This window comes from Carassius carassius, chromosome 11 (genome assembly GCF_963082965.1).
Source record: "Carassius carassius chromosome 11, fCarCar2.1, whole genome shotgun sequence".
Lineage (NCBI taxonomy): Eukaryota > Metazoa > Chordata > Actinopteri > Cypriniformes > Cyprinidae > Carassius > Carassius carassius.
This window is the reverse complement of record NC_081765.1, coordinates 19,206,904-19,495,184: the sequence shown is the minus strand read 5'-3', so window position 1 is coordinate 19,495,184 and position 288,281 is coordinate 19,206,904. Positions and strand designations below refer to the sequence as shown.

General features: G+C 37.6%; 10 protein-coding genes and 1 long non-coding RNA gene across 27 annotated transcripts; 6 read left to right on the top strand and 5 right to left on the bottom strand.

Moving 5' to 3' along the window:
- Window positions 1-8,454: 8,454 nt before the first annotated feature.
- Window positions 8,455-27,035, bottom strand: LOC132152959 (armadillo repeat-containing protein 8). Of its 3 annotated transcripts, none has more exons than XM_059561995.1 (22): window positions 26,920-27,035; window positions 25,270-25,346; window positions 19,988-20,059; window positions 19,521-19,663; window positions 19,269-19,366; window positions 19,095-19,187; window positions 18,772-18,852; window positions 18,600-18,675; window positions 17,750-17,840; window positions 17,602-17,662; window positions 17,311-17,511; window positions 17,036-17,131; window positions 16,854-16,936; window positions 16,432-16,513; window positions 16,265-16,351; window positions 15,906-15,998; window positions 15,670-15,819; window positions 13,190-13,285; window positions 12,520-12,615; window positions 12,171-12,276; window positions 9,464-9,557; window positions 8,455-9,365 (listed from the first exon to the last, which is right to left on the bottom strand). In XM_059561995.1, exons 1-22 carry the CDS (start codon window positions 26,965-26,967, stop codon window positions 9,332-9,334), a joined length of 2,058 nt encoding a protein of 685 aa, XP_059417978.1. In that variant the 5' UTR covers window positions 26,968-27,035; the 3' UTR covers window positions 8,455-9,331. The 3 variants fall into 3 exon arrangements, with proteins under 3 accessions (XP_059417978.1, XP_059417979.1, XP_059417980.1); XM_059561996.1 differs by having other exon boundaries at window positions 12,186-12,276; XM_059561997.1 differs by having other exon boundaries at window positions 12,204-12,276; window positions 26,920-27,034.
- Window positions 27,036-29,226: 2,191 nt separating this feature from the next.
- LOC132152957 (lariat debranching enzyme) lies at window positions 29,227-35,745 on the top strand. Its single transcript, XM_059561993.1, has 8 exons — window positions 29,227-29,570; window positions 29,771-29,895; window positions 32,843-32,923; window positions 33,003-33,088; window positions 33,248-33,472; window positions 33,634-33,711; window positions 33,816-33,961; window positions 34,520-35,745. The coding sequence occupies exons 1-8, from the start codon at window positions 29,374-29,376 to the stop codon at window positions 35,292-35,294; spliced, it is 1,713 nt and encodes a 570-aa protein (XP_059417976.1). The 5' UTR covers window positions 29,227-29,373; the 3' UTR covers window positions 35,295-35,745.
- A 1,790-nt stretch (window positions 35,746-37,535) lies between these two features.
- On the bottom strand, window positions 37,536-44,168 carry LOC132152956 (ras-related protein Rab-5B-like). The gene is made up of 6 exons (XM_059561992.1): window positions 44,045-44,168; window positions 41,602-41,890; window positions 39,795-39,946; window positions 39,575-39,697; window positions 38,731-38,824; window positions 37,536-38,122 (listed from the first exon to the last, which is right to left on the bottom strand). The coding sequence occupies exons 2-6, from the start codon at window positions 41,753-41,755 to the stop codon at window positions 38,010-38,012; spliced, it is 636 nt and encodes a 211-aa protein (XP_059417975.1). The 5' UTR covers window positions 41,756-41,890; window positions 44,045-44,168; the 3' UTR covers window positions 37,536-38,009.
- A 1,766-nt stretch (window positions 44,169-45,934) lies between these two features.
- LOC132152452 (TBCC domain-containing protein 1-like) lies at window positions 45,935-52,789 on the top strand. Its single transcript, XM_059561210.1, has 6 exons — window positions 45,935-46,266; window positions 46,351-46,512; window positions 48,493-48,859; window positions 50,000-50,186; window positions 50,329-50,838; window positions 51,578-52,789. The coding sequence occupies exons 1-6, from the start codon at window positions 45,937-45,939 to the stop codon at window positions 51,798-51,800; spliced, it is 1,779 nt and encodes a 592-aa protein (XP_059417193.1). The 5' UTR covers window positions 45,935-45,936; the 3' UTR covers window positions 51,801-52,789.
- Window positions 52,790-53,658: 869 nt separating this feature from the next.
- Window positions 53,659-55,833, top strand: LOC132152955 (gamma-crystallin S-like). Its single transcript, XM_059561991.1, has 3 exons — window positions 53,659-53,811; window positions 54,558-54,800; window positions 55,476-55,833. The coding sequence occupies exons 1-3, from the start codon at window positions 53,803-53,805 to the stop codon at window positions 55,746-55,748; spliced, it is 525 nt and encodes a 174-aa protein (XP_059417974.1). The 5' UTR covers window positions 53,659-53,802; the 3' UTR covers window positions 55,749-55,833.
- A 3,422-nt stretch (window positions 55,834-59,255) lies between these two features.
- On the top strand, window positions 59,256-74,409 carry LOC132152954 (general transcription factor IIE subunit 1-like). Its single transcript, XM_059561989.1, has 5 exons — window positions 59,256-59,396; window positions 60,317-60,949; window positions 70,758-70,959; window positions 71,432-71,670; window positions 73,609-74,409. Exons 2-5 carry the CDS (start codon window positions 60,502-60,504, stop codon window positions 74,070-74,072), a joined length of 1,353 nt encoding a protein of 450 aa, XP_059417972.1. The 5' UTR covers window positions 59,256-59,396; window positions 60,317-60,501; the 3' UTR covers window positions 74,073-74,409.
- A 33,697-nt stretch (window positions 74,410-108,106) lies between these two features.
- Window positions 108,107-255,176, top strand: LOC132152952 (syntaxin-binding protein 5-like). Of its 15 annotated transcripts, none has more exons than XM_059561974.1 (30): window positions 108,107-108,966; window positions 128,536-128,633; window positions 177,638-177,719; window positions 180,901-181,001; window positions 187,502-187,636; window positions 199,925-199,988; window positions 200,984-201,067; window positions 203,817-203,940; window positions 204,469-204,544; window positions 213,379-213,533; window positions 214,704-214,776; window positions 216,093-216,240; window positions 216,388-216,455; window positions 216,956-216,996; window positions 217,702-217,919; window positions 218,743-218,909; window positions 219,073-219,198; window positions 221,326-221,477; window positions 225,307-225,375; window positions 226,531-226,596; window positions 231,562-231,666; window positions 237,383-237,436; window positions 240,866-241,048; window positions 248,277-248,375; window positions 249,454-249,693; window positions 249,791-250,154; window positions 252,308-252,473; window positions 253,775-253,886; window positions 254,322-254,542; window positions 254,643-255,176. In XM_059561974.1, the coding sequence occupies exons 1-30, from the start codon at window positions 108,799-108,801 to the stop codon at window positions 254,682-254,684; spliced, it is 3,801 nt and encodes a 1,266-aa protein (XP_059417957.1). In that variant the 5' UTR covers window positions 108,107-108,798; the 3' UTR covers window positions 254,685-255,176. The 15 variants fall into 15 exon arrangements, with proteins under 15 accessions (XP_059417957.1, XP_059417956.1, XP_059417961.1 ...); XM_059561973.1 differs by having other exon boundaries at window positions 108,108-108,966; window positions 213,376-213,533; XM_059561978.1 differs by lacking the exon at window positions 225,307-225,375 and having other exon boundaries at window positions 108,108-108,966.
- Window positions 255,177-255,260: 84 nt separating this feature from the next.
- LOC132152953 (uncharacterized) lies at window positions 255,261-257,180 on the top strand. The gene is made up of 2 exons (XR_009436602.1): window positions 255,261-255,430; window positions 255,493-257,180. It is a non-coding gene; the product is annotated as an uncharacterized LOC132152953 (long non-coding RNA).
- Window positions 257,181-274,170: 16,990 nt separating this feature from the next.
- LOC132152451 (toll-like receptor 13) lies at window positions 274,171-277,244 on the bottom strand. The gene has a single exon (XM_059561209.1). It carries the CDS (start codon window positions 277,058-277,060, stop codon window positions 274,220-274,222), a length of 2,841 nt encoding a protein of 946 aa, XP_059417192.1. The 5' UTR covers window positions 277,061-277,244; the 3' UTR covers window positions 274,171-274,219.
- Window positions 277,245-277,870: 626 nt separating this feature from the next.
- On the bottom strand, window positions 277,871-281,045 carry LOC132152948 (ileal sodium/bile acid cotransporter-like). Its single transcript, XM_059561971.1, has 6 exons — window positions 280,295-281,045; window positions 279,608-279,726; window positions 279,069-279,157; window positions 278,809-278,984; window positions 278,531-278,688; window positions 277,871-278,399 (listed from the first exon to the last, which is right to left on the bottom strand). Exons 1-6 carry the CDS (start codon window positions 280,672-280,674, stop codon window positions 278,227-278,229), a joined length of 1,095 nt encoding a protein of 364 aa, XP_059417954.1. The 5' UTR covers window positions 280,675-281,045; the 3' UTR covers window positions 277,871-278,226.
- Window positions 281,046-282,184: 1,139 nt separating this feature from the next.
- On the bottom strand, window positions 282,185-287,351 carry gtpbp8 (GTP binding protein 8 (putative)). The gene is made up of 6 exons (XM_059561972.1): window positions 286,469-287,351; window positions 286,162-286,260; window positions 285,955-286,085; window positions 285,273-285,372; window positions 284,242-284,360; window positions 282,185-282,591 (listed from the first exon to the last, which is right to left on the bottom strand). Exons 1-6 carry the CDS (start codon window positions 286,793-286,795, stop codon window positions 282,504-282,506), a joined length of 864 nt encoding a protein of 287 aa, XP_059417955.1. The 5' UTR covers window positions 286,796-287,351; the 3' UTR covers window positions 282,185-282,503.
- Between the last annotated feature and the right edge of the window lie 930 nt (window positions 287,352-288,281).

The following is a 288,281-nucleotide window of genomic DNA, read 5'->3' as shown; positions in this document are numbered from 1 at the left end:
TCATGGAGCTGCTGGATGTTAGACACATGGTGCTTCTCCACCTTCTGCTCAATAGGGTTTAGGTCTGGAGACATGGCTACCCCATCACCTTCATCTTCAGCTTCCTCAGCAAGGCAGTTGTCATCTTGGCGGTGTTTGGGATCATTATCATGTTGGAAAACTGCCATTCTGCCCAGTTTTTAAAGGGGGGCATCATGTTCTGCTTCAGAATGTCACAGTACATGTTGGAATCCATGTTTCCCTCAATGAAGCACAGCTCCAAAGCACCAACTGCACTCATGCAGCCCCTAACCATGATACTACCACCACCATGTTTGACTGTAGGCAAGACAAAATTTTCTTGGTACTCCTAACCAGGATGTCGCCACACATGCTGGACACCATCTGAGCCAAACAAGTTTATCTTGGTCTCATCAGACCACAGGACACGGTTCCAGTAATTCTTTCTCTTGGACAGGTTGTCTTCAGCAAACTGTTTGCTGGCTTTCTTGTGAGCCAGCTTCAGAAGAGGCTTCCTCCTGGGATGACGGCCATGCAAACTGACTTGTTGCAGTGTGTGGCCTATGGTCAGAGCACTGACAAGCTGACCTTACACTTCCGCAACCTTTAAAGCAAAGCTAGTAGCACTCATGCATCTGTTTTTTCAAGACAGCTTCTGAACCTGATGCACAGAATGAGGACTCGACTTCTTTGACCAACCCTTGCATGGTCTGTTCCAAGTGGAACCCCTCTTGGAAAAACTCTGTATGACCCTGGACACTGTACTGTAACTTAGTTTCAGTGTGTTACCGATCAACAAGTCTAATTCTTAAATCCTCAGAGAGTTCTTTTCCATGAGGTGCCATGTTAAGCATCCAGTGGTCCGTATGAGAGAAATGCACTCAAAGCACCAAATATTAACTGCTCTAATACAAGATACACAAATTTGTATGGTCCTATTAAGCAGACAAAAACATGAAATTGATGAATAGGGCATGTGGCTTTGTTGTCATTTAGGGTGTACTCACTTTTGTTGCCAGGTTTATTGACAGTAATGGCTGTATGTTAAGTTATTTTCAGAGGATAGAAAATCTATCTAGTAAAACAAGCAGCATATCTAAAATATATCCAAGTTTCATTTCTATAGTATTGTCCCTTGAGAAGATATACTAAAATGGTTGCTGAAATGTGAGGGGTGAACTCACTCTTGTGAGATACTATATGTATATACACATACACACACACACACACACACACACACACACACACAGACACGCACACGCACACGCACACACACACACACACACACACACACACACACACACACACACACACACACACACACACACACACACACACACAACCAGGGTCCAGATAGATAGATAGTGGAGATCAAAATCGGAGAACCATCTGCAAATACTTTTTATTTTCTGAAATACTTTTGGCTGTTAGCTGTGGGTATACCACTGTTCCACTAATATGTTTGACAACATGCTCCTCAGTAAAGTTAGTCTAGACTTTTGATTCTGCTGATGAGAGGCTTGGTCACTGCAGATTGCACTTTCAGTACCACTAAATGTGGCATTATCCTGTCTTCTAGTGCATTTGTCTTACATGGACATCCAGCCTTTTTGGGGGACTTGAATCAATAAGTGTCATTATAAAGATGCAATATTCGAGAAAGTACAGATTTGGAATGACAAACTTCTTGTGCAGTGGCTGAAAGGGTCATCGCGTTGGCCTACATCTGGACAACATCCTGTCACAGGATTTCAGTCACCTTAAAGCAGCCCGTCATCTTGAAAATTAGAGGAATGCTGCCAGCTATATAGGGTTTGTCATATAATTAAGGAAATTAGCACCAAGTGCCAGATTTACACCAATAACTTGGAGGTATCTGTTAGTGTTCTCTAATTTTGATCAGAATTATTTTTCAAATATTTCATTTAAGTTTTTATACTGTGCTTTACAATACAGTTTATGAAATGCGCTTAAAAAACCTCCCCTTCTACGGTGACCTTGAATTTTAGGAAATTGTAGGTTGTTCTCTCATTTTGATCCCTATTGTGTGTGTGTGTGTACATAAACACATATATATACATTTATATATATATATATTCCCAATCACAAATGATTTATTTAGCACTTTGTCCATTGTCCATTGTATAGTTGCAGCAAGTAGCGCAGGACATTGTCGCTCACAGTATCACAGTTAAGCCACCCATCATAAAACAAAACTCATCTTGATTTTCTTTATAATTTGGTTTCATTTCAGTGGTTTAAATGTCACAAATGTGCCGCCACATTTCCGGAGCTATGACAATAAATGAAAACAAATGTTTTGATGTTATATTTCCCATTAAGTTAAAAGTTTAAATGTTCACTTGCATTGCTTAAAATGGATTTGTTCTAGTTGAAGAGCAGGCAAAACTATTGTTCAAACAGTGTAAAAAAAAGAAAAATGGAAAACCTAATATGCTGAAATCACTAAAACCATTACCAGCCATCTGGCTGTTTCATTTACTTGCCAAAGCCAATTTACTCACATTTGCAATACAACCCGAATTCCGGAAAAGTTGGGACGTTTTTTAAATTTGAATAAAATGAAAACTAAAAGACTTTCAAATCACATGAGCCAATATTTTATTCACAATAGAACATAGATAACATAGCAAATGTTTAAATTGAGAAAGTTTACAATTTTATGCACAAAATGAGCTCATTTCAATTTTGATTTCTGCTACAGGTCTCAAAATAGTTGGGACGGGGCATGTTTACCATGGTGTAGCATCTCCTTTTCTTTTCAAAACAGTTTGAAGACGTCTGGGCATTGAGGCTATGAGTTGCTGGAGTTTTGCTGTTGGAATTTGGTCCCATTCTTGCCTTATATAGATTTCCAGCTGCTGTAGAGTTCGTGGTCGTCTTTGACGTATTTTTAATGATGCGCCAAATGTTCTCTATAGGTGAAAGATCTGGACTGCAGGCAGGCCAGGTTAGCACCCGGACTCTTCTACGACGAAGCCATGCTGTTGTTATAGCTGCAGTATGTGGTTTTGCATTGTCCTGCTGAAATAAACAAGGCCTTCCCTGAAATAGACGTTGTTTGGAGGGAAGCATATGTTGCTCTAAAACCTTTATATACCTTTCAGCATTCACAGAGCCTTCCAAAACATGCAAGCTGCACATACCGTATGCACTTATGCACCCCCATACCATCAGAGATGCTGGCTTTTGAACTGAACGCTGATAACATGCTGGAAGGTCTCCCTCCTCTTTAGCCCAGAGGACACGGCGTCCGTGATTTCCAACAAGAATGTCAAATTTGGACTCGTCTGACCATAAAACACTATTCCACTTTGAAATAGTCCATTTTAAATGAGCCTTGGCCCACAGGACACGACGGGGCTTCTGGACCATGTTCACATATGGCTTCCTTTTTGCATGATAGAGCTTTAGTTGGCATCAGCTGATGGCACGGCGGATTGTGTTTACCGACAGTGGTTTCTGAAAGTATTCCTGGGCCCATTTAGTAATGTCATTGACACAATCATGCCGATGAGTGATGCAGTGTCGTCTGAGAGCCCGAAGACCACGAGCATCCAATAAAGGTCTCCGGCCTTGTCCCTTATGCACAGAGATTTCTCCAGTTTCTCTGAATCTTTTGATGATGTTATGCACTGTAGATGATGAGATTTGCAAAGCCTTTGCAATTTGACGTTGAGGAACATTGTTTTTAAAGTTTTCCACAATTTTTTTTACGCAGTCTTTCACAGATTGGAGAGCCTCTGTCCATCTTTACTTCTGAGAGACTCTGCTTCTCTAAGACAAAGCTTTTATAGCTAATCATGTTACAGACCTGATATCAATTAACTTAATTAATCACTAGATGTTCTCCCAGCTGAATCTTTTCAAAACTGCTTGCTTTTTTAGCCCGTGCCAACTTTTTTGAGACCTGTAGCAGGCATTAAATTTTAAATGAGCTAATTAAGTGGATAAAAGTGTAAAATTTCTCAGTTTAAACATTTGCTAGGTTATCTATGTTCTATTGTGAATAAAATATTGGCTCATGTGATTTGAAATTCCTTTAGTTTTCATTTTATTAAAATTTAAAAAACGTCCCAACTTTTCCGGAATTCGGGTTGTAGACAAATGCTCATTTTTGACCCTGCACACACCATGCATGGTATGCCAAGCACTCTTGCATATAGTAGCCTAATAAGTAATGTTCTGTTGCCCAAGTTAATTCTATCTCCTTTAAAAGAAGTCATAAAAGGCATACTTAAGACAATTATCAGACTACCGTACTTGGATCAAAATGGTCAAACTACTATCATTGTAACATGTTAAACAGTAATCATTTAGCAGTCAGACTGTGAAGAGGTCGGCATGTCTAATACTGGGCAGCCCATGCAGGGTTCTGAGAGCTTGACATGACACCTAATAAACAGCCAGAGAAGTCAGCATAACTACAACTGAAATAAACACATATACACAGCTTTAGCCATCCTGCCAGCGTGCCTTCTCATTAAATATATACAAAATATTCTATAGCGCTCCCCATTTTTCAGCGTTCACAATACTTATCAAAAGCTGTTGGTCAAATCACAGTAGAGAGCACTGACTGCACTTTTATCCCACTGTTCTGTTTATTTAAATGATTTTATGTGTGTATTTATCTGCTGTCATTATAAGAGGAGTTTCCCTTGAGGAACCTCACAAATGATTCTTGCAGCTGGTGCCCACGGAATCAAAAACACCTCAAACTGAATTAGTTTCTCACCACCGTGGAATTATGGATTTCAGTAATAAAGATCAACTCAGCATTACTGATGTCTGATCACCAGCAAGAGACTGGCTAAAACTGAGCAGCCAGTGTCACCTCATTCTCTAGCTGCCTTATCATTTGGCACATCTCTTGCAACCATGCTGATATCATCTCGTTTTATTAGTTTGCTGAGGACGCATGGCACGTGAGGACGCAAGCAACGTGTACTTGCTTGAATAGGGAAGGGTCACATTGTTTAGGACACAATAGAATACTTTGGTTTCTATTTTCTTTGCCTAGGTCAGGGGGTATGAATATGGATAGTAGGAACTTTGATGGACTTTGGGGTTTCCTGCATGTCCATTTAATTTGCATGAGGAATGTGCCTGCATATATGGGGGGAGGGGTTGGGCTGCACGACCCAAGGCAAACAGGGGTCCAGATGTATTTTATTAACTGTAATGAGCTTTATGAGAGACAGTTACCAAGACAATAAAACAAAAAGTGATGTTTTATAAGAATAAAGACTTCTGTGTTCCTTTTAAAACTTCACACAGAATTCACACACACACACACACACACAAATTATATATAGGGCGGATAATTTAACACATTAATTAGATTAATTAACTATGGAGAAAAATAACGCGTTAAAATTATTTACGCACTTGCCCCGCCCCAGAACCATGTGGATCATCTGCCATTTCATACAGTCAATTGATGACTAATATGAGGCAGAGCAACAACTTACTGCGTGATTGAGCTTAGAAAATGTCCCTAAAATTCAAGATATGGGGTAAAACGCCCATTTGAGATTGTGTCTCATATTTACATCAGATAGTTAAGAAATATCACACGAGCTGTAGGCTAGTTGCAATATCACATGAGTGTAAATGTGATACTCATCTTAACTTAAGAAGTTAATACTGTGTTATTTTAGACACAAAGTTGTCTGTTTTGCTCAATTTTGCCAACCAAAATATAAAGACAAATCAGAACTGGTCATTCCAGAGCAATCCACAGCAGCATTTCATTTCTTAATACACATTTTGAACGAATTGGGTGAACCATTTGGCGTTGAACCATTGGCCATAGTCGTGTTGGCTTTGAAGCGGCGCTGCACAGACCGATCGGTGTATGACAACAAAGTACCGCGAGAGCGATTCAAAAGCACAAGGAGTCGTCTGCTCTCTAAGCTCTTGCGGTACTTTGTTGTCATACACCGATCAGTCTGATGGTGATGACCCACTTCAAGTCGAACAACCCTAATGATTCAATGAACCATTCATAAAGAACCATTTACTTCACTCCTGAATGAATCAGCCATTTGAACGAATCAAACGAATGAATAAATGACTCGATGACTTAATCATTAAAGGTCCAATGACATGGATTATTTCCTTTTCTTTAAATGCTTTTTAATGTTTCCTTAGGTGTACTTATATTGTTAGTATGATTTTTACATTTAAAATTTAGAAATAAAAAGCATTTTTTATATCCTGATATTAGCCCTCTGGCTTGAATGCTCTGTTTGAAGGGGCGTGTCTGCTGTGAGACTCCGAGGAAACGACAACTGTTGTGATTGGCTGACATCTTTGCATTTGAAATGCGTATTACATTATACAGTCTATGGTGGACCCCTCTCAAATATATATATATATATATATGCTATATATATGCTATATATACTACAGCTGTCGAGATTAACGAATCGTGGATTTGTTGATTATATAATTATTTTTTTGATCTTTTCCCATCACATGAAAGGCTGCAGTGATGAACAGCATTGAGTAGACAGAGTCTTATCGCGTGAATGCAGTCATCTCGTCATTATTGCAACACGTTTTCTCTCACATAATGCTTTCACCACAACTAACAGCAAACACATGAATACAGTAAGAGCTTTGTTGTGCAGCATAACAGCGTCATTCATTGTAACGGCAGTTTAGGCAAGTGTGCAGATATACTCGCGATGTGTGACAGCTCCAAAAAAAAGGGAGCGTTCTTTGATTGCTCTCTGTAGTTAAATCACAATTTAAATAACAGATTTGTTTCATGCTACTAAGAGAAACAACGTGAAGTTGATCGTTTAGTCACTGGCTTGATTCACTGATGCATAAACAGTATTAAACGATTTAGAAAGAAAGTCTGTGTGAACTTCAATGATTAACTACACATCAGAAATCACTGATCACAGATCAGGCATTAATAAACACTGTTACTCACTGTTTGTGCCAGTGCTGTCGAATCCATATCATAAAAGTCTGTTTGTAACGCCTGTGCTGACATAGCGACTGAATTATATGTAAATATTTGGGCGGGCAAAGCAGAGAAAGGGGAGGTAACATTTCACTTTACAACGTCACAAAGAGGAGATTCCAGATCAGACCATTTGAGCTTCCATTTTTTCAAAGGCAGAGAAAGATAGTAAAATCTCGATTTACACAGATTAAAATTTTTAGAAACTTGGGGACCACATACATGCTAGGGGAAGTCATATTAATGTTAAAAAACCTCAGAAAGTGAAATTATCATGTCATGGGACCTTTAAGACATTTACCAACACCTACTGGCAGTTTTAGTTTATTATTTAGATTATCATTTCATTAAAGAAATAATTTAATATTATCATGATAATAATAATAAAATTTAGAAAATAAATTATTATAGTTCACCCAACCAAAAATGACAATTCTGTCATCATTTACTCACATGGTCCAAAAGAGTATATGTAATAAATTTTATCAAACTAAATATTTCTTGCTGAACCTACTTTTTGTAATCTCTGTTTGATGCTTTGCACAACAATGACTTTAAATGATCTTTTCAGAGTAATTTCTCCAAATTTAATGTGCGATTAATTAGATTAACAGTTTTTTTCAAAACAACCAAATACTCACTTAAGTTTGTTACTTTTTTGTTCTTTTTTAATTTTTAAATTTAAATTATTTTTTTAAATTTTTTTTACATAAGATAGTTGTTGATATCATAAGATACACAACATTGTTTGGATTCAACCCATAGACTGTAAAAAAAAAAAAAAAAAGACAGACTACGCAATTCCACTTCAGAAATATTGAAACCAGAATATCCCAGTATTGCCAATGATGTATTTTGGACCCTGTGCAGAAGTGATTGTGAGGTAGAGCCGCAGTCTCAAAGTCCCGCCCAAAAGACCCAATTGCAAGCTCCCAGATGCAAGCTCTGGCTCCCCTCACAATGATTGCGCACCCTGTTTTTATAGCATCAAATAACTAATTAAAAGCAAACTTATTAGAGAAACAGGTACTTGAACATACATCAGTGTGATACGAATGATTTGATTCTTTTTTTAGTTTAGCTTACGTCTCATTTGTTTACTTCGAGAGGGCGGGGTTTATGACCTGACCAATCAGCCACCAGATAGTGATCAAAATGTTTTGGCTTCGCTTTTCAGGATGTGTACTATTCTTGATTCAAATATGTTTTTTCCTATAGGATGCCGAGGCGCAACATGTCTGAAGCATGTGAGAACTGATAGACTTAGAAGATATATTATTTGGGGAAAAACGGGTCACAGGCAGGATTCATACCTGTTTTTCCTACATGAGTACCAAGATGTGACATTTCTGAAGCATGTGCCTCTTCTCCAAGCTCTTTTGTGCTGGAAAGCCCTTCTCGACTTCGACCCCCCCCACAACCCCCCCCCCACAAAATACACAAAGCAGTGGGCTGCTCCATGGCAGAGGCCTGCATATATTTGAGTGAAAACATTCACTATAGAGCTTCAAAAAATGGGAGTTATGAGACGACTGATTCATGTGAAGATAAAGGGAGTGAAATTGAAAAAACAAAGAACCTGTGTAAAGAGCAAACAAACTTTCACCTTCTGCTTGGGGTTGGATGGTTTCTATGAAATGTCTTTGTATATGACCCAACATGCTGTCTCTCCAGATATACCCTCATCAGCCTACATTACAGAGAGGAAAATACAAAGGGGAAAAACAACCTGAAAGGAAATTAAAAATCCAAAAAATATATTTATATATTTATATATATTTACGAGGTATGTATCCACAAAAAAAAGAACAAAAACAAGCAGTCTTTTTCAAACCTTGTGTCAGATTCTTAATTAAAATAATAATAGTTATAATAATAATAATAATAATAATATCAATAGTAAATCAGCAAACCAAAACAAGGAGACTAAGCTCCTAGAAGCGTAGCACTGAGATTTCAGTCAGCTTTCTCCAAAGGAAGTCCAAAGCATCAAAGCCTCAATCCACCAGGTGGCGCTGCAACACACTTTGAGGAACTTTTTTTTCTCCTTCATATTAAGTCCAAAAAACAAACAAAAAATAACAATAGTTCCAAGAGTTCAGCAGAAAATGTATTAAGCCAACGTAGCTAAAAGCCCAAAAGGTGCTGTGGCCCCCTGGCAACCGTGTCTCTGATTTCCGATGTTGTTCACGGTCTTCACAACAAAAGGTGTCTTGTGCAACAAAACAAAAGGAAGAGCAAAACTAAACTCGAATCTAAAACAAAAACACAGGAGATGTGATCCTCCTAGAGTTTGTTAGTGAGGCTGTATCCCACCTTCCTTCAAGGTCATGCCAAATACTGCTGCATCGCTGTTTTTGCCCTTAGAGAAGGAGGGAGATGTGAACGGTTAAATCTTTACTAAGGCAACAAACCAAGATGAAGCAACTACCAACAGATCAATGCCAGTCTGTCGATCACCTGTCACAGAGGTTGGGATCTGATGCCTGGGTGAGTTTGTGTAAGATATCAACAAAGCCCATCTCCCTTAGCTTGTCCTGTCTCTCTTGTGAGCCTGGAAGAAGTGAAAAAACACACTTACACAGTACGCAAAGAGTCTTATTTAGCCAGAGGACTGGTCTTACTATCAGATACAAATAAACAACACTAAGAAAATCTTCACAAAATGTATTTCCAATACTACACTGTTGTTATTTTATGGAACAGCATTGTATGCCTGAACAAACTCTTTAGAGGAATAATAATAAATACATATTAATAATAATAAGAGCCTCCAAATGAAATATTTAGGACAAAATTAAGATGTTAATATTTCATAAATATTTTCCCTTGCCATTTCATTAATAACACCATTAAATTTAACATAATAAATTATTGGTTGTTAGGATTTTATTGTGTATTCTTTCTTTAGGACATTAGCCGCGTTTCCACTATCGAGCTTAAACCGGGCGTGCTAGTGCGTGCCAGGGCCAGTCGTGTTTCCACTGTCACTTCCGGGGCTTGATCGTGCCTCACCGGGGCTTCCTCGGGGCCAACTGCCAGGGTTTTTTGGCCCGATGAAAACCTTTGGCCAAAGCGGGCCAGCTAGGGCTAGAGGAGGGGTTATGAAAAAAGGCGGAGTTTCTCAGCATCTGGAGAGCGTCAGCGATCCGGATCATTACAGAAAGATAACAGCTTTAACACCAGTATTAAAGACTTTTTAAAATAATTTGAGATCAAAACTCACTCTTAGTCAGCAGCGAGTGTTTGAAATAACTCGATCCAATGTGGATTATAATCACTAAACAAGGCAGAAATATTTATAAGCGATATAAAAGACTATGCACGATAAACATTCCCATAGTAAACATGGTAAATGCAACCACTTTTACTTTTATTTATCACTTTTATTTAGTAACATATTTATCTGTCGTCTTGTCTCGAGAGTTTAGCTCCACGTAGCATAGCCTATCATCAAAATATTATAATTATTTTTGTTCGGGAGCTTTTATAAAAAAAATACAGTCTGCGCTGCGGATCATTTCTATAACACCAGCCTTAAACACTTTTTTAAATAAGTCGAGCTCAAAACTCACTTTCAGTCAGCAGGAGTGTTTGCAATAACTTGATCCGATTTGAATTACAATCATAGCCTATCATCAAAATATTATGATTTTTGTTCGGGAGCTTTTATAAAAATAACTTGATCCGATGTGAATTACAATCACCATACAAGGCAGAAATATTTATAAACGATGCAAAAGACTATGCACGCTGGGCATTAACATTACCATAGTAAACATGGTAAATATGAACCGTTTGAGGAAATCAGATGTCAGCTTCTTATTCTCTATCACAATCGTGTAATTATTTAGTAACTTATATTATCTGTCATAAGTCTCGCCTCAAGAGTTTAGCTCCACGTAGCCTATCATAAAAATATAATAATGTTTCATGTTCGGGAGCTTTTATAAAAATAGAGATATTATCATTCATTCTAAATTTGACATAGGCCACTTTGGCTACAAATAAATAGAAACAGACTCGACTGAATAAGCAGGCTATTTTCATAAGCGTTAGAAAATAAATAAATAAAATAGAAATAAATGTATTTCTGTGTGATTAATTCTGAGTCCTGATAAATTAATTCATTACGATCAATGTATCACTTATTCTACTATAGTAAAACATCCATGCCTTTGAATTTGAATATTTACCAAAGCATGCAAACAAACGGCCGCTTTTATCATGTTCGTGTGTGATCGCGCATGTTCCAGTGACTTATTTCTTAGTTTTCTGATAACTTCTCTTTGTTGGTGAAATGAAGGCGTTTCGTTGAGTGACGTTGTTCCGGAGAGGCATGTAAAGGGCGTGTTTTAGTGACGTGCAGCAGAGCTTCTGGCTCGACTGTGGAAACCCTGCGCTATTCTGGCCTCGTGCTACTGGCCCGAGGCTATTAGCAAAGTCCTTTCAGGCAAGTCGTGCCACTCGGCCGCCATCTTGGCAAAGCCTCCAGGCAGCTATTTCAGAATAACAAGACCAGCTCCTATCTAAATGAATGGGCAGAGAGTCAGAACTACACTTTCACTGGTCACCGGGACATAAAAACAGCATGTATAGAAACAGCAGTGAAATATGATAAAAATCGCTGAAAAATGTTGATGACTTTGCCCTAAAATAAGGTTTAAAACGCCTTTTTCCCCACAGGTTATACCTTTACTACGCATAGGCAAGGGTTTCTCAACTGTGTGCATACGTCAGTGGAACCAGACGATAGGCTTAAATGTTTCCCGGCTTGACTGTTAAAAGCAGATGATTGGCTTTACAGCGGGAGGGGCGGGACATGTGCACACAACCGCCATCTTTGCCGTTACAGGTCTTACTTATATAGTTGTATTGAGGATTGAGGAAGTGGCATGTCTCCTATAAACTGTCTCTGTTATTAGCCCCGCCCAGCCCGTTTTAAGCCCTGGCTCGCACTGGCCCGACAGTGGAAATGCGGCTATTGAATGCCTTAAATCAAACAGAAAACTTAAATAGATAGACATTTTAAACATATGTAATAAAACACAAATGATTCATGATTAATATTTTAATACTGATTTGACAAGACTAATGACGCTTTTACTGTAAATGCTTTTGTGCATGTTTGGACAAACTGAGAGCACAACAAACTGTCCCACTACACCTCCACAGAACCCACGTGTCCTGAGCTCCTCACCGTCCTCCTCATTCCAGATTAGGTTAGAGATGCAGAAGGTGGCAGCCAGCTGCAGCTTCACATTGGAGTGACCCTGAAATATAGACAACAGAAGAAATTACACAAAAGAAAAAAAAGAACTATCCCGCAGGAGAAAGACAAGAAGAGCCAAGAGCAAGGGACAGTGATAAGGGGGAAACAAGCAGAAGCACAAGGACACTATGGTACAGACAACAACATCTTAAACAAATTCTATGTATTGAAAATTAATGTATTGAATTAATGTATTGAAAAAAGCCCACAAATGAGAAAACAGATGAAAAGACAATGCACTGACCATGTAATATTTAATTTTTTGGAGCATGTCGTCATTGGTCATAATGAGTTCCTTGGCAGTGTTTCCGTCAGCAATGTTGGCCAATATGCATAATGTCTGCAAAAGATGACAAAGCCAAAGTTAAACATCAGCTCTGGGAACTATTCAAATCAATGCTCCTAAACGAATGTTCCGGGTTCCACAGCAGTTATCAGCATTTTTGAGGAAATATAAAGATGTTTCATATATATTTTGAAACTTAATATAGAACACAATTTAAGATACATTTTATAACACAATATTACTGGTTGTAATGTATTCTAAACAAATAATTGCAGCCTTGATGGGAATAACATTAAACGTGTGAACAAAAACACACACAGTTTAATGCACCACAAATGTATCACACTCAAAACCTGATAACTGATTTAGAAAGAAATAAAAAAGAAGAAAAGAAAAGGGGAGCAACCAACTGATAACAAGACAGAAGAGGTAAAGACTTTTTCTATGGCATTTAAGATATGATCAGTTTTACATTCTAAAAAGTAATTTTAAGACCTTGATACTTTTCAAGGACTTTTACAGACACAAAATGCCTGTGGAATATAATAGCTGCTTGAGATGTCTTGCTAGTCTGATTCTGTAAGACCTAGTGAGCACAATGCCATCTTAGTGTGTTTGAGCAGCTCACCTGCTCTTTGACCTCTATGCTGTGTTCTCCCTCCAGGATAAGCGTGACCGCTTGCATGATCTGCTTCCCATGTGAGCTCATGACCTGGTCTATATGCTGCCAAAGACAGGGAAAGACAATTAGTGTGTGTGTTTTACAGAAAGGCCATAAGTTTGACTTGTTAGACAGTGGAAGGGAATATATATGTATATATATGTGTGTGTGTGTGTGTGTGTGTGTGTGTGTGTGTACACATATACATACATACACATACAGTGGGTATAGAAAATAATCCCCCTCCCCCCTTTAAAATCATCACATTTTGTTGATTTACAGCCTGAAATGAATGAATGCTTCATCCAGCTGTATTTACTCAGTGCAATATAAACCATCCAAGATATAACACCAAGATGTCAGAAAACAAAACAAAAAACAAACAGGATCACTGAGTTGGAAAAGGATCACCCCCTTGTGTCAGTATTTTGTTGAACCACCTTTTTTTTTAATTACAGCTTTTAGTCTGTTGGGATTTGCCTCTGTCTCTACTAACTTTGCACATCTAGACTTTGCAATATTTTCCCACTCTTCTTTGCAGAACTGCTGAAGTTCAGTTAATTTTTTTTAAGGTAGAGCGTTTGTGGACTGCAGTCTTCAATTCATTCCACAGATTTTCAGTGGGGTTTAAGTCTTGGCTCTGACTAGGACGTGCAAACACATTCACCGTTTTCTCATTCAACCACTGTGTGCTCAGTTTTGCTGTGTGTTTGGGTCATTGTCATCTTGGAAGACAAACCTTCTTCCCATTGAAATCTTTCTGACAGAGGGCAGCAGACTTTCCTCAAGAATTTGACTGTATTTTGCCCCATACATGTTTCGTTGTATCCTGACAAGTGCCCCAGTCCCTGCTGCAGAGAAACAACAAGAACAGGACATCACCACCTTCATGCTTTACTGAAGGAATGCTGTTATTTTGATCATAAGCTGTAATGGATTTCTGTCAGATATATCTTTTGGGGTAGAAGAAAAAAAATACAATTTTAGTCTAATCTGACTATAACACAATTTTCCATGTGGCCTCAGAATCTTCAAGATGCGTTTTGGCAAAACTCATTCGTGACTGCATGTGGCCTTTCTTGAGGAGTCACATGCACACAATATTACTGCAACTGCTTCAGATTTGCTGTTGGCCTCTTTGTAGCAAGTTTCCTTCTGGCTCTTTCATTTTGTTTATAATCACGTCCTGATGCAGGTTGGCTCTGTGTTGTATCAAATATCTTCCACTTGTTAATAATAGACTTCACTGTGCTTCTAGGCGTTGATAAAGCCTTTAGGAAGATCAAAGTTGGCACACCACAGCTCCAAAAATAGAAAATATTTATTTCTGTTCTCACCACAGGTGACATTTTGAGCCAAAAAGCTCTTCATCAGTTCTTCATCGATAAGGCCTTTGAAATTTTTTTGTATCCATCTCCTGACTTGTGCCTGTCCACAACTTTATCCCGGAGATCATTTGATGGGTACTCATAGTTGATTGTTTGCTTCAGTTGCCCTACCAAGGACTGAAATGCTTCAGGAAAGCTCTTCTCATGCTGAGCTAATCACAATGACCACAGATGATCAAGTTGAACATCAAATGGCTTGGTGTGCATTGAGAAGGTGATTAGCTACACATGACTGAATTTTTAGGAGGGGGGTAATCCTTTTTCCAAATGAGTGATTCTGTTTTTTTATTTAATTTTTTTCTGGCATATTGGTGTTATGTCTTTCACTTTGATGTTATAAGTTGTAAATACAGCTGGATAAAACAAAAACTGTCTTAATTTCAGGGGCTGGGGATGTTCTTTTCTATACCCACTGCGCATATATATATCCTCCGGACAACCAGTTATGGAGTTTTGTCCTCTGTAGACACTGGGACTAAAAGCTTGTTTATTACAAATTTGGCAATAATTACTCCCATTACTAGATTTCTTTTTTCATTACGTTGCCCCAAAAATGAATTAATATGCAAATTATATGCAGTGTATAGAGATACATTGTACATAATGGGACAACCTGTTTATGCCAACCTGCATTAAACAAAATGGTATAACAATTCATTGTTATACCATGGGTTTGGGTTTGAGTCTCGGGCCGGCAATACGACGACTGAGGTGCCCTTGAGCAAGGCACTGAACCCCCAACTGCTCCCCGGGGGCCAAAGCATAAATGATGCCCACTGCTCCAGGTGTGTGTTCACGGTGTGTGTGTTCACTGCTGTGTGTGTGCACTTTGGATGGGTTAAATGCAGAGCACGAATTCTGAGTATGTCACCATACTTGGCTGAACGTCACGTCACTCACTCACTCACTCACTCACTCACTCACACTCACTCTCACTCACTCACACACTCACTCACTCACTCACTCACTCACTCACTCGTCACTTAAATTAAAAAAAAAATTTATTTTGGTAGTCAGGAGGTTAAATATATACACATATATAAACATAATGTGCGTTACCGGCCGGGTGGAGAGCAGGTTTCGAAGTAGCCCCAATGTTTTCATGAGCACATTGGTATCAGGATCAGACAGGAGTCTAAAAAGCTGTTCTGTACCCAGAGCTCGAACTATCTCCACCTTCACCTTCTGATCTGCCTGGAAGGCCATGTTCTGCACAAACACACATTACAGATTCTGATGACATAGAGTGTTTTCATTCTGAAACTCTATTGTGGACCAAAGTCTGTTGGTCTTACCATTAGAGCCCAGATGCCATTGACCCTTAGAGCTGGACTGTCACTTTGTGTGAGGCTGCATAGTAACTCGATGACCCCAGACTCTAAGATAGGCTGTGGACACACACATCCACAGTCACTTTTTAAAGCCCAGTGGTACTGGGAATATCCCTCATACTTATTCCTCTGTCTTCTGTTAATAATATTGCTATATTGCCTGACCAGAAATTCTGAAGCCGTTTTAAAAGCTTTAAGTTTGAATGTTTTCAGTTTGACGTAGTTCAATAATAATTATAATATTACTTTTACCGAACAACTGTAAGAAATTGAAAATCTTGGCTGTATAATGCTTTTAAACCAACAAAGTGTGTGTACTTTACCTCTTTGCTGGGTGAAAACTCCAGCAGTAGGTTGCATAGTGTTGAAGAGGCCATGACCAGGACCTCATCTGGTGCGTTCTGTAACAGCTACCCACAAAAACAAATGTGCATTCAAATAGGGTTTGATTAGCGTACAGATTTAAATCAACATCATCTGAATATCATACCTTCATTAGTGGCTTCCATACTGCATGATCATGGAAACTTGTCCTTAGCTGTTGTACAGACCGTGATAAACTGTGCAGACATCTAGAGGAAATTTGAAAGAAAGAAATTAAAACGAGCAAACCAAAACCTTTTATTCTCTCAATTCTTTCAAAATCCAACTGCTGTGCATTTTCAACAAACACATTTCACTTTGAGACAACTATTCAAAAGTTTGAAGTCTGTAAGATTTTGTAAAATATTTTTAAGGCTTCATTAGAAATGTATTTGTCACTTTTGATTAATTGAATGCATCATTGCTGAATAAAAATACTGATAAAAATACAGAAAAAAAAGAAATTAAACATTATTTTACAGACCCCAAACCTTTTTGATTCTCTTAATTTTTTTGGGACAGTCAATTAAGAGAAAAGGTGCATCATACCTGACTGCTGCTAACCGTACTTTGATACTAGATTCTGATAGGCCACTAACAATCCTGTCCATCATGTTTTCCGTCTCTGTAATCTGTAGTAGGTATCAATGCAGTGAGCATATCAGGCACTCTTTGGACTTTTTTTTTTTTTTTTTTTTTAAACAGAGCAATTGCAATATAATATAAATCACCTTTTTCCTGATGTCCTCGTCATTGGAGCCCAGCGAGGCATAGAGTTTAAAGGCTGCTTGCCGCAGTTCATGCGCATGTTTCAAGTCATGGTCCAACTGCAGGAAGACAAATGATCAGATAAACTGAGTGTACATTATATCAGAAAAGCAAAAGGTACCTGATTACCCCTACTACTGAAATCCACATACTTAGTTTTATACAAAAACAACAGAAGTCTCTGGTATTTCCTCATTTAGAAAGCTAAATACATGCATGCATGTGAACGTGAAGTTACCCTCTTAATATCAGTGATGGCGCTGACAGAGCTCGGGTATTTAAAGTAGTCAGCCAACATGGACACGAGGTGATCGGTGACGCTTGCAATCCGCTGTAGTTCTATGTCCGGCTCCATCAGGAAGGCTAGCGTCTCAGCTCCCTCCACCCTCTCCTCCAGTAACCGCTCTTTACTGCACATCCGCACCAGGCATGGTAAAGTCTGTCCACACACACAGAACTAGTTCCCACACACTTTCAATGGTGACACTTTTGCATTCATCACATATATGTAGATGTTTTCTGGAGGTACCTTTAGTACAATAGAGTTGTCGTCTGTCCTGATGGCTCCTGCTCGACACATGTATGTTAAACTGAGAGAAAAAGAATGTGAGTTTGTAAAAGCTAAAGCGATTAATCATGTATTTTCACAAATAACCTGCAAGATGAGATTTGCTCACCATTTGGCGGCTGTAAGCTGCATTTCGATGGGTTTGTCCCTCTGCAGCATTCTAACAAAAACCTGAGAGAGCTGCTCACCATCTACAAGCACTGAGAAACACATACATACAAACAAAATAATATGAGTTTCAGCAGGCTTAAGCATTATTTTATTAATTGTCTCCATAGATATACAGAAAACCTAAATAAATGTTTTAAGCTTTGAACCAAACCACCAGTTCTTACATAATCACAACATCTGATTCAAAGAACAAAGGAGCATTGCAAAAAATGTTGAATCAGACTTTATGTGATGTGCTATGAGAAAACTCTGCTAAAACTTTTAGGCTCTAATACTACACCATGAACTAATCAAATCAAATGTTTGCTGTCAGTAGGATTTCTAATTCTCGCAGGCTGCATTTATTTGATCAAAAATACAGTAATATTGTAAAATACTGTTACAATTTAAAACAACTGTTTTCTATTCTAATATATTTTCAAATATAATATTCCTGTGATGGCAAAGCTGTATTTTCAACAGCCATTACTCCAGTCCTTAGTGTCACATTATCATTCAAATCATTGTAATATGCTGATTTGGTGCTGAATAAACACTTATTATTATCAATGTTGAACACTGTTATGCTGCTTAATATATTTGCTCTGAATATTATGTTTTACCTCAAGAAACCTACTGTTGTTCTCTATTCTTTTATTTCACTGAACAGTGTTTCAGACATTACCAAAGAAAATGAAAAACTGCAACACAAAAGAGAAGTCAAAGATCATCTCTGATGAACGTAAGCCAGGAGGACAAAACAAGTGGTGATCAAATGATGGTAGATAGAGGATGAGAGTCGTGCTCACCATTAACCAGTGTCATAGAGACCTGAGCATTCTCATAGGCCAAAACTGAGAAACACTTCAAGGCCTGCATCCGTAACTACAGAGAGAGTTCACAAACCATAATTACTCAGAATACACTGACATGCATCAAAAATACCATAATAAAAGGAAGAGTCACTCATCCTTTTTGTACTTTATAGGAGGGAGAGATGAGCAGGGGAGCGATGTTCTGGATGGCACCGTGGTTGAACAACACCGTCTGATGTTCTGGAGTCTGGACACACACATTAAGTCAATAGAGACAAAAGAATAGATTACTTTGCCAAGAAGCCTAAACTGTAATACTGCAACCATTTTTAAGTTTGCCATGTGGCCACAGGTGCATGTGGGCTAATCACTAATAAGGCTTGGAATAAAGCTTGTTTGTGGCTAATCTACTCAGAATTTAGAGCTGGAACCATTTGCTTTATAATTCTGAATAAATGCATATTTACTGTGTGATGTGTTGTGTGTTACCTTGCAGCAGTGGGCGAAGATTTGCGTTATGTATTCCTGTGTGTGCTGTGACCGACTCAGCAGGGACATGAGGTGAGGGATAACAGTGGGGTCCTGGTGCAAATTAAAACATGTTGATCATGCTTCTGTTTATGCACGTGCATACGTCATTTCAGAATGTGCAAGTTGTCTTACTGTGTACAACAGCTGCACTGGTGTGACTGGACTGATGAAGACGGTTCTTAAACAGCGTAGACATGCCTCGATGAAAATCAGATCAGAACACAAGAGACCTGCAGAAACACAAAACACTGCTCAAAAGATTGGAATCATGAAGATATCTTACTTTTTTTTGAAGAATTTATGCTCTTCAAGGATGCATTTATTTGATAAAAAATATAATAACACAGTAGTATCAAGGATAGACTGAGAAGATGGAGCGAGAACCTTCAAGCAGGGCTGGGATGATGTGACAGTCTACCAGGGACTTGATGTTGTTCTCTGTGCCCATTGCCAGACTTCCTAACACGACCGCACATTCAGTCCTCAGCTCCAGACTAGAAGAGCTCTGCTGGAGAAGATACAGAAGTCTACAACACACACACACACACACACACACACACACCAAGTACATCCTCATCAGCAGGGATTTGCATGTAAAACAGAGAACAGATAAAAGTGATTTTGCCGTCTTTAGGTTGGAGAGTGTCTTGTTTATTTCCAGCTTTAAATATGATTTTGAATCCCAGATATTTAATATAATTTCAGACTTTTGGACTTCCATGTAGTTTTCCAGCTATATTGGCCCAGCTCAGACAACTGGATAGATTAGCTATGATTTTTCAACCTTACTTCCTGTGTCAAAACTCATTGCAGTTCTATTGGTGGAAAAAGGTTAAAGTGGTTGGACATACCTTGGCACGGCTCCCAGCACAATCAGGTTGGCCTTCTGTCTGTTGTTTCCAATGACAGCATTCTTCATGTCACTATCAATAAAGGTGCAATCACTTATAATACTTATAACTTGTGCATAACACACATCTTCTATGGCATAGAAACAGATCAACAGAAAAAAATTAAGAAATAATTTTGAGGGTGCTATTGGTCAGATAAACAACAAGCTGGGTGAAAAAAAAGCTGTTTATTGGTTGCTGAACTTTTTGTTAAAAAACTAAAAAAAAATTAAACTACCGATCAAACGTTTGGGGTCAGTAAATTTTATTTTTAAGAAGTTTTATTCTGCAAAGACACATTAAAATAATCAAATGTGACAGTAAAATTGTTCACACAATTACAAAGGAATTGTATCTGAAATAAATACTGTTCTATTGAACTTTGTATTCTTTAAAAATGCTGAAAACCTTTTAAACTGTTTAAACATTTATAACAATTAGAAATGTTTCTTTAGCACCAAATCAGCATATAATAATTATTTTGAAGGTTTATGTGACCTGAAGCCTGGAGTAATGGCTGCTGAAAATTCTGCTTTTTCATTACAGAAACTATTTTAAACTGTAACAATGCTTCACTAATGCTTTTACTCCAATAAAATGCATTTTTTGGTGAGCATAAGAAAGTTCTTTAAAATCTTAAAAAAACTCTTTAAAACAAATGCTAATTTATTTTCCAGTCTAAATAGCCCTTCAGTGTGAGATAAACAATTTGAATAAAAAAAAAATTACAATTAGTATTTCAATTAATTTGAAACCTACATGTACAATAATTAAATAATTTACAATATGTTATTTAAAACAGACACTGGTGATCTTGCAAGTGTAAATTTGAATGAGCAGAGGATTTCAGAGGCTGATAATGAGAGCAAAGAGTAACACCCTCCTAGCAGACTCTCATCTCATGACATAGGTAGCACAAAGGTAATGTAGCGAGATTCTGCTCTGAACAAAATGGACGTGGAAATTTTGTATTGCTTTTTCTCTTCTATAAGGCTTTTTGCACTTAAATGACAGACAATGCATGTGCAATTGTAACTGATGCTTTATCTGTGCTCTTCTTCATCAACAGTACCCAAAATATTTGCAAATCTTTCCATGAGCACAATGTACTCATGCAACGTTCAAGTCAAATCAGAATGATGTTAAGAGTTGAGTGCACATGACACACAGAGAATCAATTACAAACATCATTTGCTCTATTTTTTTGCATTATCACTAAAAAGCTTTCGGTCTTTATCAGGAAATGAAAAAAGGAGACAGAAATATGAAACTGTCCAGTGTTGTTATTGTTAACAGGAAAATAAACTAAAACTATTAAAATATTGAAATAACTGAATGTGTAATACCCTGTAATAGCCTAACAGTGGGAATTAAAGCGTAACTTACATTGTTTTATTAAATTATGATCACATTAAATACAAAATCAGAAGTATTAAAGATATTTCATTTTAAATATTTAATATTAAATATGTGTTAAATATATTTTTTCCTTCTTGTGCAGGCGCAACATGCCACTCCCGGCAAGATGCCGCCCTAGGCGTATGCCACCCATACCTAAATCTTCCACGGTTCAAAACCACAACTATTTTATAAGTAATACTGTTTTGTGTCAAAAAATGGAGGTTTAATGGAGGTTTTTTTTAGGTGAGAATGTAGATGTTTAGACTTCCAATATGCAGTTTGTTAATTAAGATAATGGATATTTGAACATTTGCTTTGACGTTTTCAGAGTTGTGAGCTCCAGGGTGTCAGCCCGCCTAGAGCAGCCTCACCTCAACCAGTTCTTCTGGAATTTGCCACTGGCTTCGATGTCTCTATAGTGGTTAAACATGAGATATAATTCGTTTTGGGTTAATTTTTGGGTTAATCTAAAAGGTAATCTTTGGTCTCATTAATCTATTATTTGTTCCAGAACTAATAGTTTTGACTGAGGGCAAAATACCATAACGTTATATTTTATGTAACTTCAATGCTGTATAATAGAGTGCTGCCTTTGTACTTTTGACTGGACTGCTTAGCAACTTTTATGATGGCTGTTGTGGTTTTGTTTATTAAATATTATTATTCAATAAATAATATTTTATAGTGATCAGGGGCGAATTTAGTGAATTGGGGGCCCCAGGCAAAATATAGAAATGGGGCCCTAAACATTTGCACACATTTACCCAGATCAGCCTTGAAGTTTACAATGGTCCCCCATAGTGGTGTCCAACATTTGTACATTTTCCTGTACATGTTAAAATGGCTTTCTTTCATGTTGTAGACCACAAAATAGCAATTGATTTACAGTTGAGATACAAGTTTTCACAAAACAAAATAAATAAAATGATAAACCTCACAATTTAGCCTTTATTTATCTTGTTTTTTTTTAAGAAATAGGATGAGTCTGAAGTATAAATTATTAAATTAATTTAAAACGGGGTTATGTGTGTGGATCTTTGCATTGGTCTGAGCAAAAACTGCGGATTGGATTATATCAGCTTCAGATGCATAATATTTTCATTTGATAGAGGTAGGATACACAAGATGGTTGTCGTGGGAATTAACACTGTAAACAGCAACCGTTCGCGTGACCACACCTAATGCACATCTTATATATGAAAAGTATTTTAGGGGGCCTTTTGGCTTTTGGGCCCCCAAAACAGTCACCTTGTGCGCCCCTGGTAGAGTTAAACTATATTTGGTATTGAGAAACGGTGTCTGAATGTTCTTGACATGATTAAAGTTACAATGTTTCACCATTACATGCCAACAAAAGAGTGAATCAGCATTAAAGACTTTTATATTGAAAGAGACTAAAACAGGTCTATAAACAAAATGCAAATTTCATTATTTTTACTTTCAACAACAGCTTGTAAGACACGGCCAACAAACACATTGAGCAGCGCTGGCATTAGAAATCAACCTTAACAGATGAAAGGACAGTACGACAAAGATATTGCTTTCCTCAGCGGACATTCAAACTAATGTTTTATTGTGAATATAAGACTGAGCTGAAGAATGAATGTTGTATGAGATGCAGGTAATCACACTTGCTCAGTCCATCTTTCTTTCATAATACTCTACTCTACACAATACAGTAATACAATAAGCCTTCAATTAAGAAACTCAACGTTTCTTAGTTAAAGTGACGTTTTCGAATTAGTAACGTAGGCTTGGGCTCAGCTGTTAAACTGTCAAACTGAGATTTGAATCCGTTCCGGAAGGAAGTAGTTCTGTGTACAAAATGTGTGTGTGTTTTGATTTAAGACACTCTGTTGTTGTTTCTTATTTATTTACACACTTGTACCGATATGGATTTGGATACATCAATAATGATGGCAGAAGCAAATTGGTATTCGTCATCATTCTTAAAGCCCCCAACTTGGAAAGAAACCAGCATTTCCTACTGATTATAACAACAGTATCATTGTTGCATCTCTGTGAGTTCATCTTGCCGAAATTATTTTGACATGACTTTAAATCAGGATAAATACTTAATGTGTTAGTTCAGTGGTTCCCAAACTTTTCCATTCCACGACCCACCTAGACAAGTGTAATCTATTTCACGACCCACAAAAATATCTGAGAAAAAAAAACAAAAACGGTTGAAATTACTTTAAGCCTAATCTTACTTAAAAGTTTGATGACAGAAATTAAGTATTTAAGAAAAATAACCATTTTATTTTAGAGTACACTTGAAAATTTTCACTATTAATATTTAAGTTAAAATTTTTGGTTAAAAACGTTAAAATATGTAGTGTCCATAAAAACATGAAACAGGCTCACTGTAATCTGCGCTGCTTTGTTTTGTTGCAGAAAATGCATTCATGATCCTTCCGTGTGTGTCAGCAAGAATAGAGCACAATCCAACACTTTTTTAGAAAAGTATAAGAAGCAAAGCAAAACTATCTAAAATAGTTTGGATATTAAAATAATTGTGAAAAGGTAAAAAATCATAATGCAGAGATGTGTCTCATTTTAAATAAACAACAACAAAAAAAACTGGATAACATTTATTTTTGCAATGGTTAAATAAATGTTCAGCAATGTCTCCAAAGATTTCTGAACTTTTTTCTCTAAACAGAGATGATACGTCAAGGAAATATTGTGAACTTTTGTACATTTTGTTATGTGGAAATGTTTAAATCTTGTACTGTTACAATTAACCCTGCGTTTGTGCCCTGCTCACATGTGAAATGCTTTTTACAAACTGTTTCCCAAACGAAAACAGTGCAGAGTTCAAACAGACAGATAGAAAATATTTCTAACAGATAGAAATATTTCAGGCCTACCTGAAACCGTTTTTGTAACATTTCGAATTTTCTGGTGTATGCAATCTCATACAGAATATAGTGTATTGAAGTGGGCAAGTTTTTTCTTTTTTAATAATGCGAACCGATTGAACCTTTTAATGACATTGCTGAAACCTTAACTGTTATTACAACTCGTGCGAGCCCGCGCTTCAAAACAGGCAACGCGCGCAGACTTAATTGCAATTCGAAAATCACACTAAGGATATTGCAGTTCGTTATTAATGTTGGTGGGCTATATCTTTGTGACGAGTGGGTTCCCGGTTCCCGCCTTCTTCTTCCCGTGATTGTGAAGTTTTTAATGTGTTACACTGGTGCCGAAGCCCGGGAGGAAGGAGGGGACACGCTGCTGAAGATCTGGGGTGAATCCGCAGTGCCATCGAGCTCACTCCAGCCCACCGCCTCGATGACTCCTTCAGGAAGGAGGTGGGAACCGGCAGACAATCAAACGAAGTTTTAATAACCAAATAAACACAAAACAGCGCGACAGCCCCACGCAGACGACTGCCGCGCACAAACAAAAACCAAACACCAAATAAAATCCAGGCCTGGTCCTCTCTCGTCCTTCACTGTCATCGCTCCTCTTTTGTATCGTTCCGATCTTTTCCGTGGTTCTCGCTCTGTTCCCATGGCTCTCGGCACCGCCCCACTCGTCACATTCATGCAGCCCTAGACTGAACTGTGTGAGGTTGTGTGTGTGTGTGTGTGTGTCATTGAAACGCAAATTTATCTGCAGCCAAGTGACTTTGTGCGCCCCACCTTGTTCCATTCTGTGACCCACAAGTGGGTCGCAACCCACAGTTTGAAAACCCCTGTGTTAGTTAATGCCTGCTATGATGGAGGATATAGATTTGTGGAAAAATATGGCTGTGGCAGTTGGGAACATCAAGCTAACAGTAACCAGAGCTGAAGTGCTGAGTTAAAAGGAAGGACACATAGTTGTTTACTCACATGACTCCCTGCAGCACATTCTGTGGGTCAGGGTCGAAAAGCCGGTCAACATAGTGGCGACTCGTGGCTGTGACTTCCTGCATAGTGACAAATGACAGCACAAAAATGATTCAGCAAACTCAACACATCAGAGGCATCAAAACACCCTCAGTTTCGTTGTACCAACCTAAGCTGTTCTGGCACAAATGAGTTTCTAACAGACTTCAACAAGGCATTTGAATGATTTGGGATAATTATTAAATTACAGTATTCCATCTCTCTATGATTTCCCAGCCCCTAAAGACGTATTGAGCTGTCTGTTTAGACATCATTACATGGATAAAGAATCAAGTTAAAATTCTTGCAACATGACTAATTAACATTTATTTGACATACTGAAATAAGATATACTTGGAATCCAGTGATAAACTCATCTTATTTCACTGGTTATTCTCACTATGATGCAATTAATATAATAACAGATACAAGCTTATAGACAAGCCTATGTAGTATATATTATACATTTAAAAAAAGAAATTAAATTAAATTAGAAAAACACAGTCACAACATCCTTACATCTTAATCCTCACGTTATGTTTGGGATCTAAAAGACTTTCAAGACCCATGATGGCTCATGATACACGGGGCAATTTTTTAGAAATTTTGCTGGGCAACTTATTTTGAACAATGTTGCTTGGGCACTTTCCCATTGAGAATGGGTAACAAATTTCTGTCTGGATACTTTAGATCGGTCATGGGCCCTGTGCCATACCTGGCTGCCTGTTAACGGCAACATTGCTCAAAAAGTTGCCCCGTGTATCATCAGCCTTGCAGTTCAAAACCCATACTTAATATTTAATTCATTTTAAGACAGCACATAATGATCTTACAACCAATGATGTTTAACAAAATATCGTATTGATTAAAAATGACTTGGAGTCTCAGAAACCTCTTTAAAATATATGTGATGATCCAACTGACTTTAGACAGAAACAGTGTTAATATATGGGATATCCATTAACTTTTCTAAAAAGAGCATATCATACAACAAACGGTTAAAGCTTTAACAATATCACTCTCCTGGGTCGAATGGATCAGAGGAATAACCTCACATTTAAAGTTTTTTAGGGGGAGACCATTAACAGAACATGAAGGCTAAATTATGAATGATGTCCCTAATTTTTTTTTTTTTTACTAGACTACAATTTAAAGTACTAAGTGAAAACTGGGAGAGATGAGATTATACCCTCAGAGTACACACCATCACCTGACCCCACCAGTGCACCTGTGCTGCACCACAGTGAGGGCAGATCAGCATGTGTCAAAACAAACAGGACAGAACTACAGAGCTGTCAAAAGGGGGGCGTTACCACCACATCAGCCCATCAGATCATCATTTAACCACTTCATCAGAGAATATCAAGCAGGTTTGATTTTGTTTTTGGAGCCCCAGGTCTAAATATGGAATGGAAACTAAATATAACTTTGATTTGACAGCTCTGAGCACTTCCAGATCTAATGTTAACCACATAAACACACAGCCAGCCATCAAAAACCACATCGCTTGGTTTAAGATCAATCGCTAAAGTCCATCTAATGTGTCTAGTGTATATCTGAGTGATCCTGAAGTGAAAATGTGAGGTTTTAATGGGTATAATCAAAGAGACTCACGGATAACACGCTGATGCGTAAAGGGGCCTCCAGCAGGCACGCCATCATTCACTCAGCGGAACATTCACAGCGGCACTTTCCACACAAACACAGCTCAGTCAGCGGGTTATTTACATCAGCACTTTCTCCGCAAGCTATATCCAGCTGAACATGCAGAGCAGCACTTTCCACACCACCTAATCCCCATTTAATTATTATTATTAGCTTGTGTGTGTTTTTTAACTAATTAATTAAATTAAATTTAAATTGAAAAAGCAATGTATAATTTAAATAATAATAAAATCAATTAAATTAAATTATCTCAAGAATCGGATAAAAAAAACACATATTTTCCATCTTTTTTTTGACAAACTCCAGCACTCTCTATTCTAATTCTTTTTGCATTCTACTTATCTGTTTTCTTTTTATTTATTTTATTATAATAAAAACGTGGCTATATGTACTGCATTACGCTAACTGAAACTTGCATGTCATTGTCCTTTTGTTGCTTTTGATTGCTTCCATTTTCCTCATTTGTAAGTTGCTTTGGATAAAAGTATCTGCTAAATGTCTAAATGTAAATGTAATAAATATTGCTGATTACTCACCTATTATTTATTATATATTCTAAATGTAAAAAAAAAATTGAGGGGGAAAAATACCATCCTTTCAGCTATATTTAAATCTTTCTTACAGCTGATTTTATGCGGCGCTGGCAGACATCAAAGTTTTTTTATTTTATTTCCAGAATTATACATCAAGTAATACAGTGAATACAAATATTTAACAGATAATATTCTAAATGATTACAAAGCATCATAAGACAAAAACAAAAAAACAAAAAAGAATACATACACACACAAAAACATAACGGAAAGGGGTATACATTATTAAAATAAAGAAGAGAAATTTAATTCTTTGATAATGTCCATAGTTCTTATTGCTTTGCGGTTTGAAAGTCCTTTCAGTGTTTCAAAGTAAATCTTCATGTCAGCCTTAAAATGGTAGATGTTGGGTATCCTTTCAGACCATTTACATTTATGTATGTAAACCTTACCAAGTAATAAAATAAGATTTAACACAAAACTGTGACTTTTATCTATCTCTTTTTTTGTCATAATAAAAAAACATCCTTTTTCTCTATGCAAATTTTAATTCCACTCAACATATATTAAAAAAATATTCCACATCAATCCAAAAAAACTTCACATACAAGCATTCAAAGAAAAGATGTAAGACAAATGTACAGATTTCAGACAAATTTTACAAAATGTACAGAATTCAGAAAGGTCACTTTTATATCGTTTTAGGAACTCATTTGTTGGGTAAATTTTATGTATCATTTTAAAGTATATTTCAAAAACTTTGTTATTAATACAGTATTTATAAGTATTTAAGTCCAAATCAATCTCCAATTAATATTTCCAAAATGTTCATTCCAAAAATATTTATTTCGGGGCATAGCAGGGCAGTGAACCAAGCATCTAAATAACTTATTATAACATTTACTATCTTTTATATCAACTCCGTTTAACAAGACCTGTTTTTTATTCATTGATTGCTTATGAGGTTCACTACTACCTCTCAAGAGTCTCAATAAACCATCTGGAATTGCATCAAAGACAATATACTATTCTCCCTTGGAGTTATTGGAATCCTAAATATGTTAAAAAAATCAGTATATGTTAGTAAGTAACCCTCATTATTCATCAGTTGTGAGACCATTAGAATATCGTTTTTAATCCAATTGTCATAGAAGATTGGCAGACATCAAAGTACTGTGAGTGTGATTAGACAGCAGACATCATGCTTTCGAATCGATCACGCTGTACTTTCATGTCAGACACCGATCGGTCTGCGCAGCGCCACTTCAAGTCGAACACACCTACTGGCTGCAATTTCATCACTGGTATTTCAGTTTCAAATTCAGAGATGTTTGATTCTTCTTCATTATTTGCCAAACTACATACAACAAAAATGCATTGGTATGAATAATAGTACAAAAAAATGAAAAAATAAAAACGAGGGTCTGAACAGTAGAAAATTGTATTGCATAAATAATAATAATAATAATTACATTTTAAAAAAGTTCTTCTGAAAAGTTCTTTCAGTTCATTTTTAGAAAAAACTAAATCCTGCCAAATTTGGCATATACACATTATATACATTCCATATACTATTAACGTACACACCAAAGATTCTAATAATAATAATAATTATTATTATTATTATTGTTATTATTATTATTATAAAATGAAAAACGAATATAAATTACGGAAAGTGCGGGTGAAAAATAAAATTAGATTCCGTGCCCTGGTCACATGACAGTTCTGCGCATGTGCAGAGGAGCTTGTGAGTGCAGAGGCAAAACGGCTGCTGAAAGAATTGTCAAAGAGGTAAAGGTTTGACCCTCTGTGCGATGGGTAACGCGATTTGTCGTCTTTGAACGTAAGTCTGTGGATTAGAGATACAACGATGAAGGTGGCAGTAGAAGGTTGTTGTCACGGAGAGCTGGATAAGATATATGAGAGCATCAGTTACCTGGAGAATAAAGAAGATGTGAAGGTGGATCTGCTGCTGTGCTGCGGAGACTTCCAGGCTGTCAGAAATGAAGGAGACATGAAGTGCATGGCGGTTCCTGCCAAATACAGACACATGCAAACTTTCTACAAGTAAGGAAACACCTGGAATTATTAATTAGACAGATATCTAATTGAATAATGAGAGTAATTTACTGCACTAGTGATATAGAATATACACCGTGATTGCATATTTATTTGTAAATTATTTGAAGCCAAATATTTTTGAGTGAATTTTAAGTAAACATTGCTTTGTCCAAACATCGTTTCTCATGTCATCCGGTTTTCCCAAGGTACTACTCTGGAGAGAAAAAGGCTCCTGTCCTCACTATTTTCATTGGCGGTAACCATGAGGCGTCAAACCATCTGCAAGAGCTTCCATACGGAGGCTGGGTGGCCCCCAACATCTATTACCTGGGTGAGATCTTTGGCTCATACTCACAACTTTATTAATTTAAAGGGGACATCAGATAGAAAATTCACTTGTACAATTTGTTTGCATATAATATGCCTTAGCAGTGTGTGGACACAACCACCTACAATGTTTCAAATCCGTAAAAAAAAATTATTCCCCCAAATAAATAAAACTAAAGAATTTCAATTATCAAGCTGTTTTGATTTTCTGAACAATATGTCATAATAAGAGTCTTAATTTTCTCCCGACATCAGAGACAACGAAGACAGTGGATTAACGTTAGTTTTGTTTTTAATGGTAAATGCACCAAAAATACACCTAATTTCATTTATGTCTGCACAAATAATTTTAATCCACACTGCTTTCCTAACAATGCCTTGACAATTCAAGGCAGGTTACATTTACAACTCTGTGTGTTTGCTGTGTAAAAACATCAATCAATTTTCACATTGGTCTGAACGAAAACAGCAGACAGGCTGATTAATAAGTCATTAGGCATTTCTCAATGTCAAGGATACTTCCTTGGCAGGACTGGTCCTTCCAAGTCACTTCCTTCAGAGGCTAGGTGAGACTCCTCTTAAGCATTCGGAGAACACGTAAATGGAACAGGCTAGCAAGTGCACGTAATTGCGTCATTACGTCAGTGAAAAGGTCCGTTTGAATAACGCTGTGAATGGTATCGTTAAATTACTATGGACAACTTAACTAGTTATTTATAAAAGAAATGCCGTTGACGCAACCAATTGTTAAATGACAGGTCCGGTTCAGTTACCCATTTGTATTTGTATAATTTACAATATCAATATGGTAGTAATTTGTACTGGCATTTAAACGTTAAACTTTACTTATATTTACTACAGTTATAACAATTGTTTGGTAATGTAAATAAAAACCGTTAACGCTCCGACTCCGCTAACGTTCGACATTTTTGAATTTTTGAACAAGATAGCAAAGCTGCGTGCATAGGATTGTGGGTGATTTGAGAGCGATTTTTTAATTATTTTTTTTATTCCAAAAATCATTAGGATATTACCGTATTTTTCGGACTATAAATCGCACCTTAGTATAAGTCGCATCAGTCCAAAAATACGTCATGACAAAGAAAAAAACATATATAAGTCGCACTGGACTACAAGTCGCATTTATTTAGAACCTAGAGAAAACATTATCATAGTGTAGGCTAGGGCTGCACGATATTGGGAAAAAATGACATTGCGATATTTTATTTTTCTGCGATATATATTGCGATATTTTTTCTTACATACAAAAAAGGGGTGAGCACACTTACATTCTCATTTTAAATGATTTAAACATCGACACCATCGTGTCAATAATATGCGCGAGGGAGAAAGAGCAAGACAGCGCTCGTGTTGTTTGAAAACGGCTCGCTCTCTCTTGGTCTCTCTTTCTCTCTCAATTCAATTCATATTGCTTTATTGGCATGACATACAAAGGTACATATTGCCAAAGCATTGTACATAGCAGAATAGAAACAAACAAAACAAAAATACATATATATTCATAAGAAAATAAAAATTACATGCAAAATAAATCCATATACATTTCTATAAACATTGATGGTACTTCTAATGTACTCTCTGTCTGTCTCTCTCGTGCGCGCTTTCTCTCTCTGTCTCTCTCACGCGCACTCTCTCTCTCTCTGTCTCTCTCACGCGCGCTCTCTCTCTCTGTCTCTCTCGTGCGCGTTTTATCAAATTAATTTTGATAAATAAGCCGCACCTGACTAGAAGTCGCAGGACCAGCCAAACTATGAAAAAAGTGCGACTTATAGTCCGGAAAATACCGTAAGTAAAGATCATGTTCCATGAAGATATTTTGTAAATTTCCTACCGTAAATATTTCAACTTAATTTTTTATTAGTAATAAGCATTGCTAAGAATTCATTTGGACAACAGGTGATTTTCTCAGTATCTTGATTTTTTTGCATCATCAGATTCCAGAATTTCAAAAAGTTCTAGCTAGGCCAAATATTGTCCTATCCTAATAAACCATACATCAATGGAAAGCTTGTTTATGCCGCCTTCAGATGGTGTATAAATCTAAATTTCGAAAAAAAAAAAAATGCTAAAATTACTTTACCAGACATAGGAAAGATGTAATGAAAATTACATGAAAACTTTTCTGAAGACAGTCGGTTTCTGAAGACATGCTCTGAAACCTTTTTTTTTTTAATAGACACAAAACTCAAGTACAAACCTGTGTTTATGTCCATCATATAATGAAGAGACTTCACACATATCTTCAGTTCATTCTCCCATCAGCAGAAATAGGGTTTAACTTGTAAAAACTTACATTTATGAATAAAGTCTTAAGTTTTTATCTTTCAGCAATATTCCAACTTTAATTGAGACCACAGTCAAAGGGTGTATTGATATAATAAAGCCAATTTTGAAATTCAAATCAAAAATCCTTTACAAGTTCACATTGGAAAAACATGTTTTACAGTGTCAATTTCTTTCTCACAGAACCAGCATGAATTGTTCTCCCAATTAAATCTTTCATATTGGAAGTTATTAGATGGATAGGTGTTATTTAGCCCTTAGGAAGGATCAGATAAGCTAAATATCGCTTCATTATTTTCTTTGCCTCTTCTTGAAGAACATATTTTCTTTTCAGTTGACTGGGGAAATACATGCTCCCAAACGGGTCGCTGTGAACAGAGCTGTTTTAGACCAGATAAAAAGGGTGTTGTTTTACACAACCACTGAGGAATTTTGACCAAAGTATGTTGCAGACATTTCATGTAGACGTTAAAGAATCATACCAACTTGTAGAAAATGGGCATCCGATGTCCCCTTTAATATGTAATAAGATTAATGAAAGTAGTACTAAGTTTGTGTTCTCATGTTGCATGCTCTTTTTTTTTTTTCTTAATAGCACTTGGCTTTAATAGCAGTTCCTAATGGATTTGTTGTTCCTCATTCCACAGGTTATGCTGGTGTTGTACGTTTTAAAGGTGTACGGATTGGCGGTCTTTCAGGAATATTCAAATCCCACGATTACAAGAAAGGTAAATTTGAACAATTCCAAATCAGTTGTGTTAAAAAACCGAAATATGACATTTCTGAACTTTTGTTATGCAATTTCAGGACACTTTGAGTTCCCGCCATACAGCCCAGAAACCTTGCGCAGCGTATACCACATAAGAAACATTGATGTCTTCAAACTTAAACAGGTAAATCTTTGTGACATCCTTAAATTTAGATAAAAAAAATATACATTTTAAATGCTTATAGAGAAAACAGGAATCAAAATATAAACAACAGTTTAATTAATAAAAAGATATAAATAATATTTTGCTGTTCATGTATAATTTCTAACCTAACTCTTCTAGATCAAGATGCCCATAGACATCTTCATGACACACGATTGGCCACGAGGCATTTATCACTATGGCAACACATACCAGCTTCTCCGCCAGAAGAAGTTCCTCAGACAGGAAGTGGAGAACGGTACCTTGGGCAGCCCTGCTGCTGCAGATCTTCTAGACCACCTGCAGCCCACCTACTGGTTTTCAGCTCACTTGCATGTGAAGTTTGCTGCAATGATGCAGCACGAGGTGGGTCCTCATGGATATATGAAAATATGTAGAGATATAAATGTATTTACAATACCAACATAATGATTTGAAATATTTGTAAAATAAGTGTATGCATTTAATATCTTTTTATTAAGAGTTTATTATTCATTATGAAGTAAATAAGCTATTTTTCATAACAGGCTAAGAATAATGCTGCCCCAAAGATCACCAAGTTTCTCTCACTTGACAAGTGTCTTCCACATAGAGACTTTCTTCAGGTAAGGATTCTGTTGTTTCCATCAACAAGCATGTTTAAAGCTCTTCCAGTAGTGACCAGTTTAGATCTAGTCTTTGTGAGTGAATGAATGTTTTGATATTGCAGATTGTGGAGGTAGCAGACAGACCGGGCTCCTCTGAGCACCTTGAGTATGATCCAGAATGGCTGGCCATCTTGAAAGCGACAGACAACCTTCAGAAACCATCCTGCAATTTCTGGAACCCCCCACAAGACAATGGACTACACACCCGGTATAGACCACATTATAATGAGTGCATTTTCATGAGCATCATTTTCTGATTGCTTGCTAACACTTCGTGTATTCCCAATAAATTCTGTTTTATTACTGCGGGAATCCTGGGACCAGTTGGATAAACATAGCTACTATGTTAAGAATGAGTTTTAAAAATCTTCAATTCTTTAAGGAATAGAAAGTTCAAGTGAAGAGTATTGATTTGAAATATTAATATTTTATGACAACTTTTGATCAATTAAATGCATCTTGCTGAATAAAAGTTTTTTTTTCTTCCTTTGACAAAAAAAAACAAAAAACAAATCTACTGCCCACAAACGTTTGAACAGTAGAGTAATATCAGACTTAACATAGGCATACATAATATTAAGAAAATGGCTTATCTGTTTTATAACAGTCAGGTTAAAACATTTCAATTACATGCAAACATAACCGTAATAAGACCAAATTCTAGTATTTATCGGAATATCGTGCACATAAATGCAGTCAATGTCTTGCACACAAACTAATTTCTATGTCTTAATATTTAGCCATCCTGTTCCTCTGCTTCTTTCAGGTGGGATTTCACTGCATCAGAGGAAGCTATGATGGAAGTCATGAGTGATTTGAGCGGTGACCTTTGCATCCCTGAAAATTTCAGCCTGACTGTGCCCGCCTATGACCCCAGCCGCCCTAAACCCAATGCCCACCCGACCTACTCCACCAACCCCCAAACCACAGAGTTGTGTGCCACCCTCAGCTTGACAGACATCTACATCCTGGCTGGGCAGAGTGGGCAGGCTTATGGAAAGGAGGGTGCCACAGGTGCGACTGAAGAAGAGGAGGACGAAGACAGCACAGGGAGTGTAGACGAACCCAGCGAGTACCCCACCGACACCTCCGGCCTCTCCAGCTCCTACAACCCTGATGAAATCACCATCGAGGATGAATGGGAGGAGGTAGAGGATGAGGATGAGGGAGTAGAATGTGCCGAGGGGAAAGAGACAGACGCAGTGGTTCCAGAAGGGCAGGTGGGGAACCAGGACAGCGATAGAGACAGCAGTCCCCAGCGTGAACCGACTAATAGACTGATCTTACCGCCCCCGTGTACTTCACCAGAATCAGAGGCTCCACTACGATCCTTGCGGCCTCTTTCTCTTCCCCCTCCTTCAGCATCCCTCTCCCAGGGCAGCTCAGAAGAGGAGGAGGGCTTCACATCAGCCAGGGTCCCCAAACGCACCAGTGGGGAGACGACACAGGGGTTAGCAAGTCACACGGGCGGCACACCTCAGATCAAACGGAGAAACCAGAGTATCTACACAGCAGCAGAGGATGAGGAGAGTGAGGGCTAGATAAATGCAATTATGTTTTTTGATCAGCTAATTACTACCAAGTATGATCTACAGAATAGTTTACAGTCTCTTTGCTAGTCTGAAGAGTTGAACGGGTTACTAGACCGATTTAATGTAAATCGTCATCTGCTTGGTAACTACTGTTTTAAAAAACAGTATTTTGTCCTTTATGAGTGTGATGAGTTAAAGGAAAAACTATTTTCAGAAAAGTCAAGGTTTGGAACTTCCTTTTTTGTTTTGTGTGTGTATAAAGTAACAACACAACCGTGAATTTTTTATCTTGCGTTTGTCATTTATTTTCCTTTGTGATGAGTTTTAATGATCTGTTCCTTTCTATATTTTTAGCCAGATATATCACAATCAACAGTCTTGGCTGTTGTTTCATTAGCTTTGTGGCGATTGAATTGGCTTTACCATTTTATTGTAAATACATTAAAGTCTAAATAATTTATGATCTCCAATGTCTTTTTTTGTTGTTGTTGTATATTCTATCTGTCTTTCATAAAAAGGGAATAACTTGCTTCATGCCTACAGCAACTTTCCTTTTTGGCTAACGACCAGAGCTGTTGGGATTTTCCTGGTTACCTCAACAAAAAGAATATTTTTCTATTGCGCTTTGAATAATTGCAGAAAATAAGCACTGTGACCAACAAAAGTTTGATACACATTTATCGTCTGTAGTCCCATTTAACCACTTTTAGTAGCACCCACCCCTGTCAAAACATGAAGAAATCACAAGTAGGAGTAGAAATTACACAACTTAATGACTTTTCAAGTTGGATGTTTGACCTGGAATGCCCTTCCGGATATATATATATTAGTAGATGGAGGGGAAATTCCAAAGTTCTGAGTGTGTAATGCAGCACTGTATACCTAGAGAGCTACATGTATCTATTAGCATTAAGCACTAGGAGTGTTTGGGAAACTTGTCAGGTCATTATGTTTGCTATGTCATTTGGTGCTGTTACTGGCATGTAGTTTAGACACTTTAAGAGTAAATATTACAGTGACATGTCACATGGGAGCATGTGACATTGTTGAATGCTTGTTCCTCATAAATGACTGTTAGCAGAAATTTTGTCAATTTAGTCAAAAAGCTATGGAAGATAAAGTCACATTTCACAGCAGAACAGCACAGCTTTATTTAACATTTCAGTTCACAAAGGTGTTAACAGTTAACATCAGATCTATTCCACAAAAAAGGTGGACCCGAAGACACATGACAAATGACTTCTAGCTGTGTGACACCATATTATGATACCTAATTCATTCCCTAAATGACCACAAAAATGTATTGGTAACCCATTAAATTACTGACTAAAATCAATTTTAAATAAAACTCATTTGTATACGCATCAACAAACACCATCTATAAAACAAAACTTCATAAATGACTCTGTTACTAACACGCTCAACTAATTATTCTTACAGGTTATTGCCTGTACACTTCGGGCCACCGTCTCGAAATGCTACTTTTCGGTGGTCAGACGACCTCAAAAAAAGCCCAAAACAAAGAACACGGAAAAAACGGAGTAGGCACTTCTGTTTTTTTCCACTTTTTCAGGGGCTTTGTGGACCAAAATGTCTCTTGCTGCTTTTTGCCGTCCTGGCATATCGCACAACAATGGTTGCTAAATCATTCATGTTGTTGATTTGTGGGTTCTTGAATATTTTTGTTGCTTTTTTAATATCACATACTGAGACTGCGTAAGTATTGCATGACTTGCTAGTACAGAAGAATCAATGTGCGTTATTCTGCGATTACTCAAGAAGCGAAATGGTTTACGATCATCTACAGTCATCTGGTTTGTGCCAATATGTTGTCAATGATTTGTCGATTGTTTCTTAAACAGTAGTTTACACAAAGCGACGAGAACGTAGAGAAGGCATCGTAGAGCTTGCTGTTGGTTCGTGAACTTCAACACTGAACTTCAAGATCAATGTGGTCGGGAGAAGGAAATTGGAAAGGGAAGACAACATTGGTGTTCTTCAATACTTTTTGGGTCTAAATTGAATGACGAGCTACGTAAGGGAGACCAGCTCGAACAATGGTAATAAATAAAGCTGGAGGCTGAAAAAAACAAGTTCAGGGTGAATGAATAACTTCTGCTTCAGTGTTCCTTTTGTAGTTTAAAAATTTAGTAGATGTGGCTCATGCTTGGAGAATTGCAAGGGGTAGCTTAGGTTAAGGTGCTGACTTCCTTCCAGTGTCAGAGTTGGGATCAGAATAGGAGATACTCAGTGTAGATTTTGCTTGAAAACTTCCAGCTATTTTAATGGGGCTTAATGGACCATCTCGGTTCATTCTAGGACTGAGAATGGGATTCGTCGATTAAATAGTTATTCTATTCATCGTGATTCTTCTGCATTCCTGTATCTCTTTGTCAATCTCTTTTCTCTTTGGGTGAAACCCTGGTGCTTGCATAATAAAAATGAACAGAGAATGAAATTATTGTTGAAATAATACAGAATCCGTATTTACTGCCAGATATGACAGTGTCCATCGTCCGTTCGCTCTCTGCCCTGTCCATCAGAAGCCTTCCTTGAAAAATCTCTGTAAGGCATCACTGAGGGATTTTCCCTCAATCTCTTTCTGTTATTCCTCTATCCTTCTATTTCTTTCTGTATCCGTCTTAGGAGGTCAAAGGGTAAAGGGTGGGATTTTGGGAAGGAGAAGGTGACGGTGGTCTCCCGTGGTGGAGTGTTGACAAGCATTTAGTTCCCACAGCAGCTTCGAGTGGACTGTGCATCTGGGTCCTGAAGGTTTACCCCCCTGTGTCGAGCAGCATGCGTAGGGTTTTGGGTGTCTGTTTTTGGCATCTTTTTTGCTATTGATAAAAAAAAATAAAAAAGGAGTTGAATGAAAAATAAAGAGCCTGAATGCTGTTCATAATGTCAATATTCTGTTTAGAGGTTGGCATGAATTGAAAATTCATTCTATTTCTTAAATTATGTTATTTGAATTTACTGCGGAAAGTTTCATCCATGCATGTTTCTTTTTTTCTTTTTTACTTGTAATTTTTAATCAAAATGTCACAAACTCAATCTGCCAGTAAAACAGACCTCTCTTTGGTGACATATGCCAGACATCTTCAATCATGTCGTCTGTTTGAACGCATTTCTTTTCTTACATTTGACTGCAAGCATGTGTTCAGATCTGCCCCCAATCAACAACTGACTAAAATAAACATCTTTGCTGTTTCGATCGGATATACGTCACAATTGAAAAGAAAAGATCTTTCGCTTCTTCTGTTTCATCACAACTTCACAAATAAAGAATAATGCAACATAATTTTGAAATGACAAGCAATCTGAAAAATTTGGTACTGGGGGAGTATGCAGTAAACAAAAGTCAAACAATTATCTAAAGCCTACGGTTTACAATAACTAGGTGCAGAAGAGAATATACTAGTAAGAAGACGACTTTAAGGCTCACCAATGGCCAGGAACAACTCGTTTACATTCATTGCAGTCTTGGCAGATGTTTCCATGAAAAGCAAGCCTGTGTCTTCTGCATATGTCTGGGCTTCCTGTACAGAAATGTTAAATTAATGTTTGGGTTATGGCTCACAAGACATTAGAGCAAAAGTCAACAGTTTTAGCTGCAAAATTAGAATTTTTAAATATAAATTGTACCACCATTATGCTTTATATTCAGCAAAGATGCATTAAATTGATCGAACAGTAAAAGTAAAGACATTGTGTTCAGTGTTATCAGTGTTACAAAGGATTTCCATTTCACATAAATGCTCTCTGTTCTTCTGAACTGAACTTCCCTATTCATCAAAAATCCTAAAAATCATGGTTTCCACAAAACACTGATAATAATAAGAGATATTTCCTAACCACCAAATCAGCATACTAGAATGGTTTCTGAAGGATCATATGACACTGAAGACTGGAGTAATGGCTGTTGAAAATTCAGCTTTGACATCAACATTATAATATATATATATAAAAAAAAATTATATTTCACATTTTACTGTATTTATGATCAAATAAAAGCAGTCTTCGTGTGCACAAGAGGCTTCTTTCAAAACCATTAAAAGTCTTTTACGAACCACAAACTTTTGAATGGTACCGCATTTTGACATGGAAACATTTTAATTCTGTTCTGTCTTTTTTTAAAGTTTGAAATACAAACAGCACTACACTATACACACAACAATCCCAGAGCTATTTATAAATCAAACCATGATGTGAGTCTTTTTGTCATTTAACTGACAGAAAAAACCCTAAAAAAACCATATGAACTATGATTAAAGAAAGAAAGGTATGACCTCATACTCCACGAGTCTCTTTTCTGCTAGGTCAGCCTTGTTTCCTGCGAGAGCAATGACAATGTTGGGACTGGCCTGCCGCTGCAGCTCTTTCACCCAAGCCTTTGCTCGCTCGAATGTTTCCTACAAACACATGGCTAAAGACTAAGCAACAAATATAATATTTTACCAAATGAAAGTTTGTAGCCTTTATATAACGTGTGTACCATTGTAAACTTACAGGCTTGGTGATGTCAAAAACTACAATAGCTGCCTGGGCTCCGCGGTAGTACATAGGGGCCAAGCTGTGGTAGCGCTCTTGTCCAGCCGTGTCCCAAATCTCAAACTTCACTGTAGTGTCATCCAGACAAACAGACTGTGCCAAGAACGCAGCTGATGGTGAGCAACAGATAAAAAAAGATGAGTAATCTAAGCTAGAGATTCAAAGATGAATAATACTGAGGATTGACATTCTTTGTGATTGGAATCAGAGTTATAAAAATGACAAAATCACATAAAATACTAAAATTTTCACTTTATTAGTTAGTAAAAAAAAAACTATAAAAAATTAATTGGAAAAGTACTTATAATAGTATATAAATAATGCTAATAAAACAGTTTTGAAAAGAATAAAATGGAATACTAAAACTTAGTTTTTTAATGTACAAACAAAACATTATGGTCTAAATACAGCAGGAGTTAAGCAAGTGTAAACTTACATTAAAGCTAATGAACAATTTACTTAGCAGTAGAATAATTTATTACGATTACTATTATTGTTTTTTTATATATAATTTTAATTCATTTGAATTAATTATTCATTAAACATATGCATATTTTATCATACTGCTGTTGCTGCAGTTCTATAAAAGCAAAAAGCCACTCAAGATAGTGTTTTAATGTGACTTTATCTTCAGTTCATGTTTTTAAATACCCCTTAACCATGGTAAAATCACTGCAATCCATGCCCTCAAGTGCTTTATTGCTTTAGCAAGAACTCCAGTCTAATATCAGTGTTGCAATAAGTCCATTTATATGGTATATGTCTGATTCTATTTTATGGGAGCCAAAGTCTAAAAATGTTTGCAAATACTAGTGTGAAGATTAAACTCAGAGAACCTGGTTTGTCATCATACTCACACGTGATGGCATCTACTGCTATGACTAAGTACAAGATCAGCTCAGTTTAAAGTCAAGTTAATACAATGTTACAGATCAATATAAAGAATCTACAAGTGTGTTCTCACTTCTCAGCACTGTGGAATATACTGCTCACACCCAATTAGGCTCTTGAAGTGTTTATTTGCAAAACATGTAATAGGCGAAAATCTACGTGTGCAATTGTGTTTTTTTATATATATAAAACTAGTGTTCTAGTAGCCCAACTGGTTGTATATGGTAAAAGGATCTACCAAATTATGTACAATACAACTCAAAATTTCAGGGTCAGTAATATTTGTAATGTTTTTGAAAGAATTGTCTTATACGTACTACTCGCTACTCACCAAGATTGCATTTATTTGACAAAAAATAAAGAGTAAAAACTGTGGAATTGTGAAATATTAATACAATGTGTTCTATTTTAATATGTAATTAATTAATTACTCTGGTAGCAAAGCTGAATTTTTTGCAGCCACTACTCCAGTCATCAGTGTCACATGATCTAACAGAACCCATTGTAATATGCTGATTTGGTGCTTAAGAAATATTTATTATTATCAATGGAGGATTGGAAATGGAGAGAATTTTTTTAAGGATTCTTTGATGAATAGAAATAACAAAAGAACAGCATTCATTGGAAGTTAATTGTTTTGTTTTTTTTGGAACAATGCAATAATCTTAACTGTCACTTCAAATCCTTTTTAATGTGTCCTTGCTGAATAAAATTATTCATTTATTTCAAAAACCAAACTTACTGACCCCAAACTTTTAATCTGTACTGTATGTAGGAATGTAAATGCAATAAACGGTTCAAAACAACCAAAATCTACCTAAATATCAACACCCATATTTAAGAACTCAATTCAAATTCATCCCCTATGCCTCACCTCCAATGGTGGTCTCCTGAAACTCATCAAACTGGCCCTTAACAAAGCGCAGCACCAGGCTGGACTTGCCTACGGCCATGTCTCCCAGCAGCACCAATTTGAACTGGCAGATCTTGGTCTGCGGTAGGCTTCCATTGACCCTGCGAGAGCTCATGATGTAGGAAGGGTGGCCGTCCTCCCCGACACCGTCTTTAAAAGCAGCAATTTAAAACAGTCGACAAGTTGTTGTTGGCTTTTTTTAAGTGCTGGAGACTTCTTAAGTTGTGAGGACAGCTGTCAGACTATGATGCTAAAAAACAAACAACAATAAGAGTAGAATGTAAGTGAAACAGGTAGTGGAAGAGGAAGTAACTTACAACTAAAACAAAGGAGAGTTAACATACTGAAAAACTGTTTTTTGTCATTACACGCGATTAAAAACATACTGAGACTTTTTTTTTTATATTTTCTTTTATGTTTCACATAAGACAGCTAGTCATACCTGTTTGCAACAACACAAGGGTGAGTAAATGATGCCAAAATGGTCATTTCTGGGTAATCTATCCCTTCAACTATGCTCTAGTAACAACCGCTATGGCTATTGCAAAACTAAACTAAAACGAATCAAATGACAGCCAAAAACAGTTCTCGTCTCCCTCTCTACACAGCCAAATTACAACTTTCAAGTCGGCAGTCATAACCACAGATGCTCTAATCAGTGAATCAGTTCTGATCAGAAGATGATGAGTAAAGCAACAAATTAACATTTCTTAGGTAAGAGTTCATTGCTAAACATCCTCATGACTGTTTAAATATGTGTGTCAAACTTGCGTAAGTAAATTTTTGATTCAACTGCTTATAAATGTCTCAAGAAAACAAGGTGGCAAGTATCTCAGCTCAAGTGAACTTTTGAGATTGATTTGATGGGCATAGCATGAAAAATCTACACTTTACTCTGCATCTCAATGAAAATATCTGGATATTGAAAGTACAGCCTCCCTCATACATTCCAAATCCACAGTTCCTCCCCAGGAATTAATTTTATTGTTTAAAATTCCTCTTGTGATGGATGTCAACATCCATCAACATCAATATCTTAGTTATTGTGCACCAGGTTGTCCACCAGTTTTGCGAAACTGTCACCTCTTTGTGGTTTCTCGGTCGTGTACTGTTCTGCTCTCTGAGTTTGCATCAGTATCGTTTTACAGTGCAAATATTTTAGCTTAACTGCTTAAGTGCATAGGTCAAAATCGGCTGGCCATCTCATACAGCAACATGAAGGCATTAAATAAAGTGTTAAATAAAAAATATAATCAATGTGCACTTAATATGTAACACCTTTGTTGAGCTGATTGTAATTATACAGTTATATTGATATAATGTTGTTTTAATGAATTGTACTTACACATACTGCTTGACATTTCCATTGTAAAATTAAGAGTTACCATGATTTGCACTCACATTTTCTCACATAGTGAAGCTATAGGGTGGCCACTGCACAATACAGAATTTGAATGCTGTGTTTCACCCTGAATATTCATAACATTTAACTATCCATTAGACCTTCCAGTTTTACATAACATCTTTAATCCATAATTGTTACCCGTATGTATGCATGCGAATTAACGCATAAATCCAATGAACAGATGCCAGTCTAATAATCGGGTGTATGACTGTTGATCTGATTAATCAATCTAATAATCACGTGAAAGCCTATTGATGTGATTGATAACTCTAATAATCAGGCACGTTTACTGAACTGAATAATAACTCAGTTATTATATATCAGTATAATAACACCAAAATAATTTGGTGTATGTATATTGATCTGATTAATAACTCTATTAATAAAGCATTTCTTTACTGATCCGATTAATCACTCTTATAATCAAGTGTATGTATATTGATCTGATTAATTACTCTAAATATAAGGTGTTTGTTTATTAATCTGATTCATCACTCTATCAATATGGCATATCTATTGATCTGAAAAAAAAAAAACCTGCAATATTAAGGATATGTCTATTGATCAGAATAATAACTATAAAAATCAGGTGTAATTTATCTGAATAATAATTCCAGTAATCTGGTGTGTGTATACTGATCTGGATAATAACTCTATAAAAATCAGATGTATGTTTATTGGTCCTGATAAATAAATTCGATAATCAGGAGTATGTCGACTGATCTGATTAGTTACTTAAATAATCAAGGATATGTCTGCTGATCTAATGCATAACTGTAATAATCAGGTGTATGTGTACGTGATCTAGTCCATATCTCGGACAGTCAGGTGATTATGTCTTTTGGGATGCATTAGAGACGCTCTGACCATTAACGTGACTCGTCTCGATCCAGGCGAAGCGGGCCGAGCGGTACCGTGAACATCGATTTCTAAAATAATAACACCTCTTTTACATAAAAAAAAGAGTCATATACAACTATCTGCATTATTGATATCTACCTGTTGTTGCCAGTCGCGGCTGTTTTGGTGGTGGCTGTTCGGCTGTTGATCTATCAGCTGGATATCGGTCTGCGAGCACTTCCGCACATCCGCGCATGCGCACATTGCGCAGTGAGCAATAAAAGTCAACACATTTGGAAAGATTTCTTTGTTTTATTTACTGATTCGTGTATAAATAATACTTTATGGTCTTAAAATAAGGTTGATATCGTTTCCCTTTTGTAAGGACTAAGCTTAAAATTGTATACAATGCTGTCTTGTATAGTTTAATTTGAAAGAATATTAAAATATTTAGAAAAAAACATAAAAATAGGCTATATTTATTAAAACTATTATAAAAATAAGACAACTAAATAGCTTTAAATATCTTCTATTAGACTAAATTAACTAACTTTTATTTTGAAATCGAGAAAGGAGCTTCTAAAAGAAGGATATCAGTTTATATTATCAACAAATACTCCGAGATTTATAAATAACACCAAATATTGCTTTTTATCATCGTCAATAAAAGGCAATATATATATATATATATATATATATATATATATATATATATATATATATATATATATATATATATATATATATGTGTGTGTGTGTGTGTGTGTGTGTGTGTGTGTGTGTGTGTGTGTGTGTGTGTGTGTGTGTGTGTGTGTGTATTTATTTATTTATTTATTTTGGGATGACTTTTACGTTGAAATGAAGTCGGGCTACAAAGGGAACTATTTGTGTTACGTCACATTGTGACGCAGATATGGCAACTGCTCATGAACAGTTGTGCTATTTTATCGTTGTTTGTTTTCTTAGAGATAATATTGCTTTACAGATCTTACATTTATAATTTATTATTCTAAGGTGACGGTTTGGTTATTGTGTAGACCTCTAGTAATGGTGGAGTGAATGAAGAAGTTTTGAGCGGCATAGCAGCGCGCGTTCGCGAGGCGTCTCTGTTTGGGTCGTGCGCGCGTCAGTGTGAACAGCATCGGAAAGAATTTCAGTTAAAAATATATTTTATACATGTATATTATATTTTAACCTATGGAACAAAGATGACCGCCTCTTGAAGCCCTAAACTCTCAAGGATCAGGTATGGAGAACAAAAACTAAGCCCATTAATTATCACAGTGTTATTGTAACGTTATTATTTCTAGAAAGTATGTTTCTAAACTTGTTATAAAGTTGGCTGGCTGATCCAAATCTGGTTTACATCGACAATTTTACGTTATTGTTATTGGTAATATAAAAATTTTGCGGAAAAGTGAGATCCTCCACATCGTTTTTCTTGTTTCATCAGTTGAATTGGCGTAAAGGAAGCCATTTATTTTCCATTCTATAAGTTACATACAAAAACTTTCTGGATTGATGTCGAACATAAAAAAAGGTTATTTATATATATTATATATATATATATATATATATATATATATATATATATATATATATTGCTTTTTACTTTGTCACTGGCTTATATTCTTTGTTTTCTTTTATCACTTTTGAAATAATATTTCTAATTGTATTTCTTGTATATGTTATTAATTGAAAAATGCACCGATTAGCATCTAGATACTTAACTGGGATGATGTGGTTGTCATGGACACATTGATTGTTTCTTTTAACAAGGCTATCAAGTGGTTACTTGCTTGACTCATAAATCTGGCTCAGATTGGTTTGATATGATAAAATTCTTACTTTGACTTTCCAGTTTTATTGTAAAATCTCTATCCAGTCTTTCTATTGTTACCATTACTTACCACTCCTATTATTATTGTCTACAACATATTATGCAATTTGCCAGTGCATTATCACTTCCTCATACACAGCCATGTTAATGGTGATTTTATACTATCTTCTGACTCCGCTTTGTTTGAAAAAATCTTTTATCTTCAGTAGAAATGGACAAATACACCGCATGTGTATGGCCACGTCTGGAGCCCTTCCTGATCGGTGTGCTTCCTGCCACACCCCCAAGCAAATTCAGCATGCATTATCTGCGCAAGATGGCCTGTTATGTCCGGACCCGGGATGGTTGCTTCCCCAGGCTTGGCTGGCACATGTGGCGACACATCGCTTGTGGCAAACTGCAGCTGGCAGAGGAGCTTGCCTGGCTGTATTTTGAAACTTTTGATCTGTTGATGCCTCGTTCTGCAGAGCAGAGATTAGAGTGGGCTGAATCTCTATCTCAGTGCCACACTCCTAAGGAACTTGACAGGCAGCGCTGTAAGGTAAGAACAAAAATGGTGTAGTGCTTTTAGATAGTATTATTGCTGTTCTGCTGTGCTAATCTTTTTCTCTATGCCTTCTTTTAGCTGTCAGTGGACACTCTGCAGTTTCTACTCTTCTTGTATCTACAGCAACTAAACCGAATTTCTCTTCGCACTTCACTGATTGGGGAAGAGTGGCCAAGTCCCAGATCACGATCTCTCTCTTCTTCCTCTGAGAGAGACAACAAAATAAGCTCCCAAAATAAGGTGTGTGGGTGAATTTTATGAAAACATCAATCATGTTTCATTATCTGAAAAATGTAAAGAGAATTTCATAACATACAATGATTTGTGGGGTAGGGTGGGGGTATACGCTACCATTCAAAAGTTTAAGGTCATCAAAGGAGTTATATGATGTTGCAAAAAATATTTTCTTGTGTGTTTTTGGTGTAATGAAATGTGTTTATGCAGTTTAAGGTTCAAAAAACACATTATTTTCCACATAATGTACATTATTGTTGCTCCTCTATGCCCCACCTTTCTGAAACAGGTTGATTTTTACAAAGCTCATCGGTCTGAAAATCAAGGTGTACACTGATTGGCCAGCTATTCAGTGCATTGTGATTGGCCGAATAAGTCCCGGCACGATGAGACAAAAACAATAAAACCCATTGAAAACTAGGTATTTTTTGCATCCAGTGGGGATATAATTGCTGATTATAATGAAACCATTGTAGGCTAATCTCAGCAAACAGTAAAATGTGTTGCACACATCTGAATAATTGGGTTGAACTGTTCTGGAACAGTATTATAAATACAACTTAACCACTGATTTCTAGTTGTGTCCTCTTTTGGAAGGACAAACAAAGTAGTTTTGCTTTCACAACAAAGCACACAGCATCTCCACAACATGACAGCGGCGGCAACAACAATACTACAGCGAGAATCAAAGTTACGCCTTCTTTCTTTGTGTTAACATTTGGGTGGCGTTATGCAAATCTTACCTAAAGCTGACATAGACATGAGGGGGCGTGTTTAAAGGAGGCATTTTGGGGGGCGTAGACAAGTCTTAACTTTTTTTATAAAAAATATCTCTTTGGGTTTGAATGTCTCTTTACTGTCATAAATGCATTCAGTATAAATTTGAAACATATTTCCAAAAGAAAACAAATGAGAGCTTTATCAAAAAGTTGTAACATTACATGTCTCTAGAACACAAGTTAAAATAATAAGTAAAGATGCCAAACAAAATGTCTAGACATATGGCCAATGCGCTCATGCGCTAGATATTCATTCTTTTTGCACCTTTCTATTTCTAACCTTTTCTGTTCACATCTTATACCGTGTGCAGTGTGAACGCTCTGATTCATTAACATGGGCTCGAAAAAAATCCGCATCACAGACAGAGTGTGAGAACCTGGAGTTAGGCATATGCCCAGTCTGTTCTGTTCTCGCGCTCCACTTAGGCGTGCTGCAACCTGGCTGGTTCAGATAGCATAGTGCAGAAGGTTGGGGCCGCGGAAAACCATGCTATAAAGCGATTTCGAAATCGCGCACGCTCAAATCGTGATTTTATTACGATTTAGATTAATCGCACAGCCCTAGTTTGAGGCTTTAGTCTTTGAAACTTTAGGGATCTTATTGATTTACTAACAGCTTGTAACACTCAAAAGAAAAAGGAAAACTTGAAATCGCATTATATGACCCCTTTAAGACCTTTTTTTAAATTAATACCTTTACTCTGCAATGATGGATTACATTTTAAATATATGTTGTTGTGTGTTTTTTTTTTTTTTGCAGTGTTAATGTGTACATACAAATAGTTAACAATTATATATAATAGGAATGTATGTATTTGTTTTGTTCTATTTTATACTTTATTTAATTTATGAAAAGGAAAATTGGGTATGTGTTTCACTGTCATGAAAATAATAAAAAATAATTTAAATATAAAAAAAAAGTAAAATCTTTACAAATACTTAAAAATTGTCCTTATGCAAAATACAATCTCTTATTTTTTCTTATAGGGGTGAAATGTATCCTCAGACATCATCAGATTCACTTTTGTATGTCCCCTGAATGTACTTTCACTTGTCACTCACACAGTCAGGTGTACATTACATTTGTGCCTGTATCCTGTTTATATCCTTTTTTTTGTTTGTTTATAAAGACTTATGTATAAAGAGAGTTCCATTTTGTTTATTTTTTTTTGCATAATAATTTGTTTTTTTCCTTCTGTTTGACCAGAACTGGGACGACCAGGCTCATCTTACTTTCATCCAGACACACCTGGCTGAGCTTTTGGAGCTACTAGTGGAGCCAGGCCAGCTGAGCAATTCAGGGCAGCTTCTGCGTGACAGCCAGCTCACTTCAGAGGCCTTGGAAAGCCTCAGTTTGTTGCTGGAAGGATCTGTGAGCCATAGCCTTACCGTGTACCCAATCCACAAGCTCCTCAGCCACATGCCACTGCAGTCTCAGGCAGGATTCTCCAAACTCAGCCACTCCTACTCTCTGCAGCAGTTCCAGGGGTTTCTGCATCAGGCCCTTTGCCTCAACCCCTTCGGCATCTCCACCTGCTCACAATCGGGAAAGAAACTGGCTTGGGCCCTGCAAGGTAAACTGGAAGTTCTCGTCAAAGGAATAAAGTTGGGTGTTTAAAGTTTTACAAATCAAATGTCCTTTACGAATATTTGAGGTATAGTTTCATTTAAAGGGGTAAGGAATTTAGAAATCAACTTTTACTTGAGCTTTTGATCATTGTACTAAAAGAATGTCCTGTAAGTTTTTAGAACTGAAAACGTCCTTGTGTTAGTGAAATAAAAGCTTTCATTGACACCAGGCCCAGCGAACACCAGATCCTGGAATGTGCCTACATATGACATAATAGATAGGTTAAACACCTCCTCCACAGAAAAATATCAACACCCAATTCTGTAGCCCCCTCACTGATTAGCACATGACACGGAAATAACACAAGTGGCGCTAAACCAAGCATTAAACATGCCGTTAAAGATCGCAAAATATTGTGCAGTGCCTGGTTGTGAATGAACACATACGCTGCATAACCTTCCTTCAGATTCAAACGTTAGGAATAAACTTTATTTTTAATGAAGTTTCAGCTCACGCAAGTAAAACATAGAGGGTTTGTTCACTTCATTTCACGGCAGATTCCTTTTGTAAACAAGACACAGGTCCACGCTTGATTTGCAGAGAGATTGAGATTAAAAGTCAATATGATTAAAAAGATATGACAGGAATGGTACAGCACACCTGTGTGAGTAAAAATATTTGTACTGTGTCACTACTGCTTTGTTAAAGATAACTTGATATGTCCTGATTATGTGTCTAAAGTCACAGAAGGCTCCAACTAGGAACTATGACTACTTCAGGTCTTCAATCTGTCACACCCATAAAAACCAAGCGTTTCTCGAGCCAGCCTCAAAACCAGGGTGGAAAATAGTCTGTTACTTATTGATTTTAATGTTTTTGAATGTAAAAACTACGCAAATGTCATAAGTGAACAACAGTATCAAATTATTAAAAAGCCAGTTCATGACCCCTTTAAATTGTGTGTGAGTGGAAACAAAAACTTTTCATATACAAAGACATAATTTACATAGAAATCATAAGGGAACAGTACCAAAAGCCATACTTTTAAATAATTAAAATGGTTTGAATGTGTCTAGTTTAGCTTAAAATGATTGATATTTAACCAGATTATAGAATTGCTAACTCTTCTTATTTTGTTTTGTAGTAGAGGGCACCCTAAAGAAAGCCAAAATATTCAGAAATACTCACATGGCTCCTCCAGGAAGTCGACTGCTGCTCATGTCGCAGGTTTGCAAACAGACGTTGGCCAAAGACTCTGAAAAGCTGAATAATGCCAACATCAAACTCCACCGCTGCAGTGAAGCTTTCATCTATCTTCTCTCTCCTCTGCGGTGAGGAATCACCTTATTAGATTAAAATAAATGCACTTATTGTTTATAAAGTGCACTTCAGCAGAAACCTACAGAGGTAGGATTTGTCCATTTGTTTTTTGTTTAGTCTACATCTATGTAAAACTATGTCCTTATCTTGCAGGTCCGTGACCTTGGACAAGTGCAGGAACTGTACAGTGGTTCTTGGCCCGGTGGGGACCAGCATCCACATTCAGAGTTGTGAGAATGTCCGTGTGGTGTGTGTGGCTGGCCGTCTGACCATAAGTGGCTCATCTCACTGCACAATCCATGCCCTTACCCCTACTCGACCCCTTCTCCTTCCTGGGAATGTGTCACTAACACTGGGCCCCTTCCACACACATTATCCCACTCTAGAGGACCACATGGCTAGTGTGGGCCTAGCAGTGGTTCCCAATTCATGGGACCTACCTCTGCTGTTTGGTACCTCTGCCGAGGGTTCCATTACAGACACTAGCTGCTACCGCATCCAGCCCCCCTCTGAGTTTTATCCGCTGGTGATACCCTTCAAAATGGAGGGGGATAACTGTGAGATCCCTTGGGGCCTGCCGACAGACTACCAAAAGGCCGTGGAGAGCCGAGAGAAGGCGATAGAAGACTGGCAAAAGACTGTGAAGGAAGCACACCTAAACAAGTGAGCCCACTTTTCTGTTCCTTTCAAAGCTGTTGTACTGTACATAGTTAAGTTAAAATATAGGCATAGATTTAGTGCTACACCAAAATTTGGCTCAGAAAGACACTGCAATATGTGCAACGTTAACCACTCTGTTGATTTGAATCCATTGTAGATCTTTCGCATCATGCTAGTAGTTTTTATTTTTATATATTATATATATATATAGATATATATAGATATATAGATATATATATTGTATTATATTTTTAGAATAAAATCAGTTTTTATAAGGTTTTTTTTTGTTGTTGTTGATTTTAATGAATTCTAGGTCTGTCGTATCGCACAATCGCTTTTATCATTTTATGTATTATTTTAGGTTTTAATTTTTTATTTAAATTTTTTTTTTTTGGTGCATTCCCTGACGAGATTAATTTGGTTTAATTTAACAAATAATACATTTATTATTAAGATTATTGTCAAATTATTTTTAGAATGAAATCATTATTTTCTTTTTTGTTGGTTTGTATGTAAAATATGTATTCATTATATCAATATATTTGGGTTTTGGGCTTTTGAATATAGCTTTAAACACATTCTTTGTTTTTCTTTTTTTTTAAACAAAGATTAAATCCAGTTTAAGATAAGTCTAGCATTATTATTAAATCAGATGTAAAAGTGCAATGCACCTCCTTAATAATCACCTGGGGAAATGTTTTTTTCTTTTAAGACATGATGCATTGTCGTTGTTGTTTTAAAGGGTTCAGAGACGGCAGTTTCAGGCCTTAGTGGAGCAGAAGTTTCATGAGTGGTTGCTTGAGACAGGACAAAGACAAGAGCTTGACAGTCTCCACCCTCCTGTCCTCACCCCCTCCACCTCTGTAGACCACTGGCCTGCCAGCCACACCTCCATCTCTCGACAGAATGTACTCCAAGATCAACCACCAGAACCAGCAATGGGACGGGCACCAACTGTTTGCTAAGAGAACAGCTAAACAACCAAAAGCTGCTTTTGCCCTCTTTCCACCAAAAAAAAAAAAAACTGATCTTCAAACATTAGTGTTCCTCTGGTATGAAGACTGTCAGTGCTGTATCAGGTTTTGACAGGGACTTTGTGTCCTGTCACATTATGGACATGTAGAGAAATCTATGCTGGATTAGTTTGTAGAGATGCAGGGTTATTGCTGCAGGTGTCTTGATAGTTTTAGCATTATGCTACTTTCTGTTATAAGACATCAGTGATTCCAGAGGTTGATGTGCAAGAGAATATCACCACTAGAGAGTCATTATTTAATTAAAACAGCAATGCTCCCTTCATATGAATTTAGAGGAAACGAGGATGAGAAATGTGCAGGTGTGTACTGTAATTATTGACAAATATGTCTCAGACTCAATTGGTACGTGGCATAACACATATGCTCACTAAAGAGTTTGCAGCTATTGCCTCCTGAAATCTCATGGGCTAGTATAAATGTTTATATTTCTCCTTTGCTGTATGTTTGTTCACAATGCCTTGCACTGTATTTGCACTATAACTGTATCTGCACAATTCTGATTCCATCAACGCTTTTTTAACAACACTCATTTAAAAAGTCTCTTAAATGTATTCATTCCTTAAGGGAACATTTAAAATATGTTTGACTCAGCATTTTATAGGTTAGTGTACATATTCTATAGGTAGCTCTGTGACTTGAATATTGACTATTAAATTGGGTTTCTTAAAAGTGAAATGGTTTGGGTGTTTAATAAACCATAACTATTTTCATATTCGGTTTGAGGAAAATTTTAGCTATTCAGACTTTTGACTTCATTAAAAACTGAACACACCCCTGAATCTTTCCCTTGATCTTTAATTGCCATATTGAATAAATAGAACTTAGCTTTGGCTTGCTGAATGGAGTATATGTGTGTAATACATGTCAAATTAAACACGTGACATTCAGTTGTCATTGCAAAAAAATATATATTTTTAATTTTTCCTCCAATTCTGGTAGTATAACTGAATTTGTTGAAGAGCTACAATTACTCATAAAGTACTGATAAACTAAAGTACCTGTTATTTTAGTATTTATATATATATATATATATAGTTCTGTTTTTTTTTTTTTTTTACAATTCTACATAGCTTTATTTTTTATTTCAGTTTTAGAAAATTAGTCGGTAATTTTAGTATTTAAACTTAATTGGAAAGACAAAAATGTTAATTTTCATTAAAGAGTTTGAGTTTAATTTCAATCACTGAAAAATTTATTTTTAATATGATATATATTTTAGGTAAAAATAACAACACTTGTATGTAATAAATTAGTTTAAATGCACATTACTCCCACCATGTTGGTACTGTACAATTTAACCACTTTTTTTTTTTTTGTGCGTTTTCAGCACTGACGCATTTCAAAAGATCCGCCCTGATCACAGTGTTCAAACCTTCCAAAATATTGGAAGATACTGTAGATTTGTCAATTTAAAACCTAAATTATCACTGCCTGTTCAATGGTCAATATGCAAACCACTCACATTTTCTCCAGATTTGGTTTAGTTAGCCAGTTCATTTTCCAGTGTCTATGCTGTTGAAAAGAGCTGAGCCAGGGTAATGGGTGCCATTCAGCATGTCATGACACAATCCAATGAGTCCGGGCTCTTTTTTTGGCAGAGCTCTTGGCATCAGGTGCTAGCCAGTGTGCTGTTTGTTGTGGTTCAGATTGGTCCAGTTGTAGGGTGCAGTGGTGTTTCAGGGTGAATGAATGCCCATGCCAGGCTAGTCATTATCCTTTAATCCCCATTTGCTTTTCTGGAAAAAAAAAACTGAATAGTGCTAGAATCACTGACTCGTTTTTTGGATCTCATTTTCATGACAAAGTGAATATCTGGTCCTCCCCTCCTCGTCATTTTGACATTGGGAGCTGCATATTTAAACAGCCCCATAAACATTGACTCTAGACACTTAGACCTCCTCCCCAGTCAAGACCGAAAATAGTATTCAAGATGGGCAGGGTGAGTAGGAAATCACTTTACAGAAAAAGAGAAAACAAAATTACAAAACAAAAAATACATATGTATAATCAAGGTTTCTTAAATGGCAGATTATTGTGTAGCATCTTTGTGTTTTTATTTCAGCAAATTAGTTTGCCAGTGCGCATGTATGGATGTGTTAGGGGGATTTGGGAAATGTAAAAAATCTACCTAGCAAATAGTGCTGCTATATTTTTTTCATGACATTATCAAATATTCAAATGTTTAGATTTTTTTTGTATGCTTTCATGAAATGCCTAAATGATGACACTGATTTTTAAAACTATTTTCTAAATGTCTTAGCCTGCATTCAGATCAGTACTGTAGGACTGAGTTGGATTAGATTATGTTTGTGAAACTACGTTTTTAATCACAGATCAGACTATTTTGGACCCAAGATGGTCATCTGTGATTTTAGATGTGCAATATTGGTTGGTTGCTGGCATAACAAACTGGCTTATATCACTGGTAGATTGTTATTAATGTTGCAGGTATACCAGCTGATCAATACTATATTTTAATATATCTTGAGAATTGTTCATAGCAAATCAGTGGATGCCAATTAATGTCAAACTCACATTGGTCAGACAAGATAAAATGTACATTGCTTGCTGGCCAACCAGCCCAAATCAGCATGAACATGGCCAAAAATATTGTTTAAGCATTTTTAAAAGATGTTGTCATTAAAGTATACAAATGCTCTTCAACATTATCTTGATGTGTTTCAGATTGTGTTTTTTGAGGACAAAAACTTCCAGGGCCGGCGTTATGAATGTGACAGTGACTGCTCTGACTTCCATACCTACCTGAGCAGCTGCAATTCTATTCGTGTGGAAAGTGGTGCCTGGGTGGTTTACGAGCGGCCCAATTACACAGGTAACCGGTATCTGCTAACCAGGGGAGAGTATCCTGAATACCAGGGCTGGATGGGCCACAATGACTCTCTCAGTTCCTGCAAGCTCATCCGCTTCGTAAGTTCAGCTAATACATTCAACATTGTGCATTAGTGAGCTTTTTTCTAAGACTTTAACAGGGTATAGAGCAGAACAAATTTAATTTGCTATGTTTTTAGACCAGGCATAATGATCAAGCTGTTTCACAATGCTGTGCTAAAACTAAATTCAATCTACTGGGTTAAAACTTAATAAAAGCCTAGGAAAATATGAGTAGTGCAGACCTTTTCTAACCAGTTAACCTAATTAGGCCACAAGGCCTTTGCCAATAAAACAGTGTCCATATGATCTGCAGTATTTGATTCAGTCTTGTTGAAAGACCAAACTTATGTGTAATGTAAGCAAACATTTAAAAATGTGTTAAATTCATAAAATGTCAGACCATTTTCTGCCTAAAAGCCTGTAGGAATAAAGCATGAATACTATAATTTAAAGTATATCTTTAAAATGGTCCAAAAATTTTAAGTTTAAACTAGTCAAACAAGATAAAAATGTACATTAATTAACAAATTCTGCTTATAAAGGTCTTCAAGTATTATAGCCTATTGTTAAATGACTTCCACCAAACTAGAGCCATCTTATTCCATGTCATCTTTTTGTCATTTTGTCCCATTTATCTTAACTCTAACATTCATGCACAAATATTTCCTCCCCTTTTCCCTTCCCAAACCCAAATAAACCCAACCCATGCAGACAAGTGGAATGCAATACAAGGTTCAGTTGTACGACAAGCCCGACTTCACAGGCCAGGCTATAGAGTCCATCGAAGACTGTCCATCTGTGCTGGGGAGGTTCCGTCTGAGAGAGGTCCATTCCTGCAAAGTTCTGGATGGTTACTGGATCTTCTACGAGCATCCCAACTACCGTGGCCACCAGTACTTCCTGGAGAAGGGCAACTACCGCAAACCAGTGGACTGGGGTGCGGTCTGTCCCACCGTGCAGTCTTTCAGGCGCTTCACTGAGTGATGTCCCTGTGTCACAATACTACTTGCCTGTGACTCACTGAAGTTCCAGCTGAAATAAAGTTTGGCTGGAGATCCACTCAACAGCACATTTGTTGCTTGTTTGTAGTTTGTACTTCGACTAATATCAATAGCAAAGCATAGGTCTTAGATCTACAGTTACAGGGTAGAGATTGAAGATTGAGTTCCAATTTAGAAAAATAAATAGATAAAGATAAATCAATTTAAAGTGTTACATTACTTTGCATTGCTGAAAATGTTTTTGAAATTAATTAGTCAGCAGCAAAAATTACAACAATAGACTATTTATTTAGGTCGATTATTGTTTTTATAAACTGTGGTCCCACATCTTTCAACCAATGACTTTTCCAGTCATTCACGATTAACTTTATAAGAATTTTCAATACAATTTTTAAAATCATAGCGATTTCTTGCCAATAAAATATTTTCAAGCTGAGTGTTACTAAACAAATTACATTCAAGATTTAATTTCCATTACTACATTTTATTAATTTCCCTGACTTTCCCAGTTCTGGAAATCCCACATTTAAAATTCCCTCATATTTTCAGGTTTTTCAAAAGAGACCGTTCAGTACTTCAAACAATTCCTTCATCAAGTAAAAATGTGCATAAGTCTTAAGTTCTGTTCATACCAAGAATGAAAACTATAACCATAATGTTTTAAAAAAAAATCTCAAAGGGAATACACCCCAAATATAAAAATAACAAAAAAGAGAGGACAACACTTCTGGGATCACTTTCAGAGCAAATTTTTTCCTGTCAATGAATGATAGAAATGGAGTCATCCAAATTTAGAATGATCCCACTAATATGTGATCCTGGACCACAAACCCAGTCTTAAGTCGCTGAGGTATATTTGTAGCAATAGCCAAAAACAAAAAAGCATTGTATGGGTCAAAATTATAGATTTTTCTTTTATGCCAAAAATTATAAGGCTATTAAGTAAAGATCATGTTCCATGGAGATATTTTATAAATTTCCTACTGTAAATATATCAAAACTTAATTTTTGATTAGTAATATGTACGCTAAGGACTTCATTTGGACAACTTCAAAGGCAGTTTTCTCAGTATTTAGATTTTTTGCACCCACAAATTCAAGATTTTCAAATAGTTCTTTCTCGGCCAAATATTGTCTTATCCTAACAAACCATACATCAATGGAAAGTTTATTTATTCACCTTTCAGATGATGGTTAAATCTCAATTTAGAAAAATTGAAAATTAAGACTGGTTTTGTGGTCCAGGATCACATAAAGTTAAATTGACTGTAGGCTGTTCATGGTCAGTAAACAACATAACTTTCTACATCATTACAAATGCATATTGTACAACGGCAGAGAACATCAGAATTTAGAGTCAGAAATGTCTGTTTTATTATGCCTATCCAATGAGATTTTAGAGCCAAAATTTTCCATTTTATGATAAACTATTAACTACTACTTGAGTCCATGAGCAGAGTAACTTACGGCATCCAGCTGGATCTCCACACAGCTTCCAGTGTTCAGATTTATTATAGCAACTCCTGGTACTCCATCAGCCTGAAGCCAAACTCCACCAACCAACTAACTTCTCATTTATTATATGGGCTGAGTGAGAATACCTGAAAATAGAAGCCAAGACTGTGATTTTGATTACTGAGAGGTGGCACATTTTCATAACACATTCTTTTCACATCCAAATAAGTGAGTGGATTTGAACCTGGGTACTGGGGGTGGATGTAAATTCTTTGTCTCCCAGCAGAAACCTGATGATGAGGGTCTCGGGTAGAAAGCATCACAGGAGTTTTGAACAATCGATGTACAAAAAAATGTAGTTGAATATACATACATACATATATATATATATATATAGGTATTATATGTATTATGTACAGACAGTTATTATCATAAAATACACCAGACACTGTAACCGGGTCAGGTCAGATATGAATCTGAAGATGTTTATGTTGAATAATAAACATGTACTTTATCCCACTTATTACATGGCTACAAACTATAAAAAAAAAAAAAAACGAATGAGTATGAAACCTTAATATGAGGCATACCTTCTGTATAAATCTCTGTGTCTGAGTGACAGTGTCTAGATACTGTTTGAGAGCATGTATGGTAGATTTGAGCTTCAGGAAGTGGTTCTGCATGATCATGCCAAACGGGTCATCTGGGTTGATCTGTTCATACATCACAAACATAGATTGTGGGAGCAACTTGGCAGCCCAGCCAATCACAGCATCTGACCTTGAAAAAAAATCACCAAAACACGTTAAAAAAATGAGCTATCCTGTTTGCTCAAAGGTTAATATGCCCTCTTTTTATTAAACAAACAGTTATAGTAGAAAGTAAAAGGAAACTATTGGAAAGACAGAATGGCATTGAGATCGGGATACATTGCAGGTAATATACAAACCTGCATCTGTGGAATGGGCACCGAGGCTCAGTGGTTCTCAGGATCACATATATTTATTGTTGCACAATGGCTCCAACTAATTCAAGGTAAAACCACTGATCTGTTCATGTTCTCACCATTGTGTTTCCAATAAAAGTCAGCACAACCTCTGACAAGATGAGTGTGGGAGCATCCCACTGCAGTCCAGCTCTGCTCAGAGTTGCCTCCACCTCCTGCTCCTTCCTGTCATCCACACCAATTAGATTATAATGACCACTTCTGATGAACACAGAAACATATTGCAGATGTTCTAACATCACATTTTAGTGATGAAAGACAGGGTTGGACAAAGATTTTCTGGCAAGATATGCAAATATCTGTATGAATAATAAAGTTTATATACAGTATTATACAAGGTTAAACACTGAAAGCAATTTTTGACTTTTGAATAATTTTCTTTAAGAAAAAAAATTTATGCCCATCAAAGATAAAACATAAGAATTATAGTCAACCAGAAAAATGGACAGAACTGGGTTCCTACCCAAAAATGTAAATTTATGAATAATAAAAAAAGGTATAATAAAAAGATTAACAATACAATGAGTCCAAAAGTTAGAGTTATAATAAAAGAAAATAATATTAAAAGTGTTATTATTGTTCACACAATGGCCTCTTTCATATCACAGAAAGTACTCTTTTTTTCAATATTTTGCATATACTTATTAAGTACACTATTACAAGGGGTAGCATCTATGTAATATTTTAAATGTGACTTCTTTTATTTTGTTTGTTAATAAATATTTGTGTGGAAGAGACCAAGCGACACTCCAATTACCATTGCACAATGCCATCCAAGAGAAGACGCTGGAATATATTGAATTTGTCCTCAACAATCAAAATCCCTTCTACTGAGATTGAATTGTTAGGCCTATAAACAGAAAAAGGATGAATGATTTGCTCTCCTTTCAGTAGAGTTTCTACAGTGTTATTTATTTGGGTTATTTAGTGAAGATTATGGTCCTAATCGGTAGGTGGCGGTAATGCATCTAAAAGTATGCCATCCGCCATTAAACGCCACGAAGAAGAAGAAGCCCTTCTAATATGAAGATCATTGAATATCCAGCAGGTGGCGGTAATGCAACCTATTAACTGGTTTGCCAACCGCCAAAAACGTTTAAGGAGAAGAAGAACGTTAGCATGATGCTGAACTAGGAAACTTGTTCAGATCTAAACAGGAGGAGAATTAAAGGTTTGAGCCGCTTTTTTCTATCATTCATGGTTTTATGTTGTTTATTTTGATGAAGGTATTACTCTTACTGTATCTTTCAGTATACTTAATTTCGAGAGTAATATTAAACTCCCCAATGGGATGAATGAAGCTTGATTGGGTAATCAGTTGTACTGTCACATTGTTTTGGTTCATGTAACGTTAATCCATAAATTATGCGTTTGTAGCCGGAGTCAATGACAAATAAATGTTACTTAAATATATGAATAAATATGACTAATAAATACTACTAAGAAGATTGTCTTCTTTCTTCATTTACAGTGATTGAAACTGGGTTAACACATGACTCCTAAAAAGACACCCCTCACATTTGTTAAGCAGTCTGTTAACATGAATAACTGCTGATGACGTTAAAACCACCTTATGATATTTTTTATGCTTTCTAGCTGGTCATTTATGGTTCTTATCTTTCCTTATGGTTGGTCAGAGGATCATCATGGTCCAGTATGTTATGTTGGACCAGCAACAAACCTTCCAGACAGCCTTTCTGTAGTAAATCGAACGTTATTGTTGTTGTAAATTGTGTTAATTTGAATGTCTTTAAAGTAACATTATCTAGCTGGTTAACATGGATCAAACTCAATTCCTGGAGCCCTGCAGAGCTTTGTATCCGCACACATACCTTTTAGTCCTCAAATAAGCCCGAAGGACTTTATTAGTTGGTTATTATTGGTTATAGTTATTTTTCTGACAAATATATTTTGCTAAAAATAGCTATTTATTATGTTTATAGCAGGATAAGTTAAAATATGTAAAGTGTTTTTTGCTACCATTTTCTCAAAAAAAAAAAAAAATAGAACTGACATTTGGATGCACATTATAGACAGTTATTGGATCATATGTGTAACCGATCTCTTTTTCTGTTCTTCCATGCTTCACAGACCTCTGTCCTACAGTCCCAAAGTCATCCTGATCATCTTCTTGTATACCAAGCGAGCTGATCCTTCTTGTTACATTCCACTCCTGCTTTTCCTAAAAACTTATCATTCTTGGTTTTGAAAATACTTCCACCTCCTGCTTTTGCTCTCTTCCTTTGTTTAGTTCTATTCCTTCCCTCCCCTTCATCATGACTGAACCAGAGCTGCTCACAGAGGTCCCTGCCTCTCTGAAACGGCTGGCGAAGCAGGTTGTGCGAGGTTTCTATGGCATCGAGCATGCTCTCGCTCTAGATGTGCTGATCCGGAACCCCTGCGTACGTGAAGAGGACATGCTGGAGCTGCTCAAGTTCGACCGCAAGCAGCTACGTTCGGTTTTGAACACACTTAAGGCTGACAAGTTTGTCAAATGCCGTATGCGTGTGGAGACTGCACCCGACGGCAAGACGACACGACACAATTACTATTTCATTAACTACCGGCTGCTGGTTAATGTGGTGAAGTACAAGCTGGACCACATGCGCAGACGCATTGAGACGGACGAACGGGACTCAACTAACAGAGCTTCCTTCCGCTGCCCCTGCTGCATGAACACGTTCACTGACCTTGAGGCCAACCAGCTGTTTGACCCCATGACTGGTGAGTATAAAAGTGGGAGATGATCCTTTTAAACTGTTTGTCTGAATGTTATGAAAACATAACATTCAGATAAAGCTCAAGATAATCAAGATAAAGCTCTCCTTCAAAAAGGGTTTCGTTATGATGGTATTTACATGTGGCATTAGCAATGAATCTGCTGTTAGAGTTTCTTCTATACCGTATGAGTATTAGTGGGCAGAACTGTGTTATGTGCACATATACTAATGTTTAACATTTGTTAGAATTCTTTTTTTTTTTTTTTTTAATAAATTAATGCTTTTATCGCACAAGGATGAATTAAATTAATCACAAATGACAGTAAAGACACTTATCATTTTTAAAACAAATTCTGTTTAATTTTCTGTCTAAGAATACCTTTTTCAACAATTTTCAGCCAACTTTTGGTAGGTGTGTTGTAATCTCCCTAAGTGAGTGATTTATTTGGCAGAGCTGTATCATGACACATGATGGCAGCAGATGACAAAAGTTGCAATGTTTTCAACACGCTTGAGTGAACCTCACTTGGAAACTGTTGCTGAATTGCGTCAGTTTGCAGACTGTAATCACAGACAGGAGTGGAAATGAATCTTTATTTTAAAAAGTTTAAAAATAAACAGGCTGTGATCTCGTAGAGCCGGCTGTAGGGATTAGCACACCACATTGACATCATCATCTTTGCTTCTGTGCCTACTGTTTTACACTTCTGACTTCAATAGCTGCTGATTTGTGTGCTTAGTGAAGTACACGGACACACACACACACAAGTGCAGTTCTTGACGTGACTTGTGTTATAATGGTTTCAGAGCTTTGCACACTACTGGCCGTCCCTATTTAAGCTTTTATTATGGACTGATCCCAGCTAAACCTAAAGTCTGCATAGTGTGTGTGTGTGTGAGCCCATTCCAGTACTCCTGAATCATGTATAATTGATCTAACCTGTGTCTGCGTTCAGAAGGAAAATATATGAGAAGTCTTAAGAGAGTTTGAATGCTGAATAACACTGACGCATTGGGACTTGCCTTAATTCTCTTCAAACACATATTGAAGTACATTCATAAGACCTTTAAAAGTTATGAAAAGAGATTTGAACAGTGTTTTTAGGGAACCGACGAAATGTATAGGCCTGATGAAAGACATTAATGTAGTTTCATCAGTTAAAGGAATAATCTGGGTTATTTTCAAACCTCAGTATAAACGAACAGGAAATGATCGCAGTAATGGACTTACAATAAAAGCCTGGCAGACAAGAAATCAAAGTGCTTTAGCAGAAATGCACAGCTCATATTTTTATTAAAGCAATTCTTCATTCATAAAATTTGTGTAATGAGTTGTAAAATGGTCAATTGTTTTTTAAACCTCTAGTTCATTACCGCATTACCAACGTGTGTTGAGTTGCTCTATTTATACGGTGTTTTGGGGATAGTGTTTTTCTGGTATCTGAAGTTGTCAAGCTAATGTGACCATTAGGTTTACTTTTTTAGCTGGACATCACCAGTTTAATGTGTACTGTAAAAATATATTTCCGTACTGCTTGTGAGTCACAGTGAGAACACAGTGACAGTGGCTGCGTCTGATATCTCAGATTAGGTACTTCTTTCGATTACTTAGCTTGCAACCGTTGTCGTCTTTATCATATAAATGTGTGTATTTGGAAAGTAACTAACTAACTACTACATTCATTGTTGTCATATCCTCTCCCATGGCCTCATGGGATAATAAAACATCCATTATCATTAGATGCACACTTCAGAATCTTGCCAGAAGTAGTTGGTTACATTTTGTATGCTGTTTTATGAATATAGGAGGAACTCCTCTGTACAGAAAGCATACGCTTAAGAGAGTGTTGGACACATAAGAGGAACAGGAAAAAGAGTGAGAGTGTTAGAGGACTGAGAGCGGAGTCAGAGGTGTGTGATGAGTGTTTGAGGAAAATAAAGGCAGGTAAAGACCAGGTGGCACGTGTTCCCCCTCACCTCTGCTGATAGCAAACTGGAAGACAGGGAGGTAAAGCTGTTGCTAGGATACACAACAGGAGGATTGGCAAAGATGGAGCAGAAGAACGGAACAGCCAACGATAAAGCACCTAACCCTGTGTAGACCCTGCCATTAAACGCATACTTATTTCCCATGTTCTTTCCGGGACTAGTATCCCAGAAAGGATTTTATAAACATGAGTTTCCTCCGAGTGGGCTCAAATGTGGATATTTTGCTATTGGCTGTTTTAACCCTGCGCTTCCTTTTGTGCTTAGGTGGCTTAGTTGTGTCTTAGAACAGGAGAGTGTATTGATCTGATTGGTCAAGCACATCCAGGTCCCCCTTCGTTGAGCAAAAGAAGAAAAAAAATTGATTTATGAAAATCTGTTTGATTGGTGAGGTGTTAGGGGAGATAAGGAGATATGACCGATCAGGCCTGCACGGTAATAAGTCACTTGCTGATCCTATCTTGGCATGCCTTCACGCTGCCTCATGTCTCATCTGTTTCTAGTCTTCCTTTGTTCTGAGTCGCAAGTGTGCATATGTGACCCTGGACCTCAAAAGCAGTCGCTGAGGTATATTTGTAGAAATGGCCAAAAAACATAGTATGGGTCAAAATGATCAATTTTTCTTTCACGTCAAAAATCATTATTATATTAAGTTACAATCATGTTCCATGAAGATATTTTGGACATTTTCTACTGTAAATATCAAAACTTATTTTTTTTAAACTAATATGCATTGCTGAGAACTTCATTTGGAAAACTTTAAAGGTAATTGTCTCAGTATTGAGATTTTTTTTTTTTGCACCCTCAGAATCCAGATTTTCAAATAGTTGTATCTCAGCCAAATATTGTCTTATCCTTACAAACCATACATCAACCAAAAGCTTATTTATTTTGGTTGCAGATGATTTATAAATCTCAATTTAAAAAAATTGACACTTAAGTCACATATAGCGAAGTCTGTAACTAACCAATATGTAGATAAAAAAACAGCTTTTTTTTTTTGCTAACAAACATGTTTACGACATGTGAACCAATTGTCTATGTTTTTAAACCAATAGTGCAATATATAGGAGTACTGGCTTGCTAATGTCACCAATTTTATTGTAGTTTTTTTTATACACATGATTGTACATCTGTTTTTGTACAAGAAATTGTTTCCTGCATTAAATTGATAGTGATATTTCTATTTCAAATAATTGCTGTTTTAAGCTATCGATTCATCAAAAATCCTGAAAATGTATAATGAAATCCACAAGAATATTAAGCAACGCAATTGCTTTCAACATTTGTTGCTCAAGAAATGTTTCTTGAATACCAAATCAGCATATTAAAATGATTTCTGAAGGATCAACTGACACTGAAGACTTGAGTAATGATGCTAAAAATTCAGCTTTGCCATCACGGAAATAAATTATGCTTTAAAATGTAATAATAATATAGAAAGCAGTTGTATTGTAATTATATTTAACAAATATTACAGTTTTTACTTTAATTATAATAAATGCAGCCTCTGTGAGCATAAGTGACTTCTTTCAAAAAAATCCTACTCAAGAAGTCTAAACTCGAAACTTTTGAACAGTAGTGCAATATAGACTGCACCATACTAAACTTTTGTGTTTGGTCAGTAATTTCCAAAGGCTTCGCATAAATTTAGTAGATTTGGGCATTTACTACAGACATTGCTAATCCAGTGCGAATTGTTACATTTCAGATGTTCTGTCCTGGAAACTAATCCTTTTTGTATAGAGATTTAAATGCAGTCTATAGCTTAACTTGTATTGAATCCAGAATAGTTATTTGAATTCATCTATATACAGTCGTTCAATGCAGAACAGTTAAACTTTTTAACTGTATTTGTATTGCAATTGTTATTGCATTAGCTCTGCTCCAGTTGCAATCAGTGGTGCATTTGTCACAGTTGCTCAGACCTCCTCATGAAAAAACTTTGTCCTCTCTCAAATGCTGAAATGATGCTGGATTCATCTTTTAATGGCTGATTACAAAAGTCTTTTTGTTCTTTGGCGTAGACTACGGAACAAAGCACCGTTCTGTTTTCAAAAGAGCTATGAATCACTGGAGTGAGAGCTATGCAATTTAAACCAGACCTATTCATATCTCATAGATAATACAAAAACTATAAAAACAAAGGCCGTTCTTCTCCGACAGCAGCCTTAATGTATGCCTACTCGCTAACAGCACCATGCCATGTTCCTTTAGATCATTGCAACAATGTGTACGCACATGTACCCAATGCACATTTTGACTAAAAACAACAATGACAACCAGAGTGTGAATGTGCCATATTGCTAATTGTCCAGGGCTTTGGAATTGATATCTCTACAGAATTATTATTTGGTGTGTAAATAAATAATAATAATAATAAAATAAAATGGTAAAACATTTATTTATTACCATAACATCCTGTTATGGTAATAAATACCATAACATTTTTGGAGACAAAATCAGTGCCTGCTTTTGTCTCCCTCAGTTTAGTGTAAGGTTACCTTTCTGTGCTAGTAAACTTACTTTCTTTTGTCACTTTAGAGTTGGTTCACATAGGTTTTATTTTATTTTTTTATGTAAATATTTGATCACTGAGGTGCATCTTGTTACTTCTGTAACACAAATGAGCAATGCCCTTTTTAGACTCTGTTAAAGTTGATATAGAATGCAATCTTGTGTTAAACTGCAGATGTACACAAGATATGTTGACATTTTATTTTAAAATACAGCGCTCATACACAATGTTATAAAAGCTAAATCTGGCAAGTGGCAACAGATGAAAATTAGCCATTGGGGTCTAACTTTGGCTTATTTACAGTATTTTACTGTCGATTAATGAGCACTGTCCCTATTAAATAAGTAATAATATATATTAAAAAATAATGTCTATCCAGCATGTGTATATTGAAAAATGTTTCTGTTTAAATGCGAGACCGTGTACGGAGTTCTGTAGTGTAACAAAAAAAATACAAGGACTAAAAATTATTTTTTACTTCAGAGCTGCATTTTTATAGCTGTAGTTTGAGATCTGAGCAGAATGGTCAAATACATCAGTTTAGTGCATGTTTGCATTGAAAAACAATGAAAAGAGTGCTGTGGAATGCAAAAACACATTCTGCTTTAACAGCTACTTATAAGAATGCATCTGCTTTGAATCCCTTACCTCTACAATACATGATGTTTGCATGTGTTTGAAAATGTCTTTGTTTTCTTTTGGTTTTCTTTCTTTTGTGTGTGTGTGAGAGGGAGAGAGGACAGGACCAGGAGGGTTGCAGTAAAATTGTTCTCTGTGCTCCGGGCTTGTCGATATTTCCCCTGGAGCTGTGTCAAATGTGATAAAGTTATTTTTATTTATTTACTTTTTTTTTTTATCTTCCCTTTACCTGAATGTTTTGTTTTTTTTAAGCCTCTCTCTCACCTCCTCTCCCTCTCTCTCTCTGTCTCTCTGTCTTTGCGCTTGTCAAATAGTTTTCTTTTATGCCCTCCACTCCTGTATTGGCAGAGAAGACATCTGTAGAAAAAGGGCCTAGCTGGAGGTGATTGTTTTTCAGGAGCGACTTCACATATTTTGTTGTCAACTTTCCAGCAAAGCTTTTAAAATGGAAATTGCGGTGAATCGTTTACTCGTTTGATTCCCCTCAAGGCCAGAAACTCGGAAGCGGTTTCACCATGCACTCAGCACAACCACATGGGAGTGTTTCCACATAAAAAAAGATGGTGTTTGTTCATGATAACAAAATATGAACCTGAATAGATTGATATTCTATATAAAAGACTACTATTAAAGGAACACTCCACCGTTTTTTGAAATAGGGCTTATTCACATGATTTCCTACATTTAGATAGGTGGGCAAATGCATTTTTGTGTCAGTGCATGCATTGTTTTAGTTTTACTGGGTCGGCGTTAGCTTAGCTTAGCACAATGAATGGAATCCTTTGTTGCCAGCTAGCATGGCCTGAGTAAAAGTGATCAAAAAAATTTAAAAAACCCACCTAATTACTTCTTGTGGCCTGCGTATTCACAACGAGTACAAATAGCGATCCAGATTAACACTAGGCGATTTTCAAGGCAGATATTGACTTGGGACTATATTATGGGGAAGCACAGGCGAAGCACTGCTGCTTAGGTGAAGCACTGCTACTTCGGCGCAGAGATTTCACGCAACACATGAAATCCCACGAATTCCGTCAACATAGCGGCGTGCAACGCGTCAAAAAAACAGAAGAAGAAGAACATACCGGCGTGACCTGCACCGAGTGTCTTCGCTTTTGGATGATTTATTTTGAGAAGTTACAGCAAACATGGTTATTACCTGCATAGCAAAAGGTTGTGAGAACAAGCAAAGGACATACACGAATGTAATGTTTCACAGAATTCCATCTAATGTGGAACTGAGAAATAAATGGCTAGTAGCTCTGGAGATCTGTAGTTCAACGCCTCTCAACAAAATAAAGCAGTATCGTGTTTGCGAAGAACATTTTGCACCAGAGGACTACTTTGAAAAAATGGAATATGGGTCCAGAAAGACGGTACTACGTCTGAAAGATACGGCCGTCCCATCTATTTTCAAAGCACAGGAAGAACAAAGTGCACATGTAAGTTGTCTTTTATTTCTCTTCCTATATAACCTATATTGCCTGTGAAAACATCAACTCTATGTGAATACAGGTATAATATGGGTCGATCTATACATGCGTCATGATTAAAATAATCACTTACTCTGTGGACAGCTGTCCATTTGGTCCATTCGGCGTGGGGCGTTTTTTCCAGTTCACTTTGTCACACCGGAAAAAAAATCGAGTACTGCAGAATGGATCAGCGCCGTGAAATCCTCTGTAGATGTGACACAACTTCGGGCACGCTCATCTTGATCTGACGTGTTGAGCCTGGTCATCAATGGCAAAAACATGTCCCACTCTCTACAGCACAGACGCTCTATTTCCGTCGGTATAGATTGGCATATTCCCCCACATTCACAACACCAGTTCATGTTGGCTCTCATCCTTACGTCCTCAGGCTGTTGAGCGATCGCAACCTCCTCCTCCTGTCGTTCTATTTCCAAAGCATGCAGCTCGTCTTCTGTAAACTCTGGTTCAAATAGGTATGGTTCTGGTTCTTGACTGTCTAAGAAGTCATCCTCTTCTTCTCTCTCAAAATCAGCCATATTCATCGCCATTCGTGTACTGTAAGGAAAATAGCCAGGCAGCTACTATTCACGCCGGTATGTTGACGGAAGTCGTGGGATTTCATGTGTTGCGTGATATCTCTGCGCCGAAGTAGCAGTGCTTCGCCTAAGCAGCAGTGCTTCGCCTGTGCTTCCCCATAATATAGTCCCAAGTCAATATCTGCCTTGGAAATCGCCTAGTGTTAATCTGGATCGCTATTTGTACTCGTTGTGAATACGCAGGCCACAAGAAGTAATTAGGTGGGTTTTTTTATTTTTTTTGATCACTTTTACTCAGGCCATGCTAGCTGGCAACAAAGGATTCCATTCATTGTGCTAAGCTAAGCTAACGCCGACCCAGTCAAACTAAAACAATGCATGCACTGACACAAAAATGCATTTGCCCACCTATCTAAATGTAGGAAATCATGTGAATAAGCCCTATTTCAAAAAACGGTGGAGTGTTCCTTTAAAGGAAGGTTACAATATCAGTACACACCTATGCACAATATGTCAAGGCATGTATTTTGTATTCAGCTAGTAGCTGGCGTGCATCACATACTCGTACAGAGGGCCCTGCTATGTGTGTTGTTGTCAGAAGGCTGTAAATAACTTCAGCAGCAGATGGCAAACCAGACCAGCTTTGCTTGGAATGGAACCACCACTGAATTCTGGGTCTGAGAGTGTGTTTGTCCTTGTGTCTGTGACTGTTCTTCCTCTTTCCTTTTTCAATATTAGAATGTCAGCAGTGGATCTTCTAGATCGGTGGTTCCCAGCCCTGGCCCTGGAGGCACCTATCACTGCTCATTTTGCATCTCTCCTTTCTCTGACACCAATTTCAGGTTTTGGAGTCTCTACTTAATGAGCTGATGACCTGAATCAGGTGTGTTTGATGGAGACATGCAAAACGTGCAGTGTTGGGGTGCCTCCAGGATTGGGAACAATTTTATTTTAATAATAATAAAACCAAAAACGTTTTTGATTATAACAGCCTTAAGTGAAAATTAATTATTCTATTCAACTGGTCAAAAGTGACAGTAAAGACATTTATAATGTTACAAAAAAAAAATAAAAATAATTCAAGAAAGTGCAAGTGAAAGTCTTTTGAACGTTCTGTTCATCAAAGAAACCTGAAAAAATATATCATGATTTCCACAAAAATATTAAGCAGCACATAGGGCTGTCACTTTTGTGAAAAAAATCATTTTCGATTTTTTTAAGACATAAGTGTTCATTGAATCGATTGTAAAATCAATTTTCCATGTCTAAAAAAAATTTTTCCTTTTTCAACGTCAAATAACGGACGAACGTAAAGAGAGCGCTGGAAACGCACAAGTCCGCAATATTTCTTATTTATTGGCATGAAGTTTAGTACAGAATAACAAACAGCAACAGGAGTGCAACATTCTCGAAAAAATATATATATGCAGAGGGGACGGCTGCCATAACAAAAGAAAAACATCACTGCAGGCTTCAACCCGGCTGCATTTATGATTTAGGCAATTCAAAAATCTCCCAAGATTATTTTAAATAATGATTCAATCCATTTTTTCAAACAACTGTTCAAAAATTGAACTTTAAATGGACTTGTGAACAAGCCATGTGTGTTTTTTTTTATTGAACGTAACCGACACTTAGGCTAGGCGGCACTAGGCAGGCATAATGAAATGCGCAAAAATGCTAGGGCCATTACAAATTTGTTGGACAGGAAAACAAGTCGATTAACATTTTCGGGGTCCAGAGCAGAGCGTTTTTTATTCACTATATGTCCAGCTGTTGAGAAGACGCACTCCGACCGCACTGATGTCCCAGGGACACTCAGGTACAGCTGCGCAAGGTGGGGGTATTACTGGCAATTTTCCACCACAAAAGCCGGTCGCTGTCACCTTGCAATGGTCCTTTTCATAACTCAGAATCTCCTGTAACTAGATGTGCGAATGAGGCGAATTCGCGTCTACAACGCCGCGAGACCCACAGACGCGCGTAAACGTGTCGTTACATTGACTTAACATTGAAATCATTCGCGCCAGACGCTTTATTCGCGTTTGGTGTGAACGCAGCATAACAGGTCGCTTTCGACGTCACTGGGTCTTATAGGCGCGTAAAATTGCCGTTATTTTCTGACTAGCTTTTGCAACGCATACTGCACTTTCGGAATTGTTTATTTTCTTTTTCAGCTTGTTTGTGTTTTGTTACATCTATATATTTTTATTGTTTAATTCATTTAAAATTAATAGTGTACATATTTAGTTAAAATCAATTCCCTATTTTCATTTTCGAAACTTTTTTTGGTTGGTCCGATTGAGTATGCAATCGATTTTCGAACTAAAAGTGACAGCCCTAGCAGCACAACATTTTATTGTGGTAGCAAAGAATGGGGTGCCAGATTGGGCACTGGCTCCAGCTCTTCAACGGACACCAAATCTGAGGGAAAAGGGGACATGAAATCCCAGCATTTAGAGCCTCTGGAACCAGAGATATGGAGCCCTCTGACAAAGTTTTTCTAGGCTCTAACTTTCAAATCGAATGACTTCGAGGTGCCAGACAAGATGGATGGATGGGGTTGGTGGGTTGAAGTGGTTGAGAATGAGGGCTGATGACGGTTACGGTTTCAACACTTGATATTTTGTGCTTAACACCTTCTTTTCTCAAACGCAGGAACGTTCCGCTGTACCTTCTGTCAAACAGAAGTAGAGGAGGACGAATCGGCCGTGCCAAAGAAAGATGCCCGCACTCTGGTAGCTCGATTCAATGAGCAGATCGAGCCCATCTATGTATTGCTACGAGAGACAGAGGACATCAACTTGTCCCATGATCTGCTGGAGCCCGAACCCTCAGAAATCCCAGCCCTAAAACAGAGGTCAGCATCTCTCACCTGTTCAGTTAAAGTTCAGTTCTGTTCAGTCAAAAACTAAAATTTAGGTAACACTTAAGAATAGGTAACACTTGTTAACTATTAACTACAACGTTTTTCTCAATGAATTCTTAATTTACTGCTTATTAATAGTCAGTAAGGTAGTTGTTAGGTTTAGGAATTGGGTAAGATTAGGGATGTAGAATAAGGCATTAATATGTTCTTAATTAGCACTAATACATGGCTAATATTCTAGTAATATGCATGCTAATAAGCAACTAATAGGTGTTACCTATTCTAAACTGTTACCAAAATTGATAATAAAATAGACCATTTATTTTGAACCGATTAGCAAAACTTAACATTGTCATCTGCTTTAAATATTTTTCCTCCCACTTTTAACAGCTAAAGGATGGCCAATTAAAGTCATGTATATGTTGTCAACAAATTAGTAATCCAACTTTGCTGTTTCCCTCAGTCGGGAGCGGGCCGCCCTAGCGGCAGCAGGAGCTGGTGCAGGGGCACCTGGTCGGGAAGTATGGAAAAACAAAGGCTCATCGTATGACCTCTACTCGCAGGATGTGGTCATCAGCATGGAAGACCAGGAGCCTCAACCTGGCCAGACTAGTGAGGGAAAAGCCCCCAAAGAGAGGCCCGTGTGGCTGACGGAAAGCACAGTGCATGGGGCGTACAGTGAGACAGATGCTGGGAAGCCACGTGAGTCACATCGACTATTTTGAAAGTAGTTTTTGTGCTGATGGCTGCATATTAACGCTATGCTATTTTTTTTTTTTTGATATCATGATTTGCCTGCTGCTACTTGTTTATACACCTCATGGGTCTGAATGCACAATCTAACTAGGTATAAGGGTGAAGGCACTGATTGGTTGAAAGAGATATTTTACCCTATTATCACTCCAATATTTTGTTTGAAACACAAAAAGAGATATTAAGCAGAATATCCAAGTTGCTATTGCTATCCATGCTTTTTATTTTTTTACCTACAAAGACGAAAGAGTACAATTAAAAAAGTTACCCATTTGAATTATTATTTTGCTATATTTCAGGTTTAGAGTCTTCAAAAGCCATAAAATTGTTTTGCATGAGAAATAGACAAATTTACAGTCCTTTTTCAATGAAAAACTTTGCTTTCACCTCTCTCTCTCTCTCTCTCTCTCTCTCTCTCTATATATATATATCTATATATAAATATATATATATATATATATATATATATATATCTCCCCGGGAACACATGATAGGTAAAAATTGATAGCCTGGATACACTGTAAGTCGCTTTGGATAAAAGCGTCTGCTAAATGCATAATTTTAATTTAAATATATATATATATATATAAGTGGTGGGCCGTTATCGGCGTTAACGTGCTGCGTTAACGTGCTGCGTTAACGTGAGACTCTTATCAGGAGATTAAAAAAAAAAATATCGCCGTTAATCTATTCTCAAAGTTGGGTTTGGAGCTGGGTCTATACTAAGCAAGCTATGATGACTTTCACCTTGATATTTTATATAACCGACTGGCTGAGGTTAGCCTAAAAAGATGCTCACAACAGTTGACGGGCCACTGCTGTGCATCGTCACGAAAGCTTATCTTTTTCACATGTTTTTAAGCTTTACCGCTTGTCGATTTAAACATTAAAGCATCCAAAAACAATACACGGAAAAGCTGAACAGAGTAGCTGGTTTCTCGTGCGCTGTGTTCGGTGCGCAAGAGAGAGACCGAGAGCCGCGTATCATGGACAGCGACACTGAACCGAGCTCTCTTCTGCGAAGTTCTCCTCGAAGTCCCTCCTGCACCTGAACGAACAAATACCAATCGCAGTTTGAATAAAAAGATGTCAAAGAGCCCAATTCAGTACTTGCGGTGTTCTGGTGTTCAGGGCTCACGCAGAGAAAGGCGTCTCAAAACACTTGAACATCGAATTTGCTTATTTTTGCTCTTGTGCCGTCAAATACATACAAAATATGTTAAAATATCCGCCTTAAGAAATAACTCACAGTTTTTTTGAGCATAATTTCTAAGTGAAAGTAAACAGTTGAGGAAAAAAATGGGATGTGTATTATATTGGATTTGTTCATTGTCTCTTAAAGTGACTGCGTCTAATTTAGCTACTGGCTGCTGTAATGTTAATCCAAGAAAATGAAAATGAAAATCACTCACTGCTCTTGACTGAATTACTTTGTAGTTTTAACAGTCAAACCAAAAATTATTCAGACACAAGATATCATTTTTGATATATATAGCAAAACTGTAATAATGTGAGAAATGTTGAAGGTGTCTGAATAAATGTTGGTTTGATTGTATATTTCATTTTTACATTGACACAATAAAATATGATAAATAAATAAATAAATAAATATTATTTATTTTTCGGCATATTCAGCATTATTGAAGAAGGATAAGAAACCAAATGTAGATTTAATTTTTTAGTTTATGGATTTGAAAGTGTAGAAGTGTGGGTAAATAGAAGTACTTGAATGGACGTCAACTTAAATTATGCTTTTTTCCTTTAAAGCGGTCATTGGCTTCAGAAAGGACTTGCATTTAGAATATATAGTGCATTTATGGTTAAGAAATGTGCATCTAAATTGGGCATTTTTTTATTTATTTTCTTCTTCCAATTTTTACACACCAGCTGTCGAGGACTCTATAGTAACCCAGGAGGGGATGACTGGACAAGGAGCCGCACAGGATGAGAATGAGGAGGTGATGCTGGCTCTCCTCATTCATGAGAAGAGGACTGGAGTTGGTCCAGGAGGTGCTGTCGTCTCCAGACCGACCGTTCCAGCAGCTAATGCCAGCGACTCTGACAGCGATACCAGTGAATCGGATGAGGACACGCCACCCAAGGCTCCAGCGCACACTTTGCACAATGCTACAGCCCTGCGGCCAGGAAAACCACATGAGGAGGACGACGAAGATGATGATGATGATGAGTTTGAGGAGGTTGGGGATGACCCTGTGGTTATGGTAGGGGGAAGACCCTTCTCTTACAGGGAAGTGAGCCAGAGACCTGAGCTGGTGGAACAGATGAGCGCTCAGGAGAAAGAGGCGTACATTGAGATGGGCCAGAACCTCTTCCAGGACATGTACTTCTGAGTTCATCTTGTCTGCCGGCATCACATGCGGTTTGTCTTTCTCACTTTTGGCTGTCGTTGTTTTTTTTTTTGTTTTTTTTGTCACAAAATAGTTTCAATCAGTCTTCTTTGCACACTCTTAAACAGTGTTGTGCGGCGTGCCAGAGCTGAGAAATGTAGTGTTACAGTATATCTGTTAACCATTCTCCTTTTTTCTCACCCCTCTGCCATATTCACATACTCTGGTGCCAATGATATCGAAGTATCACAGTTGTAAACTGGAGTATCATACATTGGCAAACACGTGGCGCTACTTTTCTGGTTTGTTTGCGGTCTTGCCACATTCAAAGACTTCCAAATGAATAGCAGTGTTGCTGCATTGACCTCTGGGATGGTTTTACTTGAAAGAAAACCCCTCCAACCGCAGTATTTAGCAGGACTTACAGTTTGAAAGGAAAGATAAACAAGTTTTATTTTTAGTTTTTTTCTCTTGGATGACTGCCATGACATGATATTAAATGGAGTTTTGAGGAGATTTTTGTTTAGAGTGAGATTGCTTTCCTTTCACAGCAGAAATGAGCACTTTCTTCTCTGATCTCTGCCTCAATGGTTTTTCTTTTTTTCAGTTTGTTAGATGTTTAACAGTAATAAAAAACTGAATGTAAAAACTTCAGCCTGTGTATTCATGAACAACAACCTCAATGAAAGATGAATATGAATAGATGAGCTTCATAAACAAGAATCCTGCTGTTATTTCACATAAATGTATTCACAGAATGGTCTTAGCAAATTGTGCCACTCCAATATTAGTTTTTTTTGTCTAGAAAGTAAAACGGGTTGTATTTGCATTGGCTGTTTAACTGACCAGTCTCCAGGGATGTGCTTTGGGGCAGCTGCGATGTGGGAGATGAAATTTCTCCCAAAAAGAGAGAAAAAAGAGAAAACCGGCAGCCCTGCGGTCACATCACATTACAGGTGCAGCACTGAGGAGTCAAGTATGGGTATCTGTGGCTCAGAGCAGAGGGTCTGTCTAAATGTAGGTGGTGTTTCTAAAGGTTTCTGAACCAGAAGTTATGGGTTTTGTCATTTAATTTAATCCTTAAAATTTTAAAAAGGAAATAAGTTTTTGTAAACAAAGGCAGGTTTTTATTTTTTTCATTTCTTTCCAAAGTCCCCCTTTTTTCCGGTGGGCAAATTGTGAAAAATTCTTTAAGAAATGAATTAAGCTTTGATCCATGTAACTCTGTGAATTGAGGATTTTAAATTCTGTGTAAAGAAAATATTTTCAAGAAAAATTTTTATCTGAATTCAGTTTCCATGCCTAAAACTCTGTTTAACATATAAATGGGTCTAAAATATAAAGGCTTTTATTGGATTTTACATATTAACTTCGTATGTTAGCTGACCTTGTTGTTGTTATGAATGATTTTAGGATGATTTTGTGAAAATTTAACTACTATACTGAAAGACATAGCATAGACTTCATGGCTAGTGTTTGCACTTTACATTTAATTCTCCAACCTACAGATCAGCCTACCAGTGTTAAATGCTACCATTTTGATAACTTTCTAACAGATAATCTCAGGATTTTTTTACATTTTTTATTATTTTATTTATTGGCGTTTGTCTTAGTAGTATGGTCTTTTTTATTTTTATTATTACTGTCAGTTAAAGTGCCGGCGATCACGGTTGCCCGATATTACAATGAAAACGAATAAAAACCGTAAAATAAAAATTAACCAAAATAATTGAACATATTTAGCAAATAAGATAAATATATTGCTAACCCTAAGCTGCAACTTCCCTCTTTGTTAACTTTCTAAAGTGTTGAAGTAAGTGAAAAACACCAATCCAAAGATGTTTATAATAGCTGGATCTGACAACACTGACGAGGCTGCGCTCGCGCCCTCAATCACAACTCTCTCAAGCCTCGTCGTTCACTCCGCCAGCATCTGGCAGCAATAATTTTTTCATACCACAGGCGCTAAACATTCTTGCAAACTGTCTTAACATACAGACACATATGAGGAGTTCTAAATAGCAAATTTGTCATTAAGAGAACACATATTTCTGAACATTAACAATTTACAGAGGTCGCTGTTGATTCCGTTCCCTTCTGGAATTGCGGTTCCCCCTCGACGAACCGTGTCTGCTGAGCAGGGCCGTATTAAGACAGTGTGGTGCCCCTGGGCACTTTACCTCAAAAGGTTTATTAACTTGTCCAACTACCGTATTTTTCTGACTATAAGTCATATTTATTTATAATTTATTATTATTATTATTGTTGTTAAGTTAGTGTTCATAAACGAGTTATGTATGGTCTTTCAAGAATTTCAAGTTAATAATAAAACATGTGGTGGCCCCCTAGTTGTTGTGAATGGTTGGTGCCCCTGGGCACTAGCCCAAGTGCCCTTATGGATAATCCGGCTCTGCTGCTGAGCAAGTTGCCAGGTCTCTGTAACAAAACCTGACCAACTGATACTCAAACATCTCTACAAAGTCGCTGAGTTCCTCTGATGACTGTGGGCAATGGTTCCACATGGGCAATCCATCCACAGAGGAATACTACAAGTGCTTTTCTTGTAATAAATCGCACTGTATTATATTATGAAGCCTTTGTTTCTGGAGTTTTCCCCCTTTAATTTTTACTGTGAGAAATTTATTACACTTTTTTTTTTAGAAAATCAAGCTTTGTCTTTCATAGCATAAACATGTTTATTGTGTTTACAAAATGGTATTTTTAAGCTTCCAGTGTGCACATGTACACAGGTGCTTTTCAATAAATTGGAATGTTGTGGAAAATATAATTTGTTTCAGTAATTCAACTCAAATTGTGGAACTTGTGTATTAAATCAATTCAGTGCACACAGACTGAAGTAGTTTAAGTCTTTGGTTCTTTAAATTGTGATGATTTTGGCTCACATTTAACAAAAACCCACCAATTCACTATCTCAGCAAATTTGATTATGGTGCCAATAACATGCTAATCAGCTAACCAACTTAAAACACCTGCAAAGGTTTCCTGAGCCTTCAAAATGATCTCTCAGTTTGGTTCACTAGGCTACACAATGAAGGGGAAGACTGCTGATCTGACAGTTGTCCAGAAGACAATCGTTAACACCCTTTAGAAGGAGGGTAAGCCACAAACATTCATTGCTAAAGAAGCTGGCTGTTCATAGAGTGCTGTATCCAATCATGTTAACAGAGATTTGAGTGGAAGGAAAAAGTGTGGAAGAAAAAGATGTACAACCAACAGAGAGAACCGCAGCATTAAGAGAATTGTCAAGCAAAATTAATTCAAGAATTTGAGTGAACTTCACAAGGAATGGACTGAGGCTGGGGTCAAGGCATCAAGAGCCACCACACACAGACGTGTCAAGGAATTTGACTACAGTTGTCGTATTCGTCTTGTTAAGCCACTCCTGAACCACAGACAATGTCAGAGGCATCTTACCCGGGCTAAGGAGAAGAACTGGACTGTTGTCCAGTGGTCCAAAGTCCTCTTTTCAGATGAGAGCAAGTTTTGTATTTCATTTGAAAACAAATGTCCTAGAGTCTGGAGGGAGGGTGGAGAAGCTCATAGCCCAAGTTGCTTGAAGTCCAGTGTTCAGTTTCCACAGTCTGTGATGATTGGGGTTGCAATGTCATCTGCTGGTGTTGGTCAATTGTGTTTTTTGAAAACCAAAGTCACTGCACCCGTTTACCAAGAAATTTTGGAGCACTTCATGCTTCCTTCTGCTCACCAGCTTTTTGAAGATTCTGATTTCTTTTTCCAGCAGGATTTGGCACCTGCCCACACTGCCAAAAGCACCAAAAGTTGGTTAAATGGTGTTGGTGTGCTTGACTGGCCAGCAAACTCCCCAGACCTGAACCCCATAGAGAATCTATGGGGTATTGTCAAGAGGAAAATGAGAAACAAGAGACCAAAAAATGCAGATGAGCTGAAGACCACTGTCAAAGAATACCACCTGGGCTTCCATACCAACTCAGCAGTGCCACAAACTGATCACCTCCATGCCACGTTGAATTGAGTCAGTTATTAAAGCAAAAGGAGATCCTACCAAGTATTGAGTACATGTACATGAACATACTTTCCAGAAGGCCAACAATTCACTTAAAATGTTTTTTTTTCATTGGTCTTATGAAGTATTCTAATTTGTTGAGAGAGTGAATTGGTGGGTTTTTGTTAAATGTGAGCCAAAATCATAATTAAAAGAACCAAAGACTTCCTTCAGTCTGTGTGCACTGAATTCATTTAATACACAAGTTTCACAATTTGAGTTGAACTACTGATATAAATGAACTTTTCCACGACATTCTAATTCATTGAGAAGCACCTGTAAATGCCCTTTATGCTTTGGGAAGCTGCTTTTCAATAAATTGGAATGTTGTGGAAAATATAATTTGTTTCAGTAATTCAACTCAAATTGTGGAACTTGTGTATTAAATCAATTCAGTGCACACAGACTGAAGTAGTTTAAGTCTTTGGTTCTTTAAATTGTGATGATTTTGGCTCACATTCAACAAAAACCCACCAATTCACTATCTCAGCAAATTTGATTATGGTGCCAATAACATGCCAATAAGCTAACCAACTTAAAACACCTCCAAAGGTTTCCTGAGCCTTCAAAATGATCTCTCAGTTTGGTTCACTAGGCTACACAATGATGGGGAAGACTGCTGATCTGACAGTTGTCCAGAAGACAATCATTAACACCCTTTAGAAGGAGGGTAAGCCACAAACATTCATTGCTAAAGAAGCTGGCTGTTCATAGAGTGCTGTATCCAATCATGTTAACAGAGATTTGAGTGGAAGGAAAAAGTGTGGAAGAAAAAACTTTTCCACGACATTCTAATTCATTGAGAAGCACCTGTAAATGCCCTTTATGCTTTGGGAAGCTGAACAAGGTTATCCTTCTCTCACAACCAAAAACACACTTCTTTGGTGAAACACTGATTTTGTGATCGTAAAACAAAATTAGAAATTCTTGTTGAGCAAGTCCTGTGAAGCGGGAAGTACTTTGGCCTGCTCTTGTTCTTGCTCTGGTCAACAAAGTGCCCATACAAGGAATTCCGTCCTATGACTTCATACAGGGCCGTACTCGAAAAAAGCTTTCGAAACCATGAACCCCAATGGGCTGTATTTGGGACAGAAATACTCCATCATATGTCCAGATAGTTTTGTGAAACTTGCCTTTTTTAGCATGAGAATCCAACTCTTTAACAGTGTAAGTCAGAATGCATGAAATAACATAAGACCTCCCCTTTAAATTTTTCTGACCCTTTAAAGGGGTGGTTAATTGCCATTTCACTTTTTTAATGTTAGTCAGTGTGTAATGTTACGGTTTGAGCATTAACAATATCTGCAAAGTTGCAGTTCTGAAAGTTAAATGCAAACGGAGATATCAATTTTTAAAATTCTGGCAGTTTAATGAATACAAAAAAAAAAACTGCTGGTAAGGGACTACAACGAGCTTCTTCCCAGGTCTGTTACGTCACAAACCCAGATAAAACCCACCCCCGGAAACACACAACAAAGGGTTTAACGCCATGCTGTGCTGCTTAGAGAAAAGGGAGAGAAAACTAGGGGTGCACCGAGCAGCAACCTCCCGCTCATTCTCGTGAAGCCCATACGGAAGTGACTAAAACTGCAATTCATCGACTGGCCGCTTGAGGCTGGCTGAAAAGGGAGTCAATCCCATAGACTCCTCATTTTAAAATGCCCAACTTTACAGCAGAAAAAAACATGTTTACAGCCTGGTGCAAAAAAATTATTTTGGTCTATATAGCTAATTTTGCCCTTCATGACAACTGTGAGGGGGGTGATTTTTTTTTTTTATAACTCATCCGTTTAAATTATATTTAGCCTTAAAGTTTTGCATAATTAAGCAAAAAATGTATTTCCATTATAACAGGAAATAAATGTAGGCGTCTGTGAGAGAAGGGAAAAATCAGTGTGGAATAAACGTAAATTATGTGAAAAAAATTTTTTTTTTTTAAATGAAGCATGAACACATGTTAAACTGCACCCCATAAACACAATCAAGCCCAGAAAAAACCCAGTCAACCATCACTTTAAGTAAGATTGCTCACTGTTGTTTTGTTTGCGTTCGGCAGAAATGGCATATGGAAAGTGGAAGTATATTTATATTTCTTTGCGTGTTAAAAATTTGCACACCATTTACAGCATACTATATTTTGGTGGAGAGTCTTGAGGAATGTAGATCTAATAACCAACTTTTCATTGTATCAATATTTATTACTGGTTGCTTCATAAATTAATTATATTCTTATTACTCTTTTGTCCTTTACATCTTTTTAATGAACAATGCATAAAGGAGAGATTAATTGATGAAGGTTATTTTTGGATCCGATGGCCTTCTCTATTAAATTAGGAAAACGCACACACTGTCATCTGTCAGTCATTTAAAAGCCATTAGCTGTCTCCTACACTGCTTCTGCTGTGTCCAATCTAAACATGATGCTCTTTGACTCATGGCCACTCCATCATTAGTTATGGAGTATTGTTTACCTCTCTCTCTGTTTACTTCCAAACACACCAATTAATGTCTTTTTACATTGAAAGCTGTGGGTGAGCTGAAAATGGGGTTGTTAAAGGAATAGTTCACCCAAAAATTAAAATGTGATGTTTATCTGCTTACCCCCAGGGCATCCAGGATGCATGTCGTTAGCCTCATAGCATAATTGCCTAAGTCATTTTTTGGCCAAATTGAGATATCTGCCTAACTTTACTGTCCTACCACTGCTGCATCATCCTGCCTTTCTGCCTATGTCCTTAGCCAATCACAACACTTATTAGAATCCAAAAAACTATCTGCCTAAGTCATCTCTTTGACTTAGGCAGTTTTGATACAAACAAAATGGCAGAAAACATGGGAAGACAGACTACTGACTGAAGAGCATAGAACAGATATCTTCAACAATTTCTGGTCCATGCCTTTCTGGGAGACACGCAAGCTGTATATCCAGACTCTAGTCCAAAATGTGCCCATAAAACAGAAGAAAGGTGGTGTTGCATCAAGGAGAACAACGTCCCTATTATACCACCTGCAACTGGCAGATAGACGTAAACTACCTGTGTGTAAGAATCTTTTCTGTTCAACACTTGGCATCACCCCCAGAACCATTGGATCATGGTTAAAATCCCAAACTGATCCATGTAAACCCAAGATCAACAAGACTGGCCCATGTGTGCCGATATCAGATGTTGACCAGACCTTCCTGAAATAATGGCTCTCTGGACTGCCTACAGTCCCATCCCATATACTGCCGTCAGGTTCCCTCCTATCAGGAAAAGAAGTTCCTGGAGCCGGGAACAGTTCTAAGTGGAGTGCGTGCTGTGAGTGAGACATATTTTCGAAATGTGTTCTGTGAGCAGAATTACTCCATGTTCATACCAAAAAATGACCAGTGTGATGTATGTGTCACCGCCAAGGTAGGAAATACAGATCAGGATACCCTTACTACTCACTTGAAATTAAAGGCTCAGACTCAAGCTGAAAAAGCTAAGGATAAAAAGGAATCCAGTTACAAACTTTCAGTTTGGACAATGGACCTTCAATGCGTTCTTCTGTGCCCCAAGACGAAAGCAAGTACAATGTATTACAAAACTAAATTACAGATGCACAACTTTACTTGCTTCAACATGAACAAAAAAGATGGATATTGTTACGCTTGGGAAGAGCATGAAGGCTCCCTCAGCAGTGAGGTTTTTGCCTATCTGCAGTCCAAACACTTCACATCAATCCTAGAGGCCAACGGAAACATTGAGAAAGTCATTGTCTGGAGTGATGGCTGTGGATATCAAAATCGGTGTGGTGCCATCAGCAACACCTACCTTCATCTGGCCATGTAGCATGGTGTCACCATAAAGCAAAAGTTTCTGGTTGCTGGCCACACACAAATGGAGTGTGACTCCATGCATTGCCTCATTGAGCGGCGCATCGTCAAAAATATTCACACTCCATGTGATTACATTGTAATCTTTGAGACTGCACGAATACATCCATCCCCATACAAGGTGGCCCAGCTATACCGTCACCAATATTCGACCAGGTAAAAAAGTTGGTGACCCCACAGTCCATGGCCTCCGGGCTCTCCAGTACTTGGCTGATGGTCGAATCCGGTACAAGGTGGATTTTGAGTCTGAATGGGAGGACCTGCCTCAGCGAATCAACATCCCCAAAGAACCATTCCCCTGGGTCCCACTCTTTCCTGTCCAACTGCCAATTACTCTCAGGAAATTCAATGACTTGCAGGCAATGAAACCAGTACTACCAAGAGTAGCCCACCAGTACTATGACAACCTCCCTCATCAATAGACAGTGTAAAAATGAGTGTGCACAACACCTGAGTGGAACTTGGTGGGAAAGAAAAACAGTGGTTAAGGTTAAACATTAAGAAACAACTTGGTTAGGGTTGACAAGTTACACATCTTGGTTATATTTAGGAGGATAAAAAAAACTTTGGTTATGTTATGTTTGCACAGCACCTAAGTGGAACTTCGATTAAGGGTGGAAAAGGAAAACAGTGGTTAAGGTTAGACATTAATAAGAAACAACTTGGTTAGGGTTCACAAGTTACACATCTTGGTTATATTTAGGAGAGTAAAACAACTTTTGTTATGTTATGTTTGCATTTTTTATGTAAGAGAAAAAATGCCTAAGTCATGGCATATTCTGCCTAAGTCACTTTTATTGGTTAGACAATTGATGATGGATCTTTTTCTTTTTGCATACTTGTTCACACATCTGGTTGAATGTACTGTTATAATATCAGTAAAAAATAACAATGTGATTTCTAAAAAATGTGTTTTTTCTTGTTTACCAAAAACATTGAAATATGACTTAGGCAATTATGCTATGAGGCTAACGATGTGACTTTGTTTCTTCAGTAGAACACAAACAAAGATTTTTAACACAAACCGTTGCAGTCTGTCAGACTTATAATGGAAGTGGACGGCTAAAATGACACTCTATCTACAATCTCAATTAGGAGTGTAAATGGTCCTTTGGAAAGACGGGTGGTGGTAATGCACTTATACATCTGCGATCTGTCATAAAGTAAGAAGAAGAAGAAGAAGAAGACACCTTGCATCTTTTGTTGATCCTGGATCAACATTACTGTCTAGAAATATAGACTTAACCCAGTCCCTACCCCTAAACCTAACCCTACCCATAATTTATTCCTAAAATCAGAGGGAAATGATAAGCAAATAACAAGGGGGTAGAAGCATCTAACCCTGACTGTAAGCCTAAAATTGACATTTCTTGAAAACCTATCCCTCGATTCTGATTGGTTGATTGCTATGTTGTTCCAGGATTAACAAGGATGTTGGTCCAGGAACATGTTGTACTTGTTGAAATCACGTTCACCTTGCGTGAATCAAAGGTTAAAAAAACAAAAAACAAAAAAAAACAAACATTATAAATACTGTGCAGTTTCTTGCTGTACTGTTTCAGTCTGTACTGATCATTTTGTGTCTTTACTAGGGTTGGGCAAGTTAACGCGTTATTATCGTGTTAACGCATTAATTGATTAATGCCAGTAATTATTTTAGCGTGCATTAACGTAGTTTTTTTATTATTATAAAAAAGTCAGTTGCTTACTGGCTCTAAATACACATACAGACAAATCATGGATCACAGGAGGAAGAAGCTCCCGATCAAATTATGCACGATGAGACAAAAACATAAAACCGATTAGAAACGTGATATAAACATGATTTCTAGTCGTGTTTTCTTTTGGAAGGCCAAACAAAGTAGTTTCTCTTTCACTGTGAAACACACAGTGTCTATACGACATGGCGACGGCGGCAAAAACAAAACTACAACAAGAATAGAAGGTACACCTTCTTTGTTTGCGTAAACATCTGGGCGGCGCTGCAAAGCTTCCCACATACTTTCCGCATACGTCTTAGAATGAGCTGTTTCAGGGGGGTGTGGATGAGTCTCAGCTTTTATAAAGAATATCTCTTTGGATTTGAGACTTTAGTCTTTGCAACTTCTCAGATCTTCTTTATTCACCAAGAGCTTGTAACACTCCAAAGTGAAAGGAAAATTTGAAATCGCATCATATGACGCCTTTAACAGAAAAGAATGCAGCGAGCTCGTAATCACAACTTCATAAATGGGAAATATGAAGTTTCTGATAATATGTGAAGACTTCAGAGAAGAGCTTGCTCAGCACAGTGGAGTGCATTGTTTTGTTAACTTATTTTGAGTCGTATGGGATGCTGTAACACACGGCCCTCTCACAATATATTGCTTTACATATCTATTGCTTTTGCCGCTCAGAAATATTCACACAATCAAGCACCACGTATCAGAAGATCTGCGCTCCGGCGCGGTTAGCACTCACACTCACTGATCTATATATAACTGAACTGCGCTCCGGCCCACCTCTTCCAACCGAGCCAGGGACTGCTAAACAGAGCGATCACACTAGTCAAACGAACCATGCCTTTGAGGGTTTAAGACTGCCTAATTTGAGCATTCCCTAATTATTTTCCCACATCCCGCACACACACTAGTCTTTACACATCAATATATTGTCATGAGTCGCAGGGTTTAATTTGGTTTTGTTTGTTCATGTTTTTTTTTTGTTTTATTGTATGTTTTAGCCATGATTCCTATTCACCTCCATTATAAGACTGAAAGACTGCAACGGTTTGTGTTAAAAATCATCGTTTGTGTTCTACTGAAGAAACAAAGTCACCTACATAACAAAATAATTATATCCCCACAAGCATGTTTCAAATATTTATGTCCACCTTATTTAAGTACAGTACAAACAAGGGCATAATTGTACAGATATATATATATATATAAAACAGAGTTTAAATAATGTTAATTAAATTCATGCATAAATTGTGAAAACTCACCATTGTTTTTTGCACTGCTTGCAATCACTTTGAATATATTAGGGGACATTGCTATGTCTTATTAACTGAGTTTGGATTGTTTTCGAATACAAAGCTGAAGTTTTATGCTACATAAAAGATTATTTTTGTCTGTCAGCTCCTATTCATGCTGGTAGAGTCAAATATGTGTTATTATGACAATAAAACAAAGTGTGTGTATATTAGCCTGCTTGTAAATACTGAAACTCTGTTTATTTCATTTAAGACTGTCATGCATCATCATTGAGCTGCAATTTAACCAACCTATGGTCCTGTTATGTCCAGGTATGTGTTTTATTCGGGCTTTTGTCATGTTCTGTGTGTAAATCGTTAGCCGCTAGCATTAGCACACATGCTTTACATTTGCACGTGCCGAACTGTGTTGCATCATTTGATAGTTGCATTTCCCTGTTCTGTTCTTTTATACTAAAATATGTAAAATTCTGGTCACTTGAGTTTACAGTTTCACTGCATTAAGTTGATTTAATGAGAATTGAGAAGAAAAGGTACAGTTTTATATTTTATTTATTTATCTATGTTTTATTCAGATTAATGTCAAAAGTTCATGTTCATTCAGAGAAAATGTAATCGGCAGGAAATGATGCTAGTGGCTGCAGTCATTTAGCCTTCTTGTTCGTGCGTCCGCCTCCCATGCTGGAGACCTGGGTTTGAGGGTCACTCGGATCAAGGATGAGGTGTGGCGGTGAGGACCTGGGAGAGAGGGGTTATATATATCTGATAAGATTTTTTGAAAGAAATCTCTTATTCTCATGCAGGCTGCATTTATTTGAAATATTATTTCACTTTAAAATAACTATTTCAAAATGTATTTTATTCCTCTGAAGTGAAAGCAGAATTTTCTGCAGCCTTTACTTCAGTCTTGAGTGTCACATGAACCTTCTGATATGATGATTTGCTGCTCAAGAAACATTTATCAGTGTTGAAAATAGTTGTGCTGTCTAATATATTTTTGAAAACCATAAGACTTTTTTTCTTTGATGAATAAAAGAGTTCAAAAGAACAGTATTTATTTGAAATAAAACAATATAACATTAGGAATTATTTTATTTTATTTTTTTACTTTTGAATGGTACTTTGTTAGAGAACTTGCATGAAATATGCAGGGTCTTCTTTAGAAATGTATGCAATTATTCAACATCTTCACTCAAACAGTATTTTAGATCATTTCATACATACAGAAGGTGTGTCTGTAAGGTTATGATATTTGCACTTTTAGATTTGAAAACAAAGTTAAAGGCTTTCAGAAGCATTAAAAATGCAAGTGTCATGACAATCATAATATTTGCATACTGAATTGAAACTGGTCTTTCTTCTGACTTTTTTAATTTATTTTTTACTTTTTCTTACATATCTTGAATATTATAATCCTTTTCTCACTTTGTATCTCCATGTACATGTAGATTTATTTATTTTGCCTTACAGGGACTGATCTTTTCTTTCATGAAATGCAAATCTAGTTTTACATATGCAATCAACAATATTAAATATTCAAGAATTACCTCCAGAAACTGGCTGCAAATAATGCCCTTAAATCACATTCACACCGTATGCACACACTTGAACTTATCGTTTGCACTCTCTCCATTTTTATGAAATGTTAAATACTGTACATTGTTCTTGTTGTGGTAGTATGTTGTAGTTACTCTTTAGAATAAGGTATAGAAAAGACTGTAATGGAGTTTTTGAGAGACTATTTTATTTCCGTTTATTTAGGACAGGTGAGTATGTTTAGGGCTGGCTGATTGTTCCGATTTTCCGCAGTAGAATAGGATAAAATGCAGGAAGATGGGAGTTGAACTTCTTTTACCTTGAGCGCCGTTTTCTTAGATAGCTGTTTCATGAATGAGTCTCTGCAAGAGACTCCAGTGCAACAGTCAAACATGTCCATGTTTACATAAAAAAGTGGAAAAGCAGCGCAATCGAATAAAAAAACCTGTACAGAACTTTTACTCTGAAATTTCATGTTTACATCATGGTGACATCAGGCTGAAAGCTGCTGTTAATTGTTTTTACTGAACATTTATAGTAAATAATAGTCTACCTGTAATTTTGAATTATCTTCATTATTTCGACTTTTTTAAGCATTTTCCTTGTATTGGTTATGTATTCTTTTTTTTAAGACAAGTACAATATGTAGTTGTAGTTCATGCATCTTTTCTGCAAAGATATTTAGCAAGTGATTTGTTTAACATTTACATCATGTTGTTACATTCATCAACTTCATTTGTGGTGCACTTGGAATAGAATTTTCATTAACTGGAGGGTTAATAAAGAAAAAGTTACTTGAATCATGTTGTAGTTACATTTTCGTGTTGACTAGTTAAAAATTGAAAATCTCTCAAACGTTCTGAAAAAAATTAGATTTATTTTTTTTTTTTTGCCATATCACCCAGCCCTATTTAGAATTAAAGGCACTCTAAACATAATGTTTATTTGTGTCCCTTGACAGTCATTTAAATTGTGTTTGAGGCTGTGTGTGTGTTATTGCTTTCTCCCAGGAGTCTGTGTGCCTTTTAGAGTGTCACAACATGTCAGACTGTCCCTGGTAACACACCTGCCTGGCAGCAGCAGCGTGTGTGTGTGCTGTGTGATTTACACAGCCTGAGGGAAGAAGTCTCTGCAATATCCCATACATACACACAAACAGACTCAGTTTCTCTCCTCTTTGAATCTGAACTCCCTCTTAAATGGATCGGGTCTGGTTTTGAGGCATGCAGTGGGCCCCGAAAATCCACACAGAAATGTCAGAATGTCACTGGATTAGATAACAAAATATCCACGCAAGCGACATTTGTTTTAAAGAAAGAGATAAAGTAAAATAATAATAATAATAATAAAGTTTTATAGATTTTAAATGATAACAAAATTAGACTTAAAATATTATATTTTATGGTTGTGAACATTAGAGAATCATTTTCCTAGTTAATGTGATGAACTACACTTGTGTGAGCTTGAATAGATCGGATTTACATCCACTAAAAGTCACCTTAGGTAGCCTAAAAAGTAATTGCAAAAGTAGGGACCCTAATTTGAATACTAGAAATGTAGTTATATGTAATTTTAGGACAAACTAAATCGCATGTGGCAATTTTGGAATTTGGCAGAACATCTAAGGCAACTTGCAGCACTTTTTGCAGGATTTTTATCAAAGGGACAGTCTTCCTGGAGGTTAAAGGAAAGATATGTAATTGCTTGCATGTGAAAAATGCTTCATCCTATCAATGCAAGAAACAGGTAACTTGGAACAAACTGCACTTGGAACAAACCTAAATTTGTGTGAGCTTTTTTGAAAAGTGAAATTTTAAGGGTATGTTAGTAACCATGGCAAATTATGTCATTAACATAACCTGCTACAGGGCAGGTTTTTCTTCATGTTTCTGTGTTCACTGAGGGCACATAAACTACACATCTAGGGTTGACTAAACTAAGTCCAAATTGGTTTTCTAGAACAATAACTCTGAGCGGTGAAGTCATTGTGTGGCCTCCTGGGAGCTGTATTCTGCTCTGGGGGAAGTGTTTTTCTATCATAAGTGTGCAGTTCCTGCTATTGGATCCTGATGAGGGAAGAAAACACCTTCTGCACAGGAAGCTGTATATCTAATAATGCTGGTTACCCATTCCCTCCATACCAAACACAACAACTGTATGATCAATGAAAGCTTCAGAATGGAATACTAGCATACTGCGCAATATACACTTACTTCCTAGTAGTTTATATTACAATAAAATGTACTAAGGTATGGCATAAAGATAAACATTTCGAATAGTAATGTGCTATAGTTGTCAAATGTCCATATTATATCACATGCTAATTCAGTGAAGGTTTCCATCTTATTCTATGTTTCTAGTTCATTTTTCTAATTCTAACCTGTGGCAGACCAATCAAATAATCAAGAAAGAGTCAAGAAAAAGATGTTATGGTTTGAAAATTGCAATTGATATTACAGGAATATAAGGCCATGTGGAGCACATCACATTTGTGTGATAAGTAAACTCTGTTTTCATTTTCATTGTATTTAGTTCCTGTTTTGTCTCCCTTAGCACCTAATCCAGGTATTCCATTCATACAAAGGTTTTGCATAATTTCCATGTCCGCACTATAAATACGTAAGAAATAGTACAATTAGTAGGCTACTACTAGTATTAGTAGCTAGCATGTTAGTCTGAGTACGGCCATACAGATTAGAAACAACAGCAATAATCTGTTCAGATCTTAGTACTAAACATTGTGATACATAAGATGCTGACAGCATTTAAGATGAAGGAGTCCAAATTGCCTCTAATTTCCTAAAATGTAAATATTATGGCCACAAAACCCAGCCTGGGCTAGCGTCCAATCTATTTCAACCAGTGTTATCAGTCTATGAAAGGTCATATTTCATATTTTCTCTGTTTGGATCTAATCTGGGTGCCCTCATTAAGGTCTAATTGATGTCAGTATGCAATTATCTGTGGAACGGTGCTCATGTCAAGAGGAAGCACTAGACTCACGCTTTTGATGTCAAAGCAGATCTCGCCACCGAATCTCTCTGAAAGCAGCAGCTGAGCGATACAAATTGTTCTGATACCTCCTGTCAGCTCGTACTTGCTGTGTCCCAAAGATAGAAAGAGTAAAAGAGAAGATGAAAAGGATATTTGGGATTTACAAAACAGTGAATTCTGGAGTAATGTGTCCAGTCTTATCTTTCACATGAGACTGTTAAAAATGTAATGGGTTTATTTATGAGTTCTGCAGGTTGGATTGCAATATCTAAAAGGCCTACTTATATTTCATGTGAGTTCTTTTTAAACATTTTTCTATAGGAGGTCACCATTGGAAAAAAAAAAGAAAAGAAAAGAAAAAGAATGAGAATGAATGAGATGAAATGGTTGAAAGTAATTAATTGTTCCGTCCTCCATGGGCTAGAAACTCAATAGCGAATAGTATAATTATTTTTCAGTTATTTAGATATTTGAAAATAGAATAACTGATTGTCTTCCACAAGATTTAATTTATAGACAAAGGCTTTCAAAAGCTTTACTTTGATTGAGGTATCATAAAATCATAAATTAAACTTGCTGTTCATTTACATACTGTATATGGATGTTTACATAATCTTTTCTGTCCAACACCCCTGCAAAGAAAATGTATATCCTTTTATTATCAATCAATATATTCGAAGTATTTTGAAAATATCTGAATAACATATTGCATTAATATATTACAATATATCAATATATTAGATGGTGGATCAGCACCAGACAGGACCTCTACAGCCCTGAATGTCAGCCCCAGAGACAGAACCACAGTCAAGACCTTGTCTCCTATACAGCCATCGGGACAAGACAACAAGAAACAGATGATTCTTCTGCACAATCTGACTCTGCTGCAGCCTGGAATTGAACTGCTGGTTTCGTCTGGCCCTCTGACTGAGCCTGGTTTCTCCGAAGGTTTTTTCTCCATTCTGTCACCGATGGAGTTTTGGTTCCTTGCCGCTGACTTGATCACACAGATACTATTTAAAATGAACTGAGCGGGATGATGACATCATTGAATTCAATGGTGAACTGTCCTTTTGCTTTATTGACACACTATTTTTCTATTTAATGCTGTTCAGTTGCTTTGTTAGAATCTATATTGTCAAAAGTGCTATATAAATAAAGGTGACTTGACTTGACTACAAAATATTGAATAACATATAGGCTAAGGAATTGCAATGTTTTACATGTAAAAATGTATAACAACATATTTACTTATATTTTGTAATGTTTGTAATTTTAGATTCATTAATACCTTCATAATATATAGATGTAAAATGGCACTGTGTGCATAAGAACATATAGTACAAAGTTATAAATCTCATTTTCCACCCACCATGTTGCTATGTCTTTAACAAGTCATCCAAAAGTAAAATCCAGTAAACTAATAAAGTCGGTCAATTAATCAATTGATTCATTGTTCAAGCATTTGAATGTCCTGCCCATTGATCAATATAATAATCAGTCAGACCTTTGCACATCAGGGTAAAGAACCACTAAATAAGGAACTTCATTACGCATCAGTGGCAGACTGGCCATGTGGAGCAGCGGGAGTATTCCCGGTGGGCCGGTGTTCTGACGATTTGTGCTACCCACTCAGATTGTGTTACCTCCCATTAAAAAGATAGGTAGCACAAATCGATAGTGAAAAATGCTACCTATCGGATTGATGCAAATATATTTTTGGAAGCACAATGGGATAGGTACTGTAGTTTCATCGGTACACAGGTCCATTGAGTGAATATATATAAAGAATAAATTATAGTTAGCGTAAGTAGACTATATTCCTCCATCGGCCCAGACGAATGGCCCGTGAGGCCCATTTATGTAAAAATATATATATTTATATATATATATAATAATTACATGTAATGCATCACATTTTCCATAAAAGTATGAAACATTGATACAAATCTGAAATATTTATTGAGCAGAAAATGAGCATATCAGAATGATTTCTAAAGGACCAATAGAAAGGCACCATAAAAACAGTCTTTTAAGTAGAACATTGTATCACATGGATTGATATTTTGGTAGGTATTTAACCCTGGTGATATTAAACTGTCCCTCTAAAAGAGATGTGTAAAAATTCTTCTAAATTATTTACTATTTGTCATATAAACCAGAAATGACTAATTATAATGTAAAAAATGCCAGTCATTCAATAATGTTAATTATAATAATTTCAATAATAATAATAACAAAATATATATCATTTGTATTTCTGAATTGTGTTATATGTTAGCTGGTGGGTTTATGGTGTGGTGTGTTGTTACGTTGTTACGCATCCACATCATAAATGAAACGAAAGAAGTTGATCTGTAAGGGAATGTGAGACCCAAAGGCACATGTCCTTGTTTTACATTTTCATTTATGAACCTGCAGCATTAAATCACATATATAACATGTGCATGCAGACTTGCATGGCTGGTGGCACTTGCATACGTGACCCCCTGATTTATGGCTGGCAAGTTGAAGGTGGCGCTGTGTTTAATGTGATTTATATGTTCCTCTAGCCATACCTCTTCTTGTTAGAGGTTAGCCATGAGGAAAGGCCGTTTAGGATCATTGTCTGTTTAACCATGACCTCTAAAATGGTGATGCAGGCACCAGGGTTACGGTGAAACCAGGAGGAATGCAACGCTGAACATTACTTGATCATTCATTCACATTTATTATTTTATTTTATTTATTTATTTTTAAATGATAAAATATATAAATACACTAAAAATATATACAAATTTATAAATTTACTTACTCTCATATGACTTTCTTTTTTTCCCGTGGATCAAAAAAATATTATTTCTTTTTTCAGTACAATGAAACTGAATAAATCCTGGGCCTGTCAAACTCCAAAAAAAAAAAAAAAAAAAAAAAAAAATATATATATATATATATATATATATATATATATATATATATATATATATATATATTTTTTTTTTTTTTTTCCTTTGACTAGAATCATTTCAATCTTTTTCAATTTCACTTAATTTACGGTACTGGTCTAAATTTGAACCTTTTTGTTATGGGTCAAATTTGGGCCAACTTGGATCACAGGTTTTGTTTCTTAGGAAAAGAGTAGAGTTAAAAGTGAAATTTGTCATAAAATTGATGGATTAGCTTTTAGATGATGTTAAACAATATACTTTTGGCTTCTCTTTTCATACTGAGCTGAAATATAGTTCAGTTTTTATTTAATGTGTGACAGAGTAATGAGATTATCATGTTTTATATATGCTAAAATCCAGTAAATGCACATCTACTCCGAGAGGGGAAAAAATATATAAACTTCACATATGGGTAATGGATTTCAAGGCATTCAACAGAGACACCTAAAGAGAGAAAAACTGACAAAGCAAAGCAAGTGTTACAGTTATATACATATATATATATATATATATATATATATATATATATATATATATATAGAGAGAGAGAGAGAGAGAGAGAGAGAGAGAGAGAGAACTATATGTCTTTTCAAAACATTTCCAGTGGACTAAATAAATAAATACACATACATATATAAATACACACATACATAAAGTACCTTTGCCAAAAGTATTGTTAAGTAGCATCAGGTTTCTTATGTGTGCTTCTGTGTCAGTACTACTGTCAACCTAATTTACACTGTGTAATGCACTTAATCCCTCTCTGTAGACTTGTAGACTTCCCTGTAGCAAGAAAAAAACAAAATTGAAAGAGGGAGGGCATGGGGGGATCTGGTGTCGCTCCGTTCCACTGTCACGTTGATTCCTCTTCAGTAATTCAATTCAGAAACCAAATGTACCAAAGATATAATAATAACAGATGTCCTAATTTTCCTTCATATCCATATAATCTTCTCATAACATCTATCTCACTGCGACAGAGAGAATTTATAATTATCATGATTATGTTAATGATCATAATGTTAATAATGACATGGATGAAGATAATAATGTTGTCTTGGATGATGATATGAGCATTACGATCTGTACGCTGCCTATCATTTTCATATCATGTGAGTACAGACCTTGGAAAGGATAGCACCTTGCAAAGCTATGCTACTGGGATGATTTGCTATCGGTGTGTTTGAATGAAAAGCTGTGCATGCTTGTCTCCTCTCATTGCCTTCAGTGTGTCTAAGGAGATTTCACTCGTGAAACACTGAGGTGTTCAGACAGTTCATATGCTAATTATAGAGCATCTTCACTGATTCACCTATGCGGATTTGTGAGGGGAAGAATGAAGCATAGACAAAGTACACAGGATATGTGGGAATGGCATACTACCATGAACTGGACGTGAACAAATACAGTAGAAATACCAAGACAAGTACACTCACATTATTATGAATGGAAGAAAGTGAAACATGCAATATTGTAAAAGAAGCTGAGCCTTCTAAATAAGAGAGCCAATCAGCAGTTGGTAAAGTCATCGGGTCACTGCAAGCTGAAGTTCGAATCAGAGCTATTCAATGGCTCTAGAAGCTCCAGTCCGTGCTCTGAGACATGCACATAGGACTGCACATGCACGCTATCGTTCAGCCTGTAATATGCGCTTTTTGAACAGAAGATAAAAACATTTATGGGACAGTCCAAGACAGATTTTGTTACTCATTTGAAATATGTTATTTAAATGGGAGTGAAATTTCAGGATTTCCCTATTCAAGTACATAGGACTTGGACTTTGGTTGCCAAGAGAACAAACTTGAAAGGGGTTTTGACATATTATCTTCTTAACTCATTATGTAATCTTAATGCCAAAGGTTAAGCCATTGTTGAACAAAATTAAATAGGTACTTGCCATATTTCTTTATGAAATGATGACTGGACATATGTAACCACTCCAGTTCTACTTGACTCGCTCCAAGCGGGATTCAAACTGCAGCTTCTGGCATGAGAGGTGGGTGCACTAACAAGGGCATTAAAGACTGTAGCCTCTAGCATCAGATGCTTGTGCACCTCTTAAGATCAGGGGTGTGAGATTTACCTGCACTTATTAACTGTCTCGTCTACACTCAACCCCCTAATCCTCACTCCAGTCTCATTCACAGCACCTCCACTTCAACTCAATCCACTCAGTGCAGGATTCAAACCGGTGTTTCTGGCATAGGAGTCAGCTGTGCTAACAAATACTATAGGCACCATAAAAAAAAGACCATAAAGAAAACATTTCTTACCAGGCGGTGTTACACTCACCCCACTAGACCTCACTCCCATCTGGGTCATGGCACCAATGTAACCCCTCTAGTTCTATTCAACCCCCAGGATTCAAACTAGTGTTTCTAGCATCAGTTGAGATCAGGGGATTGAGTTTGCATACTCTATGAATAGTTACTTTTAAATAAGGGTGCACGATAAAGATCGGCCGATCGTTATGCGCATCTCGTCAGTAAAGCCGGTTCTCTGATCAGCGGTAAATTCCATCAGGTGCGTGATTTCACATAGAGCAACTGTTACTACACAGAGCCGTTGTTAACTGAATAGCTGCGCAAATCCACGTTCATTATCATCGTTTATTTGCGCAGCTTGTCTGTTAACAACGGCTCTGTGTAGTAACAGCTGCTCTATGTGAAATCACGCACCTGATGGAATTTACCGCTGATTAAAGAACCTGGTTACAAAAATACCAGTAGTTGGATTCCTGAATGAATCACTAATGAGTCAGTACTTTTTTAATGAATCATAATCATTACAATGTTAACAGTGTATTCTGATTCCTGAACGAATAACTCTAATGAGTCAGTTTAAATCGAACACATAAAGCTTTTAACTAACTGACTTATAGTTACTGACTGCTATATAACTGATGTAGTTACTGGCTGGCTGTTTATATGACAGCATGTATTTGGATACAAATTGTTTTTTTTTGTGTTTTCTCTGTTTTACCAAATTTTTCTCTTTCTTTGTTTAATATTGATGAATATTGTTTAAAATAGCCAAGGCCGATTATTGGATTACATTTATGCCACCTCTAAAAGTACAAAATACGAGTCTTAGTTTAAACATACCTTCCGCAATAATTGTTTTAAATTGATTTACTAAAGAACCAGAATCAGAATTTTCTTCTTTTCTTTTTTATATATAAATATATATATAATTTTTATAATGGTCTATTCCAAACATAGTCAAGGAGAATTATCCTAGACATAAATTTATTCTGAACAGTAAGGTTTGTAGGCCATTTTACTCAAAGACAGTGAAAGCAAGGTGCTGGACATGAATGTAAGTAATCATGTGAGAGAGTTGGGGAGCACATTCTAGTCACTTCCTACAAAGAATTGTCCTCAGTTAGCTATGATTATCTCAGGTCCGCTCACCGTGTCTGTTTGGTTGCGGTCGCCCAGGCTGACACTAACTTAAAAAGCCACTTTATGTTTATTTAGATGAGCTAATTCAGTTGCAGCAAACGTAGGTCTGTAGACTGAATAAATAAAATGCACTCACACACTGACCAAACAGACTGCCACGGGCCATCACATTCTGCATAAAGCAGAAGTAAATTTCATATACTGAGAGCTATGTAATGACTTTATAAGGCTATGAGTCATAGGCACCAAATGACAGTAACATAAAGAGCAACCGCCTTGGAATAGCTTGTCTAAAATAAGCCATTTCTTCCCACTTGGCCCTCTAGCTTTTGGAATTACAGATCTGTGCATGATTTTCCAGTAAAAAAGCGGGTGCTTAATCTGAAATAAATGTCTCCTCCACCAGGCCTAGCTTTTCTGTTTAATGCATAAACACAAACATTAAGGTACATAATCTGGATCATGATTAGCAGTCTTGGTTTCTCTGCAGCTTCACAGGCAATTTGACATTAACAAAATGTCGTCGCAGACAATTACTCTTAGTTTTTGTGTCGTTGGTCTTTTGGGTGTGTTTTTGACTTTGTTTATCATGTATTCCCTCTGAGTGAGAGAAATGTTTTCTTTTCCACCTGTTCACATGTATGTCTTTGCACTGAAATGGAATGCTTGCTCTTATGCTAATTGATAAGGGGCAGGCACTCATTACCCTCTCTCCTTTCAGCCAGTCAGGTGGGCTGATAATGGCAGGCATGCGTTTACACAACCATTTATATGCAAATCAAAGAAATCCCTCAAGGGATAAGTCTGTTCTTTCTCTCAAAGTCTCTGGCACCATTGTTACTCAATTACTGTTGCGACCTATGTAAATTCTAAGTCGATTACAAGTGCCCTGTACCTTTATGTGGGCTGTACCTGGGGGATTTCTCTTTACTGGATAAATGGGAACTTCATCAGTTGTCATAAATGATGATTACGTCTTGGGGGCAATGTTCTTAATGGAACTTAGGTCAAAAACATTGGAGGGATGATTTACCAAATTAGTTATTGTCTGTGGACAACAGAAAGTTTGAGCTAATTATTAAAAGGGATAATTCAGTCTCACAGTACTGTTTGTTATTCAAATGTGAAAAAGGATGGATTGCGTTAACTGGATCATTTCCTCCTAACCTCCAAATAAACTCAACAATGGCTCAGACTAACTCATTTCATAATGGTCTTAAAGTAGTTCAGTAGTCAGAGCACTGATCATGGAGTCAGGGTTGTCTCAGTTTACTTCCAGTGCACTGAAACATTCGCTCCCTGAAAAATCCCTCTATGGTCCCTTACTGGAAACATTTCTGAAGCATAAAACATAAACCACATGAGCCCACTCAATAAATATAACACCTGATTGGAAAAGACAAACCATGTTTCTTCAGTGTATTTCAGCATAAACACACATCACTAGACAGGTAGTGAACACATCTAGTTAACATTTAAAATTAATATTCAGCTGACATGTTTTAAGGGCATGTAACAGAACAATGTGTTTAAAGAGAAAAAAAAATAATATCAAAAATAAATCCTTCCTGTTGTTAATGAATACCAGTGGTGATGTTCTACACCGATGTACATTGGTGTTGTATGTTGTCATGTTGCCGGAAATTGAGTAATCACTGTCCCAATATGTAGTGAGCCAGGGTCCGACTCCTTACCAGTGACCAGATTTGTGTGCACAATATAATGATTCACGAGTTCAGAAGCTGATTGAGACACACATCATGTCTATTAATTTAGAATCCATGTGTATGCTAGCTGACAAAATTATTTTTTTGCCAGGGCCAGTGACAAATTGCTGCTCATGTGGTCAGAAAGCATACCACCCCCCCCCCCCCCCCCCAAACCAGTGCAGCCAAACCCTGCTCTCATATGATTCTAAAGATATCATAGGTCTTGCCAATTACAGTGCTGATTGCATAATACTAAAACAAAAAAACCTAACCCTAACGTAGTGTTACAAGTATGGTGTGTATGCTAACGTAGAATAAAGAGCTTGAGAAAGATCTGGAACAAATGAGGAGTCTACTGGATATGGAAGGCGAACAACAGATACTATACAAAACATTAACACTACATCAGGTACAGCATCTACAGTTTTGACATCACAATAACTTACAAATAATCACGAAGAAGAACTAAACAGACAGGGTATTTAAGCACACAGAAGGTAATGAGGGAACTGGAGACAGGTGGGGATAAATCAATTAACAAAACTAGAACAAGAAGAAGACCAAATAAGGAAACAGAAAGTTCATAAACGTAACACATAGATAGCATTACTGTTTCTCTTGATTAAATCTATTCATTATATTTCTGAACTCTGAATTGAATCCATCGGGTATGTACTTTTTTGACAGATGATTATGCTGACTCACGAAAAACATAAGCTAATTAAACATTGTATCAAAATAAAATAAAATATAAAATAAAATAATAAAATGTTTCACCTGGACAACCGAATTGTTCACGACAGGTGTCAACTCCTTTCAAATCACAGGTGGTCACCTCATTCGGACAGTTCAAGGTCCTACACTTTCCATGGTCCTACACCTTCCACCATTGCTTTCAGGAAGACTTTCAACTAGCATAACAAAATGTTTTTGAATCAAATCACCTACCCAGTAAAGCAACATTTTATAGTAGACAGAGTACAAAAAGAGCACTAAATAAAGTGGATATGTACCTACAATCGTCTAAAAAACATCCCTGCAAACGCATCCTATCTTTTTTCATCGATGTAGAGAATCTTAATTTAGGTCAACACCTACACGTGCAGTTTAAGACTACAGGTAAATATGTATTCCCAAATAAAAGTATTTTAAAAATATTAACAGTGCAAGAAACACTAAACTGTACACAAAATTATTTTTAAATGGATACTGCCGGTACCCTATAGGCTACACCCTTATGAAAATTAACCATGGGTAATATGGACTTTATTTGATGTGTGTGTGTATTTCATTTTTGTTAAGTCTAATATAGGTTTTTCTGGATATATGTATGCATATATGTGTGTTTGTATAAAATGTATTATTTATTCATTCATTTTTACAGTGTTTTGTCATAACAGACTTCTTTGTTAATTGTTTTAATTTTTTGTTTTGTGTTGTTTAGTTCAGTTTAAAGGGATCAGCTCTTTGATGTGTTTTGCCCAAACTTTCTTTTTAAAAAGGGAATGTATGAATGTAATAAAAAAATGCAAGGCAGATGTTTTGAGTCACTGATACATTCTGTGTGCACACAGGTATCTTAGGCTCTGGTGACTCACCCTTGTGACAGTGGGATAGTGACACATTTTGGCCTAGTGCTTTTTTTTCTTTTCAGTTTTTTGGAAGACCTGACACACATCTTTTTCACAGACCTGAAGTGCAGGAGGGGTGGGGTGGGGTAAGGGGACAGGGGGGTTACTGGAGGTGTTAATAGATCTGTGGAGAGAAGGTCAGAATGGGTGTGGGGGTGTGAGACAGGGTTTTTCAAACATGCAATAAATCTCATTCAAATTGTTGCCAGTTGTTGATTCTCGACAGTGCTGGGGGATGGTGTCTTGTAGTTGGTAATGTCTTTCAGTCCTTTCCACATTGATGCAGCGTCATTGACTGACAAAAAACTGTTTTCCAATCTTTTCAGAGTATTTCCCCTTAGCCACTTTGATCACCTTTGTCAGTGTGTCTTTGGCCTGTTTACACAAGACTCTGTCCCCATTCCTGTAAGCATCTTCTTTGGTTGTCTGAGCTTTACAGTGATCCACGGTTTGTCTTTGACATAAGTTAGATGAGTCCTGGAAGGGATGCACATATCCTCACAGAAACTGATGTATGATGAATAGAATCTGTGAGCTCATCCAGATTGGTAGCAGCAGCTTCAAAACACTTGAATCAGTGCAGTCGAAGCAGGCTTGTAAATCCTGCTCTCTTTCATTAGTGCATCTTTCTGCAGTCCTTATTACATATTTAGCTGATTTCAGTTTCTGCCTGTAGGTTGGTATGAGATGTACTAGACAGTGATCAGAGAGCCCCAGAGTTGCCTGTGGGTCTCTGGTAGGACATGGAACATGCTGTCTGTATTTTGGCAGTTCACGTGTGAGGTCTGCTTTATTAAAGTCCCTGAGAATTAAAGTATTTTGGACAGATGCAACACGTTTTCCGGAATGGCTTCATTCAGTCAGGTTTCTATGAAACACCGAGCAGCAGAGTTTGAAAAGTCCTTATTCGAAGTTCATCCATTTTGTTGGGGTGGAGGTTTGCCAGATGGATGCTAGGCAGTGCCGTTTTAAAGCCATGCTGTTAGAGCTTCACAATCGCGCCGGATCCCTTCACAACTTTTGACTTCAAAGAGCAAGGTTTTGAATTTCATACAGTTAGTGTCTCTGTGTAAACTATCATTTGACAACATTGAACAATTCAGTTTGAAACAAAGAGAGTGTGTATTGAACATCATCCTCACAGGGGAATATTCAAACCCTGTCACATGGTACATGGTCACATTAGCATCAAAGTGTGAGAGTAATTAAAAGTTTTAGTCAAGTCATATTTTTGCCCTAATTGAAAAACAGCAGCGTCATCTTGAGTGACTGGCCTTTGTAAATGCCTTGATCGTAAACAACGGGTCTGATGGTTATTACGAGTGCCAAGCAGTAAAGGACAGTTACACAATGCATGCTGTCTAAGACCTGACAATTATATTTTAATATTCATATTCCTCACGGTAGACCGTGAGTTGATTTATGACCTTGGAAGGCACATGTGGATGTGCTTGTGGAGCTCATTTATTCTAATTGTTGGGGACAGGAAACTGAGCAGTTTGGCATTTCTAACTGTGTGAAACATTGGTTTCTGAATGCTAAATTATTCATTTGAATATCTACAATAGAGTATGTTGGAACAAAGAAATATGCAAAACCACCTGCTTTACCTCAGGCTACATTTGTGTACAATCATAAACTTGATCTCCATGAGTTGCTTTGGCATCTCTCTCTCTCTCAGATCCTAGTGGGGATGATCTATTAAGAGCACACTGATAAGCTGGATTGACAAGATTTTTACATTTCTACGGCTGTTTTAATACTGCTGACGTTTCTGATCATTCTCAGTTTGGCTTGTCCAACACACCCTCATGGCACTTCGTAACTATTTTGGCAAACTGGTGGGTAATTCGTATGAATTTGTTTAATCACATTTGTGCGACCTGCTTAGGCCCTGCTGAAGAAAGGGGTTAGGGTTTGATTTAAATGCTTACGTTTTTTTGTTGTTGTTTTTTTTAGTTTTTTTAATCATACATTTCCATACCAAAAACATTCTAATAATTCATATGAAATCACCACCTTGAAAATAGTTCATGAAATTGGGTTGATTTGTCATCACTGCCAGTTGTTGTTTAAGATATACTTTTTTATTATTATTATTTTTATATTTCTTTTTATGAATACAAATTAACTACTGTCACTAAAATGAAAATGTAATTAAGATATTATAAGGCTGAGGGAAAAGACCACTGGCAGAAATTGTTATGCTCAGCAAATTGTTATGCTTATGGCAGCTGCAAAAATAATGGTATTACATTTAACACGAAGAGCCAGTCTGTTTTTTAGAGATTGACTGATAATCGGTTTTACTACTGATCAATAACAGATAACTGGATTGCTCGTGACGTCATAAAAAGTGAAGCCACTGTGTCACCGTACTGATTTTCCGTAGTATTCCGATACATCCTTTTGAATTAATAGGAAAGAAAATGATTTTATTGACAAAACATTACCTAACAAATCACAGGTTTTTTTTTTTTTCTTTTTCTGAGGACTCCCTGCACATTCTTAGAATGCAAAAGTCAATATACAGCTCTCATGGTGATGATGGCCTGCAAGGTAACATTTAAGCTGGTGGAGGCTTCACAAAAGAAGCAAAAACATACAATTTTCATCCAGAATAGGAAGAAGAATTTATTTTTAGCTTTGGTGAAAGATAAGTGTGTATGTATGTTGTGCCACCTAAAACAAAAGTGTAAAAGATGAAAATCTGGAGGGGCACCACAACACCAACCACCTGAAATTTGAAGACAGATACCCACTAAAGAGTGCAGTCTCTGCTAGGAAAGTTGATGAGCTGTAATCTGATCTGAAAGCCCAGCAATCAATTTTTAAATAATCTGCTGCTTAAAACAGGGCTGTTTCTGAAGCATCATTTCCCGTGTTGGTTAAAAAACAAAAGTGTTTTACAGGTGGTGATTTATTCATGCAATGATTATAACTGCAGAAACAATTTTAAAGGATTTCCAAAAAAAAAAAAACGAGATAAATACCGCAATCCATGGTTAACCACTCAGTCCTGCATCAGTGACACGGAGGGTCGAATCACTGTCAGAGGATATGGATCGACAAGTATTAAACGACTTGTCCCTCAGTGAATATTTGTTTTTTGAACCTCTAAGATGTAATGGACACAGCTCAGCTTATTGGTTTTGTCAGAATGGCTTTCCAGGATTCTATAACAAAAGATGAATTTTTCACTCTCTTGCACTTAATGATGTTTCATTAACAAGGTTCGGGAGGAGCGCGTCAGATACTTAGGCTAATTAATCACCGGTGGAGCACAATTAAGTTATTCAACACAATAGTATAAATACAGCTGACTTACTTCTATCCATTGAAGGTTTATCAGCATCCCTCCTCCACCCCATCTCCTCACTTCGAGTTCATTTTACATATACATGGGGGAGGGGGGTACTCTAGTTTCGGGCCATTCAATGAAAATGATATTCCTATTCATAATTTGACAACAATTAATATAGATGGAACGCCAGCAATGCATGATGTGTGCTTTGGTTTTATAAAACTGTGCAGTAACAGCCTTGATTTTCCTGACTTCATGAATTATCACTGTGTGATTCATCATCAGCCTGTGGCTTGGAAAGTCAAGGACTTTTCTTAAGAAAGACACTGGTGGTCAAACTTGATATGAGCAAAAGCACTTCAGCATCATTTATTCAAGGAATTACTAGATGAGATTGATGCTCCGTACAAAGATCTACTACTTCATGCTGATGTCTTTTGGTTGAGTCGTGTGGGAAAGTGCTACACTACTTAATTGACTTGCTGAGATAAATACTTTTTTGTCTGCAAGGAACGAGGAACACAAGGAACTGCTAGATGATGTGTGGCTGCTGGACATGGGATTTCTGACAGACTTCAAAACTGAATACAATCAATAATGAGCTCCAGGGAAAAGACTTTCACCTGCCCCACAAGATAAGCACAGTAAATGCACTTCAGTTTAAGCTTGGTGTTTTGGATCACACATCTAATGAATGGGAGGCTAAAACGTTCCCAACCTGGAAAATAAGTCCCAGAGTATTGAAGACAAGGATGTTTTTCAAAGTGGTGACAGATTTCACTAGGCGATTTGGTGAGTTTGGTGAGAACAGGTTGCAGCCAAATTCCAGCAAGTATTTGCTTCGTCAAGTGGAGCTGACATGCAGATAGTTGATTTGAAAAAAATAAATTGACACCGAGCTGAAAGCCAAATCAAAGACAGTGATTTTTGAGGACCTGTCAACAGATAGAATTTTCCTTTCCTCATTGCATGTGAACTGAAAATGAGTGCCTACTTTTAAAACCACTTACCTGTGTGTGAAAAGGCATTTTCACAGATGAAAATAAATAAATCAAATTACAGGAGCCACCTTACTAATAGACACCTCGCAGACTGCCTCAGACTACCCAGCACTCACAGTATTCAACCACAGCTATCAGACTGGCTTGAGTGAGTAACATCACTGCAGCAGTTTTGCCTTCTGATGGCATTGTGAAAAGTGATGCTGCATAGAACTGCACTTAGCTTAATTGAGAATGTTGTTAGAATTTTGTTATTACTTTGCATTTATAAAATGCTGATGGTAGTTCCAGAAGCTAGTTTTCAGAAGCTTCTGTGAATAAGCATTTTACTGTTAACAATGGCACTTTTAACATATAACAATAGCAGTTCATATGATCTTCTCTTGGGGTTAAAAAGATTGTTGGCCACTGGTTTAGACTGTGTCAAACACATACAGACACATACAGTTTTGTTATAAACTAGCTGTTACACTGATTTTTGCTTGCTTGTAATTTAAATGTTTTATCTAGAACAGCTTGCAGTACAATAATTTTATGTACAATCTTCCCTAGAGACATATGGTGTAAAGTGCCTTTCTCAAGGGCACGGTCATGACAAGTATCCCATATGACACTTCTAGTCGGGATCAAATCCTTAACATTTATTTTAACAAAGTGTAAACTGAATCCTTCACTTTTTTAGTTTTATTTCATACATAATTTTTAATTATTTAATAAATTATCCACCACCTGCATCGCTAATGGTTTTCCCACATCATATTTTAATAAGTGTAATGCCCAGTTAAAACTCTCCAACTGCATTGCACTATGGGATACCTGATGTGTTCATGTTCCCTAATCCATGTCTGCAGGTTCGAGCAGGAAGATAAATGCAGCGGCCCCGTTGTGCAGCACGCCCCATGGCGTTGTCTTGGCAGCTGTGTTATCTTGGATGCTGTTTACCCTGAGGGAGCCATGAAGAGGATTATTTTGCTTTTTCTCACTCCTAAATCCTCTCAACAAAGGGATTTATTCTGTAATACATCCGCCAAGCAGCAGAGGGAGAAGGCCCCTACTGAGTTCCTTTAGCAACACTGCCTTGCGTGCATCAGTGGTGATAGGCCAAATAATAATACAGCTAAGATAAACAAGTCCATGTGGGGATGTTTGTCAAGTGACGAGCTACATTAGCACAAGAAACCAATTTTTTTAATTAAAAACCTTACTGCATTTACAAAATTTCGTAGAATTGAAAAACTTTTTGGTTACAAATGTTTTGTTTGCATCTCTCACTATTAAAGTTCAGACTCTGATTCTGTTCTTTATAAAGTCATCGAAAATGTTGTTTGGAGTATGTGACAATAAAGAGGCCTTGACATTCATGATGAAAAGTATATTTAATGAAGATATTTTAAAAAGCAATTACATGTGGCAGCCTACTGAGCTTCTAGTCAGTTAATTGGGGGAGCTGGAGTCTGATCTATAATTTTATAACCAATAAACAAATCAAAGCAACTGATAACTGAAAATGTCAGGATAAAAATACTTGAAAGCATAATGTTTCTACTCTCTAATCATGGTAATTATGAACTCCCCTCTAGTCTTGTTAAAGAGGATGGAGTGAAAGAGAATGCAGAGTGTTTGATTCCAAAAGCACCTCTAAGAACCCAGATCTCTATGAAACTTACAAAATAATCTGCAAGATCTCTTAAGACTGTCAGCAGTTTTGAGGCACCTATAAATTGTTTAATAGTGTGTTAAATAGTGTGTGTGTGTGTGTTTATAGATGCTTAGAATAACCTGCCTGCATTATATTATATTATATTATATTATATTATATTATATTATATTATATTATATTATATTATATTATATTATATTATATATAATTAACTAAATAAAATAATTAATTTAATATTTTAATTATAATTAACTAAATTAAACCAACTTTTAAAGGTAGTTTGCAGGTAAGTTGTTCCAAGCATCTTTTAGAAGTTGTAATTTTAAGTAGTTAAAGTTATAGTTAAAAGTTTAGTTGGAATGAAGTTTGAAATGCAAATGAAGAACAATTAATAGAACATATAAAAGATTAAGACATAATATATGTTGTTTAAAACTGAAATGTGGTTATTAACACCAAACAAATCCTTGCAGAGCTGATGACTGCTTGTCTTAATCTTTATTTGATACTGTACTTTTGGATAATCTATAATATTTGTATAGTCTAAACAGATTTAAAAGTAGACTATAATACATTTGGCTTAATTAGAAAAAAAAAATAGAAAAAAATTAGAAGCTATTAGATTTATCATAGCTTCATTTGTGTAAATGATGTTCCATCTAATCAGAAGATTCCGAATGAAATTCACAGAAGCATCATCAGCATCAAAATCTCTGGAGCTGGTATCAACAACATGAGCCGATTTCAACGGAAAAGTCTCAATGGAATAAGACGTGCCAAGGGGAGAGATGATGTAAGCGCTTATGTAATCTGCATCTGCTAGATGCACATCACAGCGCCCCCTGGAGGCCACTGCTGCCTGTCAGAGGAGTCACATTACGGACTGGATGAGATGTAAAGAGAGTGACTATAACTAGGTTACCACAATTCAGCCACTGCTCCAACGTATCTCCTTAAGTTTGGTATAACATTTTATTTATTTGTGTCCTTATTAAGCGAATATGAATCTTTTTCAGTAGTTTTGAGAGTAGTCATTTACAACCCGAATTCCGGAAAAGTTGGGACGTTTTTTAAATTTTAATAAAATGAAAACTAAAAGACCTTTAAATCACATGAGCCAATATTTTATTCACAATAGAACATAGATAACATAGCAAATGTTTAAACTGAGAAAATTTACAATTTTATGAACAAAATGAGCTAATTTCAATTTTGATTTCTGCTACAGGTCTCAAAATAGTTGGGACGGGGCATGTTTACCATGGTGTAGCATCTGCTTTTCTTTTCAAAACAGTTTGAAGACGTCTGGGCATTGAGGCTATGAGTTGCTGGAGTTTTGCTGTTGGAATTTGGTCCCATTCTTGCCTTATATAGATTTCCAGCTGCTGAAGAGTTCGTGGTCATCTTTGACGTATTTTTCGTTTAATGATGCGCCAAATGTTCTCTATAGGTGAAAGATCTGGACTGCAGGCAGGCCAGGTTAGCACCCGGACTCTTCTACGACGAAGCCATGCTGTTGTTATAGCTGCAGTATGTGGTTTTGCATTGTCCTGCTGAAATAAACAAGGCCTTCCCTGAAATAGACGTTGTTTGGAGGGAAGCATATGTTGCTCTAAAACCTTTATATACCTTTCAGCATTCACAGAGCCTTCCAAAACATGCAAGCTGCCCATACCGTATGCACTTATGCACCCCCATATCATCAGAGATGCTGGCTTTTGAACTGAACGCTGATAACATGCTGGAAGGTCTCCCTCCTCTTTAGCCCGGAGGACACGGCGTCCGTGATTTCCAACAAGAATGTCAAATTTGGACTCGTCTGACCATAAAACACTATTCCACTTTGAAATAGTCCATTTTAAATGAGCCTTGGCCCACAGGACACGACGGTGCTTCTGGACCATGTTCACATATGGCTTCCTTTTTGCATGATAGAGCTTTAGTTGGCATCTGCTGATGGCACGGCGGATTGTGTTTACCGACAGTGGTTTCTGAAAGTATTCCTGGGCCCATTTAGTAATGTCATTGACACAATTATGCCGATGAGTGATGCAGTGTCGTCTGAGAGCCCGAAGACCACGGGCATCCAATAAAGGTCTCCAGCCTTGTCCCTTACGCAGAGAGATTTCTCCATTTTCTCTGAATCTTTTGATGATGTTATGCACTGTAGATGATGAGATTTGCAAAGCCTTTGCAATTTGACGTTGAGGAACATTGTTTTTAAAGTTTTCCAAAATTTTTTTACGCAGTCTTTCACAGATTGGAGAGCCTCTGCCCATCTTTACTTCTGAGAGACTCTGCTTCTCTAAGACAAAGCTTTTATAGCTAATCATGTTACAGACCTGATATCAATTAACTTAATTAATCACTAGATGTTCTCCCAGCTGAATCTTTTCAAAACTGCTTGCTTTTTTAGCCATTTGTTGCCCCCGTGCCAACTTTTTTGAGACCTGTAGCAGGCATTAAATTTTAAATGAGCTAATTAAGTGGATAAAAGTGTAAAATTTCTCAGTTTAAACATTTGCTACGTTATCTATGTTCTATTGTGAATAAAATATTGGCTCATGTGATTTGAAATTCCTTTAGTTTTCATTTTATTAAAATTTACAAAACGTCCCAACTTTTCCGGAATTCGGGTTGTAACAGTGAAAGCCTAAACTATACCTCTACGAGCCACAGCCAGCAGCTCTGCAAGACGTTATACGGATGTCAAACTGGATACCAACATAATGTTAGGAACGTTTGTGGTCCTCTGTGTTTTAAATATCTAAAAGATTTGAATTTAAGTTGTAGGCATGAAAATACTGTATATTTGAGTTTGGTGCAATATAGATAACATTAAGTTTAAGAAAAAATCTGCAAATAATGAAATCACTATTTCATTGTTTGTGGTTTCTGAAGCACATGGTCCAATCGCAGCAGCTGGAAGGCGGGTATTACAGTAGGGCCGTAGCACATGGTCCAACCAGGACAAAGATAGGTGTGGCTGTCTTTCACTCAATCTTTCAGCACCTTGGACAGCAGCTTGCACTCGACTGCGGGAGAGATTCTGGGTGCTGGTCAAGGGTGCTCGCCTCCTCTTCTCCCAAATTATTCAGAAGAAAGAAATAGAGAATGGGATTTCACAGAAATCTTTCAGGTCTTGAAATTTAATGTCCTTTCGCGGCGATTTCTGGTCCATTTTTGACGTTGGCACGTCGCTATACGCTGCTTCTCTGCCGCGTGTGTCCTCTGCGTCCGGGATCCCAAACAACAAGCGTTCAGCGTGAGTTTTGCCGTGTACAGCGATTGAACCTCGATAAAATACGGAAAGTAACATTAATTTTACCAAAGTACATTGTACTTTACTATGTTTATGACATGCCTCCTTAAAACGTTTACTAGTTGGATGCGATACCGTCCTGCGTAAGTGCCATGAAGTTTCTTGGTTCTTCTCCAGCCTGGTTCAGGCTTTAACTCGCCTTTTCCCCAAATCCATCATCTTCTTTTTGTGATCATCAGCCTTATCTCGGAAGATGAGCGTTTTTTTGCGACTTTTCGTGCACATAAAATTCTGAAAGAAAGAAGAAACGAGGAGTCTGAATTCATGCTGTGAAGCCGCATCATCTCCTATGCCGTATTAATCGTCTCGACGGCACGTTTTAAGATTGTTCAAGAGAAACGTTGAAGTAAAAACACAAGGATAAAGATGAAGAAGTTCCGGAAAGTTTTGGACGGGTTGACCACTTCTTCACCTGTCAATCCAAGTGGATCACCCGCGTGCGGCAGTGCGGCTGGGACCCCCAGTACGGCACCGACACCTCGGGAGCTGGAAATACAGGAGACACTTATGTCTGAGCACTTCCAAATCTGCAAGGTGGGTGCCCCTTTCTAGCTTGTCGCAAAGGATTCGTCTGACATTGCAATAGACATGAGCAGCTAGTTTTGGCCAAGAGGCCTGTGCTAATCAATGCAGCTGTTGGGGGAACTGTTGTCGATAGAACCACAATAGAAATTGCAATGCACCAGCAGCGGATACAATACACACAGACACATACTGTAGTGCAAAGACTTTGTGAACCACAAATATGTTCCCCTGCAAAAATATGAGATAGTTCACTTAAGAAATGTAAATTCTGTTGTATCCTCCCAGTGTCATTCCAAACCTATATGACTTTCTTTCTTCTGAAGGACACAAAAGAAGATATTTTAAAGAATTTTGGTAACAAAACAATTTTGTTGACCATTGACTTCCATTGTAGAGACAAAAAACACAGACAGACATTTCTTAAATTATAATTTTGTGTTCCACAGAAGAAAGAAAGACATACAGTTTTGGAATTATATGAATCATGACAATTCTTTGTGTCAGCTATCCTTTAAAGTTCCCGGCAGTCAGTTCTGACTCTCTCTTTTAAAGGGCTCAGCCACTGACACTGTTTCTTAGTCTAAGTGTTTAAGCATCAGTGTGACCATACTGAAGTGTTAAATGGATAGTTTACACACAAATTAAAATTCTTCAGTGTTTCTCAGTCCCGCCTTTCACATAACTAAGACCATACTGAAATGTTAAAATAATAGTTCACACGAAAATAACAGTTCTCTCATAATGTAGGCTACTGACCCTCATGTTGATTCAAACCTGCATTATGTTTTTTCTTCAGTAGAACACAAAAAAAGCAGTTGTTAAAGACTGACAACCTCCATTCACCAATTCATTTTTCATCTCCTTTAGTAGAAGAAAGTTATCTGTCTGTCTGTCGTTAAATCGTCATATCTTTCTATATATAGTTCTACAGTAGGATATTAAATGCATTGGTAGTGAGATGCTCAGGATTAGGCATTCTTGGGACACAATCCTTTCCGCAGTGAAGTTAAGTTATAGGGAGTCGATGACATAACCGAGGCGTCTGTCGTAGTCTCCGGGTTTGTGTCAATGTTCCTGAAGCTATTTTTAGGGCCTATTGGAGCCGGTCGTTGTGGCGGAAGCTGACTGCAGCGCTTCTGCCTCCCCGGTTCGGCTCGAGCTTGAAATTTGGAGTAAACAATTCACTGTAGAGCGATCGAGGACGGACTCGTGTTGTTTTCCACCATATAGTTAATTAGCGGAAAAGCGGTAAGAGAGAACGAACGATACGTGCACAAATCATAGTTTATGAAGCTGTTTGTGAATATTCCCAGCATGGCACATTCATTCACTACTGGCTGGCACACGCCTCGTTCTTACCATGTACAGTGTGTGCTCTCCCCGATAATATATAGGATACAGTCGCGCAGATACAGACCCAACAGCCCCGACTTACGTTTTGTTTTCATTGATATGACTTGCAAACGATTCACAATCATAACATGTAGAAGCTTACAGGATTGGTTAAAGAATTCATCGGCAGCTAAACAAATGGTATAACACCACATGTTGTCAGGATACATTTCTATCTGAGGTAGTACCTAGGCTATATGTGACTTTGTTATTGCTATATACAAGACCGTTTTTCTAACTTATGAATGTACCTGTATTAATTTAAAGGAACTGTTCACCCCAAAATTTGCTCACCTTAAATCAATTAAAAATGTAGATTAGTTTGTTTCTTCATCTGAACAGAATTTGAGAAAGTTAACATTACATCACTTTGCTTAAGTGGCTCCTCTGCAGTGAATGGGTGCCGTTAGAATGCTGTCCAACCAGCTGATAAAAACAACTAGAGTCCTGTGGATTACTTGTGGATTATTGTGATTTTATCAGCTGGTTGGACAGCGTTCTGACGGCACCCATTCCCTGCAGAGGATCCATTGGTGAGCATATGCAATTTTTTTTCTAAATCTGTTTAAATGAAGAAATGAACTCATCTACACTGCTCTTTTTTTTCTCAAAGAGGTCATGAAATACAAGTGTTTTTTTTCTCTCTCTTTAAATGTCCATTCTTTTAAAATAGATTGCTATTTATTATATCAGTTTGATGATGTAAAACATTGATTTTAAAAGTAACTGAATTCAAAGTGGTTTGCTTACTAAGGTGGGTTTAGTCTAGGCCACACAAGTTGAACATATACTAGAAGGAACCCTGTGGCTCATGAATATGAGATTGTAATGCTGTATTTATACATATCAGAAAAGGGACTGTCTGAGATCCTCATTAAGAATTGAAAATTGTCTGAAATGTCTTACATTTTCATGATACAACACCTTCAATGTAAATGAAACATGATCTATAAAAGAAAACCACACAAGCAATGGTGAATTGTATGAGTTTTTATTCTAGAGACAAGTATAAAGGATCTGCCTTGTGGTCTGTCGAGGGATGTGTTCTGTGGGATGTTGACAAAGAGAGTGCTCTGGAGACGCACATCTGAAATAGACTGCCGAATACCCTCTCATGTGCTCAAGAACACTCGGTGACACTCATTTCTGGTAATGATCACTCAACTGAATCATGAGCTTTGACAACAGCTCCAGTCATGGGCTGTCATGTTTCATGTGTGGTAGAATTTAGATTTTTCTCCCCCAGTCTCACTTCTGTATATTCCCGAATGGATCTGTCATGCACACAGGAATACTAGTCAAAGGCATAGAGCAAAAATAGAAAAACATGTAAATGTGTATGTAACATTATAATGGAAGGTAAAAACAGCAGGGATCTTGTTTTTTTTAAGCCAATCAGCAAGATTTTCCTCTGGCAAATGACAAAAAACAAGGTAGATACTGAGGTATAATTCTACTAGTCCTCTGTCAACAATGTTGGCTTCCTCTCCAGTGCTCTGAGACCGCAGTGGTGGCACAGCCTGTGCTCTAGAGCAGCCCGCTCTGTCTGCATGTATCCTCATCTCTCAACAGGTAAGCTGTGCTCACTCGACCAAAGGGAAAAAAGGATGAATTGTACTGTATAGTCTCTATTGCTGATAGATTTTTTTTTCATCATCAACACTGTTTATAGGTTCAACCGAGTAGTAGGGCCAGATAGATGCAATGGGACTGATAGTAGCAAAGATCTAAAAATAAGGCATACAAATTATGAGTGAGCTTATGCCTCCTTTTTCTGAGTATCTCCACCACTATGAAAGATCTGTGTTAAAATCCTTCCCATTAATAGCTTTATTTATATTTTATGTAAAATAAATAAACAAATAAATACAGAGAAAAGAATCACCCCTCTTTTAAAACAATCACACACAAAGTTGACAGTTTTTTTTGCTTTATCCAGCTGTATTTACTCAGTGCTACCTGTAACATCTAAATGAAAGATATAACACCAACATCTCAGAAAAAAAAAAGAATCACAGAGTTGGAAAAAGAGTCACCCTGCCCTAAAAATGTGAAGGTAAACACGCCTTCTCAATGGTACACAATGCCATTTGACTTTCCATTGTGATCATCTGTGGTCATTTTGATTAGCTCAGCATGAGAAGAGCTTTCCCGGAGCATTTCAGTCCTTGGTAGTGCAATTGAAGCAAACAATCAACTAGTACCCATCAAAAGATCTCCGTGATAAAGTTGTGGACAGGTACAAGTCAGGAGATGGATACAAAATCAATGCCTAGAAGCACAGTGAAGTCTGTTATTAAGTGTATTATCTGTTATTATTTTAGTATTTGGTACAAAACAGACCTTTCCTGAATCAGGACGTCACTCCAAACTGGATGAAAGAGTCAGGAGGAAACTGGTATAGAGGCTACCAAGAGGCCTACAGCAACTCTGAAGCAGTTGCAGGAATTTATGACAAAGAGTGGTCTTTGTGTGCATGTAAAGACAATATCACGAATTCTCCACAAATGTGACTTGTATGGGAGGGTTGCAAGAAAAAAGCCATTCCTCTAGAAAGACCACATGCAGTCACGACTGAGCTTTGCCAATACACACCTTAAAGATTCTGATGCAGATGATTTGGCCTTGACATCAAACGATATGTCTGGCAGAAATCCAGTACAGCTCAATATCCAAATAACAGCATTCCTCCATTAAAACATGGGGGTAGTAAGATCCTGTTATGGGGTGTTTCTCTGCAGCAGGGACTGGATTACTTGTCAGGATAGAAGGAAAAATGTATGGGGCAAAGTACCAACAAATTCTTGGGAAAATCTGCTGCCCTCTGCAAGAAAGATGTCAATGGGAAGAAGGTTTACCTTCCAACATAACAATGACCCAAAGCACACAACAAAACTGAGCACACAGTGGTTGAAGGAAAAGCTTTATTCTAAGAATACTATATATAAAATATATTGTAATCTTTTAGAAAAACAAAATATAATCACCAATACACAATTATTATAATTTGTTTTAAATATTATTACTTTTTCAGAAAGAATGCATTAAAATGTATGAATTGTATTCAAATCAATTCAATTCTGGAAAAAATAAAATAAAATTAGTTTTATGAAGCAACAACTGTTGCAAAGAAATATCTCTTTCTGAAGGTTCATGTCACACTGAAGCCTTGAATAATGGCTGCAAAACAAACAAACAAACAAAAATCTTTGCCATCATAGTATTAAATTACATTTTACATTTTTTTACAATAGAAAACTGCCATTAAACTGCATTTAAAATCGGAGATAACATTTCACTATATTACTTCTTGTACACTATTTTTGATTAAATAAATGCAGAATTAGAAACTTCTTTCATTGTATCTCGAAGATCCTCACAGTAGATTTTACCACTGAAGGGTCTGAGCATCCAGAACAGTTTTATCGCTCTCTCTATTCGAGAGAGGAATGACATCTAAAGATGTGTGTAGTAGTGACATGTAGCAGTGACTCATATAGAGTTTCCTGTCAGTGCTGTTTGAAACCATTTATTTCTCTTACTCTCCCTCACATTTTGTCTTTATCTCCTTATTTTTACATCTGCTGAATTGAAAGATTTCATTCGGTGGCACTTGTTTGAACCTAATTGTTATTTCTTTCCATCATTCATACTCTGTGCTGTCTCTCCAGTTACTGAGCAGGGCTAAGATAGTTAATACTCCAAACAGCTCCGTGCTTGTAATCACCCATAAATGAATAGCCCCATTCAGTCAATCTATATCCTTCATACCTTTTTCCACTCCACTTCTCTGATCCCCATTCATTTTCTCTTGTTGTTTAGTGTCTCGCACAGAGGATTTTGTGTATTTTTGTGCTTGTTTTGATGTTAAGAACTAAAAAAAAAACCTTGCTAGCTGCTGTTACATAAAATGATAGATTTATGTGATGTATTTAACATTATGCATTTAAATTGCTACGTTTTCAGATGTAAAAAAAAAAAAATAATTAAAGTAAGCCTATTGCCACATCAAAGTAAAACCTAAAAAAGTTATTTTTTTAAATTAATCAAATATGGCAGTATTTAAAAGCTTATTAAAATCAATATTTTGTTATTTATAGTTATTATTGTTATTTTAACAACAACAACAACAATAACTATACAGTGTATAGTAAATAATAAAAAATTATATATATTTTTATATAATAAATTATCAAAATTACAAGAAATACAAGAAATTATGATATATAAAGTCACAAATGGGAGATAAAAAGTCACAAAACATAAAGTCAGATTGTGAGATGTAATGTTGCGATTATGAGAAATAATGTTGCAAGTGGGAGATATAAAGTAGTAGGAGCATAAACAGATTTCCTAGATTTCTGACAGCCTTCTGTTAAGCAACTGTGAACTATAATTGTCACTCTCTTCAGGCTCGATAACCGTAACATGTATATTGACAGTGAAAGTGAAAGAGACAAATGTAACGTCTGGCTAGAATTGTGCAATTGCCTCAAACACCATCCAGTGCTCAATTAAGAAGTTGTTGCATCACCTCCATGTCAACCTCACTGACAACATTCATCAATATTTGTTTCAAGTCAGTGATGATATCACACCCAACAGATGCGTTCATTTGTGAGTGGCGTCCTTCCACAGCTTCCCTTTCTGATTCAGCATTGAACAGTTTGTCTCTCTCTGGATAGGTGAGGGATAGCTGATATGTCTGTAGAAGTAAATCCAGTTAGGCACATGCACATGCACGCTCAAGTACACAATGGCTTGTAAGCTCAGTAATTGCATTTTAACTCTCGCTCTTAGCGCAGCTTGAAGGGCTCAAACAAACTGCACCTACACATTCTGTTCAAGTGATATTTAGATATATATTATATGTATACAGCAGCTCTGACAGACTAGAAAGAAAGACTAGATGGATAGATGGACGAATTACCAGTCTTGTTGCCATTCAAAGAACAAATACTCTCAATTAACCTTCATGTTGTGCTGTGTTTGTTTTTAATCTCTTGGTATTTTTGACTGGATTTTGTCTGATTGTTTTAGTTTCTTTCATATTCTATTGTGTGTGTGCAGGATGGTGGTCTGGTCTGTAATTGATTGGTGACAGAACTGCTGTTAAAGTGGGTTGTTTGCCCTCATGTGGCTTCACCGGGGTGATGGCACACTTACTGACCCAAGATAAAAGAGCTTCATTTCTCTTATCTGGTATCAGCCCTCCTCCCTCCTACCCAGCCACGTACCACTCAGTTATCTCTGTCTTTTTCCTGTTCACTCAATTGTTTTAACATTATTTGTTGGATTTGAGGCTTAATGTCATTTCAGGCTGACTGAACCAGATTCCTGATAGACAGTGGTTAGACAGTGAATCCTGCTCTGTTTGTTTTATTCTTTCCTTATTTTGTAGACATCTTCCTTATTTCAAAGGAAATTTCTTTTCAAAATGATATAACCGTATGTCTTGGGGTTACAGCTTATAAATGTGAGTCAGGTTTTCCCTACATTATGGAGATTAGATGAATAATTAAATAATTATGGGTATGGGCGGATGAGAAAAAATACATTATAAACATGCTTAGTAATGTTTTCGTGCAAATGTAAAAATACCAAAAAATTGTAAGCTGAACAAAATGTTACTTTGAAATTAATTTACTTTTCTCAGAAATTGCCAATAAATGTTTCAAATAATTACAAAGAAACTGCAAATAACACATTGAATTAAACATGGCATTTTCAAGAAATAAGCTTCAAAAATGTTTTACATATATTTAGTTTGAAATAAATATATTTCCTTAAGCCACAAATATTTAAGTATGTATTTATTTATTTGCTTGCTTGCTAGAAATCTTTTTTCCCCCCTCTTATCACTTTTCCTTGTCTCTTTCTAACCCTATGGATGCATTCTAAGTCAGATTGCATTTGTAGTTACAGTCTAAAGAGATTTTGTTATTTATGATTTTTTTTGTCAAAGCAACTTACAGTAGACTTATTACAGGCATGCTCCTGCTTGAGCAACCTGGGGTTAAGTGATTTGTTGAAGACAATCCCCAGTACTGTACCTCTCTCAGTCACCAAATAACACATCTTTGAAAGAGCAACCTCTGAGCAATAAAACTATCCTCTGGGATTGCAGGGATTATACCTTAGACCCTAAAATGAAGCAACAAAGTGGCCTACACCCTGCCCTACTCTCATTCTCAGACAGACCACCCACAGACCTGTTTCACAAAAAGAACTTGAATGAAAACAAAATTGGCAATCTGAATATGACTCTCTGGCATCTATGTAATTTTGACTAAGGATTTGTTGAAGTGGGAGTTAATGTATGTCACTGAGTACTTGAAAGATAACGATTTTGTTTGAGGCAGTTAGTAGTGAATGTTTCAAAATAGTTTGAGTAATTTACATTGATAAATTTAGCAGATGCTTTTAATCAAAGTGACTTGCAAATGAGGAGTGCAACATAAGCAATTCATTACCAATTCAGTACCAAAATTATTTATTTGATTTGATTTGATTTTTTGTTGAATATTTGTTACATTTAGTCTGTAACAATGTTCCAGTAATAAGATGCTTTAGGAAAAAGTGCCTACTTCAGAAAGTGCTAATGTAACTTTATTTAACACTAGACCTGCCCCTTTTCCTATCAGACACATCAACACATCACAAGAGCTAGTATGGCATTTGTTGCTGATCATAAGTTTGAAACTGAGATTTTAAGATTGAATATGACTTTCAATTTGGGCAAAAATCTCAGGCATTAAAAGTTCAAAAGTTTCCTTTCTGGCTGAAGGATTGAGAGGATGTAGCTCTAGCTTCATGAACATGAATATACACCACAAAGTGCCAATCTGGAAGCATCTCTTCCTGAACCGTGTTCGGATAAATTGTGGGATATTAAAGGCATAGAGCTTATTAGGGAACAGCAGTCTGAGTGTCTCCACTATATGTACCAGGCAACCCTCTGAGAGATTTGATACATATGACCGAAGAAGTTTACTAGAGCAGTGGTTCTCAAACCTGCCCTGGAGTACCCCCTGCATTGCACATTTTGTATGTCTCCCTAAATTATCACATATAATTCAACTATTCAGCTCATTAGTGGAGACTGCAAGACCTGAAGTATATATATATATATATGCTCTGACATAAACACATGATATTACAAATTATCAGTTTTTGAGTGCAAAAGACATCTACTATGTGTGTGGCATTAATAGTTCCCTCAATACATTCTTAATTCATGCTGCATTAGTAATGATTTCAACAGACATTTATATAGAGCATTTTTGCTTACACTGTGTTATATTGCATTGCAGCAATAGAACAATGCTGTGTCGTATAAAGTGCGTGAAAGAGAAGGGATTATATGAATGGATCTAATGTTGACAGTCCATCCAAGAATATTTGTAAGAATGTATAAGAATACCTGTTGTATCGCTAAAACGATAATGATAATGTGTGAGCATGCTTGTGAGAGACACAGCACAAGAGTGAGAGCGAGATCTGCAGTCTTATGCACAGAGCGGTGCATGAGAGCGCTGGATGTGTGGTCTATTTTTAGATTGGGGTCTAGACTCGCCCACCCTTCCCTCTGAAAGAAGAAGCTGAGTGAATGAGCGAGAAAGAGAGTTCATTGTTGTGTGTTGGAATATTTGTAGCAATGGAGAAAGAGTGGTATAAAATTTAATTAGATAGAGATAGATAAAGCTTGAGTGAGTGAGAGAAACCCTTGCTCAGTGTTCTGGAGAGTTCTATGACATCAGTGCCGGCCGGGTCTCTTTACCTTTCCAATGCAGAATTAAAAATGTTGTCTACTATGAACCGAAAAACCAAAATTGAAAACGAAGGCCAGAGATATAGAAAGGGTGAGATAAAGAGCAAAACATGGATCTTCTGGCCATGAAATATGGATGAGGCTTTAAAGATTGGGGCCAGTAGATGTATTTTTCATCCTCTCTCTGTAGTATGTATATTTAATGTTAAATGACTCTCTTGTATGGGGCCTGTTTGCATTAATAAGGGGAGGTTCCAGGGGTTTCGCGTCTCCTTCCTGCCACAGGTCGCATCACCCTGCTGGGACAGACAGGAGGTCAGCGCCCACTTGTGTGTCAACCTCTTCCCCAGCCCATGATTAAAGGCTGCAGAACTGCCAAACCCAGACCACCCACCCCGACTCCAGCTGCGGGAGACGGGTGTGTGTGTGTGTGTGTGTATGTGTGTGTGAGGAATATTCTGCGCTGTTTTCAAGCTAATGTCTGCGTACCACATCTGTATCATGCTGTCGATTACCACAGATAATGTGTACTTTAAATTAGTATATACTGTAGAAGGCATATGATGAATTTTTATTAAGGCTCCATTCATATGCAATAAATTGATGTAACAATAAATTGATACCACATATGCTCCATATATCCATATGTACAGACTACTTAATAGTTATAATCATACTTTCGTGAGGGTTTATTGTATAGTGAAAAAAAAAACTTTTTGGGTGAATAAATGAAGACAGAATTTTCATATTTTGGGTAAGCTGTCCCTTTATGGCATTTATGGTAAAAACAGTGTGTTTCCTAAGTGTATTTCCTATAAACACATTTCCTATTTGTTTTTATACAGAGTGGAAGGGAATTGAAATTATTATTCTGTGTGGTCATTGATAGTCTGCCACAGAACCAGTTCTTAATGATTACTCTGTCTTTCTTTACTAGCATGAGCTGATGCAGAAAACCCATAAAAGCATTCAGTCACATAGCTCCTATTAAAACATTTACACAGAACAAAATGCCACAAAACCACAGTTCAAAAACCATATGAGGCATTATTAATGTAGAGATTTGTATTTCTATCATATAATCACATCAGTTACTAACAGAAGTATGGGTTGAAAGAAGACCAGCAGCATTACTGGAAATATTTAATTCCTTTCTGCATTATATTGCAAACTGAGAGATAGACAGATACGCCCAGCATGTAGAAGCTGAAATAGCCGTATGAATGACTTGGAGAAATGGAGAGCAGGGGTGTGGAGGATCATTTCAGGTTTGCTCCTTGGTTGGCACGAAAGCATACGTGTACGTGGTTGTGGCCTGACAGCCCTTTTCAGGTTTATAAATCTTAGACATGTGGTGTGAACACATCATTTGATTCTGTGACAGGAAATTAACAAGAATGTGCTGTTTTAGTTGGATTTTTGTGGCTGAAAGATATTTAATCACGGGAAGAAAATTAGATAAAAACAATTCAAAAGTTTGGGTTTTAAATTTAGATTTTTATGTTTTTGAACTCTTGTGCTAAGCAGAGCTGAATTTATTTGATCAAAAATAGTAAAAACTATATTGTGAAAAAATATAACAATTTAAAATAATATATAGTTTATAGTATAGTATATAGTTTATATTTGAATATATTTTAAAATGTCATTTGTTTGCTGTGATGGCAAATCTGATTTTTTTTAGCAGTCATTACTCTAGTCTTCAGAAATCATTCCAACATGTTGATTTTGGTTCTCGAGAAATATTTATTACTATCAATGTTAACAGGGCTGGACTGGGACAAAAAATCGGCCCGGGCATTTTTGCCCAGACCGGCCCACTATATGATCATAAACACCACCCATCTTTGCACGCCCTTAATTATATGTATACCAACTTCTATTCATTAAAACCACTAATGCCATGTAATGAGTGAGTATAGGAACGAGTGAGAGTTAACAGATGAAATGTCAAAATTTTATATTTATTAATACAGTTGAACTATACTCCACAGCGGTGAATCCTAAAACAAGCTATAAGCGGCTCTGGCATAGCAATACCAGTGTTTCTTACAGGATTTTTGTTAAAACTATGGTGGTGTGTCCTCGGTCCTTCTAGGGGGGTTCGGGGGCATGCCCCCCCCATGAGAAAATTTTGTGCATTTTAATGTTAAATTCATTAATCTGGTACAGTGTCTATTTACATTACACCTATACATAGTAATTGTTATAATATTAATCCAATGACAGTAATAGCCATATTTTGTAAAACAAATGCACAAAAAAATAAAGGAAACTTTCTTAATTAGTTGTAGCAATTTCTATACTTGAAAGAGATAAGCACATGATCTTTTATTTTGACGCAAACTGCATCAAGCTTTTATTTTGGCGGAAAACATGGTTTACAAACGCTTTTATTGAATTTCTGTTAATTGCGGTAACCGTCAACTATGCAGATGTGGAAATAATCTACACTCATGACATGGCCTAAGTGTTTTGAAAGTAGTTATGCTTACCGCAGGCTCTACACTTTCTCATCTCTCCCCTGATCCTCCTCCTGCCACAGGAGCTGATGAAGGTCAGAAAACATATATTTTGACACAGTTTACAGTGTCTGCTTTAAGGGCCTGGTTCTATTTTTTTCACGCTCTTTATCTGCACATTCCTTGCGTTTCTTCTCCATCTTTTTTTACAGATACACACTGACACTGCTGCCGTTCGCTCACTAGTTTAAAGTTGAGATTGGGCCAGCCCAGTGTCAATCAAGAAAAGAGCCAATGGGCCGCTGATCTACGTGTTTCATGGGCTGGTCTGTCAGAAAAAAAACTAACACTGACTTTGACTAATGCATTACACCGGCACAAACCCAGCGCCGCCAATTAAGCAAAACAAAACAAAACGAATGGGCCGCCGATGTACAAATTTTATGGGCCGTTAAAAAAAAAAAAAAAAAAAGTATGAGTATGAGATATCGGCCCAAAAAGCACGTCGGCCCACCGGGCATTTGCCCGGTATGCCCAATGGCCAGTCCAGCCATGAATGTTAAAAAGAGCTCCTTATTTTTGTGGAAACCTTGGAAAAATTAAATGTAAAAGTATTATCTGTCGTTTCTGATCAATATAATGCCATTAATGCCCTTTTGCTGAACAAAAGTGTCTAATTTCTTAAAAAAATATTTTTTTTTTTTAAATTTCTACACAATAGTGTAAATAGTGGGCGATATGTCAAAAACAAATTATCACAATACAATTATTTTTTTTCTGACTGTATAATTAACCATTAGTCTTCCATATAGCATACATTTAGATTATGATAAACATAGTTAAACATGTAGGCTAGCATTATGTAACATTTATGTTATAAATGTATGTACTCTCACTTTTGAGTTTAATTAATCTTTGAGTAAAGGTTTAATAAAAAATAAAAAAATCTGACTGACCCCAAACTTTTGAAAAAAAAAAAAAAAGTGTTTTGCTTCATGCAAACACTTAGAGGTACAGTTTGACCAAAAATGAATATTCTGTCATCATTTACTCACCCTCATGTCGTTCCAAACCTGTGTGACTTTCTATTGTCTGTGCAATACAAGATAACATTTCTTTGTACAATGAAATTCATTGGTTTCCAGTGTTGTTCAGTATACCTTGTGTGTGTGTGTGCGTGTGTGTGTGTGTGTGTTCCACGTAAGAAAGATATTTATACATCTTGACAGAATTTTCCATTTTGGTGAACTGTCCCTTTAAGAGGAATAGAATAGCATGGAATAGTAGAAATAGGGTGGAGAAATTGAATAGCTAAACAGAGTGAGAGGATAGGAGAGAAACTGAGAGATGAAGAGGGAATGGGAGGGGGACGCTTAAATAGTCTGCAATAAAGCAGAGCACTGAATGAAAATCTAAATGCAGAGGCATTCATTAGCACTCATTTGATTAATAGAGACGATAAGACAACACGCACATACACACTGAAACATTGAACACAGCCACTCCTATGAAGACGCAGACCAATGATTCCAGATGTTTGTATAAGCAGACAATAAATCTGCAAAACATAGTCGCAAGTCAAGCGAATTTGGACATGACAACGGTTTCATCACAGCTCTATTCCTGCTTTATATCCACGGATGGAACATCGCACTCACTCCATCCAGTCTCTTTCTCTCTGAGTCTTTCACTTGCTTTGTGATCACTCTATCCTGCTCATTCATCTAGTACTTGCTTGCATCAGTCCAGAGCTATGCAGCTGAATTATTGATGATCGTACCTTCATAAGGGAGCCAAACAATTGGGAAACTGTGTGAGAGAAAATGCATGAAAGGTGATTTTTGCAGTCAAATACAAAAAATTGGTCTAATTTTTCAAATTACAAAGTTAAATTATCTCCTTGAATTTATTACACTCTCTTATAGTTTTAACACTAATCTGCAGAATTGTTTCTAAAATATTTTTGGACAGTGTCATAATTTGCGTCACAGCTCTGGAGCCGCATGTGTGATGGATTTCAGCACCATCTGTGGTGGCCATCGCCAGCACCAGAGCACTAGCACAGACCCGCAGGCTGTGGATGGCTCTTGTTGCATGCTTCCAGCACCGATGGCTGTGGACACAGCACCTGCTCTTACATTTCAGAGCACACATTCTGGACAGCTTCTGTACAGTTCTGTGCACCAAATAAAAGACACTCAGAGTGGCACAATTTGACGCTGACCCCTGACCACCTCAATTGATTACTGTATTTGCAGGCAGTTTGCTGCAAGTGTAACAAGGTAAATGTTTAAAATGGCACATGACTCGTGTCGGAACTTTAAAAAACTTTAATTGTTTTGTTGGCTATTTAGAGAGTGATGTGATGCCAGTTGAAACAAGTGGACAGGTGTGTGGAGCAGAAATGCAAATTAGCAGCTAATACAGGTATTAGGAAAGGTTTCAGGTTTCATGTGTTTCGATGTGTTTTTATTGGCTGTATGTCCAAAATAAAAAGATACTGTATGAATCGATTTGCTATGGAACAAATAATAGATTAATAAGACCAAAGATTGCCCGTTTAATATAACCAAAATGAATAAAACTTTGTGTAACACCATCTACATAAGAGCCAGAGGGAAATTCCTGAAGGACTGCCCGAGATAAAGCTTTTGTCGGCGGGTACATGAGTGCTGAATGGATGCTGTTGGCCTGGAGCTTCAAAAACATAAACATCTAATTCTTGCAATGTTATAACATAGTTGAGATAATTGAGTTCTGATCTCCTCTACCAAGGACATAGCATAACTTATGAATGAAATATATATAATGATTTGAAAAAAAAAATAAATAATAATAATTGCTAAAATGTTTTGCCGGGTCTCAAGAGGTTAAAGTTTTTAAATATACTTTTATATTGCAGTTATTTCACAATCTCCAAACTAATGTAAAAACAACATAAAGACAATATATTTTAAATATTTGCTTAATGGGATTTATTCATTTGTTTATTTTTTTACGACTGAAGGCGAGTAAAAAAAAAAAAAAAAAAGAGACAGAAGCAGCAGTTGTGAGTGGGGTGGCCAACCCTATCTCTGCCCCTGCTTTAATTGCGCTAAATATTTTATACGTGTTAAACTGAAAACAAAAATAATAATTACATGCGTTTCCACATTAATTTTGACAGCACTGTATATATATATTGTGACGAGTCGGCTGCCTTGCTTCATTTTACCAGTGTTCATTTACTTTCAAAAACTGAAACAGGTCAATTCCTGATATTATTGACAGTATAAGTTTGTATAAGTTTGTATAAGACAGTATAATTGAAATTTTTGCATTTTTAAATTGCCATCATGATGCACATTTTTGCCTTTGTTATTACTGATTGAACTCATCAGTGACAATAATTTTCGAATTTGAAAAGTAACAGTAACAAGTAATGTTATTGATAATGTAAGTGTGGTTTCCCTACAGTGGTTCAGGCTGTAAGATTGCTGAATGGCTAAATAAATTTTGTCAGCACAACGGTATAAAACTGTACATTTCTAGTCTATTACCACCCACTGCCAACTCCATACCATTCGCACGATTTAGCAAATCGAGGGAACGCAATAGTAAATCGAGGGAACACAATAGTAATCATGTGCACGTTTTAGTACATTGAGGGAACGAATTAGTAAATCGTGTCTACAATTTTTTTTTTTTTTCTTGCATGTCATGTGCGGGGCTCCGTAGAATCAAGACTATTTAGAACATAATTTATAATCAAAGTGGTTTAAGAACAGTATTTTGTTATAATTACACTTGAATTGGTTACAAAACAGATGAAGGATGGTAAAACATAGTTAATTATACCCAACATGTATGTAAAAGGAGACCATAAGTCTAAGTGGACGTCCATGACATGTGGAGTCCCACAAGGCTCAATTCTTGGACCGCTCTTGTTTAGCCTGTATATGCTTCCACTAAGTCAAATAATGAGAAAGAACCAAATTGCCTATCACAGCTATGGTGATGATACCCAGATTTACCTAGCCTTATCTCCAAATGACTACAGCCCCATTGACTCCTTCTACCAATGCATTGATGAAATTAATAGTTGGATGTGCCAGAACTATCTTCAGTTAAATAAGGAAAAAACTGAAGTCATTGCTTTTGGAAACAAAGATGACGTTTTCAAGATGAATGCATACCTTGACTCTAGGGGTCAAACAACTAAAAATCAAGTCAGAAATCTTGGTGTGATTCTGGAGAAAGACCTTAGTTTCAGTAGTCATGTCAAAGCAATAACTAAATCAGCATACTATCATCTAAAAAAACATTGCGAGAATTAGATGTTTTGTTTCCAGTCAAGACTTGGAGAAACTTGTTCATGCCTTTATCACCAGCAGGGTGGACTATTGTAATGGGCTCCTCACCGGCCTTCCCAAAAAGACCATTAGACAGCTGCAGCTCATCCAGAACGCTGCTGCCAGGATTCTGACTAGAACCAGAAAATCTGAGCATATCACACCAGTCCTCAGGTCCTTTCACTGGCTTCCAGTTACATTTAGGATTGATTTTAAAGTACTTTTACTCGTATATAAGTCACTAAATGACCTAGGAACAAAATATATTGCAGATATGTTCACTGAATATAAACCGGATCGAGTCAGTTAGAAATACCAAGGGTTCACAAAAAACAAGGGGAGTACGCCTTTAGTTACTATGCCGCCCGCAGTTGGAATCAGCTTCCAGAAGAGAACAGATGTGCTTAAACACTAGTCACATTTAAATCTAGACTCAAAACCCATCTGTTTAGCTGTGCATTTATTGAATGAGCACTGTGCAATGTCCGAACTGATTGCACTATATTTTCACTGGTTTTTTATTTTACTTTATTTTTTTTATGTAAAATCATTTTCTAACGGTTTTTAAATTCATTTTAAGTAAATGTTTTAATAATTTTAAAAGTTTTAAAATTGCTTGTTTTATTTTTGTTATTATTTTTCTTCACGATTATTTTACTTTCTTTTATGTAAAGCACTTTGAATTACCATAGTGTACGAAATGTGCTATATAAATAAACTTGCCTTGCCTAAAATATTACATGAGAGAGAAAGAGAAAGGGCAGAGCCCTGAGAAGAGAGCTCCAGCAAAGAAAAGAGTCAGCAAAGAGAAAGAGACAGATTAACAGTTACAATCTTCTTTTATCACTTCCTTGACCATTTGAATATAAACCGAATGTGAGACATTCAAACGGACCAATCAGAAGATTACAGCTTCAACAACTGCACAAAAGGTGTGACAATTATCAGACCCCCGATGTATACACATGTTGGCCTATAGGCCTTGATCGATCTCAGCACTTCTGTGCCTCCAGGAATGCCTAATGGCCCTTGTGTTACTCAAGATAGGTTTGGGACAGGAAATCAGAAGTCTTTGATCATTTTTGACCCTACAAAAAATGAGATTAACACAGTTTGCAGGTGGATTAGCAGGAATAGTTTAACTAATCTGAACCCATGAACTAAAGAGTTACTGTGTTCACATGCCATTTTTGTGTCCATGAGCAAAGCACTTAATTCAGTGATGCTCCACAGGGACCATCCTTACAGTTAGCTGTCTGCTAATGGCAGATAACAGCATCTTAAATTTAATTTGTGCAAATGTGTAATGTGTGAGAAATTATAGAGATTAAATGGTGTGTGATTTACAGAATAAAACTCAGGGCTCTTAACCAGAAGGTTGCTGGTTCAAGACCCACATGCAGCAAGCCATCACCATCAGGTCCCCGAGTTAGGCACTTAACAGTTTAAAATCTTGCTAAGTGTAAATTTAATTTAATTTAATTTAATTTAATTTAATTTAATTTAATTTAATTTAATTTAATTTAATTTAATTTAATTTAATTTAATTTTCATAACTGACAACTTATTTCAGTTTTATTTTTTAAATTATACTTTATTTTAGATTATTTATTACTTTGGTTGTGTGTATTGATGTTGTGGCAATGTGAGCAATAAAGTACTTTAAAATTAAATTAAATTTTAATTGAGATGAGAAGCAATATTTTGAATATGTTTAAGGGATCATGTAGCAGATGCAGGAAAGGCCAGTGAGAAGTGAGTAATGTTAAATAAGCAGATACTAAACAAAGAAGTGCAGAAAAAGATTTTGCCATAACGAAGTGGCTGGTTTAAAAAGAGACAGTGGAAGTGACGTGACATACAGCCAAGTGTGGTGACCCATACTCAGAATTTGTGCTCTGCATTTAACCCATCCAAAGTGCACACACACAGCATTGAACACACACACACTGTGAACACACACCCGGAGCAGTGGGCAGCCATGTAGGCTGTGGGGAAGTAGTTGGGAGTTCGGTGCCTTGCTCAAGGGCACCTCAGTCGTGGTATTGCCAGCCCGAAACCCACAACCTTAGAGTTAGGAATCACACTCTATAACCACTAGGCCACAACTTTTAGGTGGTTGTTTCAATTTTGTACATGGATTTGATGGTTGGTCTTGAGAGGTACCATAGTTTTTGCACAGAAAGCATTGACAGCTGTGTGACCTTCAGCTGAGATGATGATAGACTGAGTGGGGGGGGGGGGGGGGGGGGTGTTGGCTGGGGGGTAGGGGAGCTTGGTTTTGATGAAGTTGATCTTGAGTGGTCAGCGAGGTGCCAGAAAGGCATGCTGAGATCTTTGCTGTGACTGGAGACATGGAGACATTGAAAAGGAAAGTGGATTGTTGTCAGCATGGCGGCAGCATGAAGTGCCATATGATTTAGTGGCTCAATCAAATGATCTGGTGTGATCATCTTTGTTGATTTATGATTGTGTAATTGAAAGGTACTCGGGTTTAAATCCTAAGTGATTTAATTTTTCAGTAAACTACGTAGCAGGCCATATATATTTTGTTCTTTTACTGACTTGGGTAATTTGACCTGTGCTGTGTAAACAACATAATGTCAAACATTACCAGGTGAAGATATGGAAGGTATAGCAAAGGAAGCTGATTGGAAAAGTGTAACTTCTAAGTCAAAATTGTTTTGAATGAGGGGGACAGTTGCAACAGAATGTGGAAACGCGTATGAGCTGTGGGAGGCTTTCAGTACTGTTGTTTATTTATCCTATGCCAGAATCCGTTAATGTAGCCAGACTGATAAAGTTTGAACTTTTGCACTTTAATTTGGTAAAGCAAATTTGGTAACAATTAGATTTTGGTAAGAAATTTAGACATTTATGAAGAGTAAAATAGGATGCATAAGGTTTCCCCCCTCACCTTACATGGTAACTTTCAGCTTGTATATTAGCATCTTGTATATTATGTGAGTTTTTGAGCATTAGTTTTACATAAAAGTATGTCTTAAGTTTGAGAAGAATAAATAATGTATAGTTTTTTGTCTTATATTATTCTGTACATCAGTTATCTATTCTAGCTCTGTAATAAACAGACTCTTTCTTGAGCAGAAAAGCAGCATAATAAAATGATTTCTGAAGGAGCATGTGACACTAAAGACTGGAGTAATGGCTGCTGAAAATTCAGCTTTGTCATCACAGGAATAATTAACATTTTAAAATATACTAAAATAGACAACCATAATAATAATAATAATAAAAAAATAATATCACACTATGACTTATTCACTGTATTTCTAGATTAAACAAATGCAGGCTTGGTGAGCATGAGAGGCTTTTTAAAAACTTTAAAATCTTACAGTCTTCAAACTTTTGAACAGTAGTGTATGCCAAACCAGTAAAATATTGCAGAATATATCTTGAAACAGAGGGGAAGGAGCGGATGGCTGCACATTGAGCAGCAGCTGAAGTATTGTTTCATGAGCTGATCTCAGGAGAGTAGCAGGGGTTGCAGGCAGGCTGTAGGCTGTGTCACTATAATGTTGGAATGTATGAAGTTGCCTACAGTACTTTGTTCTTAACGTAGCACACTCTTTTTCATGGTTTCTCTGTTTTAATTTCTCTGCAGACAGTGCGTCATGGAGTTCCCTATCAGCCCACAGCTCTGGCATTTGACCCGGTGCAGAAGATCCTTGCCATTGGCTCTCGTTCCGGAGGAGTACGGCTGTATCCTTTATTTTCCCCCTCAGTGATGCAATGCTGTTTGCCCCACAGTGTAATTTCAAGACTTTAGAAGGACTTTTGGGCTTTGGGATAGTTACCGTCGAAAGGTAACGTATGATGCTGTCATGTTTCCTCACTTTAAAGACCTCCCCATGGCATAGAGGGGTGTAAGACCATTTCACTGACTCCCAGAGGAATCACCCACAATGTTACTAATGCATTAATACTGAGAATGACTGACAGAAAAAAAGAGAGAGAAAGACAGAGAGAATGAGACACCCAGTTCCAACATAGCTGAATAAATAATGCATAAACCTGAGTACTGGCCACTAATAGAAACCCATATTAGCATTACCTTAGCATTTTTTTTCTGTAATTTCTATGGCAGCACTATTTAACAGGCCCACATGGAATCGGTGTCTGCAAAACTCCACAGCAAATCAATTGAGTCAAATTAGTATTCTTGCCCTACCAGTAAGCCTACAATAATGTTTATTTTTAGAGATGTCTGATTCGATTTGCTGGGAAAGTTCCCTGCTTCAGTCATTCATGCTCATGTGTTTACATCATGTTTGTTAACAATAAAAGGTCCAGCTACTTTGCGAATAACAGTACTGAAGCACATTTAAAGTTAAAATGCTTTAAGTGGCTAATAAAAGTCACTATTGTTACATTTTTCCACATTTAAATCCATTCCACAAAATTTCGCAGATTGACCCCAAACATAGAAAATGCAAAGTCAGCAGATTCTATGTTGGTCTTAATAAAACTAATAATTCCAATACAGATGCAATGGATATACATTCACGAGAGAGAGAATGATCTCAGAAGAGAATTTAGAAGCAAATATGTGATTTGATTTATTTCTTAGCCGCATTAATAAATTAATCATGGTCCTTTAACTTGATGCCAGCACTTGTACAGCTTGAGTGTCTGGAGTGTTTTATGATTTGGAAACATTTTGTGCAAAAAAAAAAATATATATATATTCGGTTCGTCTTTAATGATCATGCTATTTATTTATTTTTATCACAAGAGATATCTTTGTAATATTGAGGAAACAAAGTCTGTGCGCAGAGAGTCAGACAAAGCAGGAAGCAGAGGGAAGAAATGACAAAAAAATCATGTGGCAGATGAAATGATGAAAGGAGGGAGGAAAAGAGAGATAGTAGGCCATATTTGCATCACAGAGACTTAGCTTTGGGCTAATTATGGACCTGTCATTACCGTAGATAACTATGGACTGTGTTACTTAACTGTGAAAAGCATGACTCTCCCTGTCTCTCTCTTTCTTCAAGATACTTTTCCCCCCTTTGCTCTTACTGTCTGTCTATCCTTCCTTCCATATGTATTACATGCTAATGAGGCATGAAAAGAAGGGGCTTGGACTCTGTTGGGAGTCATTTCTGTGTCAACTGACAGTTTTGGCATGGACTATTGTGAAGAACTCACTACGTGCAAAAATTTTAGATCATCATTGCATTTCATTGCATTACATACACTGCAAGGAGTACTGGGCCCAATAATGCCCATAGTTTTAAAATAAAAAAAGGCTTAACAAGCACATATGGGTGCTTCATATATTGGTTATTCTTCAATATTAGAGATATTTTATATATACTGTAATATACACACTACCGTTTAAATGCATATATATATATATATATATATATATATATGTTTTAACAATGCACTATTGATTATCAAACTTTCTGTGCACTCATTTCTTACACTGTCTGCAAATCATATTTAAAGGAGAATACTCAGCATCTCTGTGTTTGTATGAGTTAACATTTGTGTTCATTTTAGAAAGATTTGTAAATATATCTTAAATTAGTGTCTCTCTTTATAGTCTAGGAAAAAAAGACAGCTGACAGTTGTAAAAGATACGCTTGCATAATGTACTATGTGTTAAAATAGGCACAATGCTGAAGTAAGCAAGGAATGCATCATACTAACCAGATTTGTTGATGTCATCTATGCATGTGTGTGTAGATGTGTGTATGTGTGTGTGTGTGTGTGTGTGTTGATGCAGATCTTGGCAGGGTTGCAGAATGCCGGGCTGAGATTTGTGTGGCATTCACTTCACTGCAGTCAGCTAACTGCACAAGCTCCATGAATGAAGACAAATCATCAATCTCATACTAATCCTATAAAGTCATTCTGAGCTTGTGGAAAGGAAGCAATGTTACCAAATCAAACATGGGCAAAAAACAGTCTTGAGATTTTGTTTGGAGAAAATACATGAAAAATGTAGCTCAGTGCATGTGTAAATTAATTTGATCCCTGACCTACAGCAAGTAGGGTCAAAATGTAATTGTCATGTTGATGTAACAAAGTCTTAACTGATTATGCTGGCTGCCTGTGTGTGCGTTAGTGTATGTTTTTAAAAGTAGTCTCTTATTCTTAACAAGGCTGAATTTATTTGATCAGAAATAATGAAAACTTTAATATTGTGAAATATTGTTAAATTTTAAAATGTTTTCTATTTTAATATACTTAGAATATAATTTATTATTGTGATGACTCCATTCTAATATGCCGATTAAAATATGTTGATTTGATGTTCAAGAAACATTTCCTGTTATTATTATAAAAAAACTGTATTTATTTGAAATTTATTCAAAATTACATATTTCTTTTTATATATTTTTTTCTCAAATCATACCCCCCATATTTTACAGAGAAATAAGTGCTGTTATAATTAAAAAGAATAATATAAAAAAATGCCATTAATAATTTTTATAGTTAGTTTATCTTTAATTTACATTCAACACTAAATAAAAAAGTTAGGTAGTAATTGCCTGAGATGCAGGTTGTTTCACTTTCACTACATACGTTTCTGCATTCCACACCACTTATGGAAGTATGGAAGCCAATTTCCACCACTAAATAAAAAATAAAACAGGCTAATTGCGACTTCTTATCTCACAATTCTTTTTGAGTTATAAAGTCAGAATTGCGAAATATAAACTTGCAATTCTGACTTTTTTTCTCAGAATTGCGAGTTATAAAGTCAGAATTGGAAGATATGAACTCGCAATTCTGAGAAAAAAAGTGAGAATTGCAAGTTTATATTAAGCAATTCTGACTTTAGAACTATAACGTTTCGCGACCAGTGAAAACACAGGGAGACGAGAGATCCAATCGCAGGTATGCTTTAATAGGATAATCCAAATTCGTTGTCAGACATGCCAGGGTCAAAACCAGAAATGCAGTCCAAACAAACAAAATAACAAAAAAAGGAAGGAAACAGGAAAAGGGAATGGAACGGAAACTCAGAATATGAGGAATGGAGAATCTCGTGAAACGAGAAGACTGGACATACGAAGGGTAAGGACTCCATACAAACAACAGGGAAAGACTGGTACTTATAAGGAGGCTAATGACAAATAGATTGCCTGCACCTGGTGCAATTAACTGGAGTGCAATTACTGTGAAGACAGGACCAGACTAGAGGAATTCTAGTGCCTATGGTGAAGTGTCTAAGGGGAAGTGAGCTCACTAGTGGACACCCAGGGAAACAGAGACTGACAGTGTGACAATAACTCGCAATTTTGACTATATATTGTAACTCACAATTGCATGTTATAAAGTCAGTATTGAAAGATATGAAAAAAAAGTCAGAATTGTGAGATAAAATGCAATTACCTTGTTTTATTTTTTATTCAGTTGCGGAAACGGGCTTCCATAGAAAAGTATACCAAGACCTGAGAAAATAAATAAATAAATAATAATTCCACCTAGCATAGTTGATATGCTTGTAACATGACCTTTGATTTCCTGAGTGTTTGTTAGTATTCAAAGTGGATTTATATACTGATATATTTAGTCTGGTGTGTATTTACCTGCTGTGATGTAATGTAGATATTTGAGTGGCTCAGTTCTCAGTTATTTATATTATTGCAGTTCTTCAGTATTAATCCTTCGATAACACCACTAAGATCACACAGTTCAGCATCACCTGCATGACTCATGTGTTCTCTAATAGCAATCCTGTAGCGGCCAATTCACTGGCATCGCATGCCAAATTATTTTCAGTTGTGCATTGGTGCATGATTGGTGCATGATTGAGGGCGACAGCTGACTCCCTTCCAAACATGGGCCTCTCACCTTTGAGCATATGTGTCATTCATCTCCAGTGTTTTTGTAAGGATCTTCTTTGTGACACGGGTCCACTATGGGCTGCTTTTTGTGTGAAGTAGTCCTTATCGTAGCAAGGAAGAGGATTACTGTCCAATAGGGGGCTGGTAATAGAATTCTCTACCCTTGTGTGTGTGCGCATGTATGTGTTCAAAGACATAATTCAATTCAATGTTTTTTTCAGAGAGTTTGTAAGTTTGTATGTGTGCCAGTGATTTTAAGTTCGTACTGTAGCTGCAAACAGGTAATAGAATTCTCCTCTCTGAGAAGCTGTCGATTCTCATCAAAGTGGACTAGCGGAAAGAGAGAGAGAGGAATTGATATTGAAGTGATGAAGAATTTTGGTGAGATGGCAAAAGCAGAGGTGGGCGGAGTCATGCAACCTTCTGCACCCCCCCCCCTACCCCTTTCTGTTACATTTTTATTGGAACGGGGAGAGAGAGAGAGTGTCAAAGAGCAGGAACTATTTTCATTATCAGGCAGGGCACGTTTAGAGTTCACTGCAGCCTCTGTCTAGTTAATGTCGGAATGATGGGCGAAACACACACACACGCACTCAGACGCTCATCCAAACAGATCTAACACAGCCACACAGTAACATGCACAAACACCAATGCAATGACAGATGTCTTGTGCGTGTGGTCAGAGTGACAGTGAATAATGCTGAGATTTTTGCACTAATGCTAATAGTTAACACGCTGCTGTCATCTTTCCTGCTGGCAATATGCCACCCTTCTTTACAGCCTCACGCAATATTTATAAAATCTTTGCACCAGTTTAAAAACAGCTACACTTTGATATATTTGATTTTAACATTAATTTCGTTCTTTCCAATTAATCTCATATTTTGTCATGACCACATACATATAGTATACAAAATTTCCTTTCAAATATGATTGCTAAGACTTATGTGGAAGTTTTTTGTGAAAGAAATGTATACTTTTATTCAGCACTTTTATTCATTTGATTTAAATGCTGTTCTTTTGAACTTTCTTCATCAAAGAATCTTAAAAAATTATGTATCACAGTTTCCAGAAAAAATACTAAGCATCACAACATTGATAATAATAAGAAATGTTTCTTAAAAACCAAATCAGCATGTTAGAATGATTTCTGAAGGATCATTTGACACTGAAGAATGAAGTTATTATTGTCTTCACAGGAATGAATAACATTTTTTAATATTCAAGTTACATCGTAATACTTTTTTACAATACTGTATTTTTAATCAGACAAATGCAGCCTTGGTGAGCATGAGAGACTTGAATGGTACAGACTTTTTTGAATGGTAGTGTATTTGATTTTAGATTTACCTTGTTCTGAATGTCACAAAAAGTAAACTGCTTGCTCGATTTACAGTATCTTCATGAAATCTAGCCAGAATAAGCTGTAATGTGTACTAGACTTCATGCTTATGCATGAAACCCTTAAACACAATGGCCCTGTCCCAAATGGGGCACTTGATGTTGCAGTCTTCCAGTGGCTTAAGGGTCTGATTCCCCATTATGGCTTCTATGTACCCTCAATACACACATTTGCTGAGCCTGCACTGATGCAGACTGCTACCCGACAGTCTGTGCAGCATTACTTCACCAAAGTGTGGACTCGAAGGAGAGATACAGGGGCAACATTGGACTGGATGGATACAGCTTCAGTGATTGTCATTTTGTCACCACTGACAGGGATCTATGATTGTCATGTAAAGCTGAGCCATTTGAAATGTCTTTTTGAGATTTATACACTATTTCCTTAAGGAAATATCATTGCAGTATTAGAATAATGTTAATGCTTTAGGTAAGTCTCGGTTTTTGGCTTTGGTTCTGCATATCAGACATTTATCAACACATGCTGCTTTCTGTCACCTGTGCACAAGAGTCAACATGTACGAGTCACTGTCTTTGTAGACAGACTATATTCTTTACAATGGTACATTACATATTGTATAAAGGTTTTATATCACGCACATTTCAAAACACACTTTCAAAATTGTTTTTGTCTACTAAAAATTGTATTAGGAAATATCTTTTGTTTGCTTAACAACTTGCATATTGGCAATTGGTCTGTTCCTCACAGCTTTATTGTCATTCCTGTCAAACATTAAAAATATGACTACACTGACTAATGGTCTATGGCTAAATAGATTGTAGAAGAGAACACTAGTCACAATTCGGTTTGCAAGTATTACAGTGATATCAGCAGAATAATTAATATTCATCCTGTTTTCAAATCTTTGTGTTGTGGACTCAGAAAACATAGCCATGCCCATGATTAAGACAGACAGACACACACACACACACAGACTGTAGCAAGGGACCTGTGCAGAGAAATTACATTTGATTTAAACTGATTTATTGTGAACACCGCTAATTAAATTAATGGACATCAATTAGTATGTTTAATAAGTAATTTCCTCTTTGGCCCATTGGCTGCTCCACAAAATGTAGGTGATTTCTGGTTTTACTGTCTATCTGGGAATGGTTGGTCCCTACAATTTAAACACTTGTTGAGTGTGATTTCACCGAGTACAACATGTCCCTAGATCAACATCCTTGTTGATCATGGAACAACATTCCAGTCAACCAATCAGAATTTAGATTTCAGGAAACTTTTCAGGAAATATCTGTTTTAGGCTTCAAATCAGGGTAAGGGGCTTCTCTACCCTTGTTAATCAGCTATCATTTCCCTCTGATTTTAGGAATAAATTATGGTTATGGTTAGGTTTAGTGGTAGGGATTGGGTTAATTTTGAATTTTTGGACAATAATGTTGATCCAGCATCATCTTAAGATGTTGATCCAGGAACATGTCCAACTTGGCAAAATCACAGTGACCTTATTAAACACTTACACTTACTTTACTACGTATAGGCTAGCTGTGGATATTTTTCTTCTAGTTATGAATATATTAAAAGGTCATATAGATATTCAAAGCAGCGGAGTAGAAAGGTCGATCATGTGATAATGTGTGTGTGTGTGTGTGTGTGTGTGTGTGTGTTTGATGGCTTTCATTCTGTACTCAAGTTAATATTTGGATTATGTTTGTGTGTCCTTGAGGCTTCTATCCTTTCAGGCTTCAGTTCTGTCATGACAACTCTCAGAGGGATTGGCGTGGTAATGTACATGACAATGTTAATGTATTTGGTCTTGGCGGAATAGATCTGCTATGCTGCTGCTGTGGCAGAGCAAGTACCGAGACTTGCTACTGCCAATACATCCACAACATGCTGCATAAATTGCTTACATAGCCTAATAAGTGCTCAAGCACATGCATAAACCTTGACACAGTGCACCGGCAGAAGTAATGGTTATGTATGTGTCAGGAAAAAAACAGTACGGACTGCATTAACATTTTAATATTTTGATAAACTAGTGCTTTCTTTGTTCTTGGTTTAAAAGATTAAGTCGGTTACACTGACTTGTCATCTCCACAGAAGTGATGCGCCTGTGTGCATGTTTCATACAGATTGGATTGGTTCATTTGAAAGTAGATATTTCATTCTCCATAGACGTAATTTTTGTGTCTGTAAGGTAAAAATATACACTGTGTTACATGCTCAAGTTCACAGACCAAGACGGCATAAGCGCATCATGTTTGCTTTCATTATTTTACAAAAGCACGGTATTGTGAGTGGACACAAATAAACATCTTTACAGTCTTGAAAGTCTTTACAGATTTGAAAGATGTATTACTCTTATCTGTATGACCAAAAATAAATATAATTTAAAATGCAAGTGAACACACTGGCGCCTCCATCTGTCCTGCAGTGAGCTACTCTTCCACTCGCCGCATAGACACTTGAATCGCTTACATTTCTCTTGGTTAACATTACATTGAGCGGACATGTAAAGTCGCTAATACTTACAAATTTCAGAGTCAAAGCCATATTTGAGGTCAGTTAATGACAGGCGAGTGTTTGGAGGTCCTGCCCAATGTACTGTATACAGATATTTTTTACATTGAATTATTTATTTATTTTATTTGTATATATTTTTTGGCGACTAAGCGACCAATAAAATTTTGGTCGACCAAGCTTGGTCGACTAATGATTAGTTGACTATTAGGGGGCAGCCCTAGTGTGCACTATGCTGTTTTGATGTGCGTGTAATGCATGTTAACGGCCTCCTTGACCTGGTCTCGGTTTGATCGATGGTCAAGTTTTGTATTGGCTGATTATTAGAGGGATGGAGGGAATGTGGGGGATGTGGCAAGGCAAGGATGGAAAAGAGAGATCCATCCATCCATCCATCCATCTTCTTCCGCTTATCCGGGGCCGGGTCGCGGGGGCAGCCGTCTAAGCAGAGAACCCCAGACTTCCCTCTCCCTAGACACTTCCTCCAGCTCTTCTGGGGGGACACCGAGGCGTTCCCAGGCCAGCCGGGAGACATAGTCTCTCCAGCGTGTCCTAGGTCTTCCCCGGGGTCTCCTCCCAGTGGGACGTGCCCGGAACACCTTCCCGGGAAGGCGTCCAGGAGGCATCCGGAACAGATGCCCGAGCCACCTCAGCTGACCCCTCTCGATGTGGAGGAGCAGCGGCTCTACTCTGAGCTCCTCCCGGGTGACTGAGCTTCTCACCCTATCTCTAAGGGATCGCCCAGCCACCCTGCGGAGAAAGCTCATTTTGGCCGCCTGTATCCGGGATCTTGTCCTTTCGGTCATGACCCAAAGCTCATGACCATAGGTGAGAGTAGGAACGTAGATTGACCGGTAAATCGAGAGCTTCGCCTTGCGGCTCAGCTCTTTCTTCACCACGACAGACCGGTACATCGACCGCATTACTGCAGAAGCTGCACCGATCCGTCTGTCAATCTCCCGTTCCATCCTTCCCTCACTCGTGAACAAGACCCCAAGATACTTAAACTCCTCCACTTGAGGCAGGAACTCTCCACCAACCTGAAGTGGGCAAGCCACTCTTTTCCGACTGAGGACCATGGCCTCGGATTTGGAGGTGCTGATTCTCATCCCAGCCGCTTCACACTCGGCTGCAAACCGTCCCAGTGCATGCTGAAGGTCCTGGCTTGATGGAGCCAACACGACAACATCATCCGCAAAGAGCAGAGACGAAATCGTGTTGTCACCAAACCTGACCCCCTCCGGCCCCTGGCTGCGCCTAGAAATTCTGTCCATAAAAATCATGAACAGAACCGGCGACAAAGGGCAGCCCTGCTGGAGTCCAACACGCACCGGGAACAAGTCTGACTTACTGCTGGCAATACGAACCAAGCTCCTGCTCCGGTCGTACAGGGACCGGATAGCCCTTAGCAAAGGGCCCCGGACCCCATACTCCCGGAGCACCCTCCACAGGCCGCCGCGAGGGACACAGTCGAATGCCTTCTCCAAATCCACAAAGCACATGTGGACTGGTTGGGCAAACTCCCATGAACCCTCCAGCACCCTGTAGAGGGTATAGAGCTGGTCCAGTGTTCCACGGCCTGGACGAAAACCACACTGTTCCTCCTGAATCCGAGGTTCTACTATCGGCCGGATTCTCCTCTCCAGTACCCTGGCATAGACTTTCCCAGGGAGGCTGAGAAGTGTGATCCCCCTGTAGTTGGAACACACCCTCCGGTCCCCCTTCTTAAAAAGAGGGACCACCACCCCGGTCTGCCATCCCAGAGGCACCGTCCCCGACTGCCATGCGATGCTGCAGAGGCGTGTCAGCCAAGACAGCACCACAACATCCAGAGACTTGAGGTACTCAGGGCGGATCTCATCCAACCCCCGGTGCCTTGCCACCGAGGAGTTTCTTGACTACCTCGGTGACTTCAGCTTGGGTGATGGACGAGTCCACATCTGAGCCCTCAGCCTCTGCTTCCTCAATGGAAGACGTGACAGCGGGATTGAGGAGATCCTCGAAGTATTCCTTCCACCGTCCAACGACATCCCCAGTTGAGGTCAACAGCTCCCCACCTCTACTGTAAACAGCATTGGTAGGGCGCTGCTTCCCTCTCCTGAGGCGCCGGACGGTTTGCCAGAATCTCTTCGAGGCCGACCGGTAGTCCTTCTCCATGGCCTCACCGAACTCCTCCCAGGCCCGAGTTTTTGCCTCCACAACCACCCGGGCTGCAGTCCGCTTGGCCTGCCGGTACCTATCAGCTGCCTCAGGAGTCCCACAAGCCAACCAGGCCCAATAGGACTCCTTCTTCAGCTTGACGGCATCCCTTACTTCCGGTGTCCACCACCGGGTTCGGGGATTGCCGCCTCGACAGGCACCGGAGACCTTACGGCCACAGCTCCGAGCGGCCGCTTCGACAATGGAGGTGGAGAACATGGTCCACTCGGACTCAATATCCCCAGCCTCCCTCGGGATCTGGTCGAAGTTCTCCTGGAGGTGGGAGTTGAAGATCTCTCTGACTGGAGGCTCTGCCAAACGTTCCCAGCAGACCCTCACAGTACGTTTGGGTCTGCCGAGTCTGTCCAGTTTCCTCCCCCGCCATCGGATCCAACTTACCACCAGGTGGTGATCAGTTGACAGCTCCGCCCCTCTCTTCACCCGAGTGTCCAAGACATACGGCCGGAGGTCGGATGAAACGACCACAAAGTCGATCATCGACCTACGGCCTAGGGTGTCATGGTGCCACGTGTACTGATGGACACCCTTATGCTTGAACATGGTGTTCGTTATGGACAAGCTGTAACTAGCACAGAAGTCCAATAACTGAACACCACTCGGGTTCAGATCAGGGGGGCCGTTCCTCCCAATCACGCCCCTCCAGGTGTCACTGTCGTTGCCCACGTGGGCGTTGAAATCCCCCAGTAAAACGACGGAGTCCCCAGTCGGAGCACTTTCAAGCACCCCTCCCAGAGACTCCAAGAAGGCCGGGTACTCTGCACTGCCGTTCGGCCCGTAGGCACAAACGACAGTGAGAGACCTATCCCCGACCCGAAGGCGCAGGGAAGCGACCCTCTCGTTCACCGGGGTAAACTCCAACACATGGCAGCTGAGCTGGGGGGCTATAAGCAGACCCACACCAGCCCGCCGCCTCTCACCATGGGCAACTCCAGAGTGGTGAAGAGTCCATCCTCTCTCGAGGAGTGTGGTTCCAGAGCCCAAGCTGTGCGTAGAGGTGATCCCGACTATCGCTAGTCGGAACCTCTCAACCTCACGCACAATCTCGGGCTCCTTTCCCGCCAGTGAGGTGACATTCCACGTCCCTAGAGCTAGTTTCCGTGTCCAGGGATCGGGCTGTCGAGGCCCCCGCCTTCGACTGCTGCCCGATTCTCTAAGCACCGGCCCCTTACAGTCCCTCCTGTAGGTGGTGAGCCCACGGGAAGGAAAAGAGAGATAAATGACATTATTTGTTCATTGTGCGGAAATGATTGCAATTAGAGCAACTGAAAGAAAGGCCTAGGGGCTTGATGAGTGTGGAGGTGGAGACGTTAAAGAGTAGATCAAAAGAATGATGGGAGGGAAAAAAATTGATTGACTGACTTTTACACAAGCAACACACACACACACACACACATTTGTTTTTGTGAAAAGTGGGGAAATCCCATAGGCGTAATGATTTTTATACTGTACAAACTGTATATTCTATGGCCCTACCCCAACCTTACACCTAACCCTAACCCTCAAAGGAAACTTTGTGCATTTTAACTTTCTCAAAAAAAAAAAGAATTCTGTATGATTTATAAGCGTTTTGAAAAATGGTGACATGGGTTATGTCACAAAAAAATTAACACACACACACACACACACACACACACACACACACACACACACACACACACACACACACACACACACACACACACACACACACACACACACACACACACACAGCTCTTAAGTGTACTCACACTGAGTAGAAAATTCCTGCACTCTTACAATAGAATAAAAGCTTTTTCAACGGTGAAATGTAGCATCTAGATCTTGTGATCAAGAAATATTTTATACTGTATAGTGTGCTAGTTTTTAACCTTAGCAAACTCTTTTTTTTTGTTGTCAAGGATAACACAATAAAGTAACAAGACTTATTTCCATTGTGGTCCTTTATATTAGTTGTAATATTTGTGATGACAGGCATTTTTTCGCATACATTTCATACTAATTACAAAATAAATTCTATAATTTTCACACTCAAACACACACCACAGAGGCAAACTTCACAACTGTACAGTAATCCAAATATGTGACCTTGGACCACAAAACCAGTCTTAAGTTTCAATTTTTTAAATTGAGATTTATACATCATCTAGAAGCTGAATAAATAAACTTAAAGCTGGTTTTGTGGTCCAGGGTCACATATGTCAAATTTGACACAGCCTATCTAAAAACATTTTCTACACTTTTTTTTTTTTACTAAAAGCCTTATAATCTTTCATAACCTTAATGTCCAAAGGCAACTTTTTACAAAGTCTAAAACCTCAGTAAAATGACCAGTTCTTAATTTAACCTGGGAAAAATAAGAATTATAATACACTGGAGCTCTATTATTAATTATTTTATGTACCACTTTTAGATTTAAAATTGGCAATCTTTAATTAACCATCCAAGCTGCTGAAAGTGTCTATTTTCCACATGATTAAAACATTGTAATTCTAAAACAAATTTTCACCAATTTGTTCTGTCATTCTTGCAGTTTTGCCATCCACATACTAGATAAGTCAATAATTTTTTCAGTTACATGCATACTCAAAATAACATTGAACAAGTCCGATGGCAAGCACGCTTAAATTGTCGCAAAAAATCGGAAAACTTCTAATGTATTTGATTCTAGCATTAACTTTCCGAAACACTTTCCAAATCATATTTACTCCACTTAAATTATTGTCCAAAACACAGCCAAGGTAATTAACCAATGTTCTATTTGCTAGGACATAACCATCAAGAGTCCTTGGCCTTATGCAATTTATAATTTGACCCAAAGATAATGGATGTTATAAAAGCTTATTTTCAGCCAGCTATTCCTACACCTTAACAAGCTCCTTAGCTTATTTCTCCTGTATTCGTTCAGTCTCATATCTGTGACTAAAAGAGCAGCAGCATCAGCATATAAAAACATATTTCGCTCACATGCAGCCTGAATATTGTTAATATTTAATACAAACAATAGTGGACGAAGTACACTACCCTGCAGAACCCCATTGAACCTTCTACCTTCTTCACTCTGGAATTTCATTCAAACCCAGTCTCTTTAGACACATTTAATTGCTCTAAAATGGCCTTTATATCTTCCACTGAAAATTATCTGAAAGAAAAAGAATTTGGCAACATACCTTTTCTTTGATAAACACCTCTAACAAATTCAATCCCATAGACTGCTTTATTCAGTGGAAATTTTTGCACTAAACTTGTAGCAACAAATGTGAAAGAACTATTCAACTTCTTTGCAACCTTATTTCTATAAAATTTTATCACACCTTCAACAACTAACCCTTAAATCTTGGGTGAGGTCAATTGGGTCAGACTTACCCATCGGTACAATCTTATTTAATACCTTCCATAATGATTTAGAATCCCCAGACCTTCCTTTTTATTGACAATTAATAAAATTAATCTTTGATACCTTCATCTTTTTTTTTACTAAATATTTCTAAATACTTTATAATTTTCAAAATTATCTAGAACAATACTTTATTTCTACTTTTTATTAATTTAATTATTGTTTGATTCATCCAAGGAGAGGAAGCTACTCTATCTACAACTTTTAGAAATACAAACTTAAATTTCATCCAAGCCTTTTCAACATCATACATATTTCAGAAACCTAGTCTGTACAGTTTTGTGATCCATAAACTTAAATTTAATAAACAGACACATGTGCGCCTGTGCTCAATCAATATCCTCAGGAGTCAGGGCCTCTCTGATTGCCTTTCAAGTGTTCCAAATGAACACAGGAATGGATAGGGCAGGAGAAATGAAAAGATGTGTTATAAAATGAATGTTGTTCATCTTCCGCCACTAAACTTTTTGTCTTGTTCTCTCTCTCTCTCTTACATTCTTTTTACTTATTTATTTTCTATTTATTTCCTAATTTCTTTGTTCTTTTTTTTTGCTGTTGTGGGTATCCTTTGTATATAGACAGACAGAGAGATTTATGGAAAAACAAACGGAAATAGAAACTAAAACTCACTCTATTATTGCCACATTTGGTTTAATATTGTTATTCAAATTGTTAATAAAGTTACCTTTATTCCTTTAATTTTAATTTGTTAATTTTGTTTTTCTATTTGCACTACTTTGTATATGTAGTCATTTGCAGTAGGAGTTTTACAAATGTGCACTGTTTTTTTTTTTGGGTGGCAGACAGCTTGTCCACCTTTTTATTTGCTAGACAAATTCTGCTTGCTGTTTTTAGCTCTGTCTGTGTGTGTGCACTCATGAACTCGACCTGTATGTCAAGCAGATAGAAAAAGGCTAATGGGAATATTAGAGATACAGAAAGGGAGATGAGAGAGATTGAATAAAAAGAAAGAGATGAATGAATGATCAGAACTGATTTGATGTCAAGCAAGAGCCATGTTGTGTGTGTGTGTGTTTGTTTTTGTGTGTAGTTGCAGTTTGGACTAACAGACTTAGATGATACACATGTAGTTTTTCTCTGTCCAGCATGTACAGTATACATGTTAATCCGTGTCCCGCATTTCAGTTATGTCTGTATAACTTTTTTTGTGCCCTGAATTTACAATACCACAATAAAAATATATTACTAAAATATTTTGATGGTTTTTTACAATGTTGGGCATTATAACCAATCACACACAATTCTGCTGAGCTTATGAATGCAATGGCTAATCAGAGTCATTCAGATTACTTATCACTGAAACCAGGGTGTCCGCGGGTCTTTTAAAAGTCTTAAAATGTCTTAAATTCAGATTTGATGGGTCACAGTGCAAAGTTAATGTATTTCCTCAGTGACCCGCGCAGATCAGCTATAGGCATAACGAAGCAGTCATCGTCCTCTTTTGGAAGGCCAAACAAAGTAGATTTGCTTTCACAACAAAATACACAGAGTCTGAACAACATGGTAGCAGTGGCAACAACAAAACAACATTGAGAATAAAAGTTGCGCCTTCTTTCTTTTCGTGAACATTTGGGTGGTGTTATGCAAATCTTCCCACACAGTGACATAGACATGGTGGTGTGTTTAAACTAGGCATTTTAGGAAGGCGTGGACAAGTCTTAACTTTTATAAAGAATATCTCATTGGATTTGAGACTTAAGTCTGACGGACCTAGTGACTGTTTACAATCACTGGACAAACTGAAGATTTGTTTTCTCCCCCGCGGTAAGTTACTGCATCATCAGAGAGAATCACAGTAGCAGAATACAGGTCAAACTAACTTCTTAATAATCTCAATAATAATAATAATAATAATAATAATAATAATAATAATAATAATAATAATAATAATAATAATAATATAGGTTGAGTTACAGCTGATCAACCATCTAGCTAGTTTAAATTATTATTATTAATTTGCATCTCTGTTTTTCTTTCCTGGAAGAAACTAAGTCATGCAGATTTGGAACTTGAGGGTGAGGAGTTAGCAAAATGTTAATGTTTGAGCTATTATTATAACAGTTGCTTTAATTCATATTCGATAACCATACAGCGCACATATGCACAATTGCATACACATTACCTGAAAGAAAATGCTAATTTCTGTCATATGCATTTTCCACTCCCTCAGCAACAGAGCAGCAGGTGGTTATTTTATCTAAAATGAGTGTTGCAGCAACTAAAAAAATCTCCAGCATTAGGCTATTATCCATTGTCCTAATCTCCAATTTAATTTTTTTTTTTTGCACTCATTATACTTTTTTTTTGTCAGAAAGACAGAAAGAGTGAGAAAAACAAACAGACAGAAAAAGAAGATAAATCACTATTTTATAAATAACCTTTTTTTTAAGTATAAACTGTTACTATTCTGATATTTAAAGTGGTACTGCAGAATTTCAGCAGCGTTAGTGACATTTAAGAAAAAATAAAAAAACATTCCCTTTCTTCCTGCCCCAAACTCATGCCATTGGTTAAGCCAGACATTGACATGTAAGAACTGTCAATCAATCTAAGAAATGCTTTCAAAAAGCCACAGTGCGACAGTGTTTACAGTCTTCTAAAAGTCAAACTTCACAGGTCCTAGTTGTCTTTGCACAATATTACTGGGGTAAAATAAATATTCTAATGTCAAAGAAAATAAAACACTTAAACTTTAAGTAATAGTACATGGCATCATCATATTCGGCATTAATACTGTTGTTCAATGTTGTGGTGTGTTATTCTGAGTGCATTGACTGTATTTAACCTCTTTCTGTTTGAACTGAAGTGAATGAAGCTAATTTCTGAAGCTGCAGCCTCACAATCTCCTGATAGCTTTACATAAGACACATCTCTCACATTTAGAACACAGGTCAGCGTGTGTATACATGTGTGTGGGTGTATGAGTGTGTTTAAATCAAGATTATTCACCAGCCCACATTGTGACTCACCACTTCTCATCAGACAAGCTCATGTTCCACAGAGAGAGAGAGAGAGAGAGAGAGAGAGAGAGAGAGAGAGAGAGAGAGAGAGAGAGAGAGTAGATCCCAGATCATCTCTCAGTATGTGTGTGTGTTTGTGTGTTATAGTTTACTGGCTCTCAACTGGTTTTGCAGACTTTGATTTTACACTGGACATCATAATGTTTGTGCTTGTTGGGTTGTGATCCTGATTTGAATGTTGCTTCTTTTACCCTAGATATTTTAATTCATGGTTGTTAAGGATTAGGGCAATTCATGCAAAATTTTTGACATCTGCCCAACTTCGCTATAGCTTAGTTATAGTTCACTATAGTTATTGCAGCATATTCTAACATTGCCTACTGTAATATTGAATTTTCTGTAATATGTATGTTATTCAGAGTTTAAGTGCGGTCATATTAGCAATATTTTGGCTTATGTGATATTTTGGTGCTGTTTTTTCCAGGACCGAGATTGGTGACCCCTGGTTTACACAGTCACTTTCAAACCAAGCAGCTGTGCAGCTTTATGTTGGTCAGCGCAGTGAATTTGCAAAACCAACTTGAACATGAACAAAATCTGCATAGGGAACATTTTTCGTCCTTTCGCGATTCCTATTGAAAGGAAATTTTTGCCAGCAAAATTTCACACAGCAATGGTAAATGTGACCACTTTTAACAGGGAGCATTTTACAAGCACAGGTTCTCTATATAACCACCTTACTGTGCGCACACACACACACATACACCCTATTTGTGTAACCGTGCAGATTTGTGTGAAACATTCATGGGTGTGTGATTGCTTGTGCATTGATGATAGAGAACTCGTACGATGCCCCTGATGCTGTAAAAGCCTTTGGGCTACAAAATCAATATCTCCTGATAGTGGTGAGAAAGAGAGAGAGAGAGAGAAAGAGAGAGAGAGAGAAAGAGAGATAGACAGACAGACAGACAGACAGATAGATAGATAGATAGATAGATAGATAGATAGATAGAGAGATAGAGAGATAGAGATATAGATAGATAGATAGATAGATAGAGAGAGAGAGAGAGAGAGAGAGAAGCAGAGGGCAGTGAAGGGGTAATACGGAGTGACCTGCCAACTAGCTGCAGCAATGTAAGTATGTTTGAAAGACAGAGAATCAAAGAAGCACTTTATTCTTTGTAGCAGAACATGTAGGCAGGGGCCTGTTTTCCTCCTTCAGCACTGTGTGCGAATGATAGACAGTTATAGGCAAAAAGGACAGCAGATCTATGCATAACCCTACGTGCAGCTCTGTACAATAAATATTCATGAGCAATTCATTGAAAAGCATGCTGTACCAGACTAATCCTGGCATTAGAGAAATAGAGGGACATTGTGGAGACAGAGAGAATACAGGAGTACGGTAAACTAGGTGTGGGATTTAAGGCTATTAGAATGTATTTTAGCTAATCGTGACAGCATTCAGCCTTGAATTTTTTCGATCGTCTTGCGGCCCGTAACATCTCGTGCAGTGGCACAAAGCTGCTGACCGTGATGCTGAATCACCGTCAGTGCAGGAAGACACTGTATCAGCTGATTACGATGGTCTTGCTTTACTTCCTGCTGTTGTCATGTGAGGAGAACATAATTAGCACTGTTGGATACAATTTAAAGCAATGCCACACCCACAATAGCACACAAATTGTAAAGACTACTTGTGTGTACAGTAATTGTTCTTTTTACATTTTTCTAAGGAAAAATAAGTTTTTTTACACACACACACACACACACACACACACACACACACACACACACACACACACACGTGCACACATACAGTATATATACTTATACAAGATACTTATGAGTACATTTTCAACAAGGTACCCATGCCCATACAATGTCTCTATAAATTGTTACACCCCTACTTTTATGAGGTGTTTTGTCTTTTTAGATAGACGTTTGTCAATATATATTTTCTTTATGCAATATGGAAATCAGCAGCCTGAACATTTTTCAAAATATCTATTTTTGTGTTTATTGAAAGATAGACTGTTGTATGGGTTAAGAAAGACATCAGTCAGTGTTGACAGAATATACCTTTGTCACTATATATTTTCTTTATGCAATATGGAAATCAGCAGCCTGAACATTTTTCAAAATATCTATTTTTGTGTTTATTGAAAGAAAGACTGTTGTATGGGTTTAGAAAGACATGAGTCAGTGTTGACAGAATGTACATTTCTCAATTAAACTCTTCCTTTAACAATGATGAATGATTTTAAAGACAGCTATTATTGTGTATTTATGTCAAAAAGTGACAGTCTGTCTGAACCTATGTCTGCCATTCAGTGCTGTTAAAGTCTATAGTTTCATTCAAACACATATTTCATGTTCCACACACCTTACAAAACATTAAAGAAAATACGATGGATTCACTGGAGAAAAATCATACAGGAAGAAGTAATTAATTAGTGATTTAACATAACAGAAACAATGCAATCACACAGATGATGGTCTGATACTGCCTCTGTGGGTTTAAAGCAATACGATCTCATTTCATGCTCATTTCATGTGAGATTAAGTTTTTCATTTTGCAGATGAATGCTCTGTTGTGTTATTACGTGTTGTCAAATGCCATTCATCATTATAAGGGCAATGAAGTGATTTATGAAAAAAAGGTTTGTTACATATTGAATATTCATGTATTGTTTGGCTTTGTTATTAGTATGCATATCAGTTGGCTTCACATTAATATTTGCTCTGTCGTAATGCTCAGCTCAGCTGAGTACAAGCAACAAAACGTCAGGTTAATGTCAGATGACAGCGTGTGTGTGTGTGTATGTGTTTGAGAGAGAGAGAGAGAGAGAGACAGAGAGAAGGAAAAGAAAAGAGAGATAGAAAGATGCATATTCATATATTTCGGCATGGTTTGGAAAACAACATAATGAAGTGCCCACTTTACTTTCAGAAGAGTGGGCACACTGCACTCTTCATTTAAATGTAATTTTCTGTTCATCATCTTTTTGTCTTTTTTATTTTTTATATCTTATGGTCTCTTGTTAATGATTAGAGCTGTCAATGTAAAGTTTTATGTTAAAGCATATACATTAAAATTAGTTAATTATTAAATAATATTTTATTTTTTTAAAGGGTCTTATAATATTTATTAAATAAAACAAAATAATAAAAAAATATATATTAATAATATTGTATTTCAATATCATTAATTACTGTTGTTGTTGTTGTAATTCTTCTACATTTTAGTATGATATATGTCGCCAGCCATATATTATTCTCATACATTTGTTACTGTGTCTGTTACTTCCTTTCCATAGTCCTTTGGTTGTTGGTTGTCATAGTGATTGAGTTTGCAGCATGTCTGTCTGTCTGCTCATATTACATCTCTCCATCTCCAGATGTACTCTGACCCCTTTGTGTGTGTGTGTGTGTGTGTGTGTGTTTATTAGCGTAAATGATTCTTTGTACAAACAGATGACAGTAGGAACAGTATATGCACTTTATGCGCTCTTGTTTATGAGTGACTGAACTTTTTTCATTGCAATATGCTATGTCGCTGCAAAATAGCAAGAACAACAAAACAATGTAGTGTAATGCAAATTATGTATTTATTCAACAGTTTTTATTTGAACTAGAAGTTAATGACGTTAAGTAAGTAAGTCATACGCATTTTGACTTTTTGGCTGAACTGTTCCTTTAATTAAATGCTTTATCTTTCCTTTTCTCCACCTTTTTCTCCCTCCCTATACTCATTCATTCTCTCTCTTTAGGGTTTACACATTTCTCTATGTCTTTTAGGCATTTCTTGCATATCCCAGAAACCGTTTTCTGCTGGCTTGCAGGGGAAGTAATTGATTTTAGAGCAGATGGAACAAATTGTTCATTTTGAGCAGGATTCTCACACTAGCCCCAAAGAGAGAGAGAGAGAGAGCAAGTGAGAGATAAGGAGTGAATTGAGAAGGAGGAGTGTGAAAAACTCAATTATGTTCACAGCTTCATCTCCGTTCTGCTGACCCTCATCTACACAAATCATACGAGCCTAGTGGCCTGTACTGTGGTCGTGCCAGTAGGATCATTATCAAATTGCACATGTCCCTGTAGAACTTATCAGATGGCTTTCAACTTGGCAAAAGTTCTCTGTGGCTTCTCTCACTTGTCCTGTCATCCTTTCTGGTTCCCTTTCAGTCGGTCACTTTCCACGTCACGTTGGTGACCAAAGAATTGGTATCCCGTTTTGAGAGACTAATCCACTTCAAGTGTAAACTAAATGAGCCAAGGGAGAGGTCTCTAGAGAGGAAGATTTGGCTGCGTTGTCGCCCTCTGGGACGGTGGCAAAGCCTGAATCGGATCCTGAGATGTCAGCTATGCTTTCCCGGGCTGCTCAGATTGTAGGGCTCGAGTGGAAATCTCCACCGTGTTCAGAACCCTTGAGGTTGGACAACTGGTTTTTCGGGGTGGCTTGCGCTGGTTCTCAGCGCCCCGTCTCAGTGCATTTTTTTCTCTGAGGTGCACGAGGAGCTCACCAGGTCATGGATGGCACATTTAACTGCCAGAAACCGATCAGCTGGTTCATCTTCCCTCACCACCCTCAAATGTCCTATTACTGCCTCACCTGGCAGGGCAAACCGTGCCTCCCCTCCTGGGTCTGTAGGTACTCGTCTGTCCTGTCTGGTGATGCTTATACAGCCTGTGGAGAAGCTTCCTCTGCCTTGTATCACAGTCTGGTATGGAAACTGCTCAGTTGCTGACCGCAAAGCATTTCAGAGGGTGGTGAAAAGTGCCCAATGCATCACAGGGACACCACTTCCTGCTATTGAGGAAATCCAGAGAAAACTATGTCTACATCGAGCTCGCAGCATTCTTAAGAACTCCTCTTACCCTGACCATAGACTGTTTAACCTCCTGCCCTCCGGAAGATGCTTCAGAAGCCTCCAGACAAAGACCAGCAGACTCAGGAACAGCTTTTTCCATACAGCTGTGTCCTTACTGAATTCTGCCCATATATTGTAACCACCATACATCCTGTACTTACACTGTATATTGACACCACTGCTCATGTTTATGGTGTGTGTGTGTTCACTGCTGTGTGTGTGTGTGAACTTTGGATGGGTTAAATGCAGAGCACAAATTCTGAGTATGGGTCACCATCAGGGCTTGACATTAACACCCGCCAAATGCGGGTGGACTTTGCTCGTGGTGGGTAACACAGTGACTCCAACTAGCCACTTTGGCAGGTTGAATAATTGCCAGTGTGTGAATTGGAGGCTAAGTATGAGTTTAGCACATATATATGTTATTCGCGAACACTCTCTGACTGAGGGCTTCAGAGTTTCACTCTGACCAGCGCACCTGTATTTGAGGTACCGTAAACTCTAGTGTGAAGGTGCTCAAATTGCTGTTACTTTCTCTCACACACACGCAGATACCGAGAGAGAGAGAGAGAGAGAGAGAGAGAGAGAGAGAGTAAGTGAGTGAATTGATTCGCTACATTTAAACAATATTCTTTGTTGTATTTTCCTGTCAAAATAATGGCATTCCTATGGAGGTCTTCAGCTTTTAAAATCAGCCAGGTTTTCTGATAGTGGGTGGTGTTAATGCACAAACTGCTATCCCATTAGCTGGCGCTCACCTATTATCGTCCCTATTTTGATTTCAGCAAATCAGTTCAAGCGAACGCACAAAACCTGATTAATATTCATGAATCCAGCAGCTCATTAATCCTTAGTAATCCTTAGTGTGTTTTATAGTTCTTAATATTAGAATTCGTATCATTATTATCCTATCAGAATTTTTGTTAGTTTTTCCCCAGTTATTTTTTTTACAGAAACACCGAATGACAGAAATAACAAACTCCTCTCAAGTTAAAATGTTCAGTTAAAATGACTAGTATGCATTCAAACATGGTTATCAAATTTAATTCTAATTACTTAAGTTATATTAAATGATTATTATAAAGCTTGACTGAGTGATGTTAAACGTGTATTTAAAAAAAACTGTGCCAAAAATTATATATATATATATATATATATATATATATATATATATATATATATATATATATATATATATATACAGGGCTTGACATTAACTTTTTTTCTTACTAGTGGTTTTCCAATATATTGATAAAAAAGATCAGGGTGTTCTCATCCTCAACTATCACAACGATTAGCTTATACTAGTACAGTCTCAGGGTTAAGTTGTGAGAACACATGGACCCGGTGCTCCGGCACCTCAGCCAGTTGGGTCTTCGAATCAACTGGGAAAAGAGCAAACTCTCCCCGATGCAGAGGATCTCTTTTCTCGGTTTGGAGTTGGATTCAGAGGAACAGACAGCACGCCTCACAGAGGAACATGCGTGGTCGGTGCTGATCTGCTTGAATTCATTCAAGGGCAGGACAGCGGTCCCACAGAAACTTTTTCAGAGGCTCCTAGGAGGATATGGCAGCTGCAGCAGTTATGCGCCTTGCCTTGAACTGTCTCAAAGGGCACTTATTAGGCAAGCACGTGCTGGTCCGAACAGACCACATGACGACCATTGTGTATATCAACCGACAAGGTGGTCTACGCCCCCGTTATGTGATGCAACTTGCCCATCACCTCCTCTTTTGGAGTCGGAAGGTTCTGAGGTTACTTCGTGCCATTCACATTCCGGGTCTGCTCAACTATATGGCCGACAAGCTGTCATGAGCTACGCTCCCAGGAGAAGGATCTACCTACTCAAAGACTGTCTACGAGACATGCTTATGCTTTGAAGTGGAACCTGTTCATCGAGTGGTGTTCTTCTCGTTGAGAAGACCCCCAAAGATGCCCGATCAGGGTTGTGATTTCCTTTTTGCAGCAAGTGTTGGAGCGAAGGCTGCCTTCCCCTACCCTTAAAGTCTATGTTGCTTACCATGTCCCCATGAAAGGAAAGGACATTTTTTATTAGTTCTCAATTTTCAAAAGGCACTGTCTGATGCTACATCCTTACTTGGAGCTATGTGATAAGCGACAAGGTATTTTTGGTTTCTACTTCTCTGTGCTTCTCTATCGTGGATCCAAAATCGAGCTTGACATGGTTATATTTCTGAGCACAACAACAGATCCATTCATTTTCTCCAAAGAGCTTTTGTTATTTAGCTATGAAGTATAAACATTTCAAGATAGACATACCATCTGAAGTTGCTGATGAAGTGATAAAATAGATTTTCAATCTTAAAATAAGATGTTATCTGTCTTGTTGTCAGTGTTTCAGTGGTATTTGATTAGACTTATTTTTATTTTATTTTTAAATCATTTTCATTTGCTCAGTTCTAGGTAAAACTTTTTACAATAATCTTGAAGATGCTGTCACTCATGTTGTCAAGTCACTATTAACACAGAATTGAGAATCATGGCCAAAGAGCTTAACAGTGACTTCCAATTCCCATAAAGCATTGTAAATGAAATATGTAAATGAAAGTCTTCATAAACTCTCAAACAACTTTTTAATATTTTTGCATATATTTGAATAAATATAAATATTAAAATATACAATAAAAAAGTATATTATTTATGTTATTACACTTAATTCAAATGTGTTATAGTAACATTATAGTAACATCATAACATCATTTTATGCAATTGTTTTATATTGTGTGTGTGTGTGTGTGTGTGTGTGTGTGTGTGTGTGTGTGTGTGTGTGTGTGTGTTTGCGTATATACAGGTGCATGTCAATAAATCTGAATGTTGTGGAAAAGGTAATTTATTTCAGTAATTCAACTTAAATTATGAAACTCGTGTATTAAATAAATTCAGTGCACACAGACTGAAGTAGTTTAAATCTTTGGTTCTTTTAATTGTGATGACTTTGTCTCACATTTAACAAAAACCAACCAATTCACTGTCTCAACAAATTAGAATATGGTGACATGCCGATCAGCTAATCAACTCAAAACACCTGCAAATGTTTCCTGAGCCTTCAAAATGGTCTCTCAGTTTGGTTCACTAGGCTACACAATCATGGGGAAGACTGCTGATCAGACAGTTGTCCAGAAGACAATAATTGACACCCTTCACAAGGAGGGTAAGTCACAAACATCCATTGTCAAAGAAGCTGGCTGTTCACAGAGTGCTGTATCCAATCATGTTAACAGAAAGTTAAGTGGAAGGAAAAAGTGTGGAAAAAAAAGATGCACAACCAACGAGAGAACCGCAGGCTTATGAGGATCGTCAAGCAAAATTGATTTAAGAATTTTAGTGAACTTCACAAGGAATGGGCTGGGGTAAAGGCTTCAAGAGCCACCACACACAGACTGTGCAGGAATTTGCTGAACCACAGACAACATCAGAGGCATCTTACCTGGGCTAAGGAGAAGAAGAACTGGATTGTTGCCCAGTGGTCCAAAGTCCACTTTTCAGATGAGAGCAAGTTTTGTATTTCTATTGGAAACCAAGGTCCTAGAGTCTGGAGGAAGGGTAGAGAAGCTCATAGCCCAAGTTGCTTGAAGTCCAGTGTTAAAGGTCCCATGACATGGATTATTTCCTTTTCTTTAAATGCTTTTTAATGTTTCCTTAGGTGAACTTATATTGTTAGTATGATTTTTACATTTAAAATGTAGAAATAAAAAGCATATTTATATCCTGATATTAGCCCTCTGGCTTGAATGCTCTGTTTGAAGGGGCGTGTCTGCTGTGAGACTCCGATTAAACGTCAACTGTTGTGATTGGCTGACATCTTTGCATTCGAAATGCATATTACATGTGGAACCCCTCTCAAATATATATATATATATACTATTACAGCTGTCGAGATTAATGAATCGTGGAAGTGTTGATTATATAATAATTTTTTCGATCTTTTCCCATCACATGAAAGGCTGCAGTGATGAGCATTGAGTAGACAGAGTCTGTTTATCGCGTGTTTGCAGTGATCTCGTCATTATTGCAACACGTTTTCTCTCACAAAATTACGGTGGCCGAGAAGTGCAAAACAAATCACAATTACAAAAACAAAATAACAAATCCAAAAACACAACGACAATTCAGAAAACAAAATAACAATTCAGAAAACACAACGACAATTCAGAAAACAAAATAACAATTCAGAAAACACAACGACAATTCATACAAAACGGAAAAGGTAGGTATATTTTGAGAATGACATACTTATCGCTGATTGGATGAGACACCTGTCAATCAAGCCAGAACCGGAATCACGCGATACTGGAAGCGTCATAGAGTGTAGACTGGAAAGCACGAGGGTAGAAAAGCTAACTTTATTCGAGATTTCAACAAAGTTGATCACAATTTATTTTTGATTGACAGGTGTCTCATCCAATCAGCTATAAGTATGTCGTTCTTAAAATATACGTACCTTTTCCGTTTTGTATGAATTGTCGTTGTGTTTTCTGAATTGTCGTTGTGTTTTCTGAATTGTTATTTTGTTTTCTGAATTGTCGTTGTGTTTTCTGAATTGTTATTTTGTTTTCTGAATTGTCGTTGTGTTTTTTGAATTGTTATTTTGTTTTCTGAATTGTCGTTGTGTTTTTGGATTTGTTATTTTGTTTTTGTAATTGTGATTTGTTTTGCACTTCTCGGCCACCGTACAAAATGCTTTCACCACAACTAACAGCAAACACATGAATACACCACATGAATACAGTAAGAGCTTTGTTGTGCAGCATAACAGCGTCATTCATTGTAACGGCAGTTTAGGCAAGAGTGCAGATATACTCGCGATATGTGACAGCTCCAAAAAAAAAAGGGAGCTTTCTTTGATTGCTCTCTGTAGTTAAATCACAATTTAAATAACAGATTTGTTTCATGCTACTAAGAGAAACAACATGAAGTTGCTCGTTTAGTCACTGGCTTGATTCACTGATGCATAAACAGTATTAAACGTTTTAGAAAGAAAGTCTGTGTGAACTTGAATAATTAGCTACACATCAGAAATCACTGATCACAGATCAGGCATTAATGAACACCGTTACTCACTGTTAGTGGCGGTGCTGTCGAATCCATATCATGAAAGTCTGTTTGTAACTGTGCTGACATTGCGACTGAATAATATGTAAATATTTGGGCGGGCAAAGCAGAGAAAGGGGAGATAAAATTTCTCCTTATAATGTCACAAGGAGGAGATTCAAGATCAGCCCGTTTGAGCTGATCTTGAGAATCTATGGGGAGAATCTATGGGGTATTGTCAAGAAGAAAATGAGAAACAAGAGACCAAAAAATGAAAATAAGCTGAAGGCCATTGTCAAAGAAACCTGGGCTTCCATACCACCACAAACTGGTCATCTCCATGGCACGCCAAATTGATGCAGTAATAAAAGCAAAAGGAGCCCCTACCAAGTATTGCGTACATGTACAGTAAATGAACATACTTTCCAACAATTCACTAAAAATGTTTTTTATTTATTTATTTGTTATTTATTTAATTTTTTTATTGGTCTTATGAAGTATTCTAATTTGTTGAGATTGTGAATTGGTGGGATTTTGTTAAATGTGAGCCAATATCATCACAAATAAAAGAACCAAAGACTTAAACTACTTCAGTCTGTGTGCATTTAATTTATTTAATGCATGAGTTTCACAATTTAAGTTTTGAGAATTACTGAAATAAATTAACTTTTCCACAACATTCTAATTTATTGAGATGCACCTATATATATATATATATATATATATATATATATATGTATTTTATATTTACATTTATTCATTTAGCAGACGCTTTTATCCAAAGCGACTTACAAATGAGGACAGTGGAAGCAATCAAAAACAACAAAAAGAGCAATAAATAAGATATATAAATGCTATAACAAGTCTCAGTTAGGTTAACACAGTACACGTAGCATGGGCTTTTAAATAATAGAATAAATAAAAAGAAAACAGATAGAATAAAAAAAGAATAGAGCAAGCTAGTGTTAGAGGTCTTTACACACACACACACACACACAAACACACACACATATATATATATATGTGTGTGTGTGTACATATACACACACACACACACACACAATTGCATAATAAATGTTTCTGAATGACAGAACCTAATGATGGCATGTAGACAGAGAAGAGAAGTGGTCCAAGAACTGAGCCCTGAGGCACCCCAGTAGTTAGATATATATGTATACACACACACACACACACACACACACACACACACACACACACACACACACACACACACACACATACAATCAAGCGATGTTCACTTGCAGAATGCAAGCTTCTAGAGGGCACATAAGTCTGAAGTAACACATTTAGGTAAATGGGTGCAGAGCCAGTGGTAGTTTTGTAGGAAAACATCAATGCCTTGATTTTTATGCGAACAGCTATTAGTAGCCAGTGCAAATTGATAAACAGAGGTGTGACGTGTATTCATTTTGGCTGATTAAAGATTAATCTTGCTGCCGCATTCTGGATTAATTGTAAAGGTTTGAGAGAACTGGCTGGAAGACCTGCCAAGAGTGCATTGCAATAGTCCAGCCTGGACAGAAAAAGAGCTTGAACAAGGAGTTGTGCAGCATGTTCCGAAAGAAAGGGCTTGATCTTCTTGATGTTGAATAAAGCAAATCTGCAGGATCGGACAGTTTTAGCAATGTGGTCTGAGAAGGGGTTATGGTTGATGTGCCTAACTTGATGGTGAAATTGTGATGAAACGATGGGTTTACTGGAATCACAAGCAGTTCTGTTTTGGCAGGGTTGAGCTGAAGGTGATGGTCCATCATCCAGCAAGAAATGTCTGTTAGACAAGCTGAGATGCGAATAGCTACCGTTGGATCATCAGGAAGGAATGAGAGGTTGAGTTGAGTGTCATCAGCATAGCAGTGGTATTAAAATCCATGTTTCTGAATGAAAGAACCTAATGATGCCATGTAGAAAGAGTATAGAGGTGGTCCAAGAACTGACCCCTGAGACACACATATATACAGTATATATACAGTACACACCAAAGATTTGGACACACCTTCTCATTCAAAGAGTTTTCTTTATTTTCATGACTATGAAAATTGTAGAGTCACACTGAAGGCATCAAGGGCAATTTGACCAAGAATGAGAGTGATGGGGTGCTGCGCCAGATGACCTGGCCTCAACAGTCACCGGACCTGAACCCAATCGACATGGTTTAGGGGTGAGCTGAACCGCAGACAGAAGGCAAAAGGGCCAACAAGAGCTAAGCATCTCTCGGGGAACTCATTCAAGACTGTTGGAAGACCATTTCAGGTGACTACCTCTTGAAGCTCATCAAGAGAATTCCAAGAGTGTGCAAAGCAGTAATCAAAGCAAAAGGTGGCTACTTTGAAGAACCTAGAATACATATTTTCATTTTTTTCACACTTTTTTGATATGTATATAATTCCATATATAATTCCACATGTGTTAATTCATAGTTTTGATGCCTTCAGTGTGAATCTACAGTTTTCATAGTCATGAAAATAACAAAAATTCTTTGAATGAGAAGGTGTGTCCAAACTTTTGGTCTGTACTATATATATATATATATATATATATATATATATATATATATATATATATATATATATATATATATATATATAGATAGATAGATAGATAGATAGATAGATATACAGTAGATATCCTACACACACACACCCACACACACACACACACACACATATATATATATATATATATATATATATATGTGTGTGTGTGTGTGTAGGACATCTACTGCATATCTATAACTTCTCATTTTATAACAAGCCAATAATAATTTTCTCAAGGGTTATTGATCACTCTTGGACACTCATTCCCCTCATTACCTCCATCTCTCTGCATCGTGTGACTTTCATTGACTCGTCCCCTTAAGCGCTATCATCCTGCCTTCATTTGATCTCATCCTCATTAAATGGAGCATAGTGAACAAACAATGCTATTTACCCATCAAGCACCTGTTCCCCAAAAATAGGCTGCCCAGGGCAGATGAGAGACAGATACAATGCAAGGAAGTAGTGGAGAGGGAAGGAGTGAGAGACAGAGATTTATATATCTGCTGTAATCATGGTGATCGATTTGGTCTTTAATTTGTCACCCAAATGCAGCTGCCTGACTGTCCGTTATCACAGGAACAAGCCATTCTGCCCCTGAGGGTAATTAAGATACAGGATGGAACATGCCGGAAAACAGAAGATGGGCAAAACAAGAGAAGTATTTTGAGAAAATAGAACAAGATGAGCTAAAACACAGAACTGATGTACACAGATAGAACAAATTCAAGACCTGAAAAAAAAATGCTAAAGGAAATCACATGCTGTGAAATATCCAAAATGATCAGTCCCTCTTCAGGAACTCAAGCTGCGTCAAGTGCTTTGGGGAAACACCTTTGGCAAGATCAACTCTGAATATTGTATGCAATCTGTTCAATGGAAGGGCGTGACGTCACGGGCAGGGTGACATAGCGACCAAGAAGCTATAAAGGCACCTGCCACGCAGCTGACTTCAGCTTCGCGTCTTTCAGCAAGCGTTCTGTGTGTGCATGTCTAAAGTCTGTCTTGTGAGTCTTATTTATTGTTGTCTGTCCCAATAAACCACATAATGCCAAAGAGCAAAGCAAAGACATGACATTTGAAGGGCGATTCCAGATCGCGCTATAGATTGTGTGTTCCTCCCTGCGCACGCTACACTGTTAAAAATATTCAGTAAAATATACGGTAAAAAAACTGCAGCTGTGGTTGCCAGAATTATACCGTAAAAAATACGGTAAAACCGTTTTTGGTTTAACGGTTTTATACCGTATAAAATACAGGTATTTTATATACGGACTTATTGAAGCACTGAAATCTGTTTTGTACCTTTGTATTACACTGGTAACCACCAAAAGCAGGTGGTGATGAGAGAGTCACGTGGTGAAACAAAGCCCATCACAAGCAGCTTTTAAATAAGATACATAGAAGGTGCACGGTGTCATTCACACAAGCACTAAACACCATCATGGTGAGACTCATTGAACTGAAATATGCAATAAACATGAATTTAACAACATTTTATGTAACATACAAACCTAATAAACATAACAGATGAGAAAAAATTAAGAAGAAACATAGTTATTTCAAAGAAAAAACATCAAATTCAAACAAACTTTGAAATGCAACGCAGAGAATTCTGGGAACTTAAGTTTACGGTTTTTCCCTGTAAAGTTTACAGGAAATTACCGTTAACCAGTAAACAGGTTTGTACTTTAACATTTTCACAGTTTTTTACCGTTAAAATCACAGTCATTTTTTACACTGTACATCTCGGGTGGGGATACACACAGTCGATACGTGGTTTGCCTGGGATCGAAGTACGCTGAGTCGGCTCTCGAGTCGGCTCTGGCCGATGTGGACGCTTCGATCCCGGAGGGCTCTCTTCGAGGAGGGAGCCTTCGCCAGTGTTCCTCGCGATACCGGTCCCGCTTTCGCCGAGGCGGAGCGGCGCCGGCATTCGTTGGGTTCGCAGATCGATCTGATGGAGGGAATGGAGACGGGCAAGTCCTTATCTCCTACCTTACCCATCAGATCTGCCCGATTCCTGGGTTCGGAAGCCCGAGCTTCGGTTCATCCCCCCGAGCATCGGGCTTGACACTCTGCCTTTCTTTCTCCGAGGAGATTGACATGGAGGGCGTCGACAAGCTTGTAGTTGCACAAACATAAAGTTGCATAAGCACCAGTATACAACAAACAGTGTTATGCCTAACATTATACGGGCAGCGTTAATGAGCAGCTATTTAATCTCCGAGGGGATTAATATTGTTTGTGTGACTAAGCTATTCGCGCACTGTCGAGGCAATGCATGTATTACATCATTTTCAGTTTTGATGTGAATTTTTCCATACCCGACCGCTTGTCTGGTTGTTTAAACTCCATTTAATAAGGATGAGTTAGTTCTATCACTTCAATGTGTACTTTATCACAATCTAGACCGTGTTTACTTGTATGATTGTTTGGCTACATTAAATTCTGAGAAATTTAATGACTTTGAGAAGTTAATATATCACTTCAATGTGTATTTTTCACAATCCAGACCATGTTTACTTGTCTGATTGTTTGATTGCTTTAAATTCTGAGGAATATAATGACTTTGAGAAGTCAATATATCACTTCAATGTGTATTGTTCACAATCTAGACCGTGTTTACTTGTCTGATTGTTGGATTGCATTAAATTCTGAGGAATCTAATGACCATTATCTAACTTCGAGAAGTTCAATATATCACTTCAATGTGTATTGTATCACAATCCAGACCATGTTTACTTGTCTGATTGCCTGATGGCATTAAATTCTGAGGAATATAATGACAGTTTTTCATTTAACTTGTGAAGTTAGATGTACTGGAGGGACCGCTGGGTGGTAGCAGCCCCCTCCGCGTACAAGCTTCCAGCGAGCACTGCTCTCAGTTATTTCCGCCCGTGAGCGTAGCGGAGCTGAGACGCTCGCCGCCCCTTCGGGGGCCTCTTACACCAGAGTGACTTTATAGCTTCCTGGTCGCTACGTCACCCCGCACGTGACGTCACGCCCTTCCATTGAACAGATTGCACACAATATTCAGAGTTGATCTTGCCAAAGGCGTTTCCCCAAAGCGCTTGACGCAGCGTCTCGTTCCTTCGAGGAACTAGGGTTACATTCGTAACCTAGAGACGTTTTCTAAAATTATAATGATGAACATACTTCTTATATTTTCTGAAGAAAGATCTTGACTCCATTAAAATGAGATGTTCTGGGGTTTCTAGGGTGTTTCCCTGTGCTTTTCAGGATGTTCTGGGCTGGTTGCTAATTCTTGTTTGAATGTACTAGGGTAGTTGCTAGGTGGTTGCTTAAAGGGATAATTCACCCAATGAGATGAAAATTCTTAATATGTGTGGCTTGATTGAGTTTGAATTCTGCAAGATTTTTTAATGTTTTTGAAAAAAGAAAATGTAAAAAAAAAAGTATCTTCCAAGGCTGCATTTATTTGATCAAAAATACAGTAAAAACATTAATATTGTGAAATCTTTTTACATTTTAAGAAAATTTCAGTGTCATATGTCCCTTTAGAAATCATTCTAATGTTCTGATTAGGGATTTAATGACTCACTCAACTCAAGATGTGATACGATTTACAATGCTGATTTCATAATATGATTTTTTCAAAATGTTTAATTTTAACAAAATGAAATATGACAAATTATCTATGAAATCCTTTTATTATTTCTCATACAAAATGCTGCAAGTTTTTTGTGAAATTCTAATTGTATCATTTTAAATATGAATAAAAAACAGAATGATCTGACTTTTGCTTTGTGAAACAATGCTATATAAAACATCTGAATGAAACAAAGACAGATTCACACTCTGACAGCAGGTGGCATTTATACAGCGTTTCCTTGGCTACCGCTGTAAACATACTTATAAATACTACTTTAAAATACATTATACTGACATAATATGAAAAGAAAACATCACCTAAACCTTTCTAAAAACAGTCAGACCCCCTCAGTGATGCATTCATATAAACCCCCACTCTCAACTGTATCACGATATATTTAACATCTCAACTCGAATTGACACATATTTTATTGATGTTCAACCAGCTCGAGGGTGCATCGTTACTTCCCTAATACTGATTCTTACTGACTCAAAATCTTTGGACAATAGTGTAGTGATAATTTGGCTGGAAACAAAATTATATTCTCATCCCTATGTGGCTTGGGTCCCTCCTTCAATGTAACTCTGTTTACCAGGCAAAATGTCTGATTGCTTAGAAAACGTACAGTACAAACACATCAAGCTGCATTTTTTTGAGGTATTATCCATGTCTATAGCACAGGATGAGTTTCAATAAGCATGTTAAAATTGTAGTAACAATAACAGTGATACTTGCTGTAGCAGGCATCCCTAGTAAAAGTTGCAAAGAACAACAAATCTAAAACATACTGTATAATCAGCATAGACTATATGTCAATCATGTGCATTAGAGAATGTAGAAAAAAAAAGAACAATAGAGAAAAGCATGCCTATCTCAGATAAACTGGCAGTCATCATGGGCTGCTGTATGCAAATTGCCTCTCGCCCTTTATTCTAATTGTCAACGGTTAAGTGTGAAAGGGACCATAAAATGTCACCTTGCAAAAAAAAAAAAAAAAACCCTGGGTCAGCAGAACTGTCTGGACAAGCAAGAGTTTTTTTTTCCCCACTGATACTGGAACAACTGGAGGAAATTCTGTCAGTAACTGGCTGCCGGCTGTAATGAACACTTGTGTCCTCCTATTGTTTATATTATTAAAGACCCTTATAAGCTGTGCTCCGTTAGTGTCACATGTCTCCAATCGCACTCTCTTTGCAGCGTTCTTGCATTCTCGCCGTCTGGCAGATGTGTTTAGCACAGTCAGAAGGGCCTTAGCGGAGGATGAGGTCATTTGTCAGAGAAGGTTTGGGCACGAGCGTTAACACCTGGATCCTCTGGCTCCACAGAATGTGCACAGCCTAATGAAGGGATCATAATTAAAAGCGATAGACAGGACGCTGCTGTGCCCGGCTCAATGCTTCCAACATGAATCGGCAAAAATGCGCAGGAAATGACACAGTCCAGAAAAATCATGTTACCTGATGACATTTCGTAAGCTGAATGCCTCAACTCTCTGAGATCATCATAACCCCTCATGTTATGAGCTTTAGTTTGGGAGCTGGCATGAAGAACTTGCCCAGGGTACCAACATCCTTATCTGTACAATTATTCTTACCCGGTGAATTAAAATGAAAGTCTTATATTAAAAGGGAAACAAATTCAAAGAATCAGGCTGACAGCTTCCCGCACAAGCTCATTTCCACTCTGCCTTTGAGCCTGTGAATCTGGATACCAAGCCAAATGTCCTTGAGTTAAAAACACCACCCTTCACTGAGTAATTCACAGCATAGTGAGGAGAAAGATTGCTTATTCACGATCAATTAATCAGAGTGGATTTACTGGAGGTCGGCTAGAAGCATCTGCAAGAGTATTAATGTTTTACCTATGAGGTTGATAGACTCTGATATGTTGATGTTAGACCGTTTCACACATGTACAAGACCTGAATATTTATGGTTGTAGCTCATTTTAAATGCTTGTTGCTGCAGTAACTTCTGACAGTCTCAGACTTGTGTCTTTCACAGAATGCACTGAATGTGATCAATTCTTACAGTTCTAATACACATCTGTTTAAAAGTTTGACATTGGTAAGAGTTAATGTTTTTTTAAAAAAAAAAGTTTCTTTACTCCAGTCTTCAGTGTCACAAGATCCTTCAGAAATATTTTAATATGCTAATTTGGTGCTTTAGAAACATTTCTTGTCATTATCGACGATGAAAAGAGTTGTGCTGCTTAACATTTTCATGGAAACCATGGTTAATTTATTTTTATTTTTTGCAGGATTCTTTAAAGAATAGAAACAGAACAGAAATAGAACAGAATTTATTTAAGTTTCGGCTTGCTCATTTTAGAATTTCAGTAAATGATGTGTCATTTGGGCACTGTTCTGCTACTGTTTCATGGATATTGAGTATGAAAGAATGGAGGCTTGCACAATCAGATACTGGGTCAGTCAGGGAAAAAAATAATAATGTCACCAATAATCAGTACAAAGTAATAAACACTTAAATTGATTTATCTTCGAGTGCGGTTATCAGCTTGTACAAACAAACACTGCTGAGTGAGCCATAATCCAGTGGGTCCAGTTTATTTGTGTGATCCTGAGGAAATATTTTCCTTTTTGCAATTTTATATACAGGAACAATGAGACAAAAATGATATGGAAAGATGTATGCATAAATGCAATAATGTAAATGATTGGCATATTCATGTGCCAAGCTATTTACTAAGATCAGTCGTATAATACTACAGTATTCCCATTGAAATATGCTGATTTGTTAGTTTAATTAAAGACAGAAGACACACATGCATGTGCACATACATGCACAGCCATATGAGAGAAGTCAGCAAGATCAAATTTGCATAATATCACCATCATGGTGGGTTAATTTACAGCAATCATCTTTCCCCCATGATGAATATATAAGTGAGGAGCTGAGATATCACATCAACACCTACACACACACAAACCCTATGGCTTTATTCTCTTTTGCACGTCTAATTGATCTCAAAATGTAACTGGGCTCATATCTGTTTACATAACAGAAAAAAAACCTTGAGTAAAAGAAGCTGAATATACTTTCTATTTTTAAAACTCAAGCTTTTTCACATATAAAAATGATTTTTGACATCCTAATCCTGACCCTTTCATAACTAGTCAAATAATCCAGAGGAGAGTAAAGTGACTCTTTCATTGCACACGAGTTCTCAATTAATATTCATTTAAATAATAATCACTTTTTTCTCATATATTTCTGCTAACATTCTCTAGAAGATATACAAGTCACAGATGTTCACATGAAAGGAAATTTTGGGGTGTTAAATGAGTGTGAATAGCATAGCTTAGATCGTTCAGTTTTAGTCTTTAGGCCTTCATATTGAGGTATCTGACTTTGATTGCAGACTTTATTATGGCAAATATGAACATAGGTTCTTGAGATGTCTTCTGAAACTCTGACACATGCGAGATTTCTGGACCCTTTTTCTAAAAAGAAATATCTAAGAGGCAGGATGCTTAAGCAAATGTCTTAAAAGTCTTTCTGTTTTATCATATTATAATTTTTTTTTTCCATCTTGTATGGTATGCTTCACATTTCCTAAAATAAAATTATGAAGTGAATAACATGATTATGAATTCTCAGATTTAGCTGTGTTTTTGTTTGTGTTTTGATTGATTGTTTAAGCACTGACTGACAGCATCCTTCACACCTACACCAGTGAAATGTCACCAGACGCAATCAGACTGTCATAAAATCTCTCTCTCACAGACTCACAGACATTCACACATTTGACTGGGGGATTCCCACTGAAAACAGCTTGCTCCATAATTTAGCATGGCTACAGTAACGGCAGTGTTTTTAATGAGCAACATTGGAAAGAGATGTTTGCAGAAGAGAAGGGATAACAATGATATGCGCTTTACTTCTTTCTAGCAATAGATTTTCCCCTGGAAGTTTTCATGAGAGAATGGTTTAGACAAATTCTCTCCCTCTCTGCAAATCCATCTTGCATGCAATTATTCCGTCAATAATTCTACCCCTTTTGACTGATCCATTTCTCATGCTGTGAATGCTCAGTAAATTGTCATATTGTTCATAAACATAATTTTCTCTTTATATCAGCGGAGGCAGTCTGTAGCTCTACAGGAAATCTAACAATGAGTTTTTATCACTGTGAATGGGTCCTCAGCGCAGTTGTGTGATACAGTAATATATATATATTATATATAGTATAATATATATATATATATATATATATATATACAGTACAAACCAAAAGTTTGGACACACCTTCTCATTCAAAGAGTTTTCTTTATTTTCATGACTATGAAAATTGTAGATTCACACTGAAGGCATCAAAACTATGAATGAACACATGTGGAATTATATATGGAATTATATACATAACAAAAAAGTGTGAAAAAACGTCTCTAGGTTACGTATGTAACCCTAGTTCCTCGAGGGAACAAGACGCTGCGTCGAAACGCTTTGGGGAACGCGCCCAGCGTGAGCGACTCTGAATATGATATCAAATCTGTCTTATAGAAGAGCGTGACGTCACAGGCGGGGTGACGTAAGCGACCAGGAAGCTATAAAGGCACGAGCCGCGCAGCTAGCTCCAGCTTCGAGTACCAGCAAGCGCCGGCAGGGGTGCCGGGGGTATGGCTCCGAGACGCAGCGTCTCGTTCCCTCGAGGAACTAGGGTTACATACGTAACCTAGAGACGTTCCTCTTCAGGAACTCGAGCTGCGTCGAAACGCTTTGGGGAACGAGTGCCAACGCCGCCAGACTACCAAACCCCTGCCTAGTGTGTATCCGAAGAGCACAGCTTAGGACGAGGGGACTGAAGTGCCTGGAGTGACTGGCGTGTCTAAGCCATAGAATCTTGCAAAAGTAGAAGGCGTGGAGCACCCCGCAGCATTGCAGATGTCCAGCATGGACGCATCTGCTAGAAAGGCCTTCGAGGCCGCCATACCCCATGTAGCGTGAGCCTTGGCTCCCGACAGCGGGGGATGACCAGAGGACTCAAAGTGGCGTTGATAGTCTCAACTATCCAACGACTAATAGTCTGCTTAGAAGCAGGAAAACCCCTCTTGGGGGGGACCGCAGCATGCAAGCAATTGGTCCATTTTTCTCCACAGGGCAGCTCTGTGGGCGCATGCATCCAGCGCTCGAGCTGGACACACACAATTTAGCTTCTCTTGGTCGGGCTCCTGAAAGGGAGGAGGACAGAAGGCCTTCAGCACTACAGGTTGTGGTGTGATAGAGGGCACCTTAGTAACATATCCCGCTCGAGGGTATATGAACACTTTGGTCATGCCACGTGCAAAATCAAGATAGGTAGGGGCCACTGAGAGGGCCTGTAGATCTCCTACTCTCCTCAGAGAGGTAATGGCCAACAGAAAGGCGGTTTTAAGAGTCAGATGTCTGTCTGAGATATCTTGAATCGGTTTGAATGGAGATTTGCAAAGAGCCTCTAACACCACACCAAGTCCCAGGGGGGAACACGGGACCGTACTGGAGGTCTCAGCCTCAGCGCACCGTGGAGGAAACATGTAACTAAGGGGTGTCTTCCCAAAGACTGGCCATCGAGAAGGGCATGGTAGGCCGCAATGGCCGCCACGTAAACCTTCAGCGTGGAGTGGGTCAACCCTGCAGAGAGCCTGGCCTGTAGAAACTCCAGAACTGAAACAACTGGGCAGTTTGCTGGGTCTAGCTGGCGGTCTCTGCACCATGAGGTGAAGAGTTTCCACCTCAGGGCGTACAGTTTCCTCGTTGAGGGAGCTCTGGATTGGAGGAGGGTCTCAACAACCTCAGTTGAGAGACCAGCTGCTAACAGTTGTGCCCCCTCAGGGGCCACACCCACAGCTTCCACAACTCCGGGCGAGGGTGAATTATCGTACCCTGCGCCTGTGAGAGTAGGTCTGTCCTGATCGGTATCTCCAATGGAGAGCCGTCGAGGAGCGAGACCAGATCTGCGAACCATACTCGGCCCGGCCAGAGCGGGGCTACTAATAACAGAGGGACCCCGTCCCGGCGTACTCTCGCCAGAACTCCCGGGAGCAGAGCAATAAGGGAAAGGCGTACAGGCGAAGCCTCGGCCAGGTCTGTACCATAGCGTCCAGTCGCAGAGGAGCTGGATGAACTAGAGAGAACCAAAGGGGACATTGTGATGTCTCTTGAGTCGCAAAAAAAGGTCTACTTGAGCCCTGCCAAATACTCTCCATATCTGCTCCACCACCTCTGGGTGAAGCATCCATTCCCCAGGCCTCGGCCCCTGCCTTGACAGTATGTCTGCCCCCATATTTAGCTTCCCAGGAATATATACTGCTCTTAATGAGAGGAGTTTGCTCTGGGACCACACCAGGATCTGGTGCGCCAGCTTGTACAAAGGGCGCGAACGCAGACCTCCCTGGTGGTTGATGTAAGAGACCACCAATGTGTTGTCGGTATGCACCAACACATGGTGACCCCTCAGGTCTGGGAGGAAGTGCTTCAGTGCACAATAAACTGCTAGCATCTCTAGACAATTGATATGCCATGTTAGATGGCAGTCGCTCCACAGACCACGGGCAGGGTGGCCACTCATGACTGCACCCAAGCCGGTGAGGGATGCGTCCGTTGCTAGTGTCACACGGCGACAAGGAGCTCCCAGCACCGGGCCCTGATTCAAGAACCAAGGTTTCTTCCACATGTCTAAGGCACGGAGGCAGCGCCGCGTGACCTTGATAGTGCGAGGTGGATTGCCCCTCGGGGAAAATCCCTTGGTCTTGAGCCACCACTGTAGGGGTCTCATGTACAGCAGGCCAAGAGGTACCACGTTGGACGCAGCTGCCATCAGACCCAACAATATCTGAAATTGTTTGACAGTGAGTGACTGGCCTTCTCTGACTCTCTCGACTGAGCTGAGGATCGACTCGATACGAGCAGGGGACAATCGTGCCTGCATCGCGGTCGAATCCCATACTACGCCTAGATAGGTGGTTCTCTGAACTGGAGAAAGTACACTCTTCTTGGCGTTCAGTCTCAAACCCAGCTCCCCCATATGTGCGAGCACGACATCTCGATGCCGAGTCGCAACCTGCTCTGACTGAGCTAAAAACAACCAATCGTCGATATAGTTGAGAATGCGGATGCCCTGCATGCGCAGGGGGACCAGAGCCGCATCTACACATTTTGTGAACGTGCGGGGTGAGAGTGCAAGGCCAAAGGGAAGGTTTCGATATTGGTAGGCTTCGCCCCCGAAAGCGAACCTCAGAAACTTCCTGTGTTGTGGAAGGATGGAGATGTGAAAATATGCGTCTTTGAGATCTATTGTGACAAACCAGTCCTCGGACCTGATCTGAGCTACAACATTCTTGATTGTGAGCATTCTGAACTTCAGTCTCATAACTGAACGATTTAAGACCCTCAGGTCTATAATCGGACGCAGCCCCCCATCCTTCTTTGGAACTATGAAATACCGGCTGTAAAATCCGGACTCCCTGTCCTGAGGAGGGACCACCTCGATGGCCTCCTTCTCTAATAGGGTTTTCACTTCCTGTTCCATAACCAGACCCTGCCCGGGGCCAACTATCGTCGGCATAACCCCGTTGAATATCGGCGGTGCAAACCGAACTGAATCAGTAGCTTTTTCTTCTGTGTGCAGGACCCATGAGATACATTTGGCAGTAGTTTCCACGCTGCTAAGTAATCTACTAATGGGAAACAGTCTCTCGAGACTGACCTCTGGTGTAAGAGGCCCCCGCAGGGGCAGCGAGCGTCTCAGCTCCGCTACACGCACGGGCGGAAATACTGAGAACGATGCTCGCTGGGGACTGCTGCGCCCTGGAACACTGGCAGGGTTGGCAGACCGGCCCCCGAGAGGGCGCTGAGGCGAGACGGGCACCGTGTAATGCGGTGTACGCCGCTCCACCCCAGTAGGGGCCGCCCTCTGCAGTCGTGACCGAAACGTGTCAGGACTTCTTAACCGAGGGCCTCACAGCCTGAAGTACGGCCCTCAGATCCGCCTTAGACTGGGAAAACCCTGGTTCAGAGCGTTGCTCCAGCCTCCGGTCCCGACGCAGGGGGAGCGCGGGCGGCAACGCTCTGACTATAGACTGAGAGGGCTGCTCCCGACCAGCAGCCCCTCCAGTATATATAATTTCTGAGAGTGAGATAAGTGTCATTATATTCCTCAGAATTTAATGCAAACAAACAATCAGACGAGTAAACACGGTCTGCCTTGTCGGTATAATTCATATCTAACTTCTCACACTCAGATAGATACTGAATTTAATTCCTCAGAATTAATGCAGTTACCAAACAGACGAGTAAAGACGGTCTGGTTTTGGTAAGATTTACATCAAACCTGAAAATGATGTAGTACACGCGTTGCCTCAGCAACACGCCAGCCGCTTAGTCACACAAACAATATTAATCTCCTCGGAGATAAGTAGCTGCAGCTGCGAGTTCACAGAGGGTGAAGGAACCGCTTCGCGTGCTTCCGAACCTCAAGAATGAACTCTATTTCTAGGGAATACGGGTGGAGATAGGCAGAACCGTCTTCGCCCCGTCCTTAGATATGCAAGAAGCACAGTCAGCCCCCTTATTTTATTTTTTCTCTCGAGAGCTGACTGCGTGAGCTGCACTCCTCATTAATGCTGCTCGTTATACAGTTAGGCATAATATGTTTGTGAAACTGATGCTTGTGTAACTGTTTGTCTGTGCAACTGAAGTTTATGCAGCTTGTGTTTGTGCAACTGCGAGCTCATCGACGCCCTCCGTTTCAATCTCCTCGGAGAAAAAAAAAAAAAAGGCGGTGCGTCATGGCCGTCACTCGGGGGGGAAGGACCGCAGCGCTCGGGCTTCCGCACCCGGAGATCGGGCAGATCTGGCGGGTGAGGTAGGAGATAGGGACGCGCCCGTCTCCATACCCTCCAGCAGATCTTATCTGCGAACCCAGCGAGTGCAGGCGCCGCTCCGCCTCGGCGAAAGCGGGACCGACACCGCGAGGAACGCTGGCGAAGACTCCCCCTCGAGAGAGTCCTCCGGGATCGAAGCGTCCACACTGGCTTGTACCAGTGCGGGCAGTCGGCTCCCTCAAGAGCCGAAACAGCGTGCCTCAATCCCAGGCAGACCGCGCACAGACCGTGTATTCCCACTCGTGATGAACACACAATCTGAAACGCGATCTGGATTCGCCTTTCAGATGTCTCGTCTTAACTTTGCTCTTTGACTATTGCTTACTCTTCGAGGAGCTAATAGTGACAAACAACAATAAATAAGACTGACAAGACAGAATGACATGCACACACAGAGCGCTTGCTGAAAATACGCGAAGCTGGAGCCAGCTGCGCGGCTCGTGCCTTTATAGCTTCCTGGTCGCTTACGTCACCCCGCCTGTGACGTCACGCTCTTCTATAAGACAGATTTGATATCATATTCAGAGTCGCTCACGCTGGGCGCGTTCCCCAAAGCGTTTCGACGCAGCTCGAGTTCCTGAAGAGGAACTGAAAATATGTCATATTCTAGGTTCTTCAAAGTAGCCACCTTTTGCTTTGATTACACTCTTGGCATTCTCTTGATGAGCTTCAAGAGGTAGTCACCTGAAATGGCCTTCCAACAGTCTTGAAGGAGTTCCCCGAGAGATGCTTAGCACTTGTTGGCCCTTTTGCCTTCTGTCTGTGGTCCAGCTCACCCCTAAACCATCTCGATTGGGTTCAGGTCTGGTGACTGTGGAGGCCAGGTCATCTGGCGCAGCACCCCATCACTCTCCTTCTTGGTCAAATAGCCCTTGATGCCTTCAGTGTGACTCTACAATTTTCATAGTCATGAAAATAAAGAAAACTCTTTGAATAAGAAGGTCCAAACTTTTGGTTTGTACTGCATATATTGTATTTTTATAGATATTAAAATGTTATTTATTTCTGTGATTGCAAAGCTGAATTTTCTGCAGTAGTATATATATATGGTAATAGTTTGTAAAATATCATAGGCAGAATGGGATACATCATTACAGTCAAATAACAGATATATTAAGTATTGTAGTAGACATGATTTTCACAAATCTGACATGCCTTCATATTAGGAGTGTCCCCGACTAAGGATTTTCATAGTCGAATCGGAATTTTCGAATCTTGCTGTTATTTGACTGAGAGTCGAATCATATGTTTGGGGGCGGGGCAAAATAAATTGAGTCAAGTCAGACATTCGACAGCCTTAATAGGGCTTGGGTGCCGAGTTGCATTCTGGCTCGCGAATATAGACATACAGCAAGTTGAACGAGAAGAGCAGAGTTGGGAGAAAGAAAAAAGATGTTAAAAGCACGAAAAGGTTGTGGGATTTATAGGGATACGCTAAATTGGGATGCCAGGGACCGGTATGTGGACAAAATCTGCACTATTAACGCTTTGGATCCATATGAAATTTCCAACAAAGAGTGGAGTACCTGCACTTTTGCATTACAGATATCTTCGGCTACCTTGTTTGTTTTGTGAGCGCCTACACTTCAGAATAGTTCCGAAGCTACAAGTCATTGAAGTCTCAGTAATCAGGTAAGCTGTGCTCTACCTAGCTGCTAGTTTAGTAACCGTTAGTGCTAACAACCATTCACACATGGACTTTTAACAATGTGTTTCAAAAGTGTAGTTAGTAGCTGTCAACCCTCCCATTTTTTCCGGGGTTCTCACGTATTTGAGCTCTTTTCCCGCTGTCTTCCCGTTTTAGTATTTTCCTGTAAAATATCCCGTTAGCCCTTCAATCCGAGCTGTCAAGTCTCTTTGTTGTTGTCCTGTTGCTACTCCTTGCCCTTCCAGCGAAACAGATGTTTTCAAATCATCGTTTTGCTTACTTGAAAGCAACCTTAGCATGAAGTTGTGCTTTGATAGCGTAGTTGTTGTGAGAGCACGATTTCATGCCAATCTGTAACTAAAGTCACGTTAGACCTACCTTCACAAATCGCTTAACGTTAGTTAATGCAGCAGTTTTGTAGTACGAATTTTTGCTGTCAGCAGAGGGATAGCAACAAAAAGATGAATGTTGAAATTTTCCGTATTTTGGATGATTAACCCGAGAAATTTCCCTTATTTTCAATGTTGACTTAAGCTATATAAATGAATATTCAGATGTTATGGTCTCCGTGGTCGCGATTCCAAGCAGGAAAGTGGTGTAAAGTTAATCCATTCTCATTTTATTTTCCCCATGGAGATTATGTGTTGCGCTATTACACCCCACAATACAGCAACGGTTTACCATGGTTGAAATAGATTTTTAATTAATCAAATTAAGACACACGGATGAGAGGGAGTATGTCTAAACACTGCGCAGTAGTCCGAGTAGCAGTAAAGGAGGCTATCAACTTGGCGGCCACGCCAAGTAATGACGTCACGACGCCCAAGCCCTATTACTGATGTTAACACACAGGGAAAATGTGTAACAAATTCCTAGCAAATACAAATTGGCTAAATAATGTTTTTTTTTAATTAAAATATAGTTAACACTAAACATCAGCGAAACCCTAACAATTCACATTTTTACAATAGTGCTCTCATTATAAAGTTATCCTATATGTCAGTAGTTATTAATGTTCTGCATTTCTGTTTTGAGCTGCGTGTGCTGAAGATGACCAGTAGAGTGACGTATTTGATAGAACGTTTTTAATCAATGGGATTAAACTCAAAATTTAATGTAGAATACGCTTCGTTATTTAGACAACATAACATTAATATTAAGACTTATAGGCTATCTGCAAAAAGAGCCAGAATGCAAATGTGTCTACGCGGCTCTGAATGAAAACTCATTTTGTGGACGTGTTCTTCACGAAACAATGTGCAGAAACATGGCAGCTAAACTCTAAAGATTCACAGCGTTCTATTATAATGATCTTTTCATTTTAATGGTATGGATGTGACAGTCCAGTCATAGTTAATATTAACATTAATATTCTGCATTGTAGTTTATCCTGCTCATGCTGCGCACTGAAGAGATATCACTGTAGTACTACAATGAAGCGCTTGACTCAAAAACAAATGCATCTTATATCAGGTAAATAATATATCCATGATTATATATACACCGGCTGAAATGTTTTGAAATCACTTGTACCCTACCTGTTCAAAAAAATCCAGTCTCTGTCTGTGTCAGTTTGAGTCTTGATGAAGTTTTAAATCCCTGCCGCCAAGACGCTCCTCTGTCGCTCACGGATTATGGAAAGTGAAACATAAATCAATAGGGGTGGTTGGATTTATTCACGCACTTTAAAATATTAATTTGAAGCTTCTTATTTTCAGATTCTTATTCACGGCTTTACCATAATAGGCTGCATATGGATAAAACCGCAAGTTCTATGTGAAATCAGACATTTGAGCTCCCCCATATAGTCAGAATGGCATAATCAATAAAACCCCCGAATATTCGACTGTGAGATTTGTAGTCGAATCAGGCTCCTCGATTTGAAGCATTGAATCGTCGACTATTCGGGGTCACCCCTACTTCACATATATTACATATCCATACCTTCAGATGATGTGTAATCATGGAGCATTACTAGGGTTAGTTCACCCACTTTCATCATTTACTTACCATAATTCCAAACTCATATGACTTTACTAGCTGTGTTGTAAGTTGACTTTTTTTTTCTGAAAAAAAGAGTGAAAATGTAAAATATGTGTGCATACAGTTTGATAGCTAATTTATCCAAGCTACAGTAGGCGTAGTTGATCACAAAGTTAAAAGACATGGATTAAAAATCACAAAACGTATTTAAAAATGGGATCTTCAATGAAGCAGAGACTGACATTATTTTAACTTGTGCAGGTGAAGCTGAGAACAGTGGAAATAATGTAAGAACATATGACAGAGAAATTAATGTTGATAAATGAAGGTAAAATCTATAGATATAAGAGTGTATAAATTGCACAAATCCTGCATGAGTCATGAAAATTCACCTTACATGTGTACGTGTTTGTTGCTTTTATGACATGGACATCATTAGATTTGAACTCTTCCGTTCAATCTTTGTCTCCTACCCAATCTGTGTCACCACTTCAATCCTGCTGAAGTCTCTCTCTCTTTCTCTGACTCATCTCTCTTTTTCACCTGCTGTCTCACTGACAATATAGGTTTCACCTCAGCTCCTCCACCCTGGCTTTTAATGGTCTGAGTTACCAGTATTTCTATTCAACTTCTCCTAACTCAATCCATCTTTCCCCTCTTCCTCCATCGATCATATATCTTTCTTTTATAGCCTTGTTTCACAATGGAGACATCAATAGTGACCTATACACCACCAAACATCTCTCAGTGGTCGCTTTAACCCTAGTAAACCCTTGGCTGTAGCTTTAAAGGGATAGATCATCTAAAAATGCAAGTTTGGTCAACATTTACCCCATGATGTTCCAAACGTTTAGCAGTATGCTTTTTGTGTGTGTTCTGTACAATAAATTAATTAGCCTAACATTCTTTTACAGTAGTTATAAAAGAAGAATGACAGTCATGATGATATTGTAAAAATAATGACTAATGGTTTATTTTTGGGTGAACTATCCCTATGAGCAGAAAGAAGCAGCTCAATCATCTACATGCATATGGTCATATGGACTTTAATGGCAGTACTATATTAATTTTCTTCTTTTTTTTTGAGTGCTGTTTTCTTGTCAAACTGGTATTTTAGCCCTGTATACCTTGACATAATCAGAATATATATGTATTTTAATGGAGCCGTTTATTAAAATAAAAAATAATAAAAATCCTTTGATACATTGGGCATTATTTGATACATCACCCTAGTTTTATTGAAAGTCCTATAAATAAGTAATTTGTGCAGTTGCTGTTTATATGGCCAAAAAAGTAAGATTAAATTCTGATTCTGCTTGTAATGTAAATCAATTTATAACATTATAGCAGACTTCTTTTATAAAATGCTTTACGTATATATAATAAAATACCAAATGGCCCTTTACTTGCTAAAAAGTATCAGTACAGATGGCATGTAGTAGATTGTTTTTCAGAAAAGATCATGTTGATGTTTTAGAAGCCTAAGAAATGTGTGCATCGACTATTGGCACTTTACGACTCGGCATGGCTCAGTAAGGTACGGTACGCCATGGCTTGACTCGGGTCGGTTTGCGTTTCCACTGCAGTTTAGTACTGCTTCATAGTGGGCGGGATTATTCACATGTAGTTATTGTTGCGCCGCCTCTACTGCCACTACTCATGAAAAACATTTTCATTCCACGTCGCCACATCAAGCTCTCGCTGGATCCGCTTCTCTGCTATCAATGAGAAGAATGTCTGTACTTCCTTAACAGCCAAAACAGCCATTTTTGGGTTGTTTTGGTGCGCTCATTCAAAAAAGTTGCGTTTGATCCATGTCATAAAAAGCTAACAGACAGATACATTGACAGTAATGTTGAGCTTTATAGAATCTTCAGAAACTAGGCAAAAAATACTTGGTGGTGCACAGGAAATAAATCTGTAAAATTATGTTTTACAGAGGCTGTGTAATGTTGTGCCTGTGGTTTATCTGCAATTGTATGTTCATCTTATTAGCGAGCCATTTGTGCAGTCAATATAGTCGATATGCAGTGCACATGGTTTAATCTGGTTTAATCATGGTTTAACACTACTAAACATATTGATTCCTGAACATGTGGGTTAAATCTAAGCTCAGTTAAGATCCAATCAAGTATGCAGAACAATTATACCTATGACCGATCCCCCTCAAAACACACTCACTCACTCATTTACTCACTCATTTACTCACTCACTCACTCACTCACTCACTCACTCACTCACTCACTCACTCACTCACACACTTGCTGTAATGGCAGTCCTTTCCTGCGTGTCCATCATCAATAACCACTGACATTGTAAAATCACTAGATGTTTTATTATTGATTGTAAGGGTCTATTCTTGAACGTTCTGTATTTTTACTTTACAGTTTGAACTTTTGATTGTGTTTGATTGGGTGAGCATCAGCCGGGACAGACAGACAAATAAAAGTGTAGGTTTGACCGTTTGATTGCTCTGTTGCGTTTAATGGTCGTTCAAATGGTCTATCATTGAAATAAATTAGTGCTGCGAAATCACACCTGTCTCTGTGACAGCCCTAAAAAAACAAACCAAAAAAATATTCTGAGGCCATGCATTACACCCACACCCCCAAAAAAAAAAACCCTGAAGGTGCATCTGTGGCTGTCAATCATTTTGCATGTTCGGATACTTTGACATGTCTCTGGACAGAAGTGTTTTGGAGAGAGTTTGCACAGTTTAAAGGAAGTTCGTATTGTAAATCTTTTATACACAGCCAGGTTTTTAGCCTCAGAGTGAAAACAAGGAACAGATTTACATTCATGCATTTGGCAGGCATTTATTTTAATATAACTTTGCTTGTTTGTTGTCTAGACTATAGCTGTGCATTTATATCTGTAGTTTAGGTGTTTGCCTGCAATAAGCCTTGTGGGTTAAAATAGACATACACTGTTTTGGGGGGTCTGTAAGATTTTGTAATATTTTTTAAACAGAAGTCTCTTATGCTCACCAAGTCTGGATTTATTACAAAAATACAGTAAAAACAGTAATTTGTTAAAATATTTTTTAAATGTTGATTTTAATTTTAAATGTACATTTTATAGGCTTTTAATTATATATATATATATATATATATATATATATATATGTGCTCAAGAAGCATTTCTTATTATTTTCAGTGTTGAGAACAGTTTATTATTGTGGAAACTTTCATGCATTTTTTTTCAGAATTCTTTGATAAATAGAAAGTAAATACAGTACACTATATAGGTGGATATTTATATAAAACACTTTCTGGATGGAACTGGAGGAGTTTGACCTTGTTTCTGTCATAAAAGTTATAATTTTCCTTCTTGGTTATTACAGTATTTTACTGTGTTGTGTAATGATCGGACACAGCTGTGTGTACACACATTTAGATAAGAGGAGAGAAAAATGGCATCATGCTCTTCCTTTTCCCACTGCCTTGTGGTCAATTGCTGTGTGTGTCTGTGGACAGTTGAGATAAATCATTAAACACATTCCTACAGGAAGATCTGTTTAAAACAGTGTGAGCAGCTGCTTTTGGAGTCAGCGCTGTTAATATCATTTTATTAGTCCATTAACTTGTGGCATAGATTTGCGCTCTCGCTCTCTCTTTCTGTTACACACACCAAACTTAGATTTTTTTTTTTTTTAGAGCTTTCAAATTTCATCCATAGTCCTTCAGGCAGTTTTTACTTGGGTCGCTATGCTGTCTGTCTGTTTAATCCAGCTTTTAATGCTGTATGGAAAGTGTTAAAAGTACAACCTTGAAGCATTAAAGTTTCATTGTAAGCGACTGTCCTCTTTTCCTTAACACTCTGATGTCATTAGTCTGGGACGGCCAGGAGTGGACTGTCATTGCCAGCATGAGAGTGGGGCGGCAGTCCTCCAACTGCAGTTTCTCATCAATGAGGTACCCAACACCCATATTTTGCAGGCACACATATATTAATGCACATTTTTTTTATGTACATAGTATGTGAAGAAAACATGTAGGAGTATATGTAGCATATGTAGAAAGCACACATAGTGCATATGTCTGTGTTCTAATCTGTACTTTAGGATAGACAGCTTGTGTTTGTGTAAATGCACGTTCAGATCTGCAGAGGAATACGTTTAGGTCAAGAGCTACCTTCCCTCTCAGCCCTGTGGTGTTAATGCAGTCAGTCATTACTTCCCATCAGACTTGTCAAGTGCTGAATGTTTCTCAGCCTCTCTGTCTCGCTCTTATGTACACTCGCCACATCATCTCATGAATAACGAGAAGTTAACAAAAGAGGGAAAGTGGGAGAGTTGCCATGGTGGCCATTTTGGAATACAGCAATTTAGGTATGCTCTCTAATCTCGCCATCCAATTCTGTATCCTTTCTGTCAGCCCATATAAACACATCTGAAGTCAAAAGAAAATGGCATTTGCAAGCAATTTTACTTTTGTAACAGTTAAGAAGAATATTCAAAGAGAAAACAATTAGGGCAGATTTTACATCCATTGGAAATTCATCAGTCGGTGAAAAGTGGAGCCAGTCCTGAATCTGCAGTCAGTTGTGGAGCTGATGGAATCTTTGCCTCAGTAATCAGGCCAGATTTATATGAGCTTCTTACCTGCTGAGGCCTGAGATGGCAGTGAGGGTGTGGAGGTTAAAGGTCAAGTTCACCCTACAGCATCCTAAAGGGTTTCTTTTCCTTTATTTATTTATTTATTTTTACTTGCTGATTTTTTTATTTATTATTAAATTAATATTAACCAACATTGAATTATTATGTACTGTTAACTAGTTATGAGATTTCCAAAAAGTTGTATTACTGTACCTAAAATAGTTGCCTAAACTGATGTATAAATAGTTATTTGACATTACTTTGTCTAGATGATGATGGAAAGTTGTTTCAAATGAAGAGAACATTCACATGCATTTTGCATTTTGCAACACATGCATTTTGATTAAAAATGACAAAGACAAATATTTGTTTTTTCTTCGGAATATCATGCTTTGATGAATTGTTTACAATAAGAAGCAGATGTTATACCAGACACTGAAAATCATCTCATTTAGTGAGATATGAGACTAGGAATTGACTGGACAAATATAAGGGGTGTAATGATATACCAATGCCACGGTTTGGATCAAAATGACCCAAATGCACAAGTGAACGTGTCTGTGATGCTCTGAATATGGAACTCCTGTTGTGGACACGTTCTTTATGCAACAACGTGCAAAGAAATGGCAACAAACTCAAAGAGTTTTATTATAATAATGTTCTCATTATAATGTATATTACAGTCACAGTCACAGTTATTAATATTCTGCATAATGCAAATATTGCAACTTACAGTTCCACAAAAGGCTGTGAGTGAACTTGACTGTACTAGCCATGAAGATATAATAACATGCTGCAACATGGCATATACTTTTACAATCGTGCTCTCATTATAATTTCATATAGCCCATATGACAGATTTGTTCTGCACACGTTTTTGCACATTTAAATATTGTTACACCCCTAACAAATATTGTGCACACACATTCTTGACATTTTATCCAGAGGTGCATCATTTAGACATTACACTTCAGGGATTCAGTTTTCATTCATACTGATTTTATTACCAACACTGAATTATTGCTTTAAATAACATTCTTCATTACAGGGGATGGTACCTCACTAACCAGATGGTTACATTTATACAATATATCCCACACTTTAAAGTGGATTACAACACTAATTTCATTAGTGTTCTACTGTAACTTCATTTTCACAACCTTCCTTCATCTTAAAGTGAATATGAAATCAAAATAACCCTAATTTTTTATGCAAGTCCCTGGTCTAATTGTGATTGTGATCCATCATATTGTTTATTCAAAGAAAAAATGTTTGTCTTGTAACTTTATCTTCTGAAACAAATTTCCTTTCCTGCTGACATCAATTAGGCCATGCGGGCTATTGGAAAATAACCAATAGCCAAAATGTCTGTTTTAGCTAACTGTATTATTTTAGTATTGTTTATACGGTGTTATTTATTAATATTGATTAATCTTCTATAAATTTTAATCATTTACTGTAGTTATGTGCCTAAGTCTTTTTTTTTTTTGCTATTTATATTTGGCTTTATTTTACTTCAGCTATAGTTTTTGATATTTTAGTATTTTTTGTCTTACATTTGTTTTATTTAATCTTTTATTTAAATTTTATTTAAATTGATTTAATTTTGATGTGCAGCATTTTTATTGTCTAACCAAATACTGAAGTAAACAATCTAGTCAGACTCTACTTGTATTTTCCCGTTGAATATCCCATTTCACTTGGAAAATATCATATTACGGAATTAAAATTGGTCCTGAAAGGGAATTCACATTGACTTTGACACTGCACAACTAAAATTCCCACTTGACATCTCTTTTTCTCTGTTGATGTCCTTTGGGCTACTGGTGCAATCTGTGTTTACCTAAACACCATCTCCATGGAAACACAGTTGTCAGTCACCTGACTGATGGATCTGGATTCAGTGCACTGAGAGACAGACAAGGGAACAAAGATGGAGACAAAACCACAAGTTGTGAAGAAGATAAACTGTTTATGGACTTCTTGATGGACCAAGATCTCCTTCAAATTCGGCAATGATTTGACGAAACGAGTTCAGATTAATACTAATGTTTTAAAAGAGATTTTTAGACACTTGCAGCACTTTTTTGCTCTCTCACCCCTTGTTCTGTCCTCCATTATCCACAAACACCATCCTGAGTCCTGAAATACATAGAGCACATTTTAGGTGAATTTCAGGAAATTGAAGTGGAAAGGGAAACACATAATAAACTTTAAGCATAAGCAATTCAATTCCAGTTGTGTTATAATGTACATAGTACATAAAATGCATGATTTTAGGTCACAAACAGAAAACTGACATATGTTTAATATAGTTTTCACACTTGAAGAAGCACAGTGGCTTATGCTATGAGCTGTGCTGCTGAAATCTGAAATAAAAAATAAAAAACACCAGTCTAAGTGTCACAAATTTGTGTAACTGTCTTTGTTAATGAATGTTTATATTGATGTGAACTTTGCGGTCTCATTGCATGGATTGAGTGTTGTTGTGTCCATAGGGGGCGCTGGTCACCGCTTGTGCAGATGACACGTTGCATCTCTGGAACTTGCGACAGCGACGTCCAGCTATCCTACACTCTCTCAAATTCAACAGAGAGAGGTGAGTATAGCTTATATACAGTACACAACTGTGAACCCAATTTCTCAGGAATGCACAGGCATGTGCACAGAGCACACATAATATATCAAGTCAAAAATGAACTTCCCAAGGATTTCATATTTTTTATTTATATATATATATAATTTTACATTGAATGTGAGAATCCATCTTAATATTTCAACTTGAGGAGAAGTTGCTGACTGCCCAAGGCTGCAGAGCATTGGTCAGAATGAATATGTGATAAAGTAAACACCGATAGCTCAAGGCTGCAGAGTGAAGCCAAGACTCAATATTTTAAAAAGTTGTAGCTCCTGTATTCTCTCTTCTGGTTTGTTTCTGAGCAAGAAGTGAGGATTTTCTTCTCATAAAATGCAATGAACACAACACAGTATTTATTAAATAAAAATATAAATCCATCATAAAAAATATAGCATTATCCTTACTATGTTACCCTAATTTAAGCATTAGCATTTTTGTTGTGCATGTATAATATTCATTTATACATAATAGACTGTATTTAAATGTATAATATTTTACAATTAATGTATACTTATTTATATAATTTATTTATAAAATATGTACTTTTTAATGTTTATTCTTATCAGTATGTGGGTGTAAGGGTCTTTGTATGTTATTGTATGTAATATATAAATTAAAAGTCTATGTATAAAATAAGAAATGTATGTATGAAAGGTTTCCCTAAATAGGTGTTTGTACCAGCCTTAAAGGTAACAACCTATTTTAGTGTTAAATATGTCAACACTGAAATAGAAATTTTATTTTGTTAAACATTTAATGGGATCTTTATCTGCTGATCATAACTTCGTATTTTAAGCCCTCATTTAATTTTCTTATCACGTCTCTTCCCCAGCTTGTCAAACTGTGCACTATTCATGCAATGGAAACTGACTAATGTGGCTTTTGTTATTCTGTTTCCCTTGTTGAATGAGTCAGGGTCAGCTCTAATAAATATTGCTCTCATTCAGGACTGTGAATTTTGACAGTGGCATTATGGGTAATGATCTCTTCGTGTTGTATAGAAATGTGGAAAACTTTTAGGAAGTTTTAACAGAGATACTGATGTGTTCTTTACAGATAGAGAGACCTTGAGTAAGTTGAAGAGAAAGCCAAGAACAGCCATTCTTTATTTTTTGTTGATTACTTCACTGCCTAATCATTTGATGTGTAAGAGGACCTTGTCCAAATGTGGCTTTGTATCACTGCATTGATTGCAGTGGAAAAGGAAAGAAAGTGTCTGTTGAGAGAGTGTGACCTGAGTTACCCTTAAGTGAAATGCATTTGATAGCAGATACTGTACTTTTATCAGACACTTTAATCCAAAGTGACTTACAGTGCATTCAGGTTATACACTTTTTTTATCAGAACATGTGTTCTCTGGGAATTTAACCCCAACCTTTTGCACTTCTAACACAACGCTCTACAACTGAGCCACAGGAACATTACTGTAGAAGATGAATATTCAGGATGAATCTTTAGCATTCTAGCAGTATGATCATTTTAGTCTGATTTTAAGAGTTTGTATGTCACATTTTTAGCACAAGTTGTTTTGTGAGTATTTCATATACAAAAGGGTGTTTATGATGAAGTCTTCATGTTTTCATAACAACATGAGCCACTTAAAATGAATCAAGTTATCAATGTTATTGATATTCAAAATGGTAAGCAAGCCCTGCTTTGTTTATGTTTCGTATGTCTGTGTTTATCTTGTATATCTTTGTTTCGGTTTATCCTTTTGAATGATGAATATATACTATTGATAGCTGCTGATATAGACAGTCAGTTCCTCTCATGCATGCACAGAATGCACATATTAGTTTGCCGTAGGCTGTAGTCTGTACAGTATGAGCGCAGCTTTTTGGTCCAACGCTGCCGACTTGAGGTGACATCATTAGTTCTATGAAGTTCTTTCTCAGTTTGGTGTGTCCATAGACTGTATAAAAACATGGACGTAGTGTCCATGACATCACTGTCATTTTCTGAAGAGCGTTTTTGAAGCTCAGAGTGGGCGGAGTATGCTGTCGCCATCTTGGCAGTGAGTCACTGCACGTCACTCCCGGATAATCAAAAATGGGCAAAAGGCAGGAGGTGGTTGCTAAAGCCACGCCCACTTAGCTCCACAGTGGTGACAGCAGTGGCAATCCACCTGTCACTCAAGTGGCCACGCCCTTAATTATGAAGAACTTTAAGGCTTAATATAATTTAAACGGATGAGTTAAAAAAATTGAAGGGCAAAATTGGCTATACAGACCAGGCTGTAAACATATATTTTTTTTTTTCTGCTGTAAATTTGGGCATTTTAACATGGGACGACTCCTATGGAATTGACTCCCTTCTGCAGCCAGCCTTTAGTGGCCAGTTTACAAATTATGGTTAAGTCACTTCCATTTTGGCTTCATGTGAGAGAGCGGGAGGTTGCCGCTTGGTCCCAGCCTTTAAAGGCATGACAGCAAAAAAAATAAAAAATAAAAATAAATAAATAAAATAAATAAATAATAACAATAACAACAACAATAATAATAATAATAATAATAATAATAATAAAACTAAATAAAAATAATAACAGTTTAATTATTAGGGTCAGAGAAAGGGTGGGAAAATGTTCATGAGAAAATAAAAAAAAAGACTACTATTTTGGCACAAGAATAACTGTGGCAAAACAGCTAAATGACCAAATGCTCCATGACATTTTGCAGCTCAAATTACTACAGAAGATGCCAAACTAAGATTTAATATGTTGTGCACTTATCACACTTGTTCGTGGTGTTGCTCAGCTTGGTTGTGCACTCCCATATGCATTAGCATCTTCATAACATCCAGTGAATAATTATTTGCAGACTTAAAAATGTAAAAAAAATAGTAATATTTAGATTTGAATGCATTTGGTTATTTGGTGGAATGCAATGTGAAAGAGAGAAGCTAAAAATTATGCTCACATGCAACCAAATGAATGTCTTAAAAGCATATTGTGTAACAGAACTTAAAATTTAATATTATTCAAACTTTGGCTTACTCATCTTACTCATCTGAAGCCTGAAAGCTTACGAATAGCAGTATGAGGTGGCATGCGATACAGATTTTTATATGCTCTGTGTTTTCTGGGTACAGCTAATAAGCTTTGTTCCCCTCTGTAATAACTGATGATTGTGCTCATCAGCTCATCAGACCGTCTGGAACAAACAAATAAAGTCATGGTTTCTCCTACCGTGTCAATTTCACACACACATTGACAGGGATTTCTTCTTTCTTATGTGCATGCTTTGACCCTGAAGTATTTTATATTTGGCTTTATTAAAATTATGCAAATTCACATGTAATGAGAAATGTTTTCTCAGATCAGTAGGTGCCTGTCTGAGTGTGTGTGTGAACACGGTTGGGTGCATACTTTCATGCGCGGCTGTTTCAGACGACAAGAAATTTTCAGCTCAGCAGGGTCAGGAGAGAGACTCAGGGGGGCTATAAGACTGATTCAAGACACTCAGCACGCTTGTCTGTAGCAAAAATACAAGAATACCCTTTCATCACACAACAGAATTGTGTAGTCCTATGATTTGTATCCAAGGCATGTTTGGCCCAAAATATACAGAACAAAAATATGTGCAAGCTTGGTTTCATTCAGGGGTGCTTTTGAAATTTGTCTCAAATATTGACAAAATTTACTTTAAGCAGATATACAGTATAGTACTATTCAAAATTTTGGGGTCTTTGAGAATGTATTATTTATTTATTTAGTTAGTTTTTGAAAGACGTCTCTTATGCTAATTTAACAAGGCTGTATGTATTTGATATTAGTATTTTGATATATATTTACAATTTAAAATAACAGTTTTATATTTTAATATATTTAAATAAAATGTATTCCTCTAATGCAAAACAAAATAATTTTCAGCAGATATCTCCAAACTTTTTTTTCAGGATTATTGTATTTTTACAAAGTTAAAAAGAAGAGCCCCCCCCCCCCAAAAAAAAAGTTTCCTGAGCATCAAATTTTAAATAGTCGTTACATACTTAAAATCTTCACTTTCTCTCTCTCTCACTCTCTCTCTCTCTCTTTTTTAGTAAACAGTTCTGAAAAACAGAAAAGTATTGATCCTGCACTATGATTTTTATCCAATCAGACATATTCACATCTTTTGGCCTGTGTGGTTTTGACCTTGGCTTCCACAGAGTCCTACAACAGGTTAAATTAGTTATCAACAGAAGCAACACAAGAGCATTTTGGAACAGTTGCTCCTTAAATGCCATTATCAACATGATAAATATTTTCTAATCTGGGTTTTCCATGTGTTGCATTTAGAAACAGAAAACCACACACTAGCGTGGCCAGGTGCTCCATTAGCATTCTTACCCTGACGAGTTTAGTTTTCTGTCCAACGACACGCAACCTGCATTTCCAATCACCCCGACTGTCTGAGGACCCCAGGGGCGTGAGTGGAGGAAAACAGAGAGAGATGTAATGATTGTGGACAGCAGCGAATTACCATGTGCTGGTCTTTATTTTCTAGTTAACCTGCTTATAAGGAAGATGGATGATGCCACTGGATGGATTTCAGCATGAACAGACCTCAAACAGAACCTTGATATGTGATAGTTTTATCGATCATTTTCATAATTACTCACCAGATACTTCATATTATCAAGAAGTTTTATGTGTTACATCTGTCACAAAGCTATGGCATTAAAGTGGATGTACACAGTCGGGCTTGCAACAGTTCACATTCATTTTTTTTTCCTGTTATGCTCATTATTCGCAAAAAAATAAGGATGTATTCAAATCTTCAGTCTTGTCCCTCCCTCCCTCCATTTTTTTTTTTTTTTGAAAAACAGATTATCTTGCCCCAAACTCACTGCACTGATTGAGTCAGAAGTTCATATATTCGAGAGCCACAGTTAACCACATAATATTTAAAGAATGAAACATAAATATGTCATGTTCAACATTAAGACTAAGTAGTGCTCACCTCAGTTTTAATGCTAAGTTCTGTTGACATGTGTAGAAATATGTGGCATATTATTAGGCACATTCCCTGGAGATTTTCTGTTGTGACAGTACCAGAGATAGATCAGAGGACTAATAGACAGCCTAATTTTGTAATTATTTAGCAATTAACGTAGTGTGCATCAGGCAAATATAATCTTACTCTCTTCTTTTAACCTTTTGATGACTTTGTGGAGACAGCAGCATGCTATGAAAATAAACACACATAAACACACCATCATGGGGGAATCAATTTACATCATATACATGGTTTGCTGGAATAGAGAACACTTGGTTGAATGGTCTACATTGCATTGTTAGGAATTAGAAACATATTTAAAAACACATGCGAAAATATAAGTCAGTGTCTCCTCTCTTATCTCATTCATGTCTCATTAGCTCTAGTTTGTCTTGGGTTAATCGTGTTCCAATTAATTGCATCCCAAAATACACACAAGTGTACCCAAGAGGGGTTGACGTTTGACTGGCATGAGCCCTAGAGCAGAGATAAACCAGGCAACACCACGAACAAGTGTGATAAGTGTTACTTCCAACTGCTAAAGAAACAGAAAACTACAGAATGACTGCAAGAAATTAGACTGTGAGATTTGGGTGAATCAAATTTATTTTCAAGATTAAATAATCATCTTCACAGAAATGAGAAATTTTGATGTTTGCATGGTGTTTTGTTGGGAAGAGTTACTTTATGAACCTGGCAGAGAAAGAGACTCATCTCTGTCAGGTTTGTAAAGCAACACACATCAAAAGAAAATGTTTGGAATTACATGAATGTTCACCTGGACTATTTTTCACATGCACATTAAAAGCAAGCTACACAAAAGATTTAAAGGAATTTAAAGAAACAAACTCAAACCCAGTTCCATGATGAAATTTGTGCACAGAATTCATGTATTGAAAACACTCTATGAGACCATTGAAATAAGCAGCATATAAAAACATTCTATCATATGGCCCATGTGTGCTTGTGTAATAGTCGAGAGACAAAACAGAGCGCCACTTTACTTTGAAGCCCACACTGCATGCAGAACATATATTTATTTCATTCATTTGAAGCCTTTTTCCAGTTTAATAATCACACAAGGCCATATTGTGGTTCATATTTTATTTAACAGTTCACCTCTAGTTCAAAAGATGAGCAAAGACATCATCGTTGATAAATGTTCTGAGGAGGACTAAACTTACACACACATAATTTGGCTGGTTCACTATTTAACAACATTCTGGTAATGAATATATTCACAATAATTTAATTTCTTTTGGGATTTTGTAATTACATCTGCAGCTTTCTCAAGAACATGTTGACTGCAATTGGATAAAATATGCATATGAATAAAAAGTTAGAATGGTCATTATCGGCTTGCTGGTTCTATATAGTGAGATATTAATTACATAATTTAATATGAAGCTGACATATCCTGTGTTAACTCTTCTCTCCTTCTCTCTTTCACATATATGAATCCTCTTCTTTTCATCTCTCTTTTAGGATCACATTTTGTCATCTTCCGTTTCAAAGTAAGTGGCTTTACGTGGGGACAGAGCGTGGAAATACACACATAGTGAACATCGAATCCTTCATTTTGTCTGGATATGTCATCATGTGGAACAAGGCCATAGAACTGTGAGTATGAGTGTAAATATAAAATACATTTTATTTTTATATCAAAGTCAATGCAGCTAACATGACTGATAAATAGCTAATTAATAGAATACCAGAGCACCCACGCAATCAAATGAAACATACATCTAATAAAGATGATGTGGTAATAAGTCATCTGGAATATGAAGCAATTATAAATGCAGTTATAAATGTAAGATTGCAATTACATGGAGGAATATTAGAAGTTTAGCACAATCATAGTCCTAAAGGACTAATTCACCCAAAATACAAATTCTGTCATAATTTACTGTCATTATTTATGTATAAGATTTCTAGTTATTTTGAACTTGTTAATTGAATTATGCCTTCCAGAGTTCATCCATATATTTACATTTACATTACGTTTTGCAATGCTCATATACAAAACAACTTACATTGCATTCAAATGATTTATTTTTTCACTTCTTGCTTTCCCTGAGAATTGAACCTTAGTGTTGCTGATATCATGCTCTAATGTTTAAGTGCATATGTGTTTTTATTATTTATTTATTTTTTACATTTACGCATTTAGCATAAATCAAAGAGCCAAAACTATGCAATGCCAGGTTTATTAGGCCTTTTTTATTTTCAATTTTCAATTTGTCAACTATTGCTTTAAAAATAACTTGCATCTTGAGATAGCAGCCTCTTTAGAAAAAAAAAAAAAATTATATATATATATATATCCATGTTACAGTACATCACTACATCAGACGTCTTTCAGATCATTGTACAGCTTCTAAGTATCATTGCTATGGAAAAGTAAAGTCTAGGTTCTTTGCAACACCAGTACATGTTTTCCAAAGAACCACAGAAGTGCATCAAGACAAGACACATTTTTTTCATTTCTTATTTTAAGAGTCACAATGACTCTCCATAGATCTAAAGACTTTGATCTGATGTGTGTAAATTAAACACGTCACAAAGTCCACAAAGACAACAAATGCAAACCACATCCTGGCTGAAGTATAAACAATGTATCATATTTTAACATTTCAACCCCCAGAAGATCCATTTTGTCTGTCTGTCTACAGTTACACATGTACACAAACTGAAACACACAAACAACCATTGGTTTGCACACAACTATGGCACTCTTCATGAATAAATGTGTAAGTCAACACCAACACCTCACTCCCATGACTAATAATCTGACAAAAAAATAGCTTGTGCATGTCAATCAAGTCTCCTACACAAGAGGATCTTGGTGGCATCCCAACTGACAGACATTAACATTAGTAGTGAGTAACCGTTGATGCATTTCTGAAGGACATGTAGATCCCCTTTCGCCTACTTGCAAGCCACTACAAGTCCTTTACCCACAATCCCTTCACCTCCTCAAGTAGCTCAGTGACACATTGAGTGTGTGCTAGTATATCTGTATTTTTCAAATGAGAGAACTTGATCCTAGTGTTTGATTATTCTGAATTGCTATTTAAAGGTGCTTGATGGTAAATGCACCATTTTCTGGCTTTTATTGAAGTGTTTATATACTTCTGCACAGAAGTGGTTTAATAATGTAAATTAGTACATGTTGCTGCAGTTAAAAGGACTATTCTGGGTTATTTACAGTTTTTTTTATTTGCTTTGGTACTATTTCCACAAGCAAGGTGTACATTTTCACAACTCATAGTACTAATATCACAACAGATCATCAAAAGTGCACTTTTTTCAAACATTTCAGCATATTTTCGATTGTGTTAGTACAATACCAAAACCACAAAGTATCCTTTTCACTACACAAAATAAGTGTTTCATCTTTATAAATGTTTCATTCACAGTAACCACCTTTCATAAATCTCTTACTACCAAACTTTTGATTTGCATCTCTTCTCGTTCAGTTTAATACATTTGTCTATTATTTAATCCAACTGATCTTAATGGTTAATCACAGAACCGTTTGGTAAACCTATAGATTTTAATTTGGTTTGTCAGCAATATACAGTATATGGATTTTGAGAACTACAGAAATAAAAATACGTGTTTGTACGAACATATAAATTATGTGTAACCACACATGATGAATACTCGTTATTGCTAATTGATTTTACATAGTGGTAACCACAATTGGTCACTATATAAAAGTGGGGGTGTAAACACTGGCAATTTCTTTCAACATGGAGCAGGATAGACAGCAAGGAATAGAAAGAGCTTGTGGACAAGGGATCCGTCAGAGAGGTGGACCCCAACAGAGAGGCCAAAGAGGTGGGCATGGGGCCCGTCAAAGGGTTGGTCATCAGAGAGAGGGAGTCAGAACCGGAAACATCTTCATGTGCGCAGCTATCTCTGAAGATGGTGTTGTAGGACGTAGGCCATTACTTGGTTCCTATAATGCTGCACATCTTATTGAGTTTCTCAATGAAATTGAGCCAGCCTGGCAAGGTGAAGGGGTCACCTATGTAATTGTGTGGGACAATGTCAGGTTCCACCATGCAGAGGTAGTTCAAGCATGGTTTCAGGCCCATCCCCGATTCATGACCCTCTACCTGCCTCCATACTCTCCCTTCCTCAACCCTATTGAGGAATTTTTTTCAGCATGGAGGTGGAAGGTCTATGATTGCCATCCCCTTGAGCGTGCTACCCTCCTTCAGGCCATGGATGATGCATGTGATGACATCAGTGTAGACCAATGTCAAGCATGGATTCGCCACACCAAAAGGTTTTTTTCCAAGGTGTTTGAACAATGATAACATTCATTGTGATGTGGATGATAATCTATGACCAAATGCTCAAGACAGACTTGATCCAAATTAATGTAATGTGTGCACTAAATGTTATGTTTTCTTCTCATTTAGTTGAATTTCATTATAGAAAGTATACCTATGTTACAATTATATCTGAAAAATAAAAACTAATTCGCCCGAATTATTGTAGAGGATGTCTTCATTGATCCTTCACTTGATTACACATAGGATGGATATTTTGGAAATTATAGATTATGTAAATGTTGGGTAATGTATTAAATATTTTGGTATATAAGTGTATTGCCTAATGTGAAAACTGTGTAATCTGTCTTTTATAGTACTGTAGCATATTAATTTCAGCACTTCTAAGGCCGATTTGAAACCAGTATCTTGTATTGTTTGCTGTTGGATGAACTGAATGTTAAAAGTACTAAACTGAAAGAAGATCATAATGTTGTGTTTGGTGATTAAACCAAATGTTCTCATTACATATTACAATAATCTTGTGTTTGAAACAATGATTATATGGAATGAAAACATGTGCAACTGAATTAAAGCATGAGATCAGGTTTTGAAAGAATGACTAGCTGTGTTACAAGTGTGATCAGTTTGGATTTTTGTACTAAGAGTTTTGAAAATGTACACCTTATTTGTGAAAATAGTACCAAAGCGAATAAAAAAAACTGTAATCAATGAGGTATATGGTGAATATGATTTACAGGCTTTGTTAGTATGGTAAAATTACCATAATCATCTACTATATTCATTTGTTTTTTTTGTATTTCATATGATTGTACATGATACTATAATGCAAAGTATGTGCATGGAGCGGAGTGGAAGGGGACTGGGGAGCAGTGTTGCTTGTTTTTGCCTGGAGAAATAAATGTGTGTGTGTGTGTGTGTGTGTGTGTGTGTGTGTGTGTGTGTGTGTGCGCATGTGTGTGTTTTTAAAGCGTTGGTGTTTTCTCTCGCTCCAAGATAACTATAATATTTAATATTCCACAATAGATGTGTCAGTAATATTGTAATAGTAATTGTAACAGTAATATTGTTAGACGTGTTATGTACTATTGTAAAAAAATTTGTATTTATTTGTATTTTATTACTACTTGTAGTCAGAAATATATATATATATATATATATATATATATATATATATATATATATATATATATATATACATTTTGATTGGTTTGTGTAAAAATGTGTTTTCTTTACCAAAAAATATGGCAAGATTAAAACCACTGTTTTCTGTTTAAAACTATCACAAAGCTTCTTTAGGTTATAATAACGTTAAAAAAAATATATATATATAATCCAAGTTTTGATTTTCAAAGATTTATTATAAAATGGTATCCCCCCCCCCCAAATGCAATAAATCCATGATACTTTTTTTCTGAAAAGTTTCTGTGAAAGTTATTTTTCATATTGAAACTGATGAAAAAACTCAACATAGTAAGTTGATCCACACATGACAGCCTCTAAACTTGGTACTAATACTAATCTTATTAAAAAAATACATTCATCAGTCATTGCTTCCAAAATGAATTCAATGGGTCATCTTGTTAATGCTATAAATGAATTACAGCAATGAAATAAAATTTCATCATGAACACTAACATGAACAACAATATCACATTAGACCACAGAAATTCCAAAATTATATTTCCCTTACATTCAACTTCCAAAAGTGCATTCATCTTTGCCATGTTACATTCATTTAGTTGACTATAGTGATATGAGCTGTATAAACAAAAATGGCATTAATAAAAACACTAACACTGACAAGCTACGCAATATCACGTTCAAAATCGAATGTGATTCATCGAATGAACACGATATAGCATAGCTTGTCAGTGATCTAAGGCTCTGTTTATTAAATGCATCTGAATAATTTATATCTGAAAGCACGTGATGGAGATTTACCAGTACTATTAATAACAGACTCGGCTTTACTGACGAGATGTGTATGACAATCACATGTGATTTATCGTGCAGCCCTTGTTTGTTGATCACAAAGTACAAAGTAGATGAAGAAAAGTAGGATGTCGTGTGTATTCAGAGCGCCACCATTACTGTCCAGAGTGCATGGAATGGTGTGTCGGATTGGTTGTTGCTGTTTACAGTGCGTGGAATTGGGCGATGTGATTGGTTGAGTGGATATATCACATTCTGCAAAAAAGGTAGACTGGCGATTGTCGCAGTTTGGAAAAAAAGGGAGAAAACATCACCTAATAACTCGGCAAATATCACATTTTGTTTAAAATTAAAAATGGACTTTTTAATAGCAGATACAATACTGATTTTGGTGGAAACTCTATTTTATTTTATTTATTTTTTAAATGGTGTTTATCGCGTTTTGGAACCAAACTCTTCATATTCATAAATAATTTATCTTGTCGAAATGATGAAATTTGATAAATATTATTTTAATTAAAGTATTTTTAGCTTTTTGTATTCATATTTCCTTTTCCTCTCATGTGTAGTCTACTCCAAATTTCCAGCTGCTTTTGAAATATTAACATCATACTATTGCACTATGCACAACCTAGAGGAGTAGGAAACTGAAAACAGAGAGTTGAAGTGAACTGATTACAGAATATGTTGAGCTGCTCTACTGCACCCACATACTCTTCATAGTATACTGTGATGCTACCATGTTACTGTACATGAAAAAAAAAAAAAAAAACATGGTATTACCATGGTACATTTTGATATTTGGTACTTTACTCAGTGATTTTTATTGTTATTATTGTTTAGTTTCTTAATATATCTCAGCACATAAGAGGAATTACAGTAATTCTTATATCATATGACACATCATAATTATTGTATTAGATTGTGAAATGCATTTTGATTGCCCTTCTATTTATACATGGCACTTTCTGCCATTGCTTTCATGGCAATGTTTATGTGTTCTATCTGTCAGTTTTTAAACAAGAAAGCAGCTTTTTTTCAGCAGTATCTGAGAATAGGTGAAGATAAATGCATGCACACATTTGTTGTATTGAGGGAATTCTCCTTTGCAGAGACAAAGTGCAGCTCATTTCAATAAATAAATAAGAATAAATATATATATGGCCCCTGTACGCTGGCAGTAGGCATCCTCTGATGGAAATCAAGTACAAGTATAGAAGAGAAGCCAGAGATTTGTTTTTCTTTCTCTTGATGAAAACCAGAGAGGGATTCAACAGGGTGTGAGGGATTAACTGAGATCCTTTAACCTTACAGCATTCAACAATTCCACACTGTACTACACTGAAATCAGCTGCCTTCAGCCTGCAAATCTCACTCCATCAGATCTGTTTTTTTTTTCTTTTTACCAGAACCTTTCAGAGTCATATGGAGCAAGATATCTAACAAGTCTTTTATTTTTGTGGGACAACCTTCAAAATGTGCAGCTTCATGCGCTTGTCTCGATTCTGCACATAGTTAATCTTAAACCTCTGTGCCTGTTTTCAAGATATCTGAAGAGCTTGCTGATCATGCTGGGAACCCTGATCCTAAACATAATCAGTACACCACGGATCTGCCTTGCAGCAGTATGTCACGCCTACAATTCCAAGTAATCTGTTTTAGACTTTCAACATCTTTGGAAATGCCATGGAGGAATTTCATGTTTTAGGTCATGCTGCACGTTTTAAAATGTGGATTGTCTGTTATGATGTTCAAATCTTTTTCTACAAGGCTGATGTTTTTTTTTTATTTTATTTTTTTACATAACTTCTAATGGTTTTCGGGATATTACAGGAGCATGTCAGTGCCCCTCAAGCCTATTAAGGATTTTTAATGGTTTTTATTTCACAGAATTTCCTTGCATTCTAATGATAACTAGGTTTGTCAAGCCCAATGAAGCTACACTGATTTAAAAAAATGTGTTACTGGATAGATAGATAGATAGATAGATAGATAGATAGATAGATAGATAGATAGATAGATCAGAGCACAAATCTTGTTTTTATAGCAAAAAAAGCTGTACAAACACCACTATCCAGCAGAAAATACCCTGTGGTACTCTTAAGCTTTTCAAATCACACTGACCAAATTGCAGCCAACCAATTTCCGGTTCTTCACAGTAATATTCAAGGCTGTTATCCTGAATGAGGCTTGTCTTGCTTTTTCAGCTGATAAGCAACACACACACACACGCACACACACTCTCTCACACTTATCCTGGGTTCTTTTACTGTCAGGCTTTGGCTTAGTTTACACACACACACACACACACACACACACACACACACACACACACACACACACACACACACACACACAGAGCCAGACAGTGTCTTACACACTGTTTGTCCGTTTGCTCAGAAAGCTAGACAGGTAAAGAAAAGTTGTGTTACTGATTTTGAAAAGGATGGAATGAAATAGTCAGTGGAAAGAAAGAAAAGAAGAAAAAAATATCCTATTATACAAAGATATATTTGATTGGGGAGAAAAGTTAATAAATTAATAGTTCATTTATTAACAGTTTTGAATAGTCTGTTGGTCTGAGATAGAAAATGTGAACATTTTCAATTTAAAACATCCCATAATCATTTAAAGAACAAATTCAATAGCGTTTTGAAAAGGATTTGGAAGAAGTAGTCTGTGAAAAGAAGGAAATTTAAAACAAAATGTCTATTATACAAAGATGAAATTGATTGAAAAGTTAATACATTAATAGTTGATGCAGTAAATTAATAGTCTGTGTTTGAGGTAGACCATTTGCACATTTTCAAGTCAAAACTGTCCCAAATTCATAATAATTTTAATAGCATTTTCAGAAGGAAGTGGAAGAAATAATCAGTGGAAAGAGGGGAAGTCGAAAGAAAAGAAAACCCATTATACAAAGATATAATTGATTGGAAAGTTTAAAGCCCTGCTGTGTGTTCTTAGACAGAAATTAAGATAGGAAGAGGAGTGTATTATGGCACTCTCACAATGACTTTCAGTCTGTTAGTTAGATCACACCAACAGGCCTCATAGGGTGAGCTGAAAAAAAACTGAGAAGAGAATCAACACTGTGCTGGACGTTCCATCAGACTGAAATTAGATTTGAAGCCCAGCAAGACAGAGACTCCTTTAGGGATGACATATCTGTCCTATATCCTTTCTGCCTTTGTCTTTCAATAATATAATCACTCTTTTACATAATTTCTTGAACCTGCAAGAGGTCAAAACACTCTCCAAAAGGTTGCCCTTTTCTTTCACTGGATGAATCAAAACTGCTTGATTTTGGTGAAGGAGTCACATCTTCACAATGAGTCTAGGTTAACTGGTTGCAAAGGCTCTTTAGGCCCTGCTGATACTGTAGATGTGGTAACTTCACTTCCAAAGTCATATTTTTTTCAGAACCGATCCAATCCGATACCCAACATTCTGAGTATCTGCTGATACCGATCCAATCCGATACCAGCACAGTGTTTTGTTTTTTTTACCAATGTAGAATTTCTATGCTTCTGTGTTGACCTGATCATCACTCTTTTGTGTGTTTAACACAACCTACTACATATAAACAACTTAATTTTAATGAAAATTAACAAATGAAAAAATATATCATAATCTATGACAAAAATACTATTATAAACTAGGTTAGTAGATAATTCAGCAGCAAAAGATACTCTGGATTCTAGAAAAATCACAGGTGCACAATAATTTTATAAAATATAGTTAAATATTTTATTTACAAATAAAAGTGAATAAGTCTAAAATCTGGTAAAATGTACACATTTCTCATTATAAAATACATCAATGTAAAAACAAGTATATGCATTACAGTTTTTTTCGATTGCTAAATGACAGTGAGCACAACTGGAGCTCCATGTGCAAAATTCTAACTACAGTCTGCCAACAGTGACCTGAGCTAAACAGTTCACATCACCTGCAAAACTCATTCCAAGCAACACAACTCTTAACACATGGCTCAAAACAGGCTCAGTGCAGCCAAACACTACACACAACCATCACAGATAACACACACTGTCACTCAGAACACACTGAGAGGAAAAACACTCGCATCAAACACCAATATAGAAAATAATCACTTTTCATCTTTACAGTTTGAACTATTTCAGTGACTTCATACAAAGTCATATTTTCTTCAAAGAAAAGAGTGACATTCTTTCACATGATTTATTTACATTTTTAGAACATAACGTTTCTTTAAGGTAAATGAAGATTAGCAGTTTGCTTCAATACTCTGTGATAATTTTCGGAATTACAGTAATGAGAAAAAAGGTAGAAACTAAAAGTACATACTGTAATTCGAACAAATAATTGAGGGGCTAATCCTGAATCTCTCTAGCATCAGGCCACAGGTTTTCATCAATATCACATCTAATGTTCTCTCTTGCCATGCACCTGCATGACTTCCAAAAGAGACATTTAGTCATGTGGGTGGTGATCAAACACTTTACACCTCCAGGCAGAGAAAAACTTCTCTGTTGGGTTGAAGAAGGGTGAATCTGCAGGCAGGTACAAAACCATAAATCTGCGATGTACTGCAAACCAATCTGTGGCAACTGCAGAGGGATGAAAAGCAACGTTATCGCAAACTATGACAAAAACTTGGGGGGTTCTTACTGGCTCCCCCTGTTCTGCTGGCACTAGCTGAGCATAGAGCTGTTTTAGGAAAGCTATAAGCCTTTCTGTGTTGTATGAGCCAATGAGTGCTGTGTTGAGAAGCAAACCATCATTGGCCATTGCAGCACACATGGTGATATTTCCCCCCCTTTGGCCTGGAACCTCCACAGTGGCCCTTTGACCTATAACATTCCTTCCTCTGCACCGTTTTCAAACATATCATTATCAGCCAGCATTCCATCTTGAATCTCCCGCAGTTTTATTGCATGGTTGACAACAACCATGTCAACAATAGCATTTTCCTGCGCATCTGAAAATATTTTTTCTCTTCCTCCTGTTGGGGGCAGCCTTTGGGTCCTGTTGTAAAAATATATTTTACAGTCAAACTTACTGTAAGGTGTATCTGTGTAAATATTCTATAATTGCAATACAAAATAAATTCCTGTAATGTTTTCATTTACTGTAAGGATGTAACTCTCATCTCTTTGTATGATGGAAAATTCATATAAAGAAAAAAGATGTTTCTTTTAAATGTATAGCACAGTAATAAAGACAGCAACATATCATACATGGGACAGAATAAGAAAGACTATTAATAATCTTTGATTAATCTTTGATAACCGATCCGCAGGAAATGCCAGTATGTCACACTAATCAAGATTAAATTTCTAATCCATTTTTTTTTTTTTGAGAGAAATTATATGATTATTATATATGTATAATGAATGCAATAATAGTCATTTTTACAGAGCTCTAAATCGTATAAAATGAAGAATTAGGAAGATGCTTTACAATAAATAAATAAATAAATAATTAAACAAATAAATAAAAACCACTGATTAATCCCAGAGTCGAGAAAAGAGCCATTGCAGAAATAGAGTTATTATGATGGACATGCCGTGGTCTGGTGGAGTTGAAGGTCAGTCGATTATGAGAACTGGTGTGGATCGAAGCAAGCCTGTGTGAGAAACAAGCAGTAGACAAAGGGACTTCAGCTGAAGGACTACTGAATTGAATGAGGTGTTTGAGAAGGTATTTGTTCTGTGGCTGTGAGCTGATATGATTAAACAGAACAGAAAAACTGCCTGGTAGAATAGATGTGCTGTATGCACCTTATATATACCTCATTTGATATCTACGGAGCCCCGCACATGACATGCAAGAAAAAATAAATAAATCGTGCTCACGATTTAGGAAATCGAGGGAACGAATTAGTAAATCGTGCACACGATTTAGCCAAATTTTTTTCCTGCATGTCATGTGCGGGGCTCCGTTAGATATCAGCACTGACCATGACTTTATTTGCTGAATACCTCTTCGTTGCTTAATTTTAATATAAAGAATCATAGTAAAAATTTTTTTGATTTTGATTCTTGTGTATGAGCAAAGAGTTCATAATTTAGCTGGTTAGTGTGGTTCTTCTAGCCACATCGTGTGTGTGTGGGGGGGGGGGCTTCTTTCTCCTTTGATGGCCATTTAAAAGTAGCTGTCTATTCTGATATCCTTTCTTTTTGAACAGTTAATAATAATCGGAACTGCCATGGGAATGGGAATGCAAAGTTTTATAGACCTCTTTGGTATGAGTTTACATTACAAGAGTGCAGCGGGCATACAATTTAGGTCACATACTAGCTTGTGCACTTGTCCTCTTGTTACCTTATTTTGCTCAAGGCAACTGAATCTTTTGCAGCCTCAGCAGCATTGATACAAGTGTGATGAGTTGACAAAAGTATCCTATGCTTTCAGCGGGGGTCATGTGATGACTGTGTTTCTCATGGGGAAGCCAGCCATATAATATATGCTGTGGTGCTAGAATTATATATATATATATATGGGATATTTTGTTTTTTGTTGGCCAAGCATCTCTGTAACGTGTAGTCAAATAACATTTACAGTAGCAGAGACAGACAGATATGTGTGTATCTGTTTATGTGTATACAGGGGCATCATATATATATACACTTGGTGCCCTAGGCGAGAAAATACATATATATATATATATATATATGTGTGTGTGTCTTAAATTCAATATATGTTTGAAACATGAATTTTTTAAGTGAGGGTGAGTAGACAATGACAGAATTTCTAGTAGGCCTATAAAGCAAATGATGTGTGCAAGGTGAAAATAGATGAGCAACTTTTGTTCTACACTTATAGTTTTAAGTTTAATTCGTATTTAGGAAAATGTCACATCTTACATAAAAATGAAAGTTGTCCTCTTGGTGTGTTTTTTTAGAACAATCGTTCTCAATTCCAGTCCTCGCGACCCCCCCACTCTGCATATTTTGTATGTATCTCTTATCACTTCAGATGTTTGTTCAATTCGACCATGAGTGTACTGCGATGTGGACTTCACAGGATATTCCTCCATGATTCCAGTTCGAATGGAGCGTACATGTTCCATTCAGAGAACATTAAAGTGTGTGAGGCGTGAATTTAAATTGTATTTCTTTACAGAGGTACATTATGTCACAGTTTTCTAGTGAGTTTTGTCTGTGTGAAGATGCTGCAGACCATGGTGTAGCGGAAATCCATGAATTAATATTCTGAAGTAAAATAAACTTTCATTTCACTGGAGGCTGTCAGAGCACATTTTCCGACCTGTCACTCTTTGCCTTTGAAATGCTGCTGAAAAGAAAACCAGAGACATGTTCATTCGTGCATTGACTTCAGTATTTTTATTCCCCCATAAAATGATGTGATGGACATAATGTTTCAGCCTTAATGTATTTCCTGTTGAAACAGGAAGTCTGTGTTCCGCAAATCCAAAGAAGCTCATCAATTTTAGAATTAGCCAATAGAAGTTAGCTTAAGACACATTGCTAAACCACAAAGAGAAGGACCTTTTATACGTGTGTATTTGTTGAAAGATTATTTTGTCAGCTTTTATGAATATGTTAGATGAGCTCAAAGCTAATAGACATGAACTACAGAATAACCTGCAAGCAAAGAGAATGTGTCATTTCCATCATCCTGTTATCTTTTGAAGGAATTTTTCTTTTTCTCTCATCCCCAGATCAACAAAGACACATCCAGGTCCCGTTGTTCATCTTAGTGACAGTCCAAAAGATGAGGGAAAGGTGAGGAATGCATTTCTCCTTTTTCAAATTTTTCACTAAGATCAAGAGCTCAAAACATTTTAGTAAACTGAAAACTAGTGAGCACAAAGACTTTACCGCTATGAATAAAATAAATAAATAAATAGTCCCTAGTGTGACTGCTGGAGTTCATTATAAAAGGTAGTTTGCATGCATTGGCACAGTTCTGATTCATTAACAATCAGGATACACACACATACACTTGTTATGTGACCTGATGTTCACCCCGACTACTGGTGTTAACATCTTGTATCGAGGATGCATACTAAAAATATTGCTCTCACTCTCCCAAACACACAAATTCACATTCATTTAAAGGAATAGTTCAGCCCAATAAAAAAAATACAAAAGACATTTTGTAGTGTACCGTGAGGTCATCTTCCAAGAAAAGAATCAGGCGGGATTGCTGTGGTTACATGCTGTTGTAGTCACAGCATGTTTAAAGGGACCAATAATGGTTTGGAAAAGAAGGCCGAACAGAAAATATCCTTTGGCAGAGACAAATATAAAAGGTAGAGACAGTCCAATGTCAATTTAATTTGAATTTGAATTAAAGGAAGAAATAAAAAAATGTGATGAAATTGCAATTTTGTAAATTTATTTTCCTTTCATTCCAATTCAAATTCCAACTCAACTTCCTCAAGTGTGTGGCCAGATCAGTTCAAATCCACACACATGATCTGAAAGGAAGCCAGTGCATCTGTGACAGAGAGAAGATTCCCAGGATGGAGCATGGGTCTGTTTTGATCAGTGCTTGCTCCATCATATACAGTTAAATAATAAATGTGCCCAATCACCGGAGTGTCTGTTTTGTTCTTAACCAAAACAGCCAAAAGGCTCTTGACTTTTTGTAACACACACTCTTACCCCTGTTTCCACTATTTATTGCCATTCTGTTGGGATTTATAGACTCCCGTAACTCTCTCTCTCTCTCTTTCTCTCTCCCTCTTCTGTGTGTGTGTGTGTGTGTTCCTCAGTTGCTGATAGGTTTTGAGAGTGGCACAATAGTAATGTGGGACCTGAGGGCCAAAAGAGCTGACTTCAGGATATACTATGACGAGGTGAGTCTTAAGTGTTTGTCATTTACACTTCCTTACAAAGGTGAAATATATATTTTGCAAAAAGCTATATATATATATATATATATTATAATACATAGACCATTTTCAACAGTTTGGGGGCACTATATATATATATATATATATATATATATATATATATATATATATATATATATATATATATATATATATATATATGTTTCCTTATTATTATCAATGTTGAAAACAGATGTGGTGATTAATATTTTGGTAGCACTTTATTTTACAGTCCTGTTCCTCATGTACATACTATGTACTTATTATAGTAATTACAATAAGTATGTAATAACTAGGTACTAACCCTGAACCTACCCCTAAACCTAACCCTACCCCAAGTAGTTGCCTTGTATTACCAGAACTTTCTTAGATAAATACACTGTAAGTACACTATAAGTATGTAAGTACACGTACTGTAAAATAAAGTGCAACCAATATTTTTGTGGAAACTGGATAAATGTTGTTTTAGGATTCTTTGATGAATAGAAAATAAGTTTAAAAGAATATACATACATAAATATACTGTATATATATTATGTAAGGAATATTTGACGATGGGCTGTTGAATTATAAAAAAAAAAAATGATGCACACCCGAGGTGGTGATGTGGCCATGACGTGAAGCAGAGGTGTGCATTATTTTTCGAATAATTTAACGGCCTGGAGTCAATTATTCTGCTTATACTATGGTTCCCACACCTCAAGACATTGATCAGATGATATATTTAAAGTTTTTGTACTTTAATTATTTTTATTATTTCTTCCGCATTTCATCCAAAGCCACTTTTACTAGTTTTGCTAGTTCCAAAACGTCATTTTAAAGCTGGTAATGGAGGCTTGAGCTGTTGATAAAATTCTAATGCAATTATTAATGAAGTTATTAGAAAGAGAGGGAGAGAGACAAAGACACACAGAGAAAGAGAAAGAAAGAGCTTATGTAAATTAAGCTACCTGTGTGTTCCTCAACAGTGTTCTGCAGCAGCGTCTCCAAACAGTGCTGTTATTGCCACACTAGTGAGAAATGTCATGTGTATTTACTTTTGGAAAATTGTCTGTCATGTTGTTGTTTTTGTTTTTTTATATTTTTTTTTTGCTTTTGGTATGAAACACTTGGCTCGTCTGCTAATTTTTTTCCCCACACTGTTACTGATTTACAACAACACTGAGCACAAGTCACTTTTCTGATTTAATTTCCCTCCTTGTGCCATGTGGATGTGTTTAGCATAATCACTGCTTGGCACACAACTTTATCTTTCTTCTGAAACTGGAACTGCCTCCTGCAGCCAGCTGCTCGCATTTATCCTTCCAAAACATGTTTCAATCACAGCACAACCCTTGGCTCACAAAACTTTCCAAAAACTCGCCATTTTCTCCTTCCAACCCTTTACTGTGGGTTTCAGTTCGTTGACTGTGCCCTCTGATCAACTGTCAGCGCTGCCTGTACAGAGCCACAGTCCCTTGGCAAGCGTTTTATCAGACTGGCTAAATGGAAATGTCTAGGGATATGTTAATTGCTACTTTAGATGCCCGTCCGGTATGCACAAGTTTATGGAGGAAAAAAATTAATACATAAAAAATATATACTTTTAATAGAAAGAATTTTGAGTGAGAGAGAGAAGAAAGAAGAGAGAAACTGGGAGCAAAAAGACAGGATGGAATTAGAAGCACAACACAAATGGATGTGTTTGTTAATGTTGAAGGAAATAGGAATAGATTTGGAAAGGTATAAAACCCTTTCCCTCACATTAATTCCTACAAATATACTGAACACAGAACAACCATCATGTTTGACTAACCACCTTTAGATTCAATTCAAATTTCATGGTGTGCTGTTCTGAATAATATAGAACATCAGCATCAAACACTTTAAACCGCTTTCATACACGCTACTAACAAATATCAAATAAATCTGATGCTGATATCATTTCACTTATTATTTACTGTGACATTAGTGAGTAGATGAGTGGAAAGCAGGGTGCTTTGATGGTGGAGTAATTACTGATATCGGATTATTGACTCTTAGATGGATGAAGGTTTGAGAGAGAGAGAAAGAGAGAGAGAGAGAGTCTTTCACAAGCAGGAACTATTAGTCATGTCTTCAGTTCTCTGATTTCTCTCATTTCCGGAGCCAAATTGATGATGCACACATGTGACAGCATCTCTGAATTTCTTTTTCTCTGTCTTCTTTCCCCTTGCTTATTTATTTATTTATTGTTCTTATAGATTCACCAAAGTTGATTTTATCAAAACTACTGTAATATAGCAACAGTGTGATAATTTATTTCAATTTACATTAATTGTAAATAACTTGTTTAATATATTTTAAAATGTAATTTATTCCTTTGATGGTAAAGCTGATTTTTCAGCAGCCATTACCACTACCACTACCAACACCATTTGGTGTTCCAGAAACATCTTTTTATTATTACCAATTTTGAAATGTATTGAACACAGCAATATTTAATCTTTAACCTAATCAAAGCTGTCTGACACATTGAGCTATGGTGCCCATGCCAGTTCGAATCCAGCTTGCAATAGAAGGGTCCCGTTTGTTCTCTTGTCTTCCTTATTTCCTATATCCTAATTTTTAAGCCACAAAAATGGCAGAATAAATTAACATTAGGAAACAAATGAACTGTTTTATGATCTGGCCATCATTTAAAATGTTTACTGATGCAGTCCTGATCGCTTCTCTTCTGGTGTCTCTCTGTCAGGCTATTCACTCAGCAAGTTGGCATCATGAGGGGCGGCAGTTCATGTGCAGTCATTCTGATGGCAGTCTGAGCATGTGGAACCTGAGAAACACAGCCAAACCTTTTCAAGTCACCTTCCCTCATGGTGGGTACACCCATAAAGTATATCATTTTTTCACATTAATAATAATTACAGTACAATATATTTATATTTCCTTTATTTATGAATCATTTTACTCAAATACATCTTCAAATGTCCCAAAAGGGAGATTTTGTCAGTCTTAACTAACTTCGGGAGCTAAATTTGACCCCAGAGTATAGCTAAGTAAACCCACACACACAGTTAAAGGCCCCTTCAGCCATGACTCACCATCTATTAGTGAAATCTGACTCTGACGTAGTCGGCAAACACACCCCCTCACCAGGTGTGTTCATTATGGAGGATGATTCAGTGTGTGGGTAAGTTTGATTTGACAGGAATATGTGATTCACTCTCAATCTTTGCCGCTATGTTTGGGGTCCTAGTCTCAGTGGTTATATAAAGATGAACACACTCACACTGGGAAAAGTGGTTTCTTAATCAGAAAGTTCTGGACATTAATGTAAGAAAGGTTCAAGTGAAAAAGTGAGAACTCGCCATTTTATCTTTGTTTTTGTTTTTTGTTTTTTTCAGGAAAAACTCAGAGAGATGGAAGAAAAGAGTCATGTAAACCCATTCTCAAAGTCGAATACAAGACCTCCAGAAACAGGTAAGAGAACGCACAAAAATCTCAAACATGGGTATAAACAGCTGTTCAGTTTTGGGAAATCAGGCAGTCTTGAGTGTTTTTACTTTATTTAATCCTCCTATTTGCTTGCGAGAGATGTGTCCAAGTTCCACTCGAGAACCATTACTGCTGTTTTATCTGGTAACAAAACAATTAAAGTTTACTGTCTGTTTTTATGAAGCCTATTTTCATTGGGAGATGAGCAGCAAAACATCATTTGAAGAAACTTCCATCTTTGATTGCTTTATCCTTTTTTCCCCATGCTGTGTTCAAATAAGTGGTCACGTGTTTTAATGATATTTTAGATTAGCTTTCCTGTAATATTGTTTTCCCTTTTTTGTCCTATTTGCATAGTGAGTAGTTCAGGGTTGTGAGGAAGACTTTAAAGCAGGGTGGACTTGCCATCAGGAGCACCCGGACTTTTAAAATATATATATATAATTTTCTATTTTTTTATATATACATCTAAAAAAAAATTTAATGACGGAAATCATAATATTACATCTCTTTTCAAGGAGTGTGTTTTGCCCTCCCTCCCTGTTTAGTTTGGTCTACTCTATTGTGTATCTTGAAACACGCTCCCTTTCACGTCGTCTAATTTACAGAGAGAGAGAGAGAGAGAGAGAGAGAGAGAGAGAGAGAGAGAGAGAGAGAGAGAGAGAGAGAGAGAGAGAGAGAGAGAATTTATCCGGTACAGCAAATTTCTCTGAGCAGCAGGCCACTGTATACGTTCACTTAAAACATGTTTACGAGAATACTTGCAGAGACAATTAATTTGAGATAATTTTGTGTGTATGTGTTCATTTAGAAGTTACGATACGCGAAAGACGAATCAGTTCTGTGTACGCGCATTGTCTGAAACGCTGCTCTCAGCATGTGCTTTAAACGAGTGCGCGCAAGCTCCGAGCACGCGCGAATAGTTTAAAATGCTTGAATCGGCAAGATTTAGAAACAAGTGCAAATGATAAACTATGATCTGTTTCACCCCTTCAAGAGAGTGAACAACACGAATCAGGTTAGGAATTTTACATCAATATTCAAGATAGCCTGTCGGGCAGGGCGGTGATATATTTGGAGCCCGACTGGAAAACACAATAGCCCTGGGACATTGAGCTAACGATTTTACGAGCCCTGCACCTCTGATCTATCCAGTTTGTGAACCATTAGTTTCCACACTGGTTTCGTTCAACAAAACAAATGATTATTTTAAAAGATTGACTTAAAAGAATCATCTGTTCACGAATCGGATCATTCCAGGTCAAAAATCATTTTTTTTTATTCATTAATTTTTTTTTTTTGTCTCTTATGCATTTAATATCATCTTATTTTCCAGTGATTCTCAAACAATTCGTTTGAACCAGTTCTAAGATCTTGTCTCTCTAAGCCTTCCTTACCATGAGCCTACTGCTCTGATTGGTCAGATTGTCCAGTCAGTTGTGATTGGTTTACCACATACAGTGAGTGTTGGAAATGATACGCCATAGATCCATATTTTGAATGCTCAATAGAAAATATAAACATCTATTATTTATCATGCTTACAGGTTATAGTTCAGTGGAACCAGCCGGTCCAAATAAACAGGGTACTGAGCCATTTTTCAAGAGCAATCATTTTGTGTTTCCTGCATTGAACACCCCCGAGAATGGAGAAGCAGTCATCAGTAAAATAATAAAAAAAGATTGGAGTTGTACTGCTGTGGTACAGTGGAATAAAAATAATTTTAGCCCCTGATTCTTTGCAGCCTCATCTTTTGGATGTGAAAATAAAACAAAAAAAATTACTTTCACGGCATAGGACACAACATGATGTTAACCACACAAACAACACAGTGAGTCAAGTTATTTACGTCCGGCCAACATAGAAAATAGACAGGCATTATGCAAATATGTTACCCCATGATGAGTAGCCGTCACGGAAGTGGGATTTGTATTACCAACAACTCATTTCGGCTGTTCAGAGACGATTCTTTCTTTTGGGTGACAATATCTTTATTTATTGTGCACTTTCAGTTTTACAACTTTGCAGATCATTTACATTAACAGCTACATTAAACTTTGCATGAAAGGCAATATTCAAAACTGTGCATTCCTATAGTATCAATTTATTGAAGGGACATTTAACGTCAAAGCGAGTTCTCTTACGAGAGCTCTCTCGTACTGCGTCTTAGCTAAGACGCTACGGGAAAAGTCTCTTTTCACGAAATACTGAAGCAAAAAATTATCCTTAATTTTGTATTTTTGTAAAGCGCATTTGCAGCAGTACACAGCCATAGGCGAGACGGCTCGCTCGCTCATTGGCTTGTTCTGCGGCAACTGCACAGCCTATCGAGCGCAGGCTGATGCAACATCAGACCAATAAGGGCGCTTCGCGCCCTTCTTGCCACTTCCCGCCGAAACGGGTGTGGCCCAACCTATAAAAGGAGCTCGAAAAGGCTGACTCACCTGATTTTTCATCTCTTCAGCGAAGCTCTCGCATCGCTGGATCACGAGGAAGCAAGCGCCGTCTGGAAGAGCATATCAGCAGGACGAGCCATCCTGAAGCCGCTGGCACCGCCGCCTTCCACTGCCGTTCCTGCTGCGCTATCCGGCGCCCATATCCTTTATAATCCTTGTTCTGTGAAATTCTGTGTGTGTGTTCGCCCTGCGACGCACATTCACAAAAGAGCTGCGTCTTTTTAAAGATGCCTTCGTGCGGCTCGTGCAGAACCCCGCTCAGCGAAGGAGATCGTCATGTCATCTGCGTCTCCTGTCTGGGTGAAGACCATGCAGCGCTCGCGCTCGCTGATGGCGGATGTCCTCATTGCGAGTTGATGCCTATGGTGACTCTGAGGACTCGCCTGGCATCCTTCTCGAAGCCTGCATCATCCGCTGCGCCGCAGCGCCGTAAGAAGCGCCGCTCGCAGCGCCTACCAGAACCGCCTCCAGCTCGGCCGAGCTCGCCGGTTCCCTCCGCTTCGCCGGTCTCCCCTGCATCGCTTCCCGATGCTCAGCGTCCGCTGCTTGCCGACGCGTCATCGGAGGAAGTGGATCTCAGGCCCGCGTCGGAGGAAGAAGACACGTGCTCTCTGCTTGCTTCGGGCAGTGAGGATTGGGCGAGCTCCGTGGATCTCGCGCCCGCTGCTCAGAGGCCCAGCAGACGGGGGGATATCGATAAGGAGCTGATGCGTGTACTCTCGTTGGCCGCGGCGAGCCTCGGCCTCGAGTGGTCTGCACCAGCGCCCCCTTCACGTTCCTGGCTGGATAGTAGCTATCTTCCGGATGAGCGCTCTTCCTCAAGCTCAAAACACGCCCCTTTTCTTCCTGAGCTTCACGAAGAAGTGGCGAAGGCTTGGGACGCTCCATTCTCGGCGAGAATCCGCTCATCTGTTTCGTCAGCATTCTCCACACTGGACGGTGCTAAGAACAGAGGCTACCTGTCACTTCCGCCGGTGGAACAGGCTATAGCAGCGCACCTTTGCCCGCCCTCTGCTGGACGGCGGACTAAGGCGGCGTTGCCATCCAAAGCCTGCCGCATGACGTCATCGCTGCTCGCACGGATATTCTCTGCTGCTGGGCAGGCTGCGTCTGCGTTACACACCATGGCGACGCTACAGATTTTCCAGGGCGATCTTCTCCGCAAGCTGGATGAGATGGGACCTGAAGCGATCTGTCTCGCGGATCTGAGGAGTGCTTCGGATCTCTCCCTCCGCGCTACTAAGTCCGCTGCACAGGCCATGGGACGGGTTATGGCTTCCGCTACGGTGGCTGAGAGGCATTTGTGGCTGACGCTTTCTGACATCAAGGAGTCTGAGCGCGCTGCGTTTCTTGACGCTCCGCTAACTCCTGCCGGCCTCTTTGGATCTTCCGTCAACGAGTTTGTGGAGAGATTCGCCGAGGACTAGAAAGCTTCACAGGCGTTCAAGCACTTCTTGCCGAAGCGCTCCAGTTCTGCAGCTAGCCGCTCTAGACCGGCCCCACAGAGCTCTCAGTCACGCCCACCGCCTCCTGCTGCGCCATCACGACAGCGTCAGCAACGCAGCTTGGGACCCCGTTCTCGCTCTTCGAGCCGTCGCCCCGCGCCGCGGGAGCCGCGGCAGAGGATTGCGGTGAAGCCAGAAGCCCCGAAAGCATCCTAGCACTGCTGGGAAAGCGCCGGTGTTCGAGTTCCGCTGCGGCCGAGCTCTCACCCAAGCGCGCCGCTGTTGCAGTTCCAAGAGTTGCGACTGCCTCAGTGTCTGCTGCAATGTGCAAGCCTGCACGAGTGCCCGCTTGCCTGCACACAAAAGCCGTTATCACGGCTACCCAGATGTTTCACAAAAACAGTGTTTTTTCTGGTGTTCCGGCCACGGCCGATGGTGCTATAAATGTTGTGACGATGCCCACTCCTCAGTGCCCATCTCCACATGTAAGCACAGCCCTACACACAGGGCCTGCGCTCATAATGTCGACTCAAGTCGGTCGCGCACACTACATAGTAAACGTGCCCACCCCTCAGTACCCACAATTACTATGTCACACGCGTCATGTGGTTTCTGTAAAAACGAAACCCGTGCACGCTCGTCCGGCCACGGCCGATGGTGCTTTAAATGCAGTGACGATGCCCACTACCCAGTGCCCATCCCCGCATGTAAGCACAGCCCTGCACACAGGGCTAGCGCACATAAGATCGACACAGATCGGTCGAGCGCGCCGCATAGTAAACGTGCCCACTTCCCAGTGCCCACATACACTATGTCACTTACGGCGCGAGGCTTCTGTAAAAACGAGGCCCGTGCACGTACATTCTGCACAGGCAGACGGCGAGTTGGAAGTGGTAAAAGTGCACACATGCAGCCCACGGTTACTCGCAGATGTATTGAGTCCCACGGGACCCGCTCAGCCTCCATCCAGTCGGTTAAGCGCCGGAACGGGGTCGAGGATGAGCGATCTGCCCGCTGTGATCAGCGCGCTCCCCGCCTCAGATGCGCAGCACACTCGAGCGCCGCCGTTGCCCAGTCAACAGAGCGCGTGTCACATCCAGCCCTTAGCCATTCATGCAGATGCATGGTCAGCGCTTCCAGGGGTTTCGGATTGGGTGCTAGGCATTATAAAGAGAGGCTACTCGCTACAGTTTTCTCGACGCCCACCGCGCTTCTCAGCGCGCGTCGAAACTACGGTCAAAACAGAAGTAGCACACATACTTCGGGCCGAAATATCAAAACTGTTGAGCAAAGGGGCTGTAGAGCCTGTGTCTCAAGCTCAAAGCGAGGGGGGGCTGTACAGCAGATACTTTCTGGTGCCCAAGAGAGACGGGGGTCTCAGGCCCATACTGGATCTAAGACAGCTGAACAAGGCATTGATGAAACGCAGTTTCAAAATGCTCACGACCAGGAAGCTCCTCGCGCAGATTCGCGCAGGGGACTGGTTCATGTCAATAGATCTGAAGGACGCGTATTTTCAAATACAGATAGGGTCAAACCACAGGCGGTTTTTGAGATTCGCCTTCGAGGGCCAGGCATACCAGTTTGCAGTCCTGCCATTCGGCTTGTCCGTAGCTCCTCGTACGTTTACGAGGTGCATGGATGCAGCGCTCGCTCCTCTCAGACTCAGAGGCATACGAGTGCTGAATTATTTGGACGACTGGCTGGTTCTGGCCCAATCACGAGTGGAGCTCGTGGACCACAGGGCCGTTTTACTCGATCACCTCGAGAAGCTCGGCCTCAGTGTCAATTGGGCGAAGAGTTCGCTGAACCCCAGTCAGACGATCCTGTTTCTGGGTATAGTTCTGAACTCGTGTTCCATGACGGCACGACTGTCACCACAGCGCACGATGGGCATTCAGCGCGCAGCGAGTTCTTTCCGCTGCGGCGCGACTGTGTCGCTCAAACACTGTCAAAAGATGCTGGGTCTCATGGCCTCAGCATCTCCGGTTCTGCGGCTGGGGCTGCTCCGCATGCGCCCCCTGCAGTTCTGGCTGAAGGCTCGGGTGCCGCGCAGAGCGTGGGCGTCTGGCCGGCTGCATTTCAAGGTCGATCAGAGCTGTGTTGCGGCTCTAGCACCTTGGACAGCGAACGGCTGGTACCGATCAGGTGTAAGCCTGGGGACTTCCACGAGTGTGAAAATGGTGTCGACAGACGCCTCCACTTTGGGATGGGGAGCGCTGCTCGAAGGCAGACCGTCCTTTGGCCTATGGTCAGAACGGGAAAAGCTCCATCATATCAACTGCCTGGAAATGCTGGCAGTGGAGAACGCGCTGACGCGCTTTTGTCCCCATATCAAGGATCACCACGTCGTAGTCCGTTCGGACAACATGTCCGTGGTGTCCTACATAAATCGCCAGGGCGGTCTCGGGTCCCGAAACCTGTACAGGCTGACGGAACGCCTCCTGATTTGGGCTCAACGCAACGTGCGCTCGCTGAGAGCAGTGCATGTGCCTGGACTGCAGAATCTGGGTCCAGACAGGCTGTCCAGAGGCAATGTCCCTACGGGCGAATGGTCTCTACACCCGCAAACAGTTCGGCTGTTGTGGGAGAGATTTGGCATGGCGGAGGTGGACCTCTTTGCGTCCCACGAAAACGCTCACTGCCCCGCATTGTTTTCCAAGAACGAAAGCGCGCTGTCACGGAAATGGCCGTGCTGCCCGCTTTATGCGTTCCCTCCCGTCTCCCTCCTTCCGCAGGTGATAGAACGGGTGAGAGAAACGAGATGTTCAATACTGCTTGTGGCACCTCTTTGGAAGAACCAACCATGGTTCCCAGATTTGATGCAATTAGCAGATGTCGCCCCATGGCCGGTACCGTTGAGGAGAGATCTCCTCTCGCAGGCCAGGGGCTCGATTTGGCACCCTCAACCGGAGTTGTGGTCCCTCCATGAATGGGCACTCAACGGTTACCCGCTGATCTCGCAGTGGGAGTGCTAAATACCATCACTCAGGCTAGAGCTCCGTCGACACAACGTCTGTATGCCTCGAAGTGGTCGGTGTTCTCCAGCTGGTGCACAGCTCGAGGTTATTCACCCCTTAGTTGTGAGGTGACGGAGGTCCTCTCCTTCCTACAGGAGCTGTTGGATAAGGGCAGAGCCCCATCCACGCTCAAAGTTTATGTGGCGGCCATCGCGGCTTTTTCTGAAACGGCGTCCAGTCAGTCAATAGGAAGGAACGATTTAGTCATCCGGTTCCTCAGAGGAGCTAGGAGGCTGAATCCTCCCAGACCTCCGTCAGTCCCTATGTGGGACCTCGCGGCGGTTTTGGAGGCCTTGAAGGGTCCCCCTTTTGAGCCTATCCAATCGGTTAGCCTTCAGCATCTGTCGTTCAAGACAGTATTCTTGTTGGCTCTCGCTTCTGTGAAGCGTGTGGGTGATTTGCACGCGCTCTCGGTGAGCCAGTCGTGCTTGGAGTTTGGGCCCAATGACTCAAGGGTCATACTCAAACCTAGGCACGGTTATGTGCCGAAATCCCTCAACACACCGTTTCGGGCTCAGGTTATTGCCCTGTCCGCCCTGCCGGTGTCAGGGGAGGATGGAGACTCGAGTCTTCTTTGCCCTGTCAGGGTTTTAAGAGCTTATGTGTCTCGCTCTGCTGCCTTTCGGCAGACGGAGCAGCTATTTGTCTCGTTCGGTGGACGTTCCAAAGGAATGGCTGTTTCGAGACAGACTCTATCCAGATGGATAGTTGACGCCATAGCGTTAGCTTACGCTTCCAGGGGCCTTCAGTGCCCGTTGGGCGTCAGAGCACACTCCACAAGAGGCGTCGCCTCGTCGTGGGCGTGGTCTACTGGGATCTCCTTGCAGGATATATGTATGGCGGCGGGTTGGGCCTCGCCGTCTACATTTATCAGGTTCTATAACCTGGAGGTTCCCGCCTTGCAAGCAAGGCTGCTGTCGGCATAGAAGAATCAGGGCCCTGAGGGGAATTCTGAATTCATGAGTGCTATGCGCTGCCGACTGTTATATGGGCAGTATTGCGTAAGACCCGCATTGCCACATTGGTCAGGCCTTGCCTCGGCTGTGTGATGTCATATTGCCGCATCTACGGATGCTGCTAGATATGGGACGGAGGGCTTTCCCCCTTTTCTGTCCCGGACTCTCTGTGAGTCCCTCAGGTGACTGTGCTCTGTAAATCCTGGGCGTTGCTTCAGGTTTATCGGTGTGTGATCCCTGCGCGCACGGCGTTTTACATCGGGTTCCCGTAGCGTCTTAGCTAAGACGCAGTACGAGAGAGCTCTCGTAAGAGAACGTACTCGGTTACTAAGCGTAACCTCGGTTCTCTCTAGAAGAGCGAACGAGTACTGCGTTCTCTGCCGTGCGTACGATTCACTCTGGTTCGCTTCGGCGATGAAATAAATCAGGTGAGTCAGCCTTTTCGAGCTCCTTTTATAGGTTGGGCCACACCCGTTCGGCGGGAAGTGGCAAGAAGGGCGCGAAGCCGTCTCGCCTATGGCTGTGTACTGCTGCAAATGCGCTTTACAAAAATACAAAATTAAGGATAATTTTTTGCTTCAGTATTTCGTGAAAAGAGACTTTTCCCGTAGCGTCTTAGCTAAGACGCAGTACTCGTTAGCTCTTCTAGAGAGCACACACACACACACACACACACACACACACACACACACACACACCAACTGGCAGTTCTTTACTCTTTTAAGAATTACTCCTGCCATAGAGACTTTGTCAGTTTGACATCAGATGTTTTTACTAAACGAGGTTACGTTTAGTAACCGAGTACGTTTGTTTTGTGTGGTATAAAACTAACTTTCAAATAAGACCAAAGCTTTTGCTTCTTGTCATGATAAAGAAAAAATATCAGACAGACAACTATGGTTTTCCATTAACACTCTTTTTTAATTTTCCATCTTCCAGTAGTGAAGCATTTGTTGTCTTCTCCGGGGGTCTTTCGTACGATAAGGCAGGACGTAGACCCACCCTAACCATCATGCATGGCAAAGCCATCACAGTGTTAGAGATGGACTATCCAATAGTGGACTTCCTAGTGCTCTGTGAGACGCCCTATCTCAACGGTGAGTGTACTGAACAGGTCAGTCTTGTCTCCTTCTCTTTTCCATATCATTAGTGTTGTTTTTGGTTGGACATTTAATTGGATTGAGTAAAATCCAGTTTTTGTTAATTTTCTCATTGTAGACCCAATCATTAACAGAGAGTGGAGAGGAGATTAATTTAAGTAAATTAGTTCATTCGTTCAGGCAGTTCTTAATGGTTCAGTTCAAAACAACTGATTCATTTGAATCATAACTAAAGGAGAGTTCCAAGGGGTGCATGTTCTATATCTGAAGTCTTTCTTATTTTGAAATTAAATGTTTATTTAGTTAAATCATCACACAATTTTCTGTATTATTAAGTTAAAAAAATGAGGGTGTTGTATTTGTATTGCATTTTATTTTTATATATTTGTTTCAGTTTGATGTCATCACTTTAAATAAGATCCTGGTTGTATTTGTTTTTACAAATAAATAAATAAATAAATAAATATATATATATATGAGCAATATATATATATATATATATATATATATATATATATATATATAAATAAATACAATTATAGATTATTTTTTGGTAACACTTTACAATAAGGTTCTATTAGTTAATGTTAATATGAATGAACAATACATTTATTACAGTATTTATTTTTCCTTTTGGTAATGTTTTGTAAGTTAACCCTTTGGAGTCGATCCCCACGTATATGCGTTATGAGGCATCTTCTCCTGATATCCCCCAAAAGAACTTAAATTACACTTTCAGTTTTGATCGTACAGATAAGAGCAATACATCAATCGAATCTGTAAAGGGTCTACCTTTAATTGTATCCACACATAATAACAACAAAACTTTGTGCATTTATAAAATAAAGAAAACATACAAGGTGTGCTGTCCGCAGCCTTGGACTGCGGTGATCTTCATTTAGAAATACGTCATTAAAATGAACTGTAACTCAGTGAATACTCAACGAAGAGACATTAGAGATATATCTTTATTGAGAGATATAAATTAACCTTATTGTAAAGTGTTACCTTTTTTTAAGTCAGAGGGGTGCAATGTTGCTGTTTCATATGTCTCCTTTATATGAAATAATATCCATACATCTAGATTCATAAATCTATGTTGTTGAGTTCACCTTGTATTGAGTTCATAGATGGTTATTGGTTGAGATGTAGTGTTTTTGTTGACAGAGGTCCAAGAGCCGTATGCAGTGGTGGTTCTGCTGGAGAAAGATTTTGTTGTGGTCGATCTAACCCAGAGCAGGTGAGCAATCTCTTCTTCAGTATTTATTTCTCTTTTCATTGTCATACTCACACACTTTATGCCATTAGTGTGTGGCTGAATGATGTCGCTCAATGTGATGTACTCCAACAACACCTCACACTACTACTTCCACCAGAAGCAACTTCGCTCAACACCCAATAAATTTTGTGTATGTGTGTTTGTGTTTTACTTTTGTAGATGCTTTGAGGGTATAAATCTGAGAGCGAGAGAGAGAGAGAGAGAGAGAGAGAGTGAGAGAGAGAGAGAGAGAGACTTTATTTGTTAAGAGTACATTTTCTTTGGGGATGTCACTCATATACATCCATCAAATGATTCATTATTAAGAACCAGAGCCAAGGTCAGCCTGACACACAAACACACACACACACACACACACACACACACACACACACACACACACACACACACACACACACACACACACACACACACACACACACACACACACACACACACACACACACACCAACTGGCAGTTCTTTACTCTTTTAAGAATTACTCCTGCCATAGAGACTTTGTCAGTTTGACATCAGATGTTTTCTTTGCTTTAAGGCCATTTCCTCACAAGGGCGCAGCAGAGAAACAAACAAACTTTAAAAAATGTAAACTTTAAAAAAGGTTATATTATATAGTAAAAGCAATAAGCCACTCAAGGCTGCAATGTACTGTATGTCACAATGATTTTACTACAGGCACTCTTGAAAACATGGTAAAATCACACACAACCATGAGCTTATTACTGTTTTATCATCAATTGCAATATGATAAAGAGGCTACCACTTACATTTATTAAGAATAAAAATAACACTAGCACTTACAATTGATTATTATTATCATTATTATAACATTCTTAATTATTATGAATTCTTCTGATGGATAATATAATGCAGTTGCATTAATGTAAGCCAGTGGCATCAATACAGTACCCATGGGTATCAGTACCTGGTAGCCCACTTAGAGTAGCCCACAGAGCACATTCTATAAATAGCCTTGGCTTTTTGATCATAATAATGTTCATTCTTAAGTGTTTCAAATATGTAGTCTTCTAGCCCTTTTATCCATTCAGGTTGCTCTCACTAGTAAGAATGGAGACGCCCTGTTTATTGTCTCCTGTAGCAACATAATGTACTTAAATACAGATTTCAGTTGATGTACAGTCACAGATGTGTGTGTGTGTGTGTGTGTATAGGCTATTTTCTGAAATTCTGAATGTGACTCTTGCAGTCGGAGTTGAGGCCAAAATCCTCTGTGTTTTATAAATGCCTGTTATTTATTTAGAAGTCTTTCTCCTGTAGTTTTCCTATCTTTGAGAACCCCTACCCCATGGACATCCATGAGTCTCCAGTCACGTGCACGGCCTACTTTGCCGACTGTCCTCCTGACATCATACCCGTGCTTTACTCCATAGGAGCTAAACACAAAAAGACAGGCTACAGCCTCAAGGTTTGTCAAAGCTCTTAGCTAATCTTAAAACATTCTGGATTGCAGCCATTCATTTGAAATGCTTAGTCAGTGTATCTTATCATATATTTTTCATGGCTGTTGAGTGTTTTAGAAACAGTTTTTATCTGTTTGTGTGTTTGTGTTCAGGAGTGGCCGGTCAGTGGTGGCACATGGACAGTCGGTTCACAGACATATCCAGAGATTATCATCACAGGGTAAGTGAATTTGTGTGTGCTTTATGTTATCAACCTTCAACTGTTGCTTTATAAAAGCTTTATAATACTGTAAAAAGCATTACAGTATTATATGCTCGAAGCTTCATGAAAGTTCATGTTCAAGTTTGGGGTTGGTGAAATGTTTACATGCTTTGAATGAAGTTCAAAAACATACTAAGATCAAAAACAGTAACATTTTGTATTTGCTTGAAAACTCCGGATTGATTTAGTTTTTGTTCCGAAGCATGCTTTGATTCCGTTTGTTTTCACTTGAAGTCAGTGATGTCTAAAATGTGCCTTTCTGCTTGGCTCTCATTGTTAAATGTATTGCACTTCTCTGCTTTAATTCAAAAGCGCTATTGACCCTACGTGTTGTTCTCAATGCCTCTTTTTACTGCCTGTTTCCATAGCTGTCATTGCTTGCTATCTCTTAAGCAGTGTAACATGCACATTCAGTCACTCATACGATTATTTGCCTTCCTTTTTGTTGTCCCCCTCAGACATGCAGACGGATCAATAAAGTTTTGGGATGCCACAGCGAGTAAGTGTCTACGCTTTGACAAGCTTGTTCCCCTTTTCAGCCTCATGTTGTTTCCATCTCACTCTTTCTTATCCACTGCTTCATTTGGGATGCTTTGCCATATGATTCCTCATTTCATTCTTTACTACTCAGATCAAACAATGTATGACCAAAGATTGACATTTAAAAAAAAATTGAAAAAATGTGAAATATATGCTGGTTTCACAACCATGGACATTATTATTAATATTATTAATTTACTTTATTAGACTGTAGGTTCAGTGCAAGTTAAGCTCACCGAACAGCATTTGTGGCATAATGTTTATTACCACTAAAATAACAGATTTATTGCTTGTTACCTATTTAAAATGGTGAGGAACTTACAAATAAATGTAAGAATTTAAAATGTAGAAATGTTAAGTTTACATGAATTCTTATCTTAAAACGTCTTGCTATTTCAGCTATAAATCTGTTTGAAATCATCTTGAAATTGACACTCTTTACTTTGTTTTTAATAGTATGTAGGTGAAAATTATTCTGTGTCAGTTTTATTTATTTTTTTAGGAAAAAATGTTTGTCTTGGTCATATATAATTTATTTTCTTAAAGTAGACATCATTATGTACCAAAAACAGAATATTTCCTTTTAAGGACTGTTTCTGTTCCTTGTTCATCACATTCACTATGTAATAAGATGTGATGTGGTGATAACCTCCATCTCTGTCAGTCACACTGCAGATGTTGTATAAGCTCAAGACGTCAAAGGTGTTTGAGAAGCCTAAGGGTGGAGATGTGGGACGCAACGCTGAACTTGCGGAGGAAGACCCCTACGCTGTTCAGATGATCAGCTGGTGCCCGCAGAGCCGTATCTTTTGTGTAGTTGGCATCAGTGCCCACGTCATCCTGTACCGCTTTAGCAAACATGACGCCAACACCACCATCACAGTGAGTTGAGAAAACAAGTGTGCCCTTAGAGTGATAGTTCACCCAAGAATTCTATCAACATTTACTCACTCGCACTTCCAATCCTGTATGGCCTTTCCGTCTTCTGTGGAAAACAAAAGTAGATATTTTGAAGAATATTGTTTCCATAAAATTTAGGTCAATGGGTTCCAAAACAACAGTGGACATCACTGACTTTTATTGAATTTTAAATTTTGACTTTTACTTACATCATGTGCAATCAAACCTCTACAAAATGATTCATATTAAAGCAGCATGGTCTTCAACGAGCCCAAAAATAGCCCACGTCACAACTCTCTTTATCTCCTTGCACTGGCTACTAGTTGCTGCTCGCATCAAGTTCACGACTATGATGCTTGCAAATAGAACAGTCACAGGCTCAGCACCCCCCTACTTCCACTCACTCTTACGAATCTACCGAGATCTACAAGTGAGTGACGCCTCTTGGAAACATCACAGAGAGGCACAAAATCCCTTTCCAGAACATTTTCGTTCACTGTTCCTGGCTGGTGAAATGATCTTCCCACCCCCATCTGGAATGATGAATGCCTGACAATTTTCAAGCGACAGCTTTTTCAACATTTAACTGCATCCTAAAATAAATAAAAAAATAAAAAATAAACTTTCCTTATCCCCCAAAGCCCTCACACCCCCAGCTTGAACTCATCTAAGCAAAGTCAGAAACTTTGTATTATGAGCACTTCCTGTCTTTGTTTAACTCATTATGATGAATCACTTGTTGTATTCCTTAATTGTAAGTCACTTTGTATTTAGGATTAACTTAGTGTTGAATGTGTGTGTATAGTCCCTAGAGGTGCGGTTGCAGTGTGAGATAGAGGATGTCATCTCTCCGTCGGATACAGAGAACACTCCATGTTTTTCGGACCCCAGTGGTCACTCGCCCCAACCTCAGCCTCCCAGTCCTCGCAGCAATACACCGGACAGCATGCGGGACAGCATCCCTTGCCTGAAGTGAGACTATACAGAAATGTTTCAATATTTGTTTTCTTACGTAGGACAAGGCTTTGTTAGCTTGCTTAATAGATAATGCTATATAGAAAGTATCAGGTTAAATAAAAGTGTAACAATCCAGTTTGTTTCCGCAATAAACTGAATTTGAATACTTACCTCACAGGGTTAAAGATCATATGATCCGAATGCCTCCTGGATACCAGGCGGAGCTGGTGGTTCAGTTATTAGGGGTCGATGGAGACCCACCACAACAAATCACCAGCTTGGATTTAAACTCCGCCTACGGACTGTGAGTGTCATCCATTTTTTTTCAGCTAATAGAATCTCTCAAATAGAATAGAAAAGTTTCCCTTGCACATGAATACTATATTATTACATTAATGAATAATATAGAATTACATTCAAATATATCATGGTAATACCAAGGATTTGTGGACTTGTTTGAACTTATTTACCATGGTGTATAAGTATGGTAATGAAACTCCCATATTTAATGTAACTGATTTGTCATCATCAAAACTCCAAATTCATGTGTCCAGCTGTTAATATTCCAGCACGCAGGGTGTTTGATTTTTGATTAAAGTGTAGAAACCTAATTATAATTTGGCCTTTCTTTTGAATCTCTCGCTTGTTGTCATCCTGTTTTGATTCAGGTGTAACAACGTGCAACCTTACCAAAGTGTTATTACGGGCAAAGGTTGTCATGGGGATGTCTGGCTACAGTGGTCAAAAAGACTTTGAATTCCTTTGAATTCAGTCCAGCAGATTAAAAGTCACTGCACACTCAGTGTCATTCAGGCTGCTTGTGTGTGTGTGTGTGTGTGCAGGGGCATAGCACCAAATTCTGGGCCCTGTATACTCTCAGTGTCAGTGGGCCCCCTACACATGCCATTGTACGATGCGGGTTAGCAAAATGAAAATTCAATTTTGAGTGAAATTTTTTTTTTTAATTATTTGAATATAAACAAGTATAAATAGTGTTTAAATCTTTAATCAAATCAGATTATAGTAATGACTGATTCTTTCATTCACCACCTGAATTGATGCATTTGACCTACTTGTGCTCAAATACCTTTAAACCTTAGGCTACATCGGGTTCGTTTGTGTACTTACATTTTGATCCATGATACTGATGCAAGTTTTAAATTAAAAACATTTATTTTTGAACAGGAGAACATGAGACGACTGTACCCTCAGAAACCAATCAAATAAGCTAAGCCTGCCATAATGAAAAAAAAATGTCAACTATAAAGGAATAACCTTTCAGTTTTGTAAATTCTCATTAATTCCCTTATATTCCTGTTAACTCCCATGGAAATTTTCCAACTTTGAAAATTCCCAGAATTTTGCAACCCTATTCATTGGCTTTGATAACATCATGAATTTATTGAGCATTGACTATAGCTTTTAAGCACAGCACTGTTTGTTTCTGAAACTGGTTAATGTTGGCAACCTGATGTTAGGCCTGGCCCATAATTTAATTACAGCAACAAGCAGCCTGGTTGACAAACTAAGCTAAAGATTTAACATTAGCCATCCAGAGTGTCTGGCACTGAGTTCATTCTCTCAGTTGGTGTTAACAATATATTTTGAAATGAATGATGACATCAATTGGAGGGCCCAATTAATTCGAATTAGGCTACAAAAAAAAAAAAAAATGTACAAAAAAAAAAATAAATAAATTGATGGGATTTCAAAGGGCCCTCTCCCTAGACGGGGCCCTGGGTAGCCAGGTCCACTTTTCCCCCCACTACCCCCGTGTGTGTGTGTGTGTGTGTGTGTGTGTGTGTGTGTGTGTGTGTGTGTGTGTGTGTGTGTGTGTTTGTGTGTGTGTGTGTGTGTCTTGTGATTTGTTTGTTCATAACTGGACCCAGGGGTGTTGGGATATACCAGTAATTAATGAAACATTTAAAAAATTGGTCAATTTAAATCATAAGTTTGCATACCCCTTGTAGAACCTGTTGGATGTTTAGCATTCTAGACAACATCAAATATATTTATGTGTTTATTTGGTCAAAAATACTGTAAAAAAATGATACTGTTAAATATTATTAAAATTTATATATGTGTCATAAATAAAATGTTGTGTTCAAGAAACATTGTCAATGTTGAAAACAATTATGCTGGTTAATATTTTTGTGGCAACCATAATAAATTATTTGATGCATATAAAGCTCAAAAGAAAAGCATTCATTTTAAATATATGTATTGATTGATTTATTGTATTGAAACTATTTGTTTTCAAAAATTGATCCCCACAAAAATATATATACATATTTTGCTTTATATTTATCTTATTTAATAATAATATTTTTTTATGATCCCATTTAAATAAATACATAATAAATAATTATAAACATTTTACAGATTCTGCAAGGGTTATATAAACTGAGCAAGTGTGTTTGTGTTTGTGTAGGTTGGCTCTAGGTAACTGCAATGGTTTGGCAGTTGTTGACTACCTGCAGAAGACCATTTTGCTGTGTATGAGCACCTTGGAGCTTTATGGATCTGCAGACCCTTTCCAGCGATTAACACGCTCTCCTCGCAAAAACCGGCAGTCCACATCAGGTACACATGCACCGTGTGTCTCAGAATCCCACGAATGTTCAAATGCATTGTGTTTCTTTGTAACAAAACTATCAAATAAATATCAGCTGTGAACACACACACATCAGGGGCATGCATCTGCAAACATGCTTAGCATTTCAGCTATCAAAAACAAACTTTGCAGATTTCAAACTGTCTGTCTTCTGTCCTTGCCTGTAAATATGCTGTCTCTCTTATTTAACACACACACACAGTCCCTCTCTTTAACTGCATGGGACAGACTGCATTCATGGTTGCCTTCTCTGCATGTCGTCTGTTGTATCTCTGTTGCTGTTGGTCTTTGCCTGAGCACGACACCTAACAGAGAACACAGCGTAACCTGCCATACAGACTCGCTGTTACTAATCCAACACAGATCTCAATCCCACTGCCCTCCTCTATTCTCCTACCCTGACTGCTTACGCACATACACACTCACACGGACCATCCAGAGAAAGGAGATGTCATAAGTGTAAGCTAAAGATGAAGATCTGTTTTCATAGAGCTCCATCAAAAGGAAGCTGCAGGGAGGCGGCCATGCTGGCTCCTCACTTCAAAGTGGTCGCTTTCCCTCCTCTTGTTCATCCAGCTGTATCTTTAGAAACCTAGAGGCTTTGAGCAAACATGGAGATGCAGAGGTGGGAAGAAAGGTTGTTTGGTGTGGTCAAAGAGTGATTTTGATCTGTAGCTTATGTAAGCTCTTAAAAAGAGAGTGAACGTCTTAACGCTAACCCACACACTCAGGCAAGTGTGTATAAAGAGACTCTTTTGTACACTCTCTCTCTGTTTTTCAAACTGATGGCCTGAAAGGGGCAGCAGTCCCACTCAGTTTTTATTCTATCATTGTTTAGTCTTTCTCTTTGTATATGGTGGGATCCATAAGTCTGAGACCACTGGTCAAAATATTTATATTTTTAAATCTTGAATGCAGTTTTGCATAATTTAAATTTAAATCAAAATTCACATCCACTTCCCCATACAGTGGAAACAGAAATATTGTGAATAATTATTACAGTTTAAAAATAGCTTTATATATATATATATATATATATATATATATATATATATATATATATATATATATATATATATATATATATATATATATATATATATACAACCCGAATTCCGGAAAAGTTGGGACGTTTTTTAAATTTTAATAAAATGAAAACTAAAGGAATTTCAAATCACATGAGCCAATATTTTATTCACAATAGAACATAGATAACGTAGCAAATGTTTAAACTGAGAAATTTTACACTTTTATCCACTTAATTAGCTCATTTAAAATTTAATGCCTGCTACAGGTCTCAAAAAAGTTGGCACGGGGGCAACAAATGGCTAAAAAAGCAAGCAGTTTTGAAAAGATTCAGCTGGGAGAACATCTAGTGATTAATTAAGTTAATTGATATCAGGTCTGTAACATGATTAGCTATAAAAGCTTTGTCTTAGAGAAGCAGAGTCTCTCAGAAGTAAAGATGGGCAGAGGCTCTCCAATCTGTGAAAGACTGCGTAAAAAAAAATTGTGGAAAACTTTAAAAACAATGTTCCTCAACGTCAAATTGCAAAGGCTTTGCAAATCTCATCATCTACAGTGCATAACATCATCAAAAGATTCAGAGAAACTGGAGAAATCTCTGTGCGTAAGGGACAAGGCCGGAGACCTTTATTGGATGCCCATGGTCTTCGGGCTCTCAGACGACACTGCATCACTCATCGGCATGATTTTGTCAATGACATTACTAAATGGGCCCAGGAATACTTTCAGAAACCACTGTCGGTAAACACAATCCGCCGTGCCATCAGCAGATGCCAACTAAAGCTCTATCATGCAAAAAGGAAGCCATATGTGAACATGGTCCAGAAGCGCCGTCGTGTCCTGTGGGCCAAGGCTCATTTAAAATGGACTATTTCAAAGTGGAATTGTGTTTTATGTTCAGACGAGTCCAAATTTGACATTCTTGTTGGAAATCACGGATGCCGTGTCCTCCGGGCTAAAGAGGAGGGAGACCTTCCAGCATGTTATCAGCGTTCAGTTCAAAAGCCAGCATCTCTGATGGTATGGGGGTGCATAAGTGCATACGGTATGGGCAGCTTGCATGTTTTGGAAGGCTCTGTGAATGCTGAAAGGTATATAAAGGTTTTAGAGCAACATATGCTTCCCTCCAAACAACGTCTATTTCAGGGAAGGCCTTGTTTATTTCAGCAGGACAATGCAAAACCACATACTGCAGCTATAACAACAGCATGGCTTCGTCGTAGAAGAGTCCGGGTGCTAACCTGGCCTGCCTGCAGTCCAGATCTTTCACCTATAGAGAACATTTGGCGCATCATTAAACGAAAAATACGTCAAAGACGACCACGAACTCTTCAGCAGCTGGAAATCTATATAAGGCAAGAATGGGACCAAATTCCAACAGCAAAACTCCAGCAACTCATAGCCTCAATGCCCAGACGTCTTCAAACTGTTTTGAAAAGAAAAGGAGATGCTACACCATGGTAAACATGCCCCGTCCCAACTATTTTGAGACCTGTAGCAGAAATCAAAATTGAAATGAGCTCATTTTGTGCATAAAATTGTAAACTTTCTCAGTTTAAACATTTGCTATGTTATCTATGTTCTATTGTGAATAAAATATTGGCTCATGTGATTTGAAAGTCTTTTAGTTTTCATTTTATTAAAATTTAAAAAACGTCCCAACTTTTCCGGAATTTGGGTTGTATATATATATATACATACAATTAATTATTGTGATGTCAAAGCTGGATTATAGCCATTACTCCAGTCTTCAGTGTCACATGATCCTTCAGAAATCATTCTAATAGGGTGATTTGTTGCTCAAAAAAAATTTCTTTTAACAATTAACTATTTGTGGAAAAGGTATACATTTTTTATGATTCTTTGATGCATAGGACTTTTTTAAAGCATTTATTTGAAATTGATTTCTTTGTTCTGTGTTGAACAATTTAATTCACCCTTGCTAAATAAATATATTTACAAAATCTCACTGACCTCAAACTTTTGAATAATATATGTTTATAATCATATACACCCACATGAGTTAAAGACCTATTAGTTAATAATAATAATAATAATAATTTCACTGCTAAAGACCCATTAGTTTTATTATAAAAAGTATTTTTTAAATCCAACTTTCTGTTTATCACTAGGTGTTTTGAATCCCAGTCTGGTCTCAGACTTTTGGACCCCACTGTATCAGCAGTTCTGCAGTAAGAGCTGTGTGTACAGCGACACAATAAAACTAAAATGTTTACCTTACAGTCAACAAATGCAACATTGTGATGCGATAACTTCCAGTGGGTATTAGACAGCGAAGCTCATGTGATCTGTCTGCTATCAGATAGTCACACTCAGGTTAGACAGGGAATCCATCAGCAAAACTCATGCATATACGTGCAATACATCTTCACATATACACTTTTAGATAGACACGGAAGAGAGAAGGCATTTCTATTTATGTTAATATTTGTGTTTGTTTTGTTGGTTTGTACAATTTCACTGCCTCCTTCTGCAGTGGCTGTTAATCCCAAAAAGTGTTTCTTTCTGTTTATTTCATTTTTTTGCCTTATTTTTGTAATAAAAATATAAAAAAATACAAAAGGCTAGGGTTAATTTTCCTATTTTCATTCCTTCATTTTCTTTCTCAGTACACTGGAACTTGCTGGGATTGCGGTCAAACGCGTTTTGTCAATCTGAGCCTGTTTTGTTCTTCTCTCCTCCTCTTTTCCTCCCTCACTCCATGTCTCCTCTTGTGGGTGGCGGTGCTGGGGCATGGGGGCGCTGTTGCAGACTTTTGCATGCGCGGCCTGTCTAACTTTCATTCCGATTCAAAGAAACGGATCCGTACTTCCTACCAGAGTAAGTCATGTCTCCAGTGAAACGCCGATGGGGCAGCACAACAGCAAGGAGGCAAAGCACAGACAATAGGATGTCGTTTATCAATATTTTTTGTTTTGATGAAGTTTACCAAAGGTAAAGTTACCATACCATACTAAACACAATACAATATATAATTATTAGTAGTAGTACAATTAATTGTTACAGAATATCATATTCACATGTTCTGAATTTGCATACATTGAAACATCCAATTATAATCTTTGATTGTCTCCTTGCTAAGAGTTTTATTGATTTGTGCCAAAGGTCATCAAGCATGACCACATTCTCACATAAAGTCCACAAAATGACATGACTTTTCCATTTAAACAATTTAAACAAAAAAATAGGATTTTTTGGGGGGTGGGGGGGGGGTAATATTTTTCACACTAGTAAAGGTCAATTTAAGTCAACATTGCTAAAACAAGAGAGATGATTTTCAAAATAAAAAAAAATATTGTAGGTGACTTTTTTAATCTGACATGTATTTGATAATCATAATGGCTCAAAAATTCAACATTTCATATAAAATCATACTCTGCCAATGAATGTATCTCATTTGTGAAAATTAGGCTTTTACTGCATTCCTCTGTATAATAAAGTTATTGCTATTATTATTATTTTTTTTATCTTAAAGATGTGTTAAGCTTGTACTCTGCAGAAGAACTTTAGTTTGCACACACACTTGTAAAATGATTGATATTTCTGCAGTGCAGGCCTTATTATGTTTTTACCGTCGTGCCTTGAGTAACATCGGTGCAATTTTTCTCTCTCCTGCATACACACACACACACGTGCATGGAATTGTTTTTGGCGCTTGATTCTGGAGCTAATATAATCAGTGCAGACAGGAGTATAACAACCATGTAATGGATATATATATATATATATATATATATATATATATATATATATATATATATATATATATATATATGCCTTTAAAGGTTTAAAATCTGTATGTTATGAAGACGTTTATACATCTTCCTTGCATTGCTCCAGGATCATGATATTGTCTCAGACCACAATGCTTGTCCTGGTGTTTTGATGCATGCCAATGTGTTTGGTGGTAATGGATCCCGGTGATTATTGTCATCTGCTTCCTCTTACTGTGCCTTCTATGTTCCTCCATGGCAGGTCTTACAGAGCTTTCTGATAATCAGGTCTCTTTGGACCTAGAGAGGAGCAAGTCACCCACCTCAGGTAACCATACCCACTCAAGACCGCACACATCTCTGATAGCCTCACAACCTCTGATAATCACGTGTACTTCTGTACTTCTATATTTGATAGCCACATCCACGATTGGCCACATCCACTTAATATATCTTAAATAACCATATCACCTTTGATAATCACTCCTACTTCTGATACTAATCTACCTTTGAAAGCCACATCCATTATTGGTCATGGTTACTAAATACAGCCACACCCACTAATGACCATGCCTACTTCAAATAGCCATATCACCTATCATAATCATCAAAGTCACACCTAGCGTGTGTTCCAATTTGCATAATTATTCTATGCCATTTTGTAGTCTAAATAATGTGAGTAGTGTGTTCACACAGAAAATTCCAATAATAACAAGTGTGCTTTAAATAACCAGATGAACCAGATGAACACAGAAAAAAAAGTGTATGTCATTTGGGAAACAAACCTATTTAGTTTCTGATAGCCATTATTGGCCACTCCTACCATGTAAACTCACACCCATGTATGACTACGCCCACCTCTCATTGCCACCTCAGACTGATAATCACACCTATTCCTAGTTCTGGTAACCATACCCATGATTGGTTACACCTACTTAATATAGCCACACCCTCTTATGATCACGCCCACCTCAAATAGCCATATCATCTTTGATAATCACACCTATTCCTAGTTCTGGTAACCATACCCATGATTGGTTGCACCTACTTAATATAGCCACACCCTCTCACGGTCACGCCCACCTCAAATAGCCATATCACCTTTGATTATCACACCTATTCCTAGTTCTGGTAACCATACCCATTGTTTTTCCACATCTACCCAATACATTCACACCCATCTCTAATAGCCACTCCCCACAGGAAACAATGACGGGGGAGTGTTTGAGAAACCTGTTTGATATCAGTCATTATTTTTGAAATTTCACTACTATCTGTGTAAACATCACACATTACAGCTTTAATGACAAAAACATTAAAATAATAACACACTTTAAAATAATCATTCACACCTTCATCCTGCAGTTTTTCTCTTTTTCTTTTCTGTTCTCTTTTTTCAGTTTCCCCACAGCACAGTTCTTCAGTCCCTGGAGGCTCTTTTCTCTGCTCTCTTACCTCCAATGTCTTTGCTTCTTCTTTGTCTTTAAAGCCATCATAACCTGTGTGGAATTTTTATGAGGATATGATAATGTTTACAGAGTTTTACTCAATGTTTGCATCGCCTCAGTGGGATTAACATGATGACAACAACAGTGCTTGTCCTTGAGAATCTAAATAGAGCTCTTAATTTAGAAGAAGAATTTCAGTAAAGCTTTGATTTCTCGGGGGAATACATTTTACATTGTGTCTTTTTTAAGTTATTGTTGTTTAAAATATCAGAGGCACATTTAGTGTGGTGTCTCAAGAATACAAAATTTGCTTTCTGTTTTTCTCTCTCTCACTTCACTCTCATGTCTCAGTGCAGTTGAAGCCTCTGCTTGTTTTCCCAGTTCCCAGCTCAGCAGGCAGCCTGAAAGATGGAAGTCACTTGGGAAGGCAAGCTGAGGGCTGTAGCCTGACATTAGTAGTTTGAGAGATAGAAAGGAGACACAAGGTTTACTTTAAAAATGTGGCTGTGTATGAAGTGTTTAAAGAAAAAATTCACCTAAAAATGAAAATTAGCAATTTCTTTCTTCTGTAAAAGACAGACATTTTGAAGAATGCCCATTTCTCACAACAATGTCAGAAGTGTAAATTTTGGGTGAACTGTTCTTTTAAGATCTCAAGCCTGTAGTGAAGCATAGGATTCACATGTATGTGATTTTCTCTAGAATATTCTGTGATAAAGAACTGGCTTTTAGAACAGTATCCTTTGTGTGTTTTCTTCTGTGGGATTTGTTGCGCTGGCTTCAGGCTGCTGAGTTATTCAGATGTGTTTTTGTGGAAACAGTTATTATGAGTCAGGAAATGGCCTTCAATGATTGGCTGGGCAATTTAGTCAAAAATTGGACTGAGCTTCTGGGTTACCTCCACTGAAGCATACAAAGAGAGTTGAGACTACTAGAAGGACTAGTAGAGAAAATATAAATACTGATGGGGAAGGAGAGTATGATGAAGAAAGCATTATTTGTGTGTGTGTGTCTATATGAATATTTTAGTGCACTCATGTTTACTGTTTTTAAATGTGTGGGTGTTTCTTCAAATATGGGCACTGTTGGCCCTGTAGACTTTTAGAAAATAAACAATAGTTGGAAGTATAACAATGTCCAGCAGTTGACATACTGTAAATGCATCACTGTAAAACTATATATTTTATATATGTATAAAAAACACTGCGATGGAATTACACCACCAACATATAATCATTATTTTACACATTTACACATTATATTGAATGAATTATTAAGTTTGTGTAGATCATAGTTTGTAAAATATAATAATTCATATTTTATAATATAGACCAATAAATTAATGATAATGATTTATTTATTTAAATCACTGGACATGCTTCGTCGTTGAAGAAGCATGATTCTAAAATTATGTTTCAAAGTGAAAGTCAGGAAACCAGGAAGAGTTCAGGAATCCAAGTCCTGTCTTACCACAGGTGAAAGGATGACATTTGCATATAAATCAGTTTGTTGTGCTACATGATTATGATTGGCTGCGTCAAATAAATGTTTGACGACACTGTTGTTATTTGACCTTTTTAGCTTTCCAGCTTTTTAGATGTGTGCTTTCATAAGTAGCATTAAGCCAGAATAGATGCATAATGAATGGATGTCCACAAGGTTATGCGGAGGTTTCTGGTGCTGTTTTCATACATTTGCTCAGGGGCACAAACCACTTCCTGTGCTAACATCACCTCAATTGACATAAAATGAAACTGCTTTAGCTGCTAATGTATGTACTTTATCTGAAAAAGGTAGATTTTTAGTTTTTTAGTAGTTTTTTTTAGTAGATCTTTGTCTCATCTCATTTCTTGGTATTTATTCATATTATCGCTGACCTCTGTCTCCCCTGCTCTCCATCAGGTCCAGTAATTGGGCTGCACTCCACATTGAAGTTCTCATAAGTGTTATCTCTCTCTGTCTAGTCCACTAGTTGTTGTTGTTGTTTGTTATTTGTGCGGTTGTTGTTTTTGTCACCAGGGTTGAGGTGGGATGCTGAGACCCTGTTGATTGTGGCACATTGCAGGTGGTTAATAAGCTGAAATGTCAGCCATCAACTGTGACCAGTAAAGACATGTAAAAAAATAAAAAATTATATATATATATATATATATATATATATATATATATATATATATATAGGATCATTGATGGATAGGATTCATTGGTTGATAGAAAATTTGAAGAACACTGTTGATTTGAGATCATTAGTAATTAGAACACTATTGATTTGAAATCTTGTAACGTTATAAATGTTTAATCAATTTAATGCACTATTGTTGAATAATAATAATATTAATAACATTCTGTGGCATGTATATTTGCCTTTTTGTTTGACCTGGGGTGTGGGGCACTTTAAAAAAAAAAGAATAATAACCCTGTTTTTAGATACCAGCTGTGCCGTCAGCTTTTACTTTTATCTGTTATGGAAAGTCAAAGCACAAGCCAATGCAATGTAAGCTGATGCTGCAGCACAGACGGGTGAAACAATGTGGACAGTCCTGAGTTTATATCGACATCAAATGGCAAGAAACAGTAAATGCAAGCAAAATGAAGCATTTGGACAGATAGGGCAGAGATGGTTCCAGAAAAGACTGAGGAAGGCCATTATTGTTAAAGCAGATTAACCAGGAGTCCTGTGATACACTTGTCAATCATGATTTATTCTCAGGTCGACACCTGCAGTGATTTGTGAGTCTTATGAATTCATCTTGTGTGATGAGGTTAAATGCAGGGAGAATCTCCACTGTTACTACTTGTGTGTGCTGCAATGCCCTCAGTAATTGTAAAAAAAAAAAAAAAAAAAAAAACTTTTCAGTTGCTGTTCAAAAAAATTCTACCAGATATTTTCCAAGCTCAAGACTAGCCTTTCTAAGAAATTCTAATTGAACAAAAGTCAATACAATGGCGTGCTTAAGATTGCTCAAATGATCTTTGACACTTAACACAGATTCAAAATCATGTTCTCAAAATCACAACTAAATGCTACTTTAATTAAAACTGCTTGTGTTCAAATCTATAAAGAAGCATGTAAGCTGGACCAGACTAAATTATATAAAACATTTTTTTTATGTTTATATATATATATATATATATATATATATATATATATATATATATATATATATATATATATATATATATATATATATATTGTTTATTGTATTTTATATTTATTTTATATTAGCATTATATGTAAATAAATTACAAATTAAGGAAGAGTAACACAATTTTACAACTGACAAGCCATTTCAGACCTTGCCCCTATTAAGTAAATAGGATCTGTGTGTTCTGCCTGACCAAGATGAGTACATAATGAATTAATTTCAAAGATTTGTTCATGTCCAAAACACCACTATGCCAACTGAAGCTACAGAATTGCAGAGGTGATTAATTTGTGGTGGAATCCATTCATACAGAAATATAGATAAAGGATCCACAAGCCTTTTTTTGCAACTGTAATTTTTGTTTGATTGTTGTTTTTTGGGAGCTGCAGAAATTGTTTTGGTGAAGAACTCTAATCCAGATTTTGACAAAATACTGTCTGAGATATCAAATGCTTTTGGCATATTGTTAGAAGAAAGAAGAATTGTTGAAAAAAAAGAAAATTCCCATAAGATTTTGCCTTGTGAGGATCCATAACATTTTTGAGTTAGGCAAAGCAGATTATTTTTTTTTTTTTTTTGTGTGTGATTTTCTCCTCTTTTACCATTCTGATATGAATCCCGATGACCTATAACAAGCTGTTTGGCTGTATGTGATTGAGCCTGGTATGTGACAATGACTGTGTGATCTCTGATTTCCAGCACCCTACGCCCCTTCCCTCCATAATGACCCTCGAGGTACAGGGGAACCTGTGTCCAACCTTCGGTCCTGCCACTACAGTCCTGTGTTTTATCTGTTGGACAATGGTAAGAATGTGTCTGGACCCTTAAAAACACCCACACACACTAAGCCCATGGCTCATGTGCTTCTCCGTGTAAATCTGCGTGTGTGTGGGTGTTTGTTTGGGGGTTGCATGCTGCAGTAGAAATAGCATTACGATCATAGTGCCACACTCCATGCTGCTGAGGTGTAAGTGTAGGTGTGTGTGAGTGTGTATATTAGTATGTGTAAGTGTGCTTCACGTGTGGCTATTGTAGGCATGTGCGTGATTGAGGCATGGTAGTAGGTAGTATGTATTGTGTTGGTTGATGAAAGGATATTGTGAGTATAGCCAAGACAGAACATTGATCGTTGAAGTCCAATGTGGTGAAATTACCAAATATTTTAACATTTAAATTAAGTCTGCATTCATTTTTACCATATATAATTTCCATTGGCTGATTTAACAGGATTATTTTTGGGCTTACCGAATTTCAAAATAAAATTGATATGATATGAAATAGAATGAACAGTATACCAGTCCTCTCTTTTCACCAAGTTTTATTAATTTTTTTAATGTAATTTTCAGTCCAAACATAAGCATTAGCGCTTTTGACAGGGCTGGTTTGAGTTTGCGCTACAGGGTAAACAGGGCTAAGTCCTCAGTCCTCCCATAGTGTATACTTGCAAATAAATAATTAAAAAAATGTGTGTGTGTGTGTGTGTATATATATATATATATATATATATATATATATATATATATATATATATATATATATATATACATTTATATATATATACACACATATATACACACACACTTTAGTGTGTGTTGACATGATCATCACTCTTTTGTGTATTATACACAATATACTAAATATAGACTTAAGAACTTCATTTTAAGAAAAATAACAAATTAAATAAATATATAATCATAATCTATGAGAAAAATACTATAATTAACTAGGTAAGTGGATAATTCAGCAGCAAAAGTTACTCAACAAAAATTATTAGTTCACAATAATTGTATAAAATCTGAACATTTAGAGAAAAAAAACATAAGTGGAGGAAAAATAAAAATAAATAAGTATGTGAAAGTGAAAAAAAAGTGAAAGTGAAAGAGAAAAAAGTGAAAGTAAAATGTGGTAAAGTTTTACACATTGCTCTTTGTATTGTTTTTCATTAATGTATATTACAAGTAAATATAATTATATATAAATATATGTAATACATTAAATACATTTATTTTACATTTATAGCACAGTAATGAGCCAGCAACATATGATAGATAAGACAGAACAAGAAAGTCTATTAACAATCTTTCATTGTTTCATTGTGAACACTTGAAATATAGTGCACCTAAACTTTACGGTGCTTTATAATGTTGTTGTGCCTTTCGTGGGGATTAACTATAGCACAGAATAGTATTTGCACTATCAATATTCGTCTGACCAATACCTGACCCAGCAGAAAGTATGATGAAGATAGAAAGTCTGTAATAACTCCACAGAAGGTAAATCCAAACGGAGGAAAGACTTGCAACACACATAACATTGACGAGCAATTTAAATACACAAGCAGACTAGTCTAATTAATGACACACACCTGAACAGAATTACACAATTAACTCAATGTATGAAAATGGTGCAAAAGCTAATGATACTGTGGTGGGCTCAGGCAGACACTTTGTGCAGCAGAGTGGTGACTGGCTGGGTACTGGGTCTGAAGTGGTCCTGGAGACGTCTTCAACATTGGAGGAAACCAATACTCACTCCATATAGTGGATAAAACTCCCTCGAGAACCCTTTATGGACAACTGTGCTCAAGTGGTGTTGTTCAGTCTGGCATGCAGAACGTGCACAGGCAGTCATCCAGGAAGGTGGTCTGATTGGCGAGACTGATGAATTCTTTAACATGCTCCTCAAGAGAGTGGTTTGCCTACTCAAGGCAGAGCAGGTGGATAGCGGCAAAGTGATCCATTGACAAACAACAAACACTGACAAAATGAAAAATAAACTGGGTAAATTACACCACTTAATTCACTTTATAGGTCAGGTCTTCTGTCAAGTCAACTCAAGTCACCTTTATTTATATAGCGCTTTAAATAAAATACATTGCGTCAAAGCAACTGAACAACATTCATTAGGAGAACAGTGTGTCAATAATGCAAAATGACAGTTAAAGGCAGTTCATCAATGAATTCAGTGATGTCATCTCTGTTCAGTTAAATAGTGTCTGTGCATTTATTTGCAATCAAGTCAACGATATCGCTGTAGATGAAGTGACCCCAACTAAGCAAGCCAGAGGCGACAGCGGCAAGGAACCGAAACTCCATCCGTGACGGAATGGAGCAAAAAACCTTGGGAGAAACCAGGCTCAGTTGGGGGGCCAGTTCTCCTCTGACCAGACGAAACCAGTAGTTCAATTCCAGGCTGCAGCAAAGTCAGATTGTGCAGAAGAATCAGAAGTTAGTGCAGAAGTTTCCTGTGGTCTTGTCCTGGTGGTCCTCTGAGACAAGGTCTTTACAGGGGATCTGTATCTGGGGCTCTAGTTTCAGGGCAGTAGAGGTCCTTTCTAGGTGCCGATCCACCATCTGGTCTGGATACGTACTGGATCCGGGTGACTGCAGTGACCCTCTGATCTGGATACAGACTGGATCTGGTGGCTACGGTGACCTCGGAATAAGAGAGAAACAGACAAATATTAGCGTAGATGCCATTCTTCTAATGATGTAGCAAGTACATCGGGTGTTATGGGAAGTGTTCCCGGTTCCGGTTTACCTAATTAATGCAGCCTAAAAATCCTTTAACACATTCATAGTGAAATGCGGATGTTTAAGAAAATAAAATTAAATGCACCTTCAGCCCTGTTGTATCCTACCATTTCATTTTTGCTTGTCAATGAGTATGATTAACAATATCAGTTATACGATGTAGCTTTTTTGCAAGATCTCACTGGCCTCATATTATACATTATGAACAAACAAAATCTGCAAAAGAAAATAACTGACGCCAAAGGCTCTCAAGGGTTTTCCTTTGGACTTCAGTAGCTCTGCCATCCATGCTTGTACAGTTTGTGTGTAAATATATATTTTGAAGACATTTACAATATCTTGAAACTGAATTAATTCATTTGTTAACTTATTTTACCAATGACTAGTGCTCTAGTTATTCTGTACATTTATAAAGTTTTAAGTTTTGTTAAAACTAGTAATGGAAGGCATACTGTAGCAAATACCTAATCACCTTTATTTATTTAGCGCTAAAACCTTTACAATTTTACAAACTTATGGTTTTTTGTGTAGGTGCAACTAATGTAAATGGATTTACATTATTGGATTTACATCCAATTACAAATTGGATTTTACAAAAGCTTTGTCTCCAAGAGCATGGCAGAGAGAATGGCTACAAGCATGATAATTATATGCTAAAACTGCTTTTGTTTCTCTTTTGAAGATTAGCATGTGTATGGCCTTAAGTTTTGACTCACTTAAAACAAAAACAAAAAAACAACTAGGTCACTACAAAGGTCATTAAATTGGTGTTGCTAAGCAGTGAACTATTCTTTTGCCAGACAGAAGTAAATGAATGTATTTTACAAGAGAGAAACATGCTAAATATTAAACATTTCAGCAAAAACAACACTGGCTGAAATTTCTAATGCATGCTTTAAGAATGAAATTCCTCTGAAATCATTGTGGAGCCTGGCATTGGCATCTTTACTCCTGAAGTATATCCGCCTCTATGAATAAGCGGAAGATGACGTGAGCTGAAAGCAAAGGAGTCTGTAATTCATGCAAATTGCAGTGCAGGATAGCAGAAGACATTTTTCGAAATGATTCCAAAAACAATCCCAAATTACCCTTCATCCGAGTCAGGCTCACAGAGGAGTCAATGGGATGGAAGCTCGGAACGCTCTAATGAGCAGCTAAAAGACTCCTGAAATTGTCCCCATGGAAAAAAACAATAATACAGGGTGGCCACTTGAGGTCTGATGTTGAAATCAGTGGATGCCAGCTGTTATATTTGCCATTGTAGCTGTGCCACTGGATAACATTAACAAAAGATGTCCAACATGGGTTTATTCAGACAGAGATGGGTCTATAAACACAACATACACACAGAATATAATTTGCAAAATGGCTTTAACATGCTGCTCTGAGTGCTCTCATATCAACATATAGCCCACACTTCCTGTGGATCTTTCTTTCATGTTGTCTCACCTGGACATGTGTGGTCCACATCTAGGGCACAGGTTGATCCAGGAATTTAAATTACTGCCATTTCCAGGAGATTTGTCTTACACTTAAATCTCCACATACCTGGAAGAAAAGACGGAAATAGAATATATATATATATATATATATATATATATATATATATATATATATATATAGAGAGAGAGAGAGAGAGAGAGAGAGAGAGAGAGAGAGAGAGAGAGATAGATAGATAGATAGATAGATAGATAGATAGATAGATTTCAAAGCCTTTTTACTGGAAGAGATTTTTTTGAAGTGATGATAAAAGTAGACATGAATCAAAAGCAATCAATTTGAAATTAAATTTAAACTTAAGATATCTTGCTTTTTGGAGAAGTCTTTAGATATGACCCATTCCATATGCCTTTTTCATTGGGAAATGGCAATACCAATGGGTCAATGTTTGGTTGGTTAGTATGATCCAGTTAGCAAGGGTTAGTTGGTGCAAAAGTACACCATTTGGTCATAGTCAAGTCATCTTCCATTAAAAATTAAATTTTTTGCAAATAATATAAAGTACTCGTAAACGTGTAAAACGGTGGCCTTGCTCCAGCCAAGATGAATGGGAGTGCAAATGGATAGCTTTCTCCAGATAGACCTCCTTGATTAACATAGGAAAGCAAGTTGCATTCATCAGATTATTTTTAGTGGAGACAGCTTTAGCACCATGTTGAAAAGGAAAAAATCCCTCCCTACTTTAAAAACGTTTATGTGGTGTTTAGGAGGAGAGTATTCTGCTCTGTGTGTTTTAGTGTTCAGGAGTACATCATATAAATAGAGGCTTTGAGAGACATTCTTTAGTATAACAAGCCTGGTTATCAAATTTATATGCTACATAATATAATGATGAATTTGTATCACTCATACATACACATATATATTATTATTAGTAGTATTTTTTTTTTTTGTCAAATCCCATTTCAGCAGAAATCCTACCATATGTTACACATTCAGCTCAGTATACACTTAACCTCTGCGGTGGAAAATGCTTGCAAAATGTTGGCCTTTGTTTATCTTTTTACGCTTTCATTTGAACCTCTTTGTTCATGTTTTAGTAATTGTGTATGCATGCACACACGTGATTGGTTTTTGTGTGGTCTCTGTTCAATACAATACAATACAATAGATCCAACCTGTTAAATTCTATTATTTAATTTTACACATTTATTTTTATTAATTTATGTGTTTTTCCCCGTCAACATGGAAGGAAATGGACATTTAAAAAATTGATTATGAGTTATACATTTGTACTTAGATGCATTCTGCATGCGTGCATTTGCTCGTCTAAAAACAGACAAATCTGTTTAGCTGGTGGCAGTATGCAATTAGGCATGACTGTCGAATGAAACATCAAATATCAGTGCATACACCTGCATGTGTTACACTAAATGATTTCCTTTCTTTCTTTATTCAATTTTAATTCCGCTGATCTCTTTATTTTTCCCTTTGATTTGTTTTCTTAAATGCATTAATTGCACCTTTCTGTCCTATTTTTGTTTCAGTCAAAGGACCAGGCAGAAAGTTAAGTCTACCCACAGATCTTAAGACTGATCTTGGTACGGTAGGCCGAAAGAGAGCAGATCTTTTTCTTTATTCTTGCCTTCGATGCATCAGCTCTCTCTGTTTCCATCCTGTTGAGAATGATATGATGAAGCCCCTTGTCTTCGCATTTTAAAGTTCATATTTAATGCATTTTTATTCTTTAACTTTCTTCTCATCTGAATTCATGATGTGGCACAAAATTTTCCTCTTCACATCTCTGCGTGTGGCCTTTTTTATTATTATTATGCTTCTCAATGTACATTTTGCAAGTGTTTACAAAGGTGGTTTGTTCAACACTAATTTTTAAGTTGAGAAAAGGTATCACTCTGAAATCTTGCTCTTTCGCAACTGGTTCATCCTTTATGGCTTAAAGGTCTTGCTCCATCGTAATTGGGTCATTCTATACCTCAGAACATGCTCTAACACTATTGGACCATTCGCTAACTCTGTGAAAGCCTGCTCATTTGTGATTGGACCATCTATCTCTGAACAACATGCACTTATGTAATGAGACCATTCTCTGCAAATGAGCTTGCCTCATCATGACTTGGTTTCATTCTTCAACCTTTTACGGAAATACTCAAAATTGTCTCACTCTGTCTCTTTTGCTGAGATTCTTTCCTTGTTCTCTTTTCCTTTTTCTTCCCTGTGGCTTTTTGTTTCATGCTAGGCTGTAACTAAAACACCTCTCGCTGAGGGCTGAGCAATTTCCTCTCCAATTTCTTGTGCCAAACTTGACCTAATGTGTAATAATGAAAGTGTTCCTTCAACAGGTCAAGCTGTGCAGCATTAGAAAGGAAAACAGACCATCTGGGCCATGAGTGATTACACTTTTTTTTTTAATCCTCGAAGGTTTTGATTTGTGCTTGAAAAATATTACAAAGTGCAATAGTCTCGGGATCATTTAGTAATATGAAAAGATATTGAAGTTTAGGCCATAAAAACAGACAAATGACATAAAAAAATCAGTAGTTATTAAAAAGCAGAATTTTGAGTGTTGTGTGAGTGTAATGTATGTGTGTGTGACTGAGATAGAGATCTAGTGAGTGTCAACAGTAGTTACTATTGAAAGCAATATTTTCTAGTCAACTACCCTCAGTTTGGATCTTTTCATGGACTTAGAAACACATTTAGAAACACTTACTCTGGTGCAGGCCAGGGAAAACAAATGTAAAGACGTCTGCGGACTGGGCTCCGATTTTGGAGCTTTCTCATCCTGACTCTCTAATATGATGTTCTCTGACTATCATCAACAGAATACGAGTCATGCAGGAAAATCACCTGAAGATACTGTGTTCCAGCAAAGCTACCATATTAAATCGGATTTTAGTTAGTGTCATGAGCGTTCTTGAAAAATGTGTCTACAATAATTGTCTACAATAAGTTTTACTGTATTATTCATAACTTTTTGATTGGTAAGATTTATTTAATTTTATATTTTATGTTTTTGAAAGAAAAAGTCTCTTGTGCTCACCAAAAGTGCATTTATTTGATTACAAGTACAGTATGAAAAAGGAAAATTGTTTAAATGTTATTACAATTGAAATTAAATGTTTTAAATTTTAATATATTTTCAAATTTCATTTATTCCTGTGATAGCACAGCTGAATTTCCAGCAGCCTGCATTATTCCAGTCTTCAGTGACCCATGATCCTTCAGATATAATTCTAACATGCAGACTTTAGTGCTCAAGAAACTTTTCTTATTATCATCAATGTTGAAAACATATGTGCTGCTTAATTATTTTGGTGGAAACCATGATAATATTGTATATATAAAATATTACTGACAGCAAACTTTTAAATGTTAGTGTATAGCTTATACACTATAACATCTTGCTTATATAAGAAAATATGAACTAACAAATGTAGTCTTTAAAATAATGTTTATCAAACATACTACAGATGGTGTTCTTAATAGTGCTTTGTTTCACCATGAGTCAGTCTCAAAGTTTTGGTTGCAAAGTCTACAGTGCTGTATAAAAATGAAATTCCACTGATATGAAATGACAGCAGACAGTAGTGGATTTGGGTGGCTGTGTTGGCATGAAAATGATTGATAGATATAAAATGGAGGGAGGGAACTATACAGCTAGAATGTCAAAACAGTCAGGAGTCAGTCAAAACCAAGAAGATACTGTGGTAGATATAAACAAGTTGACTGAAACTGAGAAGTTCGTCTGGAAGTTCTGGCTACAGGATACCTCTCTCAGGCAGAGACTTTGATCCAGGTAGTGTTGTTTTTGGCGGCCTGTTTTAATTTTAGTTTTAGTCTAGTCTTTGTGTGAAGCTGTCATTTTAGTTTTTATTAGTTTTAGTCACGTTCATACTCTTTTTAGTCTAGTCAAGTTTCAGTCAACTAAAATCTGATTCATTTGAATCATTTTAAATCTGATTCATTTGAATCATTTAAGTCTTATTTTAGTCAGAATTATCCATGACTATTTTCGTCCAGTTTTAATCAAAATTGTAGTGACACAGGAAACAGATATACTGCAGAAGAATAATAATAATGTGACTAAATGAGACAAAATAATGTTATAACATTTTGTTTAGTCTCGTTTTGGTCAACAAAAATAAAAAAACATTTTAACATTGTTTTTATTTTGTAAACCACATTTTGTCTTGTTTTTATTCATCAACAATATTGCATTATTTATTTAATTAATTATCATCACAGACCAGCATTTACGTTGCGCCTTCGTTGCGGTTCGTTGACCACGATATTTAGTCATAATTTTTGTGGACGAAAGCAACACTAGATCCAGGTATGTTGTAGGTGTTGCTGGAAAATGTGCTGTTTTAGATGCAGGGAGTTTGAATCTGGGTCTTTTCCTGAATACGCAACCAGACCTCCCTCAACTTCTTGCATAAACAGACTGCAGATGGAAGCTTCTGTTTGTCCTCCACCTTCGTTCTTTCAAGTGTCTGAGTTGAGAAAGAATGAGAAAGCCTCTCTGAATCCTTAATTTTTTGAACATCTGCCATTACATGCAACTTTCCTTTCCTTTTCCATGTTCTTTCTATTGTCCCTTTTCATTTTTCCTTTTGTATTTTTACTTCTCTTTTTCCAGTTTGTTTTGTTTGTTTCTTTTTCTTTTCCATTTCTATTTCCTTTTTCCTTAACACTTCCCTTTTCCACTTTCCTTTCCCTGTCCTTCATTTTTTTTTCATTTTTCCTCCACCCATTTCTTCCATTTTTTCATTCCATTTTCATTTTCCATTCCATTTTCCTTTTCATTTTTCCTTTTCAAATCATAACGATTTTTGGCTGATTAAAGCTGCTATTATATGACTGCTTCCTCTTACTGTTAATGCTTCTCTCTCCTTTGCGGCTGCATTGTTTTCATCCCACTGCCCTCTTCAACACTTTTTCTCTCACACCGACTCTTCTTTTTCTAATCTCATTTGTCTTTCTTGCTAATGCTATGCCCGTTGTTACAGATCATGTGAATGGACATTGCACTAGCCCCACCTCCCATCCCTGTCTGGCTGGGAGGGCCAAAGTCCCAGGGGGCCCTGAAGGGCCACGCCTCGCCCGCAGGGGGCCGGGCCGACCGCCCTTCCGCAAGGCCCAGTCCGCCGCATGCATGGAGGTCTCTTTGCCTGTGTCCTCCCTCACCGAAGGTGTGTGCTTGTTCTCCAGCTCCTTTATCCCTTTAATCCATTTACCCTTTTTTTTTGTATTCCACCACTGCCCTATCCCACTTATGCATGTTTAACACTCATCAAGGGATACAAGGAGAAGGGTATGAGGTTTTATTGCTGTGTTTTCTGACGCTCTGATTTCACTACCTTTTCTTTGGTTTTATTGTTTTTTTTCCCCCACCCTTTTGGAAGGATTGATGATTACTTAAGCCCTATCATGCCACACAGGAAGCATATCCCTTTTCCACTTAGCCCGTGCTCGACCAGGGGACCTTTGAATCTCTTCCAGCACCGCCAGAGCTACATTTGAGAGCTGAACAATGCTATAACTACCCACAAACAAATATAGTGCATCATTGTCTCTTTTTTTTGTCTTAAAGGGATAATACCCTTAGAAAGAAAAATCCTGTGATCATTGACTCACCCTCATGTTGTTCCAAACCCATCCAAACTTCCCTCTGAGAAGCAATGCAAAATGCTCGAAACTGACAAATCAGTCACCATGCAGTATTATTGCAACCTTTTTTTTTCATGCAAGAAAAGTCACTAGTATGGCAGCATAAACTCAAGATGTGACATAATTCACATACTGTGCTTGTTCCCTTTAAGAATGTTACAGAAAGTTGTGTGTTGAGGGGGTTTCCCCTCTAAGAGATCAATGCTTGTGTTTTAGTTGAATTGCATCAAAATGGTTCAGCTGGTTCACGACTTTGTGGATCCAATTTCAATGCTGCCTGTGTTCATTTAAACACACTAACTCCTACATGTGGTGACCCTGATGCTTCTGAATGTCAGAGTTTCTTGTTGTTGTGATTTGACTAGATGATAGCCAATGCAGTCACTCTCAAGTTACCAGATTTTAGGAACACTAATGCCGCGTTTCCACCGAAATTACCCGGAACATTTGTACCAGGAACTTTTTTTCCCAGGAACTTTCTTCCCCCCAGACCTGTTGGTTTCTGCGTTTCCACCGTGGTGTAAAGTACCGGGAAGATTAAGCAAATAGACTGGTGACGTAGGTCTGCGCGCATTTCTCAATAAATACGCTGATTTTGGACGTGCATCCTCAGTAGTTCAGACTTTGTGCATTCGACTCGGGAGTGTGATGTCCGCGACGACGCAAATCCAGTAAATCTGCAAACAGCAGCGTACTTGATAACTTCAGTCAGCTCGCCTTGGCTACTGCAATTTTCCTCTGTATATTTACAATAAAACAAAATAGGATATCAAATACCACTGCCTCCTTTCGTTTTCATTTAAACATAATGAATGAGCTGCAGAAATGTACTTAGTTCAGGGATATGTGTATATACAGTATACAGCTATTACAATGAAACGAAATATTATATAAATTTGCCTTTTTTATTTTCATTTTAACATATAGATAAATTGAATACAGACCAAAGATAACCTGTTAGATTAACCCAAAACGAATTATATTTTATGTTTAACCACTACAGAGACATCAAAGCCAGCGACACATATCAGAAGGTCTAGCCGAGGTGAGGCTGCTCTCTGCGGATACATAAGCACTGAGCTCCCGCTGATCGCGTGGAGCTCATCGTCTCCGGGATCGGCGAAACACATTTTAAAAATAGGCGCTGTCTTGATAAATAAACCACAGATTTGAGTTTTAAACAACTATTCTCGCCTGAAATACTTTTAAAATTACATTTCATGACACAATAACATTAATATTTGGAAAATGATCCGAATAAATGGTGGTTAACCCAAATGCTGCATGAACTCAGCCAATCAGGATGTTTTGCGTCCAAGACCCGCCCCGAAAGTTCCGGAACTTTGAAAAAGTACCACCTCGCCAGCAGGGACTTTCTGAGGGGCATTTTTTTACCCGGAACTTTATTTAGTTCCTGGTTCCTGCGGAGGAAACGCACCGAGTACCAGGCCAAAGTCCCTAGTTCCTGGGTAAAGTTCCTGCGGTGGAAACGCGGCATAAGCTGCAGTGTGGCTTGCCCAAGCAGAGACACAGTTTGCGTGTCGGGGTCACTACATGTAGGTGTATGATTGCTTAAATATATACACAGTCACTGTAGAAATTGTATAAAAAAGCTGTGAACTGGCTGAATCACCTTAATGCACTCCAACCAAAATGCAAGTATAAATTTCCCACCTCAACACTCAACATTCTTGAAAGGGAAACTAACCTCACAAGCACTTCTTTAGGTATATGCCGCCATACTGGTGACTGCAGCAGTAACTCTTCTTAAATTCTCTTTTTTGTGTTTCAAGGGGGGAAAAGTCATATAGCGTTGGAATTACAATTGGGCTCTGGCACTGGCACCATGTTGGTGGAAAAGGGTTAACTGGGTATCTTATGCACCAATTACCATATTTGCTGACATTTTGGTGGAAAGTTTTTGTGATCTCATAATAGGTTTGTGTTATAAACTTTAATTAAACTTCCATTTATCTATTTAAATAATTTAGTTATTAAAATCCCATTTATCCTGATTAAAATCAATATTAGGACATTATTTTATTAACCAGCCTTTCAAAAGGCATCAAAAGTAAAAGAAAGAAAGAAAGAAAGAAAGAAAGAAAGAAAGAAACCTTTCAAAGTGTGACTCACAAAAACTACTCTGCTTTTCAAGCTTTGGGGATCTTCTGTCCCTTTTATGTTTGAGACTGTATTTGTGCTTCAAACATGGAGGCTAAGGCAGACACTGCTGTGAGCCTAATTATACTTTCTGTTTTACTACCTCTTCACATAGTAGTTTGACAGGTGGGTTGATGATGTGAATGAAAAAATTAATGTAGGCAGTCTCTTAGCAAGCTTAGGTTGGAGTTTACACAACGATTATGGGTGTGGACTTATTTCTCTTCATGCATCTTTCTTAATGTGAATTGATTGCAGCTGTTTCCTTTGGATCACTAGGAGGGAATTTACCAAAATGAAATACATGGACAATCCAATCAACATGACATGTTTCTAGAAAACACATCATCAGAATGTGTGTGTATGTTCAAATGTTTGTTCTCATCACCTCCATGTTTAAATGTTGGAGTGTGTGTTAAAAGAGCCATGCTTTGAAGGGGTCATATAACACTCTCAGAAAAAAAGGTACAAAAGCTGTCACTGTGGCGGTACCTTTTCAAAAGGCACACCTTTATACCTAAACAGTCCATATTGGTTCCTTAAAGGTACAGATTATTACCTAAAGTGTACATATTACATTTACATTTACATTTAGTCATTTAGCAGACGCTTTTATCCAAAGCGACTTACAAATGAGGACAATGGAAACAATAAAAAACAACAAAAGAGCAATGATATATAAGTGCTATAACAAGTCTCAGTTAGCTTAAACACAGTACATGTAGCAAGGGCTTTTAAATAATATAAGAAATAAAAAGAAAACAGATAGATATATAGAACAGATATTAGTACATAAAAGGTACAAACTGTACCTTTTAAAAAGGTACTGCCCCAGTGCATGCACAATGTATCTCTTTCCCATCTTTCTCTTCCTGCTGCTCTTCCTATTCTTGAATGTCAGGATAAAACATATTATTATTATATTTAAGTCCATTACATATATATATATATATATATATATATATATATATATATATATATATATATATATATGTGTATGTGTGTGTGTGTGTGTGTGTGTGTGTGTGTGTGTGTGTGATATGACTCCTTTAACTGTTATCATGGGCTTGCACACAGGCAAATGTGACTTCTGTTTATCTCATGTCAATTCTTTGTCCTTGTCAGTCATATATGTCCCTATAGCAGATGTCTTGTTCATATTAGCGTGGTCTGTAGGGCGGTAACACGTCACTTAGATCAGATCCTCGCTTGGGCAACGACTTCATGTCATTCACTAATCCAATCGCAGCGATAGGCAGTGTCTCCTCTTGTGCCATCATCTGTGTCCATAATCCTGTTTACGTGAAGGATGCCAACCAGGACAACCAACCCAAGTCGAAAAGCAGTGTGCACATAGTGTCACAGAGTTCATAAGGATTTCACAGTGACTGGACGATTCCCAGAATGACAATGATATTGCCTTTTTAACCTAATATTCTATATGTGATTTCATTTTTGAGAAAAAAAATGTTGTGATTGCGCACAAGCTTTAGTAAAAATACCTCCCGGTCACCCCCTTTTCTTTCTTTATATTTCCACCTGGACATTTTAACAGTACTGAAATCTCTATATTCATCTTTGAAACTCTTCTGCACAGACTCAGCTTGACATTTTTTAATTGAATAATGTTGCGAAATTCAAATGAATCCATATCTTTCTAGCTTTTTTTTTTTCTACCCACTTGAGGAGACACTTGTCCGTTAGAGGACTGCCTACTGCTTCTTTGGTCTCAATGCATGGCGTGCGTCCCTTTCGCTACGATAACAGGCATGTGGTGCCGCAGTGGGGTCGCTGGGATAATTAAAGGTCAATTAGCAGCAAGGAGAGCCTGGCCGTCACTAATGAGACACACTACAGGAAGAGAGAGCTGCGGGAAGTTGGGAAACACAGTCTCATATAAACAGCATTAAGGGTGTAAAGACACACACAGACACATACCTGATGTAAGCAAAATGTTAGAAAATAAGCACAGTTACAGATATTTAAGTCAGTGGATAAAAGGTAGTAGATGGGACTTTTAATCATCCCACTGTCTTCTTGAAATCCCATTATCGCATTAAAATGTACTGAGTCACATCCCATTTATCAAAAAGATTCATTCAGAGTTTTTTTCTGCAAGTTACATCATAAAGAACGTATGTGACGATTAGTGGGCATCTTTTTGTCAGTTAATCATTCAATCACACACTTAATTGATTTGTTTAACATGAATGATTTGTTGAAATACATAATTTGTAAAAAAAAAAAGAAAAAAAAAGTTAAACACCATATTCAATTTTACACAGTTAAAACAAGGTAGTGTGAGATAGACTACAATGTTTACAATGGCATGCACTGCATATTACATGTAATTTCCATAACTCAAAACTTTCAAACACTTTCATTGTTTTTTTTTTTCTACTGGAAGACTTTTTGAAAGATGTTTCTACTTTTTGTAGAAGTTGTTAGCTGAACAATTTGTAAGCTGGTAAACAACAGTGCAATCCATTGAAAACACTGTACTCTTGTTTTCATTGCTGTCAGAAATTAAATATGGCGCTGACTTTGGTCTAGTCTATGCAATATTTATGTGTATATGTACACACTATAAACACAGAGGAATCCATCAGACAGAAAAAAAAACCTTATTTCCACAGAATCGTTGGACTGTCCGACAGAGAGAGGGCGTTGTTGGTGTTTCTAATAACAGGTGCGACATTTGGCTTCCCTGCAGTGATTGACAGTCAGTGACTTCAGCAAAAGAGTCCCAGAGAGAGCGAGAACGAGCGAGCAGATCTGTTCTGTCACCCAACTCTGTCATTAAATATTCACACTAATAGGCTAACAGGATGGATACAACTAATTATATTCACAGTCCAAACAAATTCATGAGCCGTCAGTAGAATAGGTCATTTTGCGTGTCTTCCCACAAAGTTACATGTGATTTTGTGTAACCATTTTGCACTGTGTGAGATTGAAATTTGTGGGTTTGGGGTCATGTTTGCTTCGTGTTATGTTGTTTGGGAAATTAATGCTGTGAGACATCAGTGTCCAGTTTTGGTCAGTGTTAATGGGGTAGAGACCCCCCTAAAATTTAAATTCTGTCATCATTTATTCACCTTCATGTCATTCCAAACCTTTTAGACTTGGTATCTTCTGTTGAATATAAAAGAACGAGCACACGAGCAGCTACGTTTCATCTCAGAGACGGGTTCTGTCTTTGCGCTTGCCAAATTCTGCCATGTAAATAGCAAATCCGTCATGGAACGAGTGCAACTGGCACTCAAAGGGAATGAAAGATGAGACTCTGATTGGTTTATTGCACGTTACGCCCAAAAAACACCCATTAATCATTAAGAGAATAGGGACAACCCATTTAGACCATGTACCCGGGCGCGCCAACCGTTTTTCCGTCGTTAAAATAGCAAAAGTGGATTTGGACAAGCCCTGAGTGCACCTTCGCTTTACACTTTACATTTAGATCGTTAAAATAGGGCCCTTTTACTGTAAATGACATTGGATTTACAAGTTGTCTCAAAGAGTGATTTGTTTAGTGTTTTTGTGACCACGCATGTGCAACATCCTGTCTTTCATGACTCAGAAGGTGAACTAATCATTTCTGTTTCCTGTATGGGGAACAGAAATGATTAGTAAACCTCTCAAGTCTTCTGGTCCTAGTCCTTCATTCTTTTGTCACATGAAAGCTGCATAGGCCGTGTAAAGGAAACATAAATGATTCCATGGGTGACTACAATATTTTACTGTGACTATGATATTTTAGGTTCTGCTTAGAGGAAACAAGCTCCCAGAATATAAACAACTCAGACAAGAAGACACAGTTGAGTAGCAATTTAATCCTTTCTCATAATTTGTCTTTGGCTGGTATTATGTCTTTCTCATTTGGAATGGTCAAAGTTTACATAAGTAGATGTGTTGGGGAAATTTGGCTATACTGGAAATTTAACATTTTCGTTATTTTTAATAACTCTCCTCATATGAATGAAATGCCTTAAATAAAGATTTGTTCATTTTGCTGAATGAGATTCAAAGATCCCAGTTAGGAAAAAGATCAGATCTTCCCATCACTAATACACTATATTACACAAGGTTTTGAATATTTTGAAGCCAGTATTACAGCTTTGGACTGACATGAGGGTGAGTAAATGATGACAGAAATTTCATTTTTGAGTGAATTGTCCCATTAATTATTGTGATCACAAACACACACAGCTAGAGTATAAGCATAGTACCCTTAAAAAAAACAAAAAAAAACTATCACAGCCAAGAAAGGATTTAATTCTGTCTCAGTTTTCAGTTTTTTTTCTATCGAATCTACTGACATGTTGTGGACAGGTAGTAGAAGAAAAAAAAGTATTGACCTGTCAGGACCCTTTCTTTCTTTCTTTCTTGCGTATTGGTTTATCTGTTTTCTCTTTCTCTTTTTCTGTCACTCTCTGTATGCCGTGATGTTCTGGTCATGTGTTTTGGTATACGTCTGATATTGGTGTCTATGTTTGTGTCATTTTTTATGTCGTGGACGTGGATCATTATATTTATGTGTGTGTGATTGTGGCCGTTCGGGTGTCGTGTGTGTGTGCGTTCGATGGATAGGGTATCCATCCCGACGAGCCATGCTGCAGCAGTTACATGGAGTCAGTATGTACTCCCATGATGAGCAACACATCACCACCTACTCCTGGAGCGAGAGAGGTAAGGAGGGTCTTTTTGAGGGTCACAAGGACCACTCACCCTGTAGCGTCACGTCTCACTCTGTCCTGTCGTGTCGCTTAGTTGCTTGGTCAGAACCCCTCTCTCGTCACGTTTACTGATGTTCAGAGTCTTCACCTTGCTCTTCATCTTCAGGTTTGGATTTACACTGTAGTTGCTTGCAGCTGAACATTACAATGATGTCTGCCTTGTGTTTCACACCAGCCTCTGTCAATCTTCAGTGTTGTTGGCTTGTAGTCGTCTGTCCATCCCACGCACTGTGACAACTCCGAAGACACAGTTTAAATCTAGTCCTGGACTTTATGTGATAAAAAAAGTGATCTGTCCAAGGCGAGGCTTAACCTGTATCAGGAAAACAATTTCTGTATGTCAATGTCTAAGGGAGAGCTAATGTTTCTGTCAGTATTATCAATCATTAATGTTGTCATCAATGTAGAGGTGAAAGTTGTGAGGTCATTCTTAAAACTAATGGATTTTTTAATGGTAAGGGTTCAAACTTGAGAATAGTGTACACAGAACAGTAAGGTGTGCTGTCATGACCATGATGCTGTATGCAGTGTACGTATATAAACCTGGAACCAATTTAAGGTCAAAAGGATGGTAAAGACACCAAATTAGATTCAAGTTATGAGAGTGAGTTCTGTGTGTCCTCTGTGTATGTAAATTAAATCTGTGACATGTCTGATCATGTTAACAAGAGTTTTTCAATGTGAACCCTGTCCTGCATGTACATTATATATTGTTTTACTTTTTCAATAACAAAAAAAAAAAAACAAACAAAAAAAAACAATAGAGTTGTGTTTGCAACTGCACATCTGTTTCACTTTAGAACTTCTAGATTCTGGTTGATGTGGTATAAATGTAATTGTGAACGGACATATGGATTGACTCCACTTTCAGTCATTCCACTTTTTAAAAGCATAAGGATTCTTCTCCCATCTTTTTCTTTTATATTTTCACTCTTTGATATTCCTTATCTTTTACTACTCATCCATCTGTCTTTCCTGACTTTTCTCTTCTGCCCCACCCTCTCTTTCTCTCTCCCCTTCTCCATTCTTAGAGAGTCGCGAAAATTCATTCAGCCGTTCCCGGAGTTCTAGCGTTTCCAGCATAGACAGGGAGACTAAAGAGGCCGTAACCACCCTGCAGTTTGCAGAGTCATACGTGCGTAAGTCAGACACCCTGCCTACACCATGCTTGTGGGTGGGCACAAGTCTGGGCCTGGTGCTCATCATACCAATGTCCATTCCTACTGACGAGCAGGAACGCCTAGAAGACCCTGTTACTGTGGCCCCCACCGGTATCTCTTGATTTCCTCCATTTCTAATTCTTGAATGTCCATATATGCAATGTTTCTATCCTCATGCTTTTGTTCTTTCTCTGGTTTTCCCTCTCAGGCACAGTGTTAATGCTGAAGGGCTCCATTCTGCAGATTGGTTTCCTGGACTGTGGGGGCGTGCTTATCAACAGTCCCTATGAGGTGTGGCGGGACCAACATGCCCCAGATGACCCAGATCGACCCCGGAAGCGGAAACTGGTCAACTTCTCACCCTCATCTTCTCAGGAGGCCAGTGGAGATGGTCACTTAGCTGTAGTGTGTTCGGAGAGGCAGGCCAAGGTCTTCTTCATGCCCTCCCAGGCCTGTCTATATGTGCATAACATCACTGAGTCATCCTTCGTGCTGCGGGCTGACGTGGTGTCGGTTTATAACAGTGTTTGTCTGGCCTGCTTCTGCGCCAATGGACACATTATGACTTTGAGGTTTGTCTTCACATTTTTTTGTTGTTGTTTTAATTGGGAAACTGTGGTCTAGTGACCAGAGCTCAGGGCTGGTAACCAGAAGGTTGTTGGTTCTAGGCCCTCATGGAAAAACTACAATTTCTAATATCTACACTAGTGATCATTTATTGACATTAAAACAGAAATAATAATAATTATTATTATGAATTTAATTAAACCTAATGTCATTAAAAATAATATAGGAGCATAATAAATTAAAAACTATATTACTATTAGTGGTAGTAGTATTAGTAGTATTGATTTAAAGGGTAATTAAACCCCTGGTCAAAGCCTGACTCCACCCACTGGCAATATTTAAAAATGCTGGAAAGTGGGCAGAGCACAGCGGAGCTAGAGGGGACGAACCGAGGGCGGGGCTTAGTGGGTGGGGCGTGAACCTGAGACCCGCAGTGACGGATTAATTGACAGCTGCTGTCAGAGTCGCTAAAATGGAGAGTGACTGTAGTGACGTAAGTAGCTTTGCAACAGAGCGTTCATTTGAAGTAGAGGACTTTTCTCCCCCATCTTCACCTGAAGTGGAAGATGTCGAGGTGTCTGTGGACACAGGGCTTGGGCCTGAGCCATTTCAATTCGAGCCTCAAACTGCGGTTTTAACTCCCGCATCGTGATCGCCATCCGATGATGCTAGCGAAGCAACCGCGCAAGAGAGAATGGGGCCAGTCTCTGAGTAAGACACTGCGTCGCTTTTCAGCGCGAGCTGTGTGGAGAAGCCCATTTCCACCTCCATTGCATTAGAGAAGCAATCCCACGTTAAATACAGTTTGCACACTCCAGTTCTAGGCAGGAACTCGCGGCCTTTCAGGCCAAGTGCATGCAACCACTGGTGCCCAAATTTCAAGTCTGCTGGAAAACTATGCAGTCCAGCAGTGCTGTTGCAACCAGCAACACTACACCTACGTACCATCCTGACCACTGTAAATAAATCTACGCCAGCTTGAAACTATCCTAACTGATGCAATACTATGCTACTAACTAACTATGCTTCTAACAATGCTAACGTTACACTAACAACTATGCTAATTAACTTCATAGGCTACACAAAATAATCTAAATAACTATATAAATGCTATGCTAAATAGATGCTATAATAGTCTTTCCTGATCGTTTTCAATACTCGCAATTCCAACTCCTGACTCACTACAGTGATTTTGACGGAACAAGATGGTTTTATACTGCCAAAGGCGTGGTAGCTCTTACCAAGGTGCGCGGTGAACTGGAAACTGCTTACGTCACCTGCCACCACTTACCTCACGTACCACCACAAACATCCAATAGGAAAAATCAACTGCAGTAGCCAGACGTTTTTACACCATATATTGTAGAATTAAAACACTTTACACTCATATGCCAAAAAAGTTACTTGAATCAATGAACAGCACTAATAAAGCCCCATTCTTACAGATCATTAACTAAAAAAAGTTGGTTTAGGGTTTAGTTACTCTTTAACAAACTGAGGGACAGGTAAAAATGTCTGTCGGTGGTAATTAACAGAATTACTAACTGAACAAAAGGTCTATTGATCATCTTTGTGGCATGAAAGGGGGAAAATATAGAATTAATATATATATATATATATATATATATATATATATATATATATATATAATAAAATATTTTCATACCTGTTATGACCATGTAAAACCAGTAAACCTTGGAACAGGGTCTGTTTCTAAAATCTGTTTACAGCGATAATACACACTGTTCTTATTCATTCACACATTTCTGTACAGAATAACATAAGTGCATTAGCATGACAAATGATCTTATAAATCCTCCAGAACACGTTTGATGAGTAAACTGTGGTATCTGTGGTAATCGGCAGAATTTGACAGGTTCTGTCAATAGAGATGAACTTATACTGAGCCTGGAACATTCCTTTAATACCAGCTCAAAACCTTTTTGGTATCATTTTTTTTAGTTTAATCCAGATTACAGACCTTAATCCTTAAATGAAAACTAAACCCCTATTCAGAAGAGCTGCAATGTGGATTTGTTGGTTTCATACGAAATCCTGCCATCAGCGCTATATAATATTTTCACTGGCATATACGATACAAAGGATATTGGAAAGCAGTTGCTAAGCCTGTTATCTTATATGTGTATATGTTTTACAGCCTTCCCAGTTTACGGCCTCTGCTAGATGTCAGCTACCTGCCGCTAACAGACATGCGCATTGCTAGAACATTCTGCTTCACCAACGGAGGGCAGGCACTGTATCTGTGCTCCCCCACAGAGATACAGAGAATCACTTACAGCCAGGAGATGTGTGACAACCTACAGGTGGCTGTGCCTTTGTGTGTGTGTTCAGGCAGACAGTTGTGTGTGTGTGTGTGTGTGTGTGTGTGTGTGTGTGCATACATGCTTATGGTGGTTATTGAAGTGAAATGTCATGCTTGTCAAGAATGCTTTGAGCTCTGCTGAGCTGAGCCCTGCTGCATCTCGGCTGTAATTTCTGCCACAGGTTATTATTCTGTCCTTTTCCTCTCTCTGTCGATCCCTCTCTGTCTGGTTAGGATGGAAATGGTATAATGCCATTTTATTCATTCTATTTCCGCAGTATGTACCATGTGCACAGTATGGATTTTTTGTATGCATCTGAACTGAAACATACATCACAGTTCAAAAGTTTGGGGTTGGTAGGATTTTATTATTTGCTTTTAATGTTTTTTGAAAGAAATCTCTTGTGCTCACCTAGGGTGCATTTATTACATTAAATGCAGTAAAATCTATATAATTCTGATGTTTCGTTAAAATTTCACATACATGTTTACTATTTTTATTTATTTTAAAATATAATTTATTTCTGTGATGGCAAACAGACTTTTCAGCAGCCATTACTCCAGTCTTCAGTCTCATACGATCCTCTTGTAAATCATTCTAATATATTGATTTGCTGCTGAAAAATATTTTGTAGAAACTGTGATAAATCTTTTTCAGGATACTTTGATGAATATAAAATTCAAAAGAGCAGCATTTATTTGAAATTATAAATGTTTTACTTTTGCTTTTGATAATTTTAATATGTGGATAAATAAAGTATTTAAATATTTGTTTCTTAAAAAAAAAAAAATAATAATAATAATTAACATTATTATTATTATTATTATAATTATCTGACAGTCCCCAAATGTTTGAACAGTAGTGTATGTATTCCACAATCCAATGTCACTGACTTAATAATTTATTTACAGTTTGACACATTTTTGTTACATCATTTTATTAAGATAATCTAAATTAAATTAAAATAATAATAATAAAACTTTTGAAGGCTACTTGCTATCTTCTACACAGCAATGTGGCATACTACTATTTTATTTATTATTGCATAGTGCATACTGTTTCACATACCATTTTAAATGTAGACCATATTTAATGCATACTGTATAGTATTTCATTCCAAACATTGCCTCTTTCTTTATAACACACGAGCAAGAAAAGAGGTTTCCTCTTGTCAAAACTTTTTACATTACTTTGTGGAATGTGGAACTATACTGACATCTGCTGGTGGGGTTTTGAATTGGCTGTCCTGTTGTACGTTTATTCCAATATTTGATCAGATTTTTATTCTTCGTTAATTGCAGGAGATGTTAGGGGAGCTCTTTACACCCATCGAAACCCCTGAGGCTCAGAACCGTGGCTTTCTCAAGGGCTTTTTTGGCGGCAACGCCCAAACCTTTGACCGAGAGGAGTTGTGTGAGTGTATTTGTTTATCACTCTCTCTCTCTCTCTCTGTGTGTGGGTGCGCGCGTATATGTGTGTGTGTGTGTGTGTGTGTGTGTGTGTACAAGCACATTCTCACAGATACAGCACTTTTACTTTCATCTGAAGTCTGGTTCAACATCTAAGTTCAGAACTGCTCGCTAAGACAGGAGGAGACTGCATGATTGACATATAAATAACCTTTTTAATTTGAAAATATTTCTTTCTTTTATTCTCTTTTTCCCATTTTTCCTTGTTTTAGTGTTATTTTACTATAATTTCTATAATATCATAAAATGTTTAAATATTTTAATTAGCTCTTATTTTTATATTTTCAGATTCCCTTTTATTTGATTAGTTGAATTACTTTTTAATTGCTTTAGTTTTAGTTAACAATAACAACGCTGTCTTGTTTCTCCTGCTCTGAAGTTGGTGAGGCAGCAGCGGGTAAGGCATCCCGCAGCCTGGCACAGCACATCCCAGGACAGGGCGGAATGGAGGGCATGAAGGCGGCAGCAGGCGGGGTGGTGGGAGAGCTGGCCCGAGCTCGCATTGCTCTGGATGAGAGAGGACAGAGGCTGGGGGAGCTGGAGGAGAGGACCGCCCTGATGATGACCAGTGCCGAAACCTTCTCTAAACACGCTCACGAGGTATGTAGGAGAGCGAGAGAGTGAGAAAACAGAAATATAGATACAAGTAAATCTTAATGTGCTTATGCAATCTCTTTGTTTTCACTTTCGCCCTCCACAGCTGATGCTGAAATGCAAAGACAAGAAGTGGTATCAGTTTTAGAGGATCCTCGTGGAGGGTGCGTTTCATACTCGTGCCACAAGAGGGTGACACTGTGGAATTTAGACTTTCACTCTTAAAAAGAGAGAGAGCAAGCCAGACGGATGGACCAAGAGGGACTTGAGGGCTGTTCAACTTCTATTCTGTCTGTGTATAGGACTGTCTTACTCTTATTGGTTGAAAAGGCTAAGACAAGATTACGATTCAGTGGACATGTACCATTAGCATTTAAGAGTAAGAGGGGTTCCATACCTATGTTGTAAATCAGACAACATCTTAATTTATGTACAGAGGTTGATATGGCGGTCTCTTCGCAAGAATCAAATTGGCTCACGCCGTGTAGATACTTGGTTTGGGAAGTTACGAAATCAACAAGAGTGCATGAAACAAAATGGATGACCTATAAAAACGTAAAACTGCCATATTAAAAAGCAGCATGTTACTTTAAAACAAAAGGGAAATAAAATATTAACAAACTTTTATTTAATAACCTAAGCCAATAATATAAACTATGACAAAAAGCTATATTTTTTGAAATAGCAAACAAATATATATATATATATATACACCTATATGTATACCTGTATTGCTATAAGGCCAAAATATATATATACTTCTTTTTTTTTTTGGCGACGCCATACTGTTCCTTTCAGCGATGTATATTTTCAAAATATTTGCCACTCTGTCTTGTCATATTTGACAGCAATTTATCCACCCTCGTACTGCAAATCAGGCCAAGTGGGGACTCAGTTGGTTACTCCCACAACGTTCAGACACAAACGCAAACTTTTCCCGTTTTCTTTGCTGCTAGCTCACAGTCTGCACCAATAACTTTTGAATCTGTCTTCAAAAGGTACTTCGCCCTCTCCTAGAGACGTATGACATGACATAGTTTTAGAAGTGTGAGTATTAAAATGTATTTGGCACCCCGTTACGAGTGCGTGTCTGTGAGGTCCTTTTCGAGCGTGTTTCTCATATGTAATACTTAACGTGCCATATTCTAGATGGGTGAAGTAGGCTACCTTCAACTGTAAAATAGCGATGAAATAACTCATCTGTGGTTGATATTCTGGGCTCTTATGTGTAGATAAGACAAGCCAGCCAAACTCAGACAGAAAGGTTGGCTCTTCAATGCGTGTCTGTGCAAGTACAAATACAGTTTGATTGTTTTCTAATCCATCATGATGTTCGTATTACTTTAAAAGGTCAGTTTCAGCTGGCCTGTTGTTTCGTTTCTTATCTCTTCGGTTGCCTTGAGGCACGTGTAACAAAGATTGTGCGTTATTTTGTACCTCGCTGAGGACAACGAGTGAGTGACCTTTGCTTTCTTTGCCAAAGTTTGAATGCATCATGGATAGATTTCCCTTACATTTCAGTAAAAGGGACGACTTGTGTTCGTTTCTTCTTCTTTTTTTTTCTTTTCCTTTAATATAAAGTCAAAACAATGTTTTCTACCTTACTACTGTAGTGTCAGACGATTGTTTGGTTGTGTCTTCTGGTTGTCAGTTGACTGTGGATATGGTGTTTAGACTGATCAGTGCGCGCTACTGATGAATATTCATGTTTTTTGAATATGTGTCTGGAAAGATCAAATCAAGCGAGTCGTCCAACGGTTCGCACGTGAATTAGTGTTACGTGTAAACTAAATCTTCCAGAATCGTATTTGAGACTCATGTTGTGTGTCGATGATTTGTCCTCTGATGACCTCTGACCTTCTAGTGCTTTACTGTAACAATCTCAGCATTTCTTCCATAGTCCATGCCTCTGCCCATATGGCTTTGTAGATACAAGCTGCTACTCAGTAACGTAAATGTTGTGCATTGAAATACGAACTCAAGGCTCACAAGAATACACATCATCAACCATTAATCAAACTTGGGCTCTTACGCAATATTACTTTTTTACCTTATGGTTTTATGTTGAAATAATAGCTCATGATTAAGGGAGGAAGAGATTGCATGTGTGGTGATTTTGGCTCAAGACTCTTAAGATGCCAAAACCATTTAAAGATGGTCTCTGCTGAAGAAACCCGTGGGTTTTAGTTCATGTTAACCATTATGTTTATTTCAAATGATTCTCCAGTAATTCCTCTTCAGTGTCAAAATAAGTAAAAACTGACTCTCACAGGGTGTTTTGTTTGAATATTCTCAGTTTTTATATGAAAATGTACAGTTCAACCTGGAGGAGAGCGACATGGTCATTGAACTAAATTTTGTGATTTGGATATTCCTCTGTGAATGTCATACCTGTTAAAAGATGGTACTTTGTCTGATATTCTGACTGAAGTTCTGTAGGTCTAACTGTAGTTTCCTCTTCCCCAACACCTGGTCCTCTGATACCTTCAGAGAAGGCAGTAACGTCGGTCTTGTTTAAATGGATAATGCCACCTTTCGTTCTTATCAATATTCTAGTAGTGTTATAGAGGTTCTTCTTCTTCAAAAAAAGGAAAAATATGTTGATGCAAATCAAATTGAAATAAACATTTATTGATGTACACAACATCATGAGACTGGTTTGTTTCTGTAATATGATGGGATAGTGAGATGTCAGCCAAGAGCATACCTACAGTGCCATGTACATAAAATAACTTAATGTGTTAAACCTAAGGTGTTTTTTTCTTCTTCTTTTTTTGTCTCCTTAATCAATTTATATTATTTTATCTATCTATCTATCTATCTATCTATCTATCTATCTATCTATCTATCTATCTATCTATCTATCTATCTATCTATCTATCTGTTGTTATTGGAATGTCTTCAATATTTATTTATTTATTTATTTATTTATTCTTATTTTGTACGAGCTTTAAGCTAAAGCTAATTGTGATTAACGAATCCTTTATGTACAATGAATGCACTGAAGCAGGTTTTACTCTTCCTATTAGACAACCAATCAGCTTCCAGTACTCTGCGTCATTGACATACACAAGGTGAGAACCATAGACATATAAACACCATGGCAAGTGAACTATTTTGCTCAATATTCTCACAACGCAAACAAACAAAGAAACATTCAAACCACCCACAGAGTGCACGCATACGTGAAGTCCAGTGGGCGTGCACATTTAGAGTGCGCTCTTTCGCTGCATTATTCAGTCTATTAAAATAGATTCAGAATGAACACACATTCAAGACATGGGACAGAAAATGTGAATATTTATACCACTTCACATAGTTAATCAATTTTACACTGCCTTTTTTTCTCCCAAAAAAAAAATATAAATGTGATATAGATTTTTTACAAAGGTTCAATGAACTAGACGTTTTATGAGACTTACGTTTTAGAAACATTTCCTGTTTATGCACTATTTCGCCAACAAAAATAATTGTAAATAAAACCACAGCGCTTTTTTGCGTCTTTGAGGAACATGACAGCTTTTTTTCCCTAATGAATCAACTGTTTAAATGATTCGGTTTAATCGCAAAGACTGATTTACTCACTTATTAACAGTGACTTGCTGCCACCTACTGGCGGTTTTAATGTTACATTTAAAGTGTCTTTTAATTTTATAAATCATTTCAAATATCAATATTCAACGTTTTATGTTTAATATATCAAAACATTAGCTTTTGTAACTGCAGGTTAAATACAGTAAATAGCGTGTAAATACTTCTAAATGCCACTTCAGGTGCAGCTTATGTCTGGATTACTAAAATGAATTTTGTTGATATACTTTTATTTTGCTTGGTAACAGCCCATATGTATTATTATTCTAATTCACTGATCGAATGTAACAATTTGACTCCAAAGATAATGCTTACTTACAGAAAAATGGCTTTATAAAGGTAAAATGCCCATAAAAAGTACAAATAAATTTTTATCTTATTGGAAAGGATTCATTTCTATCTGACCACCACACAGATTATGAAGAATATCAAAAACTTTAGGAGCCAGCTGTCCACGAAAGTCCTCAAGATACAATCATGATAACACACTCAATCAGTTGAATGAATGACTCAACGACTCCCTCATTAAGTGACTTACCACCACTTACTGGTAGTATAGTTGAGAAGTATGCTGAAAAGTATGCATTTTTCCCCTCAACATTTTTTAGATATATTAATAAATGCATTTAAAACATTAATGTCATAAAATTATTTATTGCAGTTGTAATTATTGTTATTTGCAGTGTAATTATTTAATCTGACTGGTAGCAGCCCTATAGTATAGAATTTTTTTTTATTAAAAATTAACAATTTGACGTGTACGATGATGCAAAAGTTAAAAAATATGCCTTTGTAAATGTAAATAAAAATATGTCGTTTTAATTATGTAAAAGCTGATAAAACACTGATGAAAATATTGCTTCAGAACAAATTACACCAAAAATCTGAGTGATGCAGTTATTTTGCAGGGATATTTAGTATGGGATATATTGTCTGCTGTTATGAAAAGTTCACTGTATATCGTAGTAATAAGTATAATTTATTACAACAAGTATATTTTGTTTTATTTTTAATTTATACACATTAAATATAACACATATGTATGCAATAAAATGTGTATTTCCATCACAGGTTTAGGTCTTATTAATAATTTAATAATGAACCTTAAGAAAACTTTTCCTTCTCATAATGCCTTGCATCATTTTCGTGACGCGGAGATCAAAGGCAGCGGAGGCGCCCAGCGTGAGCAAAACTTTAATCTGGGGTCCTGGCCTTGAAACAAACATTTTCCTTCCTGCTTGGTTCTTCTTTATACAGACAGTGGACACCACCAAAAGAAAGTGAGTCATTTCTGCTGGAAGACCAAAATGGGGCACTAGGCTTAGTGTAAACCTGGCTGGAAAATATAGATTGTGGGTTCAAACCTTGAATCAAAGGGATAGTTCACCCAAAAATGAAAATTTGATGTTCGTCTGCTAACCCCCAAGGCACCCAAGATGTAGGCGACTTTATTTCTTCAGTAGAACACAAACTGAGATTTTTTCAAAACAAACTGTTGCAGTCTGTTAGTCATATAATGCAAGTGTATGGGAATCAGGGCTGAAACGTTCAATAAAAAAAAAAAAAAAAAAAAAACATACCAAATTAAACCCTGTGGCTCGGGATGATACATTGAGAAACTGACCAGTATTTATATAGTTTTTGTTATGTTGAATGACTGATTAGGGTAATTTCATAACTGAAATATTAACAGTACACTTATGTTGTTGCGTGTGACCAGGTCAAGCTTCCAGACATTTAGTTTTTGTTAATTTGGGGGACTGTATATATGTGTATATATATATATATATATATATATATATATATATATATATATATATATATATATATATATTAGTAGAAACAATAAAATACACTATTTTTCAATAATTAGTTCAATTAATCGTCTGTGTGATATAATCACCCCCCCCCCCCCCCCCCCACAAAAAAAAAGATCACATTTTGTTGTTTTGCAGCCTGAAATGAAGACACTGTGTTTTGTTTTGTCCAAAAAATTCACTGAGTTGGAAAAATGATCACCCCCTTGTGTCAGTATTTTGTTGAACCACCTTTTGCTTTAATTACAGCCTTTAGTCTGTTGAGATATGCCTCCGTCTCTACTAGCTTTGCACATCTAGACTTTGCAATATGTGCCCACTCTTCTTTGCTCATGTCCAACAGAATTTTTTTTTTTTCTGACAAAGTGTTATATTCATTTGGATGTTATAAGTTGCACCGAGTAAATACAGCTGGATAAAACAAAAACATTTTTTTTTACTAATATCCATTAAAAAATATATGATATGTATGATATAAAATAATTAATATAATATATATTGCATCATTTGTACATTTATGTATTTTGGGAGAATCACAATTGCAATCACAAATCATATGGGAATTGGTTACACAGAGTCCTGGGAGAAGTGAATGGTTTAATTTATATTCATTTTAATCTAATAACAAAGTGCAAAACTAAAAAAATGACTGAAGCAGCTAACTGCACAATCAATCCTGCCACCTTTCTGTTTTTCTCTTCCGTTTAAAGGCAGAAAGGATCGCCCTGGCAGGTCAGCAGTTTGCACAAACTTATCTCTTTCAGGTTTTTTATTTTTTTCCTGTTCTTCGGGGCAAGTGCTCTTGTGTGTCTATTGTGGCTATACACCGTCAGTCACTGTTTTGCTGACACTATACTTTCTTTTTAACACAGTTTTTTTTCTCTTTATCAATATTCTCTATTCAGATTTATTTTTATTTTATTTTTTGATTTTATGAATTTATCATTGTGTTTATCTTATCTTGTCTTGATCTTCCATCTTTATTCAAGTTTTATATGGTGTTCTCAAGGACTCAAATCAAATCAAATGATTAGATAGCGCACATCTTGCCATCTGCATGGCACACACATTCAGTGGTTATTTTACTGTCTGTGTTGATAAGATGGTAGTATGACTAGAAGCACTTCCCTTTATCATGTAATAAAGACTTGTTTCTGCGTGTTTCTGTAAGACTATTTTTTTGTACCAAACCCTAAAAATAAAAATGTAAAATAGTATGTAAATACCCAGAGCACACCTAGGTATTTACATACTATTTTACATTTTTATTTTTAGGGTTTGGTACAAAAAAATAAAGTGTATATACACACATACTCTTCTTTTTCATTTTTGTTACAAACATATTTTTTATTATTTTTTTTAACATCCTTTTAACTCAGTATCATAGAGGCACTGAACCTACTAAATATATATATATAATTTTTATAAAGTTTCTTGTGTGCTCATATTAGACACTGAGCACAAGTGCCCCTGAGTTCATGGACCCCAGCACTTTATGGTTTTCCATAACCATCGACTGGAAACATTAATCTTTACACAGATGTTCTGGCCTCAAAGCACTTTTTAGCAATAAACCTGTGTGCGTTTGAGGTGTGGAAGTGTTGGAAGTCAAGACCACAGCGACTACTTGAATTTTATGTGATTCGCACTGCTGATAAAGATGCTTGTTTAGTGTGATGATGTTGCAGCAAATAAACAAAAAATCTACATAAAAGTGCTTCACCTGGACAAAGAAAGTAAGAGGGTGTGTGATTGGATAGAAAGATTACAAATGGTAAAAGTATTTATCTGAACTTGCACATTGTGAAATAAAGGTAATATATCATCTTTCTGTTTAGTTTTGACGGTAAAATTGTGTCCACTAAATAAGATTCCAACACTCATCCAGCTCTGTGTTTTTTTTTTTTTTAGAAGTATAGGTGCTGAACTGCAGGTCACTGAGGCCAAGGTTCGAGATGGCATGGAGCTGGTATAACAGCCAAAGGATGAACTTTTCCCTTGTTATTGCACAAGAAAAAAGATCTGTTTTCTTGCTATCATACAAAATCACAAAAATGTGTGTATTCATTTGTATTAATTTAAACTATTTTACACAATAATAGAGACTGTACTGACCATACTCAGTGTATAATAATATACATCAGCGTATAATAATAGCATAACATTTCTAGATTCCATCAAAATAAAAGATCCTAACTAAACTCGCATCATAAAAATTAAGCACTTTTTTTCATTTTTGTCCATACAAAGATTTCCATTTATTAGTTTTACACTATACATATATACAATAACTGTACCAACACTTATAATTAAGTATCCAATGGATTTATTATCATATCATAAAGCACACAAACTGGGTTTATGAGGGCAATACACTTTTTAATGGCATGGATTGATCAAAAGTTTACTCCAATAAAATGTTTATAGGAATTATTTTAGAATCTGAATTGTAGATTTTTTCCGAATCATTTCTGATTGTTTGTTTTGTTTTTGTATAAGTCAGTGTCAAAGATGAGCTGTAAGAGACCACCTATTTCATTATGTAACAGCAGCATTACATTCAGATGGATTTTCAGAAAAATATGTTTCTGAGACCACATACTTTGTGAAGTGTATTATGACTGTAATGTATTAACTAAATATTTCTGTTTTTGTAATAAATAAATAAATAAATTAAATTAAAATAAATTTAAATAAATCTTTGTATTTCTATACTTTAGTTGGTCTGGTTTATATGAATTATATTTTAGGATCATATTTGTTTAGAAAGTTTTATAGATGGGCTTGCTTATAAACTTTAATGCAGAATTACTATACCTTACATGTTTCACCAAGTTTGGACCAGAATAATTAAAAGAATAATTCAGTTTATGCATAATAATTATGACAGGATATTTAGAATAATTAAGAGTGGAAATGTCCGATTGCCCTTTATAAAATGTATTTATGTTTAGACTTTAAGATTTAAGAAGGTTTATGGCCATATAGAAATTGACTGCCCTGAGAAAATATTTGCTTGTGACAGCATGCCCTAGATTTCCCTAACCTCTGTTCTGCTCTTTCCTATCCTGGTCTTTGTTTTATCTATTGTTTCATTTCAAACCAAACCAAATTATATTTATTTAAAATAATTAATTTTGATATATTTTCTGTAACTTTTTAGTGTGATATTACTAGTCTGTTAAGTGTCCGAATAGTTCACCACGAGAGGATACTTTTAACACTTTCATGGAGTGATCTTACCTGAGTGCATGCTCACTCCTTCACATTAGATGGAGCTGTAAACAACATGATTCATATGAACATCGATACATGTCCACATGTGACATAAAATATAAAATGTATGAACATTATTAATATGATAAATAAATAATAATAGTATTTACAATAATAAATGCATAATATTTCCAATGCTCTATCTACCAGGATTACATACGCTATTTACTGGGGATAGGTCTCTCTCTCTCACACACACACACACACACACACTCTGTCTATTTGAATGTGCAAAATAAGTCTATTTTTGAAGGAGGAACTGGAAAACTAAAAACTTTTTTTGCAGAAGCAACTCTTAAAAAAAATATGTTAACAAAAATAAGTAAATACTTTCTTACTTTCTTTTATGTCAAGCACTTTAAATAACCATTGTGTATGAAATGTGCTATATAAATAAACTTGCCTTGCCCTGCCTAAATAGGCTATAATAAAAATAATTATGTTTTTTTTATATATATATATTATTCATAGTGAAAAATGCTGAATTGTTGTCTGATTTCCTTCTGTTGTTATATTATTATTTCCCTTTTTTTGAGGCAGTAATAATCAATACTTTTCAAAGAACCATTTCTCAAAATTCTACTTACAAAAGAAACAGAAAAAAATAATGTTCTTTCTCTCTCACTATGCATATTTGTTTCCAGGATGCTCTGGTACTTGTACAGCTGTTGATGTGTGTAATTGTATCTGTGACAGGCAGAAGGATGCGGTCCAAGGTGTTCTGTGTTTGTCATTCCAACTGAATCTACTGAACCAGGAAAACCACAAACATATGTTGGGTGGAGCCATGGCCAGCTTGCACTGTCCCAAATGTCTGTGCTGTTTGTTTCTGGCACTGCAGATGACGTGTGAACAGGTGAACACATACAGCACGTCATAGAGTGACCTCTGTCAGAGCCATAGCTACGGTGGCAAAGACAGCTCAACACGCTGCAACTTAAGAAAACACATGTAAATTAAAAAAACATCAGCAAGTGAAGAAAAACATCTTCATCAGTTTGACAACACAAGTGTTGCAAATCATCACAACACATGCATATAACGAAACACTCTGCAAATCATCACAACACATGCATATAACAAAACTCTCTGCAAATCATCACAACACATGCATATAGCGAAACACTGCAAATCATCACAACACATGCATATAACAAAACTCTCTGCAAATCATCACAACACATGCATATAGCGAAACACTGCAAATCATCACAACACATGCATATAACAAAACTCTCTGCAAATCATCACAACACATGCATATAACAAAACTCTCTGCAAATCATCACAACACATGCATATAACAAAACTCTCTGCAAATCATCACAACACATGCATATAACAAACTCTCTGCAAATCATCACAACACATGCATATAACAAAACACTCTGCAAATCATCACAACACATGCATGTAACAAAACGCTCTGCAAATCATCACAACACATGCTTATAGCGAAACGCGCTACAAATCCTCTCAACACTTGCATTCAACGAAACGCACTGCAAATACTTCACAACACATGCATATAGGGAAACGCGCTGCAAATCAATCATCACAACACATGCATACAACGAAACGCGCTGCAAATCCTTCACAACACATATACATTACGAAACACATTAAGAAACAATTAATGAAGCATTGCAAATGTATTTTCATTAACCTTAAATTATATTTAGTTGAGAATATTAAAGTTAGCCATCTTAAGTAACGTTTAATATTTAATCATGTAATTATTCAGCTTATTTAGACTAATAAAATCCAAAAGATAAAAGAATCATGGTGTCAAATCCATGATTCCTTTGGATGGGGAATCAACCCTCTATGGTACACATTATGTTCTAACCATGAAATATTTTTTAAAATAGGTTTTTATTACATGAAATAGCTTCAATTATACAAATCCAAAAAAAAAAAAATTTGGGGGGGGGGGGGGGGGGGGGGGGAGTGGGGTATTTAGGAAAACGTTGCCATATGGCAACAGTGTACCACAATGGAAAATGGCCAAAAAAGTAGTTTTTCTATTAAATTATGATTATATTTTCTATTTAAATTGACATTTCTTTTAGATATTGATAGATTTTTATACTTGGAACTCATGCAAACCAAAAGTAAGTAGTTTCCTATAACCTTCAAAATGGTACTTAAAAGTATTGTAATGCTTGCAAACAGACAAAATAATTGCTTTTGTACCATATATGCATATCAAATTCATCAACTTTTTATTATTTTACATCCACAAAGTTTCCAACAATAAAAACAAGTCTTTTTGAAAGTATTTTATACAAGTTAAGTAAATGTAAGGTAGCTTGGAACATGCACTAACACCATGTCGAACACGAAAACATAAAATACAGGTATTACGATAGGCGGCTCCCTGAAATAAAGTGAAAAGTGAAAGTTGTGACATTTGCCAAGTATGGTAACCCATACTCAGAATTGTTGCTCTGCATTTAACCTATCCAAGTGCTCACACACAGCAGTGAGAAGTGAACACACACCCGGAGCAGTGGGCAGCTATAGATCGAGCACCCGTGAGCAACTGGGGGTTCAGTTTTCCCAGTCCATCCATGTGCACCTGTCTCAATCCAACTCATGTCACATTTCATGACATCCCATGAAACTGCAGAAAGCAGTTCTTTTCAGCTGTGATGCAAAGGTGCAAGTCACATTTGCTGCACTTCATGTGGAAGACCCTGCAGCCAGGGTATTTGCACTTCCCTTTCATCTCCATGACAGGCCAACTCTGCACTCTTCCTATTGCCCTTTCCATAAAATATAGCTGTATTCATTTTCTGAAAAAAGAAGACATAATTTTGTTATTTATACATAAATACAACTAAACTACAGTAAAAATCATTCAAATAATTAAATAACTGTGATAATTTTATTGATGCTACTATCTATGAAAAATACCTATGGGGAAATACATTACTGAAATTCCACTGTGGTACAGTGTTGCCATATTCAATTCAATTCAATTCAAGTTTATTTGTATAGCGCTTTTAACAATACAAATCATTACAAAGCAACTTTACAGAAAATTATGTTTCTACAATATTTAGTAGTAGCTAGTAGTTTGTGCACGTTTGACAGGATTTTAGAAAAATAAAAATAATAATAATAATACAAGACGTAGTCAGCTAGATGATGAACTATCAATATTATTAATTAATAGTAATTATAGGATGCAGTCACACATGTAGCAATAATTGTTAGTTCTGTTTGTTGATTCAAGGTTAGGATCATCTGGGGTCCTCTGAGGGTCAGCATCATCTCTTCTCAGGTGTTCTGGATCCAGACTGGAGCTTGTGTAAATCCTAGTTACCACGGGATGTAAATCCCGTGGCAAAACATAGAAACAAAATAGAGACATCATTAGCATAGCTGCTGATCCAACAAAGTAAAATTAGTTTAACCCAAGCTGAAGAATAAAAATGCAGATGCAACTACACTCACAATTTAAGAGATACATTATTCGAATGCTTGGCGAAAGAGATGCGTTTTTAATCTAGATTTAAACAGAGAGAGTGTGTCTGAACCCCGAACATTATCAGGAAGGCTATTCCAGAGTTTGGGAGCCAAATGTGAAAAAGCTCTACCTCCTTTAGTGGACTTTGCTATCCTAGGAACTACCAAAAGTCCAGCGTTTTGTGACCTTAGGGTGCGTGATGGGTTGTAGCGTGGTAGAAGGCTAGTTAGGTACGCAGGAGCTAAACCATTTAGGGCCTTATAGGTAAGTAATGATAATTTGTAACAGATACGGAACTTAATAGGTAGCCAGTGCAGAGACTGTAAAATTGGGGTAATATGATCATATTTTCTTGACCTGGTAAGGACTCTAGCTGCTGCATTTTGGACTACCTGTAGCTTGTTTATTGACGAAGCAGGACAACCACCTAGAAGTGCATTACAATAGTCCAGTCTAGAGGTCATGAATGCATGAACTAGCTTTTCTGCATCAGAAACAGACAACATGTTTCGTAGCTTGGCAATGTTTCTAAGATGGAAGAATGCGGTTTTTGTAACATTGGAAATATGATTTTCAAAAGACAAATTGCTGTCTAATATAACACCCAGATTTCTGACTGTAGAGGAAGTAACAGTACATCCGTCTAGTTGCAGATTGTAATCTACAAGATTCTGTGTGGTGTTTTTTGGTCCAATAATTAATATCTCTGTCTTATCCGAATTTAATTGGAGAAAATTATTTGTCATCCAATCTTTTACATTTTTAACACACTCTGTTAGCTTAGATAATTGGGAAGTTTCATCTGGTCTCGTTGAAATATATAGCTGAGTATCATCTGCATAACAGTGGAAGCTAATTCCGTATTTTCTAATAATATTACCAAGGGGCAACATGTATATTGAAAATAGAAGGGGACCTAGGACGGATCCTTGTGGCACTCCATATTTTACTGATGATAAATGAGATGACACCCCATTTAAGTAAACAAAATGGTAGCGATCGGACAGGTAGGATCTAAACCATCTTAGAGCCTGCCCTTGAATACCTGTATAGTTTTGTAATTGATCTATGAGTATGTCATGATCTATGGTGTCGAATGCAGCATTAAGATCAAGTAAGACTAGAAATGATATGCAGCCTTGATCTGACGCAAGAAGCAGGTCATTTGTAATTTTAACAAGTGCAGTTTCTGTGCTATGGTGGGGCCTAAAACCTGACTGAAATTCTTCATACAGATCATTTTTATGCAGGAAGGTGCTCAATTGAGCAGACACAACTTTTTCTAAAATTTTAGACATAAATGGAAGATTTGAAATAGGCCTATAATTTGCCAGTACACTAGGATCTAGTTTTGGTTTCTTAATAAGAGGCTTGATAACCGCCAGCTTGAATGGTTTTGGGACGTGACCTAAAGATAACGACGAGTTAATGATATTGAGAAGCGGTTCTTCGGCTACAGGTAACAGCTCTTTTAGTAATTTAGTGGGTACAGGATCTAATAAACATGTTGTTGGTTTAGATACAGTGATAAGTTTATTTAGCTCTTCCTGTCCTATATTTGTAAAGCACTGCAGTTTATTTTTGGGTGCGATGGATGAAACTGAAGTGTTAGACGCTGTAGAATCTACATTCGCTATTGTATTTCTAATGTTATCTATTTTATCAGTGAAGAAATTCATAAAGTCATTACTATTTAACGTTGGTGGAATATTTGAATCAGGTGGCGTCTGGTAATTTGTTAATTTAGCTACTGTGCTAAATAAAAACCTTGGATTGTTTTGGTTATTTTCAATGAGTTTGTGGATATGCTCTGCCCTAGCAGTTTTTAGAGCCTGTCTATAGCTGGACATACTGTTTTTCCATGCAATTTTAAAAACTTCCAAGTTAGTTTTTCTCCATTTGCGTTCAAGACTACGAGTTACTTTCTTGAGAGAGTGAGTATTACTGTTATACCATGGCACAGTACGTTTTTCTCTAACCTTTTTCAATTTGATGGGGGCAACAGCTTCTAATGTATTAGAGAAAATAGTGCCCATGTTGTCAGTAATTTCGTCTAATTCATGTGTATTTTTGGGTACAAATAGCAGTTGAGATAGATCAGGCAGGTTATTTGCGAATCTGTCTTTGGTGGCTGGAACAATAGTTCTGCCCAGACGGTAACGCTGAGACATATAGTTAATATCAGTTATACGCAGCATGCACGATACAAGGAAATGGTCTGTAATATCATCACATTGGGGTACAATATCTATAGCAGTAAGATCGATTCCATGCGATATAATTAGATCTAGTGTATGATTAAAACGATGAGTGGGCCCGGTGACATTTTGCTTGACTCCAAAGGAGTTTATTAGGTCAGTAAACGCAAGTCCTAATGTATCATTTGCATCATCAACGTGAATATTAAAATCTCCCATGATTAGCGCCTTATCAACTGTAACTAGAAGGTCTGAGAGGAAATCTGCAAATTCTTTTAGGAATTCTGTATACGGCCCTGGTGGTCTATACACAGTAGCCAGAGCAAGAGATACATTAGATTTCTTTTGCATGTCTGACAGTGTAACATTTAGCAGAAGTATTTCAAAAGAGTTAAACCTGTATCCTGTTTTCTGGGTAACATTGAGAATATCACTATATATTGTTGCAACACCTCCTCCACGACCAGTCTGACGGGGCTCATGCTTATAACAGTAGTTTGGTGGAGTAGACTCATTTAGACCAAAATAATCATTTGGTTTTAGCCAGGTTTCAGTCAAGCAGAGTACATCAAAACTATTTTCTGTGATCATTTCATTTACAATAACTGCTTTGGGTGTGAGTGATCTAATATTTATGAGCCCAAACTTTAAAAATTGTTTTTGTTCATTTACTTTACATTTTTCTGGTTTAATTACGATAAGATTTTTTCTAGATCCTACATTATATTTTGACCTCACTATTCGGGGAACAGACACAGTCTTAATAGTTTTTACAGCACAAGTACTTTTATAATTTAAGCGGGTGGAACAAAACTCATCATAATAGTTATTAGAGAATTGTCTTACTAGTCACATGGAGCGAAGTGTCCTGGAGATGTTGTCAGAGAGCAGCTCCGCTCCGATTCTGCTGGGGTGTAATCCATCAGCGCGAAACAGCCTAGGACGCTCCCAGAAAAGATTCCAGTTATTAACAAATAGCAGTTTCTGTTCTTTACACCATGACAACAACCATTCATTTAAAGCAAAAAGTCTACTGAACCTTTCGTGTCCTCGTCGATACGTGGGCAGTGGTCCTGACACGACGATCGTCGCCGCGGGCGTCGTGCTGCGAACCGTCTCGATCAGGCTGCTGAAGTCCCTCTTCAGCGTCTCCGTCTGCCGCAGCGTGGTGTCGTTAACCCCGGCGTGAAGCACGACCGCTCTGGGGCTCTCGTCGACCTTCAGGATCGCGGGTATCTGCGCAGAAACATCGAGAACACGAGCACCAGGCAAACAATGAGTGTGCACTTTACCTTCGGCTAACGTAGCACTTACGTGTCGGACGATGGAGTCTCCGATGATCACAGCGTCGCGTCCTGTCTCGCGGAGGGGAGCGAAGCGGTTCCGGATGGAGATGTCGAAGGCAGGAGGGGGAGAAGTCGTCGCCCGGGACCCGGCTCGCGTCCTCCGCTGTGGATGCACCCAGGGTCCGTGGTGTCCCGGCGTCGCAGTGAAGGACATCTGGGAAGATCGCGTCCTGGGTGCACCGGGCCTGTGCAGAGAAACACACGGAGTAGACGTGGTGGGACTGTTAACAGATCGCTGTATACTTACCCCGGACTTGTGAGCGTCAGCCCGGGATGATTCCAGCGCGGTTCTCCGCTCTCTCAGCTGGGCCTGCCTCACCTCCAGGTCGCGAATCTGCTTTCCCACCGCCTCGAGCTCGAGCTGCACAGAGTGGAGACATTCATCCGCCATTAAAGCAAGTAACAGTGAGTACAGCAGTGGTAATGTGTGTGAATAGAGTATTAGCAATGTTAGCGCAGTTAGCTGCAACCACGCCGCTGATGCTAACGGGCTAAAAGCTAATAGCGGACCCGGGAGATCAAAATAAAACTAGTGATAGCGAGGCGCTCTGATTGTTTTTGTTGTAGAATACAATAGAGGATATATTCACACGTTATATAAACGGAAACGATGATGTATACAATTGATTTTTGAGTTAAAAATAGTCAATGAAAAGAATATAGTGACGGAGCTCAAACGCAGTACAGCCGCCAACAACAATGGCAACACACCTATTGGCAACACACCTATTTTTCCATAGTGGTACAGAGTTTCCATATGGCAACCTTGATATTTTCTTAATTTACAGTAAAACTATGTTAGACAAAATTGATTTATGAATTAAAATATCTAATTTACTTACCAAAGATGTTGCAAAAAAATCCACCTTTTTTTCTCTCTCATTTGTGTCTACTTCCATTTCTCCTAAGGAATTTTAGGAGACACATCTGAAATGCTGCTGAAACTAAAACAAGAGGTATATGAGAATCTCATCAAAGTCTCCTGAGCTTAGGAAAAACAATCATTGAGCAATATATTTTGGTTCACACCCCAGTTAGACTGACATGACAGCACCTGCTGCTGGGCGAGTTCATTGGGCTGAATGTGGTGATAACCAGCATGCTCAGTTGTCTCCGGTGAGTTTGTGTACCAGTATGTTCTGCCATGTCACTGCTGGATTTCCATGAAGTTATTTTCTGTAGTATTAATGGATTAGTTCACTTCCAAATATCAATTTCCTGATAATTTACTCACCCCCTTTTCATTCAAGATGTTTACGTCTTTCTTTCTTTCGTAGAAAAAAAATTAAGGTTTTGGATGAAAACATTCCAGGATTATTTTCTTTATAGTGGACTTCAGCGGCTACCAAACGGTTGAAGGTGAAAATTACAGTTTCAGTGCAGTTTCAAAGGGCTCTACATGATACAAGACGAGGAATCAGGGTCTTATCTGGCGAAACGATCGGTCGTGTTCTTAAAAAAAAAAAAAACGTATATGCTTTATAAACAGAAATGCTCACCTTGCACTGCTCTGCAATGCATGTCCATGACTTCACATAATACGTAATTACGTTAAAAAGGTCAAACGTGATGTAGCTGGAAGTACCGACTCTTTCAGTGTTTACAATGGTGAAAGAGGAGGACCATTCAAAAGTCGTTGTATGTTCAGTGACACATGTTCAATTTTTTTGTAAACATCTATGACACACGTGGACCTTTTCAATATAATAATGTATTGTGTGAAGTCGTGGACGCACATCGCAGAGCAGTGCTAGATGAGCATTTCTGTTTATAAAGCATGTACGTTTTTTTTTTTTTTTAAATGACTGATCGTTTTGCTAGATAAGACCCTTATTCATTGTCTGGTATAGAGCCCTTTGAAGCTGCACTGGAACTGTAGTATTGATCTTCAACCGTTTGGTAGATGGAGAATAATCCTATAATATTTTCATTAAAAACCTCAATTTATTGACTGAAGAAAGAAAGATGTAAACATCTTTGATGACATAGGGGTGAATAAATTATCAGGACATTTTCATTTTGAAAATTAACTAATCCTTTAAGAACCACTGACTTAGTAATTACTGCTTCACTAAAAAATGACTTTTCATTTCATAATTATGACTTACCAAAGCATGATTTTGTTTTTTACTCAGGTGAAATGCTCTTTCAAAAGCGGACGATCTTGAAGTCACTGGAGAAGGAGTCTTCTTTCAGAAATATGGCTGACCCATCTAATGGAAATGATGCACTGGTGCTGAAGCTGTAAGTTTCATCAAGAATGTAGGCTTCTGGCCTTCTTACACCTGAATTGTCTAGCAGCTGAAAGTGTCGGGTACACAAAAATACTCTAATTGAAATTTGTGTTTTATTCATGAGACATTCTTAAAACATAAATTGTTTTTAACCAGGTGTGTATTTCCTACCAAATCATATTATATATATTTTTTCAGGGTGAAGAAGAGATTAAATAATTTTAAGTTAAAGGTTCAAAAGGCATTGATGTTTCAAAAGACTTTGCAACAAAAACCTTCTAATTCTATCACTGCACTTTGGAAAGAAAGTGAAAGTGACATGACACACAGCCAAGTATGGTGACCCATACTCAGAATTCATGCTCTGTATTTAACCCATCCTAAGTGCACACACAAAGCAGTGAACACACATAAACTGTGAACACACACCCGGAGCAGTGGGCAGCTATTTATGCAGCGATGCCCTGGGAGCAGTTGGGGGTTCAGTGCCTTGCTCAAGGGCACCCCAGTTGTGGTATTGTCGGCCCGAGACTCAAACCCACAGAGTCAAACTCTCTAACCACTAGGCCACGACTTCCTACAAGAGAAGGCAGAACTCTATGTCACCACGGATTCTTAATGACATGCTACAGAACTGCCAGGTACAGAACTACGTGTTCTAGGATGTGTTCTAGACCTTCTAGACCATTTAAAGACTTTGTTTAAGTGAAACACAGTACCTGCAGGCCACAGCAACAATCCTCAAAAGTAGAGGTGTAAGGAAACAAAAAGGTACCTGGAGCTGGGGAAAAAAAGGTTTCACAGACTCACAGACCAAATGTGCATGTGACATTTTCTGCACAATTTTAATTTTGTACAGAAATAATGTTTAATTTTGGATTAAAAAATTAAGTTGTTTCCCAATGACCTCTGCTGAATGGGATGTGACAATCGAGTAAAATAAATTAAGTGAATAAACCTGTAGTCAAAAGGAAATGTGTGTACTCTGAGCAGTGTTTTTTGTTTTTAGCTGTTGTTGTTGTTGTTGTTTACCTAAATCAGGAGTCACCAATCTTGGTCCTGGAGGGCATACAGAGTTTAGCTCCAGCTTGCCTCAACACACCTGCCTGGAATTTTAAGACCTTAATTAGCTGGTTCAGGTTTGCTTGATTAGTGTTGGAGCTAAACTCTGCAGGACTCCAGGACTGAGTTTTGTGATCCCTGCCCTAAATGGTTCTTATAATATAATTGGATTCATGATGGAATTCAACAATTCCTAAGGAGATAAAAACCATACTTATTTCAAATGTACTCTATATAAATGATACATTCGCACCCCATTATAAGGAATGTGTTCTAGGAAACACATCTGAAAACATGAACTGAAACTAATTTGCATAAACACATGAACAAAAATACCTAATGTACATATCTGTTCAGCACATGCATAAATAGTCTGTGGTGGAGATTATTTAGAAAAGGGAATTTTCAGTAGTCAATCCAAACATCAGTTTATGTCTGCTTAAAGTGCACTAAATGTTTTAGATGTGAAATGACTGCAAAAGGCAAATATTACCATGTTTGCACAGTGAATCACATTTGATGTTATACCAGGTTTATTAAAGCATATTATAAAAAGCAAATGCATTACAAAATAGTCGTAACGTGTGTACATATATTTAAAATTATTTTTAAGAAAGAAGCTAGAAAGCTTGGTTTAGTTTTTTTCTTTTTCTTTTGGAACTATACAGTATACAGAAATGAAGTTTAGTTTGTTTTATTGGAGCTCAGTTTACACCACAACCTGTCCCAGAATGCCTCATGCATCTCAGGCTCCCGTGGCCAGTCTAGATAGGTTCTAGTTTTTACCAGCCGGGCCAATCTATGATGGGAGGATAGCAAGCGAGACGGAATAATTTCTAGGAAGACCAGGATAAGAATGTCCCTGTGTTCAACTTGGAGCCGGTAGGTGGCCAGCTGCATCTCTAAAGAACACCAGTTGCTATGGATGTAGTTGCGACTGATGAGACAAAGAGTCCGGCGACTTGCATAGATGCTGTCTGTGATGTTTTCCACAATGTCTTGTCCCAATTGAAAGTCCCGACTATGAAGGCAGAGACGCAAAAATGGAGGTCCCCGCTGCTCTAAGTTTGGAAGAAGTTCCTCCATGACCCAATTCTCGTCCTTACTGCTGTAAGACACAAAAACATCGTAGCGGTACTGGTGTTTACTGTTCACATGCAAAGCCTCTCGTAACCATCCACGGGCGATGTGATAGAATGGCGCAATATATTGGCCTGAAAACTTATATGACAGTACCACAGTAATAAAAATACACAAAAAGCCAGAGGTGGAGGTGAAGAACACAAATTCGATGTCAAATAAACAGGTTTTGGAATAATCAACAAAGTTAAGGTGGTCGATTCCATTGTCAGTCAAGCACTGCAGTTCTATCATGGTGGGCTTGAACATGGCAACCTGCACCTTCCTGTTGTCCTTCGCCCATGAGACCAGCCACGCATTATCACAGTTGCAGTACAGACCCAAGCCCAGAAGATGGAGGTACTTCAAACTAGTGAGATGTTCCACCAAGTTTTGAAGAACATTGATGTTATCTTTGGGAATAAGTACTAGACCTGTCAATGCTTTTAAGTCTTTGGTCAGACTTCCATCCAGAAAGAACATTCTGCAGTTTGTCAGGATCAGCGTCTGGAGTTTTGTCAGATTGTGAAACATTGTGGCCAGGTTCGGCTGCTTCGTCAAGTCAATGTTTTCTAGTTTTAGGGTTTTTAAATGAACAAGTTGATTGATTACAGCCAAGTCTCCAATACCGTCTGAGAACACTGACTGAAATTCCAGATTGACGACCGATCTTACATATTTCCCAATGAATTCATTTCCACAGTTCATATATGCTGCATTTATCTTAAGGGTGTCTACATATGTCAAGAGTGAACTGTTGCAGCCCTCAACGGTCACATATTCACCTTTAATGTGGACGTTTAGACCCTGACCCAGTGTAGCATTGTTCCTGACCACAAGCTGCATTGGTCTCAAGCCTGAACTAATGAAAACATTACTTAAATTATATGGAATGATTCCAAATATATCAGAAAAATGCAGTGTGATCAATGTCACAGCAGGTGGGAAGTTCAGATCTCCCAACAGAAGTGCACTAAGGTTAATCAGATCTCCAAATGATTCCGGTTCAATATGAATTATAGGATTTTCTTGGAGATCTAAGACCATAAGTCCATATAAACCACTGAATGCATGTTGATAAATGTAAGATAACTTATTGCTACTGAGTTTTAGCTCTTTTAACTTGGGTAATCCAAAGAATGCAAAATCTTCTATGTTAGAAATGTTACTGACGGATAAGTCCAGAATTTCAAGAACTGCAAAACAATAAAACTGGTTGGAAATGATCTTATCTATGTTATTTGTGCTTAGTATCATAACAGAAAGACTTTTGACCGTCTGTGGAAATGAAGCACAAAGAGAAAAGAAATCATTTGGTCTGAGCACATGCTTAATTATGTTAACAAGAGTGAGATTTCTGAAAATCTGAAAGACTGAATATACATCCAAGACATCTACAGTCTTATACACATATATGTTACCTTTGAGCACAATTCCCTTAATGTCATCACAACCATGTGAGATATTAGTAGGAGTTGGTGGCAAGTTAATAGTCTCATAACGAACTTCTAAAGACTCAACTGAATATGACTTTGCTGCAGTACACAAGTCATCAATGTTAAGTACATCCACTCTTACACTCAAATGATGAATTTTATGTACCCCAAATAAAGAAATCTCTCTGAGGAAATCAGTGTTTGAAACAAAGCACAATCTATAGAGATTTCCCAAAGCTTTTAAAGCTCCCTGGTCTACATGCTCTACTATTCCTAGATAAAAATGTACCTCTTCAATATCAAACTCAGTTGATATGTAACCGTCAGAGATGTTGAACACCGAGCAGTTAGGGTAATGAAGTCTATTTAGCTCATATTCCTCTAACTTAAACAGCTTCAGTGAGTTTGCTTTTGCCAGTCGACAAATGACCTCAGATATATTCTTCAAACACACATTGAGTATCTTTAATTTTTGCAGCAGAGGAATCATCTCAAAAACATTTGGTGCCAGTGGTGATAAACTGTACTGTGAAAGAGACAAATGGTTAAGTGAGGAAAGGCGACTGAAATCAAGAGCTACCTCACAGCAGATTTCTGTAGACAAGAAAGACAATTTTAATGAAGTTACGTTGGTCAATCCATTAAAAGCCTCTGGGGGGATCTCTGAGAAACATCCAACAATTTCAAGGTATTCCAAAGAAGCAAAGCGTGAGAATGAGTCTGGAGCCAAGGCACCATGAAAGTCTGGTTCCATTTGAATGCAGAGGTTAAGTAAGTTTGATGGAAGTCCACGCAGGTCTTCTTTAATGTTAGTTACATGATGGCACTCAGCAATGTTTGTTTTTCCAGCACAGGTTGTGTCAACAGGAAACTCTTCCACATCACTGTAGAAAAGGCATTTATCAGCAAGCCAAGAACATACCCATGAAGTCTTCAGAAGCAGTATGTAGAGCGAGAACAGAGACACCATCTTCAGTTCCTCAGTGATCTTTACAGCTTATGATTCTTCTCATCTTGGTTTAATCGTTCTTTCACTGGAGGTAATTAACCATGTCAGAACATTTGAATAAGAAACTAAACTTCCCTTTTCAGTGTCCAAATTCTACGAATGTGTGGCTCTTAGTCTGCTGCCTTATTTCTCTGTGGTATTAACACATACACATGAGGGCTTAAAGGGAAGTTTTGTCAACCTTTACATTTTTGGGTGAACTATCTCTTTTAGGTTCAAGTTCTGAAAGCTCATTTAGCCATTCTGAGCTGATTATGGTTTAGCAGAATTTGATCAAATTTCAGTAATTTCTGAGAAACTGCAGTGTGACAAGTGTGATATTTTTTTATATAAGCCGATTTAAGGGCACTCTCATAAAAATTACTCTCATGTAGGGTATAATACATGGCCAATATAATTAGCTTCTGGTGAAGTGCAATCATGAAATTTTACAGTTTAAAATCTGCTAGGATCGAGAGCTGACATCACATTTTTGAATATAATTTTTTTATGGTGTTTTGCATATAAATATCCCCAACAAAATAAAACGTAAAACACCCTGCATGAAATGACAATCTAAATTGTAAGCAACGTTTATGTTAGTGTTTAGATGTAATGTTTAGAAGTAATTTAAAGCAGTTAAATGCTTTATAAAAAATTATAAAAAATAAAATAAAAAAAGAAATCCTCTGTACATGGAATAGTCACATTGTTCAAACATAGTAAAAAAAAAAAAAAAACAAAGTATACATTTTTATTTATCATACATAATTTAAAAAGCAAGTTCCATTACAATTATGTGTATACAAAGTAACATTTAAATAAATTAGCCTACATTCAACCTACTTGGGATATGTAGTTTGTTTTCTTAAATTAATTGAAAGTTGCAAACCAAAGACAAAACGTAACTCACAATTCACAGTCAAAATACAGCTTTGTATTAATAAACCTGTTGGCAGACTAATCGTAAAAACATATTTTAATGCTTTCTTGGTTTGTTTTTATAACATAGGAAAATGCATCCACTTTGGGGTTGAGTGTATCGACACACTCTCTGGTTGAGCTGGAATAGCTTGTTTAAAGTTCATGCCTCCAGAAGGTCAATGTGGACCGCTCCGGTCACACAGGTTAGCAGAATGACGTTTAGCTCACAACTTTGTACCTTTGTCCTTATTCTCAGTGTTGCTATTCTCATCACAGTGAAAGCCACCATTCTCCAAGGCATAATTCTGCATATCCTGATCCTCAACTGTGCTCTGTGTGCCTTCCCCATTCTCCTCCGCCGATGTCCCCCGCCTACAGCGCTTCATCGTGTAATAAACTACAAATACATCAAAAATCATCATAATATGAGTTATCAGCTTTTCAAAGTAAAGTGAATGTTATGATTCCCCAAACAAAATGTCATATTTCCAATGGTTAAATGCAGAGTGAACAAGAGTTTCATCTTACATCCTATTGCAAACCCAGCTACAACCAGTTGGAAGATACTGTAGATTAAGGGGAAAGCGAACATGAGCTCAAGCTCCGCAGGACTGAAGGACAGCTGGGTAATAGTACTGGCCAGCTGGGCGTTCTGCATGCCTGTTTCTAAAGCAATGGTGCGGCACCTGCATTCATGAGAAATAAACCATCATATTTTTTTCAGACTTTTTGCCACATTTATTGACCCTTCAGAGTATGTGTTCTAACTGTCCCAGCAAATCATCTATGGGAAGACAGATTTTCACCTGTACCAAGGTTGTCCCACAAAACGTGCCAGGAGAAAGCCCAGACCAAAGCCAATAAATGGATAAATGGTACCGATGATCCAAAGCGAAGGAGAAATGGTCCATGAGGACTGATAAAGCACACCACCTATGACTGCAATGATGATGATGAGGAAGATTCCTACCACAGATCCCACCTATACATAGGACAACAAAAAACGCGTGAAGCTGCATGGCATGCATGAGTGTTTACAATATTAAACACAGAAACAAAAACTTACCTTGAGGATCTTTTTGGCTGCTTTGGGCCACCTGTGTTTCGTGTAAATCCCGAGACCAACAGGGACAAGTAAACTCACTAGTGTGATTACTGAAATGATTGTCAGCAACATTTAAGTGAAAGAAAGTGAAAGTGAAGTGACATTCAGCCAAGTATGGTGACCCATACTCAGAATTTGTGCTCTGCATTTAACCCATCCGAAATGCACACACACAGAGCAGTGAACACACACACACACTGTGAGCACACACCCGGAGCAGTGGGCAGCCATTTATGCTGCGGCGCCCGGGGAGCAGTTGGGGGTTCGATGCCTTGCTCAAGGGCACCTAAGTCGTGGTATTGAAGGTGGAGAGAGAACTGTACATGCACTCCCCCCACCCACAATTCCTGCCGGCCCGGGACTCGAACTCACAACCTTTCGATTGGGAGTCCGACTCTCTAACCATTAGGCCACGACTTCCCTTAAATTTAAGACATTTAAGTACAAACGAATACATAAAATGGAAAGTCTTGTATTTAGGTCATTTGAGGCCGGTTTACCGATGCTTTCATAAGGGATCTGGATAGCATCGCCTGAAGTCCAGACTGAGGTATAGATGAGCAGACAAAGAGGCATCATTCCCAGAGCCAGAATTGAAGAACATGCTGTCATGCTGATGCTATGGGCAGCAGAAACCAGTGTTTAGCTGTGGTGTAAAAATTCTCGTTCTGTCTATAAACTTTGTAAACATGCATCATTGGATTATGATAAATCTAGTCAATTTGCAAATGCCCTTCAAATAATTTGGGTCTAGTTATGCTAAAAAAAAAGAAAGAAAGAAAGAAAGAAAGAAAAGGAATGCATTAAAAAAACTGAATATTTTCTGTATGCAAAACGTGCTAAAATATACTATATTCACAATAGGCCTACTTGTGTTATTATTATACTAAAATAATAAACAAATATTAAAAAAATAATAACTGTATAATTCTACATAATTTTAGAAACATTAGTTCTATCTATAAATATAATTTATTAAGCAGATACAAGAAAAAAAAAATTCTAGTTCAGCCTAGTAGACATTTTATAAAAACTGTGAAAGTAAACAACATATGACACTACTGCATTTAAAAAAGACAGACTTCATGTTTAAAAACAGCTGGCCATTACAGAATTTATTTCTAGTAACTAGAAAGTGTTACAAGCTATATAATTACAACGGAAAGTGAACAGATCGATAGTCTCACCTTAGGTCCATGTCTCCATCGAGCCAGTAGCAGAAAACATTGGAGCTGGAACCTCCAGGGCAACAGCCCATGATGATGATGACTACAGCCTGGACTGGAAGCACGTTGAAAATCAATGAAAGTGCAAAGGCTGTGAAAGGCATGATGCCAAACTGGCATAGGAAACCAATGAAAATGCCCCAGGGCCTGCGGATGTGCCCCCAGAGCTTTCTTGCTTCGACGGTGCAACCCATTGAAAACATGACCAAGGCCAGCATGACGGTAAGCGTGGTGCTCATCACCACGTTCAGGATGTCATTGAATGGATCACGGGGCACCAGGCAGGACGTGCCCGTGCAGATGGTGGCGTTTATGGGGCAGGTGGGCTCTGGTGCACACATGTTGACAAAAGGGAGTTTGAATGAAGTGGTAAAGAAAGAAAATCAGATCCTATGGGGCAGATGGTGTAGATTCCAATCGAGACGTTGCAGAGATGATGCTTATTTGAGAAAGTGAGCTAAGATTCCAGACATTTTCCGTAACACCTTCTTTCTCACCCTCAGTTCTCCCTTTCCTGCATCCCAGGTGACAAAAAGTGAACTTTTACCTGTCTCTTAGAGCTTTAATATCAGCCTATGGTCTATAAAATTCGGAGGAAAAATGTTGAAAAATAATTAACTTACTGCAAATGTTTTATGGGGTCAGCGTCCAAATGCCAACACATAAAAGAAAGAGAGTGAGCGAAAAAACAACAACGTAATTGTCCAAGTAACGTTTAGACAAAATAAATGCAATTGCACCATCCTGCAATTTTATAACACTGTGGCACTTAAATTTTATTGTTTTTCTCCAGATACCGGCCTATACCATCAACACCCGTGGCTGTTGCTGAGTGGAAAAGACATGATGCCTATATGACCCAAAACAGTATGTGCGTCACACAGACGAAAAGAAAAAAAATTTCATAAACTGTATGATTCTTTTTAAAAGACTTTAGAGATATGACTGTAGTAATGTATGCTACCTCACTCACTTTTTTCCCAATACAAATACACACACATATACCTTTTCACAAAGTTAAAAAAAAAAGTGAACAGTTTGAGGTGCTTATATAACCGTATAACATCTGTAAGGACACTTAGGAGCAAAGTACATTGATGAAATTGGTACATACTGCTCTCACAGGGTAAAATGAAACAAAAATAGCTTGTTTAAGGCTTTTAACTCTCAGCCACAATATTAAAAAAGATGTTATAAAGCTCTTTTACAGTCTTAGCATGGACATTTTGGGGTTAAATACCAAGCCCTCATTACACTAAAATTGATATCACCATGAGTGTCTTCTTCAATGAGGGTTTTCAGAGTATGTTTGAAATCTTACGGTTAAACAATTAATTAAAAATTAATTAAATGTAGTTATGGTATTGGTTTAGAGAATTTGGCAAATTGAACAGTGTCTATGCAACTGCAACTGAAAAACAAGCTGTGTTGTACTTGTCAGATCAATGACAATAACCTTGTAATACGCAATAAGATTGTTAACACTGGGGTGGAATCACAAAACCCAGCTGTACCACAATTAATTAGCAAGAGTAATGTCTGAAAAGTGTGTGACATTGACCACAGCACACTAGGTTTACAACAAACCAGGGAGAAGAAATGACCCTGAGAGATTCAATTCAAGAGTAAGAAGTCGTTCTGTTATTCATTCACTGGGTTTAACCCATTTACTTGGATACAGGCTCAGTAATTAACTCATTCTACAAATAGGCCACGGTTTCCAGTAATTGTGCTAACAGAAAAACTGATCTGGAACATGATCTGATCAGATCATGCTGATACATTTTGGTTTAATCTCCAAATGCATGAGCAAGATTTAAAGTTGAACAGTCACTCACAAACATTCAGAGCTACACCTTCTGCCATTTTATTTCGAAGAACAAATAACAGCAACAGACGGGAATGTGCATTTGGGGTATGCCCTAAAATCTCACTAAAATATAAATGTTTTTAAATCATACATTTGATTCCTGGATCATTCAGCTAGTTTATACACAGCTGCATGAATCCTGAAACTACTAATACACTTATTTTGGCATCTGCATTTGAAAAGAATACATAGATTCAGCAATTCAATGGTTTAAATCAATCATCTTCAAATTGGTTTTATAACATTGAGTCCAGTCCTCAGATTTGTCTTTGCGACTTGTGTAAAGGCAGTGCGGTACACTCATGACTGTTTAGCGTTAAACTGTAGATTTCCTGTAACATGTGCTATGAAACACCTGAGCAGATAAATCCCAGAGAACTGAACTGAACTGCATGCAGGTCCAAGGAAGAGAGGGGAGAGAAAAAAAAATGTTAATTGCATGTGCGTTACTTATCACTTTATCTGTGAAGAGTGACTTCCTGTATTGACACACAAATACAAATGAAGAACCCCTAGCCTTATCTTATCTGCAAGCTGATAACCATCTGACCACATTAACATTTATAATCTAACAGAGAGAACCTTCCTCATTTTTATAAAAGCACTATAGTCAGAAGCACCAATTTATCCGTATAACAGATTTGATCTAATTGCTGGTGATCAAGAGTACCTTCACAAGCTCATCACTGCTCATACGCACATCATCACAATGACATGTCAAACACCTTACAATAATCCAATGCAGCCGTAATGTTGTAACAATCCTTGATGTGGCCAATGTAGCCAAAAAGCAGACTATAACACACACACAAACACACGCACACTGTAGTGTCATTTTCAGCAGCCATTGCTCAATAAACTTTTATTTTTAACTTATTAGATTAATATTCTCTTTAAAGGGTTAGTCCATCCAAAAATGAAAATTATGTCATTAATGACTCAACCTCCGTTCCAAACCAGTAAGACCTCCGTTCATCTTCAGAACACAGTTTAAGATATTTTAGATTTAGTCAGAGAGCTCTCAGTCCCTCCATTGAAACTGTCAAAGTAACATCAAAGTAGTCCATGTGATCAGAGGGTCAGTTAGAATTTTTTGAAGCATCGAAATAACAACAATTACGACTTATTTCAGCATTGTCTTCTCTTCCGAGTCTGTTGTGAGTGCGACTCCTGTGACTGTTGATGTACGATGCTGCTGACGTGTTTTCTGGTGCGCCCAATAACAAAGAAAACACGTACGCAGTGTCACTGCAGTGTTGTGAATGCGCTCACAACAGACCTGGAAGAGAAGACAATTCTGAATAAAGTTGTAATTTTTGTTATTTTTGGACCAAAATTTTTTTCGATGCTTCAACAAATTCTTACTGACCCTCTGATGGCACATGGGCTACTTTGAAGATGTTTTTCTTACCTTTCTGTACATGGACAGAATACCGTACATACATTTTCAATGGAGGGAGAGAAAGCTCTCGACTAAATCTAAAATATCTTAAACTGTGTTCCGAAGATGAACGGAGGTCTCACGGAACGACATGAGGGTGAGGGTGAACTAACCCTTTAAATTTTTTTGGAAATCTTGATACATTTGTTTCTGGATTCAATGATGAATGTAAAGCTTAAAAGAACATGCATTTATCTGAAATAGAAAACCTTTATAAGTGTTTGATTTTCTGTGATTTTTCAACATTGTTAGTTTATTTTTATTTGATTTTTTTTACCAAATCTGCTGATTTGACACCTAGATAATGTTATTTAGCTGGCTAACATAAATGAGTTTTTTTCATAATTGACATAATAGTGCTTCAGCAAATGTGTGTTTATGAATTATTGGAGTCACATTATGTCTCTATACTTTCCAGCTTGTTGTAAAGTTCCTTTATTAAAGAAAATACATATTTATTGAACACTGACTGTATTTATAGATAAGAAAGACACATAGTTAAACCCTGTTTATGTCTAAACTTTACTGGATGCAAAATCATTATCATTATTACATATAAAGAAATTACAAAAGAGAGTGTGTGTCTACATATCTCACCTCACTAGAAATGGCTGTGGGAAACACAGGCTGGTTTGATTTTTGATAAAGTCCCGAAGTTGTAGGGCAAGAGCCAGCAAAGCGCCCTGTCGGGTTCTGTCTATTTTAGTTACCACCAGCTAAAACATGACAGAGGGGTAAAAAATGTTATTTTTTGCCATCTCACACACACACACACACACACACACACACACACACACACACACACACACACATATATATATATGTAGAATACATAATGTATTCTTTCCAGTGAAGAGACAATAATATTGTGCATTTGAAAAAGACAAAGATGCGTGAACATTTAAAATGAAAAAGTACTTTTGGCTTAGTTCACACTATAATCGATTCAGATTTTCTTTTACTCAATCTTTAGGACTGACTCTCCACATGGGTATTTTACAAGATAATAAAACAGATCTGTTTTTTCTCCCCTCTAGACTGTTTAGTCAGTGACTGTTGTATCTACATCTGCTGCCACAGTAAAGACAGACGCCTCAGCACAATTACAAGGTACTTTCTCTCACTGTGAAAAGTACACAAGTATATTTTAGTAAAAAAAAAAAAAGACTTTGAATGGATTCCAAATCACTCATGAATGTGGTTTGGATCGAATTTAAAACTTTATTTTTTATTATAATTTTTTTTTTTTTATATATTATTTGCTACAAATAATACAGTTGGAACTCCAACTGTTATACCAAATGTGAAACTGTAAAAATCTCAAGTTCATGGAGTTATACGGTTTTATTAAATAACATGTGATTACTAATCTAGGTGTAGAAATCACACTTTTAAGATCAGGCTACCTCATATATTAACATTTTGGTAACCCTGGTTCTTCAATAAAACAAGATATATATATATAGTTTTAGTTTATCTTAATGCTTTATTTTGTCTTGTTTTAAGTCATCATGCTGAGGCCCTCTGGTTGAGAACCACTGTTCTAGACTGAGATGTTGAAAACGGCATACAATACTCTGAGGCCCCCTGCTGGACAATCCCAGTAAGAGCATGAGACAAACACTCACCACATAAGGCAAATTGAACTCCTCACACATCTCCACAGCAACCAAATCCACCTTCTGCAGACCTGCACCTCCATCCACCAGCAAGAACGTCCTCGCCAGACTAAAGACACATAAATGAGAGAATCGAAAGAGAAAGAAAAACTATGAATTCTGTCACTCAGGGGGGAAGTCGTGGCCTAATGGGGGGGAAGTTGTGGCCTAATGGGGGGGAAGTCATGGCCTAATGGGGGGAAAGTCGTGGCCTAATGGGGGGGAAGTCGGACTCGCAATCGAAAGGTTGTGAGTTCGCGTCTCGGGCTGGCAGGAATTGTAGGTGGGGGGAGTGCATGTACAGTTCTCTCTCCACCCTCAATACCACGACTGAGGTGCCCTTGAGCAAGGCATCGAACCCCCAACTGCTCCCCGGGCGCCGCAGCATAAATGGCTGCCCACTGCTCCGGGTGTGTGCTCACAGTGTGTGTGTGTGTGTTCACTGCTCTGTGTGTGTGTGCACTTCGGATGGGTTAAATGCAGAGCACGAATTCTGAGTATGGGTCACCATACTTGGCTGAATGTCACGTCACTTTCACTCATTTATATATACTGACACAAACATTATCATCTACTACTTTCTAAACTCAAAAACAAGCATGCAAAAAGAAATATTGTGAGCTAATACAAAACAGTATCAACTTCAACCTACTTGTGACGCTCTTGAAGGTACGGTTCAACCATCTCTACAAAGTCCCGTGGGGCATTGTGTCCATACCCTGGCATGTCGACAAGGGTAAACGCCTTTCCCACAGTGAAAAAATTTAGCTTTTTGGTGTGGCCCTGTGTGAAAATAAAGTAGTTATTTCTGACCATGGAGGACAGAATGGCAGAGAACATCCATGACTTACAGACTCACTGGAGTTTTAGAGACTCGCACATCTACCTCCGGCACAAGAGAGAACAAGGCACGTATGAGAGAAGACTTCCCCACGTTACTTCTGCCCATAAAACACACCTGCAATGCACACAAGCAAACCTGAGACACAGTTTGAAATGTCTAGTGCAGTAGTTCTCACCACTTCAAATATTTAAAATTAATATTATAAATGTAATATTCATATATTAAAGCAATCTAAATGAATTAAAATGCTAAAATAAACATACAACCCAGATGTAAACTGAAATCATATTTCAAATGATGATTAAAGACAATCTTATCATACCTCGGGCTGTTTAAGAAGAGGTACATGGTCTATCCGGACTGCAGAGGTAGAGTAGTCGATACTGTGTTTAGAGGAGGGAGTGAACAGTGTCTCTGCCTGACGGAGTTCCTCCAAGCTGGGATGAAATATCTTGAATTCTTCCTGACTGACCTGTGAGGACAGGTGCTCCTCCAGACTGCTAAAGGGGTACAGAAGACCCTGACGCCTCCTCTCAGGGAGCACACACACATGTTTGATGGAGGCCAGTTGATGAACTCTCCGAACTACTAAAGGATAATGTGATATATGTGTCTGAAGCAGAGCCAATGCCTTTATCCTCAGCATCATGTTAAATCAGTTCACTCAGGATGACAATGTTTTGCTTTTTGAAGTCAGTTCGTGTGTCATATCCATTCACTGGAATTTTTAGTTCGAGGAAATCATTCTTGATGGTTTCTTAAGTTTAAATCTTTCAAACACTAAATTGAAAACTATGGTTCATATCTATCCACTTGGATCCAGAATTGAAATTGTATTACTTTTAATCAGATAAATCAGCATTTATTTCTCAAGTAGATAATAGACATATCACATGTCATCCATGCGCTGCCTTTTGGCAAGTTTTAAGAACTTGTAATCAAAATATAAAAGAGTGGAACACACACACCTTACTGCAAGCCTGATATCATCTCAAGGTCTTACATTCACTAGACTGAAAAACTTCATAAACCTCTATCAAAACCACTGAGTCCAGAAATGCACCGCTTCACGTAAAGGCATATTTGTTATATTATTATTACAATAACTAATTCATATCTCTATATCAAATGATGTTAAAGGAGAGTGCTATAGGCTATTTATTTTTGTTCAATCTTGTCGCGCTTGTGTAGATGAGCATGTTACATCAGAATCGATCCGAAGGAAACAAACACAAGAACAAAGGTTCCGCCTTATTGTATGTGAAAACCATAGACTGTATAAAAGAGAAAACTAAACCCTAACGAATAATATATATATATTCTATTTTTTTTATACCAAACCTGTTTGTATATCACTATGCCAAGTTTATCACCAAACCAAGTTTATTTATCACTATGCAGATATTTGTATATTGCCTTTTACACCACTTTTGTTACAAATAACTAAACAATTATTTGGCCCCAAGCAAGCCGCTTTCTAGTTCATGCTGCTAGAATTACAACACAAATGAGGGTTTTAAACGGTATTTCAAAACAAACGTTGGTCACTGTGTTGTAAAAATTGCAAACCCTAAAGAAACAAATAGAAAATAAATAGAAAGCGACTTTTCTGAATGTTATTTACTATCTCTCAATGTAATTTTTCAATTTACGTGCTTTATAAGCATGAAAAAAACTGCAGTGGCAGCTAAGAAATGATGTGTGCAAAATTAAATACATTGACATTATGCTGAAAAAAAAAACAAAAAAAAAACAAACAACAACAAAAAACAATAGAAACTATCACAAAACGGTTTTACTGGTTATAATGGAATTTATTTATTTATTTATTTATTTATTATTATTTTATTTTATTTTATTTTTAATTTTTATGGAAACTGTTCCCTGTGGGGCTCTACTGGTAATTTGTCTTGATTAAACCACTAAATTCTAATGGTATATGTCCCAAAACACACTACAGGAAACAGTTTTTAATGGTTAATAGTTGATGGTTTGTAATGTTTGTAATAGTATTTTTAGTGGAAACCATTAGAATGTATGTAATGTCCTACTGTTTTTTTTTTTCAGCAGTGTAGTACAAATACTTATGTTTACAAAATAGAAAATAAAGTAACATTACAAAGTGAAATAAAAAA

Excerpts from the sequence above, each read along its gene's own strand:
- LOC132152959 (XM_059561995.1), bottom strand. The coding sequence starts at position 26,967 with ATGATGGCGTGCCTGCTGGAGGCCCCTTTACGCATCAGCGTGTTATCC. Across the intron at positions 18,676-18,771 it reads TCATCTCTCCCTCCTATAAA|TTACGGATGCAGGCCTTGAA; the intron begins GTACAAAAAGGA and ends CTCTCTCTGTAG. Across the intron at positions 16,352-16,431 it reads TATGGAAGCCACTAATGAAG|CTGTTACAGAACGCACCAGA; the intron begins GTATGATATTCA and ends TTTTGTGGGTAG.
- LOC132152957 (XM_059561993.1), top strand. The coding sequence starts at position 29,374 with ATGAAGGTGGCAGTAGAAGGTTGTTGTCACGGAGAGCTGGATAAGATA. Across the intron at positions 29,571-29,770 it reads CACATGCAAACTTTCTACAA|GTACTACTCTGGAGAGAAAA; the intron begins GTAAGGAAACAC and ends GGTTTTCCCAAG. Across the intron at positions 32,924-33,002 it reads ATCCCACGATTACAAGAAAG|GACACTTTGAGTTCCCGCCA; the intron begins GTAAATTTGAAC and ends ATGCAATTTCAG.
- LOC132152956 (XM_059561992.1), bottom strand. The coding sequence starts at position 41,755 with ATGAGCTCTCGCAGGGTCAATGGAAGCCTACCGCAGACCAAGATCTGC. Across the intron at positions 39,947-41,601 it reads TCAGGAGACCACCATTGGAG|CTGCGTTCTTGGCACAGTCT; the intron begins GTGAGGCATAGG and ends GCTCACCATCAG. Across the intron at positions 38,123-38,730 it reads CGAGTTGTTCCTGGCCATTG|CAAAAAAGATGCCAAAAACA; the intron begins GTGAGCCTTAAA and ends TTTTATCAATAG.
- LOC132152452 (XM_059561210.1), top strand. The coding sequence starts at position 45,937 with ATGGACAAATACACCGCATGTGTATGGCCACGTCTGGAGCCCTTCCTG. Across the intron at positions 50,187-50,328 it reads TATCTTCTCTCTCCTCTGCG|GTCCGTGACCTTGGACAAGT; the intron begins GTGAGGAATCAC and ends CTTATCTTGCAG. Across the intron at positions 50,839-51,577 it reads AAGGAAGCACACCTAAACAA|GGTTCAGAGACGGCAGTTTC; the intron begins GTGAGCCCACTT and ends GTTGTTTTAAAG.
- LOC132152955 (XM_059561991.1), top strand. Across the intron at positions 54,801-55,475 it reads CCTGCAAGCTCATCCGCTTC|ACAAGTGGAATGCAATACAA; the intron begins GTAAGTTCAGCT and ends CAACCCATGCAG.
- LOC132152954 (XM_059561989.1), top strand. The coding sequence starts at position 60,502 with ATGACTGAACCAGAGCTGCTCACAGAGGTCCCTGCCTCTCTGAAACGG. Across the intron at positions 60,950-70,757 it reads GCTGTTTGACCCCATGACTG|GAACGTTCCGCTGTACCTTC; the intron begins GTGAGTATAAAA and ends TCTCAAACGCAG. Across the intron at positions 71,671-73,608 it reads GACAGATGCTGGGAAGCCAC|CTGTCGAGGACTCTATAGTA; the intron begins GTGAGTCACATC and ends TTTACACACCAG.
- LOC132152952 (XM_059561973.1), top strand. The coding sequence starts at position 108,799 with ATGAAGAAGTTCCGGAAAGTTTTGGACGGGTTGACCACTTCTTCACCT. Across the intron at positions 216,997-217,701 it reads GTTTTGGGATGCCACAGCGA|TCACACTGCAGATGTTGTAT; the intron begins GTAAGTGTCTAC and ends CATCTCTGTCAG. Across the intron at positions 248,376-249,453 it reads CTACTCCTGGAGCGAGAGAG|AGAGTCGCGAAAATTCATTC; the intron begins GTAAGGAGGGTC and ends CTCCATTCTTAG.
- LOC132152451 (XM_059561209.1), bottom strand. The coding sequence starts at position 277,060 with ATGGTGTCTCTGTTCTCGCTCTACATACTGCTTCTGAAGACTTCATGG.
- LOC132152948 (XM_059561971.1), bottom strand. The coding sequence starts at position 280,674 with ATGTGTGCACCAGAGCCCACCTGCCCCATAAACGCCACCATCTGCACG. Across the intron at positions 278,985-279,068 it reads CAGCCAAAAAGATCCTCAAG|GTGGGATCTGTGGTAGGAAT; the intron begins GTAAGTTTTTGT and ends TCCTATGTATAG. Across the intron at positions 278,689-278,808 it reads GTGGGACAACCTTGGTACAG|GTGCCGCACCATTGCTTTAG; the intron begins GTGAAAATCTGT and ends TCATGAATGCAG.
- gtpbp8 (XM_059561972.1), bottom strand. The coding sequence starts at position 286,795 with ATGATGCTGAGGATAAAGGCATTGGCTCTGCTTCAGACACATATATCA. Across the intron at positions 285,373-285,954 it reads TACCTTCAAGAGCGTCACAA|TCTGGCGAGGACGTTCTTGC; the intron begins GTAGGTTGAAGT and ends ATGTGTCTTTAG. Across the intron at positions 282,592-284,241 it reads CCACAGCCATTTCTAGTGAG|TTCAGTTCAGTTCTCTGGGA; the intron begins GTGAGATATGTA and ends ACCTGCATGCAG.